The 222,168-nt window shown below is 44.4% G+C and overlaps 2 protein-coding genes across 3 annotated transcripts in view; one reads left to right on the top strand and one right to left on the bottom strand.

The window, feature by feature from the left end:
- Positions 1 to 45,672: 45,672 nt before the first annotated feature.
- Positions 45,673 to 167,806, bottom strand: ZMYM2 (zinc finger MYM-type containing 2). Of its 2 annotated transcripts, none has more exons than XM_068266926.1 (23): positions 167,720 to 167,806; positions 133,063 to 133,875; positions 114,661 to 114,952; positions 108,033 to 108,195; positions 104,079 to 104,291; positions 88,314 to 88,503; positions 87,038 to 87,153; positions 83,539 to 83,652; positions 80,367 to 80,517; positions 78,129 to 78,301; positions 72,777 to 72,942; positions 70,658 to 70,692; positions 70,448 to 70,574; positions 67,545 to 67,660; positions 64,539 to 66,402; positions 63,087 to 63,185; positions 60,873 to 60,961; positions 58,649 to 58,784; positions 58,417 to 58,562; positions 56,249 to 56,363; positions 49,936 to 50,187; positions 49,725 to 49,845; positions 45,673 to 46,848 (listed from the first exon to the last, which is right to left on the bottom strand). In XM_068266926.1, the coding sequence occupies exons 2-23, from the start codon at positions 133,808 to 133,810 to the stop codon at positions 46,656 to 46,658; spliced, it is 5,619 nt and encodes a 1,872-aa protein (XP_068123027.1). In that variant the 5' UTR covers positions 133,811 to 133,875; positions 167,720 to 167,806; the 3' UTR covers positions 45,673 to 46,655. The 2 variants fall into 2 exon arrangements, with proteins under 2 accessions (XP_068123027.1, XP_068123028.1); XM_068266927.1 differs by having other exon boundaries at positions 58,417 to 58,559.
- A 51,804-nt stretch (positions 167,807 to 219,610) lies between these two features.
- Positions 219,611 to 222,168, top strand: part of PSPC1 (paraspeckle component 1) — a 50,185-nt gene continuing 47,627 nt past the window's right edge. Inside the window, exon 1 of the mRNA XM_068265887.1 lies at positions 219,611 to 220,144. Coding sequence (XP_068121988.1) covers positions 219,749 to 220,144 — 396 coding nt within the window. The 5' untranslated portion in view covers positions 219,611 to 219,748. The remainder of the gene's footprint in view (positions 220,145 to 222,168) is intronic.

Genomic DNA, 222,168 nt, shown 5'->3' with positions numbered 1-222,168 from the left:
GAACAAGTTTATTATATTATTTCCGAGAGTACTTGCATTTAGTTTGTGTCTGATTTTACATACATTTCTGGGATTCTGTAGGCCTACTATATGTAATTTGTAGAAACCCCTGCAGACCCATATGATGTTGTACTCGGGAGCCACCGAATAGCAAGGAGTCCAACTATCTCCCCAGTCAGTCCAAAACATATGAAGGACCAAGGCTCATCCACTAGTGAGGTTATTCAATATTTATTTATTTTAAAGCGGAATACAAAAAGCGACACTGGCACAAAATTTCAAGCTAGGTAGCCCTTTATTTAGTGCACTTGATAAAGGGCGACCTAGCTTGAAACATCGTGCCGGAGTTGCTTTTTGTATTCCGCTTTAAATTAAATAAATATTCAGTGATATCCTCACTAGTGGTTGAGCCCCGGTTCTTCATATGTTTTCACCTACTATATGCACCCAAAACCTTTTCTCAAATGATGATAACATGTTTAGCACAACCTGGACTGGTAACACTGTACAGAAAGATCAAGTTGGCACTACCGGTTCTTGTGCTTGTTTATAACTTTGTGCAAATTCGTAATGAATAACTTACCACCGGGGAAGGATGGTGGGACAGTGGGAGACAGGTTAAGGGGAGCCTGATGAGCATTTCACACTTTTACGTGCTTCTTCTGCCCTTGGCTTCAATTATCTGCTGTGCTTGACACTAAAACTTATAGGTGATCTCTCATAACGTGAGAGACTTTCATTCTCCTTTTAAAAGGAAAAAAGCTTTTATTGATGATAATAAACAGAAATCATGCATCCAATATTCCCAATTCACTAATTCATCATTTCCTTCTTTTTTTAATTACAAATATTCTATCAGAATCTTTTGTTTCGCCAAGCACGACAGGGGTAGTGCCCGGAATTGGGCTTGGCATGCACAGAGCTAAAAAGCGGCAATTACAGTTACAATTCAATAATATAGTACAACACAATTATTATTATTATTATTATTATTTATTTATTTATTTATAAAGCGCCAACATATTACGTGGCGCTGTACAATGTAAGAAAACAAACAAGGGATACATAATGATACAGACAATGATATACATCAAATATAAACACTGATACAAGATACAGCACTGCTGATTACAATTTGATTTAACATGATGACTAAAATGTATAAATGTCTAACAGTGTGCAAGCAATTAAATTAATAACAGTCCATGACACAAAAGGGTGAGAGCCCTGCCCTTGCGAGCTTACAAAAGGAATGGGGTGGAAACAAGAGGTGGGGGAAGTATACAGTATATGTACAGGCAGTGCGTAATTATGTTATTTAGTGGGTGCATGGCCTAAGCTAGAGAATATGCTTGTCGGAAAAGGTGGGTTTTGAGGGAGCGTTTAAAGATTTCAAAGGTGGGAGAGTGGTGGATGTGTTGTGGAAGGGCATTCCAGAGGAGGGGTGAGGCACGTGAGAAGTCTTGTACACGTGAATGTGAGGAGGTAATTGTAGAAGAGGATAGAAGAAGCTCATGTGCAGATCTGAGATTGCGGTTGGGTTGGTATCTGGTTTTGGTTGTGTCATGGGAGAGAAAAGGTCGGATACGTGCTATGTTTTTCAGTTGGAAATGGCAGGAGCTGGTTAGGGAGTTAATGTGAGGAGTAAATGAGAGAGAAGAATCAAATATTACCCCCAAGCACCGTGCTTTGGGAACTGATGTTATAGACGTGTTGTTAAAATTTATTGTAATATCAGGCAAAGGGGTGGACAGGGATGGTGGAAAGACTATTAGTTCAGTTTTATTCATATTAAGTTTTAAGAAGCGAGAGAACATGAAAGAGGAAATAGCGGACAGGCAGTCGGGAACCCGTGTGAGGAGGGAGTTAAGGTCTGGGGCTGAGAGGTACAGTTGTGTATCGTCTGCATATAGGTGGTATTGGAAACCAAATGAGCTGATTAAGTTACCAAGACCGTGCATGTAGATGGAGAAGAGGGGACCAAGGACAGAGCCTTGAGGTACCCCTACAGACAGAGGATGTGAAGAGGAGGCCTGATCTGAATAAGAAACAATGAAAGACCTTCCAGAGAGGTAGGAAGATATCCAGGAGAGAGAGAGGTCCTTTATTCCTATAGATGAAAGGATCTGTAGGAGTAGAGTGTGGTCGACAGTGTCGAATGCTGATGACAGATCTAGAAGGATGAGTATGGAATAATAGCCTTTGGATTTAGCTGAGAGGAGATCATTAGCTACTTTGGTGAGGGCTGTTTCTGTGGAGTGGTTTGGCCGGAAGCCAGATTGGAACTGATCAAGCAAGGAATTTGCAGATAAATACTGACTTAGTTCAGCATGAATGTGGCGTTCAAGTAATTTAGATGCAAATGGAAGAAGTGACACTGGGCGGTAGTTAGCAAGTTCGGTGGGGTCTAGAGATGGGTTTTTTTACAGTACAGTACAATAAAAATACAGCATAACAAGAAAACTGTAATATAGTGCAAATAGAAAAACAAAAGATAAATAAATAACAAAATTACTGCATGGCTTCCTCAATACAGAGATTGCCACATATTTGTGCAGGGTGTGTCGGTATGGTCAAGTATTACCAGTAACCGGCTTTTAGGGAGGAATGATCATTGTGGGGCAGTTGAGAGTTCAGAGAGTTTACAGCTGAGGGGAAGAAGCTGTTTCTGTGCCTTGAGGTCCTGGTGGCGATGGACCGAATCCACCAGCCTGAACGGAACCGGTTGAAGAAGCGAAAGCCAGGATGAGTGGGGTCGTTGGCAATCCTGAATGCTCTGGAACGCAGTCTTTTATTGTAGAGGTTATCCAGAGGGGGGGAGTGGTTTCCCAATTATCATCTCAGCTGATCTGATGACCCTTTGTAGTTTATGTCTGTCATTGGCGGAGGATCCAGCGCTAGTTTAACCTCCCTGGCGGTAAGCCCAAGCTATGCTCGGGCTAGCCGCCGCAGGGGATCACATGGCCACAGGAGGTAGCAAAATGTGTTTTATATCTGTTAGCTAGCACTTAGCTAGCTAACTTTGTTGCCCAAGTGCCTCCGCTCCCCCCCCCCCCGATCCCCTACGATCGCCACCGTAATACGTACCCCCCAGGGATCCCACGATGGCGCCGCCTCCCAATCAGCTCCAGGCTATGGCGGTGATCAGGACTGCAGATGACGTCATGACGTCATCTCTGATCGTCATCATAGCGACGAGTGAAGCTCAATGGGAAGCTGTGGCTCTCGTGGGATTGCGGAGGGGTACGTATTGCCGTGGCGATCGGGGGGTGCTAAATGGTACGGCGGGGCTTGGGGGACATAGTTAGCTAGCTAGCTAAGTGCTAGATAACTGATATAAAACACATTTTGTTACAAAAGATCCTCCCGGCGGATGCAGCCTCTGAAACTGTGTACTGCCAGGGAGGTTAAAGCCTATCTCTTGGCTTAATTTTAATAAAGAGGTCCCTTCCTTTACCTTCCAATAGTCATTTAACATAAGAATAAGGCCCAGTCACACTGAAGAGGAAAACACTGCACTTACCTTGATGCGAGTAAATGCAAAACGGATGGTAAATTCATCTTATGTTATTAATAGTATGCATTTACATTGTCACAAGGGAACACAAATGCACAATGCAATTGCCGGACTGAGAATGCAAAGTCCCGACTTGCAGAATGTTTCTGCAGCAGACGCAATGCAAATGCAGCAAATCCCACTGCAGGGAAATCACTTACCTGTCCTCTGGAAATTTGGTGTCACCATCCCCGCATATTCCTGATTGTCCTGTAGACCAGGATGCATAGGGCTTCCTGTTGGTTTGCAAAAGAACAAATGAGAATCCTCATGCAACTGAGAAAATTCTCATTGGCTCAAGTGGACCAATGAATCCTACCTGTTGTGGTGGGAGTACCAGCGGCCGAACGAGTGGCCGGATAGCGACAAACACAGTGGCCAAAGTGAATCTGCTTGGGAAGTGCTCACATTCTGAGTGGATGTGCTTACTGTGCCGTTTCCACATCTGCTGCTTTTGCATTCTAGTGTGAACCCACTCTTAATGTTTCAAAATAAAAGTCTACAAATACATATTAATTTCAAGTCTACAGTGATATTATGAGATGCTGGGTCGTTAGCCCCGAGACTGTCTGGCTTTTTAAGACAAGAAGCCTGCTGTCGACCACTTGCCCCCTGTGGTCAGAAACACCCCCTCCACTCAATTTAACGAGAAAGGAGGTTGATTGTCAACTCAGCCACTCTTCCTCCCACATCATGAGTGAGAGGGATGGTGAGTGGCAGCTTGGCTACTCCTACCCTCCCTGAAATCACTTCTCCTCCAGTGGCCACAGGGCAAGGATTATAGGCAGCATTGTCAGTCATGTAGCCACACTACAAATTCTAAAATTAAGGTGTTTTTGGATTTTTTAAAACATACATTATAACGCTAAATGACTAGTGAGACATGTTTATTAAAAAAAAAACTGAGCTTCAAGAGAGGTTTTAAGGGGCTCATACATGGTCTATTTCAGCATTCGATAAATCGATCATAAATCCATGCACGATCGAAGGCCAAATGATTTGTGGATGATTTCAATCGATTTGATCTATCTGTCATGATGGAAAATCTGGGTCAATCTTCCGCTGGCAGCAGATTGATGGCCCTTGGAGTTGCATTGGATCTAATGATGCAGTAATGCCTTTGGGTCGATTTCAATAGATTTCCAATATATTTCATTCTGAAATCTATTGGCAATCTGTTCCTAGTATGTTGCACACATCAGATAGATTCCTGTCAGATTCGACCTAACAGGCATTTGACAGAAATCTATCTGATGGTCGAATCTGATGCACATCCATCAGTGTATGACCACCTTTAGTAAAAACTTTAGTTAAAGCAAAACAGTATTTAGACTCCGGTAAATTAATGCACCACTCATCCGAGAATGGGCCTCTACAATTAAAGTAGAGTAGAACTCTAAACTTTTGTAGAACGTTTAGATGTCGAGGTTGCAATTAAGCATACAGTGCATAATCTACCTTGTGTAGAAAGTTATAGCTGGCTGCAGACTGAAATGTAAAGGTCATTTTAAAAACATTAAAATACTACATGATTTGTGTTGCACCGATACATCCTGTATTGATTTTTTGTTTTTTACAAAGGTTTATGTTACAGAGTACCTGAAGTTTGCTTAGTAACAACAGGTAACAGCCAGCCACTTAGGGCACACTCAGTGGGCGACCAGATTCATTAGGGAGCCTTGCTCAAATATTCTGCACTGTTTTACATACTGCTGGCTTGAACTGGGATCCAAACCCTGGTCAAATGTTTAAATCCTACATTAACCACTTCACCCCAAAGCGTTTTTTACCCTAACGGACGAGAGCGATTTTCACCTTTCAGTGCTCATCTCTTTCATTTGCCAATAACTTAATCACTACTAATCACAATGAAATTGTGAGAAAACGCGGAAAAGCCGACGCGTGTACTGACTGCAAGGCGGCTGACTCCGCGTCCCACGCGGCGGTCTGCACACGGAAGCGTGCATCTAGTGACATGGCAGAACGCGGAAAAGCCGCCGCATGTATCGACAGCAAGGCGGCTGGTTCCGCGTCCAGCGCGGCGGTTTGCACACAGAAGCGTGCAGCCAGTGTGGCTGAGCCTGTTAGTTCACACAGGTTTAGGAATACGCGCGCGCTGAAAGACAGAACTTTTATGATGGCCAAGGAGGGATCAGCTGACCAGGCCGGTCAGCTGACCTCAGAGCTGATAGCCATTGGTTGATCACTTCAGGGTGGCGCCAGAGAGCAATGCACTATATATGGTTATAGCTGGCCACTCTCAAGTTGTCTGCCGTTGCGAACACTACGTGGAAGCACTCAGACCCTAGTCAGATCCAACAGTATGTTTGAACCAGGAGGACCTGGGAATTCACACTGAGCCAGATTACTTGTGTTATCATTCTTTTATTCATCAGACTAGTTCCAGGGTGTAGAGACCACGGACCTCACACCCAAGACTAGGGAACTTGTGTTATCATTCTGTTATTCATCAGACTAGTTCCAGGGTGTAGAGACCACGGACCTCATACTCAAGACTAGGGAGCTTGTGTTATCATTCTGTTATTCATCAGACTAGTTCCAGGGTGTAGAGACCACAGACCTCACACCCAAGACTAGGCATTGTTGATATTTGTTATGACCTGTTGCTTTCCTGACTATCCCTCTGCTTTCTGATTCGGTACCACGCATATCTGATATTCCGTTGCCAAACCCTGCCTGCCTAGGATACCGAATCAGCCTTCTGTCTTTGTACTTTGTCTGTCCGTGTGTTGCCGGCCTGGCTTGCTCGACCTCGAGAACTATCTCTCTCCACTAAAGAGATAGTTTCCAGATCAGTCAGTGACATCCACCTTGAGGTGTCACTCACTCTCTAGTCCTTCCTACCTTCAGCCTGACTCCACCCCTTGGAGAGTCTTAGGCTGCAGGGAGGTTCTGTACTCTCGATAGCAGTGTCTTCTGTACTGCCTAGGATCACCTGCTCAACAGGTGGTTCACTCAAAGTCATACTTTTACACCGAACACTCACAATATACATTTATAGGTGTCCAGAGGTTAGTACTATATCTATATTATTGGTGATTCTGCAAATCCTCCATAATCAGGTATAGATCTGTATTCTTGGTGATACTGCAGATCACCAATAATCAGATTCTCTCTGTGTGCTGACACCGATCGTTACAGAAATGATCTATATCTTGTTTTTTTCATCACCAATTGGGCTTTTTGGGGTTGATATTCGTTTTCAGTAATTACTTTATTTTCTATGCATGTTAAAGGGAAAAACAAGGAAAAAATGAAAAAATACACCATTTCTCCAATTTCATCCCCTATAGTTTTAATCGAAACACTGCTACTGTACATAAAACCCACACATTTTATCTGCCTATTTGTCCTGGTTATTACAACATTCTAATTATGTCCCTAGTACAAAGTATGGTGACAATATATTATTTGGAAATAAAGGTGTATTTTTTCTATGGTGTTTTTTTTCTCACTAATTTCACTTGTACGTGCACGGGAATGCACTCGCACAGTGGCAGCAGCACTGTTTGACTTACAAAAACGTCCGGGAGCCATTAAGAGGCTCCAGCAGGATGTTTTAATAAGTCTAGTTGTCATTAAGTGGTTAAAGGATACCCGAGGTGACATGTGACATGTTGAGATAGACAAGGGTATGTACAGTGCCTAGCACACAAATAACTATGCTGTGTTACTTTTTTTGCTTTCTCTGCCTGAAAGAGTTAAATATCAGGTATGTAAGTGGCTGGCTCAGTCCTGACTCAGACAGGAAGTGACTACAGTGTGACCCTCACTGATAAGAAATGCCAACTATAAAACACTTTCCTAGCAGAAAATAGCTTATTAGAGCAGGAAAGAGATAAAAGGGGTCAACAGTTCATAGATTTTAGCTGGCATACTTCAATGAATGTGCAAAAACAATACAACAATTAAAACTGAAAAAAGTAGATTTAACAACTTAAGCCCAACTGGACGAACATTCTCATCCAGTTGGGCTGCACGCACTCCCACAGACTTTTTGACTGTGGCCATCTTGTGGCCAAATAGTAAAACTACGCCCACATCCACTTTTTATTAAATAAATACATTTTTTTAACATTTAAAATTAGCTGTTTACCTCCCACATCAAAAAATACCCAAATAAAATTTTTAATACAAAAAAACAATTAAAAATATTAAAAAAACAAACCATAAATAGTTACCTAAGGGTCTGAACTTTTTAAATATGCATGTCAAAGGAGTATATTAATATAATTTTTTTAAATTATGGGCTTGTAAATAGTGATGAACGCAAATTGAAAAAAATGCACCTATATTTCCAAATAAAATATCGGCGCCATACATTGAGATAGGGACATAATTTAAATGGTTTAATAAGCCGGACAAATGGGCAAATAAAATACATGGGTTTTAATTATGGTAGCATGTATTAATTTCAAACTATAATGGCCAAAAGCTGAGAAATAATGATTTTATTCCATTTCTTTCTTAATATTCCTGTTAAAATGGATTTAGAATAAAATAATTCTCAGCAAAATGTATCCCCCAAAGAAAGCTTAATTGGTAGCGGAAAAAACAAGATTTAGATCAATTCATTGTGATGAGTAGTGATACAGTTATTGGCAAATGAATAGGAGGTGAAAGTTGCTCAGATGCAAAAAATAAACAACCCTTCAGGCTTAAGTGGTTAAACATAAAATAAAACGGTGGAATATCTTAAAAAGTCATTTTTTAGGAGAAGGAAGATAGATACAATTGTTTATTTCATTAGTTTATTTTCACCTCAGGTGTCCTTTAACCTTCCTGGTGGTTAATTTTTTTTTCAAATCGTCAAAAATCTTTTTATTTTTTATTTTTTTTTGTTTCATGTAAAGCTACCAGAGTGGTAGCTACATGAAACACCACTAGAGGGCGCATGTGTCCCTCTAGTGCGATCGTCGCCGGCACTAATAACAAACAGGGGAGCGCGTATATAACGCGTTCCCCTGTTTGGCTTCTCCTGTCGCCATGGCGACAATCGGAATGACGTCATGGACGTCAGCCGACGTCCTGACGTCAGGCGCACCCGATCCAGCCTATAGCGCTGCCCGGAACTCATTGGTCCGGGCAGCGCAGGGCTCTGGCGGGGGGGCCCCTCTTTCGCCGCTGCGTGCTGGCGATCGCCGCAGAGCGGCGGCGATCAAGCTGTGCGCGTGGCTAGCAAAGTGCTGGCTGCGCGCACAGCACTTTGAATGGGCCAAATCGCCCCACCAGGGCTCAGCTCGGGCTTACCGCCAGGGAGGTTAAAGGAAACCTGAGACATCTGTTATGTGGGTATTTATACTTACCTGGGGCCTCCTCCAGCCCGATGAGGTGCGTGGGCTCCCTTGCCGTCCACTCACTTGTGTTGTTATCCCTCCCAGTGCACGACTGACCGCTGCTGGCCAGAACACAACAGAGCGGCCTGGAGAGAACGGTGAGGGAGCCCACGCATCTCATGCGGCTTGAGGAAGTCCCAGGTAAGTATAAAAATACCCCCATAAGAGACGTCTTAGGCACACTTTAAAGGTGACAGCCTTAAACAGTTCACTATCCAACTAGGTAGCTTTACCTCACCAAGTTCCTGCTATACTAGCAGTAGCCCCTTCCCTTACACAGGCCCCCTATGAACCCCTCCCCCACATAGAGGCCGAAACAATAATTCCAAGGCCTTCCCACACAGTGGCAGAAAAAACAATCTTCCTCACTACTGTTTCTCCCCCCCATATTCCTAGCAACCCCTCCCTCTGTAGTGTCCCAGCCTCCCCTTTAACACCATGACTGCTTACCTCCATTGTCCTTCTGCCTAGTAGAAAGAAGAGCCACCCCTCTGTGGCCATCATCGCCGAACTATGAGGCATTTGCAGAACACGCACTGCACAGAAGGAGAATTCACCTTGTCTGCTGGATAGAATGGAAGATGGAGAAGAGTATTTGCTATTGTTAGGGCCCAAGGGAAGTAATTCATTACACTAAAGAGGGACATATCATTATATTAGAGGGGGTGGTGTCACTTTGTTTTACTGAAAACAAGTATCACTCGCAAATAGCCTAATTTGGGGTGAAAAAAAAAAACAGGATAGGGTCTATAAAAACTCTCCATGTCAGCCTGAGTCTGTGCAGGTGTTATATAAATCAAGGTTCTTATCTATTTGCCATAAATACCTCACAATCCTTACATGATTTTAATGAATGCATCTAAATGACACTTATATTTGCAAACAAAATCTCTGCCAACACAGCAGCAGCTTGCTAGCAAGTAAGGATTAGAGCATGCCAGCAAACTAGCTACTGTAAGTATATCTGTAGGTTCAATAGTAGCACCATCATTTGGACAATCTGACAATTGGAGTAGAACGCTCAAAAGCATCACAAAGTTCTGTTTGTGATGTTTACATTTGGTTCCTATAACTGCTGAACTAGTTAGCCTTCATTTTATCACCTGAGTTAGGCAAAAAATATCTAAAGCTCGCCAACCACAGTGCCCTTTTGGTGCCCCTCAAAACTCTGAAGCTGGAGCCGCCAATGAAGACCCTGCGATTTTGCAATTTCTCCCACTTATAAATCATGGAGGGGCCTGATATTCATGTTGTAGGTGCATTCCCACTGTGAGAGACAGCATCTAAAATAAAATAAAATGCAAACATTGATTTTTAAATAATTTATTTGTGTTGTACTGCTGCACATAAATATTTGAACACCGGAGAAATCAGTGTTAATTTTTGGTACAGAAGCCTTTGTTTGCAATTACAGAGGTCAAACGTTTCCTGTAGTACTTGACCAGGTTTGCGCACACTGCAACACATATTTTGGCCCCATTCATCCCCTCCTTAACCACTTGCCGACACGCCCACAGCCGATGGGCGGCGGCAAAGTGGACGCCGAAAGGACCGCAATACGCCCATGGGCGTTGCGTCCTTTCGGCATGCCGGGGGAGCGATCTCGTCACTGGCGACGCGCGCTTCCCCCGGCAACTGGCTCCACCCACCCGCGACGACAACCCGCCGGCCGTTCGGAAGCGCCGGCGGGTTGTTAACCCCATGATCGCCGCTACAAAGTGTATAATACACTTTGTAATGTATACAAAGTGTATTATACAGGCTGCCTCCTGCCCTGGTTGTCCCAGTGTCCGAGGGACCACCAGGGCAGGCTGCAGCCACCCTAGTCTGCACCCAAACACACTGATCTGCCCCCCCCCCTGCCCCTGATCACCCACAGCACCCCACAGAGCCCCCCTGCCCACCCCCCAGACCACTGTTTGCACCCAATCACCCCCCTAATCACCCATCAATCACTCCCTGTCACTATCTGTCAACGCTATTTTTTTAATCCCTAAACTGCCCTTTTGGGGACTCCTGATCACCCCCCCCACCCCTCAGATTCTCCCCAGACCCCCCCCCCCCCCCCTGTGTACTGTATGCATCTATCCCCCTGATCACCTGTAAATCCCCTGTCAATCACCCATCAATCACCCCCTGTCACTGCCACCCATCAATCAGCCCCTAACCTGCCCCTTGCGGGTAATCTGATCACCCACACCATCAGATGGCCTGCAGACCCGACGTCAGATCACCTCCCAAGTGCATTGCTTACATCTGTTCTCTCTTCTAAACACCCACTAATTACCCATCAATCACCCCCTATCACCACCTGTTATGGTTACCCATCAGATTAGACCCTAATCTGCCCCTTGCGGGCACCCAATCACCTACCCACACGCTCAGATTGCCCTCAGACCCCCCTTATCAATTCGCCACTGCCACCCATCAATCACCCCCTGTCACTGCCACCCATCAATCAGCCCCTAACCTGCCCCTTACGGGCAATCTGATCACCCACCCACACCATCAGATCGCCTGCAGACCTGCCGTCAGATCACCACCCAAGTGCATTGTTTACATATGTTCTCTCCTCTAAACACCCACTAATTACCCATCAATCACCCATCAATCACCCCCTATCACCACCTGTCACTGTTACCCATCAGATCAGACCCTAATCTGCCCCTTGCGGGCACCCAATCACCCGCCCACACGCTTAGATTGCCCTCAAACCCCCCCCCCCCTTATCAATTTGCCAGTGCATTATTTACATCTGTTCTTCCCTGTAATAACCCACTGATCACCTGTCAATCACCTATCAATCACCCATCAATCACCCCCTGTCACTGCCACCCATCAATCACCCCCTGTCACTGCCACCCATCAATCAGCCCCTAACCTGCCCCTTACGGGCAATCTGATCACCCACCCACACCATCAGATCGCCTGCAGACCTGCCGTCAGATCACCACCCAAGTGCATTGTTTACATATGTTCTCTCCTCTAAACACCCACTAATTACCCATCAATCACCCATCAATCACCCCCTATCACCACCTGTCACTGTTACCCATCAGATCAGACCCTAATCTGCCCCTTGCGGGCACCCAATCACCCGCCCACACGCTTAGATTGCCCTCAAACCCCCCCCCCCCTTATCAATTTGCCAGTGCATTATTTACATCTGTTCTTCCCTGTAATAACCCATTGATCACCTGTCAATCGCCTGTCAATCACCCATCAATCACCGCCTGTCACTGACACCCATCAATCACCCCCTGTCACTGCCACCCATCAATCTGTCCCTAACCTGCCCCTTGCGGGCAATCTGATCACTCACCCACACCATCAGATCGCCTGCAGACCCGCCGTCAGATAACCTCCCAAGTGCATTGTTTACATCGGTTCTCTCCTCTAAACACCCACTAATTACCCATAAATCACCCCCTGTCACTGCTACCCATCAGATTAGACCCCTATCTGCCCCTAGGGCACCCAATCACCTGCCCACACTCTCAGAACACCCTCAGACCCCAGCCCTGATCACCTCGCCAGTGCATTGCTTGCATCTATTCCCCCCACTAATCACACCTTGAGACACCCATCAATCACCTCCTGTCACCACCTGTCACCCCGTAGCACACTTACCCATCAGATCAGGCCCTAATTTGCCCCGTGTGGGCTCCTGATCACTCGGCCAAACCCTCAGATCCCCCTCAGACCCCCTTCCGATCACCTCCCCAGTGCATTGATTGCATCTATTTTCCCCTCTAACCACCCCCCTGAGACACCCATCAATCACCTCCTGTCACACCCCCCCCCCCCCCAGCACTCCTATCCATCAGATCAGGCCAAATACAACCTATCATCTAAGAGGCCACCCTGCTTATGACCGGTTCCACAAAATTCGCCCCCTCATAGACCACCTGTCATCAAAATTTGCAGATGCTTATACCCCTGAACAGTCATTTTGAGACATTTCGTTTCCAGACTACTCACGGTTTTGGGCCCGTAAAATGCCAGGGCAGTATAGGAACCCCACAAGTGATACCTTTTTAGAAAAAAGACACCCCAAGGTATTCTGTTAGGTGTATGACGAGTTCATAGCAGATTTTCTTTTTTGTCAAAAGTTAGCGGAAATTGATTTTTATTATTATTATTTAGTATTTATATAGCGCCAACATATTACGCAGCGCTGTACAGTATATATATATATATATTGTCTTGTCACTAACTGTCCCTCAAAGGAGCTCACAATCTAATCCCTACCATTGCCATATATCTATATTATGTAGTGTAAGTACTATAATCTAGGGCCAATTTTAGGGGGAGCCAATTAACTTATTCGTATGTTTTTGGAATGTGGGAGGAAACCGGAGTGCCCGGAGGAAACCCACGCAGATACAGAGAGAACATACAAACTCTTTGGAGATAGTGCCCTGGCTGGGATTCGAACCAGGGACCCAGTGCTGCAAGGCGAGAGAGCTAACCACTACGCCACCGTGCTTTGTTTTTTCACAAAGTGTCATTTTTCACTAACTTGTGACAAAAAAAATAAAATCTTCTATGAACTCACCATACACCTAACGGAATACCTTGGGGTGTCTTCTTTCTAAAATGGGGTCACTTGTGGGGTTCCTATACTGCCCTGGCATTTTAGGGGCCCTAAACCGTGAGGAGTAGTCTAGAAAACAAATGCCTCAAAATGACCTGTGAATAGGACGTTAGGCCCTTTAGCGCACCTAGGCTGCAAAAAAGTGTCGCACATGTTGTATCACCGTACTCAGGAGAAGTAGTATAATGTGTTTTGTGGTGTATTTTTACACATACCCATGCTGGGTGGGAGAAATCTCTCTGTAAATGGACAATTGTGTGTAAAAAAAAAATCAAAAATTTGTCATTTACAGAGATATTTCTCCCACCCAGCATGGGTATATGTAAAAATACACCACAAAACACATTATACTACTTCTCCTGAGTACAGTGGTACCACATGTGTGGCACTTTTTTGCACCCTAAGTGCGCTAAGGGGCCCAAAGTCCAATGAGTACCTTTAGGATTTCACAGGTCATTTTGCGACATTTGGTTTCAAGGCTACTCCTCACGGTTTAGGGCCCCTAAAATGCCAGGGCAGTATAGGAACCCCACAAATGACCCCATTTTAGAAAGAAGACACCCAAAGGTATTCCGTTAGGAGTATGGTGAGTTCATAGAAGATTTTATTTTTTATCACAAGTTAGCGGAAAATGACACTTTGTGAAATAAAAACAATAAAAAATCAATTTCCGCTTAATTGTGACACAAAATAAAATCTTCTATGAACTCACCATACTCCTAACGGAATACCTTGGGGTGTCTTCTTTCTAAAATTGGGTCATTTGTGGGGTTCCTATAATGCCCTGGCATTTTAGGGGCCCTAAACCGCGAGGAGTAGTCTTGAAACCAAATGTCGCAAAATGACCTGTGAAATCCTAAAGGTACTCATTGGACTTTGGGCCCCTTAGCGCAGTTAGGGTGCAAAAAAGTGCCACACGTGGTATAGCTGTACTCAGGAGAAGTAGTATAATGTGTTTTGGGGTGTATTTTTACACATACCCATGCTGAGTGGGAGAAATATCTCTGTAAATTGACAATTGTGTGTAAAAAAAAATAAAAAAAATTGTCATTTACAGAGATATTTCTCCCACCCAGCATGGGTATGTGTAAAAATACACCACAAAACACATTATACTACTTCTCCTGAGTACGGCAATACCACATGTGTGGCACTTTTTTGCAGCCTAACTGCGCTAAGGGGCCCAAAGTCCAATGAGCACCTTTAGGCTTTACAGGGGTGCTTACAATTTAGCACCCCCCAAAATGCCAGGACAGTAGACACACACCACAAATGACCCAATTTTGGAAAGTAGACACTTCAAGGTATTCAGAGAGGAGCATAGTGAGTCCATGGCAGATTTCATTTTTTTTTTGTCGCAAGTTAGAAGATATGGAAAAAGTGTCATTTTCCGCTAACTTGTGACAAAAAAAAATAATCTTCTATGAACTCACCATGCCTCTCAGTGAATATTTTGGGATGTTTTCTTTCCAAAATGGGGTCATTTGGGGGGTATTTATACTATTCTGGAATTTTAGCACCTCATGAAACATGACAGGTGGTCAGAAAAGTCAGAGATGCTTCAAAATGGGAAAATTCACTTTTTGCACCATAGTTTGTAAACGCTATAACTTTTACCCAAACCAATAAATATACACTGAATAGATTTTTTTTTATCAAAGACATGTAGCAGAATAAATGTCGACAAAAATGTATACAGAAATTTTACTTTATTTGAAAAATGTCAGCACAGAAAGTAAAAAAAAATCATTTTTTTTACAAAATTCATGTCTTTTTTGATGAATATAATAAAAACTAAAACTCGCAGCAGCAATCAAATAGCACCAAAAGAAAGCTGTATTAGTGACAAGAAAAGGAGGTAAAATTAATTTAGGTGGTAGGTTGTATGACCGAGAAATAAACCGTGAAAGCTGCAGTGGTCTGAATAAAGAAAAAGGCTCTGGTCCTTAAGGGGTAGAAAGACTGTGGTCCTCAAGTGGTTAATACAGTGCAGTCGTCATGCCCCCTTTTCAGAAAAGCAAAGCATGATGTCACCACCCCCATGCGCCACAGGAGGGATGGTGTTCTTGGGAAGAAACTCATCCTTCAAACACGGCGTGTGAAGTTTAGACCAAAAAGTTCTACTTTGGTCTCATCTGACCACATGACTTCCTCCTATTCCTCCTCTGGATCATCCATGTGGTCATTGGCAAACTTCAGATGAGCCTGGACATGTAATGACTTGAGTAGAGGAACCTACTGTGCAATGCATGATTTGAAATCATGACCTTGGCTTAATTCCATTTTACCCTACTCATACCTTACAACAGTCCTGATTTGGGCGAGACTGTCCCGAATCTGCAGGAAAAGTAAGAAAGAAGAGAACAATTTGCTGCCTGCTACTGGTGTGTGTGTTCATACATAGAGGCTGCCGGTAAGTGTGTGTTAATACAGAATGTGGCCTGTTCATTCATACAGCATGTGTGGTGGGTGGGTGTCTGTGATCTGGCTGCTAGTGAGTGTGTGGGTGTGTGTTCATAGAGTGTGTGTGTGTCTGTTTTGCTCAGAGCTGGATCATCCACAAGGCAAACCTAAGCAGCTGCCTAGGCCCTGGAAAGAGTCTAGGAGCCTGGGGGATGCTAGCTCCCAAAAAGCCAGGTGACCGTCAGTGGTGGGCAAAAACTGCTATCTTGCCTAGGGCTCCACTACATCTTAACTACTTGATGACCATAGTGCTAACCCCCCCCCCCCCCCTCAATGACCAGGCTCATTTTTGCTGTACTGGGCTGTGGAGGCTTTTCAGCCACCTGCACAGCCCGGCTATGGAGCCCAATGATCTGACTCACCTCCTTATTTGTCCCTAAGGGGACATGCCGCCGGAGGGGTCCAATTGCTGCAGCAGTTGTTTTTTTTCAGCCTCTATGAGAAGACTGGAAATTGGTGCTTCCAAATTTAAGGATAATAGGCTAATAGTGATTTCAATGTAGCCACATGCAAAGCAATGCTGTCCCTTATCTGTCTAGAGATGAGGCTTTACATGCATATAAATGGCAGCTGAAGTGAGAGGGATATGGAGGCTACCATATTTATTTTCTTATAAACCATACCAGTTGCCTGGCTGCCCTGCTGATTTCATTGGCTGCAGCAGTATCTGGATCACACACCTGAAACAAGCATGCAGCTTGCACCTGAAGTCCAACAACTAAATTAAGTTGGACTTCAGTCAGAGCAGCTGATTTGCATGCTTGTTCAGGGTGTATGGCTAAAAGTATTAGAGGCAAGGGATCAGCCCTGCTGGGCAGGAAGTACATCACTAGCTTGCACTGCATCACACTGCAATTAATAAGTGTGGAACCGCTCTAAAGAGAAATAAATATGGCAGCCTCCATATCTCTCTCACTTCAGGTGTCCCTTAACCAATTAATGGCAAACTGACTTATTAAAACATCCTGTTTGAGCCTGTTAATGGCAACAGGACGTTTTAATAAGTCGTTCGCGCCTGCCGCCGCTCTGCACGTGTGCAAGCCGCTCCCGCTACCGTTACCTGTCGGGTCTATGTGTTCTGTGATTGAGGAAGAGGACCAAGCTACCCAATCGCAATGCCTGGAATGAATGGATGTGACCGCGATCAGCGGCCGCATCCATTCAAAAAACAGGAAGCCGTCACAGTTCAGTAAAATGTAAAAAAAAAAAAGTACAGGGTAGTGTTCTCCACCGCCATCTTGTGGCCAAAAAGTAAAATTACACATACAGGCAGATGCACTTATACACAATATTAATAAAATTAATAACTTACTTTCAAAGCCCCCCCCCCCCCCAAAAAAAATAACACTTCTAAAAAAAAAAAGCAGTTTAAAAAAAAATACATGAATAATTGCTTTATGGAATCAGCTTTTATATTTTATGAGGGAATATTACTATAACTTTACTACATAGGGGCCGGACAAATAAAAACAAAACAGAAAAATAACACCTATATTTCCACATAATATATTGTCGCCATACATTGTGAGAGGGACATAATTTAAACGGTTTAATAATCAGGACAACTGGGCAAACAAAATGTGTCAGTTTTAACCACAGGAGAACGTTTAATTTTAAAACTATAATGGCCGAAAACTGAGAAATAATGATTTTTTTCCATTATTTTCTTATTTTTCCCGTTAAAACGCATTTGGAATAAAAAAATTCTTAGCAAAATGTACTACCCACAGAAAGCCTAATTGGTGGCGGAAAAAAAAACAGGTATAGATCATTTTGTTGTGATAAGTAGTAATAAAGTTATTAGGGAATAAAAGGGAGGAGCTCTGACAGGTGAAAATTGCTCTGGTCCGTTAGGGTAAAAACCACTTGGGGGTGAACTGGTTAAAGGAGTACTGTAGTGGGGTCGTGGGAAAAATGAGCTGAACTTATCTGGGGCTTCTAATGGTCCCCCGCAGGTGTCCTGTGCCCGCACAGCCACTCACTGATGCACTGGTCCCCGCCGCCGGTTCACTTCTGGAATTAGCGACTTTAAAGTCGGAAAACCACTGCACCTGCGCGGCCACACCCTCCCTCCCGCTGATGTCACCAGGAGTGTATTGCGCATGCCCAGTACGGTCTGCGCCTGCGCAGTATGCTCCTGGTGACGTCACGTCAGTGGAAGCGAGGACATGGCTGCGCAGGCGCAGTGGTTTTCCGACTTTAAAGTCATAAATTCCAGAAGTGAACCAGAGGCGAGGACCGGAGCATCGGTGAGTGGCTGTGCATGCACAGGACGTTGGAGGGGAACCATTAGAAGCCCCAGGTAAGTTCTACTCATTTTCCCCGACCCTCCTACAGCAGTCCTTTAACCTCCTTAGCGGTAATCCCGAGTCAGGCTCGGGCCAGAAATCCGCAGCTCAGTGCAGTAACCCCAAACCTAACTCGTGGTAGCCACTGGGAGGTATGTGCAGATAGGCCTAGTGCACCCCGGAGCGTTTCCGCTGCTGTTTGCGATCTGCTTGTGGGTGCGGATCCGCTAGGGTAATGTATTTCAATGGGCTGGTGCACACCAGAGCGGGAGGCGTTTTGCAGAAACGCATACTCCCGGGCTGCTGCAGATTTTGGATTGCGGATGCGTTTCTGCCTCAATGTTAAGTATAGGAAAACCGCCAACCGCTCTGAAAAACGGCACTTCAGAGCGGTTTGCCAGGCGTTTTTTGTTACAGTAGCTCTTCAGTAACAGCTTTACTGTAACAATACATGTAATCTACTACACCAATACCGCTACACAAAACAGCAAAACGCTAGCTGAAATGCTACAGAAAAAGAAGAAAAAGCGTTTCAAAATCTGCTAGCATTTTGCGGATCTGCTAGCAGTTTTTGGTGTGCACCAGGCCATACTGTGCACAGCGGGTGTTTCTAACTCGCCTCCTCCAGGATCCAGACTAATGTCCTGGGGTGCCGCAGATCTCTACATGGTATGATTTTTTCCCTACTTTTAGTAAAAGTGTGTGAAAAAATGTCTCCGCTTTTAGACCCTAAAATCCGTAAGTAATCATACCGCAAGGGAGGTTAAAGTGGACACAAATTAAAAATACAAGATTTCAAGAATAAAATCTATTTTCTAAATTATAATAATAAATAGCAGCCTTTTTCAGCTGCATGATGCCAAATATAAAATATTTTACATTTATTGGAGGAGCCCCTCCCTTCCTTTCATATTGCCGGGACAGAATCCGGCAATATGATGGAGTAGATGGTGTCCAGCAATGGAGGAATTGCTAATGGCTGCCCCCAGTATAACCCTAGCTATGAAAAGAGAAGGGTGAAAAGCATGCACTGAAATGCTCATAGGCTTGAAGGAGTGTTTATTTATCTTTGTATGTGTCAGAGTGGTGAAACTAAATATTTTGAATTAAAAAAAATGTTTGGTTTGGGTCCGCTTTAAGTCAAAACATTTCTGCTGTGAATTGCAGCAGTGGCCGGTCTGGGTTCACCGCTTCCTTCAGCATTTATTTCCAAGGCTGCGTTTAGTAAAAATACATCTGTGCCTTTAGAAGCCAAAAGTTAATAGGTAGAACTCAGGGCTAATTATCATGATAAAGGGATGTTTTAATTTAGGAAACTTTGTATTAAAAAAAAAAAGAACAGCTAAATAAACTTTTTTTTTTAAAAGTTAAAATTTGTACGGTTACTTTTTTTTTGTAACATTGATCACAGCCTAGAGTCTCTTAAACAAAACATTTAAAAATGCAGCCGTCATCCATTCTACTCCTCCGGCAGCCGTACACTTTGTTGTTTTATAATAAACGGTGACATTAGTTCATATCATGTGATTAGAAAGGATTCATCGCACATTAGAGCCTATAATCACAGCCTATAGTCTCCATTTCACGTTTCTCACCGGCATATCCTACTTGACCCTGCTTACAGCAGCAATTCTATTGTCCTGCCTAAAAGGACAAGGGATTGAACAGCAACAAAAAAATGCAGGAGTGAAATTTTGCTTTCACACTCGCAGCTATGTGTTGGGGACTGTTATAGCTCCAGAGTACAAAAAGTCTGGAGTCGGGCCAGGACTCCTGCACCCAAAGAGGTCTGCACCTTCCACAATATACTCATGCTGTTTATAACACATGTATGGAAAGGGGGTCAGATTTTACCACTAAACAAATAAGGCAAAAAATAAATAAATAATTTTATAATTAAATCTTATGAAACATAAACTTGTATGAAATAGAACATACATGACCTGAATCTCTGCTTTGAAATTGACTTGAGAAATTATATCAGGTTTGTATAAAAGCAATGCTGAGTGTTTTTAAGTTATCTATTTTTTATTTATTTTTATTGCATGTTTATATTCATTTAGGCTGCTTACACACTAAGACGTTAAGGGCGCACTTTAGTGCGCCTGTAACGCTCCCCCAACGCACAGCAATGTAACACAAGTGGGCTGTTCACACAGCCCACGTTGCGTTACATGTAACGCTGCACGTTCTGTCGAAAGTGCAGCATGCTACGGCGTTAGAGCGGCTATAGCCGCGTTAGACTGTTTGCACATGCGCAATGGGGGGTGAGAGGAGGCGGGGAGATGCTGCTACAGTAGCCGCGCACATGGCTACTTAATATTCACTGCACTGGCGGCCACTGATTGGCCGGCAGGACCACGTGATGCGGAGTGTCTCGCTCCGCATCACGTGGTCCCGCCGGCCAATCAGCGACACTCTGGGAGACCTTATACGGATAGAGCCGCCTAACGCCGTCCTCTCCCGTGCATTAGGTGCACGTTATGCGACCTTAACGTAGCACCTAACGCAACGTCTTAGTGTGTAAGTAGCCTTAAGCTAAAAAAAAAAAAGAAGAAAATATTACAAATAAACACCTGCAGCTCACCCTTTCAATACTTTGTGAGTGGAAGTTTTGATGCTGTAAATTCTTTTTTTTTTTTTTTCATATCTGAAAACAAGTGAGGATGTTTGTGACAGATCCACTTTGACAATTTAGCATAAACTCTGGTGGAGATGTGTGACTGTATGGAGCCCACTTACAGGTCCTCCGAGCATGAGAAATGGAATTTGTGAGGGATTAAGTCCTTCAGCTTTGTTTTTGTAGCAGCTGCCTTGGAATAAAGGCAGCCTGGGCACACGTGCATTTCGCCTCGCCATGAGTCTTCTGAAGTTTGCTGTGTCGCCAAATCTTTCTCCAAGTTCAGGAGAACATTTATGAATTACATCAATATCTTTCTGTCAAGCAAAAGTATAAAATCTAAAATACATGTGTAAATTGCACTAGAAATTATTTTTCTCCTATGTTGCTGTTGCTTTAAGTGGGCAGTGAAAAGTAAACGTGACAATTCAGCAGTTTCTAGTCTAAAATGCGCAGTATAGGTAGCCACGAATAGGTAATCCAGTATAGGTAGCCAGCTATAGGTCCCCCCAGTATAGGTAGCCAGGCATAGGTGAGCCAGTATAGTTGCCTCCAGTATAGTTTAGATAGGCAGGCGCCCCCGGTATAAGTTAGATAGGTAGGTGCCCCACTACAGGTTAGCTAGGTGGATGCCTCTAATATAGGTAGCCAGAATAGTTGCCCCCAGCATAGGTTAGATAGGTAGATGCCCCCAGTATAGGATAATTAGGTAGGTGCCTGCAATATAGGTAGCCAGTATAGTTGCCACCATAGTTGCTAGCTTGGTAGGTAGGTGCCACAATACAGGTTAGATAAGTAAGTGCCCTCAGTATAGGTTTGATAGGTAGGTGCCCTACAGTATAGGTTAGATAGGTAGGTGCCCCCAGTATAGGTTAGATAGGTAGGTGCCCCCCAGTATAGGTTAGATTAGGTAGGTTCCCCCAGTATAGGTTAGATAGGTGGCTGCCCCCCAGTATAGGTTAGATTAGGTAGGTGCCCCCCACTATAGGTTAGATTAGGTAGCTGCCCCCCAGTATAGGTTAGATAGGTAGGCGCCCCCCAATATAGGTTAGATAGGTAGCTGCCCCCCAGTATAGGTTAGATAGGTAGGTGCCTCCCAGTATAGGTTAGATTAGGTAGGTGCCCCCCAGTATAGGTTAGATAGGTAGGTGCCCCCAGTATAGGTTAGATTAGGTAGGTGCCCCCAGTATAGGTTAGATTAGGTAGGTGCCCCCCCCCCCAGTATAGGTTAGATAGGCAGCTTCCCCCAGTATAGATTAGATTAGGTAGGTGCCCCCCAGTATAAGTTAGATAGGTAGGTGCCCCCCAGTATAGGTTAGATAGGTAGGTGCCCCCCAGTATAGGTTAGATTAGGTAGGTGCCCCCCAGTATAGGTTAGATTAGGTAGGTGCCCCCCAGTATAGGTTAGATAGGTAGGTGCCCCCAGTATAGGTTAGATTAGGTAGGTGCCCCCCAGTATAGGTTAGATTAGGTAGCTGCCCCCCAATATAAGTTAGATAGGTAGGTGCCCCCCTGTATAGGTTAGATAGGTAGGTGCCCCCCACTGACGAGATCTCCCTTCAGCCCCACTAGCTACTTAATACTGTGGGTATCTCTGGCTTACCTAATGCTAAGCAACACCTGTAGCTATGACTGGCAAGGGAAGTAAGGGAGAAGAGACGGCTGGGACAACCGGCACACTTGCGATGTGGTTCAGTGGGGGTTTGTAGGTTTGAAGAGGGCGAAGCCTAGGGTGCCAAGACATCTGTGCCTATAGGCTCCTGTGATATAAATCTGGGCCTGTGCTCTGCCTCTCACCCTGCTGTGTTGTGTCACTTCTCATGATTTCTTATGGATGCACTGTGTCATGTGGAATAAAGAATAATAGTTTGCAAAACGCCTTGAATGCTGCAGTGCCAACTCCATTTCTCCTGATTGCATCATCACTTCTACATGTGGCTGAGCACACAACCAAGCAACTGCCTGCCCCTGAATTGTGTAACGATAGTGTCCAACCACCTGGCCCTGCTCTGTCCATTTCACTGGATGCCATAAGTGTGCTCTTCTCCTTTGTTATATATATATATATATATATATATATATATATATATATATATATATATATATATATACACATATACTTACCTGGGGCTTTCTTCAGCCCCATGAGGTTTATGGCCTACCTCGCCGTCCTGCGTGCGCACCCTCTGTCACGATTTCTTGCCTGGGAGCTCTGCACCTGCACAGTAGTACTGCGCAGCTGCAGAGTGCTCCCAGGCACAGGGTGCCGCAGGGGCACACACACGGCCGAGCATGTGCAGAGGCCCATAACTGGCGGTGACAGAACGATTTACCCACAAGGATATCTAGTGAACGGAGGGGCTGGAGAGAATGGCAAGGGAGGCCATGAACCTCTAAGGGCTGGAGGAAGCCCCAGGTAAGTAAATAAGGCACAGTGTACCATCTCAGGTACACTTTAAAGGAATACTATCGATACCCAAGTGTTCTAAAATGACAGTGGGCAAATAATATCTAAGGAGCTGTGTAAAAATTTTCCTACTTTTCATGTTAAATATCAGAGGCAAAAGCTGTAATTTATTGAGGGTAGGATTTAGCTATATTGGGACAAATCAATTGCAGAAGGGGTGTCTGCTTCAATGCACAGCCAGAGTTGCATATCAGACTGCAGAAAGCAAATATCAAACATATCAAACTCTGAAAGCAAAAACAGTATGAAAAAGCTGTGACCATTAGTTACATTTCCTCTGCTCTCTTCAGACACTTCAGTCAGAAACACCGGACACAGGAGCTGCAGCTGTTGGGAGCTTTCTCTTTGTCACACACAGAGCTACACATAGAGTTAACTGATCAAGTGTGAGGGGAATTTCCCCTCTCCTCATGGCTCAGTCAGCCCTCAGTTTTGGCGTCAGTAAACTTTGAAAGTATTTTGCTAACAGTAAACAATGAAGTTGCTACTAAAATGTATACACCAGTACTTAGCAGCACTCCCCAAACAATTCCTGTGTCAATTGAAAAAAATATGTGAATCGATAGTATTCCTTTAAGCATCCTATGGATAAAGGAGCTAGGTTCCGAAACAGCACTGTCTGGGAAAGTGTGCAGTTTATTGCTTTTGGACTGCATTGCATTTTGTAGTCCAACAGATCATTCCCTGCATACACTGATTTTTCTCATAGCCATTTCCTCTCTGGTTGAATGAGAGTTTTGTATTTATGGCAAGTTTGTCTCTGTAACTTAAAGGATACCCGAAGTGACATGTGACATGATGAGACAGACATGTGTATGTACAGTGCCTAGCACACAAATAACTAGGCTGTGTTCCTTTTTTCTTTCTCTGCCTGAAAGAGTTAAATATCAGTTATTGGAAGTGACGGTTTCTGTCTGGGTCGGGACTGGGTCAGATTAGGTGAGACTATAGCATAACCTTCGCTGATAAGTAATTAAAGCCATAAAACACTCACCTGTCAGTAACTGGCTTCTGAGAGCTGGAAAGAGATAAACAGGTTAAATAAGTCATACTGTAGATTTTAGCTCTGGCATACCTCAATGAAGGTGCCATTGAGCAGACAACGAAACAGTAAAAACTTAAAAACTACCATAGTTTTTTAAAATATAAAATAAAACTGTGGGATGTCTAAAAAAAAAGTCATTTTAAAGAGACTCTGTACTGAAAAAAAGTCCCCTGGGGGATACTTACCTCGGGAGGGGGAAGCCTTAGAGTCCCAATGAGGCTTCCCCCTCCCCTGTAGCTGCAGGCACTGGCTCCCCAGAAGTCTCCCGCAATCCTGGCTTGACAAGATTGACAAGCTAGATTTATTTACCTTCCCTGGCTCCAGTGGGTAGCGCTGTTGCGGCTCTCAGCACGGAAATAGACGGAAATAGCTGATCTCTGTCGGGTCCGCTCTACTACGCAGGCGGGTATTTCCGCCTATCTCCGAGCGAAGAGCCGATACTGTGCCTGCGCTAGAAGCGGGAAGGTAAATACTTACATCCCCACTGTTCAGAGGGGCACAGCGAGACCACCGTGGGACACAGGAGGACGGGGGAAGCCTCAATAGGATCCGGAGGCTTCCCCCACCTGAGGTGTGTACCCCCAGGGGAACTTTTTTATTTACAGGTTTTCTTTAAGGAGAAGGAGGATAGATACAATTGTTTTTCTCATGAGTTTATTTTCACCTCGGGTGTCCTTTAACCACTTGCCGACCGCCTACTTCATATTGGCGGCGGCAAAGTGGCAGCCCCAGGACCACGTAACGCAGATTGGCGTCAGGTCCTGGGGCACTCTCTGGCCGGGGATCGCGCGCTGGGATGCGCGCGCATCCACCGGCAATAGGCTCCGCCCACCCGCGACGTCAACCCGCCGGCCAATCGGAAGCGCCGGCGGGTTGTTAACCCCGCGATCGCCGCTACAAAGTGTATAATACACTTTGTAATGTATACAAAGTGTATTATACAGGCTGCCTCCTGCCCTGGTGGTCCTAGTGTCCGAGGGACCACCAGGGCAGGCTGCAGCCACCCTAGTCTGCACCCAAACACACTGATCTGCCCCCCCCCCTGCCCCCTGATCGCCCACAGTACCCCTCAGACCCCCCCCTGCCCACCCCCTAGACCACCATTTGCACACAATCACCCCCCTAATCACCAATTAATCACTCCCTGTCACTATCTGTCAACGCTATTTTTTTTTTTAGTCCCTAAACTGCCCCCTGCTCCCTCCTGATCACCCCCCCACCCCTCAGATTCTCCCCAGACCCCCCCAGACCCTCCCCCCCCCTGTGTACTGTATGCATCTATCCCCCCTGATCAACTGTCAATCACCTGTCAATCACCTGTCAATCACCTGTCAATCACCCGTCAATCACCCCCTGTCACTGCCACCCATCAATCAGCCCCTAACCTGCCCCTTGCGGGCAATCTGATCACCCACCCACACCAATAGATCGCCCGCAGATCCGACATCAGATCACCTCCCAAATCCATCGTTTACATCTATTCTCTCCTCTAAACACCCACTAATTACCCATCAATCACCCATCAATCACCCCCTATCACCACCTGTCACTGTTACCCATCAGATTAGACCCTTGCGGGCACCCAATCGCCCGCCCACACACTCAGATTGCCCTCAACCCCCCCCCTTATCGATTCGCCAGTGCATTATTTACATCCGTTCTTCCCTGTAATAACCCACTGATCACCTGTCAATCACCCCCTGTCACTGCCACCCATCAATCACCCCCTGTCACTGCCACCCATCAATCAGCCCCTAACCTGCCCCTTGCGGGCAATCTGATCACCCACCCACACCAATAGATCGCCCGCAGATCCGACATCAGATCACCTCCCAAATCCATCGTTTACATCTATTCTCTCCTCTAAACACCCACTAATTACCCATCAATCACCCCCTATCACCACCTGTCACTGTTACCCATCAGATTAGACCCTTGCGGGCACCCAATCGCCCGCCCACACGCTCAGATTGCCCTCAAACCCCCCCTTATCGATTCGCCAGTGCATTATTTACATCCGTTCTTCCCTGTAATAACCCACTGATCACCTGTCAATCACCCCCTGTCACTGCCACCCATCAATCACCCCGTCACTGCCACCCATCAATCAGCCCCTAACCTGCCCCTTGCGGGCAATCTGATCACCCACCCACACCAATAGATCGCCCGCAGATCCGACATCAGATCACCTCCCAAGCTCAGTGTTTACATCTATTCTCTCCTCTAACCACCCACTAATTACCCATCAATCACCCCCTATCACCACCTGTCACTGTTACCCATCAGATTAGACCCTAATCTGCCCCTTGCGGGCACCCAATCACCCGCCCACACGCTCAGATTGCCCTCAGACCCCCCCCTTATCAATTCGCCAGTGCAATATTTACATCTGTTATTCCCTGTAATAACCCACTGATCACCTGTCAATCACCCATCAATCACCCCCTGTCACTGCCACCCATCAATCACCCCCTGTCACTGCCACCCATCAATCAGCCCCTAACCTGCCCCTTGCGGGCAATCTGATCACCCACCCACACCAATAGATCGCCCGCAGATCCGACATCAGATCACCTCCCAAGTGCAGTGTTTACATCTCTTCTCTCCTCTAAACACCCACTAATTACCCATCAATCACCCCCTATCACCACCTGTCACTGTTACCCATCAGATTAGACCCTAATCTGCCCCTTGCGGGCACCCAATCACCCGCCCACACCTCAGAACGCCCTCAGACCCCAGCCCTGATCACCTCGCTAGTGCATTGCTTGCATCTATTTCCCCCCTCTAATCACACCTTGAGACACCCATAAATCACCTCCTGTCACCCCCTAGCACACCTACCCATCAGATCAGGCCCTAATTTGCCCCGTGTGGGCTCCTGATCACTCGGCCAAACCCTCAGATCCCCCTCAGACCCCCTTCCGATCACCTCCCCAGTGCATTGATTGCATCTATTTTCCCCTCTAACCGCCCCCTGAGACACCCATCAATCACCTCCTGTCACCCCCCTAGCACTCCTATCCATCAGATCAGGCCCAATACATCCTGTCATCTAAGAGGCCACCCTGCTTATGACCGTTTCCACAAAATTTGCCCTCTCATAGACCACCTGTCATCAAAATTTGCAGATGCTTATACCCCTGAACAGTCATTTTGAGAAATTTGGTTTCCAGACTACTCACAGTTTTGGGCCCGTAAAATGCCAGGGCAGTATAGGAACCCCACAAGTGACCCCATTTTAGAAAGAAGACACCCCAAGGTATTCTGTTAGGTGTATGATGAGTTCATAGAAGATTTTATTTTTTGTCAAAAGTTAGCGGAAATTGGATTTTTATTGTTTTTTTCACAAAGTGTCATTTTTCACTAACTTGTGACAAAAAATAAAATCTTCTATGAACTCACCATACCCCTAACGGAATACCTTGGGGTGTCTTCTTTCTAAAATGGGGTCACTTGTGGGGGTCCTATACTGCCCTGGCATTTTAGGGGCCCTAAACCGTGGGGAGTAGTCTAGAAAACAAATGCCTCAAAATGACCTGTGAATAGGACGTTGGGCCCCTTAGCGCACCTAGGCTGCAAAAAAGTGTCACACATGTAGTATCGCCATACTCAGGAGAAGTAGTATAATGTGTTTTGTGGTGTATTTTTACACATACCCATGCTGGGTGGGAGAAATCTCTCTGTAAATGGACAATTGTGTGTAAAAAAAATCAAAAATGTGTCATTTACAGAGATATTTCTCCCACCCAGCATGGTTATATGTAAAAATACACCACAAAACACATTATACTACTTCTTCTGAGTACGGCGATACCACATGTGTGACACTTTTTTTGCAGCCTAACTGTGCTAAGGGGCCCAAAGTCCAATTAGTACCTTTAGGATTTCACAGGTCATTTTGAGACATTTGGGTTCAAGACGACTACTCACGGTTTAGGGCCCCTAAAATGCCAGGGCAGTATTGGAACCCCACAAATGACCCCATTCTAGAAAGAAGACACCCCAAGGTATTCCGTTAGGAGTATGGTGAGTTCATAGAAGATTTTATTTTTTGTCACAAGTTAGCGGAAATTGATATGTATTGTTTTTTTTTTCACAAAGTGTCATTTTCCGCTAACTTGTGACAAAAAAAAAATCTTCTATGAACTCACCATACCCCTAACGGAATACCTTGGGGTGTCTTCATTCTAAAATGGGGTCACTTGTGGGGTTCCTATACTGCCCTGGCATTTTAGGGGCCCTAAACCGTGAGGAGTAGTCTAGAATCCAAATGCCTCAAAATGACCTGTGAATAGGACGTTAGGCCCCTTAGCGCACCTAGGTTGCAAAAAAGTGTCACACATGTGGTATCGCTGTACTCAGAAGAAGTAGTATAATGTGTTTTGAGGTGTATTTTTATACATACCCATGCTGGGTGGGAGAAATCTCTCTGTAAATGGACAATTGTGTGTAAAAAAAATCAAATAATTGTCATTTACAGAGATATTTCTCCCACCTAGCATCTGTATGTGTAAAAATACACCCCAAAACACATTATACTACTTCTCCTGAGTACGGCGGTACCACATGTGTGGCACTTTCTTGTACCCTAAGTGCGCTAAGGGGCCCAAAGTCCAATGAGTACCTTTAGGATTTCACAGGTCATTTTGCGACATTTGGTTTCAAGACTACTCCTCACGGTTTAGGGCCCCTAAAATGCCAGGGCAGTATAGGAACCCCACAAATGACCCCATTTTAGAAAGAAGACACCCCAAGGTATTCCGTTAGGAGTATGGTGAGTTCATAGAAGATTTTATTTTTGTCACAAGTTAGCAGAAAATGACACTTTGTGAAAAAAAACAATTAAAATCAATTTCCGCTAACTTGTGACAAAAAAAAAAAATCTTCTATGAACTCACCATCCTCCTAATGGAATACCTTGGGGTGTCTTCTTTCTAAAATGGGGTAATTTGTGGGATTCCTATACTGTCCTGGCATTTTAGGGGCCCTAAACCGTGAGGAGCAGTCTTGAAACGAAATTTCTCAAAATGACCTGTGAAATCCTAAAGGTACTCATTGGACTTTGGGCCCCTTAGCGCAGTTAGGGTGCAAAAAAGTGCCACACATGTGGTATCGCCGTACTCAGGAGAAGTAGTATAATGTGTTTTGGGGTGTATTTTTCCACATACCCATGCTGAGTGGGAGAAATATCTCTATAAATTGACAATTGTGTGTTAAAAAAAGAAAACAATTGTCATTTACGGAGATATTTCTCCCACCCAGCATGGGTATGTGTAAAAATACACCCCAAAACACATTATACTACTTCTCCTGAGTACGGCAATACCACATGTGTGGCACTTTTTTGCAGCCTAACTGCGCTAAGGGGCCCAAAGTCCAATGAGCATCTTTAGGCTTTACAGGGGTGCTTACAATTAGGCACCCCCCAAAATGCCAGGACAGTGAACACACCCCACAAATGACCCCATTTTGGAAAGTAGACACTTCAAGGTATTCAGAGAGTAGCATAGTGAGTCCGTGGCAGATTTCATTTTTTTTTGTCGCAAGTTAGAAGAAATGGAAACTTTTTTTTTTTGTTTTTTTTGCTACAAAGTGTCATTTTCCGCTAACTTGTGACAAAAAATAAAATCTTCTATGAACTCACCATGCCTCTCACTGAATACTTTGGGATGTCTTCTTTCCAAAATGGGGTCATTTGGGGGGGATTTGTACTATCCTGGAATTTTAGCCCCTCATGAAACCTGACAGGTGCGCAGAAAAGTCAGAGATGCTTGAAAATGGGAAAATTCACTTTTGGCACCATAGTTTGTAAACGCTATAACTTTTACCCAATCCAATAAATATACACTGAATGGGTTTTTTTTTTATCAAAGACATGTAGCAGAATAACTTTCGCGCTCAAATGTATAGGAAATTTTACTTTATTTGAAAAATGTCAGCACAGAAAGTTAAAAAAGTCATTTTTTTGACAAAATTCATGTCTTTTTTGATGAATATAATAAAAACTAAAACTCGCAGCAGCAATCAAATAGCACCGAAAGAAAGCTGTATTAGTGACAAGAAAAGGAGGTAGAATTCATTTAGGTGGTAGGTTGTATGACTGAGCAATAAACCGTGAAAGCTGCAGTGGTCTGAATGGAAAAAAAGGCTCTGGTCCTTAAGGGGTTTTATGACTGCAGTCCTTAAGTGGTTAAAGGGTACCGAAGGTGAGAGGGTTATGGAAGCTGCCATGTTTATTTCCTTTTAAACAATACCAGTTGCCTGGCAGGCTTCCTGATCCTCTGCCTCTAATAGCCATAGTTATTTTTGCAGACCTGTGTATTCTTGTAGCATTAATTTTGGTGAAACAAATGTTGAATTTGACTTGGGACCAAAAATGCCATTGAAAGTAATTTTGTAATAAGTTTGTGATTTTTCACATTATTCATGAATAGGCGCATTAAAATACATGATTTTGCATTTTTTGCAAATTTTCACAGTAAAATTAGATGTATCATGTTTCTGCGAATTTTCGCATATTGCAAAAATACAATTAAAATTAACCCCTTACCTCCCATACTCTCCCAAAGTTACACAAATAAAACATTTGCATATTTTAAAAAAATGACAAAAAAAGTATCCATAAATAGTTACCCTAGGGGCTGAACTTTTTTTAACCATCCTGGCGGTATGGACGAGCTCAGCTCGTCCATTACCACCGGAGGCTGCTGCTCAGGCCCTGCTGGGCCGATTTTCTTCAAATAAAAAGCAGCACACGCAGCCGGCACTTTGCCAGCCGCGTGTGCTACCTCATCGCCGCCGCAGCGTGGCGATCCGCAGCGTGCAGCGGCGAAAGAGGGTCCCCCCAGCCGCCAGAGCCCAGCCGGAACAAATAGTTCCGGCCAGCGCTGAGGGCTGGATCGGAGGCGGCTGACGTCAGGACGTCGGCTGACGTCCATGACGTCACTCTGCTCGTCGCCATGGCAACGAGGCAAGCAAAACAAGGAAGGCTGCTCATTGCAGCCTTCCTTGTTAATTCTGATCGCCAGAGGCGATCGGAATTATGCTTCAGGAGCGCCCTCTAGTGGGCTTTCATGCAGCCAACTTTCAGTTGGCTGCATGTAATAGTTTTTTTTTTATTTAAAAAAAAACCTCCCGCAGCCACCCTGGCAATCTTAATAGAACGCCAGGGTGGTTAATACTTCAGCAGAAAAAATACACCTTAATTTCCAAATAAAGTATTGTCGCCATAAATAGTGCTAGAGAAAAATTTTAAACGTTGTAATAATCAGCACAAATGGGAAAAGAAAATGTGTGGGTTTTATCCACAGCAGCACGTTTTATTTAAGAACTATAATGGCCAAAAACGAAAAAATAATGGATTTTTCCATTTTGTTCTTACTATTCCGATTAAAATGCATTCAGAATAAAATAATTCTTAGCAAAACGCACCACGACAGCCTTATTAGTGGAAAAAAAACCCCGCAAGATATAGATAATTTTGTTGTGATAAGTAGTGATTAAGTTATTGGCGAATGAAAGGGAAAAGTGCTGAAAGGTGAAAATTGCTCTGGTTCTTACAGTGTACCTGAGACAAAGGAGATTTTTTTTTTATAAATACCTGGGGCTTCCTCCAGCCTCCTTTAGCCTGATCGCTCCTTCATTGCATTCTTCTGCTGCCTGCAGCCCCTGCAATCCAGTACAGTAATTCTGCAAGTCGGGGCCAGTAGTACTGAGCAGGAGCAGAACTCTCCCGACAAAGGGAGCGCGATGGGGGACCGTGCGCGGCCGGGTCGTGCATGTGTAGTAAGCCTCCGTCTCCTGCAGTTCCGGTCTGGATTGCGGAGGCTGCAGGTATCGGAGGAGGATGGCGAGGGACTAATCATTGCGAAGGAGGCTGGAGGAAGCCCCAGGTATGCATAAAACTTTTTTTATTCTATCGTCTAAGGAAAAACCCCTTAGTGGTTAAGCCTTTCGGGACCAGCCGCCTAACCCGACTTCAGGAAAAGGCATTTTTGCAGAAGGGGGGGGGGGGGGGGCGTTTGGGAGGTCAGGCAGCCGGATCCCTGCAGGGTCTGGCTGGGCTGTCTCCCCCGTGTGGCCAGGTGTCCCCCCCTTGTCAGCAGCAATCACTCACCTTCCAGCCTCCAGCGACGAGCCGCAGTGGATGCCTCCGCTCCGGCCGGCATCTCAGCTCCTACTGCTGATCAGTTCCGGGTCGCGGCTTGATGAAATCGTCAAGCCGGGACCCGGCGCTGACGTCAGAAGGAGCAGAGATGCTGGCAAGAGCGGTGGGGGGGGCGCCAATAATCGTGGAAATGGCAGGGAGGTGAGTGGATCCTCTTCTTTCCCCCCTACCGCCGCAGCTGTCAAATTGATCACTACGATCTGACGGCGATCATAGTGATCACGTGAACAGCAGCCATACGCGATGGCTGATGATCACTGAGGGGAGATGCCAGCTGTCATATGACAGCTTAAGCTCCCCTCTCCGGTGCGCACAATCGCGTCGGGACGGTTCGCACAATCGGGACGGTTCGTTAGCACGGACGTTGAATCAACGTCCAGTCAGAATGGTAACACCACCTGCTGGACGTTGATTCAACGTACTTGGTCCCCAAAAGGTTAACTAGTTTAAAGCAAAAAACAAACAAACAAAAAACAGAACTACCCTCCTAAACATATTTAAAACTATTCTGAATAATTTCTATTTAAAACGTATACAATTTCAATGCATTTTTTTATGGTGCAATATACAGTTATCTGTGTTACTGCTTTTATCTGTGTTCCTGACTTTTCACTCTGTTAACAAAAATGTGGTTACATCAACCTTTCATTGTATATGGTGTCAATTACAGCGCTGCAGTCATTGTTAATGTATTGACTGGAAACAGAGTCACATGACTGTCTCAGACACACAGGACAAAGGAACATAGGCAGTTTCTTGTTAGCAGCACCCACTGTGTTTACTTCAGATATAATAAATCGTTTCATTTTGAGATCTCACTGAAGACATTAAATATTAACTAGTTCCCCACCACAGGTTATTTGCCCTTAAAAAACCAGAGTAATTTCCACACATCACACTCCTCCCATTCATTTGCCAATAACTATATTCACCACTTGTCACACCACAATGATCTATACATTGTTTTTTTTATTTGTTTTTTTTGGCACAAATTAGGCTTTCTTTGGGTGATACTTTTTGCTAAGAATTATTTTTTTATATGCTTTTTAAAGGGAATCATAAGAAAAAAAATGAAAAAATCATTTCTCAATTTTCATCTTTTTATAGTTTTAAAATAAAATGTGTTACATCCCGGTTATTACAACATTTAAATTGCGTCCCTTGAATAATGTATGGTGACAATATTTTATTTGGAAATAAAGGTGTACTTTTTCCATTTGTGTTTCTTTAAACTAGATCAATAACTGCAAGCCCTAATTTGCAAAAATAATAGTATAATACGATTATGACATATATATTAAAAAAAAGCTGAAACCCTATGATAACTATTTATGATTCTTTTTTTAATGCTGTCAATTTTTAAAAAAACAAGGTAACTATAACGGAAGGGAAAATAAGGGATTTTTAAAGTTATTTTAACATTTGTATATATATATTTTTATTTTTGGCCACTAGATGCCTCCACACTATCCAGTACACATGAAGTAATTTAAAACTGTTTCTTATACTTTCGTTCTGTGAATGACCATCAGCATCTTATTGATGCCAGATTCTCATTCACTACTGGCACTCAGATCGGTGAATGGGAACACATGCTCCTTTTCCCCAATCAGAACTCTGCCGCCGGGGTTGTGGGAATGGGGTGGTTGCGGGAGGGGGTCGCAGGCACCGGCACTTGCACGGGCGTGTACTGCTGTAAACTGCTGGATACATGTGTTGGCACGTGTGTGGCGAGGATACAAGGGGTTATTTACCCATAATTCCGCCGTCCGCCCTGCGTTCCAAACAGCTTGCACGCGTCCTATTGGTCACGTTGCAAGCCTCACACCGGCACACTTCCTCCTTATGGCTTGAAGGAGGAAGTGCCCGCAGCGAGGCTTGCAACACCTCCAATAGGATGCCTACACATATTTGGAGCGCAGGGAGGACGCAGATTTTTGAGTAAATAACCCTTTCATTCCCCGCTGCACACCTGTGGTTATTACAGCTAATTTAAATCACGAATTAACAGTGCCAAAGCACTCGTGAGCCCATCCCTGCCTACAGGTGCCTGATAATGGCATCTGTAGCTACCTATGATGGGTAAGGGAAGTAAGGGACAGTTGGGCCAGCCAGCACACTTGTAGTGCGGGGTTTGTAGGTTCATGGAGGGCGCATTCTAAGATGCCAGGACATCTGTACCTATAGGCTTCCGTGAGGTAAATCCAGGCCTGCTGGTGATTAAATGTCCCTGGTTCCATATCACTCAAGAGGAAAATTCTCCCTACGATGCTTGAATGCCTGTATACACGCTGGTGCGAACACTTTCATTCCAGCACAGGAGATTTGGGCTCAGCCGGCGCCACCATAGGCCGTAATAGGAATTACAGCTATAGCGACGCACAGGGAGTAACTTCAGCGCCGTCAGAAGATGGAGCTAAAGTTACTTATAAAACACTATAATTCGGCCTCTAGCAATTGCTGGAAGCTGAATGATTTCATTCCCCACCATCCGTGGCTGCATGGAGGGGGAATAGTATTTAACGTTGCCGGGAACTTGTGCAGCAGCAGGATAAGCCATACCGGCTGTATCCTGCGCCCAAGTCTTCCGGCAGCGATTCCTCTCATACGCACGCTGGTGAACAGGGAAGCATCCCCAACACCTGCCCCAGGATGAGTGCTAAGTCTGTGCTGACCACTCCTGAGGGAAGGCAGGATCTTAGGTGGAGAACCCTTTACTAGACCTTGAGCAGACTCTAAGCACATATAGCATATATAGCAAAAAGGCATTGGCTACAAGGATTTAAAAGCGGCGGTCAGCAATGGGCTCAGGCATGATGGGACTCCTGGACTATGGAGGTTTTACATGATGATTACTTGCTGGTGGAAGGTATGGTGAGAGACACCAGAGCTGAGGACCAGGAGAAGGGTGGAAGAATGAAAAGGTGACTTCCTCAGCCTATATTTTAAATAACACCAGATCCAACTTAAACATGGAACTAATGATCAGAAGCAGACTAGGCATAAATAGAGAACATTATTCTATCCCTCCAGCATGGCTGCCTTCGACAGTCCCCACACATAGCACCCCTTGAAACTTGACCTATCCCTGATCAGACCCTACCCACATGATGAGCGCTTATTTTAAGCAATACTCACACAGGATGTCATAAGTTAAACATTGAGAGGAGCATAGATAGACAGTTGAGGTTTGAGTTAGACCTCGGTTTATGGTTATGCTTATATTATAATACACTATTATAGAATTTATTTGTATGACTAATGTTTATTCGTGATTATACTATCTAAGCGACCTCTATTAAATTTTGAAAATATGTAAGAAACCAAACAGCCATCATTAGCATGCAGAAGACAGACTTTTATTATTATTATTAAGTATTTATATAGCGCCGACATATTACGCAGCGCTGTACAGTGTATATATATATCTTGTCACTAACTGTCCCTCAAAGGAGCTCACAATCTAATCCCTACCATTGCCATATGTCTATATTATGTATTGTAAGTACTGTAGTCTAGGGACAATTTTTTTATGGGGAGCCAAATAACTTATCCGTATGTTTTTGGAATGTGGGAGGAAACCGGAGTGCCCGGAGGAAACCCACGCAGACACGGAGAGAACATACAAACTCTTTGCAGATAGTGCCCTGGCTGGGATTCGAACCAGGGACCCAGCGCTGCAAGGCGAGAGCGCTAACCACTACGCCACCGTGCTGCCCGACTTCATAGCCTATATCTTTGGTGCTGGCCTTGGTCGACTGATGACATCAAAGACCTATATGCAGCGGAATTGCCTTGGATACCTATTAGGTCGTGTAAATTCCAAAGGACAATGCCCACACCAGAAACTAATTTCTGTCCAAATGTTCTTTACTGCCATTTGTATACGTATAGTATAATTGTATGCTTATAATCTGTCAATAAAAACCTTATTGATGAAAAAAAAAGAATGAAAAGGTGACCACTATCTCAATTATACTAACAAGAGTGCACTGATACAGGGACAAAAACGTCATTGTACCGATAGTCCTTCTGACAGGGGTACCCAAAATATAGCTGTATTATTTTGATGGCCTGTGTGAGATTTTTAAACAACGCAATTTACCTGGCTATCTTACTGATCAGGTTCTCAGACTTCAATTTTAGGTGTGTCTGCTGAGTTCCTGAGCAGACACAGCTGAGATATCAAATTACACTTGTGATTCGTTACAAATGAGGGGGATTAGACAGGCTCTTTCCTCTAAATACATACACTGCATTTCTCCATTTTCCTTGTGTTCTGTGCACTTTAAGTCCACAGGTACCAAGTCTAACTAAATTAGATGCATGCTTGCTTCAGCTGTGCGATTCAGACATTACTGCAGCCAAAGAGATCAGTAGGTACCTAGCATTCTTAGGCCTGCATGATTCACACTGCATGGATGAAAAACTGATACATGGAAAGGATCATTTTTTAAAAGTTTTTCATCCAAGACCCTCCATTCCATTAGTGCGCAATCAATGCTACGCATCTGTCCCTCCCTTGGCCCAGCTACAGACCTGCACTGTACCTACTCCTACCTATTTCCTGATGAAGCGGGGTCATACCTGCGAAACGCGTTGCATTGTAAATAAACTTGTTCTGCTAAACTTTGTTGGCATATCTTGTGTCTGTTTGGAGGAGGTAAGACCACCACTGCCTCCACAAATTTTACACTTTTTATACATTTTTATTCTTCTGACGCCTCTGTATCCCTGTTACATTATTACTAAACTCCAACAGACCAGGAAAAGTAGTTTACTACATCAGAATTGGTCCTACATTATATATTCATACACACGCAGTTGCTGGGACCTGAGGACTGAGCTTACTATATCAGAGTTTACTATCATGAGATTCTATTGTAACGGCAGATTCTAGTAACAGCTTTAGCTCTGTGATGACTACAGGCCATTTTGTAAAAAATGCTGTGTGCCACAGTTCTCAAGGGCCAGTTCATGTTCACACTGATATTTTCCTAGAGAATCTGATAATCAGAATTCCTTATTTCATCAATGACAGCAAACTGTCCTAATTCAAAAGCATCAAATCATATACTACTGCCTGTTTCACAGATGTAAGAAATTTCTCATGCTTAAATGTGGTATTTTCATTTTGCCAAACCTTATTCATTAAAGCCAGAAAGCACTTTTTTTCCCCCTTGTCCAATCAAGGAACTTAATTTAACGAGTCTTCTGATTCATCTACATGACAATTAGCAAATTGTGGACAGTCAGTTATATTCCTTTTCAGTAGTAGTTGCTTTCCCCTTGCAACCCTGCCATGCATATCATTATTCTATGCTCTGTTGAATCAAATAAATTAACTAATACAAGAGAGACATTTAGTTTACCGTTTACTCTTGTTGCGTTCTTGGTTAAGGTAACAATGGCGTTGAAATGTTTGCGCATTGACAGTGGACTGGTGTTGTCCTCTTTGTACTTAATTTTGCAACCATTTCCAAAATGGTGAGGATATCTGTTTTTTTCTGAGATCCTATGAACTCACCTTTGTTTCCCATTCACAAAATTTCCCAAAATCTGTTGTAGAGATCAGACTTGAATAATAAAGTCTGAGACTTCTGACCTTAAAATAAGACCAGAAAACAGACTCTCATACAGGTTTATCATCCCATTGTGTGTAAATCCTAAGTAAAGCTGAGGCAGCTCATAGGAAAGGAACAAGTCATGGACTTACCTAGGTAGAGGAAACCCTTTGTATATTCCAGAGGCTTCCCAAGTCCTCCTCACCCCTACTGCTACCACACACGGAACCTATGAACATATGCAATAAGAGCTTGCTGGATGTTTTCATGGCGAAGAAACTTTCCCAATAGGATTCGACCCTTCATAGATGCATGGCAATCTCTTTATTGCATGTCAATAGCAGTGGTACAAGAGCATCACAACAGTATGACGTTTCGGGAGGAGGCCCTTTATCAAATGCTGAAGTTCACATCCTTTCATTCCAACACATATAATGATACAACAACACGCCCCCCACCTAGGGGGCGGGCACAATACTTAAAGTTACACTATCCTTACTAGGGGAAAGAGCATAGACATGGATTATAAAAAGCATCTAAGGCTAAAATCTTCATTTAACCCACCCGGAAACTAAATCCCCAGCCTGTCCATCCAGCAAGCCTCACGCCTCAGAAGGGTATTCCACTGATCCCTCCCTTGTTGACACTGTACCACCTCTAACACCTGCCATCTTATCTGTGTCACTCTATGTCATAATTCAACAAAATGACGTGCCAGAGGGGAATCTTTTTTTAGTCTGAGTATCACCTTCTTTCTCCTTTGCTGGCTTGCTGGATGGACAGGCTGGGGACTCAGTTTCCGGGTGGGTTAAATGAAGATTTTAGCCTTAGATGCTTTTTATAATCCATGTCTATGCTCTTTCCCCTAGTAAGGATAGTGTAACTTTAAGTATTGTGCCCGCCCCTAGGTGGGGGGGCGTGTTGTTGTATCATTATATATGTTGGAATGAAAGGATGTGAACTTCAGCATTTGATAAAGGGCCTCCACCCGAAACGTCATGCTGTTGTGATGCTCTTGTACCACTGCTATTGACATGCAATAAACAGATTGCCATGCATCTATGAAGGGTCAAGTCCTATTGGGAAAGTTTCTTCACATTGGATCCATGAGGAGGAGTGATGGACCTCTTAGCCTGACGGGACTCCCCAGCACACACCATTTATCCCAGAGGCGGGCAGATACACTTTAGATTGCGATTGGATGTTTTCATGGCCACACTCGATGTGTACGAGTACGGCTGTACTGTGCAATTAAGCCACAGCCGCTCCTCCATGAGCATCTCTGTGCTACTGTCCAGGTGTGACCATACTCATCCAGTTGCAGTACAGCCATGCGCATGCATAAAGAGTGCAGCCGCAAAAATTCAGAGTGTCTACGAGTGGCAGTAGTCTCAAAGGATGAGAAGCTTCTAGAGAACTCAAAGGTTTCTCTCTTCTTAGGTAAGTATTGAACTTTTTTTTACGTGACGCTTCGGGCTTTTCCTATTAAAAATTGCTAACTCTGGATTATTTTCCTCAGTTAACACGCCCTAGGTGTTGTAATATAGGCAGAAAACTCATGCAGGTTTGTAAATACATGTTTGGATTTTTTTTTCCCTTCTAAGTAGTGGCCACAACTGGTTAGCGACTCAATATCTCCTTGTCTACCAAACACAGAGAATAATCTGTATGAAATTAAATTCTGCAATAATAGAATGTGCATTGTGATTGAATGATTCTCAAGGTGCATACACACTTCTGATATTTCTGAACGAATTGTAGTTCAAACAAGTCTTTCAGACATCATGAACATACTGACCAACAAGTTGTTTGATATGCTAATTTACATGTCATTCAACCAATTTGATAATGGACAATGGACTGGATAGAACAATGGACTAGATTAAATGACTGATTAAACGACTTGTTGTTTGAATGTCTTTTAAAGTGCGTACACACTCCGTGTTTCTTCAAACGACCCGCCGTTTGAAGAAATCCGGAGCGTGTACGTAGATTTAGTGCCAAACTAAAAGACTTTCAAAAAAACAAGTTGTACGGACCTAACGGTCGTTTGAACAACAGTTCACAGATCCACCAAGCGGATCAGTCAAAACTGCTGTTATCAGTCTAACCATCATTCGTACACACATCAAACTGGTAATTTGAAGAAATATCAGACGTGTGTACGTACCTTAAAAGGTTGTTGGCAGTGGTCACAATGTTCTCAGAAAGGGTCAATTACATCAACTGCCTTCCTCAGGTATATTCTCTGCTCTGTTATAAATGCTTCTTGGAATCGCATGAAGGCTGTGGTAGACTAGAAATCACTTATTTTTATTATTTATTTAGTGCTGACTTCTTCTGCAGCACTGTATAGAGAGTATATTGTGCTGTCACTTAACTGTCCCCTCAGAGGCGCTCACAATCTAATCCCTGCCATAGTCTATGTATGTATCGTAGTCTAGAGTCACTTTTTGTATTATGTGTAGTGCGTGTATAGTTAGTCTTGGGCCAATTTTAGGGGGAAGGCAATTAAATCATCTGTATGATTTTGAAGTGTGGGGGTAAACTGGGGTGCCTAGAGGAAACCCACACAGACACAGGGAGAACATACAAACTCTGTGCAGATGTTGCCCTGGCTGGAATTCAAACTGAGAACCCAGCACTGCAAAGGGTGAGTGCTAACCACTAGGCCACCACTATACCATGAATGTTACCACAGCCAGGAATAAGGAAAATAAGTACTCACTAATAGTCAACAAACTAAAATTCCCAATACGTACATTTAAGCACAACTTTATTGCTTTTGCATAGTCGTAATCAAGTTTTAAAATGGTTGAAGATAAACCACTAACATGACACAATGTTGACTGAACTGAGATTTAAAAAAAAATGCACATTGTAAACTGTAATATTACATAGCTATTGAAAAAAAAAAATCCTCCAGGTCTTGGACATCAGAAAATGCTCACGAGTCATGAAAGTGCCATGTAACGAAATGTGAACCATTAATTACCAGTCTGTTTCCTTCACAGTATAAACAAAGCAAAAGTTCTTATGAGGGACCTAAACTATGTTGTTTAGTGTTTGTTTTTTTACACTAAATTTTTCAAACAGAATGACGCTGGCATGTGGGGATCAGTGATACAACACGTCTTTACCCTCCACACTACTAAATATTGCTTAGAAAAACCTGAAATCTGCTTCTGGTCTATACTACCAATGTTGTGTTTCAACAAATTAATGGAAATTGTCATAAGAAGCGAATTTAAAGGATACCCGAGGTGACATGTAACATGATGAGATAGACGTGTATGTACAGTGCACCAAGCACACATAACTAGGTTTTCCTTTTTTTTCTTTCTCTGCCTGAAAGTTAAAAATCAGGTATGCAAGTGACAGTTGTTGTCTGGGTCGGACTGTAGCACAACCCTTAGTGATAAGGAATTGCAGCCATAAACCTCTTTCCTGTCAGTAAATGGCTTCTGAGAGCAGGAAAGAGATAAAAAGGATCAACAGTTCATAGATTTTAACTCTAGCATACTTCAATGCATGCGTCATTGAGAAGAGGTCATATAACAGTAAAAACATGAAAAAAGTATATTTGAATATAAAATAAAACTGTGGTCAATTTTAAAAGAAGGAGGATAGATAAAATTATTTATCTCCGTTTATTTTCATCTCGGATGTCCTTTAAGAATTATGCGCAAAGACAATATCAAAGTGGGGTCAGCACACTGCCACATCCAGTTACAGAAAGGTTTGACCCGTAACGTACTACGTGGCATTGGCAAATTGATATCAGATGCACTTTTTTGTCCTGGCTGTGTTGGATGTTCTGTAAGGACATCAAACTTTGCCCCTGCAGTCTATGGCGGAAGGGGTCACAATTCACCTATGTAACCTGAGGGTGGATACATTAGCATTACTGGATTGTGGTGTGCTGGTTCGCCTCTAATTTATTATAAGTCTTTGGGGGTGGCACCCTCCTGTTGTATAGCCAAGCAACTAGTGTTGAGCACTACTCGTAATAGAAATTAGATAGCACTGCCTGCAGCAGAAGGGTTAACTTGCCTATGCTGCCGCCTATAGCGATGGGTTTTCCTAGTGGTTCACTTAACGCCACTACTTCCTCCTTCAAATGTTTAACACATTGGCTATCGGCAGTGGCATAGGTAAGTTAAAGAGAATCTGTACTGTCCGATTTGTACAATTAAAAACATACCAATTGAGTCACTGATCTCCTGGATCCCTCTTTGCAGTTTCCGCCACTCCTAGCCACGAACCTGGCATTTTATCGCCAGTTTTAGGCAGTGTTCACAAACAAAAGACATGGCCACTAACCAGGAAGTGATATGTGTATATATAAACATGTTATGGTATACTACAAGTTTTTATTACATAGTGAACTATCTACACCTTAGTCTGGTATTAGTCACAGTTTTTCAGCATGTGACAGGCAGCAGCTCCCTTCCCCCTCGGCCTCACAAGCTGCATCACAAGCTGAAACAGAGCAGAGACCGGTCTGTGAGAAAAACAAAGCACACAGAGCCTGCAGGGGGCGTGCATAACTTGTATTCATAACAACAGAGGCAGCCCATTCCTCCCTGGGTCGACAAAGCTTGACAGAGAAAAGAAGATTAGAGATATTACAGAGAGTGCAACTAGAAAAGGCTGCAGTAATCCAGACCACATTAGAACATGTATAGGAACTACTAGGATAGAAGAAATAAGGCTGAAAATGTTGTTAGAGTCTCTGTAACTTCCGCTCTACCGTGGGCAGCACTCTTACTTATGCTTCCGCCTAAAGCCGATGCATTTTACTCGTGGTCCATGTAACTCCACTACTTCCGGCTTTTAAGGAGGAAGAAGTGGAGCTACGTGAAACCGCAAGAGAAATGCATCCGCTATAGGCGGCATAGGTAAGTTAACCCCCCCTCTGTCGCAGGCAGAGCCAACTTAAATTTCGATTACGTGTAGCTACATACTCGTAGTGCTCACCACTAAAAGCAACCTTTAAATGGCGCAATACCATAAGGAAAGATGACAATACCAGTGAGTTACTTTCTGGAGCAAAGAAACTGGAATAAAATGGCTGGCCACAACAACCAATAATAATCTATTTTGAAACGCTGGAAAATTGGCAAAGTTATTTGGCTGCAATTAGCAACAGCCCCAATTTTAATAACTCAAATGCACTGAGAACCATGGCAGAGTGGAATGGAAGGAAAGTTCTGCTTATTTTTCTTTTATACATATTATAACCCTTGAAATGGCACCACACATATAAAGCAAACATTCTTACGATTACTTTGGAGCAGTAATATAATCGAGCATTACCAAACAATGTCAAAGTTCTCATAACAATGTAGTCCTGAATGACTCAGCCAACAGTATATAATAAGCATGATCATATGAGCAGGGTCAGATAGGCATTTGCCAGTCCACGACCTTAAACGACAACAGCCATTTTGGTGCATAAATGGCTGCCTAAATCAGAGCATTGGATACAAATTTAAAGACAAAGTGACTAATTTAAGGCTCCCCAGCTTTAGTTCATATCTTTGTATGCAATGTGAAAAATAGGTGTGTACCCACAGGGAATGCTCTTCACACAAAGGCCTGGTGTGCACACCAAAAGGAGTTTTTCTGAGCGTTTTGAGTTTTTAAATCTGCTGCTAATGTTATCCTATGTGTCTGTGCACACTGGAGCAATGAGGTTTTGTAAAAAAAACCCCATAGCATTACATTGGGAAGAGCTTTTAGAGGTTTCAAAAGCTCTTCCCAATGTAATGCTATTGGGTTTTTTACAAAACCTCATTGCTCCAGTGTGCACAGACACATAGGATAACATTAGCAGCAGATTTAAAAACTCAAACGCTCAGAAAAACTCCTCTGGTGTGCACCAGGCCAAACTTATTTTGCTTAAAGCGGAATATAACCCTGCATTTCAACTTTGCTCTAAAACATTATTTACAGTATATTATATGCAACCAGCATTTTTTTTTTTACTAGACCAGCATTGGAAGGGTTACACAGGGCTTTAAAGTTCCTTTAGATTTCTGCAGACGCATCCGAAGCTGAAAAGAGATACATTTTGTTTACAGAAATGTATCTAAGTGTTGAATGACTCATCTCTCTGACTGAGAAGGAGCTTGGAGGACTGCCAAAGAGTGTGTAACTGTTTATCAATAGATACATAGAATGTAACAATCTGAACTTCTGCATATCTCTCCACGGAACTTAAACCGTCTGTGTTTAACCCTTCCAATGCTGGTCTAGTAAAAAAAAAATGCTTTTTGCATATAATATGCTGTAAATAATATTTTAGAGCAAAGTTGAAATGCAGGGTTATATTCCGCTTTAAGGTGGAGACTATAAGGGCAACCTGAGTATATATACCGGTACTTGCTTTTCGTGAACCAGCAGTATTGAAGTAAACTTGTCAGCAGGTGACCACACGTATCTACTGAAATCTTAAAGAGGAACTCCAGTGAAAATAGTGCAATTCAAAAAGTTCTTCATTTTTACAATAATTATGTATAAATGATTTAGTCAGTGTTTGCCCATTGTAAAATCTTTTAGATCCCTAATTTACATTCTGACTTTAATAACAGGGTGACATTTTTACTGTTGGCAGGTGATGTAGCTGCTGCATGCTTTTTGGGCAGTTGGAAACAGCTGCAAACAGCTATTTCCCACAATGCAACAAGGTTCACAGACAGGAAATTGCCAGGAGTACCACAATCCTCAGAGTTTCTTGTGGGAGGGGTTTCACTACAATATTGGCCATACAGAGCCCCTGATGATGTGTTTGTGAAAAGGAATAGATTTCTCATGTAAAAGGGGGTATCAGCTACTGATTGGGATAAAGTTCTCTTTAAGTTTCTCTTTAAGTGCAACAGGAAACCCTGAAACCCGGAGTGCTCATTTACACAATGTCAACTTCATAAAAGGAAGACTAAACTCAAACCTACACCCATCAGACTTAAATAATAATAATAAAAAAACAAGTAGGAAGCAAGTGTGCAAGAGCTATTTTTTCCTAAGCCACTGACACCATCCCCCAGTAATACAATGCCAAACATGTTATGGAGCTCTCAAAGTTATGTAGAGTTCATACTTACATCAACTATGTGATACAGTACCCACAGCCTGACTCAGGATTACCGCTAAGGAGGCTAATAATCTGGTCAAAATCATGCTGATCAATAACTATAAACGCCATCAGCTGTCAGATCTGGAGGATGTTGCAATCAAATGTGATGGTGGGCCCGGTCGGGTTTGTCTAGTTTCCAATAAGATAGGCATTCACAAGGGATGCCTACATACACCATCCCGCTCTCTTTGCCATAGCGCCGTGTCAATATTTGGGCAAGCAAGGTATGCATGTTTATGAAACAACTGGCCCACGGTCGGATGGCACGCACACACATACATCACATGGTTGGATTCACATACAAGCTGCTACTACTACTTACCAAATATTTAGGTCAAGTATTTAGGTATTTTAATTACAGACTTAATATAAGATGCTCATAACCAACCATGACTGGAAAAAAAAAATATTTGAAAGATGACACTTTAATTCATTAAAACATATTTCCTCCAAATTAAATCGAAGAAAAAAAAAATCATGTTAGAAGAAAATACCACATTAAACCAAATAGCTTATACGTTTTGTCCAGAGAATGTTGGTTTTGTTACATTTCTTCCTATGCAGACAAGTTAATTTTTATTTGTTGGGTAACAACATAAGAATTGCAAAAAAAAAAAAATAAAATAAAAAAAAATAAAATCAAAACAAAACAAAAAATAAAGGGGAAAAAAACAGACATTGTAATGTTTTAATCAGTATGAAAAAAAAATCGGAACCAAAAAAACAAAACAAAAATAAAAGTCACAATTAATTCACATTACAGTACACAAATATCAACAGCATTTTCAGTATTGTCTAATTTTTGGTACAGGTGTGGATTTTTCTTTTCTACATAGGGGGGTTTTCTTTCCATCAAACTAAAAATAAAAACAGTCCCCTATTAGATTACATCGGATTTTAAAAATGAAAAAAAAAAAAAAAAAAAGTATCTAAATCTGGGCACTTCTACGCATACACGAGTACTGAATTTAGGAACCTGGGTAAAACCTTCCTTTTTTCTCACTTTTTTTTCTTGTTTTTTTACAGAAAGCTTTTTCGACAGCAGAATTGTGCAATATGGAGATAGAGCAAGTGTACATGGCACATTCTCATTCAGATCTGGTCATGTAAAAAGTTACAAACGTCCCTAAGTTCAAATAAATAATAAAAAAAACGAGCTGTGTGTGTCTGTTATGTCTCCTAAAATTCACTACAAGGAAAATGCAAATGTCACACAGATATTTACATTATAATACCCAAATCGGGTAAACTGCTACAAAACTCATAAAATACATGGGGAGTAATCGTGAAATGTTGTTACTCTTAGTTCTCAGTAATTCGTTCTAGCAGCTTGGCTATCTAATGCTGTTTGTTTCCGTTCCTGTGACTGCTAAAGGGGATTGCAAAATGTTTAGTCCGTGTCTTCTTCCAGTTCATAACGGTTTTCCTCATAAATATCCTTTACTAGTAAAACCCGTATAAGCATGTTTTCCAGAGTTTTTGCATCCAGAGCGGTGGAGGTGAACCATAGGAGGGATTCGGGAGAAGAGCTGCTTTCTGGATTCAAATAAAATACATCCATTCGTTGATCAAGATTTGGGGGGCTGCAAAAAAAATAAAAATGATTAGCAGGTTAGCATTATTAAAAGCACATTTTATTATAGGGATGATCAATGAGATGAAAATATTTCCAAGTTCATGCAGATTTATGTACATTTGTATGCAAATATATGCAGCTTTAAAATGGAGCAAATAAGTCCCACCCACATTTTAATTCATTGGTCCATCTTCGAGCTGCATATATTAGCATACAAATTTACATGAAATATTTACATCTCATTGATCATCCATACTTTCAGGTGCTGAGCATATAATGTGCAGGCAGGCCCCTACTTACAAACCGGTTCGGTTTCAAGAGATTGTTTGCAATTTGAAATTGTTTTGTAAATCGAGTTATGCATTAAACATGGTGAAACATGGATAAAAGGATTTACTTTCAGATAACACTTGATTTGGAAATATAGCAAATATGTCATTTTCAATGTGAACATTTTTAGTAAGTTCCAATGTAAATAGATGCGCCATTCCAGCAGTTTGGAAGCAAATTAACCAGCTGAGCGGTCTGGACGAGCTCAGCTCGTCCAACACCGCCAGCGGCTGCCGCTCAGGCCCTGCTGGGCCGTTTTTAACGAAATAAAAAGCAGCACACGCAGCCGGCACTTTGCCAGCCGCGTGTGCTGCCTGATCGCCGCCGCTCTGCGGCGATTCGCCGCGAGTAGCGGCGAAAGAGGGCCCCCCTAGCCGCCTGAGCCCAGCGTAGCCGGAACAAAAAGTTCCGGCCAGCGCTAAGGGCTGGATCGGAGGCGGCTGACGTCAGGACGTCGGCTGACGTCGATGACGTCACTCCGCTCGTCGCTATGGCGACGATATAAGCGAAACAAGGAAGGCCGCTCATTGCGGCCTTCCTTGTTTATTCTGGGCGCCGGAGGCGATCGGAAGATCGCCTCCGGAGCGCCCTCTAGTGGGCTTTCATGCAGCCAACTTTCAGTTGGCTGCATGAAATAGTTTTTTTTTTATTTAAAAAAAACCCTCCCGCAGCCACCCTGGCGATTTAATCAGAACGCCAGGGTGGTTAATAAAGGTTGGCAACCTTGGATACCCAGCATTATTGCTCCTCTGCTGAACTATTTAAACACTGAGGCCATGAGTATGCATCCTTATTGATTGGACAGCAGGTCTTGTGAGGAGGCCACAGAGCTGAGCTAATGTACCTTAGGAGGGCATAATTTTTAACTCCCAGGGCAGCCTAATGGCAAGTTAAAAATGCATGCTAAAAATGTGGTTTATTATTTAAAAAACAACAAATTTTACCTATTTTTTTGTTGTTGACATGTTAGGGTTAATTATAGGTAGAATCCTTCTACTTCCTCCATCCATACACTAGTCACAAGGAGTGGAAGATGGAAGGCAGATAAGAACTCGCCTAATTACCCAAAAGCTTAGATCGAAAAACCTATTAAGCATTAGGGAGGGGGCTGAGTCTACCCTACTACGCTTCAAACAGATAACAGTCACACTTGAAGTGATATAACTGTGCAAATCCAAAAACTAAGTTATATCTAATAGGCACATTTCCAGCTGTTACATTTGAGTTTTTCTGGAGATAAAAACTGATTAACCACTTAAGCCCTCAGTCGTTTTCACTTTATGCATCCGAGCAATGTTCACCTCCCATTCATTAGCCTATAACTTCATCACTAGTTATCACAATGAACTGATCTATATCTTGTTTTTTTCCACCACCAATTAGGCTTTATTTGGGGGGTACATTTTGCTAAGAGCCATTTTACTGTAAATGCATTTTAACAGGAAGAATAAGAAAAAAAACGGGAAAAAAAATCATTATTTCTCAGTTTTCGCCCATTATAGTTTTAAAATAATACATGCCTCCATAATTAAAACCCACGTATTGTATTAGCCCATCTGTCCCGGTTATTTCACCGTTTAAATTATGTCCCTATCACAATGTATGGCGACAATATTTTATTTGGAAATAGAAGAGCATTTTTTTCCATTTTGCATCCATCACTATTTACAAGCTTCAAAAATAAAAATTTGAAATATTTCATCTTTACATAGATATTTAAAAAGTTTAGACCCTTAGGTAAATATTTATGTGTTTTTTATACTAATGTTTTTTTTGTTTTTTTTTATTAAACATTTTATGTATGTATTTTTGGGAGGGTGGGATGTAAATGGTGTTTGAATGTCTATTTTAATTTTTTTTTTTTTTACTTTCAGTTGTAGTTTTACTTTTTGGCCACAAGATGGTACCTTGAGTTTGTTTACATTGCGTCACTCTAAGCGTACAATGTACGCTTAGAGGGACGTAGGATTCAGAAAATGCGAAGCTTCTGTCGCTTTTTCTGCAGGGGAGAGGAATCAGTGATCGGGCACCATAGCCCAATTCACTGATTTCTGGGCTACCGAATCCGCGGCTGGGAACGCGCGTGCACACGCGTGATCGGCCGTGGGAGCGCGCATGTCCTCCTTGACGTATAAATACATCAAGGAGGACAAAGTGGTTAAAAATACAAATAAAGTGAACCTGAGATGAAAGGAATCTCAGGTTTTAAAATTACCTGAGGCTTCCTTAAGCCTCCTTTAGGCTGCTTAGTCCCTCACCCCTCCCCGGTGGCTCCTGTTCCCCCCAGTATGGGCCAGTAACGACCACTCCCCCGTTGAGTAGGAGCAAGTGCAAAACGCTCCCAGCCACTGGTAATTGACTGTGGGAGTGTGCACAGCAAAGATTTGGCCAGGCTTTTGGGCCATATTGCAGGGGACAGGTCCACCTGGGGAGATGGCGAGGAACTGAGCGGCCTCAAGGGGTCTTAAGGAAGCCCCAGGTAAGTATTGTACCGGAGATGTCTTTCATCCCAGGTACACTTTAAGGACGGTTGTATTGGCTAGTCTGTATTACCTCTTGGAAAGATAGTATTCAAAGGTTTTCACAGGACAGCGGGATGGATCAGCCGTGTTTTCAACCTGTTCAAATACTGGCTCATCATCCTCGTGTTTCCTTTTCCCAGGGGTGATTTTATCTAAAGAAAAAAAAAAAAGGAAAACTACTATCAGTCCGTTTTGTAAACTGTTGTGCTTATTCAAATGCTTCCATTCCACAAATAACTCACCTGCACTGTCACTTTCAGTTGATGAAGACACTTGATACTGGAGACAAGCTTTTTTCTCCTGTGTTAAGGGATTTGATTTCCACCGTTTTAAAACTGTACCAAAGGAAAGTCGTAGGTGCTGATCAACGGTCCTCAAGTAAAAATACTTTGTATTGAAGTACAAAAGGGTGAATAGGAGGGTCATGGGGGAATGCATCCCAAGCTGCTTTGCTTGCCACAAATGTTCTTCCTCTACTCTGTAGAACATTGAACCTTAAAAAGAGACAACCATGAATAAAACACAACATGTACATATGGCTTACAAGTACATCCTATGGAAGCTATTCATAGAGATGTAACAAAAAGGAGAAAAGACAATCGAGAGCCCCCGATAGTGTATTACTGTTGTATAGATGGCATATATGAGTGAAAGGACGATTGGAATTATACTCAAGTCTGGGTTGCCGGTATAGGGCAACCACTTCAATCGCAGACGAGGAGATTAAACCTGTCCTCGCTCAGGTTAAAAAGTCGCTCTCCGTAGAAGGAAAAAATAAGGGTGTCAACACCCATCCACCAGGTGGATCAAATTGTAGTATAATTTACAGAGGCGCCAATAGAATAAAAGTAGTACTAATTAAAATTCAATAAAATATGTGGGTGGTAAGGGTGGACTCACACACCACATAAAAATCACAAGTACTAATTTGCATATAATACCAAAAATGTTAATTTAATGAATACTGCCAATAAAAACAATTTGCAACGCGTTTCGCGGGTCCCAAGCCCGCTTCATCAGGCAAGAAAAAATATATATGCAAGCAGGAACAACAATATCCTTGTGTGGACGAGCAAAGGTGCCACACTCGTCCACACAAGGATATTGTTGTTCCTGCTTGCATATATATTTTTTCTTGCCCACGAAACAGTGAGAGACTGATTGAGATAAGGTTTTACTGCAGAAGAGTTCAAGGGGTCATTAGCCCTGCTCTGTTTTATGGAGTCGGTACAAAAATCATCCGACTCCTCTAATTTGCATATTACAATCTTGTTGATTGAAAGTATGTAACATAAAATGCATCTCTTAACTGCCAATGCATAGGAATTTTTTTAAATAATACCAGTTACCTGGCTATTTGGCTGATCTTCTGCCTCTAATACTTTTAGTTCTAGACTTAGGCCTCGTTCACATCATACACGCTTCCGTGCGCAGTTGGAAGCGCGTATGATGTGGTAACATACAAGAATGGCAGAAGGGTATAAACACAATATTAAGAAATCTGGCGCACAGATCATACACTTCACTAGTAAACCTCACCCTGTGTGAGGGAAGGCAGGACCAATACCAATCGATCAACAAACTTCAAGGACCGCCACTCATCTACTAATGCTTACTTTATTTTATCAAGGTTAAGACAACAACAATAGACCCTCCAATAACCCCCCACCTATTAAAACCACCCAAAAACCCACGCTGAATATTCATAGGAGTGCTCCTGGTCACAACCATACTCAAACACCCACATTCATTCACTAAGGCTTGATCAATCCGTTCCTTAGATGAATAGAGGCTATATTGCTGATTTTCAGTCTGCCGCTGCAAAGTCCACTTTGATAATTCACTCCGGAGTATAACTTCCAGACAACTAATCCTGCAGCATAGGTATAATTAAACCAAAAAGGAGTACAAGGGGAGGGGATTTTGAAAAATTACTGTACCAGACAGAGAATAGGTGGATATATACTTTAGGAACACTGGTCCCACGAGGACTAAATTCAGAATTGAATTTGGTTCAGTTTTTGAAATAATATGGGTAGGGGTAGTCCTTATTGCGGTCTGACTACTGATGAGTCAGTCCCCTCCATGACTAATGGGGTTAATACAGGTTGATTGGCAGACAAAGACGAGTCTGGATTGCAGGGATGCTGGGGAGTGTAGATAATTGTGTTGTCAATGTCTGAGTGAGAAAAGCAAAGAGAGGTGAAAATAGAATATAAGAGGGATGTTACATCTGGATATAATGAAAAAAATTACATTGAAGTATGCAAGAAGGATATTTGATTGAAAATTGCAGATCTAGGTGTGTGGAAGAAAAAAATCGATAGGTGAGAACTGGTTTCACACATATGTGGAAGAGTAATGATTCTGGTCCAGAACTATTATGAATGGGGTATGAAAACAACCATACCATAAACAGCAATAAATCCTGTGCATACGTTGAGGCATTAATATGAGGCATTGAACAACAAAAAATATCTATGCGGCTTTTGTCTGAACAATTATGGACTATATCTCCTTAAATTCAAAGTATGGGAAACTGACATGCAAGTTGTAGGAAACATCTAGAGCGCAGAATCAAAGAGGATCCAGAGAGAGGCGTGGATACAGGACAATCTTGGTTTTTTAAAAGGAAGAGGGTGTTCCCATTACCACCCAGCCACAGCGTCATCACACTGACGAAGCTCACATTGGTGGGCGTAACGCGTATGTGGGCGTGGCCTACACGCTGGACACAAGGAGCAGCTCTTTCGTCCATACGAAGGGACGCGGGTTATACGGTCAGCCGGCCAACAGTCACGAGTACAGGTACCTGTATACTGCGGGACGCCGCAGAAGGAAGCCCCTGCCATTAGAATCAGCGGCGAGAAGGTAATACCTTTATGCTGAAGGGAAAGTTGTTGGAAACCATCTAGCTGAGCGGAAACCAGTTTGTAATATGATGGCATGGTGTTCAGAAGAAGGACTGTATTCAAATATTCACGTAAGGAAGTGTTAAAAGACATGGTTATGCAGGAGTATGTCGCAGTCATTGAAGATTCAAACTCTGGACTGTATACCTATGCTGCAGGATTAGTTGTCTGGAAGTTATACTCAGGAGTGAATTATCAAAGTGGACTTTGCAGCGGCAGACTGAAAATCAGCAATATAGCCTCTATTCATCTAAGTAACGGATTGATCAATCCTTAGTGGATGAATGTGGGTGTTTGAGTATGGTTGTGACCAGGAGCGCTCCTATGAATATCCAGCGTGGGTTTTTGGGGGGTTTTAATAGGTGGGGGGTTATTGGAGGGTCTATTGTTTTTGTCTTAACCTTGATAAAATAAAGTAAGCATTAGTAGATGAGTGGCGGTCCTTGAAGTTTATGTTGATAGAAGGGTATAGACAGCCCTTCTGTCGTTCACATCAAATGCGCTGCGCAGCAGTACGATGCCCTTGTGTGCTGCTGTATGCATTCTGCCTGCAAGCGCAGAGCTGACCCATTCACTGTCAATGGATGGGATAAGCAGTGCATCGGGTAGCAGCGCAGATGGCGTGCGACCGTATGCATTGCGTTCCGATCTCACGGCCATCTGCGCTGCATAGATGTGAACGAGGCCTAAAACTAACTCTTGGTAAGAGTACTTGCAGAAGGTACAGACAGGAACAAAGAACATTATCAGGCCCTAGGCAATGTAACTGTGGGTACATGTAAGAGCGATGTGCAGGTACTCTGGCAGGGGAATGAGGTGATTCTTCCTCCATTACACATTCTTCATGCACAATCTGAAACAGGTTTATGGGTGATAGACAACACCTCTGTGTTCAATGTGCACAACATTCTCAGTGGATTCCCTGCAGCTCTGTGTGGAGAGTGCATATGTAGCGTATAGTACTATTGTGTAACAAAATAAACCTGAGACAGATTAACATTTTATACATACCTGGGGCTTCCTTTAGCCTACTTCAGGCTAATCAGTCCCTCGATGTCCTCCTCTGCCACCTGGATCTTCTGCTATGAGTCCAGGCACTAGAGCCAGTCGGGCGCCTGGAGTGTACTACACCTGCGCAGCACTATTGCGCAGGTGCAGAATGTTCCTGGCTGTGGGAGCGGCATGCGGCCGGACAGCGCTGACTGGCTGAATTACTGGGAATCATAGCAGAAGATCCAGGTGGTGGAAGAGGACAGCGAGGGACTGATTGGCCAGAAGGGGGCTGGAGGAAGCCCCAGGTATGTATAAAACTTATTTTCATCCGGCTCAGGTACCCTTTAATTCAGTCACCAAACCAAATTTTAACATATCAAATTCTTTGCTTTCCTGTGCAGAAAGAGTGCATACATTTGCATAAACCAGCATCAACGCAGAATTATTTCCATCTCATTGACCATCTCTATTAATGACACAGCTACACATCAGGCTTTATTCTTACAGCATAGATGTTATTTAGTATATATGTTACGGCCAGAACCCGAAGTTTGGCCAGAACTAGAAGTGGCCGGCCACTTCGGGTTCTGGCCGGCCAATGTGCGAACTGGCCGCTGCGCTGCGGCCAATGTGAGAAATGCAACAATTCCTGTAAGGTTAATGTTATGTTGTGGCCGCAGCGCAGCGGGCAAATGTATCACATCTTTAGTTTATTCAATGAAATTAAGCCGCCGGCTTTTTCTCTGCCTCTCTCCTCCCCCCGCCTCTCTCTCCTTCTCTTATGGCCAGCCGGAGGGGACACGCGTGTCCCCGAGAGTCGTTCCTCGCGGCAGGAGAGCAGAGCGGGGAGGCTGCAGACATTGCTTCTGCCAGCACCCGCTCTGCAAGAACGGCAGGATTCCCTGCCGCGACGAACGACTCCGGAGGGACACGCGTGTCCCCGCCCGGCTGCCCATAGGAGAGCGAGAGAGGCGGGGGGGGGGGGGGGGGGAGGAGGAGAGAGAGGCAGATAAAAAAAGGCAGTTCGCACATTGTCGCCGGCTTAATTTCATTGAATAAATTAAAGATGTGATACATTTGCCCGCTGCGCTGCGGCCACAACATAACATTAACCTTACAGGAATTGTTGCATTTCTCACATTGGCCGCAGCGCACATTGGCCGGCCACTTCTAGTTCTGGCCAAACTTCGGGTTCTGGCCGTAACATATATAAGAGATTCCTGTGTACACATCATATATACAGTCACAATCAAATATGTGTATCTGACTTTAAAAATACGGGGACTGCTTTATTGAAGCAGCACAAGTAACTATTTTTTGATTAGTTAATTTCATTTTTGTGGGCTAAGCACAGCTATTACTGTGTATATACATTGTTTATGATGACTATTATCTGAGAAACAGAACATTTCATCATATTTTCTATTTTAATTACAGTTTAAATTCATTAGGAGTCGGAGCATTTTTTCCAGACTCCAACTCCAGGTACCCAAAAATTGCTCAGACTCCGCAGCCCTGGTTTTAGACCTTAAAATAAAGAGTGTGGTTGCAAAACTGCAAATGTGACAGAATGAAGCAAAGTTATAAAAAAAAAAAAAAAACAACTAAATAACTGAAAATAAAAATATGAGACTTATTTGGTACTAATGTTCTATTCCTTACCTGTTCTACACATACAATATAAGTTTTTTTTTTCACTTCAGGATTGCTTTAATGCCCATGATATATTTACACTGCAGTTCTAGTACTTAGTACATTGCAGCAGTGCAGGGGCAGTAAGCTAACCGTTGTTACAGTGGTTTTCTGCAGCTTTATAAACATCCTACATTGGCTTAGGTTTCCTAAAGAGAAGTGGTGGGTAGAGGAGGTGAAGCTAAAGAGAAACTTTACTAAATATAACTTGATGAATAAATTGTTTTTTTTTTTACAATATTGATTTATAAATCATTTAGTCACCGTTTGCCCATTGTAAAGTCTTTCCACTCCTGTACTTACATTCTTATAATGTATTACAGGAAGCAAAATCTTTACTGCTGGCAAATTGCATCGCTGCGGAATGTTGTGTGAGCAGAAACAACACCCAGTCTCCCAGAGTGCATTGGAAGGCAAAAGCTTCATGACATCACAGCCTAGGCCAAACATCACTAGGAGGGCAGGATTACACACCAGTAAATAGCAATATATAGATATAGGAAGTGTTTTGAAGCTGAAACCATTTAATTGACATAAAAGTGGGTATCCTGAAAACAGGTAGAATTTACTTTTCGTAATACAGGTAGTCCCCAGTTAACGAACGACTGTAGGTTTGTTCTTAACCTGAATCTGTTCTTAAGAACAGATGTGACATCTCTGTCCCCTGTAGCTCCCCTGTGCCTCCAGTGTCCCCCTCTGTGTCACCTCTGCCCTCTGTACCTGCTTATACAAGTTTACAAATTTTTCTTTGAATTTTTTAAAATTGATTTTCTCAAAAGTCCAATTTAAAAAGTTTTTGGGGGGCTTGTTCCCATGGAAACACTGAATCCACGCCGTTCGTATCGGCTGGGCGTTCGTAAGTCAGGGACTACCTGTAGTCTGTACTAATGGCGAAATGACTACCTGTGACAAACTGGATTTGAAGTTAACTAAATGTGTAGTTGCTAAAACAACTCACCATCAGCAAGAATACTTGGCTCCCAGTCTCTAAGGATAACATTCAACTCTTCTCCAAACTCCCGATACTCTGGATCATTAAATAGGTTTTCTTTCCTCTCACTGCTGTACAGAAACTGTGGAAACAAACACTCTAATTAGGCACTCCATAAACTACATCACTATTATTTTAGGGTACACAGGATCATTAGTTGACAACCTTAAAACACCATAGGAACTATAATGCTTTGTTATGAAGAACCAATATATTATGCAGTGACGTAATACAAACAATAATTACTAACAGTCACAAGAGAAAAAGTACACAATTGTTCAATTCCAATTGTTCCTTAGCAGGTTCTAAAATAACTAACTTCAGGTGTCATCGTTTAACAAAAATGGAGAAGCAATATATGAAAAACTAAGTACAACCCATACTTAATCGCTTGTAGAACCAGCTTTTTGTTGTAATGATCAGTCTATCACACCGTCATAAAAGAACTATGGCCCACTTTTCTTTACCACATCGCTTCAGTTCATTGAGGCTTATAGGATTTGTTAATGCACAGCTCTCTTAAAGAGAAACTTTAACCTAGAATTGAACTTTATCCCAATCAGTAGCCGATACCCCCTTTTACATGAGAAATATAATGCTTTTCACAAACAGACCATCAGGGGGCGCTGTATGAATGATTTTGTGCTGAAACCCCTCCCACAAGAAGCTCTGAGTACCGCAGTACTTTTGGCAGTTTGTTACAATGTAACAAGATTCAGACAGGAATTAGCTGTTTACAGCTGTCTCTAACAGCCAAAACAGCTAGGAGCAGCTACATAACCTGCCCACAGTAAAAATGTCACCATGTAATAAATGTCAGAATGTAAATCGGGCAGAGGAAAGATTTTACAATGAGCAAACACTGACTAAATCATTTATACATAATTATGGTAAAAAATGAAGCACTTTTTAACTACATTATTTTCACTGGAGTTCCTCTTTAAGGTGGCCATAAATCATACTATCTTAATTATAGGGCTCAAAATGCACCAGGAGCACAATGGTGTGTTTACAGAGTATCCACTGAAAATATGCTGTGGTATATCGTAGTGTCCACCGATTTGTCCACATATACACACACCACTGTGCATCCGTATCACTGCTGCCCTCACCGGTCCTCCTGCCGCCTCCCCATTCTGTTCCACCACCGCTGTTGCTACCGCCTCCCGGGTCCACTGCAGGAAATGTGCTGATATTCAGATCGGAGACCCGACAGAAGCATTATGGGGCTCTCCTTTGGATTACAACAAATCTCATTTGCGAAAGAAATTGAGAGAATCGGTTGCAATCCAGTGGGATGCCTACCATGCTTCTGTTGGGGGCTCCGATATATACACCAGCACGTGTCACCTGCAGTGGACCTGAGTGGCAGCGGACCCAAGCTTACAGAAAACAGGTAAGTAAAGTGTAGAAACAAACGGCGACCAATCTAGTGAGACCGGGCACTGTTCATTATCATAGACTTCCATTGATTCCGTTGCTGGCCTGGACCTTCAATTTGTACCACAGAGCTTATGGTACTGCTCATCTGAGCTGAATGAACAGGTCCATTCAGAACTAAAAAGTAGAGGTGTCCACACATTTATCAATAATGGGCAGATTCGATCAAGAGATCTCTCTGTAATTGAATCTGATTGGATAGAGATCCAATGGCACCCATAGTTTTCAGCATTAAGTTTTTCAGGAATCTGCCTCCTAACCCCAAATGTGCCTGTGCATGTGGTGGGGTACATGGACACAGGGGACAGGTAAAGTATAAATGCACGGGCACATAAATCGGGTGATAGCAGCAGAGGATTCCTATTGCATTCGCTCGTGCGCAGTCATTGCCGCACACCTGATCGAGCACGTTGGCCCGAGATTTCCCAGTAAAGTACAATATTTTCTACCAATTTCGTCCCGAAATCAGTCAAATCATTCATCGCCCATGCTCTTGGCTACAAAGATTTTCATTCGATTAGATAATTATTGAATCGGGTGGCCGATAAGCCACCAAATGTATGACCATCTTCAGAATTTTAAACCAAAATAAGACTACAGGATTCAAGAATATTCCTATTCGGAATTAGCAGGACAGATTCAATGGTTTATCTCTTCAGCTTATTCTCACTTCAGCTTTGCTTCAAGCCACTCACCTCCTGAATCCCAAGACATAGATAGTACATGCTATCTGGTGCATAGCTGTCTCCATTCGGCCTTCGTGCCTCCCTCACAAACCGCGGCAGCAGAATGCTGAGCTCTCCTGGTGTATGCTCAAGAAGGTTCTCTTTTAATTTCACTGCTGAAAACACGGAAGCGAGCATTTAACAGTCACTGCGAGGAAAGCATATATAAACTCAAGACGAAGGAAACAGAAATGATGCCTACTTTCACCCAGCTCCTCTCCTGCAGTCGTCGCCCAGTGCTTCCAAGCATCTACACCATGGGAATACTTGAGGGATACTGTGCACTCAGAGCTTTCAGGTGGAGAACAATCACCCCAAAGCGCCTTCCTCTTTGGACCCTTGTAGCAAGAACAATTATATTACTAGATTATTGCTTTATTAGTTTTTGCATAAGTGAAATACCGGTAATACAATCTGATGTAATGTAAGAGCAACGATAAATAAGCCAGCCTTATGTTGGCCATACACTCTCCACACACGCTCCACCTGCTTGTACAAACTCTCAGCAATCTTATATCTACCAAATTCTAGTACATGAAGGCAGTCCAGGCACTGTTTCTTTAACCGTTTTATTCCGTGCTTCAGCCACGCTTATAATGCAAACAGTTCCATGTTTATCATATACATAAAACATCAATCCTGTGATTGAGGTTTGTGGAAGGGTGAATAGGGATCGGGTGACCAGGGGATGATTGGACGGCACAACAGCCGTTTCACGCCAGTGTGGTTCTTGCTCACTCAATCTAATATATATGCAGTGTGAGGGACTACCTAAAAATAGTGATGGCCACGTCTAGGGTGACTCTAGGAGAAGCACATGATTTGTTTGATCAGCTGATAGATCTGTAAAACTCTGATTTGCTGTGATCACACAACCTACTTTAGCATGATCATGATGAACAAATCAGAAACGTGCATATCTATCACCTGACCGAACTGATCACATGCATCTCCCTGAGCTCTCCTAGTCATAACCATCACTACGTAGAAATTACACATAAATAGACAATGGGCATCATGCGCTGTGAAGTGACCGGTTCATTTCTCTTTTCCAATAGCATGCATCAAAATTGTGGCAACTTAGGTTACCTTTGCTTCCAAAGTATAACCAGCTGCAGCGATCTTTATGAGATCATGTCCAGAAACCAATCCAAAAATTGCAATCAGCAGAAAGACTTTTTGTGCTTCATTCACTAACACAGAATAGTTTTTCATTCCTAGTACACGTCACATTTTCTTGTTGTACTGCACAGCTGAGTTACAAATGTACACAAATTGTGCAGTCGGTTTTCTCTGAGCAGCCAGAACTAAAGCCCAAGTTCAGACACTATTTTATATGCATTTATGAAACTAAAAATTTGCCCCTCCTCATGTAGACACATTGGTGGTGATTCACCAACAGCTGTAAATTTTGAAGTGTGCAGATATCACACAGCATTATTACTGGCAATTATGCCAGCAGTGTACCACACGCGCTGTGCCATTAGTGCAACCAGCACGACCACAAATAAAGAGAGCGTTGCTACGGTTATGTACGTACCATGGATCAGGCCAATTGTTCTATGCACGCTACTCTGTTGGCTTACTTACCTGGGGCTTCGTACAGCCCCTAGTGCCTCACATGGGCTTCTATGGGCTGGAGGAAGCCCCAGGTAAGTAAATTAGATTAAGTATCTGTAATTTTGGCTGTTTGAGATCAACCCCACTGTATCAGTTGTAAAGCTGGGATCCTGCAAAATGTAGTCTGGGATCTATTGTTCTTCCAAAATTGTGTGTCAAATGGTCACACCCAATTACCTTGACCAGTAGCGAATCCTTATATGGGACAATTTGTACCGCAGTTCCATGCGCATCTGGCCCATGGAGTGTTTTATGGTCAGCACCTTACTTATGTACACTTTGTATACTGGATTAATTTACTATCTTGCTTACTATAACTATTTGCTTCGCTTTACTTTATTATTTAGTATTTATATAGCGCCGACATATTACGCAGCGCTGTGCAATGTGTGTGTGTGTGTGTGTATATATATATATATATATATATATATATATATATATATATATATATATATATATATATATATATATATATATATATATATAGTCACTAACTGTCCCTCAAAGGAGCTCACAATCTAATCCCTACCATTGCCATATGTCTATATTATGTAGTGTAAGTACTGTAGTCTAGGGCCAATTTAAGGGGGAGCCAATTAACTTATCTGTATGTTTTTGGAATGTGGAAGGAAACCGGAGTGCCCGGAGGAAACCCACGCAAACACGGAGAGAACTTACAAACCCTTTGCAGATAGTGCCCTGGCTGGGATTCTAACCAGGGACCCAGCGCTGCAAGGCGAGAGAGCTAACCACTACGCCACCATGCCTACTTTGGTTTTAACTGAGCTTCAGACAAAAGGATTTACCATTTTAAGTGGTCTGGGTTTGGATTGCTGGTCATACTCTTCTCCAAACTCAGGTGGCATAGGACTCTCTGTTTCCAGTTCATCAGCCCCTGTGAATAAATTATTTCATTAGTCCTCTAAACATGCATTATGCAGACTGCAAAGGACAGAAGTGTCGGCATACATTATTGATCTTGTCACAATGCTTTATTTTTTTAACAAAATGCAAAATCAATTTTTATGTATCTTGCATACAACTGACAACAAGTGATTGGATAGGTCCTGCTATGTATCCTCTACACAAATGACAAGTGATTGGATAGGTCCTGCTATGTATCCTCTACACAAATGACAAGTGATTGGATAGGTCCTGCTATGTATCCTCTACACAAATGACAAGTGATTGGATAGGTCCTGCTATGTATCCTCTACACAAATGACAAGTGATTGGATAGGTCCTGCTATGTATCCTCTACACAAATGACAAGTGATTGGATAGGTCCTGCTATGTATCCTCTACACAAATGACAAGTGATTGGATAGGTCCTGCTATGTATCCTCTACACAAATGACAAGTGATTGGATAGGTCCTGCTATGTATCCTCTACACAAATGACAAGTGATTGGATAGGTCCTGCTATGTATCCTCTACACAAATGACAAGTGATTGGATAGGTCCTGCTATGTATCCCAGTGTTCTCCCCAGGCTCTTTTAGCCGGGTGCTCCACCCGGCTAGATTTGGTGACCACCCGGCTGTCATCGGCTCACCTCCTCACCACCTCCTATGCTGTAAGCACAGTTGCCCTGCATTTTCAACTCGCCCCACCCGGCTACTTTTTCATGCCACCCGGCTACTATTTTATGCCACCCGGCTGGAAAAAAATTCTGGGGAGAACACTGTATCCTCTACACAAATGACAAGTGATTGGATAGGTCCTGCTATGTATCCTCTACACAAATGACAAGTGATTGGATAGATCCTGCTATGTATCCTCTACACAAATGACAAGTGATTGGATAGATCCTGCTATGTATCCTCTACACAAATGACAAGTGATTGGATAGGTCCTGCTATGTATCCTCTACACAAATGACAAGTGATTGGATAGATCCTGCTATGTATCCTCTACACAAATGACAAGTGATTGGATAGGTCCTGCTATGTATCCTCTACACAAATGACAAGTGATTGGATAGATCCTGCTATGTATCCTCTACACAAATGACAAGTGATTGGATAGGTTCTCGTGGCCGTGCTTCCCTTAGTATACAAGTGTGGTTGTGCTGCGCAAGCATGAGTATGGTTGTGCCTGCACAGTAGCATGAAGCAGATTGTAAACTAGTGGCTTCGGTTTACAGCACAGGCAGCCCCATACTTGCTCGAATGCAGTACAACCACGCTCCTACACTGAGCATGGCAACAAGGCTGAAGGTGTCTTCATGGAAGATTTGCAGCTACAAAGTCTCATTACCATTGTGGGGAAAAAAAAGCCTATGCACAAAAAAGGGAATGCAGACAAATGAAAGTTGGTACTCAGGACTCAGCAATATGCAGCAAGAGGCAGTTTTCTTGAAGGTCTGGAGAAAGGGTCAAGGATGAAGCGGATAACAGCTGTGCGTTCCAATGTGTTATGATGTAACGCTTCTGGGAACATCTTACCGCACACGTTTCCCGATGGGTTCTATGGTGTACGGCTGCTGACGTATGCGCTTTAACGCATGATGTGCATTCCGTGCGATGGGAACACATGCACAATATGATGTTTGTTTCTGTAGTTTAGTTTCAAATAGCCCTAAGACAAGCAAGTACTTCTGCAGCAGTACAATGATCCCAGACATACTGCCCAAGTTATAGATAACAATTTTTTCTGGGATTACATGGACAAGACAAATAACATTTATATCGTGCTTTTCTCCTGGCGGACTCAAAGCGCCAGAGCAGCAGCTACTAGGGCGCACTCTATAGGGAGTAGCAATGTTAGGGAGACTTGCCAAAGGTCTCCTACTGAATAGGTGCTGGCTTACTGAACAGGCAGAGCCGAGATTCGAACCCTGGTCTCCTGTGTCAGAGGCAGAGCCCTTAACCATTACACCATCCAGCCACATGGAGAGACTAAAGCAACCAAGACAGCATTGTGTCCAGAACAATGATAAAGCTGTAGAAGGCAACTTTACTAGTTTGGGTTCACAAATATTCATACAGGAATGTAAAATAACTGCAGGATTCTACTTACCGCTCTGAAAATCTGATTCGATATCCAGCTGGAGGTCACATGGCACATCTGGCAAACTTGGAGTGTCTGTAGTGCAGTTTTCATCTTCCTGTACCTCATCTACCAGGAAGTACAAAAAGGAGTAAGTTAAAAATGTGCATTAAAGCACACATGAAGAGAAAGGGATAAAGAGGCTGCCATATTTATTTATTTTTAATCAATACCAGTTGCCTGCTGATCTTTCAAGCATCAGTTGTGCCTGAATCACTCACCTGAAACAAACATGGAGCAAATCCAGTCAAACATCTGATGTGCATGCCTGTTCAGGGCAAATTAGGCAGCCTCCATATGCCTCTCACTTCAGGTGTTCATTAAAGATTAACTGCTAATTTAAACCTCTATTCTCCTGTGTTAAACAGTTTAGAAGGAAGCCAAAAAGGCAATACTGAAGTTAAAAATATCTCTTACTTTGATGTTGGCTGAATAGCAAGCCTCTTTATTCCCAAGCTCCTAAGGAGGCCGCAGGCCGCATAACAGATACTGCAGAGCATGCTGAGAGGGTTATCTCTCCACTGCACAGGGAGTGCAGGGAGGTCCTCCCCATCATTTCTCTATCCCACCCTAAGGCTGCTTTCACAATGGGACGTTACAAGCTCATGTTACAGCAGCCTGTAGCAGCCCAACTCACAGCACTGAAAAATCAATGTGCTGTTCACAGTGCACATGTTGCATTAGAGTATACTGCACCAGTCCAATATTGTTCCTAGCCACATGGCTAATTAATATTCACTGCACAGTAGTGTTGTCCGGATCATGAGCGATTCGGATCTTTGATCCGGATCTTTTTTGTGAGTCGAATCATCCGAGATTCGGTTCCCAGTGGATGTCTGGAAGAAACAGGAACTGCAGCTTCTCTCACTCTGCTGCAAATGATTCAAAGATTCAGTTCAAAGATCCGGATCTTTTCAATGATCCGATTCGAATCATTGAAAAGATCCGGACTTCCCAGTATAGAACTAAAACGGCTCACCTCTGTTCATCTGACAGCCCCCCCAGGACGATCGCCCTCACCCTTCCCCCCCCGACAGCATGATCGTCCGCACCCCTTCCCCCCCCCTGCTGAGTGACAGACAATATGCCCCGTTAGACCAGAGACTGGTGGGAGTGTCTGAGGGCTGGTACTCGGGAGGGCTAAAGAATCATCAATCAGGAAGCAGGGTAAGGGAGGATATTACATCACAATTGGCTTCATACCAGACAGTCAAACATGGAGCCTGCCATGAGCTGTCAGGAGCATCTATCTCTGCAAATACTATATAAAAATTCTGTGAAATCCAAACGTGGACAGTGAAATGCATATGTAATGTAGGTACAGCCAATATTCAGCTACTGATGTGTTTTTTTTCTCTGAGACCTTATACCTAACAGCTCCTCTTTAAAGACAATGAGTAATAATGAAGATTTAAGACATACCTGTCATGCCACATAATGCATCTTCTTCATCTAGAGGATCTGATATTTCCAGCACTTCTATTGGGTGGAATGGGCTACCACTTGATAGACTATCCTCTTTAATCTCTTCTGCATTTCGGTTTTCTTCTTCCTGTAATTCCCCCTTTTGTGATTCTTCTTGAAGTTGATCACTATCTTTCAATGAGGATTCTTCCATCAGCTCAAATTCATTATTCGGTGAAGGTTCTCTCAGCTCATTTTCATTTTCGAATGTTTCTTCTCCCAGATCATCCACAACTTTTACCGAAATTTCTCCCAGTTCATCATCATCCTCCTCATCACCACCACCATCTTTTGAGGGCTCTTCTCTCAGTTCATCTTCATTTTCTAATGACTCTTCTCCCAGATCATCCACAACTTTGACTGAAATTTCTCCTAGCTCATCTTCGGATGGCTCTTCTCTCAGTTCATCATCTCTTGAGGACTCTTCTCTCATTTCATCTTCATCCTTTGATGGCTCTTCTCTCAGTTCATCTTCATCCTTTGATGGCTCTTCTCTCAGTTCATCTTCATCCTTTGATGGCTCTTCTCTCAGTTCATCTTCATCCTTTGATGGCTCTTCTCTCAGTTCATCTTCATCCTTTGATGGCTCTTCTCTCAGTTCATCTTCATCCTTTGATGGCTCTTCTCTCAGTTCATCTTCATCCTTTGATGGCTCTTCTCTCAGTTCATCTTCATCCTTTGATGGCTCTTCTCTCAGTTCATCTTCATCCTTTGATGGCTCTTCTCTCAGTTCATCTTCATCCTTTGATGGCTCTTCTCTCAGTTCATCTTCATCCTTTGATGGCTCTTCTCTTAGTTCATCTTCATCCTTTGATGGCTCTTCTCTTAGTTCATCTTCATCCTTTGATGGCTCTTCTCTTAGTTCATCTTCATCCTTTGATGGCTCTTCTCTCAGTTCATCTTCTGATGGATTTTCTCTTAGTTCATCTTCATCCTTTGATGGCTCTTCTCCCAGTTCATCATCTTTTGACAACTCTTTTAGTTCTTTTTCATCTTTTGTCGAATCTGCTCTCAGTTTATCTGTTGGCGATTCTTTTAGCTCACTTTGCACCTTTGACAAGGATTCTCCTTTAAGCTGACCTTCATTTTTTGACACAGATTCTTCTTTTATGTCTTCTTCGGCCTTTAATGATTCTCCTTTAAACTCATCTTCATCTTTTAAGGATTCTTCTTTAAGCTCATCATCTTTTATTGACTCTTTAAGCTCGTCTTCATCCTTTAGTGACTCTTCTTTAAGCTCGTCTTCATCCTTTAGTGACTCTTCTTTAAGCTCGTCTTCATCCTTTATTGACTCTTCTTTAAGCTCGTCTTCATCCTTTATTGACTCTTCTTTAAGCTCTTCTTCATCCTTTATTGACTCTTCTTTAAGCTCTTCTTCATCCTTTACTGACTCTTCTTTAAGCTCCTCTTCGTCCTTCAATGATTCTTCTTTCATCTCATGTTCATCCTTTAATAAGTCATCGTTCAGTATATCTTTGTCTTTTAAAGGTTCTTCTCCCAGCTCATCTGCATTCTTTAAGGATTCTTCCATCAGTTCATCTACATCCTTTAATGATTCATCTTTCATCTCATCTTCTTCCACTATCAATGTATCCCATTGCTTATCTTCATCCATATGATCATCTAGTTTTAACCTTTTCGCTTCTCTCATGTCTTCGTCGTCTAATGACTCTTGGAACTCTCTCTGTTTTTTCATCTCAGCCTTCAATTTTTCTTCCAGCTCTACTCTTGCATTTTCTTTTAGCAACTCTTTCATCTTAAATTCTTCATTTAGTTCTTTAATCGTGTCCCAATCAGCCGGCACAAACACTGGAATGGGTACCTGTAACGAAGTTCAACCTTTCAGCACAGAAGGTAAAACTAGGTATCAGAAATACATTTTATAGCATAATTAAATGTAAATAAGGGCAAATGATGAGCTTACAGCAGTTATTAATAAGACACATTTAAAACTGCAACTTTTAAAATAAAGTTTTAAAAAGTTATCCCTATAAATTTTGAGAATTTTCAGCTCACTCGTTCTCCCAAAGATCAGTATAGGGAAGGGGTGCGAGTACATAAAGGCACAGTGGAAGACAATGGGCTAACACTGGCCAGTATCACCAGTGGAACCAACATCTCACTGACAATGGTCATTCAGCTCTGGCCGTCAAAAAGGAGAGACCAGTCTTCAGATACTTCTTGAGATTATGAGGTTGACTGAAGATAAAGAACTATATGTTTTATTAAGTAAATTTATGAAGTACTGACACCTTCCTCAGGACTGGACAGAGCACAGTAAATAATTCATGTTATTGTCCCTCAAAGGAATTTACAATCTAATGTAAATACCAGAGTAAGACCAATATCCCTACCATACTTTAAAGTGGACTCGAACTCTTGCACAGGACAAAAGGAAAAACAGAGAAATGCACCCTGTGTGTATTCAGAGAATTTAGGCTAATTTTCCCCTCATTTGTGTCTAATCACAAGTTGTAATTTGATCCACCCCTGTGTAACATGACTGCCTAGGCCAGATAAGCCCATTTGAAAGCACAGGCTGTAAACAATATGTCTGCTTCCATATACCAGGAAGTAGAAACAGAGCAGATTTATTTTAGGATTTGTATCATCTGTAACAAAGAAACGCTTTTGGTTTAAAGATTATTATACTGTTGTGTATCTTTTAGAGCAGAGAGGATGTCGTTCAGGTCCACTTTAAGGGCAATTTAGGGAAAGTCCCAAGAAATCCCGCGTAAGCACATGGACAACATCTAAACCTTATGCACATAGGATTCAGGGGGTTCCCTCGCCTTAGGAAAGTGTTTCTGGACCAGAGCTTTGACTTAGGTCCTCTTTAGAGATGTGTCCTACTGATTTGTGTTATTTTAGAAACTAATCAAGCCCAAAACATCTAGGAAGATTCAGATTTAACCTGAAAGTTTATACTAAGGGTTTAGTTACACAAGTGAATTTGCTACGTACGGGGACAGGAATCACTGCAGGAGCCGGAACTTTCTGACTGTAGAGATTCATAGGCACGGGCACATACACGGGAACCGGAATAGGCACTGGAACGTACTTTGTGTTAGGATCTTCCTCTATAGGGAAAAAAAAATGTATTAATGAACACTGTCACTAAAAAGCCTAAATTATACTGCAAGAACAAGACAAAAACACAAAACACCATTTTGTCCAAACACGTAAACCAACCTACTCTAGGCTCTTGTATGATGTGGCACAGCAACTGTTTAAAACAAGCCTCAGTCCCCTTTCACACTGGGGCGTTCTCACTGCGTTGCGTTACTGTGAGGTAACACTTGGCAATGCGGGGGAAGTGGCCTGATGCTCAGGCGCCATAAGTGCATCACTTCCATGCAAAGTGAGCAGGAACCTCACTTCCTGCTTGGCCTGCTGCCAGACAGGAGATTACAGTGTATTAGGAAATCTCAGAAGGCTGTTTTTTTTGCGGTTGCATTGCAAAAAAAAAAAAAAAAAAAAAGCCAATGCACGGTGTGAAACCGGCCTCAAAGTAATACTTTATTCAGCTGATACAAGCATATGCTGTTCTTTTAAGGAGGCAGAATAAAACAACAGTGCAGTTCTATACTTACAGTTACAGTACAAAACCTTGCAATCAATACTTAGCATACACTAAGGGCCTGTTCATACTTGCTGCGTTTGTAGAACGCGTATAAATTCAAAGAAACGCAAGTTGAAAAACGCATGCGTTTTTCTTGCGTTTGAATGCGTTTTCTATTGCGTTTTGCACAAACACGTGACCCAGGGGAAAAAAAAGAATTATGGGAACCGCAGAGGAAAACGGACGCTAAAAACGCAATAGTACGCGTTTTTGATACGCGTCCATAGACTTTCATTGCGTCCGTTTCTATGCGTATCGCACAGAACTGCGTGCAGCAATGCGGATGAGAAACGTATGCGTCTCATACGCATACATGTGAACTAGCCCATTCAAAAGCATTAGGAGCCGTTTCTATGCGTTTTTTGTTCCAGTACGCGTTCCCTGAAAACGGCTAGGAACGCATATAGTGTGAACAGGCCCTAACACAGATCAAAAACACTGCACAAAGATCAGTTTAACATAGCGGCAGATCAGAAACGATCATGTGGTTTGTTTAGCCAAACTACCCGGTCAGACTTCTTTCCCCCCAAAAAAAAAAAAAAAAAAAAAAAAAAAAAAAAAAAAAAAAGGTTTCCTTACTCTGTCAAGTACCATCACCAGTGCATGTTTTGTGAGTTTGTGTGTCAGTTTTGCTGAGACACCAATTACCCCAACTGTGCATGTTTGTGGTTTTCTGCAAAACATGCACTGCTGGTGGGCCTTTAGGATAGGGTTGGGGAACTGCCTTATAGCATTGCCAGAGCTTCTCTACAGTGTGGTCAGTAAGTGATGAAATCCAGGCAAACTGCTGGTGTAGTATTAATTCAAGGTACAGTCTCAATTACCGTGAGCTGGTTGTAGCTAAATCATTTTTGCTGCTATATATGTAGGCACTGTCATATTGCAGGGTTTAACAGCTCCTTCTGGCTGCCGAATGGTTAATGAAAGGTGAAATTCACCTTACAACTTCTAAGTTACTAACCTGATTTACATTAGAGGTACTCTACTACGCTAATGCAGATCAGGTAACTGATGGTACTATTAGTCAGTGCCTAGTGTGGGGTAGAGTTTACATTCATTACTGGTTCCTAATGTTGGTGCTTGAAGTCAGCAGTATCTGGTCCCAGACCCCAATATACACATTCAGCACACTTACAGCACAAACAGCAGGGTGGGGTGTGTTACAATTAACTTCAATAATTCCTCCTTCCAGCTTTGAAGGAGGAAGTACGGAAGTTAAAGTGGATCCGAGAAACTTTTACTCATTGCATAATTGTGTTCCTTTCATATTGTTTATAGGGCATTCCTCAAGCCAAATACTTTTTAGTTTTTGTTTTAATACTCTTATTCCCTATTAACTAAACAAGCCACTCCCACGGCTTTTCAGAGTGCCTTGGCATTTTCAGACTGTAGCAAGGACTTATGGGAGCTCAGTCTGGGCAGGAGGAAGGGGAGGTGTTACTAGCCAGATATTTCAGAGGCAGAGGGGAGGAGGAGGAATTAGGTTTTCACAGGATGAGTGCTAGAGGTGCATATCAGCTTGCCTGTGTGCAATGTTTACAAACAACATGGCTGCTGTCATTGTATCACAGGAAGAAATAATCATATTCTGTTGAAGCTGTTTGCAGCTCGATTTGCTGTGTAAACTATCTAAACTTTAGATAAGATATACAGACAAGTTACTTGTTATAGTTAGTTTTTCATGTCGGATCCGCTTTATAAGTAACACACCCTGTCCTGCTGTTCTGTGCTGAATGCATGTGTTTGGGTCCCAAACCATGTATTGATGAACTAGAACAACCAACACTATTTGTTCTTCCCTATAGGGTCCCAATGAATCTGCGGGAATAGTGATCGTTATAACCAGGGGAGTAGCCTCCATCTTTACCTGTGGTTTAATTTTGATAGAAAGTAACATGACAATCCGCTACACGCCATGCACCAATTAGGATCAGCCAATCCTAAAACTGTATGCATTATAGATTATTGTGGCTCTGTACAATTAACAAGATGACATCATTGCATTCCTGCAGTTCTGGAGATGTGTTTGGCTATCAGGCACAACAAAGGGATTATTTGCATATTCAGCAATGATGCATTGTGGGAGACATCACATACTCACTCCAATCTGAATAATCACAAACGCATTCTATTTTAAGAAAGGCAAATTCCTGTTCTCCTCTACTGCAAAATGTGGAGATTCAGTTTATTATTGAAGATTAATTGAAATAAAATACAGGAAAGCAGCAGAAGACTGATTGGCTACCTGTCTGGCTAGTCTTGGTCTGCATATGCGGTTTACAGTATGTGGCCTTTGTCATTGATAACGGCTTGCACAACACAGCTTTGTTCTTCATGTCTTTCTGTTGTACGGCAGTACCACAGTTCACGCCCTGAAATAAACACACAAATCAGGACTCAGGACCGGACAGGTAAAGCAATGCATCGCTCAGATAATTCAATGCTTTTCTTTTACCATTGGTCTTGGCCTTGGAGCTTGAAATCCGTGTTCTGAAAATACAAAAAATGAAGTATTTAGCTTACAGTGTACCTGTAGGGAAAAAAGAGCCCTATTTAGATACTTACTGCAGTAGAGGGAAGCCTCTGGATATTTTAGAGGCTTCCCTTATTTCCCTCGCCTCCACTGATCCAGCACTAGGACCCTCAGAACCTACTGCTTCATGCACCAGCGTAGTGCAGCCATGCTTGTTCACAGGCGGGAGAGTGGCCGCAAACTTTGAGAGGGTCCCAGCGCTGGATCGGTGGTCTTGAGGAGGACATAGGAAGCCTCTAGAGCAGGGGTCCCCAAATGTTTTGAGTCGAGGGCCGGGTCAACTTCATACTGCTGGGGGGCCAGAGTATACACAAGAAGATGTAGAAGTTTTTGTGGGCCAGACAGTGAAGCATACCCAGGTGACTACCTGCAGTCCAATTGGACATCAATATCACCTTATGTGGAATTTGATTGGAAACCAGCGAAATTACTGCTTTCTGGCTTCCATGTGGATGGGTGGTGCCAGCACTGCTATTCCATATGTGGACCACCAATATTTAAAGATGTAGCTGGCTGCATCTATAAGTAATACATTTTCTGTGTGGGGGGCCGATAAAAAAGCCTCAGGGGGCCACATTCGGCCCGCGGGCCTTTGTTTGAGGACCACCGCTCTAGAGCATGGGTGTCAAACTCAGATACAAAGTGGGCCGATATTGTACACTGGAACCTGGTCGCAGGCCATCCTCAATGTCTACTGGTCACCTTCCTCCCTTATAAAGTTCTCTGGTGTCTAGTGGTCCTCCCTCCCCAATACAGTTCCCTGGGGTCTAGAGACCCCCACCCTCCCCTTTACAGTTCCCTGGTGTTTAGTAATTTCCCCCTACCTCCCCATATGGCTGTTCTAGGGTTTCACTTCCAGCATAGCTTCCCTGATGGTCTAGAGTGGGCCAAATATAATGCAAAATGGGGAAACCCCTTGAGGGCCAAATTTGGTCTGTGGGCCGGAGTTTGAATGCATGCTCTAGAGGATCCAGAGGCTTCCCTCTACCGAAGAGAGTATGCAATTTTCCTTGGTCGCAGGTTTGTTTTGAAATAATACAGCAACATCAGCATTTGTTAAACTTACCCCAATTGTGGTTCAAATGTCATTGCGTTTAGGTGTCTACAGGCTTGAGAAACCAGAACCTGTACATCTATGGCTTTCTTAATGTTCTGTTCTCAGTTCCTTGCATGCAGTATAATGCATCCCACAGTATGTGTGATATGTAGGCATATCTTTGTATCTATTGACTCTGCATAGGAAGTGATGCTCACCAATCCTACTTGTGCATTATACTGTTAGGGCTGGTGCAAACCGAGCGGGTTTTTTGGCGTTTTTGCAGCCGCTTGCAGTTCAGAACGGTTTTGCAGGCGTTTTTGTTACTGAAGCTGTTCAGTAACAGCTTTACTGTAACAATATATGAAATCTACTACACCAAAAACGCTTCCCAAAACCGCAAAATGCTAGGTGAAATGCTACAGAAAAATAAGAAAAAAAGAGTTTCAAAATCTGCTAGCATTTTGCGGATCTGCTAGCGGGTTTTGATGTGCACCGGGCCTTACACCCCATTGCTGCACACATTTTAATTTACTGCCCCTCTCCAAGTAAGTGCACATGTAATTAGGGAAATTTGGACGCAGGGTGAAGCCGAAAAACGTCTCACACCGCTCCTGCAAAAGTCCCGGCAGCGTTCATTACTATTCCCCCTCCAGGCTGCTGTGGACTGTGGGGTAAGATGCAATTGGGCTTCCAGCTATTACTGGTGGCCGAATTATGCTGCTTTTATCGTAATTTGTGCTTTGTCTCGATGGCACCCAAATTACTGCCCGAGCGTTAGTATGACCATAATGCCCTTAACTGCCTACAGTGGTGCCTGGTGCGTCCACATTTCCTGCACTGTTTTTGCCTGACTCGTCCAAGTAATGGTGGGGGACAGAATTCCAGCGCACATAAGCAGTGATCACAAATGCACAAAGTTTGAAGATTTCCCACAGATGCCATAGTGACAGATCGCCTATAAACTGACAGGACATAGAACATATGACAGGAGATAAAGCATACCTAGACTCATGTTCTCTGGGCCCTTCTGTGTTGTCATGTTAGGTTCATTCTGCTGGAGGTAGAAGCGAAGTAAGCACTGCTGGTCACAGAAGTTCTTTACTATGCCTCGCCATTGCACCTTCTCTTTAAGTGTTCCTTGAGTCCTACAGCAGTCACATCTGGCTGCCTGAATATACAGACAAATTACATTGTTAATCTAAGTTCAGCCTGAACAAGAACCAGTTACGTCAAACACCAGTCTAGAGTGGTTAAACACAGAAACCGTCATGCAAACCTATAAAAGCCTCTATGGTTTTAGCTCAGACTGCTATTGTTGTAGGAATGTCAAAGGCAGTCCCTACAGTTGGGCACCACTTCCTTGTCCTCCCACCTCCACTGGGCAGAAAACACTGCTCAGGTGCAAATTTAACATATGCAAAATGAGAATCTACAGTATCTGATGGCAACTGCTATATAAACTTAAGTGTACCTGAGCTGACGTGTGACATGATGAGATAAACGTGTACGTGTGTGTGTGTGTGTGTGTGTGTGTGTGTGTGTGTGTGTGTGTGTGTGTGTGTGTGTGTGTGTGTGTGTGTGTGTGTGTGTGTGTGCGTGTGTGTGTGTGTGTGTGTGTGTGTGTGTGTGGCTAATTATACATATAACTAGGCTGGGTTCCTTTGCTTCTTTTTCTGTCTGAAAGAGTTAAACATTCAGGAAGGGAAGTGCCAGTTTCTCTCTAGTAGGACTACTGAACAACACTCACTTAAGGAATTACAGCCATAAAACTCTTGAATGGAAGAAAACAGCTGAGTGCATAAAAAGGTCGCTAGTTTATATATTTTAGTTATAGGACACTGAAAGACTCATGCAGCTGAGGAAACTATAAACCACATTTTTCAGCTTTTAAAGAGAATCTGTACTGTAAAATTCTTACAATAAAAAGCATACCATTCTATTCATTTTGTTCTCCTGGGCCCCTCTGCTGTTTCTGCCTCTCCCTGCTGCAATCCTGGCTTGTAATTGCCATTTTTATGTAGTGTTTACAAACAAAAGATATGGCATGTGAGAGGCTCAGTGTGTGAGTCATACAGACTGTGCAGGGAGCCTGGAGAGGGTGTGTATAGCTTATATCCAATCACAAGCAGATTAGCACATTCCAGCCTGACTGCCTGAGCCCGACAGAGGAAAGAAGATTAGATCATATAACAGAGATAATACAGCCCCTGTGCAACTAGGAAAGGCTGCAGTAAGACAGAGCACATTCAAACAGGTATAGGAACTTATAGAAGTAATAAGGCTCAAAATTTTGTTACGGTCTCTTTAAACAGAAAATCAAACAGATTCTAAAAAGAGCTCATTTTCAAGAGCAGGACGGAAGATGCTCTTGTTTATATCAGTTTATTCTCAGCTCAGGTTTTCCTGTAATAGTGCAGATGCATACAGATTAGCCTTATGGTTTCTACTAACGATACACATTTGTTTGACCAACCTTACCAAAGCTATGTAGTAGAAGGGTAAACTGCATGAATGTACTTTGTGTGAATACTTTAGGTAGTCCCTCATTTTACATCGAAGGGATAAGGTTTAACAAAAAAAAATATTGTATAATTAGTGGGCTCCTTTATGAAACACAGCATTTCTTCTCTACACTAAAAGATTCTTTACAGCATAAAAGGTACTACCGGAAAAAACACTGGTAGCAGAACAACATTCTAACAGTTAAACACGGAGCATTCTTCTTCAGTGGGAAGCTTAGCACTGATGCCGAAGCTGAGAAAGCTATTACATTATCTTGTTTGTTTTCTCATCAGCCACTGTTAGTAAACCTTGCTAGCAGTGTTTCAGCTGAATAAAAAGCAGAAAGTGTACACAGGAGAAGACACATTCTTACTAGATACATTATAATACTGTATATAAATACAGCTATGCAGCTATGAAATAAATTACAATGGAAGCTTTCAGAGCAGATATTCTGTACTTTAACCACTTGCCGACCGCACGCTTATACCGTGCGTCGGCAAAGTGGCAGCTGCAGGACCAGCGACGCAGTATTGCGTCGCCAGCTGCAGGCTGATTAATCAGGAAGCAGCCGCTCGCGCGAGCGGCTGCTTCCTGTCAATTCACGGCGGGGGGCTCCGTGAATAGCCTGCGGGCCGCCGATGGCGGCTCGCAGGCTAAATGTAAACACAAGCGGAAATAATCCGCTTTGTTTACATTGTACGGCGCTGCTGCGCAGCAGCGCTGTAAGGCAGATCGGCGATCCCCGGCCAATCAGCGGCCGGGGATCGCCGCCATGTGACAGCCTGTCACTGGCTGCACAGGACGGATAGCGTCCTGTGCAGCCCGGTTTACCGGGGGGGCCAGGTAGGAGAGGGAGGGGGGGATTTCGCCGCGGAGGGGGGCTTTGAGGTGCCCGCCCCCGCAACACCCGGCAGGCAGGAGCAATCAGACCCCCCCAGCACATCACCCCCCTAGTGGGGAAAAAAGGGGGGCGATCTGGTCGCTCTGCCTGCACCCTGGTCTGTGCTGGGGGCTGCAGAGCCCACCCAGCACAGATCAGCTAAAACAGCGCTGGTCCTTAAGGGGGGGGGGGGGGGGTAAAGGGTGGGTCCTCACGTGGTTAAAGAGAATCTGTACTCTAAAATTCTTACAATAAAAAGCATTCTATTCATTATGATCTCCTGGGCCCCTCTTTGCTGTTTCTGCCACTCCCTGCTGAGATCCTTACAAACAAAAAACATGGCTGCTAACCAGCATGTGATAGGCTGAGAGAAGCTCAGTCTGACTCATAAAGAGCCTGCAGGGGGAGTGGAGAGGGTGTGCATAACTTCTGCCTGAGCCGACAAAGGAAAGAGGATTAGATTATATAACAGATAATACAGCCACTGTGCAACTAGGAAAGGCTGCAGTAAGAAAGCACATTAGAATAGGTATAGGAACTTATAGGATAGAAGAAATAAGGCTGAACATTTTGTTACAGAGTCTCTTTAAGAACTTATTGTAAACAGACACTAATGCAAATATAACTGTATGGGTAATAAAAAGTAGAACAACTAGATATTACTGACGATATGTCAATGTTTAATCCCACTTTAACCCTATAGGTCAAAATTAATGAAACAATCAAGCAGGCAGGCAGTAACGTGTGTAATCAGACTTAACAGTACAAAAAAATTCTAACTTTACTAAAGCCCAATCTACACGATACGATTCTTTGTGCAATTCGATTACGATTCTATTTATGATCCGATAAATCCGACATGTCCGATTGGGATTCGATTTGCCATCGTTTTTGCAATGGCAAATCGAATTGAATCAAATCCCGATCGGACATGTCGGATTTAATCGGATCGTAAATAGAATCGTAGTCGAATCGAACAAAGAATCGTATAGTGTAGATTGGGCTTAAAGCGGATCCGAGATGAAAAACTAACTATAACCAGTAACTGGTCTATACATCTTATATAAAGTTTAGATGGTTTACACAGCAAATCTAGCTGCAAACAGTTTTAATAGAATATGATTATTTATTCCTGTGATACAATGACAGCAGCCATGTTGTTTGTAAACATTACACAGAGGCAGGATTATCTGTATCTTGAGCCATCAGCCTAATCCCCTCTCCTCCTCTCTTCTGCCTCTGAAATGAATGGCTAGTAACACCTCCCCCTCCTGCTGCCCAGACTGAGCTCCCATGAGCCCTTGCTACTGTCTGAAAGTGCCTTGGCTCTCTGAAAACCTGTGGGCGTGACTTTTTTAGTTTATAGGGAATTAGAGTATTAAAACAAAAAAGTATTTGGCTTGAGGAATGCCCTATAAATAGGAAAGGAACACAATTATGCAATGTGTAAAAGTTCACCTCGGATCCACTTTAAGGCTTATAAATAAACAGATTTCATATCACCATGCCAGCAAAAACTCTCAACTTGATGCCTATAGATAGGTTAGAAGCAGGGCAGTTACTAGGCTAAAATGCACCCAGTGCGAGAGTGTAAAAATTGCGCCCCCCCCCCCCCCCCCCCCCGTGCCGGAGCCAGGTATAGGTGTCTGCAGCATAGGTTAGCTAGGTCTAGTTGCACTCAGTATAGGTAGTGGGCTATAGGTCCCCCCAGTATAGGTAGCCAGGCATAGGTGCCCCAGTATAGTTGCCCCCAGTATAGATTAGCCAGGTAGGTGCCTCCAGTATAGGTATCCAGTATAGTTCAGGGGCGGACTGGCCAGGGGGGGGAAGGGGGGCAATCTCCCTCCAGGCCGCCTTTCATTCAGTGATTTAGGGCAGGTCTGGTGTCTGGTGTATTCAGGTTTGTTGTAAGGCAATGTGGAACTTGAGGCTAGCTGATAAAAGTGCAATCAGAGGACAGGCAAGCTGGTAAATATACACAGCATGATGCAGAGCTTGCCTGGAGGGTCCGTGGGCAAACATCTGTCTGGTCTCTCCCTATTATTATGACTGCATGTGTGGATAAGGTGTTAAACAAGTTGAAAAGTTTTTGACAGTCCCTAGACTCCAGGAGGGCTACTTTCTGACTTGTGTGAGAGACTGGCAGGGACAGGAGTCCTATTACAGGCAAGTAGCCTCTGTGTGATGTGCAATACAGATAAGCTCTCTGCTCCATCTCAGGCTATTCTCTATTTCTCTCCACTCCTCCTCTCTCTGGGCTAGTGCACGCTAAAATTGCAATAGCAATCGCTAGCAATTTGTGAGTGTGATTTTGTGAAGCGATTTTCAGAGCGTTTTTTTTTTTTTTTTGAATTGCTCCAAAAATGCTACATGCAGTGTGTAGCATTTTTTGGAGCAATTCATTAAAAAATAGCTCTGAAAATCGCTTCACAAAATCACACTCACAAATTGCTAGCGATTGCTATTGCGATTTTGGCGTGCACTAGCCCAGAGAGGAGTAGAGAGAAATTGAGAATAGCCTGAGATGGAGCAGAGAGCTTATCTGTATTGCACATCACACAGAGGCTACTTGCCTGTAATAGGACTCCTGACACCAGACCTGCCCTAAATCACTGAATGAAAGGCGGCTGGGGGGAGATTGCCCCCCTTACCCCCTGGCCAGTCAGTGTAGCTGTATACAGTGCTTCCCTGAGCTAATTACTCTGCAGTCCCCTGGGGAGAGGGAGGGAGAGTTTGCAGCGCCCTTTGGCTGTCTGCGCTCAGGGCTGCCACACGGCTGCACGGCCCCTAGAAAAGAGCCTGGTTAGAAGGATAATGCAAATTCAGATACAACAAAGCATGTTTCAGAGTTGGAGATCTGCTATGTGCCGCCAGCTCTTTCATGAATTTCAGCATATTTCAGTAACAGAAGGGAAAATGCTGTTTACATACTTTGACAGAGGTGAACCAATTTAATTGCTCCAAGTTACCTTGTAATACCAATCGTGGAACTTTCTACCGCATTCCTCGCTGCAGAAGTCCCGTATTTTGCCATCAAATTCCTTAGTCGACCCTCGCTTGCAAATCTGGAAGCAGTAGTTGCAGGTAACACATTTCAGTCCCAGCCGCTTAGCAAAGTCCTGTTTGTACAGCAGTTTACAACCTGGAAATAGAACACCAAATGTAAATATAAATACACACAACTGTACTTATTGAAAATAAGCAATAGACTTTTCTGGATGAGGTTTGTTAAAGAGAATCTGTACTCTAAAATTCTTACAATACATTAATTATGTTCTCCTGGGCCCCTCTGTTTCTGCCACTCCCTGCTGCAATCCTGGCTTGTAATTGCCAGTTTTAGGCAGTGTTTACAAACAAAAAACATGGCTGCTAACCAGCATGTAATAGGCTCAGAGAAGCTCAGTCTGTGACTCATACAGAGCGTGGAGGGGGCGTGGAGAGGGTGTGTATAACTTCTACCTATCACAGCAGAGCAGCACATTCCTGCCTGAGCCAACAAAGGAAAGAAGATTAGATTATATAACAGAGATAATACAGCCACTGTGCAACTAGAAAAGGCTGCAGTTAGACAGAGCACATTAAAACAGGTATAGGAACTTATAGGATAGAAGGAATAAGGCTGAAAATGCTGTTACAGAGTCTCTTTAACCTCCTGAGTGGTCTGGACCAGCTCAGCTCGTCCATTACCGCCGGAGGCTGCCGCTCAGGCCCTGCTATAAAAAAAAAACCCCTCCCGCAGCCGCCCTGGTGATCTTAATAGAACGCCAGGGAGGTTAAGGGCACTCTCACAACAAAGCATAAAAGTGATTTCTCGATTATTATTATTTACATGGCGCTGACATCTTCCACAGAGTTGTACAGAATATATTGTCATGCCACTAACTGTTCCTCAGAGCTCACAATCTAATCCATACCATATTTATATGTCTATCACAGTCTATGGCCAATTTTAGGGGAAGCCGATTTAACTTATCTGTATGTTTTTGGGAGTACAGTATTACCATAATAATAAGGAATTCAAAACAAAACATTTCTGTTTCTCACAGTACTTATAGATTCTGTAGCTGAACCGGTATTAAAGCGGTATGAAACTCAGCATTTCTTCTTTGCTCTAAAAGATTCTACAGCAGAAAAGGTACTACCAGTGTAAAAAACACTGGTAGCAAAACAGCATTCAAACAGTTAATGCAGCACTCTTCAGCGGAAAGTTTCCTGCTGCATCTGAAGAGGTGATAACATTATATTTTGTTTACATTCCTTTGTCAGCTATAATTAGTAAACATTAGCAAACTGCCGAAACTGAGCCCTCTCTGCTTCTAGTTTTCCTGCAGCAGAGAAGAGATCGCTAGATAGATTTTAACCCTCCTGGCGGTTTATTAAAATCCGCCAGGGGCAGCACAGCAGTTTAAAAAAAAAAAATCTCCATTTAGCGAGACAAGGTCTCGCTACATGATAGCCGCTGCTCAGCGGCATCCCCCCAGCCCCTCCGGCGATCAGGAGATCCCGTTCAAAGAACGGGATCTCCTGGAGGGCTTCCCCCATCGCCATGGCGACGGGCGGGATGGCGACACTGACGTCGTGACGTCAAAGGGGACTCCGATCCACCCCACAGCGCTGCCTGGCACTGATTGACCAGGCAGCGCACGGGGTCTAGGGGGGTGGCTGCGGCGCGACAGCGGCGGTGATCGGATTGCACATTTATGCAAATCGGCCCAGCGGGGCCTGAGCGGTGCCTTCCGGTGGCATAGCCCGTGCTCAGCACGGGCTTACCGCCAGGGAGGTTAATATATAAAATTTTGCAGCTATGCAAGGAAATGCAATGGCAGCTTTCAGAGCAGATAAGCTGTACTTTGGGAACTCGTGAACAGACGATAGTACTTGTGCACAAAAGCAAATATGGTAACTGTATGGGTAATAAAAAGTAAGAACACTCATTTATGTTATATGTTGGAGTTTACCCCACTTTAATGTGCTGAAAAAAATTGCTCCTGGTTTTTTTCTACTGACAAGTATTTTTAAGGGTCAATCTTTTAAAAGGTTGTTTGGAAATCCTTGTGTTGTCAACATAAAACACTTGTAGAAGGATCTCCCCATAGGCCAGGACTGCAACAAGGACAGGCTGTAATATAAATATACAGTGTATTCATTTTCTTGGCACACAGGCCTAATGGCACCACTGCTTGGCATGAAGTATAAAGATGATCTACCTTCACTGCAGAATGGCTTCTTGACGCCAGAGAATTTCACGGTATCATGCAGTGTTTTTTCCTCTTGACAGTATTCACAGAAAGTAACAATACAGTGCAGCTTCTTATAGTCATCACAACATATAGCGCTGCAGAACTGGTACATCTTTTTCTGTAAGAAATTTAATAAAGTGTTAAATTGCGTTTCAAACAAAAAACACATATCTAAGCTTATGAGTAATAGCGTAGATCAGGGCTGGGCAAACTGTGTGGCACGGGCGCATGCTGCAGACCGCATTCCTGCAATTCTTACCCTCCTCCCTCCCTGCAGAGTTGTGAACGGGTGGTAACACGGTAAAAACTCAACTTCTTGCTGATTCCAACACTGAGTCTCCATGGAAACGGCATCACATGACCCGCAGTCAGGACGTGCCAGCAAATGACATGCTGGCACATCCTGATGGTGGGTCATGTGACACCCTGTTACCATGGAGACACGGTGCTGGAATTGGCAAGCAGGCGAGTTCTAACCCCCCCTCGTTACCGCCCACTCACGACTCTGCAGGGGAGGGAGGGGCAAGGAAAGGAATCCAGCTGTCTGTACAGCACACGTGGGCCAGATCTGGTGCTAGCATAGTTAGTATGCCCAGCGCTGGCACAGATAAACATCTTTGAGTTAGAAAGGAAACCAACCAAAAAATATTCTCCATTAATTAGAAAACAGCATCCTAGAATCAGAATGCAGTTTTACAGAACAAATTCACACTTATGAGGAATATGACTTGGTAGTAATGATAATTCATTATCCTAATTTACTAATACATTTTACAAAGGAGGCAAAAGTTAGGATTAGCAAGTCAAAGCTTCTAGCATCTGATCGCTTTAACCATCAGCTGTGTTAAATATTTGGAAATTTGCTAGCTCCAACTTCGACCACCTGAATAAAGCTAATTAGTAAATCAAGAGAATGTTATTCTGATCACTACTTGGCAATTAGTGCATATAGACATAGTAATGTTGTAGACACACTATGAGCGCTTTTTGAGAGCTTTTCTGACGCTCATCGCTTTCTGAGCAATTTTCACATAGGTAGAAAAAAACAAAGTCTTATTTCATCGAGTTAAAGGGATACTTAAAGAGAATCTGTATTGTTAAAATCGCTCAAAAGTAAACATACCAGTGCGTTAGGGGACATCTCCTATTACCCTCTGTCACAATTTCGCCGCTCCTCGCCGCATTAAAAGTGGTTAAAAACAGTTTTAAAAAGTTTGTTTGTAAACAAACAAAATGGCCACCAAAACAGGAAGTAGGTTGATGTGCAGTATGTCCACACATAGAAAATACATCCATACATAAGCAGGCTGTATACAGCATTCCTTTTGAATCTCAAGAGATCATTTGTGTGTTTCTTTCCCCCATGCACTGAAGTTTCAGGCTGCTCTTTTCTTCCTGCAAACAGCTTTGCCCTTGTTTGTAATTTCTCAGTATGTGAAAGCCCAGCCAGCTCAGAACGATTTATCCAGCTGATTAGAGCAGCTTCTCTCTTCTCTCTTATCTAAATAACACACAGGCAGTATGCATAGAGGGGCCAGGAAGGGTGAGTTCATAGCAGAACCACAACACTGAAGAACTTGGCAGCCTTCCAGACACAGGCCGACAAGTCTGACAGGGGAAAGATACGTTGATTTATTACAGAGACTGTCATAGTAGAAAGTGCTGCAGTTAGCCAGAACACATTAGAATAGCTTTTGGAACATGTAGGATGATTAAAAACAGGATGCAATTTTTGTTACGGAGTCTCTTTAAGTCAAGGGGCAAAAATGAGTTTAACTCACCTGGGGCTTTCCTCAGCCCCCTGCAGCCGATCGGTGCCCTCGCAGCCCCGCTCTGATGCTCCTGCACCTGCCGGCGGCGACTTCCGGTTTCGCCGTCACCGGCCGGCAGGCATGGGAACGCGAGTGATTTTCCGCGTTCCCAGCCATAATATCGCCCCCTATGCTGCTATTGCGGCCTCCTGGTGACAGCGAAACCGGAAGTCGCCGCCGGCGGGTCCAGGAGCATCAGAGCGGGGCTGCGAGGGCACCGATCGGTTGCAGGGGGCTGAGGAAAGCCCCAGGTGAGTTAAACTCATTTTTGCCCCTTGACTTAAGTATCCCTTTAAGCTGCCTGTAGAGGTTTCTGAATCAGCGTGGAGTTTTATTGCTATACAGAAGGGTCTTTTGGAGTGTGTCTCACACATAAAGAGGGAATCGAAACCGAACAGTAATATGTAATATATGAGCGCTTTCTAAGAGCTTTTCTGACCCTCATCGCTTTCTGAGCGATTTTTTAAATATGATCCCATTGACTTGCATTAAAATTGCGGTAAGATTGCCACAATCACGATTCAATTTTACCGCAATTTAATGCAAGTCAATGGGAGCATTTTATTTATTTTTTTAATCCCTCAAAGTGCTGAGGGTCAGAAAAGCTCTCAGAAAGCACTCATAGCGCGTTTGTCTACAGCCTAACAATCATTAGTACATTATCTGTTCACTCGGCACAATGCAGGATACATATATTACATTGCTTAGATCCTACCATAATGGATGGTGAAGCTGCTGGCAGGGGAGACGCGGCACTAAAGGGAAGCCTGATGGCTGTTTTGCATGACAGTGCTTTTTTCAAGGCTGCCCCAGCCTCGGAAGATGCACCATCATCCAAAAAGGCTGCCAGGCTCCCGTTTTTCGCATATCCTTTGATACAATCAATTGTGGCAGATCTTGAACATATTGGTTCAGTTACACTTGGTTCACACTTACAAAAGGTGTCCAGTCCTGTCCCTTTTCGACAGCTGGCATCAGTTTTGTATGTATTTCTATGGATGTGTTCACACATAAAGCTGTACATTTCTGCTCCAGTCCTGTCAGTTTTGTATGCGTCTCTATGGCCGAGTTCAAACATAAAAGCTGTGAATTTCTGATCCAATCACGTAAAACCGATGCAAAACTGACAGGACAGTACTGGACCAGAACATGTACAGATTTATGTGTGAACCAAAACCAAGCTGTGCTGACAGACATGCTTTTCGGGAAACAGTCCATGAAATCATTTGTTTTCTATTAAACACACTGATTCTATGTCATCCCAGAATGATCACAACACATGCAATCAAGTCACAACTGAGTTTTCCTGTGACAAATTTGCTTCTTACCTCCCAATCCAGGGTTACTGGCTTAGTAGAAAACATGTTTTTACAGTAATTGCATTTCAACTGAATGTCGCTGCTGACGTGCTGGCCGTTTGTTGAAGACTGAATGCTGAGAGTCTGAAAGAGAAAAAAAAATGGATGGGCTGAAAACTGATGCTTCAAAGACAGCAAAGCAGGATGAAACCAAAGAATTAGAAAGCCGCTAAAATATCAAATCCAACTTGTGTATTACGGGCTAACCTAAATCCAAACTTCTGTCTTCTGTGTTTGACTAGCGAAAGGAAGAGTCTGGAATTCTGCTACATTTTATTGCTGTCTGTATTCACAATGAGCATTTCACTGTGGTCATAGGAAAGCCTGGATTACCTCACAGAAGCCTATAGGCACAGATGTCCTGGCACCTTAGACTTCACCCTCCATGAACCTACAAACCCTCGCCAAATCGCACCACAAGTGTGCTGACTGTCCCAGCTGGTACTTCTCCCTTACTTCCCTTGCCCATCATAGGTAGCTACAGGTGACCCTTAGTATTAGGTAAAGTAGTACGCTCAATCTTAAGTAGCTAGAGGTGCCCCCAAGTATTAGGTAGCTAGAGGAACCTCTGTATTAAGTAGAGGTGCTCCTGACTGAAGGGGGATCTCGTCAGTGGAATACAAAGAGCAAGGTGAGTAAACTGTTAAACTCTCAACAGGACTCTGCATATGGAAGGAGGGAGCCGCTCGCGTAAGGGGAGTGAGCTGCCTTTCCATCATCAGGCGCCTGTAGGCGCGTGCCTACAGTGCCTTATGGTAAATGCGGCCCTGGTTGTGGAAGTCTTGGATATCTTGTTTTCAGGGCAGGATTTACCATAAGGCATTGTAGGCACATGCCTACAGGCGCCTTATGTAGGAGACGTGGCTTTCCTCCCCCAAATGTCCCCCTACCCAATGGGGAGCAACTTAATACTGAGGTGGGGGCACATCTGGCTCCCTATACTTGGGCCTGGGAGCACATCTACTACCTAGATTAATGGGGTTACCAAATAGGGGAGGAGAAATACCTACCTAATATGGGTGTGTGGCCTGATGTAAGGGGTGGAGTTTAGGGCACCAGAATGCTTGTGCCTACAGACTACTGAGCTGTAAATCCGACTGCTTGTTTTATTTATTGCAGTCTGACACTGTTGAGGAATTTTTACCGACTGGCAGTCTCACAGAAGACAGGAAGTTAAAGGGAGCCCGAGGTGAGAGGGATGAGGAGCCTTGCATGTTTATGTCCTTTTAAATAATGCAGATTGCCTGGCTGTCCTGCTGATCCTCTGCCTCTAATACTTTAATCCACAGACCCTAAAAGGCATGCAGATCAGTCCAACTTTTAATAGTGGACGCCGCAATGAATAAAAAAAAAAAAAATCTAGTATCCAAGATGATACTTGGCAGGTTAATGAACACCAGCCTTCGACTGGTCCCATTGTGTGCTCATGTGTTTGAAGGATATACTTTCATCTGTAACTGCACAGAAATCAAAGATGCATGGAGGGATTCAATGTACACTAGAGCAGTGTTTCTCAACATTTTATTGGTATGTGACCCTTTTAAAACCCTGTACTTACAAGGTACCCCCTAGCATAGTAAACATTAGCACAAGTACCCCTTGACAAATATATATTTAATCGTAGTACATGATAATTGGTTCTAAACAAATTCCAAACATTTACAAATGCTTTTATTTAGCTAAAACACTAATTTGGTGTTGTTTAAATAAGGTTAACCATTTTCTAAAACTCTAAATTAGTTGTTCTTGGCCAAGTATATTAAGGCCGAGTACTCCCTGGAACCATCAGAAGTACCCCCTGGGGTACGCGTACCACATGTTGAGAACCTAGGCACTAGAGAACACTGCAAAAGTCCCGATAAAATCTGCCTGCCAAGCTATAAGGATGCATTTTACCCACACCAGCACACTCTGCTGGTGTACTTCGGAATTTCAGCTGGAAAGCGTAAACAAAAGTCCAGGCTAATTTAATTCTGATACATTATAATATATAAATACAGAACATTTTTGTAAAAAAAAGTATGTGGGATTTAGGATACTGGATTAAAACCAATAAGAAAACATTTTAGGATTTAACATACTGCATCCTTTTTCATCCACACTGCACTGCCAAAGGAAACGAGACTACACTATGGCAGGCAGACCATGTAGTTCAGCCCAGTGTTTGTTGAGGAAAAGCATTATTCCTGTGCACCTTCATACAAGTTGTGTTTTACACAAGGCAGGTATTCAATACACACATATTCCCAATGATGAGCAAAAAGTACTTCTGGTGACCTATCTACTGTACTTTTCCTCATTCCACTGTGCTATAGAGATCTGGAGAAATCATATGAAGTGTGGGGCGGCTTATAATACCAGCAACTCACGAAAAAAAGCCTTAAAGCTGGACATACATTTATAAATTGGCCCCCAATAATTACTCTCTGAAAGGAATAGATTCAGGAAGGTATGGATTCCTACCACAAGCTGCACATCGATTTATAGTACGAGTCCAGGAGGGAATCTATTGAAAAATCATTTAAACTGCAGAGTTGCAGTAATGCGTAAAATTGTGTTAATGTTCCTGCACTAGCGGGAATGCGTAAAAATGTATGCAATGCAGCCCGCCAACCTCCGAGGTCGGTAAGCTGCCAGCGGGGGACTGGAGCAGCAGTGAGTGACTACAAGGGCACAGGATGGCTGCATGGGGCTGGTAGAAGCCCCAGGTAAGTGAATCTCATTTTTTTTATTTTGCTTGGACCTTCCCTTTAAGGGGTGACGATCTACCACTGCTCCTGACGCAACCCAACCAACCTAGATCTTTTGTCCTGTTTGACAGTTGCACTCAATCGCCATTTTGAGTGAATCAATAACATGCAGATCAATCAAATCTGCAGGGAATCGAATAGGAAAATTGATAGGTTTATGGGCACCGTAAGCCAGCACCTATTCAGTAAGGCTCTCTTTGGGCAAGACTCACTAACACTGCTACTGCCTACTGAGTGCGCCCTAGTGGCTGCCTCGCAAGCACTTTGAGTCTGACAGGAGAAAAGCGTTATACAAAAGGAATTATTAGACTAAGGTATTCTTTCACAACTAACAGTAGGAGAAAAGGCTAAACAAAACAAGCCTGCAAGCAAAAAACATTTCTGGGAAAGGGAGGGGGAGGGGTTGTGATATGTGTACGAATTGTGATTTTTACATAGACTACATTCATTTGTGACAAAGGCAAGTAGTACACCTATATGTGCAATGAAGAGTAGGGAAGATGATTTTTGTTGTATGTTCTGGAAAAAAATATACCAGTAATTACTTTTTAATAGGAAATGCAAGTGTGCCTGTAAGCCTACCTTTATATGCCTAATATATATGTACTAAAAGCACCTGCTGCTATTCAAAGGTGGTATTTTTTTGTTATAGAATTTTGAACACAGACACGCCACAGGAAATGGCTGTGATCTGGCAATGAAAGCGAAAAGAGACAAACCTGGAACTTGGCTACACATTCAGAGCTACAGAAGTTGTACAGTTTTCCATCAGGCATTGTGGCTTGATACTGAGGTAAAGAGTTTCTTTTACAAAAATGACAAATTATTCCCGGATCTATAAAGGGGAGAGGAAAAATAAATTCTATTATACAGAGACAAACTTCAAATACAGTATCACCATTTCTCTCAGCAAGCATAATATATAGTTATCCTGCGCACTGTGCTATCCTTTTTTTTAAAAATATCCTGTTCCAAAATTTCCACCCAAAACCGAAGATATTCTAAATTTTTATTGTTCTAAACAACTGTTCCTGATCATTCTGCCCTACTGATGGCAAGCAAAAGATGCTGATTAATAGTCATTTATTCAATCATCTGGACCAACAGATCATTAAATGTCATCGTGGGACATCTATACTGATAGGCATGAATAATCTTAAGAACAGAAGATCTAGTGCCTGCATGTAGCTTTAACACACCTGAAGTAAGAGGGATATGGAAGCTGTCAAATTTATCTCCTTCTCACCTTCCTGGCGGTAACTCTGAGCTACACTCAGGGTAGCCGCCGCAGAGGATTTCTCTGCCCCGGGAGGGAATGTTTGAACAAAAATTGATGTAGCCTTTGTCGCTAGCACATGTCTAATCGTCACCGACGACTGAAGCTCATTCGGGAGGCTGCAGCTCTCGCGGGATCACGGCTAGGTAACGTATAGCCGCGGCAATCGGGGGGATCAGAAGGGTACAGGGGGGACAATGGTAGCTAGCCTAGTGCTAGCTACAAAGGCTACAACAACTTAAAAAAAAAATCCCTCCCGCGGACACAGCCTCAGAAACTGCGTACCGCCAGGGAGGTTAACGAATAAAGTTGCCTGGCTGTCCTGCTGATCGTTCATGTATCAGTAGTGTCGGAATCCCACACCTGAAACTAGTACACAGCAAATCCAGTTAAACTGATCGTGCTTGTTATGGGTCTATGGCTAAAAGTATTATAGCCGGAGGATCAGAAGGACAGCCAGGCAAATTTGCATTGCTTAAAAGGAAATAGGTCAGCCACCATATACCTCTCACTACAGTTGTCCTTTAAGCTTCCGAGCAAATGGGGGATTTTCCTTCTAAATACGGTTCTGAAATGAGAAGAACTACACAACAAATAAATCAATGCATTCAGCTAAAAGACGACAGAGCAAACCAGGAGGACGTGTTCTGATGGAAAACAAAGGTATTGGCATTGGAGTGCTAAAACAGAATAATAATGGATAGGTAAACACCACTTACTTGGAGGTGGAAGGAGAGTCTGAATTGGAGGTGGCGGTGGTGGCGGCTTGATAAACTTTGCCTTGTGATTGTTCATGCATGTTGTTGAACAATATGGCTCCATATGTCCATTCACTCCGATGCACTGAGTCATGTCAAAGATTCTACACTGAGCTTTGCATCCTGTACAGCTGGTTAGCTTCCCATGTTTCTAAACAAAACAGACCAATGGGATTAATTTGCAAAGGTAGGGAATACTGGACTATAGGTCAAATATTAGTTACAAATGTCAGAACTATTTAATGTTTCCCTGTGCTCAGCCCTAAGACTCATACTCCGGAGAAAGGGGACTAGAGGGACAAAGACTTCATTCCAACAGTCAAACACATAGCAAATGCTTTTCTACAGCTGGGACAATTTACTCTTCCAGGCAAGGAGTGTGCTTGGAGGGCTAACTGAACTACTCCCCTGTCTTGGGCGCCCATAAAAAAAAAAACATTTTTACATACAACAGAGGAAGAGGTAGTGTAGTTGGTTTAGGCCCTGCATATTATGGCACTGCGGTTGCAATTGCACATGCTGCGTCTGTAAATTTGCCAAGAGGCTTTTCCTTCAACCATTATAAGTCAGATGCTGCTTGGTAACAAGCGCTTACTATACTTCTTATTTTTGACAAAAAGAGGGACAGGTTCGGCCTACACAAAATTTCTTATCAAGGGGTTTCCGAAACTACACACAACAGGAGACGAACATGCATAGTAAAGTCCTAATCCACCTGAGAGAGTCCAGAATCAGATTCTGCGCATGAACTCATACAGGTGCATACCTCAGCTGCAGTGATTTGTACTGCTATTATAGGGAGAGGGTAAGGATAGTGGCGCAGTAGAAGATGGAGATGTTTCCGGTTGGAGGTGTAAGGAGGGTAATAATGAGCTCATCTGTGTTTTTCACTTAAAGGGACATGCGCAGTTCAATATTAGAGAACCGCGCATGCGCAGGACTCTCACACCGGCCGACGTGATTATGCATATCGACAAAGCGGGAAGCAGTCCTGACGACTTTAGGCCGAAGTCATACCATAATGGAGCCGCCAGAAGGACGCCGGGGCACTTGCGGCCTATGGTGGGCTGGAGGAAGCCCCAGGTAAGTCACAATTGCATTTTTAATGAGTGCTCAGGGTCCCTTTAAAGATCTGGCACACGGGATCTTTAAGCAACCTCATGGGCCATGTGTACGCAACTCTAGATTCTCAGCTGAGATGGGTCTAAAAAGCCACCTCGGTCAAGTTCTGTTTAGCATGTGCACAAAGTTTAAAGGACAACTGAAGTGAGAAGAATATGGAGGCTGCCATATTTCCTTTTAAACAATACCAGTTGCCTGGCTGTCCTGCTGATCTATTTGGCTGTAGTGTCTGAATAACACCAGAAACAAGCATGCAGCTAATCTTGTCAGATCTGCCCATAATGTCACAAACACCTGATCTGCTGCATGCTTGTTTAGAGTCTATGGCTTAAAGCGGAATATAACCCTGCATTTCAACTTTGCTCTAAAACATTATTTACAGCATATTATATGCAAAAAGCATTTTTTTTTACTAGACCAGCATTGGAAGGGTTAAACACAGAGGTTTAAAGTTCCGTGGAGTGATATGCAGAAGTTCAGATTGTTACATTCTATTTAGTTAAATGTATCTATTGAGAAATGTTACACACTCTTTGGCTGTCCTCCAGCTCCTTCTCATTCAGAGAGAGTGAGTCACATTCAACACTTAGATACATTTATGTAAACAAAATGTATCTATGTCAGCTTCGGATGCGTCTGCAGAAATCTCCAGGAACTTTAAAGCCCTGTGTAACCCTTCCAATGCTGGTCTAGTAAAAAAAAAAATGCTGGTTGCATATAATATACTGTAAATAATGTTTTAGAGCAAAGTTGAAATGCAAGGTTATATTCCGCTTTAAAGTCAGGCAACTGGTATTGTTTTATGAGAAATAAATACGGCAGCCTCACTTCAGTTACCCTTTAACACTAGTAACCAATTATGGGCCAATAAAAAAAAAAACTTTCACATGGCAGAGAAATAGATCTAAGAACAGAGGAGCGATAAAAGGGGGAGAGAGGGGAGGAGACCAATATTTTAAGAATGATCTCTATGGGAGCTGAAAAACATTTTAAAATGGTTATCATTAACCTAAGACAATGCAAACGCTATTCTGAATGCTGGGAATACACCATGAAATTTCCTGTCAGATGGATGGGTCGACAGGTCATTTCCAACAGGTCCGATCCGATTTTGATCAGTTTTCTAATCACTTCTATACAAATCGATCAGAAAAATGATCGGAAATCAGATAGGACCTGTCGGAAATTATCTACTGACCCATCTGATGGAAAATTGCGTGGTGATTTCTAGCTTTTAAACAAAATAAAAAAACTATAGATTATAGGAGACTCATTTAGGAGTAGGATTACAGATACAATAGTTTATCTCATCGGTTTATTTTCACTTCAGGTTTGTTTTTATGGGACTTGTGTAAACAATGTCCCAATTTACTAATTTTCCCCAAAGAAATGAGGTCCTGCAATCTACGCTAGGACTAATGGACAATTACATGCTGTTCTGGATTGATATAAAGAGCTCTGGCTGTAATGCTGGGTACACACGATACGATTTTCCACCCGATCGGATTTTTCAGCTTGATTTTGCAGTTGATTCTACGCACGATTCTCTTAACTTTTTCCATTCACTTCTATGAGAAATCGAGCACAGAATCGATCAGAAGGAATATCGAACATGACTGAAATTATCTATCAGATCCATCTATCAAGCAGAAAAACGTATTGTGTGTACCCAGCATAAGTGCTACAGAACATTGATACAGCACATTTCCTGGCAGTCCTACTGACCTTTTTGGCAGTAGTGTCTGAATCCCACGCCTGAAACAAGCATATGGTTAATCCAGTCAGACTTCAGTCAGAAACATCTGATCTGTATGAAGACAGACTGAAAACAGCAACCAATGGCATATCTCAAACTATTGATTAATACATATAGACAAAAATTACAGGAGCTTAAAGAGAAACCGTATCCAAGAATGGAACTTCATCCCAATTAGTAGTGGATACCGCCTTTCCCATGAGAAATCTATTCCTTTTCTCAAACGGATCATCAGGGGGCTCTGTATGACTGATATTGTGGTGAAACCCCTCCCACAGTGTTATGTCAGCGCCTCACAGCACTGAGGTACTGACATCACACTGTGGGAGCCTCGTTGCATTGTGGGAAATAACAGCAGTTTCCAACTGCCAAAAAAAGCAAGCAGGATCTCCTTCCAGTGACAACACCTGCCAGCAGTAAAAATATCACCATGTGATAAATGTCAGAATGTAAATCGGGGAGAAGAAAGATTTTACAATGGGCAAACACTGACTAAATAATTTATACATAATTATTGTAAAAATTAAGCACTTTTTTTATTACACTATTTTCACTGGAGTTCCTCTTTAAAGCAAACCTGTGGCTTTATGGGAAGGAAAAGTGAGATACTTACCTCAGTAAAGGCAAGCCTCTGGATCTTCCAGAGGCTTCCCATGTCTTCCTCCAGACCACCGCCATTACCCAGGACCCTGTGAAAGTTTGCAGCCACACTCCCATACATGAACGTGTGTGTAGCCACACTTCAAAGGCATGTGACAGCTTGCTCCTGCTCAGTAGAACAGAGCTGCATGTGCTCAGCAGGAAAAGCGAAGCTGGAATGGCTCTGTGCTACTGCGCAGACGCAAGCCGTCCACAAGCCCTTGTCAAGAAGTTTAACCACTTGAGGACCGCAGTGTTAAACCCCCCTAAAGACCAGGCCTTTTTATTAATTGGCCAAGCTGCAGGGCCGCACAACACAGCACACAAGTGATTCCCCCCCCTCCCCCCCCCTTTTCCCACCAACAGAGCTCTCTGTTGGTGGGGTCTGATCGCTCCACAGTTAATTTTATTTTTTTATAAAAAAAAATTCATTTTTAATAAATGTTACTTTTTTTTTTTTTTAATTTATATTCCCCTGCTCCCTCTCTCCCCCCGCCAGCCAATAAGGGTGATCAGCTGTCATAGGCAGACGATCACTCCCCAGTCTCAGGAGGCAGCACTGTACATGTAAATAGTTGGTGATCACGGCGTTTAACAGTCTCCCGAGCGGCGATTGCTGCTCGGAGACTGAAGAGAGGGGCGGAGCTCGGCCCCCCCCCCCCCCCCCCCGAGCAGGAGATGCGCGTGCAGCCCCAGGACTTGACGCCAATTGGCGTTAGGCGGTCCTCGGGCTGCCGCCGCGACCACGCCCGTTGGCGTGGGGCGGTCTTTAAGTAGTTACTGTAGAGCTTTTGGCTCTGATATTTTAAGTGCAAGTTATAGCTGCACTAGAATGATCCATTAGCAGAGGGGAGTCTGTTTTATGTGAAATGTGACACCACAGGCAGTGCTGGTCTCTGGGTCTCTCAGACCCAGATTTTTCATGGACAGCAAAGAACTTTAAGGCCTATTTCTACCAGGCGCAAGCTTCTGACGGTTTCAGCACACAATTTTGGATGCGTAATCGCAATCTAATGACATCAATTTTTTTTTTAATGTAAATTGACCATTCAAAGTGACTTTGAAGTAAATTTGCGCAGTTTAAACTTAGCATATGATGATAAATAACACTAGGGGTTACCCACAGTGGATGCTGCTTGGCTAGATTTTCAGCAGCTTCAGCAACTGGAGCAGATGTAAATGGAGCTAACAGTAAAGTGAGCTCAGCTCAAAGTTTCCCTGTTTAGTGAAGCTATCCTGGATGGTGTAATGGTTAAGGGCTCTGCCTCTGACACAGGAGACCAGGGTTCGAATCTCGGCTCTGCCTGTTCAGTAAGCCAGCACCTATTCAGTAGGAGACCTTTGGCAAGTCTCCCTAACACTGCTACTGCCTATAGAGCACGTCCCAGTGGCTGCTGCTCTGGTGCTTTGAGTCCGCCAGGAGAAAAGCGCGATATAAATGTTATTTGTCTTGTCTTGTATCCATCACATTACATAACATGAGCAATAGGGATGCTCAGAAGGTATAAGAGGGATGCACTTTCTGCTGACACTGGGGAGACTTCCTCTCCCCACTTTTCACAGCAGTGGCATTTTCCAGGGTGTAACTTGGGGAATAATATCCTTGAGCTAAGTACCCTGGGAAAAGCGCTCATAGTGTGAACCAGACCTAACTTTGAATTATGTAATTAAAAAATGTAAACAGAAAGTTTTTTTTTTTTTCCATATTCAATTATTTTAAAGAGAACCCCTTATATCCACATATAGGACTCACGCTGTCTATGCAGCAAGGCCATCCCTGGAAATAGTGTTTACATACCTGAAGGCATTTGGTTCTAGTGTTTCAGGATTCACAAAATTCTGTAAGTTCACGATATATCTGTGTGTGTTCAACTTGAATGTCTAGTATTTAAAGAGAACCCGAGGTGTGTTTAACGAATGTTATCTGCATACAGAGGCTGGATCTGCCTATACAGCCCAGCCTCTGTTGCTATCCCAAACCCCACTAAGGTCTCCTTGCACTCTGCAATCCCTCATAAATCACAGCCGTGCTGTGAGGCTGTGTTTACATCTGTAGTGTCAGTCTCAGCTGCTCCCCCGCCTCCTGCATAGCTCCGGTCCCTGCCCCCGTCCCTTCCTTCCAATCAGCAGGGAGGGAAGGGATGCAGGCGGGGACTGGAGTTCTGCAGGAGGCGGGGAGAGCAGCAGACTGACACTATAGATATAAACACAGCCAGCTCTGACAAGCTGTTTGTCAGCAGGGTGGCTGTGATTTATGAGGGATTGCAGAGTGCAGGGGGACCTTAGGGGGGTTTGGGATAGCAACAGAGGCTGGGCTGTATAGGCAGATCCAGCCTCTGTATGCAGATAATATTCTTCAAACCCACCTCGGGTTCTCTTTAAATAGTGAATAGTTTTATTTTTATAACAATGTCTCAAATCTGTTTAAGGCCAGTACACACTTGAAATAATGGTTGTAAGAAACATCGTTTGTACAGAAATGCTATTCGGCTCCCTGCCAATCCGCATGTTCTGCTCTACAGTGAGGGGAGGGAGGAGGATGAGCAGGAGTCAGTGGCCGTCAGCCTGTAAACACTTGGAAGAGGCAGCGGACACCATCTCAACCTAATTTTCAAGTGTGCACAGGCCTTAAAACTGGCAGAAAACAACTTGGTATAAGAAAGGGGCTTTACTGCAAAATAAAACTTTAAAAATATTAAAATTAAGTTACTGCCATAAAAAGCACCTGGTACTTTTCTGTTAGCTGGGCGCCACCGCTAGGTGGCGCTAATTACTATTCCCCCTTCAGGCCACCATGGATAGTAGGGAAAGATGTAACTCTGCTGCCAACGATCGCTGGAGTTACATCTCTCCCTACTATCCATGGCGGCCTGGAGGGGGAATAGTCATTAACGCCACCTAGTGGTTGCGCCCGACAAAAGGAAAAGAACCTTTTATAAAAGCGTAAAAACAGATGAATGTTAGTCCTTTCTTCTTTACAGGATCTGTTTTTATTAGTGACAGGCTTTCTGACGCTCCTGTGGCACGTTCCACTGCTCCCAGGGGAGGCTAAACTGCTTGGTTACCATAAACGTTTGTTCTCCCTCCCTAACCTAGAGACAGGTCATCAAGTCACCGCGGCCACGATTTGGGCGCCGCCATAGGCCGTAATGTAAATTACAGCTATAGCGGCACTCGTTCAGTAATTTGGCAATAGCCGGAACCCAAATTACAATACAAATGTCATAATTCGGCCACCAGTAATAGCGGGAGTCTGAATTACTCCTCCCACAAACCAATTAGGGCATCAGTAGGGGAATAGTATTGAAAATGGCCCAGAAATTTGCAAGAGTGGAGTTAGCAGTCTTTCAGCTTCACCCAAAATTTCCTTAACCATGCACGTCCCTTTGCGTCAGTAGAAGTGAGGATGGTTTAACCCAAAAGCTTCCACTGTCCCCGTGTGCTGTGCAGAGCCTCTACGGATCACACAATAAACCCTAGCTGTCCACGCTGGCAGTGTATTACACAGGCACCTCTGTTGCAGCTTTTACTCACAGCTATTTTCAGCTTTGTGTGGAGAATGTCACTGCAAGTGAACAGTGCATGTCTGAACTGACACGTGATGCACGGTTCACTTGCAGTAGAAAAAAAACAAAAAACAAAAGATAATTTCTTGCCCATGTGTGCTTTAGTTATTACCCAGTTTGATGATTATTTGTAAAAACCTCCCATTTACATATCATATATTGTTACCTGCACTGAACAGACAGTTATTTTATTGAATGAAAATTCAGTTTTCTGATTCACTAAGTTCAGAAAACATTTCTTTGCCATTTTATAAACATGGCTACCAATACTCAGCATGCTACGTGATGACTAATCAGACTAACCTGTCAGATGCCTTTGTCAAGAGGGTAGGTAACGAGGCAAGCCGCCTCTGCTCTTCAATTCTAGGTCACTGTTAATTGGCATTGTGTGTGAACTACCGTATACTACATGCCCTATACTGAGATGTGCTATAATGTAAAACTGCCACTAGGTGTCATACTTTTACCAATTTCATGTGAACTAAAATAAACTACAGCAACACTTTTTAAAATAAGTAAATGTTTTAATGAAATAGATAACATGAATAGCACAAACAAAGTTCTAGCACTTGCCTGCTAAAAGCACGATTGCGTGCAGCAAATAAGCATCTGCTCAGATCATACAAAAAGGCAAAGTGTTATACAAACATTCAGTCATTGGAAATTTTGTGTCATTATATATTAACAAATACAATATTTTGGTCCATATAACAGTAAGTAAAATAGAATAGAGGTGTGAAAAATGACTGATCAAAGCTGAAAAAGTTCTAACTCCACTTTAGGAAACCACTTTATTTTAGTTTTATATAGAGGCGATAACCACTTCTAAAATGTTTTACTGCTGTGCCTTCTCCTAGGGAAGGAAAAGCAAAGGTTTTGTCCTTGAATTCAAATTTCATGTAAATATCATGCTGCTTGAACTCGGACCAATAAAAATTGACAAGAAGTTACTCTGAATGGTCCAAATTCAAGCTGCATATAATTTACATGATATTTGAATGCAAGCAGAAATTCTTTTCATCACATTGATTATCATTTCCTGGTTCGGGGACTTTCACAGATTAATATCAACCCTGGTGGTTTCAGGGATCGGAAATGAGGAACAGAGATTTAAAAAACAAAACAAAAAAAAAACAAAAAACTCGACGTTTTGCTTCACCACGCTACAAAAATAAATAAAGCCCCCTTTTTTTGTTGCAGTTTTTTTTCTTCCAAACAGCAGTAAAAACCTGAGATGTTCTAATCCAATATAAAAGAAACCACAAAAACCCAAACGGTTGTGGATTTTGAAAGGTTACTGAAGCCTTTATAGACATCCAAGTAAACACAGCGACAATTGGCTGCTCCCACTTAGGCCTCTTTCAAAGTCGGACGTTGCGGTTTGATGCGACGTTAAAGTCGCAACGCAAGTTACAACGCAACACCCAAAAAAGTTGCACTGCAACTTAATGCCCCGTTATTGTCGCATACAGTACAGGCAATGAAAACTGGCTCCAAGTCCTTACTGAGCATGTGCAAACAGTCTAACGCAGCTAATAACGTGTATAACGCACAGCATGCAGTACTTTCACCTAACGTGCAGCGTTAGACACCAACGCAGCGTGTCCAATGTGGACAGGGCATTGATTTTTCATTGCAGTGAGTTATTCTGCATTAAATGTTTTAACATCGCACTGTGAAAGAGGCCTAAAACATTATTTTCTTGCTTTTTCTATGAAGTTAGTCATTTTGCTGTTGGTTGAATTTCGGGTTGCACAATGATGAGCTCATCACTTAACCTAATGGACCAATGACAAAGTGGGAGAATATCCCAACCAATGACTAAAAACATGGTACTGGCTAAAAGTCAGCCATTTGACTGAGAGGAGTTTGGGCTTTCTTCAAACCGCCCTAAGGCTAGGGGCAATTACAGCAGACTACAGACAGGCAGCAGGAAAATATTTGCCTCTCTAACACAACTTTGGAAACAGGACACATAATTGCCTTCTGTTCTGTTTCCATTGAGGCCCTGTTCACAGTGGTCAGTTGTGTTGCAGAAAAATTCTGCATGTGAATTCACTGTCCATACAATTCTACAGGGCGGTTCACAGTACTGTGTTGTAACCGATTGCGTTATTCTAACTTACTGCCTGCAGGCTTTGTATTAAAGGGAAGGTTCGCACAGGATATAAACAGCAAACTGCACTTACCTGGGGCTTCTTCCAGCTCCTGGCAGTCGATTTGTGCCCTCGCCACAGCTCCTCTCCCTCCCGGCGTCCAGCGGCAAAGAAGGCGACCTCGCCAGGTTGGCTTCCGGGTCGGTTTCATGTGCGCTCCATGGCAGGGTCACATGGTGTAGGGACGTCATCGGGTCTCTACTGCGCAGGAGCAGAACTCACTTACACCACATGACCCGCGCCGTGGAGCGCACATGAAGCCGACCTGGCGAGGTCGGCTTCTTCACCGCTGGACGCCGGCAGGGAGAGGAGCTGCGGCGAGAGCACCGATCGACCACCAGGAGCTGGAAGAAGCCCCAGGTAAGTGCAGTTTGTTTTTTATATCATGCGCGGATCTTCCCATTAAAGTCTATGTATAGTTTCCATTGCAGTTCACACTTGCATGCATTGCACAACTAACCACTGTGAACCTAGCCTTAAAGAGGAGTGGTCAGCCATACTATCTCAGAAAAAAAAACACATATATAAGTAGATAAATACTTGCTCTACTTACATATGTATTGCACTGTCCACGTTTTGATTTTAGCGATTTTTCTATAGTAAAAGAGAAAAAAAAATCCTTAGCATTTCCCATTTTAAGTGTGGCTATTTTGAAGCCAATGCTGATGTATTTTCCTCCTGTAGTCTCTTCTGCCTGATTTGCCTGCCCTTCACTATAGAAAGTGCATTGGTGTAGCATGAGAAATACTGGCCAGAGAGGAGCAGAGGTGTGGGAGGGGAAACCTGGAGGGAAAGAGGCTTCAGCTAATCAGGGTGCATTAGTGAAGTCTGAGGTGGAAGTAGAGAAGCAAAAAAGAACAACCCAGCATGCACTGCAACTTCCTTTTTGCGTACCAAATTTTGTGTGTACCAAATAAGAGTCAGGTAAACTGGGGAATGATCATTTATCAACAAGAAAAGATTTTAACTTTTGGATTGCCTGGTTAGCATCCTTATCACTTGTTTACCAGATAAAAATGAAGAATTAATTTTTAATTTTGTGCCCGACAGTTACACTTTAAGCACCTATGGTGGCAAGTGTTGCTGCATCTGTTTTGGCCATTAAAAGCAGCACCTGCTGCTGTAAAGTGCAATTCTGAGGCATGCCAGGTTCCCCAATCAAGCTCCTAAAACACAGCTGTAGTACTATTCTGTCAACTGAACTCAGATTTTTGTTTCTTAAAAAAAAGTTAATTAAAATGACCCCTGAATAAAATAAGATGCCTACATTTTCTAATAAGCCTCTAAATGTATAACAGAACATTATGTATATGAATACATTAAAATATTTAAGATATACGTTGTGTTTACATTTTGATTCAATTTTAGCTACAGTAGAGATGACAAGCATGTAACTTACAAGAAACATAAAATCACCTAAAATATAATGTAACAGACCTGAACATGAGTGTCATGAGTGGTTTAAGAGTCAGCGTTTATAACATGTGCATGTACATACAGGATCTGACAACTGACATGTATTTTAGGTAATACATTTTAAGCTTTGGAATGCAGACTGTCACATCCACAAGTACACAGCTGTCAATATCAAACATTAAAAAAAAAAAAAAAAAAAAAAAAAAAAAAAAATTGGCCAAGAATGTGATTTGGTAAAAAAACAAAAGTAGAAAGAAATAAAAGGCCAATTTTTGAAAATAATAATAATAATTTAGGTTTGGAAACTTTTTGGGGGGTTTCATGGCTGTGTTCTCATAAGGGAGATTTTAATTAATTTCCTGAAATCAACAGGCTGCTTCTGAATTCACATTCGCGCATAGTTGTGCATGGCCGGCATGAGAGATTCAGATGTGCAATTGTGCCCTGCGCAAGTGTCAGCATTCGTCTCTTAGAAAGATGCTCGGCTTCAGTGGAAACCCACCCTTTAAAAAGGAAACCTGAACTATAAGAAAACCTGGGGATTTTAACTTACCTGGAACTTCTTCCAGCCCCCCTGTAGCCTGTCGGATCCCTGGAGGTTGCTTCCATATACCCGCTGCCGGCTCAAATTCCTGCAGTCTGGAAGTCCACTGCAACATGCATAGTCCCATCTACGCACAATCCACAATTATGCTCCTGAAGGCAGGAGCGGTCTGCGCATGCGCAGATTCTCCCGGAGAGGAAAGCACATTTGTGGAGCGCTTGCGGACAAGACCACGCATGTGCAGTGGAGCTACGGTCACAGAAATTTCAGAAAGTGGGTGAACGGAAAGAACCCAGAGGATGCTGAGGCACCTGACAGAGTAAGTTTAAGTCCAAATCTTTACTTCTGCTTCAGCTGCGCTTTAAAGTTTACCAGAGATGGTGGCCCCACAAAAATATTCTGCCCCACTGCCCTCCCGACTCCACGAGCTGGAAAATTAAAAGTGCCTCATCCAACTTATTTCTGTACATGTTCATGGCCTTGGTTGCCCTGTTTGGGCCGGGCGGACGTGTGCGGCCAGGGGTGACGGACCTAGCCCGTTTTTAAACGGGTTAAGGTCTTTAGTATGGCCTGGCGGCACACGTCAATGACCGCGCTCCCATGGCCAGGAGCACTCTGCACATGTGCACTAAGAGAAGTGACATAGTGGGCATGCGCAAAGTGCTCCTGCACACGGGAGCACATTCAATGACACGCATCGCCGGCCCTAGTGCTTACGCACTGCTGCAGGGCCGAAAACAGGTTCTGATTGCTCTTAAAGAACAGAGGGGAACAGAGGTGAATAGTGCAACCGTGGGCGTTAGGACTGTTACCTATACAAGCCTGCTCGCCCCATTCTGACAATTCTACAATCTTTTTCACCTTGGTTATCCTTTAAATATTCATTTTTCACTGTGAACCAGCCTGTGACTACATTAAGGAAAGACTTTACATCAAATTTACAAACTAACAGGTTCAAACTAAAGGGGTTCACAGGATTGAAATCAAAATAATTTGACAGAAACCATGACCGCTCCGGCAACCTAACCTCAGCTACAGTAGAACTGACTATATCTTTGGATGTAAAAACAAGACCATCTCCCCCTCCTTACATATTGACCAGCAATGATTTACCTTCTAATTAGTCTAAAATGTCCATCACTATAATCTATATAAAAAAAAAAAAAAGCTACTACTGAAAGAAAGCCAGATAAAATCCTGTAAAAGGAAAAACTTTGGTACCAGTATAAGATTTTTTTCTTAAATATTTTTTTAGTTTCAAATAAAGAAAAAAAATAAAAAAGAATTCTAGTATATATACACGCTTTGACAGGGCTGTGTAATATAATAGGTTTCTAGTAAATGGCCAAATATTAGCATGGCGATAAAAATGGTGTGGTTTGCTTAGCCGACTGTGTGATCTGTGTTAATAAAACTATCCATGCCAAACAATTTTTGCTATGGAGGAGAAACAGAGGACAGATGCACACTGTAGCCTAAACTGAGCCAAATACTTCATAGGACGATCAAATCTATAAGGCACAACAGTCAAACGAGATCTTCCGCAGTCAAACTGCATGTCGGTACAGCACTCATTCCTCAAACACAGTCGCCACAGCGGTTATTAAAAGTCAGCAACTATTGCCTGTGTGTGCAAGGTTTAAGTGGTCACAAAGGAGAACTTTAATTTTAAAACAGTTATCTAAAATGTCACACTAAACCCTCTCAAGCACTACACCTATATTATCCAAACCAAGGGCTTCCTATCCAAGCTAAGGGCTTCCTGTGTTTACATCCAGTGTTACTGCCCTCTTCTGGCCATGAAGTTTATGTTGCAGTAGAAAGTAGACAGGCTCTCCACTGAAAAGCCATGATGCTGGATGTAAACGTAACTTATAACGTCTAATCCGAATACTTGTTATCTATGAGACTAAAGCTACTAATTGGGCACCAAACATTTTTAAGCGAGGTCAATAACCACAGCCTCCATACTTCTCTTAACCCATTACTGACACAAAAAGAGGACTCCTATTAGGTTAATATTCTTATCTTAAATATACTTCTGTCTTATCTGTTTGATAAGGAGGTTAGAACTTCACTCTAGCCAAAATGTTTTACATTTTGTGGCTCATATGTGGTGGAAAAAAAGGCATAGGAGGAGTATATCATCCATGGATAAGTTTACTATGAGAATATCTAGCTTATAGAAGATCTCCAGGGATATTTAATACAGGAAGATATCCCCCACCTCATTACTGTACAATAGAAAAAATAGTAGAAAGAATTAGGTGTAAGCCAACCATCAACCTCACTCCCCCCGCTATATGCAGGGACTGGGTGTGTAACTAAGCAAATAGGAAGCATCTGGACAGCTAGTCAATCAGAAAGCACGGGTAGCAGCCAAGCAGTGAGCAGACAGGAGAAATTATTAGGTCACGTGACTGCGGCCTTTCGACCCTGAATAGGAAATTTGAGGCTCCATTCACACTACAGTGTCCTAGTACTTTACCCCGCCACAGTGGCCATTAATCTCTATGAGATTGGCTACAGTACCTTGTGATGTGATGGAAGTGCATTGCCGAGTGGTACTGCTTGGCACACTGTTGCATTGGGAGTCCGCGGCACTGCAACATTCTTTAGGGCCATTCACACTTAAAGGGAACCAGAGACGTTGGGGGAAAGCTTTTATACATACCTGGAGATTCCTCCAGTCCCATACGCACGGATCAATCCCACGCAGCTGTCCTCCGCTGCCTGGATCCGCCGGTCCCGTCATTACCGCCAGTCGGTCGGCAGATGCGGCCATTTGTCCGCATCACAGGGGGCTCCCTCCATATAAGTACGCGTGAGGCTGCATACTGCGCAGCCGCATGCATACGGGTATGGAGAGAGCCCCTGTGATGCGGACAATTGGCCGCATCCGCCGGAAGTGACGGGACCCGGAACCGCCGATACAGGAAGCGGAAGATGGCGGCGTGGGAGCGATCCAGGTTTATGGGGCTGGAAGAAGCCCCAGGTATTTATAAAAGCTTTTTCTATTTTTAACCTCCTTGCCGGTCTAAAAAATCCGGCAAGGAGGCAGCGCCGCACATTTTTTTAATTTTTTTTTTTTTAAATCATGTAGCGAGCCAAGGGCTCGCTACATGATAGCCGCTAAGCGGCGGCATCCCCCCACCCACTCCGATCGCCTTCGGCGATCAGAGTATGCAGGGAATCCCGTTGAGAACGGGATTTCCTGCAGGGCTTCCCCGGTCGCCATGGCGACGGGGCGGGATGACGTCACCGACGTCATGGACGTCGGTACGTCATAGGGAATCCCGATCCGCCCCTCAACGCTGCCTGGCACTGATTGGCCAGGCAGCGCAGGGCTCTGGGGCGGGGGGGAGCGACTCGGCGCGGCGGATTGCGGCGGATCGGCGGCGAGCGGAAGTTACAAGCAGCTAGCAAAGTGCTAGCTGCTTGTAACAAAAAAAAAATTATGCAAATCGGCCCAGCGGGGCCTGAGATATCCTCCTGCGCAGGTTACCCCGAGCTGAGCTCGGGATAACCGGCAAGGAGGTTAATGAATGTTCCTCTCTGGTTCCCTTTAAGTGATTAGCAGGCAATTCCCACTTATCGCTAAAGCGCTTATTAAAGCGCTAGTGCTTTGTTACCTAATGGCAGTGTTCTCACTGCCGCGATTGCCGCCGATCGCGGGCATTTTGTGATTAGCAGCAATCGCAAACGTGTTACCTGCAGCATTTCCTGGAGCGACTGCGGTACAGTGCTTATGAAAGTGCTGACTGCTATCGCTCTGAAATTTGCGGAAGTGTCCAGTGATTTTTACCGTGCTAATCGCGGTAAAATCACTTGCACAAAACGGAAGCGCTAAGTGCTTCCGTTTTGCGCTTTTAGATGTGAAAGGGGCCTTATAGACTGTTGCGATAGCAGTGCAGCATGCATACCGGTGTGACGCAATTCCTATCTGGAAGTGTGCATGTGACTTGGGGTACAGACTCACTGGAAATTGGCTTTAATTCTATTGTTAGAATTAAGTTTTTCTAGCTTTTTATCTACTTTTTACTTTTACTGTCATCTCAGTTTGCCACTAGCGAAAACTGAGCACTTTATCTTACACAAGCCCTATTATTTTGAAAAGCAAACATGGCTTTCGTTACCAAAACGAACAAAAACTATAAGCACTGCAAATGCCCCCTCCCTAATGAAAATAGAAACATTCTATTAAGTTTAAATGTGACTATACATTCCCTGGTCACAACTTAAGGCACATGAGAGGAAGATTGAGTACCTGAGAAACTACATTAAATACAGAGATTATATAAAAAGTGTGATATCATTAACAAGCCCTGAGAGAAAACATGTAACAGGCAACAGCAAATGCCAGTGTAGGAAAGAAACATAAGAGATAAGCAATTTCCCCTGATCATTGTTTCACATGTTCTGTATCTTTTGCCTGATACCATTGCATAGCAGTGTATGTAGACTATCACAGTGAGGAACTTTCTTCCCTTCCAGCTAGTATAGGTTGGAACAACTTCTATAGTTTACCAGCTTAAAATCATTGAGGCAGCCAGGACTGCAGAACCTCTTCCACTGGCCATCAATCATGAGAACATTGCTCCCGGCGCCTTTGCTTGGTAGATATTCTCCACAGTGCTCACAGCAATTCATGATCAAACCGTTGGCCATCCTATAGCGATTGAAGCAGTGATCGCTACACAACTTATGTGTCATGTTTTTAAAGCTTACTTCATGGCGTATCTAGGGAGAGACAATAAAAAAGGCATTGTAAGGTTACATAGAAAATGACAGGTTATTAAAATAATGTTCATGTGAGATGTAATCCTTAATGCTTTAATACTTAATCAGAACTGCATTTTTTGTTTGGGAAGGGGGGGGGGGGGGGGTGCTTAGAGGAATTGACAAGCTAGATGCTGTGCAGGCTTTACTGTGAAAATTGGGGTGCATTCACACATGCCAGAGCCTTTTTTCATTCGTTTTCTGTCGTTTGTGATCACTGTGATTGGCTTAGAGTGATCACCTGGTAAGAAGCCAGAGAAACTGACTCCTAATCGATAGGCAAAAAGCTTGGCTGTCACATGACAGCAAAATCTGGGGTGGCAGCAAACAGCTTCGGAGTACAGAAAGCCACGGCAAAGAATCTATGCTGCATCAGAGATAGAGAGCTGCAATGGCATAGATCCTCACTTCTGTTGTCCCGAGCCGATTAAAGAAGCATCCAATATGGGTTGCTCCCCATTTTTAACAATTAAAGCACCCACCACCACCACCACCACCACCGATACCCAAGGACAGTCAAGGAGCAGAAAAAAGATCAATGGCTTGCACACAAATTTATGCAAATCATATAAAGGTTGTAGGAACCATACAATGCAATGGTGAGCTCTAGCTGGATCTGCCAAATGTATTTATTTATTTAAACATTTCAATTCAACATTTTATTGTAATACAGGATGAAAGAGATTCAGTATTCCTCTTGACCACTTCCTTACCAAGTCAAGCTTGTTAAACTAATAAACCCTTTAAACCGTTTAGATTTACAGAGACATGCAGAACTTTTCTGACATGACACCAGAAATCCCAATATGTTTAACAATGGCTTAGTGGTTAGATATTTGGAAACAAGGCTGAGATTTAGGGCTTGTTTCCACTGTTGCGACGCGATTTCGGCCGCATTCCGACGCTTGTAAAAACGCATGCGGATGCGTTTCCACATGCGTTTTTACCCGCGATTTCGCCTGCGATTTCGCATGGCAGGGTGCCATGCGAAATTAACCATGACACTACCAGGGCTAAATAAAATTGAAAAAGGTGCGAAATCGCACGCGAAATCGCGGGTAAAAACGCATGTAACAAACGCATGCGTTTTTACTATTAAATACATTAGCGGCGATTCGCACGGATTCCCGACGCAGGCGAAATCGTTGGCTCTTTTGTGCGTTTTTTTCACACTGAAAAAAACGCACCTCAACAACGCTACAGTGGAAACAGGCCCATCCACTTGTATTACATGTGCGGATCTGCATGCGTTGGACGCATGCAGATTCGCCATAGTGGAAACGAGCCCTTAATCGAACTAGGAACACTACAAGCATATAGCTGTATGCTCTGCCTCCGAGTGGACTTTTCCAGATCCAGCACTTCTCTCTCAACTTCCAAACTGGAAAATGTGACATATACAGTAGCCTAGCCCAGCATGTATGTAAAGGACTGACAAGGCTTAAAGGAATACTATCGCTTGAAACGACTTTTTTTATACTCTATATTAGTGTACACATTACCACTAGTGCTAGGGGCACTTTTATTCACCCAGGTCTCTCTCTCGCTATCCCTGTTTAAAAAATTCATTTCTCACACAGCTCATAGTAGTTTGGGTCACCCTGAGCTGCTTGGTTACTCTGTCACACAGCTCACAAATATATTTCACTGTGTCACTCACAGCATGCAGGAGACATGAGGAGAAATAAGCTAATCTGAGGAGGTAACAGGTAACTACATGAGCTGTAATATTGCTGGAATATAACTAGCTATAACACTAGTCTGTGTTTACACTCAGACTGCTTGCCTGGCTGCCTGCTTGTGATGATGATTCACTCCAGGCTGCATCCACTTTACAAGTTGCTGAGAGGGGCAGACCACTGTCTACAATTAGCATTATTAGTATCTTTATCAGTCAAGAGAAGCAAAGATAATAAACACACATTGCTAGAATATTTAACCCCTTACCACCATATCAATAAGATTCTTTCAGCAAGGTGATAATTAAACTATAAACTGAGGAGTTGATAGCAACTCCCCTGTGCAGAGACATGGTCTAGCCCTTTGGGAGCTGTCAGTATTTAGATACATTTTGTATCCAACACTGACCCCAAAAGGATTTTACAGCTGAGGGGAACAGCTGTGTGAGGAATCAAATTGCTCCTAGTACTTGTCCTAATGTGTGCTACAACATACAGCATTTAACAATAAATGCATACATTGATAGTATTCCTTTAAAGGACATCCGAGGTGAAAATAAGCTTGTGAGAAAAACAATTGTATCTATCCTTCTCCAAAAAATATTTTTTTTAGATGTTCCACAGTTTTTTTTGTATTTAAAACTAGTTTTTAAGTTTTTACTGTTTCATTGTCTCTGCTCAATGACACTCAATTGAAGTATGCCAGAGCTCAACTCTATGAAATATTGACCCTTTTTATCTCTTTCCTGCTCCAGGAAGCCATTTACTGACAGGAAAGTGTTTTATGGCTGTAATTACTTATCAGTGAGGGTTATGCTATAGTCTGACCCAGTCCGACACAGTCCCGACCCAGATAGAAACTGTCACTTGCATACCTGATTTTTAACCCTTTCAGGAAAAAAAGGAAAACAGCCTAGTTATTTGTGTGCTAGGCACTGTACATACACATGTCTATCTCATCATGTCACCTCGGTTGTCCTTTAAGCGTAAGTTCCACAGAACAGACTAAATCCTTTCCCCTTTCTTTCTGAAGCCCTGAGGTTTCACTGCTGGCTACATGATAGCATGGACTGGGAAAAAGGGAAGTTTTATGCTAGGTACACAGTATGAGATTTTTCTGCCAGATTTTCTGTCAGATCAGAAGATCCAACAAGTCCGATCTGATTTCCGATTGTTTTCTGATCGATTTTCGATAGTTGTGAACAGAAAACACTCGGAAAATCGATCGGAAAATAATCAGAAATCGATCGGAATTGTTGGAAATAAGAGACCTGCCAGAAAATGTCATTGTGTGTACCTAGCATAAGGGTCTCTCCAAACAGACAATGAAAACATTAAAATCCCAAATGTTTTCCTCCTCTGTGCTACTAAAAATGTTATTGCTGCCTGTGTTGCATTTCGGAAGTTTCCCATCCAGTTATGGTTCTCCAAACTACATTAGTGATGTAACTGCAACAGGATTACATTAGGGGGGCACAGCAGCGAGCAAGGCCGATTCCGGATCGATTTCATGCTGAAATTGATCGGGAATCAACCTGTGGTGTAAGGGCAGCAGACAGAGCTCTCTTATCAGATTTAATAAGAGAGATTTGTCTCTTGGTCGAATCTGCCCATCATCGCTAGATCTATGTGCACCTTTATGCTTCAGTACTTGTAATTGAATTAGATCAGTGAATAGACTTCTTGTCAGTTAATTAGGTCGTGAATAGATCCATATCAAAAAGCCAAACCTTAGTATAGAAAAGCTCAGATCCCCTCCATCACTTTGAGGAATACTTCAGTGTGCAAGAGATCATGGAATGTTTTTTTCAGCAGCAGTAAATGCCATTTTAGATCTATTGTCTTTTCAAATAACAGATATGCTGTTTAACTTATGCAGATAGAGGAAACACAGAAAAAAAACCTGGGAGAGAGTCCAGACACTTGAAGAGTTTGACAAATAACACAGCTTACAATTCTGCTGCACAACAGTAAGTACATGTGCAAGGCACACAGCGTGCGTAAATATAAGGTGAAGGTATACCTCTGTTAATTTGCCACAAATAGTGCATCTCGACTTGTTTTGATTTTTGGCGGAATTCTGCTTGTCCTCATACAGCGATAAGCAATAAGTACTGCAGAATTCCTGGAAAGATTCACTTGAATCGACTTGCGCAACAATTGTACCTTTCATGGTGGTAATATCTCTGAAAAACAAGCAGAAAATGATCTCAACAAGCAGACTTTGAACAAGATAACAATAAGCAGAAGCCAACACAATGTTACAGGGTCAAGCAAGTTCATTGCTTCCAAGAGTCAAAAAGGTCACACTGTCCTGCTGTTCTGCACAGCTGGTCCTTAGACCTGTCTGACCTCAAACACAGCTTCAGGCCTGGAACCCACCACATAATCGCTAGTACAATTGCTAGCGTTTTTAATAAGTGATTTGTAAGTGATTTTATGAGCGTTTTCCGGCACTTTTGGGAGAGATTTTAAAAAGTGTAAGCTTTTTGCCTGCGATTGTGTAGCGATTTGTGATTTTAATTCTGATTGGTCCTTTCAATGTATCATAATTTTATTTACAGTTTGCAATCGCACTCAAATCGCTATGTGTAGCAATTCATAAGTGATTTGCCAGCGCTTCAGTACATTACATTGAAGTGCAAATGCTTTCAAAAAAATGCTGCCAGTCCTGTGATTGCTCTAGTGGGTTCCAGCCCTCACAGTGACTTGTAAAGCCTCATGCAGGATAGATAAACCACAGCCTAGGCAGTCATTCAGAACCATGCAGGAAGAGAAAATGGAGTGTAAAGCTGCTGTATGTCGTTTATGTGATATGCCACAGCACTTACAAGACAACTAAAGCGACAGGGATATGGAGGCTACAACATTTATTCACTTTTAAAGAATGCCAGTTGCCTGGATATCCTGCTATTCCTCTGCCTTTAATACTTGCCACAGACCCTGAACAAGCATGCTGCAGATCAGGTGTTTCTGATATTATTGTCAGATGACAAGATTAGCTGTGTACTGGTTTCTGGTGCGATTCAGACACTACTACAGCCAAATAGACCAGCAGGTCAAACGGTATTGATTAGAAGGATATAAATATGTCAGCCTGCAAATTCTTCACACTTCAGTTGTCCTTTAAAGTGAACCTAAAGTCACTTAAAAAAACGAGATTAACTCACCTAGGGCTTCCCTCAGCCCCCTGCAGACAATCGGTGCCCTCGCAGCTCCGCTCCGATGTCCCAGGACCCGCCGGCGAGCACTTCCGGTTTGGCCGTCACCGGCCGACAGGGATGGGAACGCGAGTGATTGTTCGCGTTCCCAGCCTGTATATCGCCCCCTATGCTGCTATTGCGACCTCCTGGCCGCAATAGCAGCATAGGGGGCGATATACAGGCTGGGAACGCGAACAATCACTCGCGTTCCCATCCCTGTCGGCCGGTGACGGCCAAACCGGAAGTGCTCGCCGGCGGGTCCTGGGACATCGGAGCGGAGCTGCGAGGGCACCGATCGTCTGCAGGGGGCTGAGGGAAGCCCCAGGTGAGTTAATCTCGGTTTTTTTAAGTGACTTTAGGTTCACTTTAAGCAATACCATTTGTCTGGCTGTCCTGCTGATCCTCTGCTTCTATTACTTTTAGCCATAGACCAGGAACAGGCCTATGCAAATCAGGTGTTATTGACATTGTCAGATCTGTCAAGATTAGCTGCATGCTCGTTTCTGGTGTAATTGAGACGCTACTGCAGCCAAATAGATAAGCAGGGCTGCCAGCCAACTGGTATGGTTTGGAAGGAATTAAACATGGCAGCCACCATATTCTCCTGACTTCAGTTGTCTTAACAATGGACAAGCACACTGTGTGTACTTATCCACCCGCCACTCACTAGTGCACTGTCCCATCATCCCTCATCACCTGTCCATTGATAGAACAATTTGCTTGGCTATAGGTAACAGCATGTCTGTACAGAGCTCATTCTAAGCAATGCCACCCAAACGGCTGAGGTGCAATTGTTAGGGGCAACACTGATTGAAAGTGTGAATGGGCCCAGCAGATCTGCCCACACACACTTTCAATCAATGTCGCCCCCTAACAATTGCTGGGCCCAAGGAGGGTGGAGCCAGTGCTGGTGGGTACAGCAAAAAGTTGATGAGTGGAAGTTGATCCAGTCTTCTGGAACATGAGGTATTATTGTGTTTCCTTTTTTTTTCTGTGGTTATCTGGAAAATAAATGTTCACTCATACTTTGGGATGTATATATATATATATATATATATATATATATATATATATATATATATATATATATGTATATATATATATATATATATATATATATATATATATATATATATATATATAATAAAGGGAGAGGGGGATGTATGGAGATTACTATAATTGTATGAAAGTATACGACTAAATTATGCTCTGAGTGTTTTTGCCTGGAAAGTGAGAAATGTTATTGTAAATGCTAATGGACATGTTTTTGTATAATATTTGAAATGATAAAAAAAAAAAGAGTGTGTATGGGGCTTAACATTAGGATCACAGGTTCACACTTAAAGAGAACCAGAGATGATCTAAAGAAAAGAAGTTATACACACCTGGGGCTTCCTCCAGCCCCGTACGCACGGATCGCTCCCACGCCGCCATCCACGAGAACCGGCTCCCCACTGTTCCGCCAGTCGGAGCCAGTCTAGCGTAGGAGAAGTGCGCTCTTTGCGTATCTCTGCAGCAGTGTATGGAGAGATAAGTAGAGGGCACACTTCTCCTGCGTAGCCTGGCTCCGATGACGTCAGTGACAGGAGCTGGTTCTCGTAGTTGTGGGCAGCGGTAGATAGCGGTGTGGGAGCGATCTGTGCGTATCGGGCTGGAGGAAGCCCCAGGTGTGTATAAAAGCTTTTTTTAAGAGCGTCTCTGGTTCCCTTTAAACAAAATAGCCAATAATTAAGGAGACAACTTGCATAGCGTGCAGAGAAATACAGCACAGACAACTTTTCCCTGCATGCGGAAATCACGTGATATTGTGAGCAATCCCACTGATAAACATGGGCTGTCACATCTGATGGGAATCTGCATGTGGGAAAAATCGCACACCATCCCCAAAAGTGTTAACGTAGCCTAATGCCAGGCAAACAAAGCCATTTATCATCCGATCAATAGGAGTCGGAAGATTATTCCCATCATGTCCGATCTGATCAAACGGGATCGATTTTCTGAAGTTATCATGGGGAAATCGGTCCAGTTATTGATCGAGAGCAGTTTGGACATTTACACACCATGCAACTTCCTGTCAGATTACTAATCAATCCGATGAGAAATAGCATTGTGTGTACCCAGCATTATGATCACCCTTCTTAGTGTAGAAGGATTCCTCTAGAAATGAAGCTAGGAATGGCTAAATCGCAATAAACAGATCGCAGATAGGATCACCAAAACCTTCAGTTACTACTGAAAGTGCCATGAAAGCTTAAAAAGAACATCGGCACCATCTGCTGGAGAACTTACAGTACTGCATCCTTTAAAGTATTGGACAGATTTTATCAGAGCTCAGGAAGCATGTGCAAGGGTTTGTGGCTAGTAAACCTGATTCCAGCTGAGTTTTTATACTAACATCCCCTGTTTGCCTCAGCCTTCTCCTGCTATGTAACTCACCTGTTAGATTAGGCGCTGTGATGCCAATGGCTGCAAGTTCCCAAATCTGCCTCACCTAGAACTAGATAGTTCTTTAAGCACGTTTAACCTCTCCGGGACATGCTAGCACAACTCCGAAGTCTTAATAAACCTCACTTAATGATGGCCTAAGCATACCAGTGGATAGACTAAACTGATAAGGTTCCATCTGAGCAGCATTTCTTTATTTTTTATCCTTTTTTTTTTCTTTTCCCTTTCCCTCGAACTCAGCTTAGCCTTGCCCTTGCCAGACCTTACCTCGGGCTTTATTGAGACACTCTTTGTGCCTGGCTGTTAATTTGCATCATAGTTCTAGGATTTCAGCTATTATTTATTTAACCAACCGAGTAAACGTAGGATACCCTACTAGGGATGAGTACGCAATGACCCCCCCCCCAAAAAAAAAACCACAAAGATTCTACTAGACCAGAAGGTAATTGAACTCTGACAGTGAACACTAAAAAAGTCAATATAGGTAAGCTAAATAAATCATTGCTTATTGGATGATTTTAATTTTTTTTCAGTCACCGTATTTTTCAGACTATAGGACACACTTTTTCTCCTCCAAAAGTGTGTGAGTGAGTGAGTGAGTAAGTGAGTGAGTGTGTGTAGGGGGGGACATTGGGTGCGTCTTATAGTCCCTTAATGTGCGTCCAGGAGCCTCCCCCCCACCAAGCAAGTGCAGACCGCACTCACCAGCTGTAGGCTTCAAGTCCTGCATACTGCTGCTTCCTGTATCCTCCTTCCAGCAGCCGGCATTTGTTCAGAGATGGTCTGCTGATGAGCTGCAACTCCGCAGACTCTCCGGTTGTGGCTTGGGATACAGACACCGGCAGCTATGAGCGCGCAGGGCCTGCCCTCCCCGACCACAGTGCCTGCACTTATCTGTATCACGGAGCGGTGGCAGCTAGTGGTGTGTAGTGCGGCTAAGGGGACTGGGATAGACTCCAGTACTCCACTTCTGGTCTCTAGCCGCTACGAGTGCAAGGCCCCCCTCCCCCCGATACAACACCTGCACTTACCGTATCTAGATCCCGGAGCGGTAGCGTGGCAGCCAGCATTATGCCTCCCGACCACAGCGTCTAGCCGCTACGAGTGCAAGGCCCCCCCTCCCCCCGATACAACGCCTGCACTTATCTAGATTCCGGAGCGGTAGCGTGGCATCCAGCATTATGCCTCCTGACTACAGCGTCTGCACTGCAGATGTGGATGCCAGATGGAACTCTTGTGCAAGGAGCGGGCAGGTGGCAGCATTATGTAGACACCGGTGAACCAGCTCTGGCACGGTGTGATGTAGCTACGTGCAGGCAAGGCCCGCCTCCCGATCACTACACCTGTACTGCACTGATCTGGATCCAGGACTTGACAAGAAACTCTTGCGCAGGCAGCGGTGGGGTGACAGCGACACAGCAACATTTGGTCTGGTAGGTGGCTCCTATTCACTTTCCTCATGTTGGCTACAGACACTATACGTTCCAAATGTTTTTTTCCTCACACTACTGGAGATAAGGCTGCTAAAGTGCACTAAGGAATGACAACTTGATGGGGGTGATGTTTTGCAATGACATGGGACTCTGGCTTTCCCTGTTCAGTTCAGTACATTTCCATTTAGCTCTACTTTAGCACAAGACACTTTTTTTTACTGTTTGAATACCCCTTTCTCTGGCATCTACACTTTATTCAGATCTTTCAAGAGTACCTGTATTATTTACACATGCACTTCACCCCTCTAGACTGAATGATTTATTTATACAATTAGTGGTTTATATGTATCATGTTGTATGCTCTGTTTATGTTCATTATTAGCATGTGCCTAGTACATTGATATTGATGTGTGTGTGTGTGTGTGTGTGTGTGTGTGTGTGTGTGTGTGTGTGTGTGTGTGTGTGTGTGTGTGTGTGTGTGTGTGTGTGTGTGTGTGTGTGTGTGTGTGTGTGTGTGTGTGTGTGTGTGTGTGTGTGTGTGTGTGTGTGTGTGTGTGTGTGTGTGTGTGTGTGTGTGTGTGTGTGTGTGTGTGTGTGTGTGTGTATATGTGTGTGTGCGCGTTTCCCTGGTTTTTGATCTCTAAACCTAGGTGCGTCTTATAGTCCGAAAAATACGGTACTATGAAGTTTCATCCAAATTTAAAGGCAAATGGGGTACTGAAAGCAAAAAGGCCCCAGTTCCATCACAGCCACCCATGTGTTTTCTGAGCGCACGGCCTCTTTTACACTACAAATCTTGCTGTTACTTCAAACTGAAGGACAAGACTGCATTGTGTGATGTTAAGACAGTGGATGGACGCCTGGAACTGGCATGCAGCTTGTGCCTCTAACACAAGTAGCCTACATCATGATTTAGGATTTATATAGTGCCAGCATTGTCCACAGCACTTAAAGAGAACCCGAGGTGGGAATTACTTTTACTATTGGGGCACAGAGGCTGGTTGTGCGCACTAAGACCAGCCTCTGTTGCCCCATCGTGTGCCTCCATGTCCCCCCTGCTCGCCGCTATACCCCCCGCATTGCTGGCTGTGTCGCCAGCTCAATGTTTACCTTGCGCTGTCAGTCAGCGCCGCTCCCCCGCCTCCTCCGCATCGGCGCCACCCGCCGCGTCACTTCCCTCCTATCAGCGGGAGGGAAGGGACACGGGCGGGTGCGCCGATGCGGAGGAGGCAGGGGAGCAGCGCTGACTGACAGCGCAAGGTAAACATTGAGCTGGCGACACGCTGCGTGTCGCCAGCAATGCGGGGGGTATAGCGGCGAGCAGGGGGGACATGGAGGCACACGATGGGGCAACAGAGGCTGGTCTTAGTGCGCACAACCAGCCTCTGTGCCCCAATAGTAAAAGTAATTCCCACCTCGGGTTCTCTTTAACAATATGTAGAGACACATAACACAATGCATAGTACAAGGCAATGGGACATCAGGTATTTAGAGGCAGATTCTGTCTCATTTTACAGCATCCATTTCCACTAGTTTTAACTTTGCCTCACACAGGGCGGGAATCACTTACTTTTTACACATAGTGCAGAGCTTCTTTGGAGCTGGTTTTTGTGAAAAGGATGACAAGCACGATGTAGAGCAGAACAGGTGAGTCGATCCTTTGCGCTGATAGGCGGTCTGCCCTTTCTGGAGTGGCTTCTTACAGTTAGCACAAGTCACTTTAACAGCTTTTGAAGGCTGCTGTGGTGGCGGAGGTTGAGGCTGCTGTAAACCTTGTTTTGGAAGGGAGGCCACTGGCGAGATGGTATCCACACCAGACTGCTGGTTCCTTGGGAATGAAGCAGACTGAGAAAGCCAGCCATCTGGAATAGAGAAAACACACACTAAGCAAGACTACATATAGATCAATAAGACACACTCAGAATGTTAACCATGCTTGCCACTTCCTATATACTAGTGCCTTAGTGCTCATCTTTGTTAAAGTGGATCCGAGGTAAACTTTTACGCATTGCATAGTTGTGTTCCTTTCATATAGTTTATAGGGCATTCCTCAAGCCAAATACTTTTTTTGTTATGTTTTAATACTCTAATTCCCTAGAAACTAAACAAGCCTCGCCCACAGCTTCTCCAGAGTGCCTTGACACTTTGAGCCTTTGTAGCAACGGCTTATGGGAGCTCAGTCTGGCCAGGAGGAGGTTACTAGCCAGAGATTTCAGAGGCAGAGGGGAGGAGGGAGGAGAGTGAAGTTTTCACAGGCTGAGGGCTGGAGATGCAGATCAGCTTGCCTGTGTGTAATGTGACAAACAGAACACGACCGCTCTCATTGTATCACAGGAATAAATAATTTTAAACTGTTGAAGCTGTTTGCAGCTAAATTTGCTGTGTAACTAAACTTTAGATAAGATATATAGACAAGTTACTTGTTATAGTTAGTTTTTCATCTCGGATCCGCTTTAATGACATTTTGCAACAGATGCCAGAGATCAGACACGATATCTTATAAAAGGCTAGCAAAATAGAAGTTCTGAAAATGCAGCCTCATACAAGAATCTGCAGCAAGAATTTGGCCTTGATTTATTTCAACAGAAGCCTCTTGCAGTGAGTAATGCATGCAACCGGAATCACACAAGCATCAATTCATAAACCTCAGCTACCCAGTGGAGGAGTAGATATGACTCAGGTGAGACAGGGAGGCAAACAAACTACTTACATAGCAGAAAGTTTTTCATCTACGCTTTAAATTTGCACAGTTTATGAAGCCTCTGGTGAAACGGCCATTTGTAGTCACAAAATGCATGACAGGCCTCTGAAAAGAAGAGGTTCAGGGTAACGTGGAAAAAAATAAAAATCCATATCCACTTACCCGGGGCTTCCTCCAGCCCGTGGCAGGCAGGAGGTGCCCTCGCCGCCGCTCCAGAGGCGTCCGGTCGTCTTCGGTGGCCGACCCGACCTGGCCAGGCCGGCTGCCAGGTCGGGCTCTTCTGCGCTCCACGGACGGGCTCTTCTGCGTCCCACGCGGGCGCGCTGACGTCATTGGACGTCCTCCGGGCTGTACTGCGCAGGCGCAGAACTGCTGCGCCTGCTCAGTACAGCCCGGAGGACGTCTGATGACGTCAGCGCGCCCGCGTGGGACGCAGAAGAGCCCGTCCGTGGAGCGCAGAAGAGCCCGACCTGGCAGCCGGCCCGGCCAGGTCGGGTCGGCCACCGAAGACGACCGGAAGCCTCTGGAGCGGCGGCGAGGGCACCTCCTGCCTGCCACGGGCTGGAGGAGGCCCCGGGTAAGTGGATATGGATTTTTATTTTTTTTCCACGTTTCCCTGAACCTTCCCTTTAATACTGGGGGAAAACAAAAAAAACAAAAAAAGTCTGTGATGATCTGATACCACAACATAGCCAGGATGTTTCGATCAATTTCTGTCTAAAATTTGCGGAATGGTGGAAAATCTTAGTCGATTGGTAATTGCGTTCAATATTGCGACAACTGACAGACCTCCAGCCAGTGTCCCCAATCGTATAAGTGCCCCGCTCCCCATGCAGTGTTAACCACTTAAAATGGATTCAAGATGAAAAACTAACTATAACAAGTAACTTGTCTATATATCTTATCTAAAGTTTAGATAGTTTATACAGCAAATCTAGTAGCAAACAGCTTCAACAGTATATGATTATTTCTTCCTGTGATACGAGAGCAGCCATATTCTGCTGGTCATTACACACAGGCAACGCTGCTCTGCATCTCCTCCCCTCAGTCTGTGAAAACTTCACTCCCCTCTCCTCCTCCCCTCTGCCTCTGAAATCCCTGGCTAGTAACCTCCTCCTCCTGCCCAGACTGAGCTCCCATAAGCCCTTGCTACATTAATCTGAATTTGTCCAGCAGGAGCCACCTAGCGGTAATCTGTACGAATATATTCGTACAACGGTGTTGTGGTGGGTGCACTTTGTAGCCGTTGGGTGCATGCTCGTATTCCACCGCTAATACAGGGGATCGATTGCGGAAGGGGAACGAGTGTTCTTGCGAGGCAACTGATCCCCTGTGAATGAATCAACATGCCTCCAATCATGAGAAAAGATCGAACACTTCCTGGTAACTTCCAGGAGAGTGCTTAGTGCCACCTAGTGGCCAAAAAGTAAATTTAAAGAAAAAAAATACATTACACATTTAAAGAGAATCTGTATCAATAAAAAATGCCCCTTGGGGGTACTCCCCTCGGAAGTGGGAAGCCTCTGGATCCTATCGAGGCTTCCCCGTCCTGCTCTGTCCCACGGTGGTCTCGCTATAGGTCCACCAATGGTGGCCATGTAAATATTTACCTTCCCGGCTTTAGCGCAAGCACAGTAGCGACTCTCGGCTCCAAAATAGGAGGAAATATCCGATGTCGGCTGTGCATTCGGAGGGCCAGAGCGAGACAACAGTGAGACAGAGGAAGACGGGGCAAGCCTCATTAGGATCCAGAGACTTCCACCTCCCAAGGAGAGTACCTCCCAGGGGCATTTTTGTTAGCACGGAGTCTCTTTAATAAAGCATCATTAACCCCAACCCTCCCCCCTAGCTAACAAAAAAAAAAAAAAAACGTTTTCAAAACAAAACAAGTTTAAAAAAAATTAAGTTACATTAGGGAAAAAAAATTATAATATGCATGTGGTGAGAGCATATTAATGTGTGGATTTTATGCATAATAAAACGTTTTATTTCAAAACTATAATAGCTTAAAACTGAGACAATGATTTTTTTCGACGTTTTTTTTTTTTCTTATTTCCGTTAAAATGCATTTAGAATGAAATAACTATTAGCAAAATGTACTACCCAAAGAAAGCCATAATTGGCATCGAAAACAACAAGATACAGATCGTTTTGTTGCGATAAGTTGTAATAAAGTTATTGGCGAATGAATGGAAGGAGCGCTGACAGGGGAAAATTGCTTCTGTCCTAGAGGTGAAAACACCTGCGCAGGGCTGTGGAGTCAGTACAAAAATCTTCTGACTCCAACTCCTCAGTTTATGAAACCACCGACTTCAACTCCGGGTACCCAAAATGGCTCCGACTCGGATTCCTCAGCCCTGCACCTGCGGGCTGAAGTGGTTGAAGGCTTACCTATCCACAGGGTAGTGGAGTCAGAGCCCAGAGCAAATTTTGGGTAACTGGAGTCGATTGTTTCATAAACTAAGGAGTCGGATGATTTTTTTTACCAACTTCACAGCCCTGGTAAGTATTAGACTAAGGAGTTGGGAGTCAAGGAGTCGGAGCAATTTTGGGTACCTAGAGTTGGAGTCAGTGGTTTCATACTCCTACATTGATTTTTGTCTATCCGCCAATGCGACTCCTGGCCTCCTCCAGTAGAACCATGAGCACCGTCCCATGTGACACTAGTGCATGTGACATCACTTTGTATGGCACTTTCCACAAGCAGCTGAAGATGGTGAATTCACCGCCTGTCAGCTGCCCCCATCCATCTGCCGGATGACAGGTGTGGAGTTATTCAATGTTGCCCTTCAGCTGCAAGTAACTGCCACTGAACAGCGGTTGTGGCTGGATTTCTTAACAAATGAGCAGTTCAACCATTTGTGGAAAAGAGGCCTAAATCCTTTGGGTTTATGTAACAGTTTGTAGTGAAGCTGGTTCTTGGATAAGCCAGACTTGCACCCAATTTTTATTAACTTGTAACACCACCCTGGAGTATTGAGGCTACCCATTCTGGTAAAAGCAGCAGATTTCTGGCATCACTACAGGACAATTACTTGACTCAAATGGTAACGGAACCAACTAGGGGGAATGCGTTACTGGATCTGATCATTTCTAATAGACCAGATAATGTATCAAATGTGCAGGTTCAAGAACATTTGGGAAATAGTGATCACAACATGATAACGTTTGATCTGGTGACTGATAGGCCGCGGGGCAGCGGGACCACTAAAACTATGAATTTCAGAAAAGCAAAGTTCAACCAACTCAGGCAGGCACTAAGTTTGGTGAACTAGGATAATGTACTACAAGGGGGCAGGACACTGAAGGGAAATGGCAAGCTTTTAAACTTACTCTCAATCAATATTGTAGTATGTATATCCCATATGGAAACAAACTATATAGGAATAAAAAAATGCCTCTATGGATGAATAGAAAGGTTAGAGATAAAATGAAGGGAAAAAAGAATGCCTATAAGGTCCTAAAACAGGAGAGGGGACCGAGGCGGCATTAAACAATTATAAGGAGTGCAATAAAAATTGTAAAAAAATAAATTAGGCTGGCAAAGATTGAAGCTGAAAATCAAATCGCTAGGGATATCAAATCTAACCGAAAAAAGCTTTATAAGTACATCAACTCTAAAAAAAGAAAGGTTGACTGTATAGGACTTATAAAGGGTGGGGGGGGGGGGGGGGGGGGTGACGGGACGGGACTCAATGGTGGATGACCAAGGTAAGGCAGAGTTATTAAATGCTTTCTTTGCTTCTGTCTTCACAAGGAACACATCACTGTTGCAAATTACAGAGGCAGAAGAGTCTCAATCTTCCAACTGTAATATTAAATACTTAACGCAGGAAGAAGTGAATGCAAGACTAAATAAATTAAAAATAGACAAGGCACCTGGCCCGGATGGCATGCATCCTCGGGTACTAAGGGAATTAAGTTCAGTTATAGATAAACCCCTTTATCTTATGTTTTGTGACTCTCTTTCAACTGGCAGAGTCCCAGTGGCCATGTTTTCCATTATTTAAGAAGGGCAAAAAATCAGATCCAGGAAATTATAGACCTGTAAGCTTAACATCAGTTGTATGCAAACTATTTGAGGGGTTACTAAGATACTATAAATGACTTCATAGTAGAAAATCTTATTTCTCAGCATCAACATGGGTTTACTAAACACAGGTCCTGTTTGAGTAACATGCTCAACTTTTATGAGGTAGTGAACGCTAATGTGGATATTGGGAATGCTGTAGATGTGATATACTTGGACTTTGCAAAGGCCTTCGACACTGTTCCCCACAAAAGTCTGGTGCAAAAGTTGAGGATGCAAGGACTGGGGAAGAGTCTGTGTGCATGGATAGGGAACTGGCTAATGGACAGAAAACAAAGAGTTGTGGTAAATGGATCGTACTCAAAATGGGAGACTGTTAGCAGTGGGGTCCCACAGGGGTCTGTACTGGGTCCAGTGCTCTTCAATTTGTTTATTAATGACCTAGTAGATTCAGTAGTGAGCAATGTTGCCATTTTTGCAGATGATACAAAATTGTGCAGAATCCTCAACTCTCAGGAAGATAGGGATATATTGCTACAGGATCTGGATAGGATGGCTATATGGGCACATAAATGGCAGATAAAATTCAATGTTGAAAAATGTAAAGTCATGCATTTTGGTCGTACCAATGGTCTAGCACCATACAAAATAAATGGGATACAGTTGGGGACATCAAACTTGGAGAAGGACTTTAGGAGTACTCATTGACAACAAGTTAAATAATCGCACTCAATGCCAAGTCGCTGCAGCTAAAGCGAACAACATTTTGGGATGCATTAAATGGGAAATAAAAACTCGAGATGCTAGCATAATATTGCCCCTGTCTAACTCTCTAGTAAGGCCACATCTAGAATATGGAATTCAGTTCTAGGCACCACATTACAGGAAAGATATTGCAGTTTTAGAGCAGGTGCAGAGACGAGCAACAAAATTGATACGTGGGATGGAAGGTCTCCCTTACCAAGAAAGGTTAAATAAACTGCTTTTATTTAGTCTAGAAAAAAAAGACACCTTAGTGGGGATCTAATTAACATGTGTAAATACATCAGAGGGCAATATAATAGCTTGGCGGATGAGCTTTTTGTCCCTAGGTCTTCTCAAAGGACTAGAGGACATGATCTGCGCATGGAGGAAAAACGTTTTAGCCATTTATTTAGGAAAGGGTTCTTTACAGTAAAAGCGATTAAGATGTGGAATGCATTGCCACAGGAAGTAGTTAAGGCAAACTCTATACCTGCATTTAAAGGGGGCTTAGATGCTTTCCTTGCGTTGAAAGACATCCATGGCTACAACTACTAGGTAATGCCTAGTGATGTTGATCCAGGGATTTTATCTGATTGCCATCTGGAGTCGAAAAGGAATTTTTCCCTTTTGGGGCTAATTGGACCATGCCTTGTAAGGGTTTATCGCCTTCCTCTGGATCAACAGGGATATGTGAGGGAGCAGGCTGGTGGTGTACTTGTTCTTTGGTTGAACTCGATGGACGTATGTTTTTTTTCAACCCAGATAACTATGTAACTATGTAACCATGTAACCATCCGTTTCAACCCAACTCCATTTAATGGAGTCTTCTTTTACTCTGATAATCCTTCTATGCTCCCTTTTCAGTTCCATCTTTCTTTAGTAAATGGGAATATTGAGAAGTGCCAACCCACTTCATTAACTATTACTTAATTTAAATGCACAGTACAAATGGCAGCACTTTGGCAGCTCAGAACAAACACCCTACAAAAGACTATTCACTCCAAATTCAGGAGCTTGCCAGCCTGAATGGATGGCAGATGACTGGGCTCTTCTATATGGCACGATACAGCAGCTGAGGAGATAGCATAGTGTCTTTTTCTGCAGATTTACCCATGATCTGATTCACAGGGCAAGAAAATAAGCTACGATAAAAACAGGTTTAGAAAACCGATGCCAAAACCTAACACGCAGCACTGTACTGTACACCACCTGGAATATCAATGCACATACTGTAATACAGCACAGTTACTTTCTCTGCAGTGCTTTGCAGAGTACACAAGCGCTTATTCACATGGATGGCAAATTGCATGCTTGCCACTAGTATACCAGGGGGCAAGCATCACGGCAGCGTTGGCAACAAAACGTCAGTGTTTGACACTTGGCTTGGTTGCTGCTCAATAGAAAAAAAAAAAAAAACAACACATCGAGCAGATGTCTGCCACCTGCTCATGCATGGCAGGAATCACAGTCCGTCCTTGGAGTGGTACAGTAAATTCAGGGCTATGGAGTCGGTACAAAAATCTTCCGACTCCAACTCCTCAGTTTATGGAACCACGACTCCGACTCCAACTCCCCAAAATGGCCCTGACTCCTCGGCTCCTTAGTCTAATACTTAACAGGGCTGTGCATTTTCTACAAAAATCATCCGACTCCTGACTCCGACTCCTCAGTTTATGAAATCAACGACTCCGACTCCGGGTGCCCAAAATTGCCCCGACTCGGACTCCTCGACTCCGACTCCACAGCCCTGAGTAAATTACTGCATTTTTTAATTAGGGGGAATATCTGGGCATCTTTATATAGAGTAGGACCAGTGCCAGGTCTTCCATCCCCCCAACACCAGTCTTTCACCCGCCACTGTGGGCCCTACAGAGTATGATAGCAACAGAGCCCAGTAGAATGCCATTGACAACTATCAGAACACCCCAGGCACCCACAATCAGAAGTACAGAGACAGCTGGAGACCTGGAGAGAATGGATCCGATGCCAGCCTTAATGCTCCAGAACTGACCCTTTCACCCTGAATCACACTGAGGATAGGTTCACTATATGCTAGAGTTGTATCACATCTGCATTGTACTACCTGCACCTGACCATAAGACACACCTAGGTTTAGAGAGACTGAAATCTGCTGGATGTGTTGGATAAATCACACCCACATTACTGTTTGGCCTGTTAATTAAAGGGACGGTCCGAGGAACATAAAAAGGAAAAATCTAGTTACCTGGGGCTTCCTGCAGCCCCCGGCAGCCATCCTGTGCCCTTGACGCAGCTCCAGTGGCTCCCGGTGTCCTCTGGTGAGGTCAGCAGATACTTGCGCTAAAGCGTGCAGCTCATGGAGCCGCACTGAGATCATCTGGACTGTACTGAGCAGGCCCAGAACTACTGCGCCTGCGCATTACAGTCCGGATGATGTCAGTGCAACTACGTGAGCTGCACGTTGGAGCTCAAGTAGGCCTTTTGTACCAGAGGGGACTCGGGCCACTAGCGGGAAGCGGAGGTGCGGTGAGAGCACAGTACAGCTGCAAGGGGCTAGAGGAAGCCTGAGGTAAGTAGATTTTTGCTTTATATGCACCTCAGACCCTCCCTTTAAGCAGCCTCATTTCTGCTACCAAGGGGTGCTGACAAGTTTTGAGCCTTAACCAGAAAAAAAATTGAGCTAAAAAGCTGTAAATTGCAGGGTGTACTGGCTATGTGTCTATATTAATGGATTCAAAAATCAACTACATAGGATTAACATCTTTATTTTCTGTGTACATGGCAGCATCTCCAAAGAAGTCAATAAAATCATTTGGATGTCACCCGTTGGAGTGTGCAGATGCTACTTCTAAACTGTATTGCAGTTGTTTCCAGAGTCTGGCACCTCATGACGGGGAGAGTGAAGTGGTACTTTTTTCTCCTTCTTGTGGAAGAGCATAGGACCACAACTAAGTTCCTGTTTCTCCAAGGGAAAAGTGCAACGCAGATTCATGATGAAATGTCACAAACTTTGGGGGACGGTGGTCCTTCATTTGCAATTAAATGTTGGGTGGCTAATTTTAAAACTGGCCATTTTGATGTTAAAATGAGAGACCCAGCGGAATGCTTGTCAGACATGATCATGAAGAACCACCGAATGTCAGCCAAAGTTTTTCTGCATATCTGGGTATATCACTTAAGAGAGTTGGTGCCATTACCCACAATCCACAACAACTTGGAAATGGGGGGGGAGGGGGGGTGGAAGAGAAAGAAAAACTTACTGCAAAGTGGATCCCAAAACTTGACAACTTAAAAAAAAAAAAAAAAAAAGGAGACATCTGTGGCGGATTTGGAAACTGTTACAAAAAAAAGATTTCCTGGACACGCTGGTACTGGTGATAAGACATGATTCTACTGTTATGATCCTCAAACAAAGGTCAGTGCAGAAGCCAATGGCAACAATTTTTTGAATATGAAGGGTTCTGCTCATGGACTACCTCCCAAAGGTTTTAACCATCAATGCAACATCTTTATTGAAATAGCTGAGGCAAAATATCAAGGAAAGACATTCTCTCCTAATGTGTCACCTTGTTGCATGACAATGACTCGTCACACACTGTAGGTGACAGTATTGCAGAAATAACCTCCTTACAGAGACACTGAAGCGAAAAAAAAATATTATTTGTATGTGTAGTACAGCTAAGAAATAAAACATTAGGAGCAGAGACATAAGTCTAATATTGTTTCCAGTACAGGAAGAGTTACGAAACTCCAGTTATCAATGTAAAAAAAAAAAAAAAACAGAGCGCCTACAACTTTTAAAGTCGTGGAGCTCAGACTTCTGAAGCTTATCTCAACTGTCAGTCACTGTATTTTCTTTTTTTCTGCAGAGAAGGGTTCAAAAGTTCACTGGCCTGCTCTGTAAAATCATTTAGAATGCAGAGTAGTATGTAAACTGCAAATATTAGAGAATGATGCAATCTTCTAAAAAAGCACTATATAACTGAAAATAAAAATATGGGAATATTTTCTTTGCTACTAATTATCTGTACTACACAACCAAATTCATGATATCTTTTTTTTCCGCTTCCGTGTCTTTAAAGTGATGCCTCATCCACCCTATTCACCTAACCTGGCTCCTTCTGACTATCATCTGTTCCCCAATCTTCAAAACCATTTAAAGGGATAATGATTTGGGAGCATTCTGAAGGCAACTAATGCTGCAAATGAAAGTTAATCAGCTGTCATCCAATTGGCATCTGCTGGCTTTGATAGTCTCCCTTTTCTTGCCTTTTTGGGTCACTGGAAAGCTGTGAGCTAGGAGAATTTTTTGCTCATCACTGTTAACATGGAGCCTGGAAATGCTGCTAAGCAACAACATATTCTTCATGTGTCACTTTCTCAGCCTGTTCCCAGGGTGAACTGTAATGAACAGACATTGCTACCTTCAAGGTGGGAAACCTATTCTTTCAGAGTAGACATTAGTAGATTCCACATTGCACTGTTATGGTGTTCAACAATCAATGCAGATCCAGTGTTAAAGGAAATTAAGTGACCATTTCAAGACTAAAAACAGAAATATATTAAAATTCACCATCACTGCCCCGAAAATAATTATACTACAACCCACTCCATTGCCCTCCAAGGCTTATTGCAAATCTCTACACACAGATCTCAATATTGCCTCTGAAGGTTAAAGGGAACCTAAACTGAGAGGGATATGGAGGTTTCCTTTTAAACAATACCAGTTTCCTGGCAGTCCTGCTGATCTCTTTGGCTGCAGTAGTGATAATCACACACCTGAAACAAGCATGCAGCTAATCCAGTCTGACTTCAGTCAGAGCACCTGATCTGCATGCTTGTTCAGGGGCTGTGGCTAAAAGTATTAGAGACACAGAATCAGCAGTCAGGCAACTGGAATTTTAAAGGGAAAAATACATATCCCTCTCAGTTTAGGTTCCCTTTAAAGGGATACTGTAGGGGGGTTACGGGAAAATGAGTTGAACTTACCCTGGGCTTCTAATGGTCCCCCGCAGACATCCTGTGTTGGCGCAGCCACTCACCGATGCTCTGGCCCCGCCTCCAGTTCACTTCTGGAATTTCTGACTTTAAAGTCAGAAAACCACTGCGCCTGCGTTACCATGTCCTCACTCCCGCTGATGTCACCAGGAGTGTACTGCGCAGACACAGACCATATTGGGCCTGCGCTGTGCGCTCTTGGTGACATCCACGGGATCGAGGACATGGCAACGCAGGCGCAGTGGTTTTCAGACTTTAAAGTCTGAAATTCCAGAAGTGAACCGGAGGCGGGGCCGGAGCATCGGTGAGTGGCTGCGCCAACACAGGATGTCTGCGGGGGACCGTTAGAAGCCCCGGGTAAGTTCAACTCATTTTCCCCTGACCCCCCTACAGTATCCCTTTAAGATAGACTCCAGGTTCCACCTCTTGCCAGGGGCGGAGATCGCGAAAGGAAATTAAAACGTGAAGAGGTCCTGTTGATTTTAAGGACTAACGCGATGGGCCCCTTGGGGCTAAATGACTACACTGATCTTTCCTGCTTCCTGGACCCCTAACCTTTCTACCTTTTAAATAACATATGACAATATGTGTTAAAATTTTGGTTTTTTCCATGTTCCCTCTAGAACAGTTTGCTCTTTTTATTATCACTATATAGCAGCTATATGTCCACTCAGTCCCTCCTGATTTCTTATGCCTCCCTTGTAGGATCGACTACCCTGTCAGTCAGCCCCACCTACTGGTGACATCCTAATGGGGATTCTTCTGCAGGATAACCGATCCTCTATTGATTTTAATATGTCACAACTTCTCCACTTCCCCCCCTTTATTGTAACTCCATCTGCGCTGTTACTGTATTAATGCACATATGCTTTGCTGCTGAGACAGCATCTTACAGTTGACCACTCAGGTAATTCTTTATCTATATGTCACTTCTGTGCCTCTGTCCACTTTCTTTTATACCGTCTCAATCATCACTATTTTATGTGCTTTCACTTTTCACCACTATTCTTTACCTGATGTTTGGCTGTGGATGCCTTCTCATTTACTGACACAAGATGGTGCAATTCCAGCCCAACGAGTGTCATAGGCGCGCATGCGTAAGCTACGTTACGCTGTACAATAGTTTCAGCGTCCTCAGCCGCCATGACGTCAGGCGCTTATGACGCGTTACGCGTCCTAGCGTCCTGGCTATGGGAGAAGGTGTACGTAGAGGCGGGGAGAGAGGGGCGGCGTACTTCCGCCCTTTGCTTTCGGCTACAAATGCCGGACACCTATCCCTTCCGCCTTGCAGCCTCCGTAGATGCGCAGACGTGCGCGAAACGGCCGTCAGGCTTGACCACCCAGCACCCACCGCACCTCCAGGTACCCCACATCTCACTGTATGCCTTTCATATGCAAGACAGCCCTGCTTGTTGCTGATGTGCACATCTCTGTTTGCATGAATGTCAAGATTAAACACAGCTTCCTGCAGTGCCGGTTTTCTTCTGCCTATTTGCTTCATGTGCTAATACGCTTGTCTATATACCTGAGCACGCCTAGCTGCCCGATTGGGGATACCTACATGTACGCTACCCTAGCTCACTTGCCGCACCATAGTGCCAACCTGCTTTCCTCCTCCATTTGCGTCCCTTTAAGATAGAACTGGTTCAATGCCGTAAACTGTAGTGAGACTCCAGTGTAATTGCAACATGCAAAGCGGGAGCCCTTCCTTGTGTATCATACTTTATTGTGCACTCTAACCATACAAAAAAGTGAAAATGTATAATTGGGACTACTACTCCAGTGTATGATCTGGCATTGTGCATCTTATTGCTCATTACCTTTATTGTGCCATCACCCCCATTATCTGTAACCTTATTAAATTGTACAGCGCTGTGTAATAATAATAATAATAGCAGTATTTGTAAAGCGCCTTTCTCCTGTCGGACTCAAAGCGCTTGCGAGGCAGCCACCAGAGCATACTTAGTAGGCAGCAGCAGTGTTGGGGAGACTTGCCCAAGAAACTCCTTACTGAATAGGTAGAGCCAAGATTTGAACCCAGGTCTCCTGTGTCAGAGCCCTTAACCATTACACTGTCCAGCCACTATGTGAATTCATTAATATGAATCCAATAACCGATGAAAAACTGGTTTGAACCAGAAAATGATCCGTTTTTTCAGGATCATTATTTAAACTGGTATAGTGTGAACCCTGCCTTATCCAGTGTGTACACAGCTTTATGCGTTATTTGTTTTTAAATGACTTGCATGTTTATAGGATGTACAATAGGGAATAAATCTTGTGAACTCTCTGGAGAAAGCCTCAGGCACCCTGCAGGATATTCTGACCACACCCCCTGTGAAACATGTAGAACCTTCTATGTGGGATGCTATGATCTGCACTTCTTATAAAGTGCTGTATCTACTTTATCATCAGCTGCACCATATTACTTTGATCAAAGCTGTTGTAGAATAATTGGAAGCTAAGCTATGGTTAAACATCACAATGCAATTTAAAGTGAACCCGAGGTGAGTGGTATGGAGGCTGCCATATTTATTTTACTTTCAACAATACCAGTTGCCTGGCAGTCCTGCTGATCCTCTGCCGCTAATACTTTTAGTCATAAACCCTGAACAAGCATGCAGCAGATCAGAGGTTTCTGACAATATTGTCAGAAATTAGAAGTTTAGCTGCATGCTTGTTTCCTGTGTAATTCAGACACTACTGCAGCCAAATGGTATTGTTTAAAAGGAAAAATATGGCAGCCTCCATATCACCCTCACCTCGGGTTCACTTTAAAGGGGAACTTCAGCCTAAACAAACATACTGTCATTCAGTTACATTAGTTATGTTAATTAGAATAGATAGGTAATATAATGTTTTACCCACCCTGTTTTAAAAGAACAGGCAAATGTTTGTGATTCATGGGGGCTGCCATCTTTGTCATGGGGTAGCCATCTTTTTGGTTGAAAGGAGGTGACAAGGAGCAGGAGACACAGTTCCAACTGTCCTGTGTCCTGATAACCCCTCCCAGCTGCACACGCTAGGCTTCAAATGTCAAAAAAAAAATTTGCACAAAAACAGCAGAACGAGAGCAACAACATCAGAAATCCCATCATGCTTTGCACAGCATCAGGGGAAAAAAGCCCGGGCAGTTTTCTTCTGTGCAGCTAAAAATGAGGCTTGGATAAGAGAAACAAAGTTCTGATGCTGTGAAACTGTTAAAGAAACACCAGGCCTTTTCAGTTCTGCTGAGTCGATTTTTAGTCCGGAGGTTCACTTTAAGCAGAAATACCATCAGAAAGTACTCTGTCCCAGGTGTAACAATAAAACCTACAAAATGTAATCTACATCTATCGTCTGGTACACTAGCTTAATCACTAGGCAGTCTTCATTTACATCATATTATAACAAAAATATAGTCATGTCTCCCCAAACTAAAGCGCACTTCTGCCTCATGGATATAACATTTCTAAATGATTGCAAGTACAGGTAGTCCCCGGTTAACGAACGAGATAGGGACTGTAGGTTCGTTCTTAACCTGAATCCGAGAAACTTTTACTCATTGCATAATTGTGTTTCTTTCATATAGTTTATAGGGCATTCCTCAAGCCAAATACTTTTTTTGTTTTAATACTCTAATTCCCTATAAACAAAACAAGCCTCACCCACAGCTTTTCACAGTGCCTTGACATTTTCAGACAATAGCGAGGACTCATGGGAGTTCAGTCTAGGCAGGGGGAGGTGTTACTAGCCAGAGATTTCAAAGGCAGAGAGGAAGAGGGATGAGGAGAGGGGACTGAATTTACACACAGGCAAGCTGATAGCATCTCCAGCCCTCAGCATGTGAAATTGTGACAAACAGAACATGGCTGCCCTCATTGTATCACAGGAATAAATAATCATAAACTGTTGAAGCTGTTTGCAGCTAGATTTGCTGCGTAAACTATCTAAAAACTTTAGATAACATATATAGACAAGTTACTTGTTATAGTTAGTTTTTCTATCTCTATGTGCTACGTATCTCTGTCCCCATGTGCCTCCAGTGTCCCCTTCTGTGTCACCTCTGCCCTCTATTCCTGCTTATGCAAGTTTAAAAGACTTTTTATTTGATTTTTTTTTTTAATCGCATTTCTCAAAGACTACAAGTCCAAATTGAAAATTTTGAGGGGGCTTGTTCCCATGGAAACACAGAATCTATGTCATTCGTAAGTCGGGGACCACCTGTATTACTTCGATGTACTGATAGCTTTGTAAACAGTATCTAAAGTTTACTTTTCCCCCACGAAAGAAAGCTCCTACAGCGAAAAACCCTATTGTAAACATTCGGTTATGTGACACGCAATGGCAGAGCTGGAGGTGTAAAAGAGGGGAGCCTTTGGATGGTCCAGAGGCATCCAAGATCCTCTCTGAGCCCACCATTGCTGTCCAGGAGCTTCCCCTTCTTGCCACGCTACCATCCTTGTACACGAGCATCTTAAAGGACAACTGAAGTGAGAGAGATATGGAGGCTACCACATTCTCCGGGTACCCAAAATGGCTCAGACTGACTCCTCGACTCCTTAGTTTAATACTTAACATGGATGTGGATTCTGTACAAAAATCAGCAGACTCCGACTCCTCAGTTTATGAAATCAATGACTCCGACTCTGGGTCCTCAAATTGCCCCGACTCCGACTCCAAAGCCCTGGCTTAAAGTATTATACTATGAGATATTTTGGCAGATAGATGGTTCGATAGCTAATTTCCAACATGTCCGATCTGATTTTCGATCGTTTTTCTGATCGTTTTCTCATAGAAGTGAACGGAAATTGATCAAAACCCGATAAGAAAATCGATCGAACAGTAAATCTGCTGAAAAATCTCATTGTGTATCCCCAGCATTAGAGGATCTGCAGGGCAGCCAGGCAACTAGGATTGCTTAAAAGGAAATAAATATGGCAGCCTCCATATCCCTCTTGCGTCAGTTGTCCTTTAACTGGACTAATACAAGCAAGGTCCATCATGCCCAACAGATAGAAGCACTTGTACAGAGGGAGAAAGCCAATCATAAGCGGTTTCATTCCACTGTGCATGCGCGGACCTCACTAGCGGATATCTAGTCAGAAGGCACACGGTGGGAGCCCAGCAACGAGAAACATTCTACACGCAATTGTTGAATAGATTTAAAGGGACCAATCACTGGAATGGTGGGCTGTAAATGGATCTGTGAAGCCTCTGGACTATTCAGAGGTTTGCCATTCAGGTGCCATTTAACTGTTACTTCAACAACTGAAGTAAGAAGAATATGGAGGCTGCCATATTTATTTCCTTTTAAACAATGCCAGTTGCCTGGCAGCCCTACAGATCTATTTGGCTGCAGAATTATCTCAGTAACACCAGAAACAAGCATGCAGCTAATCGTCAGATCGGACAATAATGTCAGAAATACCTCATATGCTGCATGCTTGTTCAGGGTCTATGGCTGAAAGTATTAGAGGCAAAGAATCAGCAGGAAAGCCAGGAAACTGTTATTGCTTAAAATGAAATGTGACAGGCTCCTTATACCTCTCACTACAGTTGTCCTTTAGGCTGCATCCACACAGGGACGTTACAGGAGCACGTTAGTGCAGCCTGTAACGCTCCCCAACTCACAGCAATACAAAGTCAATGGGGCTGTTCACACTGCCCACCTTGCGTTACATGTAACGCTGCACATTCTTCAGAACGTGCAGCATACTATAACGGTCCAGCGGCTATGTTAGACTGTTTGCACATGCTCAGTGTTGGGGCGGAGAGAAGGCGGGGAGAGGCCGCTACATAGCCGTGCACATGGCTACTCAATATGCACTGCACTGGTGGCCGCTGATTGGCTGGCGGTACCACGTGATGCAGAGTTTTTCATTCCGCGTCACGTGGTCCCGCCGGCCAATCAGCGCCACTCTCACTGCCCTAATGCGGAAAGAGCCGCTTAACGCGGCTCACTCAACGTCCTCTACCAATACCGGCAGGCGTTGCGTTAGGGGACGTTATGCGACCATAACGTCCACTATAACTCAACGTCCTGGTGTGTAACTAGCCTCAAGCAGCATGGAAATGGACCAATCAAACGCAGCTGTCATTCTAATTTGTATATATTTAAATAATCTGACTTAAATTTAAGCACGCCTGAAGTGAGAGAGATATGGAGGCTGACATTTCCCTTTAAACAATGCAGATTGCCTGGTTGTCTTTCTGATCCTCTGCCTCAAATTATTTTAGCCATAGACCCTGAACAAGCATGCAGTTTAGAGGTTTCTGGCTGACGTCTGACAAGATTAGCCTGTTTCAGGAGTGCGATTCAGATACTACTGATGCCAAAGGGATCTGCAAGACCGTCAGGCAAATGGTATTATTAAAAAATAAATAAAAAAAATAGGTCAGCCTCCATATTCCTTTCCCTTCAAGTTCCCAGCAGTGGCTGGACAGTGTACTGGTTAATGGCTCTGCCTCTGACACAGGAGACCAGTGTTTGAATATCTGCTCTTCCTGTTCAGTAAGCCTGCACCTATTCAGTGAGGAGACCTTGGACAAGACTCCCTGACACTGCTACTGACTGCCTACAGCCAAGTGGCTGCAGCTCTAGCGCTTTGAATCTGCCACGAGAAAACCGCAATATAAATATTATGTGTCTTGTCTTTAAAGAAAGTCTGAAGCCTTCTAAAAATGCTATTTTATTTGACATTTATCTTGAGCAATATCAGCAAAGCTAAAACGCTGCAATACCGCGGCAGAACAAAGTAATTAAACCCCCCAAATACTGGGACAAAATTCCACGGCTTTCTAGTCTGTGGATTTTGCTGCCCTGGGAGGCAGAGCTTAGCGCTGTAGCTCTGCCTCCATTAGCATCAATCTCTGTGCGGATCTCCGCCCCACTCAGTGAAAGAAGACAGAGGGGCGGGAAGAGGCGGCGATCAGCGGGGATTGCCGCGAGTAGAGGTAGCGCTGCTGCACAACGCTCTGCTTCTACCAGGAAGCGATCCCTGCATTTTGCCCCAGGAATTTGGGGGGGTTTAATTACATTGTTGTGCTGCGGGAATGCGGCGTTTTAGCTATTCTGATATTGCTTAAGATAACTCAAATAAAAAGAGCAGTGCAAGATGTGTCAGAACAACAGTGATGCGAGACATCCATATACCTCTAGCTGCGCCATGCGGTGCTATAGGGAATAGTGTGCCTTCTCCGTTTAAACTAGATGCAGTTCAAATGGTCTCCTCCAGCATGCGAATCGGACTGCAGCCTAATTATTTCAAGTGGCTGCATCTCACCGTCCGAACTCGTCTGGGAGGCAAGGCAGCAAATTGCTTGTAGTGGAAACAGGACCCAACGCAATTATTAACATCTCATTGAACATACCAACTCTTCAAGTTACTATACGCACCTAAGAAATCAATATTTTTCCCATACCTCCCTCTTGGCAAACAGGACCTGAGAGAGTCAGCAAATATCTGAAATCATTACACAGTGTCTACATTCTCACACCTGTGGGCAGCTTTCTCCTTTACATGGAGAACTATACCTACCAGAAGTATGGTGCGTTGCAGATTCTCCATTCTGAAACACGTCACTGCTGACGTTGACTCTTCCTGGGTTGTAAGGTCCTGTTGTAGGCTTGTTCTGTGAGGCAAGAGGAGACGAAAAGGTCTGAGCATGACCACCAAAATTAGGTGCTTGTAATCCATTAGACACCTCTCCCATGCCAGGGTTTTGCAGTGATGTCACATGAGTGATCATCAGATTCATATCTCTACCCTCATGGCTGTCACTTACAGAACTCAATCCTGAATCTAACGTGGTGACATTAGCGATCTGTATTTCAGAGTCAGGCTCAGTAGTAATACCAGAATTAACTATCCCAACATTTGGTTTGTTTCGTGTGAAAGTGGACTGCGGTGGAAAATCGGCACCAGGCCTGCCGGAGTCCACTATCCTGCGATTATTGAAGCTGGAAGCATTTTTTTCAGGCACACGAGCGGGCTCGGGTTCTTCCTCATCATCAATGATGATAGTTTCCGTTATGGTTCCCTTGCTAGAATCCCCATCTTTAGTGGAAGAGTGTGATTTTGGGTCTGCCCTGTGATTTTCATTTGAAGCTGCAGAAAATCCTGTGTTTCTTGGTGCAGGTGGTGGGGCAGTCTTTGAAACCTGTATGGGTTCAATGAAAACAACATCGTCGTCATCGTCAACTATAACAGGACCTGTGTTCTGGAAGGTTTTCGCAGGCGATGGGCCAGCAAATGCATTGCCCACATTTTTCAGTCCTGTAGCCATGGCATCAGACAGAAATCCAGAACCCGTTTGTCAATCAACCCACTTTACATCCCAGATACGCTAACCTAAGGAGAGAAAGGGAAAACCAAAAATTAGGCGTTATACTCAATGGTTAAGTGTATATGGACAGTTTTTTTTTTTTTTTTTTAAAGAGGAGCCCAGTTAAAAGAATGTAATAAAAAAAAAAAAAGTGCCTCATTTTTACAATAATTATGTATAAATGATTTAGTCAGTGTTTGCCCATTGTAAAATCTTCCCTCTCCCTGATTTACATTCTGACATTTATCACACGGTTGACATTTTTTACTGCTGGCAAGTGATGTCACTGGAAGGAGATGCTGCTTGCTTTTTTGGCAGTTGGAAACAATGCAACGTGGTTCACAGACAGGAAACTGCCAAGACCATGGTCCTCACAGTTTCCTGTGGGAGGGGTTTCACCACAATATCAGCCATACAGAGCAGTTTGTGAGAAGGAACAGATTTCTGATGTAAAAGGGGGGTATCAGCTACTGATTGGGATGAAGCTCAATTCTTGGTTGCGGTTTCTCTTTAAGTTAATTTCTCCCCTACACCACACAAAGGTAAATAGAGCTATACAAATAGGCGCTCTGGATTGGTTTCTGGCAGGACACTTCACTTGATCGCTAGCTGTTTGTCATCCCTTGTCCCACAGAAAGCACATGGCTATAGCCGAGAAATGTGCTTGTCCAGGGTACCCTTCCCAAACAGTCACCTTGAAGGGAACCCCAGGTGAGAGGGATATGGAGGCTGTTATATTTATTTCCTTTTAAACAATACCAGTTGCCTGGCTATCCTGCTGATCCTCTGCCTCTAATACTTTTAGCCATAGACCTTGAACAAGCCTACGCAGATCAGGTGCTCTGACTGAAGTCAGACTGGATTACCACATGCTTGTTTCAGGTGTATGATTCAGAAACTGTTGAAGTTTTAGAGATCAGCAGGATGCCAGGCAACCGATATGGTTTAAAAGGAAATAAATATGGAAGCCTCCATACACCTCTCACCTTGGGTTCCATTTAAAGAGAATCTGTAATGTAAAATTCTTACAATAAAAAGCATACCATTCTATTCCTTATGTTCTCCTGGGCCCCTCTGTGCTGTTTCTGCCACTCCCTGCTGAAATTCTGGCTTGTAATTGCCAGTTTTAGGCAGTGTTTACAAACAAAAAACATGGCTTTTAACCAGAGTGAGAACAGCTCACTGTGTGACTCATGCAGAGCTTGGAGAGGGTGTGTATAGCTTCTGCCAATGACAAGCAGTGCTGCACATTCTGCACATTCCAGCGTGAGCCCGACAGAGGAGAGAAGATAAGATTTATTACAGAGACAGTGCAACTAGAAAAGGCTGCAGTATGCCAGAGCACATTAGAACAGGCATAGGAACTTATAGGATAGAAGAAATATGGCTCAACAATTTGTTACAGAGTCTCTTTAATGTTTAAACAATAATGGTTAAGGCGGATAAACCTCATCAGAAAGCATTCTTACAGGAATCAAGTCAGATTGCACAGAATCTATGGCCCCTTTCACACTGGCTCGTTTTCATTGCGTTGTTTTACTTTTTTCTTACCACATGGTAAGGCTATAGCAGTGAAAATGTATGGGGCCTTTCATAGCTACCGCAGTGCAATGCTCCAGTAGTATTCAATTTAAGGCAAAGACAACAGTGCGTTATTGGCAAACACCTGCAGCGACCAGAAGTCATGTAAAGTGTATTGCAATACAGAGATTATAAAATGTTTGGTGTTCGATTTGCACAGAAGCATATATTTTCAATACACTTCTGCGCAATTCTAATTTCGGCCACAGGAAGTGAGCGCTACAGAGCCTCACTTCCTGCTTGGCTTGCAGCTAGAAGGGAAATTACCGGAGCATTGCCGCGGTAGTCTCCAAGGGTTTTGATGAGCACCCGGCTGTCATCGGCTCACCTCTTCCTATGCTGTATGCAGAGTTGCGCACAGAAGCACCGGCCCTGAATTCTCTCATATTGCCCCACCCGGCTACTTTTTCATGCCACCCGGCTGGAAAAAAACTCTGGGGAGAACACTGAGTGGTAATAGGAGTAACCCCCCAAAACCAAATAGGCTAACTGAAGCCAGCCATGAAAACAAAGCTGCTGCCACTGCATTAACCACTTTGCTCTATCTGGACAGATATATCCGTCCAGATAGGCACTGCTGCGGCAGCCGTGTGGTGCGCGCGATCGGGCGCGCGCTCCCGCTGCCCCCCCGATCAGTGAAAGGGAATATAATTCCCATTCACCGATCTAAGTCCCCGGCAGAAATACCGACGCTTTCTCATCAGAGATCGCAGCATTTCTGCCCGTACAGAGCTTCCCCAGCCTCTTTGTACTTCCTGGATGCGCGATCGTTCGCATCAAAGACTTTTTTGAATGTGGCCATCTTGTGGCCAAATAGTAAACTGCACCCACATTTATTAAATAAATAAATACATTATATTACATCTAAAATGAGCTATTTACCTCAAACTAAAATTACCCAAATACATTTTTTATTAAAAAAAAAAAATACATAAATAGTTACCTAAGGGTCTGAACTTTTTAAATATACATGTCAAGAGTATCTTAATTTTTTTTTAAATTATAAGCTTGTAAATAGTGATGGACGCAAATTGAAAAAATGCACCTTTATTTCTAAATATCGGTGCCATAAATTGTGATAGGGACGGAATTTAAACGGTGTAATAAGCGGGACAAATGGGCACATAAAATGCAAGGGGTTTAATTACTGTAGCACGTATTAATTTTAAACTATAATGGCCAAAAACTGAGAAATGATGATTTTTTCCCATTGCTATCTTAATTTTCCTGTTAAGATGGATTTAAAAAAAAAAATAATTCTTGGCAAAATGTACTACCCAAAGAAAGCCTAATTAGTGGCGGAAAAAAACAAGATCTAGATCAATTAATTGTGATAAGTAGCGATAAAGTTATTAGCGAATGAATGGGAGGTGAAAATTGCTCACATGCATAAGATTTTCGAAGCTGTAGGCTGAAGTGGTTAAAGAGACACTGAAGCGAAAAAAAAAATGATGATGATTTGTATGTGCAGTACAGCTAAGAAATAAAACATTAAGATCAGATACATCAGTCTAATTGTTTCCAGTACAGGAAGAGTTAAGAAACTCCAGTTATCTCTATGCAAAAAAGCCATTAAGCTCTACGACTTTCAAAGTCGTGGAGAGGGCTGTCTTCTGACTTATTATCTCAACTGTTTGTGAACTAATGACCTCTCCTCTGGCAGAGAAAAATAAAATTGTTCACTGACTGCTCTGAAAGAATCATTTTGAATGCTGAGTGTTGTGTAATCTGCACATATTAGAGAATGATGTAATGTTAGAAAACACACTATATACCTGAAAATAAAAATATGAGAATATTTCCGTTGCTGCTAATCTTCTAGTAATTATTCATAGTACACAACCAATTCATCATATTTTTTTTTCCGCTTCAGTGTCTCTTTAAATATGGGGCTTTTGGAGCAGGAACATAAATTCTTCAAGATTGTTTATGGTACCTCCGTTTTTAATGTACTAATGTATTTCCCATGTTGATTGAAAGAACACGCCAAAGAAGGCATTTCATCACTGCTAAAGCTGAGCAGTTTTAAAGTTACATGAAGATGTGTGAACAAACCAAAGAGCTACTGGCTAAGAAGCTCACACAACCGTACTAGACATCCCAGCCTGACACTGCAAACATGGAGGACAATATCATAATTTGGGTCTAAATTAGGACAGCTCATTTGGTACAGAGGGGACTAAAGCAAGTGGTGGTGGTGGTGGTGGTGGTGGTGGTGGGGGGGGGGGGGGGGTCGGGACTCCAGGCCTGCCTACAAAAATGCCTAGCAATCAGGTAACATGCAAAAAATTATAAATACCTGTAACTTTAAAAACGTCCCCTGGGGGATACTTCCTTCAGGAGGGGGAAGTCACTGGATCCTATCGAGGCTTCCCCCGTCATACTGCATCCCACAGTGGTCTCGCTAGTGGTCCGTGAACGGCGGCCATGTAAATATTTACCTTCCCCGGCTCCAGCGCAGGCGCAAAAGTGGCTCTCCGCTCGGGGTTAGGTGGAAATAGCTGATCCCGATCAAATCCGCTCCACTGCGCAGGCACAACTCACCTGCGCAGTAGAGTGGACCCAATCGGGATCGGCTATTTCCACCTGACCCCGAGCAGAGAGCCACTACTGCGCCTGCGCTGGAGCCGGTGAAAGGCAAATATTGCAGGCACTACTGTGCCTGCCCCATGGCAGACTTTCCTTGTCGGCTGTGAATTCAGGGGCCCAGCGAGACCACCATGAGATGGAGGAGGACGGGGGGGAAGCCTCGATAGGATCCAGAGGCTTCCCCCTGAGGTAAGTACCCCCCAGTGCACGTTTTTAAAGTTGCAGTCTCTAAGTACAATCCTATGTGTGAGCATATGTGTAGAGTGCAGACAAGCGCCCTGAACACCCACTGAGCCCTAGGCAGGAAACTAGGTTGCTTTTGGGTGCTGCAACTCTAAGTAAGGATGGTTGGAAATGCAGATTTCCCATAAGACGGAATTCCGCATTCTGACGTCTTTCCGATTTCTGCGGAAATATAAATTTTCGATTTCTGACTTCCGCTGAATTTTTATTTTTGTAAATAAAGTCATTTGCAAAGAAAAAAATAGTTTTTTTGCGGATCAGCAGGAGCCAATTTCTTTGTCTGAAGGTGCGTACACACTCACTACCGACGGCAATGACGGGTCCGCCGGACCCTCCCGCTGGGTGGACGGTCCGCCAACAGTATTGCATGTCTACGCGCTGTCGACGGACTGATAATGCTGTTTCTGAACAGCGCGTACACATGCACTACTGTCGGCTGAACGTTCCCCCAGCGTGAGGGATCCGGCGGACCAGTTGTTGCCGCCGGTAGTGCGTGTACGCACCTTTAACCACGTGATTGCTGGGAGCCAATTACAGCAATCACAGTTCTTAAGAGTTTGGTCTTAACAGGTCCATAGCTGGACCGAAGTGGTTAAATATATTACATCACAAATAAAATGTAAACAGTTTTCATAATGTACTATAGTACAGATTAAATTACTTAACCATTGAATGTCAGGTTGCATTACAACTCAGATGGACATCATACTAGTAAACCAACAATGCACTGGGCTTTATTCTCAAAGCAGAGGAGCAAGATAATTGTATCAGAATGTATTATTTTCATTCTAGTTTGAATTAAAGTGCAGTACAGTGAGCCTCACTACTAACCAACAGGGTGCTGCTTCTCTGGCCCCTGGGCTGTATGGGACGTTCCATATTGTCCACAGCACGGCCGCATATGACAAATGTGTCAGTGTTTTGCATGCTGCAATGTAAACCAGGAAATATAGTCTCAGAACTCACATCCATGGACTACAACATCTCCTGTCATATACTGCAGTGCACACACCAGCCAGATGCTGCTGGGAACTACAAAATTCGGCAGATCTAGCCAGTTGGGTGGAGAAGATGGTGCATTCCAAATGGGCTGGGGGCCTAAGTGGAGCAGCACCCCAGAGATAAGTAGTGATGCTCCTCAACCACACCCAACCTCCCCCCGGGCACACTCCATTTTTATTAGAATAAAAAAAAAATGACTGGTGCTCACTTGTCTTTAAGCCAAGTACACACATGCAATCTTGACTGGACAATTTTACAACCGTGTCTTATGAGAGCTATCAGTACAATTTGTTAAAAGTATTCAAAATCTGTTGGCCCTCATACTACATGGAAGTGGTATAAATTGATTGGATGAGTGTATACCCCTCTAGGGCCTGAGCGGATTTCATCAACACACAATCAGTGTGCAATACATAAGGACATCAGAAGGTGACTGATGGACACAGTTATGTGCTGTGCTGCAGTGCCTTCTGGCAGTAAACCAAAGCATGCATTTCTGAGCGCAATGCAGTGCTGTCCCATTCAGTCTAGTTAAAAGGGAGCAGGGCTGCAGGACAAAGCAATGCAGGTGCCTTGTGTTACGTTTTAACCGCACAGCCCCCAGCATTGCTGGCAAACGCAGTGTGCCCAACCCAGACTGGATCTTCCTTTATGCTACTTAAAAACAGCATGTTATGTCATAGAAAGCCCTACAACAGATCACTAGTTACAGCTTGGGCCCTTTGGTTCCCATAATCTGTCTCCGGTGTTTGCCAAACTGCTGCAGTCTGTTGCCCAGGATTACAGGTAAAGGAGATGGAATGGCACTGAAAATCCATCACAAATCCTTTGTCAAATAAGAAGCTGCTGGATTTGCACTAGATAAGTGCCCGATTCTGCTGTAACCTTGCTTCATAATTCTCCAGTGTATTCCCAAGAACCACTCTGTAGCAACATCCTTTTACCGGAGAGCTGCTGGGGGGCTTAGAGAAGCCCCAGGTAAGTGAAAGTTTTTTTTACAGGTATTTACAGTTAGGGTTGCCACGGTATACCGTTATGACGATATACCACGGTTTGATTGTGTATGGTAATCATACAATGCACAATCTCGTTCTACCGGTTTTCGTGGGCGGGGCAACGTAGCGAGGAGCGCACGAACAGCGGCGGGGATAAGCAAATACTCACTTGCTGGCAGCCTCCTCCTCCACGCTGTACTGGCTTCATTCTACTTCCTGTTCTTGCATCACATTTCCCTGAAACAGCGCCCCCTGGGTGCTATTACAAGAACATGATGCAAGCAAGAACAGGAAGTAGAATGATATTGGTAGGTGAACAGAGGCGCCAGAAGGATAAAAGTACATAGAATTTTTAAAAAAATTGCCGGGAGGAAGTGGTGGACTCGCCTCCGTTAAAGCAGACACCAAGGACTGTAAATATATAGATATACACATTTATTGAAAATACCCCAAAGATGCAACGCGTTTCGCGGGCAAAGCCCACTTCTTCAGGCAATAACCAGGGGATAAACAGCAATTCAGTTATAGCAAGCAGAGCACCTCTACACCATATTGGGCTCTCGATTTCTCTTCAACTTTAGGAAGTGGAATAAAGCCAGTACACATGTGAGGACCAGGCTGCAAGCAAGTGAGTAGTAGGGAGGAGGAGGGGGAGAAATTATCAAAATTTAGATTGGACATATTGAAAAGAATCGATCTGGCAGGTACATCTGCCAGAAAATTGTATGCTGTGTACACAGCATAAGACCGGGTCCTAGGACTGGAGCCTAGTGCACAGGCTAGACACACAGCAATCCTACATCAAAATGTGCATAATCTAAATGCATTGAATGTAAAGAACTTCTATTAAATATTGAGGCTCTCTAGATGTTCTATCACTGATAGGTAAAGGTCATTCTTTACCTAATCAGGAGGTTGGTCGTGTAGGGAGGTGTTCTGCAGGCAGGAGCGATATATGATTGATAGCTTCTCAGCTTTTTACGACAGGCAGGGAACACACTTGACTGTTTCGTGCGCATTTTCTGAGCAGAAAATTGAGAACTCATGTTTATCAATGGGCTAGTTCACACTTAAAGGGGCACTATGGCGAACAATTTTAAAATTGAAAATATGTGCAAACATATACAAATAAGAAGTAAATATTTTCCCAGAGTAAAATGAGCCATACATTACTTTTCTCCTATGTTGCTGTCACTTACAGTAGGCAGTAGAAATCTGACAGAAGTGACAGGTTTTGGACTAATCTATCTCTTCATAGGGGATTCTCAGGGATTTATTTAATTTTCAAAAGCACTTAGTAAATGGCAGCTGCTCTGTCCAACTGCCAAAAACTGTAGCAAGCAGGGAAGCTGGCCAGCATTGATAAAGAACCAATGGAGGTTGCAAGGTAAATGCTATAAAGCAAAACTCCATAACATCCATTAAAAAAATAAAAATAAACCCCCGTTAAGGCCAAAATCTGAGGGGAATTGGAGCGATCACCTGCCTAGACCACTGTTGCGAAAAAGGTAGGCAGTTAAAATCTGACAGAACTGACAGGTTTTGGGCCAGTTCATTTCCTCATGGGGGATTCTCAGGATTTTCTTTGTTTTTAATAGCACGTCCAGAACAGCAGATTACCTGCCAAAATAGTAAGATACCAGCCAGCCTCCTCTACTCACTTGCACACTATGTTGTCAGTTAGAGACTTTGCAACTGCTGATCAGGAAATGCTGTTGAAAACAAAAAAAACCCTGAGAATACCCCATGAGGGGAGGTGGAGTGATCACCTGCCTGGAGGGAAGATGTCAAGACAGGTGAGTATTTAGCCCCAACTCCACCCCATTATTTAGACAGCGCCTGCCATTTTGGCCTTTAGTACTCTAATGATTCTGTGTACTTTCGAGCTATAGGTATGCAAAAAACTTGCAGTATCAGAAGATCAAAGGCAAAACAGCATGCTTTACACAGCCCTGCCCAATGTCAAAATCCAACATGCATCTGATTAGCCCAATTAAACAGAAAAACAGAAACAAACTGAACAAAAATTTGCATTTAGGGCTGGTGCACACCAAAACCCGCTAGCAGATCCGCAAAACGCTAGCAGATTTTTAAACGCTTTTTTTTATTTTTATGAGGCGGTTTGCTAGCGTTTTGCGGATTGCTGCTGCGGTTTTCAGTATAGTAGATTTCATATATTGTTACAGTAAAGCTGTTACTGAACAGCTTCTGTAACAAAAACGCCTGCAAAACCGCTCTGAAGTGCCGTTTTTCAGAGCGGTTTGCGTTTTTCCTATACTTAACATTGAGGCAGAAACGCACCCGCAATCCAAAAAATGCCTCACCCAGGCATTTTTCGTTTCTGCAAAACGCCCCCCGCTCTGGTGTGCACCACCCCATTGAGATACATTGACCAAGCAGATCCGCAGCCGCAAGCGGATCTGAAAACGCCCAAAAAGCCGCTCGGTGTGCACCAGCCCTTAAAGTGGATCCGAGGTGAACTTTTACACATTGCATAATTGTGTTCCTTTCCTAGTGTTTATAGGGCATTCCTCAAGCCAAATACTTTTTTGTTTTAATACTCTAATTCCCTATAAACTAAAAAAGCCACGCCCACAGGTTTTCAGAGAGCCTTGGCAGTAGCAAGGGCTCATGGGAGCTCAGTCTGGGCAGGAGGGGGAGGTGTTACTAGCCATTGATTTCAGATGCAGAGGGGAGGAGGGAGGAAGAGAGGGGATTAGGCTGTTGGCTCAAGATACAAATAAGTCTGCCCCTGTGTAATGTTTACAAACAACATGGCCGCTGTCGTATCACAGGAATCAATCATATTCTATTAAAACGGTTTTCAGCTACATTTGCTGTGTAAACCATCTAACCTATAGATAAGATATATAGACAAGTTACTTGTTATAGTTAGTTTTTCATCTTGGATCCGCTTTAAGAGTACCTCAGGTCAATTTAATGTTTAAAGAGAACCCGAGGTGGGATTTAATTATGTTACTGGGGCACAGAGGCTGGTTGTGCACACTAAGACCAGCCTCCGTTGCCCCATGGTGTGCCCCCAGGACCCCCCTGCGCGCCTCTATAGCCCCCGCAGTGCTGGCGACACACAGCGTGTCGCCAGCATAATGTTTACCTATGCGCTGTCAGTCAGCGCCGCTCCCCTGCATCGGCGCTACCTGCCCGTGTCACTTCCCTCCTATCAGCGGGAGGGAAGGGACACGGGCGGGTAGCGCCGATGCGGAGGAGGCGGGGGAGCGGCGCTGACTGACAGCGCATAGGTAAACATTATGCTGGCGACACGCTGTGTGTCGCCAGCACTGCGGGGGCTATAGAGGCGCGCAGGGGGGGTCTTGCAGGCACACCATGGGGCAACGGAGGCTAGTCTTAGTGTGCACAACCAGCCTCTGTGCCCCAGTAACATAATTAAATCCCACCTCGGGTTCTCTTTAAAGCAAACCAGAGCTGTAAATAGAAGAACCGATACTTACCCCTGCTTCCTCCTGCAGCATAAACACGTGTGAGTCTCTCGTTGTCCTCTCGCGGTCTGCCGTTCAGCCCTGGTAACTGGCTCAATGGGGTCCAGTCTGGGTCTTCTGCGCATGTGTGGACCAATCACGCATGCAGACAGTTACTGGGGCTAATCGCGGCTGGATATAGATGTGGGATTTAGATGCGTTTATGCCACAGGAGGAAGCCGCGGGTGAGTATCAAATCATCTTTTTACCACAGCTCTGGTACACTTTAATTTGCCAGATTTTCTGGCAGATTTACTGTCAGATCAATTTTTTCCAACATGTCCGATCTGATTTCTATCGATTTCAGATTGTTTTCTGTTCACTTCAATAGGAAATCGATCGGAAAATACTTGGAAATCAGATCAGACATGTTGGAAATAATCGATTTGACAGTAAATCTGCCAGAAAATTTCACAGTGTGTACCAAGCATAAGATTTAATGAGTGTCTAAACCATCACGGCTAACCTTGGCACTCCAGCTGTGACAAAACTACAAATCCCATCATGCCTTTGCCTCCCCGAGTTATGCTTAGAGCTGTCAGAGTATTGTAATGCCTCATGGGACTCGTAGCTCCACCCCAGCTGGAGTGCCAAGGTTAGCCATCACTAGTCTAAAATAAACAAATTACCCAAGCCATCACTAGTCTAAAATAAACAAATTACCCAAGCTGCATTTTGCCATTTGATTCTGGCAGTCATTCAGATGGTACAGAAACACCGCCATCTTGTGGATGGCTTGTAGGTCTGCACACATGGCCTGAGGTATGCAGTGCAACACTACCCTTCCTGGCTAACATTTTTCAACCAATAACGGTCTATAAAAAGGCATTTTGGAAGCCACAGATGAGCAGATCTTTGCAAATTAATCAGTTAACCACAAAAATTCTCTCGTACGACCCCATTTAAAGCCTTGTACATATGCTAGAGGGTCTTCAGCCGAGATGGCTGGATGCAGAGACTTTAGCGTGTGTACAGCCTTCACGACCTCGCCGACGGATCCAGATTGCGGGGTCATCTTTGGCAACTTGCATTGTTCACCCTTTATCTCTCTTGCTGGAAATCACTCCATCGGGGGGCTGCACCACCTTTCCTCCTCCCCTCTCCCCCACTGGCAACAGAACACATCTGTACAGGACTTCGCTTCAAACTATCGCCTGAGAGATCAAGCTCCGATGCCTGCAGGTGACATTCTTTGTGCATACAACCTTAAGTCAAGTAAAAAAAATGAGATTTACTCACCTGGGGCTTCCCTCAGCCCCCAGCAGCCGATCGGTGCCCTCGCAGCTTCGCTCCGATGTCCCAGGACCCGCCGGCGACGACTTCCGGTTTCGCCGTCACCGGCCGACAGGCATGGGAACGCGAGTGATTGTTCGTGTTCCCAGCCTGTATATCGCCCCCTATGCTGCTATTGCGACCTCCTGGCCGCAATAGCAGCATAGGGGGCGATATACAGGCTGGGAACGCGAACAATCACTCGCGTTCCCATGCCTGTCGGCCGGTGACGGCCAAACCGGAAGTGCTCGCCGGCAGGTCCTGGGACATCGGAGCGGAGCAGCGAGGGCACCGATCGGCTGCTGGGGGCTGAGGGAAGCCCCAGGTGAGTAAATCTTTTTTTTTTTACTTGACTTAAGGTTCGCTTTAAAGAGAATCTGTACTCAAACTTTTAAAGCAAAAAGCATACCATTCTATTCATTATGTTCTCCTGGCCCCCTCTGTGCTGTTTCTGCCACTCTCTGCTGCAAACCTGGCTTGTAATTGCCAGTTTTAGGCAGTGTTTACAAACAAACTAACCAGCTTGTGGTAGGCTCACATAAGCAGTGTGAGAGTCATACAAAGCCTGCAGGGGGCCTGGAGGGTGTGTGTATAGCGTCTACCAATCACAAGCAGCCCTGCACATTCCAGCCTTAGGGCTCTTTTCCACTATGGAATGCGATCGCGATTCCGATCGCAATCGCGTTTCAATTTCCACCATGCGATTGAGCTACTATACTCATAGTACAGCTCAATCGCATACAAAACGGGGCAGGACGACGATTGCGCTTTGACCAAAATCGCATCGCAATCGGATCGCACTAATGGAAATTGCTGCTGCAGTTTCCATTAGTTTAATGTACCTTGCGATTTGCGATCAGAATCAAATCGCAGGCTAGTGGAGAAAGGCCCTTAGGGCTCTTTTCCACTATGAAATGCGATCGCAATCGCGTTTCAATTTCCACCATGCGATTGCGATTGAGCTACTATACTCATTATAGTCCAGCTCAATCACATACAAAACGCGGCAGGACAACGATTGCGCTTTGACCAAAATCGCATCGCAATCAGATCGCACTAATGGAAATTGCTGCTGCAGTTTCCATTCATGTACCTTGCGATTTGTGATCAGAAGCAAATCGCAGGCTAGTGGAAAAAGGCCCTAAGCCCGACTGTGCCGACAGAAGAAAACAGATTAGATCATATAACAGAGATAACACAGCCACTGTGCAATTAGGAAAGGCTGCAGTAAGCCAGAGCACATTAGAACAGGCAAAGGAACTTATAGGATAGAAGAGCTAAGGCTGAAAATTTTGTTACAGAGTCTCTTTAAAGAGACTCCGTAACAAAAATTGCATCCTGTTTTTTATCATCCTACTAGTTCCAAAAGCTATTCTAATGTGTTCTGCTTTACTGTAGCACTTTCTGCTATCACTATCTCTGTAATAAATCAATGTATCTTTCCCCTGTCAGACTTGTCGGCCTGTGTCTGGAAGGCTGCCAAGTTCTTCAGTGTTGTGGTTCTGCTATGAACTCACCTTTCCAGGCCCCTTTATGCACACTGCCTGTGTATTATTTAGATTAGAGCAGCTTCTCTCTTCTCTCTTATCTTTTACAAGCTGGATAAATCGTCCTCTGAGCTGGCTGGGCTTTCACATACTGAAGAATTACAGACAAGGGCAAAGCTATTTGCAGGAGAAAAACAAGCAGCCTGAAACTTCAGTGCATGAGAACTGCAGGGGGGAAGAAACACACAATGATCTCTTGAGATTCAAAAGGAAGGGTGTATACAGCCTGCTTGTGTATGGATGTATTTTCTATGTGTGGACATACTGTACATCAACCTACTTCCTGTTTTGGTGGCCATTTTGTTTGTTTATAAACAAACTTTTTAAAACTGTTTTTAACCACTTTTAACGTGGCGAGGCGCGGCGAAATTGTGTCAGAGGGTAATAGGAGATGTCCCCTAACGCACTGGTATGTTTACTTTTGTGCGATTTTAACAATACAGATTCTCTTTAAGGTTCGCTTTAAAGTGTACTGAGCAGCATTATACAAAAAAATAAAAATAAAAATAAATTACAAACTACGCATGCTGTGGTGGATAAAACAAGCATTTACTTAAAAGGGCTGCTCAGTAGAACCCTCCCCCCCCCTTCCCGCGTCCATATAGATGTCACCATCTTCTCTCTGCCCTGCCAGGTGTTCCTGTTGGTACTTATGTCTCCGCAATGCATGCTGGGATATGTAGTTCCCATTGATATGTTACAAACATTCCATAAATCAATTCTGACCACTCTGATCTTTCCCAAACACAAGGGGTTTAACGCTAGACAAACTGAATCTTCTCATGCTATTGCTTACTACCACGCAAACAAACATTTCCCTGTGATTTCTATTATCCAGTCTTTGAGAGGAAAGAAGAAGACTTTTTAAGAAACTTATCAGTACGTAAACTGCACTACAGTACAGCACGTATAATACCAGCTCCATTTAAAACAACGGATGTATACCGGGGCACACAGCCACTCAATTCCAAAATAAACAAAACCACACATTGTATATCAAAGGCAGCCATACAGTGCTCAATGAACCGGTTCTGCGCAGAATTGCACCCAGATGCTGTCAGTGAGCATCTATCGCATTACCAAAATGCAACACTAACAAGCCAGGAAAAATATGAGCTTTAACAAAAGAAATGCAAGTGGGCAGATATCTGTGCCGTTTAGTTTGCTGCAGAACAAGGTCTCTATACTGTTTACCATCACACACTGACGCATTTTACTACTCCCAACACTATGGATTTTAACAGGGTTTTTGACTGCACAGAGTGCAGCTGTGTACGTGGATGTAGCAAATCATGCAAAGGGCCTCACGCTTGATTGCTGTTCCCTAGTAACAGCTGCAGTGTAGGGAAAGGGTGATCTAACTAGCAACTTGGCAGTGATTCTGGCGTTGCCATCACAACACTGATCCTGCTAGTGCAGCATTAATATTTACTGCAACCAATGTTAAAACGGGGCTGGGCATCCCAGGAACAGAGCACAAAGCACAACTGGTTCCTTCTGTGGGCCAAGCTCCTCTTGGGAGAGCATCAAACAATGTCAGCATTAATGTAAGGCACAAGTCTTCAGGTTCACTCCCAGGTGTACAGAGCCTTAAGTGCTTTTTTTATATGCATCTCTAATGACCTTTATGTTGCTACACACATATCTTATGATCTTTATGTTGCTCCTTTGCTTTTCAAAGCAGCTGTTCCTTGCTAGTTGTATCCTACATCAAGAATATGAGATGAATTGGTCAGAATGAAGGCTAAGTGGCAATCCCGCCCTATCAATGATCTCAGCTCGGCAAACTGAAGCTGCCCAACAGAGTGACGTCAACAATTTCCCTTCTCAACAAAGACAGGCAAGAAAGCAGAAGGGGTTTAGTTAGGAGACCCCTATTTTCAGCACAGCGCTATGCAGAAGATTTGCACACAGGCCATAATGTGAATTAAAGCTATAGCGACGCTCAGTGACTAATTTGGGCGCCGGCAATAGCCAGAGCAAAAAGGATCAAAACACAAAAAAGTAATTCAGCCGCCGAATTGTTACAACTTGAAATGGGAATAGTATTTCACACGACTTATGGTCTGAAAAATACAGTACAGTGTTCGCCCTAGAATTTTTTTCCAGCTGGGTAGCATGAAAAAGTGGCTGGGTGTGGCGCAAATCAGGGGAATGCAAGGGTGGCACTTCTCTGTGCAAATCTGCTTACAGCATAGGAGGGGGAGGAGACAAGCCAATGACAGCCGGTTGCTCAACAAAATTAGCCAGGTGGAGCAGACCGGCTAAAAAAGCCTGGGGAGATCACAGCAATACTTTAATGGTTAAAATTGGGAACAAAAGGTTAATTAATAAATGAGTTATGTAGAGGGTGTGGTCTTAAAAGTGGGCATGATTAAACAGTATGCATTAATATAATCTTTTCACTGCATCCCCATTATTATGGTTTCCCTATTACATTTCCTCATTTGAACAGTGGTCCCCCTCACTTATATAGCTCTTTCTGGTAGCCTTTTGATCCCCTATTCATTTCCTTGGTAGTCTATTGGTCCCCCACACACGTTTCTGGTAGTTTATGACCGCCTAATGCCGATAGGCGTCGGTAGGTCGAAGTGGTGTTACCATGGAAACGGCTGCTCGTCCGAGCGGCCGCTCCATGTCAGTTCACGGAGGGTGTCTCCGTGAACAGCCTGCGAGCCTCCGATCGCGGCACGCAGGCTAAATGTAAACACGCGGGGAAGAAATCCCAGCTGTTTACATCATACGGCGCTGCTGATCGGCGATCCCCGGCCTCCGATTTGCCGGGGATCGCCGGCATCTGATTGGCTGAAGCCTACCCTAGGCGGCACAGGACGGATCGCCGTCCTGTGCCGCCCACAACGTGAGGAAGGGAAGGGCAGGGAGGCGGAAATCGCAGCTCGGCCACAAAGAGCGGCGGCGATCAGACCCCACAGCAGGACATCCCCCTAGTGGGGAAAACATGCTTTTCTGGTAGTGCAGTCTTTCCACATAGTTCTGGTGGTCCGGATATGCTTCCCTGGTACTCTTGTGGTCTCCAAAACATTTTCCTGCTGGTCCTCTTGTTCCACATACATTTCCCAGGTGGTCTAGTGCAGGGCTGTGGAGTTGGAGCACAAGCAATTGTGGGTACCTGGAGTCAGATTTCATAAACTGAGTTGTCGGATGATTTTTGTACACACTCCATAATCTTGCTGTGGGGTTGGAATTGAGGCGTCGGAGCAATTTTGGGTAACTAGGATGTTTCATAAACTGAGGAATTGGAGTCGGATGATCTTTGTTCCAAATTCACAGCCCTGCTCTAGTGGTCTCCCATACACTTCCCTGGTGGTCTAGTGGTATGGCTAGTGCCGCAAGTCGCGATCCGGTTTAATCCTTTAGAGGCACTGCATTGCAATAGTGTTGTACAGGCGTCAAACTCAATGTTTAAATGAGCTCAAGGGACACCTGTACACATGCTCAATTTCTTGACCAACAGTACAGTATGAATGAATCGTTAGAACAGGGATTAACAAGCACACAAGCAGAAGCCAGCTGACAATTGGAGAAAACCTCAAAAGTCAGTTGTAATTATCAGAGAACTCTGGCTAACTGGAGTTTGTGCATTACTGGTAGACTATTACTGCCAAGTCTCAGTCTAGCAAATAAAAAAAAAAAAAGTGGGGAGGAATTAAAACTAGTCTGTTTTTCACTGCGGTTCCACATTAGCTATCCCCACTGACCATCCACGCTTGCATTAGAACATAGGTCACTAGGCACAAAGCTAACCCTTCCTCACTGGGTCCAAGACAGACAATTATTGGAATCAGTGTTTTAAAGAGACTCTGTAACAACAAAAACCTCCCCTGGGGGGTACTCACCTCGGGTGGGGGAAGCCTCCGGATCCTAATGAGGCTTCCCACGCCGTCCTCTGTCCCACGGGGGTCTCGCTGCAGCCTTCCGAACAGCCGGCGACAGAGCCGACTGTAGCTTCAATATTTACCTTTGCTGGCTCCAGCAGGGGCGCTGTGGCGGCTTTCGGCACGGAAATAGACGGAAATACCCGATCTCCGTCGGGTCCGTTCTACTGCGCAGGCGCCGGAAACTTGCGCCTGCGCAGTAGAGCAGACCTGATGGCGATCGGGTATTTCCGCCTACTTCGGAGCCGACAGCCGTCAGAGCGCCTGCGCAGGAGCCAGGAAGGTAAATATTACATCACCGCTGCACGGAGGGCTGCAGCGAGACCCCTGACGGATGGAGGACGGCGTGGGAAGCCTCATTAGGATCCGGAGGCTTCCCCCACCCGAGGTGAGTACCCCCCAGGGGACGTTTTGTCGTTACAGTTCCTCTTTAAAGAGCCCGAGGCGGATATTTGAAATCTTGAGAGAACACAGAGGCATATCCTGTGCATAACATGCCTCTGTGTCTCTGTATTGCCACCTCTAGTCCCCCGGGGTCTGCTGTGCCCCCCAATAAAAAGCGCCAGGCTAGTGACAATCTCCTTGTCGCTAACCTATTTACCTTTGGCATGTCATTCATTGCGCACTCCCCCACCACTGCCCGCCTCCTGTGAGCTTCCTCTAATCAGAAGCTAAGCCACGACCTGGAAGGTACTTCCTGGGTCGCGCGCAATGAATGACATGCCAAAGGTAAATAGAAGGCTAGCGACAATGCGATTGTCACTAGCCTTGCGCTTTTTACAGAAGGAAATTTGCAATAATTCAGCTGTAAGTGAACATATGTGGTTACCCACAAAGCACCACTACTGAATATGCAAATTATCTCTTTTCGCCCGTGTAAGCTAAGCTTGCATCCAGTACCGCTGGTGTATAGCAAGCCTATAGCTTTAAATTTTACACAGCCACACCAACCCCACATGTAGACAGCTTGTTTCAGACTTTTGGTCCTCAGTACATGGCAGGGATGGATATGGCTGTATGAGGTAGGGGTTGGACCAGTACAACAACGTTTCTTTTTAGTAGGAGGGCTTTTCGGTCTCTTTTATCCCCCTATACATTCCTAGTGGTTTGGATCACCCAAGCTGCTTGGTTACTCTGTCTAAGCTTATTTGACTTTGACAGTCAGGTAAGTGTCTTCCAGCCGCACTGCCAACCATGGATGAGTGCATCCGGACTGAGCAAGTGCAACTCACGAGTAAGGTTCACGCATGCCCAGTAGAACTAAAGCACTCAGGCATATTTTTACTTTTTTATCATCTGGTGACTTATCTGTTGCACAGTCAGTTAAGGTGGACCTGAACTCTTGCACAGGACAAGGAAAAATCGAGAGAAACCCACCAAGGTTCATGTGCAATTAACTTTTTCTCCTGAGTTTTCTCCTAGGTGATACTTTCACACCTTGTCCACCATTAAATGTCTTAAAGAGGAACGCCAGTGAAAATAATGTAGTAAAAAAAGTGCTTCATTTTTTTACCATAATTATGTATAAATGATTTAGTCAGTGTTTGCTCATTGTAAAATCTTTCCTCTCCCCGATTTACATTCTGACATTTATCACATGGTGACATTTTTACTGTGGGCAGGTTATGTAGCTGCTCCTAGCAGTTTTGGCTGTTAGAGACAGCTGTAAACAGCTAATTCCTGTCTGTGAACATTGTTACATTGTGGCAGTTTGCTCAGAGTACCGCGGTACTCAGAGCTTCTTGTGGGAGGGGGTTCAGCACAAAATCAGTCATACAGCGCCCCCTGATGGTCTGTTTGTGAAAAGCATTTCTCATGTAAAAGGGGGTATCAGCTACTGATTGGGATAAAGTTCAATTCTAGGTTGGAGTTTCTCTTTAAGCCACCAGCAACCAAGAAAATACTCAGAATAAATCTGATAGTACTTTATCACCTGCTTTTTGGTATTTTTTCAATTATGAAATTATTTTAAAAAGAAGTTGAAAAATCTCCTGGGAGAAAATGTAACTGAATAAGGGCCCTTGTCATAAAACGCCCTTTAGCAGCTAATTTATTAAGAGGCTTGCAAGTGCTCCAGGCCAATTTGTTTTGGCAAATAAAATGCATCTCTTTATTTGTTACATTATCTTTCTTCTAATTAGTACTGCTGTAATGTGTATGTATGGCCACTTGTCACTAGAGGGCAGTGTGAGACAATAACAGAGGACTTCCGCTTTCAGCTTCTTTATTTTCTACTAGGGAGAGAGAGATCAAAGCATTCAAAGAATTCAATGCACAACGAGTTCTCTTGACTGAGTATTTTCTTGCCTGTGACCTCAAAGTAATGTTGATAGTACTTTTTCGCCAGCGTTTGTCAGGAGAAACCAGTAAATGCATATAGGCCCCTGTGTGCTTTTAGAAAGAACAGCCTAATCCCCCCTCATCTTTATTTACAGGTGTAATTTGATCTCTCGGCTGGGTCAGCACAGAAATTCAGCAGTCCTCAGCAGAGCAGCTAATATGTAAACACAGGATGCTATCCCTTTGTCTGCTTCCATGAAAGAAGGAAGGAAGTATACACTGCGGATTTATTGCAGGAGTTCTGTAAGCTGTAACAAAGATTTTTTCTAAAAAGTCCTTATGCTGTTGCTCATCTTTTAGAGCAGAGAGGAAGTGATAAGTTCAGTACAGAATGATAAAGGTGACTGGAACAAAAACACCTACAATAAATAAAAAAAAACCTCTCCAATCAACTGAATATTCCCAGCCATGTAATATCTGAGCAGTTTCTTCCATGCACATCCCACAGCTTTTCGATTGGATTTACATCCAGGCTTCGACTTGGCCACTTGCAATCCATTTTTTTCCAGCCATTTCTAGCTGTATATACTGTAATGAGTATATTACTAATAAAAGCAAATGTATTATAATATTCACTAAGGAAAAATCAAACTAAACATTAAGACAAGCTCATCCAAGATCCCTTTTCTAATCCTTTCTAACCAATCTCAGTGTGCAGTTATTCCATGTAGTGGTTTTTCCACACATTAAATCTACACTTATGTTTATTGATACTGCACAACAGACTGGAAATTTTCTGCTTAGAGATTTTTTTTATTTTCAGTTTAAAATAACTTCAGCAAATGAAAAATTCCCAAAAAGTAAGGGCTCGTTTCCACTAGGGCGAATCCGCATGCGGGCACTGCATGCGGATTCGCATAGCTAATGTTAGTGGATGGGGCTGTTTCCACCTGTGCGGCGTGCGGGAGCGATTTGGCAGCGGGCCAAATCTGCACGGCGGGACCCACAGTTTTCGCCTGCGTCGGGAATCCGTGCGAATCGCCGCTAATGTATTTAATAGTAAAAACGCATGCGTTTGGTACATGCGTTTTTACCCGCGATTTCGCGTGCGATTTCGCACCCTTCCCAATGTTATTTTGTCCTGGCAGTGTCATGGTTAATTTCGCATGGCACCCTGCCATGCGAAATCGCGGGTAAAACGCATGCGGAAACGCACCCGCATGCGTTTTTACAAGCGTCGGAATGCCGGCGAAATCGCGTCGCACTAGTGGAAACGGGCCCTAAGTGAAAAAGTACAGTCAAAATTATTGTATAAGTTGTTGGTGGTTTGAAAAGCATTTTATTTGTGAAAATATCCCCTAGGAGCAAAAGTAAATTGCAGAAGGACTATGGTCACTTATTCTGGGAATACACGGTTCGTTTTTTGCCGCTTAAGGGCTGGTTCAGACGGACGTTTGGAGGCGTTGCGTTTGCTGGCGTCGCGTTCAGCAGCGTTCGTGTGCGTTTGGATGCGGTCGCGTTTTTTCTTCCCCTAGGGGGACATTAGCCGTCGCGGTTAACCTCCCCTGGAAGCTACATGTAGCTTCCAGGGGCTCCTTGAACGCCAGAGAAAATCGGGACCCAAACGCCGCGTTTGTGTAAACGCGCTTGAAAGCTTGGTACAAACGCTCCAATTCACTTGAATGGGAGCGTTTAACACCAAGCCCTGGACACTGGCTGTAAACGCTCTGCAAACGTCCGTCTGAACCAGCCCTAATTCGGCAGTCAATTCTCTTATCTTAGGCTCGTTTTTCTTATCTTTTTCCATTCACTTCTATTAGAAACCAAGCAGCGAAATGATCGAACATGTCGGAAATTATCTAATCGAGCCATCTATCTGCGGCAGAAACGAACCGTGTATTCACAGCACTAGGGCCCATTCACACTTAAAAGCGGTAAAATCATTCAGGGCTGTGGAGTCGGTACAAAAATCTTCCGACTGCAACTCCGACGTTTATGAAACCACGATTCCGACTCCCCAAAATGGCTCCGACTCCTTAGTCTAATACTTAACAGGGCTGTGGATTTTGTACAAAAATCATCCGACTCCCGACTCCTCAGTTTATGAAATCAACGACTCCAACTCCGGGTGCCCAAAAGTCCCCCAACTCCGACTCCACAGCCCTGAAATCATTGTACACTTCCGATATTCTTGACTATTGCAATCAGCGCTTAAGCACTGTAGCACGATTACTCGAGAATCGCGGCTAAATGCTGCTGCAGGTAACACTTTTTGCGATTGCCATTAATCGCGGAACACCGGTGATTGGCGGCAATAATGCCAGTTATAATTGTCCTAGTGAGAACAGGCCCTTAGTTTTCACTGCCTATCAACTGCTTGTGGAAATGAGGCCTTAGGCCTCATTCACACTAGTGCGCTTCTGTCTGCTTTTCAGCAACATGTATCAATCTGTAACATTGATGTGCTGATAAGAAGCAGACAGTGTGTGAGTGATGCCTTAAGAACCTTCTTGGGCCTCTTTTCGGGCTGGTGCACACCAGAGCGGTTCGTGACCGTTTTTAAAAACGCTTAGGGATAGAAAACCGCTTGGCTAATGTTAGTGAATGGGCTGGTGCACACCAAAGCCCCAAACGCAAACTCGGGGAGCTGCAGCATTTTTGATTTGAGGCGTTTCTGCCTCAATGTTAAAGTATAGGAAAGTGGAAAACCGCTTTGAAAAACGCTAGATCAGAGTGGTTTTCCAGGCGTTTTTGTTACAGAAGCTGTTCAGCAACAGCTTTACTGTAACAATATATGACATCTGCTACACAAAAGGCACCAAACACCGCTAGGCATGTTTAGATAACCTCTCTAAAAATGCCTAGAATCGCTCTGAAAACCTGCTTCAAAAACCTCTAGAGTTTGCAGATCTGCTAGAGGTTTTTTGTGTGTACTGCTCACTGCTGCCTGGTAACTGCTTGCTGAGCACACAGTTCAACTGCCCGTGGAAAAGAGGCCTTTTAGAGGCAAAGTACAATAAAAAATATATATATATATCCTATTTCACCATGCTGCTAAACAAAGGACTTGCCTCCAATGAAGAATTCTCACACATGTTCTTGCCGATCCTGTGGGACGGTAATGCCGGGAATACACGGTTTGTTTTGTAACTGATTAGATCAGTGGATCCTAACCTTTTTGGAGTCGTGACACATCAAACCAAATGTTCAGATCTCCGTGACACGTAGACTAAATGCATGTAATGAGAGACAGCGTTTCCCCAATAAATGCACATAAGAGACAGCGTTTCACCAGTAAATGCAGGTAATGACAGACAGCCTTTCACCAGTAAATGCACATAATGAGAGACAGCGTTTCCCCAGTAAATGCACATAATGACAAACAGCCAGTTGTCCCCAGTATATGTAGCCAGGGATATATGTGCCCAGTATATGTAGCCAGGGATATATGTGCCCAGTATATGTAGCCAGGGATATATGTGCCCAGTATATGTAGCCAGGGGTATGTGCCCAGTATATGTAGCCAGGGGTATGTGCCCAGTATATGTAGCCAGGGGTATGTCCCCAGTATATGTAGCCAGGGGTATATGTCCCCAGTATATGTAGCCAGGGGTATATGTCCCCAGTATATGTAGCCAGGGATATATGTCCCCAGCATATGTAGCCAGGGATATATGTCCCCAGTATATGTAGCCAGGGATATATGTCCCCAGTATATGTAGCCAGGGATATATGTCCCCAGTATATGTAGCCAGGGATATATGTCCCCAGTATATGTAGCCAGGGGTATGTGCCCAGTATATGTAGCCAGGGATATATGTCCCCAGTATATGTAGCCAGGGATATATGTCCCCAGTATATGTAGCCAGGGGTATGTGCCCAGTATATGTAGCCAGGGGTATGTGCCCAGTATATGTAGCCAGGGGTATGTGCCCAGTATATGTAGCCAGGGGTATATGTCCCCAGTATATGTAGCCAGGGGTATGTGCCCAGTATATGTAGCCAGGGGTATATGTCCCCAGTATATGTAGCCAGGGATATATGTCCCCAGTATATGTAGCCAGGGATATATGTCCCCAGTATATGTAGCCAGAGGTATATGTGCCCAGTATATGTAGCCAGGAACCCCCCCAGGAGGAGAGAGCGAGGGAAGGAGAGCGGCACCTCAGGGTGCTTTCCCTCCCTCGCTCTCTCCTCCAGAACAAAGTGCGGTAGCTGGCAGAGGGGTGGAACTTACCTTCCGTGTCTCCGTCTGGTCTCGTTGCCGGCGCAGGATGATTTGCCACTACTCTGGCCTGATCCAGACCAGAGCAGCGGCTGCAGAACCAGAACTTCCGGCCGGCGCTTGGAGCGACACGGAAGGCAAGTCCCGCCCGCTGCCAAGCGCCGCCACACTTAGTATCGAAGAGGAGAGCGAGGGAGGCAGAGCACCCTAAGGTGAGAGAAAGGGGGAGATGGCCCCCTTCTCCGTCGCTGCCCACAGCTCTCCCTCCACTGCGCTGCTCCCCTCCGAGAGAGCCGCGACACATACCCGAAGCTGCCGCGACACATGTATGTGTCGCGGCACATGGGTTGGGAACCACTGGATTAGATGGTTCGATAGATAATTTCCGACATGTCAAATCTCCCTTTCGATTGTGTTGCCGCTCGAATTCTGATAGAAGTGAATGGAAAAAGATAAGAAAAACGAGAGGAATATAAGAATCGAGAGCTGAATTGAGAGCGAAATCGAGCGGCAAAAACGACAGAGCAAAAATGCATGGCAGAAAGGAACCATGTATTCCCAGAATAAGGCAACCTTCGGAATAAAAACACAATCTGCAATAAAAAGCTGCAGGTGTCCTCTGGATTCTCTCACAAGGGCATAGCTAGCGATGGTTAATGAGTTACTAATGATGCCGGCATGCAAATTGTGTGCAAATTGGAATTGGCCAATGATGTGCACAACTAGTAAATTTTGATTGGACAAATTCCAAGCCGCATAAACTTTGCCTACAAGCTGAGATCATTAGCAGATCATTGACCAGCTCTAGCTAGCTCCTCTTCAGCTGCTAAAATCTTCAGATGTCCTGTCATCCTCAAATGCTGCTCCTCTGAGCCGCCTCCTCCTCTGCTGCCCGTCAAAGAAAGGAAGCAGTTCAAGCTTTTTAAGTGGACCTGGACTCTTGCACAGGGCAGAAGGAAAACAAAGAAATCTGCCCTTTATGTATTCAGAGAGTTTAGCCTGTCTAATTCCCCCCTAATCTGTGACTAATCAGAAGTTGTAATTTGATATCTCCCCTGTGTCAGCTGCCTGCCATGGCAGATAAGGCAGACAAGCTCATTTGAAAGCACAGGATGTTAAAGGACCACTATCGCAAAAAATGCAGGCAGTTAAAATCAGGGCTGTGGAGTTGGTACAAAAATCTTCCAATGCCAACTCCTCAATTTATGAAACCCCCAACTCCAGGTACCCAAAATGGCTCAGACTCCAACTCCAACTCCATAGTCCTGGTTAATGTCTGACAGAACCGACAGGTTATGGGCCAGCCCATCTCCCCATGGGGGATTCCTGGGTATTTCCTCGGTCACAGCTTAGCTTCCGATTAGAGGTAGCTTAACGAGGCGGGGAGTGAGGGGACAGAGGCGGGAACCATGCAATGAAAGAGGCGGGGAAGGGGGGAGGTGCATGGAGATTGACTAATACATGGTAAACAGAAGGCTAGCGACAAGCAGATTGTTGCTAGCCTGGCGCTATTTTTCAGGGGGGACAGCAGAGCCCAGGGGGGGGGGCTGGCAGTGGCAGCAGCAGGACACAGAGGCATGTCATTGTGCAGAGAACATGCCTCTGTGTCTTATTAAGATTTAGAAAATCCACCTCGGGTTCTCTTTAACAATGTGTCTGCTTCCATGAAAGCAGGAAGAAGACACAATGCACATTTATTTTAAGATTTGTACCAGCTGTAACAAATGTTTTTCTTTTAAGGTTATTAAGCTGTTGTGTATCTTTTAGAGCTGAGATGAATTCTGAATTCAGGTCCCCTTTAATGCTTACCTACAAAATCGCTCTTCAAGCTTTACCAAACATCAAAAAAATATCCAGAATAACTAAATGCAGCCTGTGCTCTGCTAGCTTCTCTTCTCCTCCACCCCAAACACCTCATTGTACTGATACACATGGGATTTTCCCATGCTAATCCAGTCCTCTGATCTCCGGCTTTTCAGATCTTTCGCAGTACCTAGAGGCGGATCACCCACAAGGAAATTCTAGGCAGTTGCCTAGGGCCTTGATAGTCCAGGGCAGTGAAGGCTAACCTTGGTACTCCAGCTGTGACAAAACTACAAATCCCATCATGCCTCTGCCTCCCCGAGTTATGCTCAGAGCTGTCAAGAGTATTGCAATGCCTTATGGGACTTGTAGTTCCACCACAGCTGGAGTGCCAAGGTTAGCCATCACTGGTCTAGGGGCCTGGTGGATGCCCCGACCAAATCTTACTAAAAAGCCAGGTGATCATCAGCAGTGTGCAAAAACTATCTTGCCTAAGGCCTCGTTCACATCATACGCGCTTCCGTGCGTATATGGAAGCGCGTATGATGTGCTGAAACGCAGGAACAGCAGAAGGGCATAGACTGCCCTTCTACCGTTCACATCTACTGCACTGCGCAGCAGTACGATGCGCTGGGAAGCGCTTGCGTACTGCTGTCTGCATTTTGCCCGCAAGCACAGAGCTGATCCCATCACTGTCAATGGATGGGATCAGCAGCGCAGATGGCTGGCGATCGGATGTGCTGCGTTCGGATCGCACAGCCATCTGCGTTGCTAGATGTGAACGAGGCCTAAGGCCCCATTTTGTCTTAGGCCTCTTTTCCAACTGTGCGCTTCTATCCGCTTTTCAATAACCTGTATCAATCTGTAACATTGATGTGCTGATAAAAAGCAGACAGAAGCGCGCTAGGCCTCGTTAACATCATACGCGCTTATGTGCGCATTTGGAAGCGCGTATGATGTGCTGAAACGCAGGAATGGCAGAAGGGCATACACTGCCCTTCTACCGTTCACATCTACTGCGCTGTGCAGCAGTACGATGCGCTGGGAAGCGCTTGCGTACTGCTGCCTGCATTTTGCCCGCAAGCGCAGAGCTGATCCCATCACTGTCAATGGATGGGATCAGCTGCGCAGATGGCGTGCAATCGTACGCGTTGCGTTCGGATCGCACAGCCATCTGCGCTAGTCAGATGTGAACAAGGCCTAAATGAAAATGAGGCCTTAATCCTTTTCTGACACCCGATCATATTGGTTCTTGCCACTCCCCCGATTACTGAAAGACGTTCAGTCATTCATCGCTCTTTGCCCCTCCATCCCCGCTTAGCAACCGAGGCTGATGACTCCTATGTGCACCGTTGTGGCTGCTCTGTTGCCTAGCAGGGATCGGTATCTGATCCCTTAGGTGAAAGAGCTCGGCTATATAGCCCCCGTGGGTATGTAGTTTTAGTCACTGGCCAAGAACCAGCATGCAGATCAGATGTGTTAACTCTTGTCTCACTCCTCTGGCTTTCAATAATGATTGGCCAATGAATGACCAATTTTACCAACTCCTTGTATCACAATCTGCTCATAGTATTCAATATCTGTTGACAATCATACTACATGGAGGTGGTAAAATTAGTCACTGCATGGCCAATCGTAACTGAAAAAGTGTGAACCAGGCCTTCTGCCTGGTAAACACCATGCAATTTCCCATCAGATGGGTTGAATCGATTATTTCCGATCATCTTATTTCAGATCATCGATCGGAATATCGATCAGAAATACAATTGGAAGTCAGATCAGACCTGTTGGAAATAATCGATTTGACCGTCAAACTGACAGGAAATTACATGATGTGTACCAGGCACTAGGATATATAAACGCATCCAATTTTGATCGGGAATACTATGAGCAGATTGTGTAGGTAAGCTTTCATACTACATGGAAATGGTAAAATTGGCCAGTGACTGGCTTATTAAAATTGAAGGTGTGTACCAGGCTTAAAGAGACTCTAACATTAAAAAACGCCCCTGGGGGGTACTCACCTCGGGTGGGGGAAGCCTCAGGATCCTAATGAGGCTTCCCACGCCATCCTCCGTCCCTCAGGGGTCTCGCTGCAGCCCTCCGAACAGCCGGCGACAGACCCGACTGTGACTTCAATATTTACCTTTGCAGGCTCCAGCGGGGGCGCTGTGGCTGCTGTCGGCTCCGAAGTAGACGGAAATACCCGATCTCAGTCGTGTCCGCTCTACTGCGCAGGCACCGGAGACTTGCGCCTGCGCAGTAGAGCAGACCCGACGGCGATCGGGTATTTCCGCCTACTTCGGAGCCGACAGCCGTCAGAGCGCCTGCGCTGGAGCCGGGAAGGTAAATAATGACGTCACCGCTGTTCAGAGGGCTGCAGCGAGACCCCCGAGGGACGGAGGACGGCGTGGGAAGCCTCATTAGGATCCGGAGGCTTCCCCCACCCGAGGTGAGTACCCCCCAGGGAACGTTTTCACGTTACAGTTCCTCTTTAAGCTACCAGACTACAGGAAAATGGTATAAATCGGGAACTCAATGGGCAATTTAGGGTCATTTCACTCTTGCAATCTGTGCTTGTATCCTCAAGTGAAAATAAAATAACACAACGTTATGCTCGCATTGCGTACACTGAAGCATACAGTCAGCAAAAACAATGCTTCACTTTTACTGTTCACAAGCGCATTAAGTGGTAACGCACTCTATGCAGTGAATTACCATACCCCAGCCAGTTTTACCACAATGAACCCGCCGCAGTGCACTACAGTGCAGCATTACAGAGTAGCCGATATACCACACCACTGTGAACGAGGCCTAAGGGTCGTTTCCCACTATACATGTTGGGTTGCATATCCTGAAAAATGTATCCTTAAAAAATTGCATTATACGTTACAAGTGTAATGTGACATTTACAGTAGAGGCCTGCAGTGAGTCAGGTACCCGCAGGTTACACGAAATGCGGGTCGGGTTTGGGTACCAGTTTTGACTTTAATTGGGTTGCGGGTACCACATTCGAGAGAAAGCGGGTTGCATGCGGGTAGCGGGGCTGCGGGTATGAAAAAAAATCAGACCCACGCCGGCCTCTAATATACAGTCCACAGACATATGCTTGCACGGCAACTGTCCACTAATGCACAGCATGCTGCACGTTATTCCGACAAACTGCTAGCGTGCCAATGCGATAGTACCATTGCATCATAACTGCATCATGTTGCGATTATATTGCCTGTTGTAACGGATGCGGTGTAAAAAGGATCCTAAATCCTGCATTAGCTAAGGAAAATCATATACAACGCATTAATAAAAAAGCACAAATGGATATATTGATAAAGAGTCCTCACACTGCTAGAGAAATCTTATCAAGGTTTGACGAAGCAGCCAATGATGCTATTGCAGTGCTCGATGCAGTCCACGCTATGCAGTTAATGTATTACAAATAGGTTCTGTTACTAACTGCAGCTGAATTTGCCTTGCAGGAAGCTTCATTATGGAACTACGCCTTATCAAATCTTTTCTGCTATTAAAACAGAGCTACAATCTTGCAGTCCTTACTAATGCCTGAAGACACATATTGCAACATGGTGTTTCCCCCCCCCCCCCCCCCCCCCAAGTGCAACATGTTATAACTGCCAGCAAAAATACTAGAAAACACCCTAGCACTGGAAATACAACTGCATAGCATACCAGAAGGATTTTAAGACTTTCAGTAAAGTACCAAAAAGATCATTAATGAACATACATATGTAAAACAGCCAAGCACTGGAACACAAAAGGCAAACAAATTGTTTACAACACAGTAATGCTGCAGTGAGGATTTGTCTACCATCACTTGCACGCATTGTGAATGCATGAAAAAACAAAAAACAAAAACAAAAAACAAACAGTATCCCAGTGGCTGGAGTTGAGTGCTGCATAAAGCATTCCTTCTCCATACCCCCTCCCACAACCAGCCTCACTGCCAGTGTTCTAATCCCCACACTTACCTACATACAAGGATTTCCCTCTCCTTACACAATACAGCACACATGTGCGGCCTTAGGAAAAGGCCTAGTGAACAAGCAATGACAAATTATCAACTGTGATACTTCTCAACTTGCCTAATATATTTCCTTGACAGCTTTCTCGTGGCTTCACAAGGGAAAATGCAAGTCACAAACACGAGAGACGTTAACATCCAGCAAGAGAGTGAAGCAGTGAAGCATAACTTTTACACACAGCACATTCACTCGTTTCTGGCTCATGTATAAGCATGTTTACATTTGGCATCCAGTGCATACTAAGGAGGCCATACATGCGTAGACTGTCACCCAATACACCCAACAGATCGATCCCTCTCTGATCTGGATAAGAGAGGGATGAACTCCTTACACACACTGCAAATAGATTTCAGCATGAAATAGCTCAATGCAGTGTAACGCTATAGGCCGGTAACCTACCCCCACTCGGACTGACCCCGAGCGATAGGGATCTTCCATCCAATCGATAATTTTGATTATAGTTAAAAAAAAAAGGGGGGGGGGGGGGGTCAAAAGTCTGATCCATATAACATGCTTTGCTATAGATTTCTGGCAGATTTAATTAGTGTGATCAAAATCGAGCAGAATAGATCAATGCATGTATGGCCTGCTTTAGTTTGATATGCAAAGCACAATCCAAGTGATATTAGAGATTCTGGAACTATGGACTGGATTAAAGTGGACCTGAACTCTTGCACAGGACGGAAGTGAAGCATAGAAAAATGCTATTTTTTTTTTGGGAGTTTTGACTGTATGATTCCCCCTCATCTGTGACTAAGCACAAGTTGTAATTTGATCTCAGTTGACTCAGCTGCTTGCCGCAGCAGATCAGCTAATTTGTAAACACAGGATGTTTATATGTCTACTTCCATAAAAGCAGGAAGTAGACACTGCATATTTATTGCAAGATTTGTATCAGCTGTAACAAAGAAATGTTCTTTTTAAAGGTTAGTATGTTGTAGCTTATCTTTTAGAGCAGAGAAGAAGTTTTGAATTCAGGCCTGCTTTAAACATATTCAGCACCAGCGGGGATCCCGGGCCGGCAGCTGCGCGCAGAGATGCTGCGTGGGACCTGTCAGCTTCAAGGAGCTGGAGGAAGCTCCAGGTAAGTATATCATAGGGCAGTATTTGATTGATGCTTCTTTTAACATTTTTATATTTTGCAACCTTGGTCTCCTTAAGTGCAATTTAAGTTGCAAACAGTTCGGAATTGGTCAAATTGAAATCATCATTATATGATTGATGTTTCCTTTAAGGAATACTTCCAGTGAAAAAGAGTCAGTCATGTCCTTACATGGTGCTAGGATAAGTGGGTCTCAAGTTAAAAAGGGAACCAGAGTCTGGTAAATAGACTCTTCCCACACCATCCTCTTTACTGCTGCTTGTTAGGGCCCCCTGGAACATCCAGGCCACACCTCTTCTGGCATGAGCACGGCCGAACCGCACCTGCGCAATAGCACAGAGCATGTGCAGCTCCAGCTTACTGCGCTGCCGTACAGTACAACCGTGACAGTGCCTGAAGAAGAGTGCAGCCCTGATGTTCTTACTGACAAGCCCTTAGTCATCTTCGAGGGGACAGCACTTGCCAATGGGGGACCAAAGGACCACGTGGGAAGCCTCTAGAATCCAGAGACTTCCTTCTTCTCAGGTATGTCTTTTTTAGCCTGAGGTTTGCCTCGGTTACACTTTAATGACCCACTGGGGCATAAGTGTTCTTCCCAGGCACTTTTAGCCGGGTGTTCCACCCGGCTAGTTTGGTGAGCACCCGGCTGTCATCAGCTCACCTCCTCCTCTGCTGTAAGCAGAGTTGTGCAGGGAAACATCGGCCCTGCATTCTCATCTCGCTCAACCCGGCTACTTTTTCATGCCACCTGGTTGGAAAAGATTTCTGGGAAGAACACAAATTCATTAGACAGCTCCGCCCCTCCATCGGTAAAACCGTCAGGGCCATTTTTTCCCTAAGTCTTCCGAAGCTCTGGGCACCGCCAACTATGTTGCCATAACCCACTCCCAGTTCAGCAGCCATCTATTAGGCCATGGATGCCGAGTTGGAAGTGGGCCTAGTGGCCACAAAGCTTAGGAAACGCTTCGGGCAAAAACTGCCAGGGCAGTTTTGCCCGGGTGCGGAGGCAGGTTAAGGGGCAGAGTGGCAGATAATGATACATAGGGGCAAGTGGGTGTGTTACTAACCCTGGTACACACTAGTTCTTGCATAACTTTCACATAGGTTTACACAAAATGTTTTATATATTTTTTTAAGCCACATTAGAAGCATTGCATAGACAATCTGCAGTTTGAATATGTGCTTTCCTCTCTTGCATCACATCCAGGAATGCAGAGGTTTACATCTGAGGTGTGATCGTAGTTGCAAGCAGCATCCACATAAAGATATATATTTTATTTATTTTAATTAATCAGTCTGCAACACATATCTGATCATCTCAAACCATTCAGCAACCGCTCTATGTTTCAGTATGACCCAGATGAGAGTTTCAATTGCAATCTTGCTACACAGTAACATACAATTTTCACAGAAATGCATGGGAAATAAGCAGTTCCGGGACAGAAATCATAAATAAACCTAGCTATATCGAATTGGACGGATAATTTGCACTAAAGGAGATGGAAGTAGCAGGAGCAGAAGACATACGTTGCACAGGACTCAGCACATTTAAAAAGATAATGGCTTAAGGTGCCCATACATCACTCGACCCGGCGGCTGATCGACTATCCGATTATTACATGCTATAAAGTAGTAGTGTGGGGCGCAAATGGAGCAAGCCAAAGTAGGATGTTGTAAGCAGACAGCAAATAAAGAGAGCCAGTAGTAAGCAAGCAGAAGATGAGGATCAGTAGGTGGTAAACAACCACACACTTGTAGAGAAGGATCATTATGAGGTAAGCAGGCAGCACACAGATGTGGAGGATGATCAGCAGGTGGTAAGCAGCACAGGATATGGATGAGGATTGACAGATAAGCCGGCAGCACAATAATAGAGAATCAGTCATAAGCAGGCAGCACAATAATAGAGAATCAGTCATAAGCAGGCAGCACAATAATAGAGAATCAGTCATAAGCAGGCAGCACAATAATAGAGAATCAGTCATAAGCAGGCAGCACAATAATAGAGAATCAGTCATAAGCAGGCAGCACAATAATAGAGAATCAGTCATAAGCAGGCAGCACAATAATAGAGAATCAGTCATAAGCAGGCAGCACAATAATAGAGAATCAGTCATAAGCAGGCAGCACAATAATAGAGAATCAGTCATAAGCAGGCAGCACAATAATAGAGAATCAGTCATAAGCAGGCAGCACAATAATAGAGAATCAGTCATAAGCAGGCAGCACAATTAAAGAGAATCAGTCATAAGCAGGCAGCACAATTAAAGAGAATCAGTCATAAGCAGGCAGCACAATTATAGAGAATCAGTCATAAGCAGGCAGCACAATTATAGAGAATCAGTCATAAGCAGGCAGCACAATAATAGAGAATCAGTCATAAGCAGGCAGCACAGATACAGATGAGGATCGGCAGATAAACAAGCAGCACACAAGGAGGATGGATCAGAAGGTGGAACCAGGCAGCACACAGATCTGGAGGATGATCAGTAGGTGGTAAGCAGCACAGATATGGATGAGGATCAGCAGATGATAAGCAAGCAGCACACAAGTAGAGAAGGATCAGCAGAAGGTAAGCAGGCAGTCCACAGAGAATTGGTATTGAGCAGGCAGCATAGATGTGGATGATAAGCAGGGAGCATAGACATGGATGATAAGCAGGCAGCACATGGGGAGGATGGGTCAGTAGGAGGAAGCACACAGATAGAGAATCAGTAATAAGCCGACAGCATAGATGTGGATGATAAGCAGGCAGCACATGAGGAGGGTAGATCAGTAGAAGGAAGCAGAGAGCATGGATAGAGAATCAGTAATAAGCAGGCAGCATAGATGTGGATCAGCAGAAAAGCAGCACAGTGAGGAGAATGGATCAGGAGGAGAAAGCACAATGATAGAAAAACAGTAATAAGCAGGCAGCAGAGATGTGGATGATAAGCATGCAGCAAATGAGGAGGATGTATCAGTAGGAGAAAGCAGGCAGCATAGATGTGGATGATATGCAGGCAGCACATGAGGATGGGTCAGTAGGAGGAAACAGGCAGCACACTGATAATCACTATTAAGCAGGCAGCACAGGGATAGACTATCAGTAATAAGCAGGCAGCACACGAGGAGGCTGGCTCAGTAGGGAGGAAGCAGGCAGGACGCATGGGGAGGGAGGAGGATCAGCAGAATGCAAGCAGCAGCACAGGCGGACGTGAAGCTGAGCACAGCGCCTGGGGAAAATAGGACAGCAATGCAATACGCAACCGAGCGGAAGGGGGCAGCACAGCGATCACCCCGCACACACGGCGATATTGTATGGCGCTGCGTGCGCAGGGAACAGACCTCTCTCTAACAGCCCGGCCCCTGGCATGGAAGGGGCCCTGGCACAGAGAGGCCGCCGCTAGAGGGCGCCCAGGCCCCCTCCTTTGTGTATGAGCAGTGTCCGAGGCCTGGCGGCGGCAGGCAAGGGCCTGAGCTGCCCCCGGGACATGGATCTGCCCCGCCGCTGTTACTCCCTCAGCGCACAGCCGGGGGCGCTGCCGCCATTACGGCTCCGCTAAACAATACAGCAGCGGCCGGTAGGGCAGCACACCCCGAGGTGACCCCAGCCGAGCATCACACACCGGGGCCACCCGGGAACCAGCAGCGAGACCAGTCGGCGGGAAGCCCACCGCTGACACAAAAGAGGGGCAACTAACAAGCACGTCCGACAGGGGGAGTACGAGCGCCCCTCTCACGTGAGGGCGCCGCAGCGAGACACGGGGAGACCCTTTCCCGGCCCCCCTCTGCCCTGCGGGCCACGCTCCATTCACTCACCGACAGCTGGAGGAGGCGGAGAGCGCAGGCCCCGCACAGCGATCCTTCCCCAGTCACCGAACTCTCCCGGAGCATACGGGGCGGAGCCAAACCCGCAGCTGGGGAAGGCGCGGCCTGAGCTAGCGCTAGTACCGCCCACCCGGCGGCTGTGATTGGCTGTCCGCCGCGAGCAAAGGGAGTGAAGGAAAGAAGCGAGCGATTGGCCGACCGGGCAGTCAGTCATCAGACAGTTTTCCCGCCTCTCCCTATCTCGTGCGAGCGGAAGGCGGGGTCTCCTGACAGAGTTGACGGAGGACAGTCACCGCCCATGCGTTGCAGTCAGCGCAGGAAGGGGGGCCGAGGTGGAATCGGACGATTTTAGCCTGGCGCTGTACGAGCGAAGCGCCTTGTTCACACCCTACACGCAAGGCACCAGGCGGGGGGAGGAGTCACCTTTGGAGCGGGGCGTGGCTGAGAGCTATGCTGCGTGCAAGGAGTGAGGCTGATCTGTGTCGTCGTCATAGGGCTGTGCACCCTTTCGGTGCTGGCGCAGAGCAGCCGTCCTCCGCTGTGCTGCGCTATCCGTCATGTTATCACTACACACTGTCGTACTATAATGAAGTACTGTAATAATAAACAGATCTGCATGGACGTGCGATGCGCTAATCATCCCCACACACGACGTGACGTGCGCGCGCTGCATGGCGTCCGCAATGCCACACACAACAAATCCCAAAGCGAAGCGATAAGGCGCCTCCCCCTGGCGGCAGCGCTCCGCTCTGCACCCTGCGCCGTGGTGGCTAATGTGGCAGTTGATGTAATATGTGAAGCCTGCTGCCCCCTAGCCGCGTAACTCTGGGACTTGTTGTTCCTCAGGCGAACTCTGACGGCGCCGATTTCCCTGCCTGCCGCGTCGTGGCGTCTGTGAGGCGCCGGCCGCCATTTTGTCACCAGGGTTGCTGTGGTGCCGTGCGGGACTGACGCGAAACGCGTGCCATTGTTTATGATGATGATTATGTCACCTCTGCTCGGCAACACTGCAAGCTGTTACAGGCAGCAATATAATCCGACGGATTGGGGGAGGGGAGGAGGTGCGAGCAGAGGCGTCATCCCCTCCCCCCAGCCTGACCACAGGGACAAAATGGCGGCCGTGCGGGTAGCGTTATGGCGTCACGGCGCGGTGCGGCTCCCAAGGGTTTCCCGAGCTGCATTCCTCGGGGCATAGAACGTGAGGGTAGACGGACTACAATAGATTGTTTGTTTCTGTAGCGCTCAGAATAGCGCATGACAAGCAAAGGGTGCTGTTATGCTGCGGTTGTCCATAGCAACCGGTTAGTTGTGGTGTCACTGGAATGAAGCATGTTTGCTCTGCACGAGTGGCAAGCGCTGCAGCTTTTCCTGCAGCTCACTTCATACTTCAGCCACTAGGGGGAGATGGAAATATTACGTTGTAAGGAACGTCCAGGCTGATTTATCAAGACGTGCAGAGGAGGCTGGAGCCTTTATCAAGAGAGAAAACAAAGTGCATCCAAGTTACTTACTTCATTAGGCGAATGCCTGAAGTCTACTTCAGCTCTGTTGGTGCTTATAAGATCAGTACATGATGTGCTGGAGCAAAAATGAATGCCCAGAGTTACTAGCCTAGGAGAATAATTACTTAAAGGACAACTGAAGTGAGAAGACTGGGGGCTGCCATGATTATTTCCTTTTAAACAATACCAGTTGCCTGGCAGCCCTACTGTTCTGTTTGCCTGCAGAAGTGTCTGAAATAACACCAGAAACAAGCATGCAGCCTAATCTGTCAGATCTGACAATGGCAAACAACTGATATGCTGCATGCTTGTTCAGGGTCTATCGCTGAAAGTATTAGAGGCAGAGGGTCAGCAGGGCTGCCAAGCAACTGGTATTGCTTAAAAGGAAGTAAACATGGCAGCCTCCGTATACCTCTCTCTTTAGTTGTCCTTTAAGGCAGATGGAAAGTAGAGTGTATTTTTTTTTAACACAAGGAACCAGTCAAAATCATTACTAAGGCCCCATCACATCACCATTCACATCCGGCGATTTTACTGCTAGCTAGCGGGAGTGATTTTTCTGCGATTAACTCGGAAAAATCACTGGACACTGCAGCGTTTTGGGAGTGATCGCAATTAGTGGTGCTTTGCATGCTAATCGCGAATCGCCAGCAAAACGCTGCATGTCACATGTGCGGTTAACCACAAACGCGGCAATGAGAACATTGCCATAGGCTTACATGGCTAGCAGTTTGAAGTGTGAACGAGCCTTTATTGTAACTACAGCAATGGGCAACTGCTCCACAGTTTCAGTTTTATGTGGACTATTCTTGACATATTCTGTATTTGGACCTGAACCCTTGCAAAGGACGAGAGAGATGTGCCCTGCGTGTATTTAGAGAATTTAGCCTGTCTAATGCCAACTCACGTGTGTCTAATCACAACTTGTAATTTGATTTCACCCCTGTGTCGGGTGACTGCCATGGCAAATAAGCTCATTTGAAAGCACGGGATGTTAACAATATGTCTGCTTCCATGAAAACAGGAAGTAAAACTGCAGATTTTGTTGTAGGATTTGTATCAGCTGTAACAAAGAAATGTTTTTCTTTAAAGTTTATTATGCTGTTGCATATGAGCAGAGAGGAAGTTCTAAGTTCACGTGCGCTTTAAAGGTAGGATAGTTAAACACTGAATGTAATAAAGAAGAAGAAGAAAAAAAAAAAAAGACCTAGTATTTACAATCAATATATTGAGCAGACATGCCACAAGCAACAGCTTTCTACTGTGTTGTCAGGACAAAGCTTGCAGCTGCAGTGGTGCCTTTAGAAAAGACACAAAGCATTAATATTGCGCTTTCCTCCTGGTGGAATCAATGCTCCCCAGTTCTCCTTGCAGTGGTTTTAATAAATCAGTTACATTGCGCACCAAATTTAATGTAATTGAGTAGTGGTAGTCCTTTGACTTACGAACAAACTGCCGATACGAATGGCTCCAAAATGTGAACTTTAAATCTGTGGGAACAAGTCAAAAACATTTTTTTTTTGTTTAAAAAGACCTTGTCGTTTTGTGAATATCGATTTTCATAGAAAAAAAATAAACTGGTAAAGTTACATTTTGCTGCAGTACTCCAAGGGCATGGGGGTGGGGGGGGGGGTAGAGGTGAGAGGGGCAGAGGTGGCAGAGAGGGGGGCACAGGAGGTCGCGGAGGAGGTACAGAGGACAGAGATGGCTCAGTGTTTCAACTTCTGGTCTGATTCAGGTTAAGAACAAACCTACAGTCCCTGTCTCGTTTGTTAACTGGGGACTACCTGATGCTCACATAACAAATGTTATCAACCTTTTATTTTATTTATTTTTACTGCTTTGGGGCTGATTTATCAACACCAGTGCACCCCTGCTTTCACTTCACAGCTGAAATTTGATTTCTCTGGGCAAATCCACTTTTTGTTTCAGTTTAAAAAATTGGCACCATTGGGGATAATTTTCAAAAACAAAAGTGCATTCAAAATGGAGCAGCTGCCCACAAGCAGCTATATGGAATCTTTGATATAGTAAGGTGCAAAGTAAACTGGAGCTGTTCGGATCTATCTCATCAATCCAATCAAATTGGTTAGTAGTTTATTTTTATTCATTAGTGGACAAGAACGATTGATCATACAAATTGAATCGGATGATCGATTTTCAGTGGAATTATACTCTTAATGGGCACCTAGAGCCTTGCATCGGTTTAGAGGCCAAGCAACTGTCATGTGGGGAGGGGGCAGAGTTTTAGTAGTTGAGACCATAGTCAGGTTCTGAGATAACTATGGGAACTTATAAGGGTTTACTAGAGCCCTGTGGGTGACTACAATCTGTGTTGTGAAAGTGGTAATGTGTAGCATTACTACAAAACAGACATGCATCGACCCACCACAGGGTTGCTTTAATCATTTTCCATCTTGCCAAAATGATTATCATTGATTTATAAAGTGCCATCATATTCCGTGCCACTGTGCAAATTAAGAAAAACAAACATGGGTTACATAATAATACAGACAATGATAGACCCCAAATATGGACACTGGTACAAAATACAGAATTGGTAATTACAGTGAGAAATGTAACATGATGAATAAAACATAGAACAGACTGTAAGATACAAAATGTATACCAATTTCCAAGACACAAAAAGGTGAGAGAGTCCTGGCTTTGCAAGCTTACAATTTGGGGGATGGGGGGTGCAGTTTTCATACAGGCAGTGTGTTTCTTTAATTGGGCTGGAAGTCGAAGGAGCAATAGCCTGTTACATCATATGCTTGTTGGAAAAAGTGAGTCTTGAAGGAGCATTTAAAGATTTCAAAGGTTGGTGAGTGAGTGACGTGTTGCGGATAGGCGTTCCAGAGGAGGGGTGAAGAACCTGAGAAGTCTTGTATGCGAGAAAGTGAAAGCTTATTTACATCACCAGAGGCCTCGCTATATCATCCGTGAACAAAATACAATCTTTAACCACTTCACCTCGAAGGGTTTTTCCCCATAAAAAAACCAGAGCAATTTTCACCCGTCAGCGCTCCTTCCATTCATTCACCTATATAACTTTATTACTACTTATCACAAAACAATCTATATCTTGTTTTTTTTTGCCACTGATTAGGCTTTCTTTGGGGGGGGGGGGGGGGGTACTTTTTGCTAAGAATTATTTTATACTAACTCAGTTTTAATGGGAATAATAAGAAAAAAAATGAAAAAATTCATTATTTTTCAGTTTTTGGACATTATAGTTTCAAAAGAAAGCATGCTACTGTAAAACCCACACCTTTTTTTTGCCCATTTGTATCGGTTATTGCAACGTTTAAAAAATGTTCCCTAGTACAATGTATGGCGCCAATATTTTATTTGGAAATAAGGGTGCATTTTTTCAATTTTGCGTCTATCCCTAATTACAAGCCCATAATTTTTAAAGTAATTGTAGTATACAGTTTTTATATACATATTAAAAAAAAGTTCAGTGCCTAAGGTAACTATTTATGTATTTATTTTTTTATTTGTAATTTTATTAAATTAAATAAAAAAATGGTAACTTTAGGCTTCTTGCACACCAAGACGTTGCATTAGGTGCCACGTTAAGGTCGCATAACGTGCACCTAACACAACGTATGGTGCTGCAAGAGCCGACGGTAGAGTGAGCCGCGTTAGGCGGCTCGAGTCCTATAATGTCTCCCAGAGTGGCGCTGATTGGCCAGCGGGACCACGTGATGCGGAGCGAGACACTCCGCATCACGTGGTCCCGCCGGCCAATCAGCGCCCGCCAGTGCAGTGAATATTAAGTAGCCATGTGCGCGGCTACTGTAGCTGGCTCTCCCCGCCTCCTCTCCGCCCCCCACTGCGCATGTGCAAACAGTCTAACGCGGCTATAGCCGCTCCAACGCCATAGCATGCTGCACTTTGCACAGAACGTGCAGCGTTACATGTAACGCAACGTGGGCTGTGTGAACAGCCCACTTGTGTTACATTGCTGTGCGTTGGGGGAGCGTTACAGGCGCACTAACGTGCGCCTGTAACGTCTTGGTGTGTAAGCAGCCTTAGAGGAGTGTGGGAGGTCAGGGGTTAATTTAAAAAGAAAAAAAACGTAAAGGTAACTAGGGATGATTAACTGGGAAAAAAAAGATGTAATATTACAATTTGGCCACAAGATGTCCTCAGAGGTGACTTCAGCTTACCGTACCATTAGTACGGAAACGGAAGTGCTACGTGGACGGGATTTAACCACTTCACCACTGAGGGGTTTTACCCCCTGACCACCAGAGCAATTTTCACCTTTCAGCGCTCCTTCCATTCATTCGTCTATAACTTTATTATTACTTATCCCAATGAAATGAACTATATCTTGTTTTTTTGCCACCAATTGGGCTTTCTTTAGGTGGGACATTATGCCAAGAATTATTTTATTCTAAATGTGTTTTAATGGGGAAATAGGAAAAAATGTGGGAAAAAATTATTATTTTTCAGTTTTCGGCCATTATAGTTTTTAAATAAAGCATGCTACTGTAATTAAAACCCATGAAATGTATTAACCCATTTGTCCCGGTTATAAAACCATTTAAATTATGTCCCTATCACAATGTTTGGCGACAATATTTTATTTGGAAATAAAGGTGCATTTTTTTCAGTTTTGCATCCATCCCTAATTACAAGCCTGCAGTTTATAAAGTAACAGTGTTATACCCTCTTGACATAAATATTTAAAAAGTTCAGTTTTTTTTTATTGTATTTTTTTTTTTTAATTACAAAAAAAAATAAAAATTGGGGAGTGTGGGAGGTAATGAGTTAATTTATTGTGTAAATGTAATGTTTATATATGTAAAATGCTTTTAGGGTGTAGTTTACTATTTGGCCACAAGATGGCCACAGAGTGTTTGTTTACATGCGACCTGTAAGCGTCCGGAAGGACGCTTACAGGAAGCAGTAGGAGGCTGGGAGACTCATAATGATCTCGCTGTTTCTGAAAGAAGCAGCAGATCATTGCGGGGGCTAGATCAACGAACGGGAATGGATTTTCCCGTTCATTGATCTCCGGGCGAGCGGGCGGCGGCATGCACGAGCGGCGGGTGCACGAGCACAAGCGGCGGGAGGGCGGACAGCGGCGGTAGCGCGGAAGGTACGGATTTCTCCGTCCCTGGTTTTTTAGGAGGGAAAAAAGGGGCGGAGAAATTCGTACCGCTGGGGGTAAAGTGGTTAAGTAATAGCAGAGCAGTCTGAATAGCCATTCACAGGGGAACTTAGATCAATGATTAGGATTTGTTTTCCCATTAATTGATCTAGCGGCTAACGATCGGCGGTAATGAGCAGTGGTATCGAGCGCGCGTGGGGGGGGGGTGTCGCGGCGGGAGGGACGTAGTAGCTACGCCTCTGCACAGAGTTGTGGCATTTTGCAGGGGTGTAGTTACTCGTCCCGGCAGAGGGGAAGTGGTTAAATAGAATCTGTACTGTGAAAATCTTAGATAAATAAACGTACCAGCCTGTTTGTAGTCTTCTCCCAGCCCCCTCTGTGACATTTTCGCTGCTCCCCGCTGCTTTCTTGGTGATAAAATCACTGTTTTATACATTGTTTTTGTAAACAATGAAGATGGCCGCCAAACAGGAATTACATCATCAGAGCAGGTGCCTACTTGCAGAGGCTCCTCTCAAACGTGACTTGATTGCTGGAATGTTATACCACTTGTTGCCTTAGCTGCTTGTCTGAGCTCTGAACTGATCCTGCAGGGGACGTGGAGGAGGTGTGTATAACTTCTCCCTATCACAGCAGAGCAGTGCATTCCTCTCTGCCTCGACAAGGCTTGACAAAGGAAAGAAGCTTAGATTTATTACAGAGACAGTGCAACTAGAAAAGGCTGCAGCAAGCCAGACCACATTAGAACAGGCGTAAGAACGTATAGGATAGAAGACATAAGGCTGAACATTTTGTTACAGAGTCTAAGTTTATATCTCCCAAAGTATGTAGTATTACAGAGTATATAGTCACATTCTTGTCCATTAACCTCCCTGGCGGTAAGCCCGAGCTGAGCTCGGGCTATGCCGCGCAGGAGGATTTCTCAGGGCCTGCTGGGGCGATTCGCCCCATTCAAAGTGCTGTGCGCGCAGCCAGCACTTTGCTAGCCGCGCGCACAGCTCGATCACCGCCGCTCTGCGGCGATCGCACGCAGCGGCGAAAGAGGCCCCCCCCCCCGCCAGAGCCCTGCGCTGCCCGGACCAATGAGTTCCGGGCAGGGCTATGGGCTGGATCGAGTGCGCATGACGTCAGGACGTCGGCTGACGTCATGCCGATCGTCGCCATGGCGACAGGAGAAGCCAAACGGGAACGCGTTATATACGCGCTTCCCTGTTTGCTATTGATGCCGGCGACGATCGCACTAGAGGGCCACATGCGCCCTCTAGTGGTGTTTCATGTAGCTACCACTCTGGTAGCTTTACCTGAAACAAAAAAAAAATTTAAAAAAATGTTTTTTTTGCCCATTTGCAAAAAAAAATTAACCGCCAAGGAGGTTAATGATACAATCTTGATTGTACAGTCTTTACCACTTTTATGTAATAAAAGGCATTACTTAATAAAGTGACCTCCCAAGGTGAGTACCCCTTAAAGAGAAACTCCGACCAAGAATTTAACTTTATCCCAATCAGTAGCTGATACCCCCTTTTACATGACAAATCCTATTGCATTTCACAAAGAGACCATCAGGGGGCGCTGTATGACTGATTTTGTGCTGAAACCCCTCCCACAAGAGGCTCTGAATACCGCGGTACTCTGGGCAAACTGCCACAATGTAACAATGTTCACAGACAGGAAATGGCTGTTTACAGCTGTCTGTTAAAGCCAGAACAGCTAGAAACAGCTACATAACCTGCCCACAGTAAAAATGTCACCATGTAATACATGTCAGAATGTGAAACTGGGAGAGGAAAGATTTTACAATGGGCAAACACTGACTAAATCATGTATACATAATTATTGTAAAAATGAAGCACTTTTTTTATTACATTATTTTCACTGGAGTTCCTCTTTAAGGGCACTTTTCTTCCTTAAAGGTACTCTTTAACCTTAATAAGTATAAAAGGAGAAAAAAAAACTTTTAAGGTGCCCATACATCTAGCAGTGATAGGCAGATTAGATCAAGAGACAAATCTCTGTTTGAATTTGATCAGTGAGAGATCTGTTGGCTGCCCATACACCACAGGTCGATTCCCGAAGATTTCAGCAGCCCGCCGCCTTGCCGCTGCCCCCTAGTGTATAAATGTGCCCCCTGTGTGTGCATTTATACATTACCTGTCCCATTTTCTGAATCCTGTTCCTTCATTAGCGCTATACTTTCTACCGCTGAATAGCACATGGCTTCAATTTAGTGTCCTAAAAATACTTTTTTTTTTTTTTTTCCCTTTTCTTCTCTGATCACAAGTTTGCTTTGATGAATTGCACAAATCTTGTTATTTACTGATACTATTTACCAAAGACAAAAAAGGTGTAGAAAATCTTGCATCCAGCAAATGTTTCACCTGATACTTTGTGCCCTTCCAATAGTTATAGGATATGCGTGAGGACATAGGCCTCAATTCATAAAGCATTACCTCATGCGGTAATGCTGAAAACATCAGACTTTACTGACCACTTAGCAAAATGTCAATTCATAAAGGCTGTTACCGCATGAAAAGCTGACATTACCGACCAGGGAGATAAATTACCGACTTGGCTGCAGTTACCGACAACACATGTCAGTAAATTGTCAGCAAATGCCAATTCATAAAGCCTGCAACATGCGGTAAGCCTGGCGGTAGTTACCAACATCTCTGGTGAGGTCTTAACAAGTTACAGACAGCTCTGACAGCTCTGATGAATGCAAAGTGCAGAGAGCCGAAGTCTGTTTGATTCATCTGTGGAGAGAGCCAAAGAGCCCTCTGTGTGAATCATTTCAGCAGGCAGGGAAAGACTGTGTGACTCATCTGTCTGAGTCATCAGTGGAAAGAGCCGTCTGTGTGAGTAATTTCTGCAGGCAGGGAAAGACTGTGTGACTCATTTGTCTGAGTCATCAGTGGAGAGAGCCAGAGAGAGCCGTCTGTGTGATACATTTCTGCAGGGCAAAGAGAGAATCGAGACACTGCTCTACTCTACCGCTCAATGGGCTGCGTAATTTACCGACCTCCAAGGGCAGCTGGGGAAATCTTTATGAATTAGCACACAGACCGGGAAAATACCGAGTGCGGTATTTTCCCCACAAGATTTTGTTTATCGCACTGCTGTTTATGAATCGAGGCCAAAGTGGGCAAGGCAGCCACCTTTCCTAGAAAAAAAAAAAAACATTTGGAGGTGGGAGGGATGTTCATGAAAGTTGTGCTGAAAGCGTAGGTTGGCTGCACTGCTGATATGAAAGGGAGGAAGTAGAATGTTGCTGTTGAATTTCGTCTGCCTGCAAGGATTGGCACACGCAGGAATGGGACGGGCAGCAGGTTTTTCAGGCATTATAAAGCTGTAAAGCCTTTATGTAATGTTTTATTGGAATATGATCAGGTGGCATTCCTAGAAGGCATTAGTGAGTCGGTGTTGCTGCATCCTCATTTACTGAGGCTATATTGTATGTTCCCTTTAAAGCAGAGTTCCCCAACTCTGTCCTCAAGTACCACCAACAGTATATGTTTTGCAGAAAACCAACCTACATTCACAGGTGAGGTAATTAGGGTCTCAGCAGAGCTGATTAACTACCTCTGGATTTCTACAAAACATGCACTGTTGGTGGGCCTTGAGGACAGGGTTGGGGAACCCTGCTTTAAAGGACAACTGTAGTGAGAAGAATATGGAGGCTGCCATATTTTTTTCCTTTTAGACAATACCAGTTGCCTGGCAGCCCTGCTTATCTATTTGGCTGCAGTAGTGTCTGAATAACACCGGAAACAAGCATGCAGCTAGACTTGTCAGATCTGATAATGATATCAAACACCTAATCTGCTTCATGCTTTTTCAGGGTCTATGGCTAAAAGTATTAAGCCTGGTACACACCATGCAATTTCTCATCAGATAGATGGGTCGAATAGATAATTTCCGATCTGATTTCCGATCATTTTTTCTGATCGGTTTGCATAGAAGTGATCGGAAATCCTATCGGATCTGTCAGAAATTATCGACCCATCTATCTGATGAGAAATTGCATGGTGTGTACCAGGCATTAGAGGTAGAGGCTCATCAGGACTGCCAGGCAACTGGTTTTGCTTAACCACTTGCCGACCGCGCACTCATAACGCGCGTCGGCAAAGTGGTAGCTGCAGGACCAGCGACGCACATCTGTGTCGCCGGCTGCAGGCTAATTAATCAGGAAACAGCCGCTCACGCGAACGGCTGCTTCCTTTCAATTCACGGCGGGGGGCTCCGTGAATAGCCTGTGGGCTGCCGATCGCAGCTCGCAGGCTAAATGTAAACACTAGCGGAAATAATCCACTTTGTTTACATTTTTACAACGCTGCTAACAGTAGCAGCGTTGTACTAGATCAGCGATCCCCGGCCAATCAGCAGCCGGGGATCGCTGTCACATGACAGGCAGGAGCCTGTTAGAGGCTGCACAGGACAGATCCGTTCCTGTGCAGCCTCCGATCTCTGGGGCAGAGAGGGAGAGGGGGAATCCTGCCGTGGAGGGGGCTTTGAGGTGTCCCCCCCCCCCCCCCGCCACCCACACGCATGCAGGAGCGATCAGACCCCCCCCAGCACATCATCCCCCTAGTGGGGAAAAAAGGGGGGAGATCTGGTCGCTCTGCCTGTTATTTAATCTGTGCTGGGGGCTGTAGAGCCCAACCAGCACAGATCTTCGAAATCAGGGGGTAAAGGCTGAGTCCTGAAGTGGTTAAAGGGAACCTAAACTCAGAAGGATATGGATTTTTCATTTTAAAATAATACTAGTTGCTGGACTCTCCTGCTGATCCTATGGCCTCGATTCATAAAGCATTACCTCATGCGGTAATGCTGAAAACAGCAGACTTTACCGACCACTTAGCAAAATGTCAATTCATAAAGGCTGTTACCGCATGAAAAGCTGACATTACCGACCAGTAGAGTTGGGCCGAACCTCCGATTTTAGGTTCGCGAACCGGGTTCGCGAACTTTCGCGGAACGTTCGGTTCGCGTTAAAGTTCGCGAACCGCAATAGACTTCAATGGGGATGCGAACTTTGAAAAAAAAAAATAATTATGCTGGCCACAAAAGTGATGGAAAAGATGTACACGCCAAAAGTCCCCGGGAAAAATCTGGATTTGACGCAAAGCAGCGTTTTAAGGGCAGAAATCACATTGAATGCTAAATGACAGGCCTAAAGTGCTTTAAAACATCTTGCATGTGTATACATCAATCAGGTAGTGTAATTAAGGTACTGCTTCACACTGACACACCAAACTCACCGTGTAACGCACCGCAAACAGCTGTTTGTACTAGTGACGGCCGTGCTGGACTGGTGCGCACCATGGCGAGAGTGCAGGTTTTGGTGGCTTTACAGCCCATATGGTCGGCCTGGCTGATGTAGCTGAATGACAGAACAGTGACTGTCCAGCTGATCAAATTTGGTCTGACCACAATGAAGCAACGACCTTATTATCTTTTGTGTGCCCCCCGAGACACTCATCTAGGCGCCGGTCATTGCTTCATTGTGATACGCAAGCCCCTTCACCACGGCAAGGTAATGATCACGAAGGGGAATGGGCGCATGTACATGCCTTTTCTTTTGTTGTTGCAGCTGCCCTCAGTGCAGCCAGAAAAATTAGGCAGTCATGTACACGCACCATAAAAATTATTACAGCGGCCGCTGCTAGCAGCGGCCTAAAAAATTCAGCAATCCGCCTGGAGTCCCGGACCCTGTTGGTGGTGGCGGAGAAGGTAGTCAAGCGGCCTGCAGGCAGACATGCTGTGTGGAGGGACTGGGAGCGACTTAGTCTTTTTGGGGCAGGCCAGGCAGCCAGTCACACGGCGTGCAGGCAGAGATGCTGTGTGTGCGGGGACTGACTTAGTCTTGGGGCGGGCAGCAGCCCTCCGGGATCCATGCCTCATTCATTTTGATAAAGGTGAGGTACTTAACACTTTTGTGACTTAGGCGACTTCTCTTCTCTGTGACAATGCCTCCAGCTGCGCTGAAGGTCCTTTCTGAGAGGACGCTTGCGGCAGGGCAGGAGAGAAGTTGGATGGCAAATTGGGACAGCTCTGGCCACAGGTCAAGCCTGCGCACCCAGTAGTTCAAGGGTTCCTCATCGCTGTTCACAGCAGTGTCTACATCCACACTTAAGGCCAGGTAGTCGGCTACCTGCCGGTCGAGGCGTTGGTGGAGGGTGGATCCGGAAGGGCTACGGCGAGGCGTTGGACTAAAGAACGTCCGCATGTCCGACATCACCATGAGATCGCTGGAGCGTCCTGTCTTTGACTGCGTGGACACGGGAGGAGGATTAGTGGCAGTGGTACCTTGCTGGCGTTGTGCTGTCACATCACCCTTAAAGGCATTGTAAAGCATAGTTGACAGCTGGTTCTGCATGTGCTGCATCCTTTCCACCTTCCGGTGAGTTGGTAACAGGTCCGCCACTTTGTGCCTGTACCGAGGGTCTAGTAGTGTGGCCACCCAGTACAGCTCATTCCCCTTGAGGTTTTTTATACGGGGGTCCCTCAACAGGCAGGACAGCATAAAAGACGACATCTGCACAAAGTCGGATTCAGTACCCTCCATCTCCTCTTGCTCTTCCTCAGTGACGTCAGGTAAGTCAACCTCCTCCCCCCAGCCGCGAACAATACCACGGGAAGGTTGAGCAGCACAAGCCCCCTGCGACGCCTGCTGCGGTTGTTCTCCTGCCGCTGTCCCCTCCTCCTCCTCCTCCCCCAAAGAAACACCTTGCTCATCATCCTCTGAGTCTGACTCGTCTTCTGCACATGACCTCTCTTCTTCCTCCTCCTCCCCCCTCTGTGCTGCCGCAGGTGTTGAGGAAACAGCTGGGTCTGATGAAAATTGGTCCCATGCCTGTTCCTGCCGTAACGGTTCCTGGTCACGCTCATTCGCAGCTTCATCCGCCACTCTACGCACAGCACGCTCCAAGAAGTACGCGTAGGGAATTAAGTCGCTGATGGTGCCCTCACTGCGGCTCACCAGGTTGGTCACCTCCTCAAACGGCCGCATGAGCCTGCATGCATTTTTCATCAGTGTCCAGTTGTCGGGCCAGAACATCCCCATCTTCCCAGACTGTTTTGTTCTACTCCAGTTGTAGAGGTACTGGGTGACGGCTTTCTTCTGTTCTAGCAGGCTGGAGAACATGAGCAGGGTCGAGTTCCAGCGAGTGGGGCTATCGCAAATGAGGCGTCTCACCGGCATGTTGTTTTTACGCTGAACTTCTGCAAATCGTGCCATGGCTGTGTAAGAGCGCCTCAAATGCCCACAGAACTTCCTGGCCTGCTTCAGGACATCCGCTAAGCCAGGGTACTTTGCCACAAATCTTTGAACCACTAGATTCATGACATGTGCCATGCAGGGTATGTGTGTCAGCTTCCCCATATGCAAAGCGGCAAGCAGATTGCTGCCGTTGTCGCACACCACGTTGCCTATCTCCAGGTGGTGCGGGGTCAGCCACTCATCCACCTGTTTCTTAAGAGCAGCCAGGAGAGCTGCTCCAGTGTGACTCTCCGCTTTGAGACAAGCCATGTCTAAGATGGCGTGACACCGTCGTACCTGGCATGCAGCATAGGCCCTGCGGAGCTGGGGCTGTGTAGCTGGAGAGGAGAACTGCCACTCAGCCAAGGAGGAGGAGGAGGACAGCGAAGAGCATGTAGCAGGAGGAGAGGAGGTGGCAGGAGGCCTGCCTGCAAGCCGTGGAGGTGTCACAATTTGGTCCGCCGCTTTCTGCTTGCCATCGTTCACCACCAGGTTCACCCAATGGGCTGTGTAGGTAATGTAGCGGCCCTGCCCGTGCTTGGCAGACCAGCCATCCGTGGTCAGGTGTACCCTTGACCCAACGCTCTTCGCAAGAGATGACACCACTTGCCTCTCAACTTCACGGTGCAGTTGGGGTATGGCCTTTCTCGAAAAATAAGTGCGGCCTGGCATCTTCCACTGCGGTGTTCCGATGGCCACAAATTTACGGAAGGCCTCAGAGTCCACCAGCCGGTATGGTAACAGCTGGCGAGCTAACAGTTCCGCCACGCCAGCTGTCAGACGCCGGGCAAGGGGGTGACTGGCCAAAAGTGGCTTCTTCCGCTCAAACATTTCCTTCACGGACACCTGACTGCTGCTGTGGGCAGAGGAGCAGGAACCGCTCAAGGGCAGAGGCGGAGTGGAGGAGGGTGCCTGTGAAGGTGCAAGGGAGAAAGCGGCAGAAGCAGATGATGCACCTGAAGGAGGAAGAGGAGAAGGAGGGTGACTTTTCTTTTGTGTGCTGCTGCTGCTTTTGCTCAGGTGGCCATCCCATTGCTGTTTGTGCCTTTTCTCCAGGTGCCTTCGTAAGGCACTTGTCCCTACGTGAGTGTTGGCCTTTCCACGGCTCAATTTTTGTTGGCAGAGCGAACAGATGGCTTTGGTCCGATCTGAGGCACACACATTAAAAAATTTCCACACCGCTGAGCCACCCTGGGATGTGGGCACTATGGGGACCTCAGCAGCTGATGCTGAAGGGCAAGTTGGCTGGCTGTACATAGGTGGCGATACATGGTGCCGGACTCTGCCACCAGCTGTTTCTGACGAAGAGCTGCCCCAGCTTCTTTCAGCAACTTCTCTCCTCCTACTACTCTCTGACTCCCCCTCTGAACTGTCCCCCTCTTCATCTCCTCTATTGGGAACATACAGAGGATCCCTATTACCGTCATCATCGTAGTCATCCTGCCCAGCTTCGCTTGCCTCAGACAAATCCAAACTTGCACCATCAGTAGGTCCTTCATCCTCCTGACACGTTACATCCATAGTGTTGCCGCGTAACTCAGACATATTAGCTGGTGAAAATTCATCTGGCTGTAACAACAATGGCTGTGCATCAGTGATTTCAACACTAAATAATTCTTGCGAAGTGTCAAATGCAGCGGAAGTGGTGCTAGTAGTAGCGCTGGTGGCTGAGCAAGATGAGGTGTTCTGTGTCGCTAAATACTCAACCACGTCCTGAGAATCTTGGGGAGGTGATGGGACGTGCCTTCTTCCGAGCACTGTACTGTGGGCCAGGTCCACACGAAATTACATTTACACGACCTTGCGCAGACCTGCCGGGTGGCCTTCCTCTGCCTCTGCCACTACCTCTTCCTCTACCTGTTTTGTCCATATCGGGTATGCACGGAGTGGTATATCACACTGCGTGCACTCACGTAGGTAGGTGGGTTCACTTAACTGCACAGGTATGCGCACTGATGCGGTGGGTTCACTGAACAGTACAGGTATACAGTGGCAGGTTCACTGAACACAACAGGTATGCAGTGGCGGGTTCACTGAACAGGTATACAGTGGCGGGTCCACTGAACAGAACAGGTATACAGTGGCGGGTTCACTGAACAGGTATACAGTGGCGGGTCCACTGAACAGAACAGGTATACAGTGGCGGGTTCACAGAACAGGTATGCAGTGGCAGGTTCACTGAACACAACAGGTATGCAGTGGCGGGTTCACTGAACAGGTATACAGTGGCGGGTCCACTGAACAGAACAGGTATACAGTGGCGGGTCCACTGAACAGAACAGGTATACAGTGGCGGGTCCACTGAACAGAACAGGTATACAGTGGCGGGTTCACAGAACAGGTATACAGTGGCGGTTCCACTGAACAGAACAGGTATACAGTGGCGGGTTCACAGAACAGGTATGCAGTGGCAGGTTCACTGAACACAACAGGTATGCAGTGGCGGGTTCACTGAACAGGTATACAATGGCGGGTCCACTGAACAGAACAGGTATACAGTGGCGGGTCCACTGAACAGAACAGGTATACAGTGGCGGGTCCACTGAACAGAACAGGTATACAGTGGCGGGTTCACAGAACAGGTATACAGTGGCGGGTCCACTGAACAGAACAGGTATACAGTGGCGGGTTCACAGAACAGGTATGCAGTGGCAGGTTCACTGAACACAACAGGTATGCAGTGGCGGGTTCACTGAACAGGTATACAGTGGCGGGTCCACTGAACAGAACAGGTATACAGTGGCGGGTCCACTGAACAGAACAGGTATACAGTGGCGGGTCCACTGAACAGAACAGGTATACAGTGGCGGGTTCACAGAACAGGTATGCAGTGGCAGGATCACTGAACACAATAGGTATGCAGTGGCGTGTTCACTAAACAGGTATACAGTGGCGGGTCCACTGAACAGAACAGGTATACAGTGGCGGGTTCACTGAACAGGTATACAGTGGCGGGTCCACTGAACAGAACAGGTATACAGTGGCGGGTTCACAGAACAGGTATGCAGTGGCAGGTTCACTGAACACAACAGGTATGCAGTGGCGGGTTCACTGAACAGGTATACAGTGGCGGGTCCACTGAACAGAACAGGTATACAGTGGCGGGTCCACTGAACAGAACAGGTATACAGTGGCGGGTCCACTGAACAGAACAGGTATACAGTGGCGGGTTCACAGAACAGGTATACAGTGGCAGGTCCACTGAACAGAACAGGTATACAGTGGCGGGTTCACAGAACAGGTATACAGTGGCGGGTCCACTGAACAGAACAGGTATACAGTGGCGGGTTCACAGAACAGGTATGCAGTGGCAGGATCACTGAACACAATAGGTATGCAGTGGCGTGTTCACTAAACAGGTATACAGTGGCGGGTCCACTGAACAGAACAGGTATACAGTGGCGGGTTCACTGAACAGGTATACAGTGGCGGGTCCACTGAACAGAACAGGTATACAGTGGCGGGTTCACAGAACAGGTATGCAGTGGCAGGTTCACTGAACACAACAGGTATGCAGTGGCGGGTTCACTGAACAGGTATACAGTGGCGGGTCCACTGAACAGAACAGGTATACAGTGGCGGGTCCACTGAACAGAACAGGTATACAGTGGCGGGTCCACTGAACAGAACAGGTATACAGTGGCGGGTTCACAGAACAGGTATAGAGTGGCGGGTCCACTGAACAGAACTGGTATACAGTGGCGGGTTCACAGAACAGGTATGCAGTGACAGGATCACTGAACAGGTATGCAGTGGCAGGATCACTGAACAGGTATGGAGTGGCAGGATCACAGTACAGGTATGCAGTGGGCTGAGGGCTCACTGAACAGAACAGGTATGCAGTGGCAGGATCACTGAACAGGTATGGAGTGGCAGGATCACAGTACAGGTATGCAGTGGGCTGAGGGCTCACTGAACAGAACAGGTATGCAGTGGCAGGATCACTGAACAGGTATGCAGTGGCAGGATCACAGTACAGGTATGCAGTGGGCTGAGGGCTCACTGAACAGAACAGGTATGCAGTGGCAGGATCACTGAACAGGTATGCAGTGGCAGGATCACAGTACAGGTATGCAGTGGGCTGAGGGCTCACTGAACAGAACAGGTATGCAGCCAGGAAGAAGTTAAGCCTAACTAATCTTTCCCTATATGAGAGACTGCAGCAGCTCGCCCTACTCTCACTAATGCAGGCACACGAGTGGCCGTAATGGCCGCCGCTGCCTGCCTTATATAAGGGGGGGTGGGGCTCCAGGGGCTAGTGTAGCCTAATTGGCTACACTGGGCCTGCTGACTGTGATGTAGAGGGTCAAAGTTGACCCTCAGTGCATTATGGGGCGAACCGAACTTCTTCCGCAAAAGGTTCGCGTGCGGTACCCGCACGCGAACCGCCTACGTTCGCCGGCGAACCACGTTCGCCGGCGAACCGTTCGGCCCAACTCTACCGACCAGGGAGCTAAATTACCGACTTGGCTGCAGTTACCGACAACACATGTCAGTAAATTGTCAGCAAATGTCAATTCATAAAGCCTTGAACATGCGGTAAGCCTGGCGGTAGTTACCGACACCTCTGGTGAGGTCTTAACAAGTTACCGACAGCTCTGACAGCTCTGATTAATGCAAAGTGCAGAGATCCGAAAGTCTGTTTGATTCATCTGTGGAGAGAGCCGGAGAGCCGTCTGTGTGAATCATTTCAGCAGGCAGGGAAAGACCGTGTGACTCATCTGTCTGAGTCATCAGTGGAAAGAGACGGCTGTGAGAGTAATTTCTGCAGGCAGGGAAAGACTGTGTGACTCATCTGTCTGAGTCATCAGTGGGAGAGCCAGAGAGAGCCGTCTGTGTGATTCATTTCTGCAGGGCAAAAAGGGGGTTTGGAGACACTGCTCTACTCTACCGCTCAATGGGCTGCGGTAATTTACCAACCTCCAAGGGCAGCTGGGGAAATCTTTATGAATTAACACACAGACCGGGAAAATACCGAGTGCGGTATTTTCCCGACAAGATTTTTGTTATCGCACTGCTGTTTATGAATCGAGGCCCATGTCTCTAATACTTTTAGCCACAGCCCCTCAGCAAGCAAGCAGATCAGGTGCTCTGACTGAAGTCAGACTGGATTAGCTGCATGCTTGTTACAGGTGTGTGATTTAGCCACTACTGTAGCCAAAGAGATCAGCAGGATGACAGGCAACAGGTATTGTTTAAAATGAAACATCCATATCCCTCTCAGTTTAGGTTCCCTTAAAGGGAAATAAATATGGCAGCCTCCAAATCACTCTTGCTTCAGTTGTCCTTTAAAGTGTACCAGAGACAAAGCACCCTCATGTATTTTACCATATATATCAGTGGGAACATTATGCTGGGAATACACTATGAGATTTTTGGGCAGATAGAGGGTTCGATAGATAATTTTCAGACATATCCGATCTGATTTTCGATTGTTTTTCTGGTTGATTTCTCATAGAAGTGAATGGAAATCAATCTGAAAAAACGATGGGAAAATTGATCGAACAGTAAATCTGCTGAGAAATCTCATTGTGTGTTCCCAGCATTAGAAAAAACACCTACCCTGCTCTATGTTTCATCCTTCACTGCTCAGGCTGTTTAGCAGCCCTGATAAAATCGCAGACTGAGCATTCAGTCTGGCTTGGCTCAGGAATCATTATAGCTGAGTCTGTCTTCTCTGATGTCTTTTCAAGCCCAAGCCTGTCCCCTTCTGGCTCTGCTTTCCTGTTCTGTATACTCCCAGCATCACAGAGAGCTGTGATTAGATGCAAGGAGCTGTTGGTGCCGAGGAAGGAGCTATGCCTGTGGAAAAAAAGATTTTTTTTTAAATCTATATTTGTTAGTCATAAAAGGTTTTTAGAAATGGTGATTTCATTTTGCACACAGCCCACTAAATAATGTGCTTTTCTGATGAACTGTGTTTTGCATGGAGTTTTAGTTAAAAAAAAACAAAATAAAAACGGCACACCAGAGTGGCGAAAATACCAGGTATAGTATTTATTTTGTAAAATCTTTTGGGGGGATATGTTTATTTTGTGCCAAAGAGTTTATCTCTGGTTTCCGTTAAGGCTACTTACACACCAAGACGTTGTGTTTTAGGGGACGTTATGGTCGCATAACGCAACGTATGGTGGTGTTGAAGTTGGACGTCAGATTGAGCTGCGTTATGCAGCTCTCAAAGCAGCCGCTCCAGGTTAGTGATAGGAAGTCTGGATCTTTTTAAGGATTCGGTTCATTTGAATCGGATCATTGCAAAGATCCGGATCTTTGAACCAAATCATTTGAATCATTTTACTAGGGAAGCAGACTGGGTGAAATGACTAGCAGGACAGCACTGTACATTCTGTATGTTCCTGTTTCTTCCAGACAGACATCCACTGTGAACCGAATCTTTCATTGTGATGATCCGGATGATTCGACTCACAAAAAAGGTCCGGATCAAATGAACGATTCGTTCATGATCCGGACAACACTACAGTCCTACCACGAGTCTCTGCAGTGCAGTGAATATTAATGAGCCGTGTGGCTGGCGCGGAGGAGGAGGGGAGACCTCCTCCTCCAACATTACTGAGCATGTGCAAGCAGTCTAACGCTGCTTAGCCCAGTATAACGTACAGCATGCAGCACTTTGTTTAAATGTGCTGTGTTACAATGTAACGCAACGTGTGCACTGTGAACAGCAACATTGATTTTACAGTGCTGTGAGTTAGGCTGCGTTACTGGCTGCTGTAATGTGGGACTTTAACGTCCCACTGTGAAACCAGCCTTAAGGTAACTGGAGGTGAGAGGGATATGGAGACTGCCATATTCATTTCCCTTTAAACTATACCAGTTACCTGGCAGTCCTCCTTATCTTGTGTCTCTAATACTTTTATCCATATTACCTGAACAAGCATGCCACAGATTAGGTACTGTGACTCAGGTTTTACTGGATTAGACATATGCTTGTTCCAGAGTTTTGACTCAGACACTACTTATGCCAGAAGATCAACAGGGCTTCCAGGCAACTGGCATTGTTAACAAGGAAATAAACATGGCAGCCTCCATATCCCTCTCACCTCGGGTTCCCTTTAAAGTAAACCTGGGGTGAGAGTGATAGGGAGGCTGCCATATTAATTTCCTTTTAAGCAATGCTATTTTTTTGGGGGGGACGGAGAAATTGGCAGCACTCCTAATCAGGCTGCAACTAAAATGACTATCAACAAAGGCGTGCAGAGCCCCCTAGAGGCTAAATACGCACCTTGTATTCAAAACAGATGCAAACTATGCACTAAACCCCAAACTCAGATTAAAATGTAATGCTGTAACGATTGCGGAATTATTTCCGTGGTCAGCGCACAAGATGTGCGCTGACACTGCGGAAATCCTCCACAAGCGTGTAATTTAACAGAACCCAGCTATGGTGCTATGCACCTGTAGAGGGAAATTCACACCGGCAGATGGAGCTGTGGAGTGCAGAGGAACGCAGCCTCTGCCCTGCCACAGATGCCAGATGGGAATTGCACGAGTTGAAGCAATGCAGGGCAAGATAGCCCTTAAAGAGAGACAGCACAGAAACAGAATGTATGTGTGTCCACCAATCTAGTCGCCACCCAGCGACGGTGAACACACACCAGCGGAAACAAAGTGGGAACGCAATCGCAAGAGTGGCGATTGCCAATAGTGACACAAGACCGAATCAGACAGAGCACAAGTGTAGCAAGAAAGACATAGCAAATAACAATGATCAGAACATCAAAGAAAATAACAAACGCTAGCTAAACGCGAACTCCGCACTCATTCGCAACAGCGAACGCGTTAAAGACACGATCACCGCGCGTTAGGCGCCCAGTGATAAGCGTGCCACCCTAACTAACCAATGTAACACAAACACGAAAATAGGGAACGCGAACGCTTGCTAAACGGTTACCTCACTGAGCCTACAGCAAGCGTTCGTACCAGACAAGACAGAGAGAAGGAGTAGCCAGCAGCAACCGCAGCTCTGGCCTACACTCCCAGACAGAGTACATAAGGAACCACTGCCACTACCGCTAGGGCGAATGCGATCCAGAAAGACAGACAGATGGGGCTACCAGTAGCAACCGCTGCTCTGGTTAGCACCCCTAAGGCAGAATACAGAGAGAACCACCGCCACTACCGCTAGGGCGAATGCGATCCCAACAGACAGAACGATTTCCTGTCGACCGCCGCTGGCGACAAGACAATCGCAACAGATAGACAGTAGAAGGCAAACAGATAATACAACCTGACTACGCTAGAAGGAATGCCTAGTGCACTCCTCAGGAATTACTCTTAAGATAATCTTAACAAACGATTAGCAAAGGCTGAGACTCCAGGTAAGTCAGCAGGAACAAACCATCATGACCAGCAAGGAATTCTGGGAAGAAATGGTTTTTATACTGCAAGCCATCAGAGGAAGCAGCTAAGCAATTTGCATGACAAGTGGATGCAAATTCCTCCCCAGAACAGCAACTCTGCAGCTCGCAGAGTGGAGACAGGTCTCTTTTCCGGGGACCTGCCGCACTCAGATTTACAAAATGGTTAAACAGCTGTCTGCCTGTGCAGACAGCAGAGCCGATCATTACAAATGCAAACTGAAATAGCACTTGGATGCAGCTAGCCACAAGCAAACCTACATTTCTATGCAGCAGGAGGAGGTGGCAGCGCTTATCAAGGCAGGCTGCATCTGACCAAGGGCTGGTTCACACGGGCATCTGCCCCGCATTTTCTGCCGGCGTTCGGGACTAGACGTTAAATGCTCCCATTCAAGTGAATGGAAGCTTTTGTACTGGGCTTTTAATGGCGTTTGCGGCATTCAGATCCCGATTTTCCCTGGCGTTGTGATGACGTGTAAGCAAGCGAAGCAAATGCTCCCTCCCAGACAGCACATTGATGGCCAGTGCACACCAAAAAACGCTAGTGTAATCACAAATGCTCAGCGCTTTTTGAAGTGATTTTTTTTTTTTTCTAGGCATGTGCCTAGTGATGTTTGGAGCGTTTTGGAGTAGCATTTTTTATATTTTTTGTTACAATAGAGCTGTAACTGAACAGCTTCTGTAACAAAAACGCTTGGAAAAATCGTTCTGATCTAGCGCTTTTCAGAGCAATTTTCCATTTTCCTATACTTAACATTGGGGCTGAATCGACTCAGAAATCAACAAAAATTCTGCAGGACCCGTGTTTGGGAAAAAAGCTCATCGCTCTGGTGTGCTCCATCCCATTCAAATACTGTACAATAGCCAAGCGCTCTTCAAAGCGCAAGCGTTCTTGGTGTGCACCAGCACTTAAATTGGTCCACAGACAGCCTGTCAGCCAATAGAAAGGTGCAAATACATGCACCTGTGTCTGCAGTACCAAATCTGGCAAGAGCTGAAATGATCCGGTCATAGACAAGAGAGACTGCCCTGTAAGAACTAAGGTGTAAGGACAACTAATGCTAGGTACACACTGTGAGATTTTCTGGCAGATTTACTGCCAGATTAACCACTTGAGGACCCACCCTTTACCCCCCCCTCCCTTAAGGACCAGCATTGAATTATGTGATCTATGCTGGGTGGGCTCTACAGCCCCCAGCACAGATCAAACACCAGGCAGAGAGATCAGATCACCCCCCTTTTTTCCCCACTAGGGGGATGATGTGCTGGGGGGGGTCCGATCTCTCCTGCCTGCGTGTGGCTGGCGGGGGGGGGGGGGGCACCTCAAAGCCCCCCTCCGCGGCGAAATTCCGCTTCCCCCCTCTCCTACCTGGCCCCCTGGTGATCGGGGCTGCACAGAACGCTATCCGTCCTGTGCAGCCTGTGACAGGACGTCCCCTGTCACATGGCGGCGATCCCCGGCCGCTGATTGGCCGGGGATCGCCGATCTGCCTTACGGCGCTGCTGCGCAGCAGCGCCGTACAATGTAAACAAAGCGGATTATTTCCGCTTGTGTTTACATTTAGCCTGCGAGCCGCCATCGGCGGCCCGCAGGCTATTCACGGAGCCCCCCGCCGTGAATTGACAGGAAGCAGCCGCTCGCACGAGCGGCTGCTTCCTGATTAATCAGCCTGCAGCTGGCGACGCAGTACTACGTCGCTGGTCCTGCAGCTGCCACTTTGCCGACGCACGGTATAAGCGTGCGGTCGGCAAGTGGTTAATTATTTCAAACATGTCCGATCTGATTTCCGATCATTTTCCAATGGAATTGAATGTAAAACAATATGAAATTGATTGGAAAATGATCAGGAATCGATCGGAAATCAGATCGGACATGTTGGAAATTAGCGAGCTGACAGTAAATCTGCCAGAAAATCTCATAGTGTGTACCTAGCATAACACTCTTGTTCTATATCATCATCACCTACCTCAGCGCATACATGCAAAAATGGTGCCGGGAAATTTGGGGTACAGGGTGAAGTAAAAAAAAATGGCTCACCCTGCTCCCGCAAAAGTCTCAGCAGTGGTAATTACTATTCCCCCTCCAGGCTGTCATGGACTCGGGAAAGACGTCTCTTTTTCCCAGCCTACTTGATTCCTTCTCCCCTCAACCTGCCAGTTCCTCTCCGGGAACCCTCCAGTCATCATCAGCATCTCAGGGTTTCCCTCAGCTTACCAATTCCCCTCCGGGAACCCTCCAGTCATCAGCAGCATCTCGGGGTTTCCCTCAGCCTGCCAGTTCCCCTCCGGGAACCCTCCAGTCATCATCAGCATCTCAGGGTTTCCCTCAGCTTACCAATTCCCCTCCGGGAACCCTCCAGTCAGCAGCATCTTGGGGTTTCCCTCAGCCTACCAATTCCCCTCACAGAGCCCTCCAGTGATCAGCAGCATCCTGGGGTTTCCCTCAGCCTGCCAGTTTCCTTCCTGGAACTCTCCAGTCACCTGCAACATCCCTTGCCTGTACGCTACCCTCCTGAATCCTCCCTCAGTCAGTTACCTTCCCAGGTTTATCCCTCCTGTCCGTACCCTCCCTGGGATCCCAGTAGGTTAGGCCTTCCTGCCCGTCAAGCCTGTCCTGGCCTGATAGCTCCACAGTCTGCTCTACTCGAACCCCCTCCTATGCCGTTACGTACCCTCTGTTCTTTCCATCACTGGTGCGCTAGTCCTGGGGGTCATGACCTGCCAAGCACCAGGCAGCAAAGTAGTCTGCTACCCACTAGGAATGATGGCCCATCATCCCTTGCGGGGTGCGCTGGCGCAGACCCATGCTTGCTTAGACCCCACGCCATGGGGCTGCTCGCCCCTTGATACCAGTGGCAGGATCAATAGAACCCAGACGATTCGCAAGAACCCTGACACTTGCTTTACAGACGAGAAGGGCCACGTTTCTTGACATCAAGCGTAAACTACGGAACAAAGGCGTCCCATATTCTATGATTTATCCAGCTAGGCTTTCAGGTTGTTTACAATGGCAAGACTTGCTTTCTGATAACCCGACGGGAGCTATGGACTTCTTTGATTGGTGCCTCACGACTACGTGATCTGCTAGTGAGAATCTGAACATTATGTCTTCGATATGGTGGCAAGTACAGTATATGTGCCTATTCAAGCTTAGTATTATCCAGGACTCGACCACTTTGTCAGCCCATACCTTTAGCTTTGTTATAGCTGCTTTTCATTGATTGTTTTCCTTTTTATTGTATCATGCTATTTTCATATTTTTTTTAAATTACACACTGAACGCTGCATTGCATTACTGAGATGAGCTGCTCTTTAACCTTCGGGTCTCTCACTGAACTGAGTGTGTGCTACAATTGAAGAGAAATCGAGAGCCCAATATGGTGTAGTATGTCAAGAAAGATTGAATAATTGAGACAGTGAGATGGTAATACTCACAAACATGGGTTACCGCTCAGGTAACCACTCAATAGGCAGGTGAGGAGATTAGACCTGTCCTCACTCAGGATTAAGAAGATAGGAGAAAAAGGGTAGATCACCCCTCCACCTGGGGTGGACTTGAATATACTGGTAGGTGAACAGAAGCGCCAGTAGAATAAAAGTACATAAACATTTTTAAAAAATTGCTGGGAGGAAGTGGTGGACTTGCCTCTGTTAAAGCAGACACCAAGGACTGTGATTAAATAAATAAATACACATTTATTAAAGATACCCCAAGGATGCAACGCGTTTCGCGGGCACAGCCCACTTCTTCAGGCAATAAACAGGGGATAAACAACAGCAATTCTGTTATAGCAAGCAGAGCGCCTCTGTGGTTTAGGTGATGTTATGTTATGCTATGTGATATATTGACATGTTGTGACTTTACGTCAAGCTACATGCGGCATCTCAGGGAGCTATGCCAACTATACCCCCTAGTGTGGCTTAATCCAACCTATGTTTTTGTTCATTGACATTTGTTCTATACTGTTAAAGTAATTTGGGCTCCTTCTTTTGACAGCACCCAAATTACTCTCTGAGCACTGCTATAGCATACCTCCCAACTTTTTGAGATGAAAAAGAGGGACACTTAAGCCACACCCCTGATCACGCTCCCGTCATACCATTAGTCACGCATATGATAAAGATTTCATGAGAAGAATATGTTGTTTTATAATTCAAACCACACTGGTCCTTTCTATCCTGGTTCATTTTCCTCCATTTTAAAATGAGTAATATATCAATTTAAATGAGGACCACAGAGTTAAATCCCCCTAAAGACCACGCCATTTTTTACTGAATTGGCCACTGCATCTTTAAGGCCTCGCTGCAGGGCCGCACCCCCCCCCCTCCCATTTTGCCCCAACCAACAGAGCTTTCTGTTGGTGGGGTCTGATCGCTCCCCCAATGTTTTTTGGTTTTTTTTTTTTACATATATTTTTTATTATTTATTTTTAAATAAATGTACTTTTTTTTTGTTTTTATATTCCTCGATCCTCCCTCCCCCCGTCAGACTATCAGCGTGATTGGCTGTTATAGGCTTCAGCCTATCACAGCGGATCGCTTTCTTGCCTCTGGAGGGGACAGCCGAGTGACTTGGCTGCCTTAGATCTCAGCGCTGTACTGAGTAAATAGATGGCGGTTTCGCCTTCTAACAGTCACCTAGCTGCGATCGACATTCATGTGGAGATGCGTGCGCAATCTCCTGCAAATCCCCTCCCCAGGACTTGACGGCAATTGCCATTAGGCGGTCCTGGGGCTGCCGCCGTTCTCACGCCCATTGGTGTGAGGCGGTCGTTATGAGTTTAAAGGATGGGAATAAAGTTTAGAGTCAATCAAGCACACTTTTTAGTAGAGAAATATATATATATATATATATATATATATTTACATAGATTGAGAAGCAAAGTCTTGAAAGAGGGACAAATGAGGACAAAGGGACTGTCCCTCCGAAAAAGGGACAGTTGGGAGCTATGCAATAGCCGTAATTCACATTTCAAATTTCCTTGCACCATTTTGGTCTGTTTCAACCTCAGCTCATGTATCCATTACTCTGTATCTACATAACCCCTAAACAACCCATGAAATCTTGGCAATCATACTGTATATTCTAGAGCAGTGGTCCTCAAACTAAGGCCCGCGGACCGAATGCGGCCCCTGAAAGCTTTTTCACTGGCCCCCAAACACAAAATGTATAAGTTATAGATGCGGCCCACTGCACTTTTAAATATAGGTGGCCCCATATAGAATAGCAGTGCTGGCACCACCCATCCACATACTGTAGAAGCCAGTGAGCAGTTATTTGCTGGCTTCCAATCCAATTCTGCATCAGGTGACACTGATGTCCAACTGGACTCCAGGCAGGTTGTCACCTGGGTATGCTGCACTGTCTGGTGCACAAAGACGTTCTTCGGGCGCCGCATGGCTGCTGCTGAGATTTCTCCTCTGGGCATGATTGGGGGGAATCAATACCTAGATTCAATGCAATGTTTTTCATCATAATTTTATGTATGCTCTGGCCCCCCAGCAGTCTGAAGTATATTGACCCTACCCTTGACCGAAAAAGTTTGAGAACCCCTGTTCTAGAGCCTGAATTTATCCCTCATCTCATCCTTGCAACTTCTCCTCTATATTAGGAACTATTCACTTGCTATTCACTTTCTATCCACTATTAAATATGGTCCAGTTTCCAAAGAAACTTACCCAATGTTTATCAGTTTTTCCTTTGGTCACCAAGAATATATCACTTTAAACATTATTCCATCACCTCTCTTTCCTGTAAATCTGGGCATCCTCTGGCTACAGGCTCATAATCAACAATTAGATGGTGTGTCTAGTAAATCTCCTCTCCATCCTCTTGCTGCCAATGTTTTTGTATTCCACAAGTGAAGCGTATTCTCTGCGTGAACACTGAAAAGACAGAACTTTTACCATCTGTCTGTCATGAATTTCTTGATATATTTGACAAGAAGAGTGACAGATTTCCTCCTGCCTCATTGTATTCATGATTGTCCAAATGAGTCGCTTCCTTGAAACGTCATGCGTTATGAGAACATTTTCACTTTTCAGAACTTGTACTTAAAGGACCACTATCGCGAAGAAGAAGGCAGTTAAAATCTGGCAGTACCAACAGGTTTTGGGCCAGTCCATCTCCTCATGGGGGATTCTCAGGGTTTTCTTTGTTTTCAACAGCATTTACTGAACTGCAGTTTAATTGCCAAAATAGTAAGATACCAGCCAGCCTCCCTACTCACTTGCACAATACTTTATCAGTTTTATCAGCTTTGCAACTGCTGTTCAGGAAATGCTGTTTATGGCAAAGAAAACCCTGAGAATCCCCCATGAGGAGATGGACTGGCCCAAAACCTGTCAGTTTAATTGCCTACTATTTTTGCAATAGTGGTCCTTTAACATCCTTAAAGAATATGTTGAGGAACATTTAAACGGGTTCATTAGGCTGACTTCCTCCCCAGATGATGCTGACTTTTTCTTTTTGTAAAACTCTGGAAAGTGGAAACCCTGCCTTACTTTGGGAACTGACCCATATAACTGTTAGACATCTTTAACCCAGGCTTGAACGTCAACCCAATCAGTAGCCAATACCACCTTTCCCACGAGAAATATCTACCTGTAATGCCTGGCAGATCTCCTGCTTTCTTTCAGCCACTATACCCCAATCTAGTGCCGTAGCTCTGAGCTCGGCCCACGTCTTCACCTATAGACAAGCCCCCACTTGAACAGGACACTGAATATGTCTCCTGACTTCGGTTACCCCCAGGTCTTAACATGCAAGATATAGCGGCTGAGGCCAAGAAAGCCAGAGTAACACCAAAGCAAACAAGACTATGCAACTGGGTGATATTAGGTAGTAGAACAGAATGCTTTTGCGGAGGAAGTTACACAGATCACACCAGGAGCTATGAACAAGAGAGCGAGATTGCTCAGAGCGACCGCAGCTCTGAGTTTCCGATAACCGCCACAATTAAACAAGACACAATGGTTGCTCAGTGCGACCGTAGCAAAAGCCATTACTTTTCTAGCAAAAGCCAACACTGAGTAACAAAGACAAACAAAAGACAGGCAGATGGAATGTTTGTCAGCTTCAGATAACTGTCACAATAAACAAGACACAATGGTTGCTCAGTGCGACCGCAGCACTGAACCTCTGATGTCCACCACACTGAGTAACAAAAACAGACAGACAGACGGAATGCTTGCCAGCTAACAAGACACAATGGTTGCTCAGTGTGACCGCAGCACTGAGTATCTAATGTCCACCACACTGAGTAACAAGGACAGACAGACAGACGGAATGCTTGCCAATCTAATCGCTGCCCCAGCGATGGCAAACATCCACAGTGACACGGATAAGACAAACAAGTAGGAGCGTAACTAATAGCAACCGCTGCTATAGTCACGTCCACAGGAACAGACTAACGGGAACAGACAGACAGAAGGATTGTTTGCCAATCTAATTGCTGCTCCAGCAATAGCAAACATCCATACTGACACGGGTAAGACAAACAAGTAGGAGTGTAAGTAATAGCAACCGCTGCTACAGTCACGTCCACAGGAACAGAACTAGCAGGAATACTACCAGTCACCAACGTGGTAAAGGCAGTCTCCAAACTATCAGGATAGGAAAAGACTTCACTGTACCCCCGCGGTAGCAGTGAACGGCCAAGCGAGCACGGCAAGGTAATGCAATAATATACAATACAAATTTCACACAAGGAACCCAGGGCCAGCAATCAACTATGGCTAAGCTGAATACTATGACCGGCAAAGTGTAAGAGGGGAAGCAGGCTTTTCTATGGATATCAGCCAATGAGAGCAGACCTGCAAATTCCAACACAGCTGAATGGTAATCACGCAATCCTGTGTTAGACTGATTGAAGGCTGCAAGCTGCCTGTGAATGGAAAGAACTCTCATTACAAATGCATGCCAGATTATGCAATCACATGTATGTAAGAAATCCACAGCTGTCTGGCTGCCTGGGACGCAGTGTAAGACGCCATCACCACGTGGATTTTAACCTATGCGCATTTATACAGCTGTCTTGTGAGTGTAATTTTTAATGGTAAATTTTTACACTAAACGGTATTACGCTATGGGAGCCTTCTGTTGGAGTTTAAGGTGAATGCATTGATTACCCAGAGGGGTCAAGCGATGATTGCTGGTTCCAAGAGGGTCAGCCATTTGATCTGGTGAGCAGTTTATGATCTACATGGTGGAGGCTGTGTGTCACCGACCTGCAAGTGTGTGCACAAGAGGTGATCTATATACATAACAGTATTACGCTATGTGGAGGTCTTTCTGCTCTTTTTCCATGTGAGGAATGAAGATTGCCTAATACCTTGGTGTGAGGGGGATCAGGAAGGACCTCAAACAAGTGCGTTTGCTTTGCTGATCTGGTGATAGGGTCAGCAGATTTGTCCGGCGAGCGCATTTGTTTAAATTATGCTGAAGGTGTGAAGACTCGGATTACTGTAAATTGCAAGTGTGGATTATCCTAAGAGACTACATATATATGCTGAAGGGACATTGGGACAGGGTCATTTGTGTAGACTGTGTAATGTGTATCCCCATTATATGTGGAGTATGAGGGTCTTATGATACTTACCTTAGAGGAGCGCAAACTATAGTGTATCAAATGGATCCTTATATTACATTTGCTTGAATAGATCATCATGGCTGATATTGTGGTAAAACCCCTCCCATAGTGTAATGTAATGTCATGACCATAGTCCTTACAGTTTGCTGTCTGTGAACCTTCTTGCATTGTGGGAAATAACGTTTCCAGCTGCCAAGTAAGCAGTCTCCCTCTGTGCATAAAACTCTCAGTAAACATTCTGCAAAGATCACCTGGCAGAACTAAAGACAGAGCCGGATCATCCACAAGGCAACCCTAGGCAGTTTCCTAGGGCCTTGAGAAAGTCTAGGGACCTAGTGGGTGATAACCCCCACCAAATCTCACAAAAAAAGCCAGGTGGCCATCAGCCATTTCTTCTTAATCCATTTCTGACTAAAGATGTCACCATGTGGTAAATGTCAGAATGTAAATCAGGGAGAGGAAAGATTTTACAATGAGAAAACACTGATTTATAAATCAATATTGTTAGAAAAAAAGTAAGTTTATTCTTTGTTATTTTCATTACAGTTGCTCTTTAAGACTAGATACCCACTTCCACTCAGGCTATAAATTCTTCAAGGACTGAGGTCTGCAACCATATAAAAAGAGTTATTCCTGGGGTGTAAGACTGTGTGGGGGCCCTGATTACCCAGCCTGCCTCCCTCCTATACAAGGGTCTCCCTCCATAAAAGGTGTCGTGGTCACACTTGTTATGGGTGGAGGGAGTCATGGAACTTTTACGGGAGGGAATCATTGCCTTATCAGTCCGCCGACAGTGCGTACACACGCACTACAATCTGCTGAAAACCCACCCAGCGGGAGGTGCCGACGGACCCATCGTTGGCTGCTGTCATGCGTGTGTACGCACCTTAACAAAAAATTGTATGGTGTATTCCCAGCATAATGCTGGGATTACACGATACATTTTTTTTTGCGTTCGATTTGGCGTGCGATCTGTTAACCATTCGATTTTCTGCTCGATTCTCTTATCTTCCACTCGTTTTTTTTAATCTTTTTTCCATTGACTTCTATAAGAAATCGAGCAGAAACATCGGACATATCGGAATTTTATCATCGAAGGCATCTATCGGAACGATTCTTACAAAAAAACATATTGTGTAATCCCAGCATAAGGGCGTACTCTGAAGCATGATACACGTTAGCTGACCCTGTATGTTGATGTCTTTACTTGTGGATGTTTGAAAATAAAGTATACTGGACCTTTTTATACCCTACTGCAGTCTGCGAATTTTTACCTTTTTCCATTAGTTTTCACTGTAGAAGTCTCAGCACACTTTCTACAGAACCCACACTTGCACACAGTGGTTCCACAACCACACCAAAGAATAGAGAATATTTTTTTATTCCAGTTCACAATAAAACACATGTACATTGTATGAAATGTAAGAAAATAAAATGTTGCTGCCTGAATTCCACCCTATGGTTTCACCATCTAGGCATCCTCAGGGGTGTTCATGGGCTGGCATCTACACATTCAGCATGTGGGGACACCTTTGCCTGCCTGGGGGGGGGGGGGGTGTTTGCAGCATTTTGTATGTGGGGTAACATTTGACGCATTTCATATCTGAGGTGACATTTGCTGCATTTAAAAGTGGCGTCACATTTGCGGCATGTCTTATGTGGGGTAATGTTTGCTGCATTTCATACTGAGTGAAAAGTTTACTTCATTTCATAAAATTTGCTAGCCCCTTTATTGGGTATGTCTTGCTAGTACGGAGTTGGACCGTTTTTGCCATCTTCATGGTAATCTTATGATATTTTTGCTCCATATTGACATAATAGCATCATGAACTTTCTGCAAATTTATCCACTGCACATCCATTATGCAAATCTCCCGTCCCACCACATCATGGGGGAAACACTGCTCTATTATGTGTGCTTTTTTGTGGGGAAAGAGGGGGGGGGGGCGCTTCTAATTACCTTTCAGGTTACTTTGCCTAACTGTGTTTTGGGAGGAAACTCGGGACCGCTGCCTTTAAATTAAACTGTTACATTAAAGTTGCCTCTACCCATATTATGTCATGACCACACCAATTTTTCACCACAAAAATCTTACCAGCAACTCCTTCCTACCATAGTCGTTGGCTAATGCCCTGCCATTATAATTATGGTTATTATTACTGGTATATATTTATATAGCATTGACATAGTACATAGTCATGTCCACTGACTGACCATATTATATGTATTTATGTAGCACTGACATCTTCTGCAGTACTTTATAGAGTGCATAGGTATATGAGCTTTAAATCATTGGGTACTGAAATTTCTCTGGTGGGCCCTCAGTGTCCCTGTCCAGCCCTGGTGCCAGTCTGTTTTTTAGGTAGTCTGCAGAGTAAGATGTTGCAGCAGCATGAAGGATATGACTACAGCACGTACCATGCAGTTTAGCATCCTCTTTTATGAGAGGGACATAATGGCAATGTTTTTTTGTGATGGAAGTATAGTTACTTACTTCCCCTCCATTGGGACAAGTATCTACGTCCCTGCAAAACACCACTTTACCTTGCAGGGACGTAGATACGAGGGATGGTCGGAAATGCCAAATTCCGAGGAAAACTCGCTTTCTGTCATTACCGATTCCGCTACCGCTTTCCGCATTCCAATGCGGATTTCCGCGGAAATCATGGAAATTTCCGGCAACTTTAACATCGATTTTCTCAAAAACTACAAGGTCATTTAAAAAAAATAAATAAATAATTCCTCTTGTTCCCACACTTCTGTTTAACATACCCTGAAAATTTGATGTTCCTATAGTGGCTTTGCTATTAACCACTAAAGTCGGCGGATTTTGACTAAAATATAAAATACAGAAAATCCGCCTTACTGATATGCAGTAATTTTATGACAATCAGAAAACTCAGAATGAATAAACCAATCAGAGAATGGGGATTTAGGCAGAAATTTACGCTTTCTCTGATATTTCTCCCACCAGCATGGGTATATGTAAAAATACACCACAAAACACATTATAATACTTCTCCTGAGTATGGCAATACCACATGTGTGGCACTTTTTTGCAGCCTAACTGCGCTAAGGGGCTCAAAGTCCAATGAGCACCTTTAGGCTTTACAGGGGTGCTTACAATTTAGCACCCTCCAAAATGCCAGGACAGTAAACACACCCCACAAATGACCACATTTTGGAAAGTAGACACTTCAAGGTATTCAGGGAGGTGCATGGTGAGTCCGTGGCAGATTTCATTTTTTTTTTGTCACAAGTTAGCAGAAATGGAAACCTTTTTTTTGTCTCAAGTGTCATTTTACGCTAACTTGTGACAAAACATAAAATCTTCTATGAACTCACCATGGCTCTCAGTGAATACTTTGGGATGTCTTCTTTCTAAAATGGGGTCATTTGGGGGGTATTTATACTATCCTGGAATTTTAGCACCTCATGAAACATGACAGGTGCTCAGAAAAGTCAGAGATGCTTCAAAATGGGAAAACGCTATAACTTTTACCCAATCCAATAAATATACACTGAATGGTTTTTATTTTAATCAAAGACATGTAGCACAATAAACTTGGACAAAAATGTATACAGAAATTTTACTTTATGTGACAAATTTTATCACAGAAAGTTAAAAAAAAATCTTTTTTTTGACAAAATTAATGTCTTTTTTGATGAATATAATAATAACTAAAAATCGCAGCAGCAATCAAATAGCACCAAAAGAAAGCTGTATTAGTGACAAGAAAAGGAGGGAAAATTCATCTAGAATATAGTAGGTTGTATGACCGAGTAATAAACCGTTAAAGCTGCAGTGGTCTGAATGGAACAAAAGGCTCTGGTCCTTAAGGGGCGAAAAGACTGTGGTCCTCAAGTGGTTAAAGTCGGCGGAAATGTCAATCAAAATTTCTCGATTTCCGCGGAATTCGAATGAGCATCCCTAGTACATGCTCGTCCCTTGCTGCCGTGCACTCCTACTCACTCCTGCACTGGTTCTCGCCGATCGTTAGACGGGAGGTGAATGAATGGGAATGCAGTTCCCATTCATTAATCTAACTCCCCGTGTTAATGATCGCCGGCATCAATGATATGTCTGCGACATTGTATCTTTTAGAGTAACACGTCCAAGCATTATTTCTTGTTTAGCGTACTTATAGTACGCTAATAGGAAATAATGCGCGAGGATATCTTGTGACCAAACAGTAAAATTACACCTACATACATTTATTCTAATAAAAAGGCCCACACTTACATTTAAAATTAACTCCTTCCCTCCGAAACTCTCCCATAGTGCCCAAACAAATTTTTTGCACACATATTTTATATATATATATATATATATATATATATATATATATATATATATATATATATATGGGCTTGTAATTAGTGATGGAGGCAAAACTGAAAAAAACACCTTTAGTTCCAAATAAAATATTTGCACCATACATTGTACATGGGAAATATTTTAAATGTTGCAATAACCAGGACAAATGGGCAAATAAAATGTGTCGATTTCATCCACAGTAGAACGTTTTATTTTAAAACTATAATTGCCGAAAACTGAGAAATAATGATTTTTTTCCATTTTTTTCTTATTATTCCCATTAAAATGCAGTTAGGATAAAAAAATTCATAGCAAAAAGTACCACTCAAAGAAAACCTATTTGGTGGCTAAAAAAACAAGATATAGATTGTTTCGTTGTAATAAGTAGTAATAAAGTTATAGGCGAATGAATGGCAGGAGCTCTAAAAGATGAAAATTGCTCTGGTTTTTAAAGAGTAACTGTTAGGCATAAAAAACAAAATCAATTCTCTATTTCTACCTGTTGATCATGTAAAAGGAATGCTAAAAAGGCAATGCATAACTTTACAATCAATCTTACTTTTTTATTGTAGAGATTAATCCTCAAGTCCCTAGCTCCTTAGTACGCAGCTAGTAATCAGCCGCAAAAGAGAAGTTGCAGTGCAGGCTGGGGCGGGGGGAGTTTCTGCACAGACACAGCTAGTTCAACCTGATTGGCTGCAGCCTGTGTCACTCTCACCTTTTCCTCTCATTGGCTGCCTCCCACGACTGTCCGTGTCTGCCCCCTCCCCACACTCCAGCCCGACAGGCATCTCCGCTGACTCAGGTGGGCAGTGGCTGCCACCACCGCATTGCATCGCATCCATGGGGACCCTCGTCCCTGCTATCATTTCCTTAGGGATTCCCACCATTTACAATCAACGCTCGCTATTGGTGTGGGGAGGAGGGGGGAGTGAGGGAGGAAATTACCTCACCATTGGCTTCAGCTGGAGGTAGTAAAGATGGCTCCTGCCAGCGAACATAATTCTCTCCATTTACCTTTTTTTTATTTTATAAAGTTCACTGAAATCAACACTTGGACCGTGCAATACACATGTTATGTAAGTAGAGCTAGTATTTATCTACTTATAGATGTCGTTTTTTTATCTGGCCTAGTATGGCTGACAGCTCCTCTTTAAAGGACCTCTGTCGCGAAAATCTTAAAAGTTAAAATACATGTTAACATATACAAATAAGTATGTTTCTTCCAGAGTTAAATAAGCCATACTTTACTCTTCTCCTATTTTGCTGTCACTTACAGTAAGTAGTAGAAATCTGACATTACTGACAGGTTTTGGACTAGCCCATTTTCTCATAGGGGGTTCTTAGGGTTTTCTCTATTTTTAAAAGCACTTAGTGAATGGCAGTTGCTCCGTCCAACAGCCAAAAAAGTGTACGGTGAGCAGGGAGGCTGTCCAGCATCATTGTATACATTTTTTTTCAGGGAATGTCTTTATAAAGATTACAGGCCATGCTAAGAATCCCCCATGAAGAGATGGACTAACCCAAAAGCTGTTGTTTAATGTCAGATTCATACTACCTACTGTGAGTGACAGCGACATAGGAGAAAAGTCATTTATGGCTCATTTTACTCTGGAAGAAATGTACTTTTTGTCACAAGTTAGCGGAAAAGAATCCAATCGGATTCTCTAAATGGAGGAAGCTGTGAATATAGGGCTGTTGATAAGCAGGTTAATTCAATTCTATGAACTACTGTCTGCAATGCATATAAATGAAGGGTTGTAAAGAAATACTGCAGTATTAGTCTAACTCACTGGAATCCATCCAGATTCACCAGAGTTGAATTAGTGTTCTCCATCTTCAAACCATCAGCTTGAACCTGCTGAATGGCAAGCATTTTCTATGAGGAGGAGGTACCCTCTAGTGGTTGTAAGATGTAATGTAGCTTTGTTTTTAAGAAGCCGTTGTGCTGCCGTACTAACCAGTTTGCATCATCGATATGATGCTCTGCACGTTCAGTTTATGGACGTTACTGCTAGGACCATGGGTAATGCTCAGGAGGCTTGGGTGGCCCAATGGCTTAAATGTGTATTTGTAATTCATAATTCTGTAACTAATACCTGTGGTCAGAGCCGGATCATCCACAAGGCAAACCTAGGCAGTTGCCTAGGGCCTGGAGAGAGGGCGTGGTGGATGCTAGCACCAACTAAATCTTATTTAAAAACACAACGTGACCATCAGTGGTGGATAAAAACTGCTATTTTGTGTAGGGCCCCATTTTGTCTTAATCCTTCTCTGCCTGTGGTAGACATGTAGAAGCAGTGATTGTTACAGTCACCTGGGGGCTGGACTCCTGGAGTGTCTATCGGTGTGTTTCACTATACTTCAAGTTCTATAAATATGTAAATAGGAGTGAGGGGAAGGCTGGCACTCAGGGATAAGCAAAGCAGAATCATCCACACATAGGCAAATGCAGTGGGGGATTACAGCTGCCCAGAATCCCCCCTCAGACCAGGGCTGGTGCAGTGTCAGGGGACAGGCACAAGTTGAGACACCAGAATATCTGCAGGTATCCTGCAGCTCACATCATTGCCCCCTTTCTTTCCTTGCTTCATTTGAGTTTGGATGGAGCAGCAGTGTGTATGCAGAGCTTAGAGCAGCTCTGGGGAACTTAAAGGGGCACTATGGCAAAAAAAAATTAAAATTTAAAGAGACACTGAAGCGAAAAAAAAATATATGATCTAATGAATTGGTTGTGTACTATGAATAATTACTAGAAGATTAGCAGCAAAGAAAATATTCTCATATTTTTATTTTCAGGTATATGGTGTTTTTACTAACATTGCATCATTCTATAATATGTGCAGATTACCCAATACTCAGCATTCAAAATGATTCTTTCAGAGCAGTCTGTGAACTAATGACCTCTCCTCTGGCAGAGAAAAAGTAAACAGTTGAGATAATAAAAGTCAGAAGACAGCCCTCTCCACGACTTTTGAAAGTCGTAGAAATGAATGGCTTTTTTGCATAGAGATAACAACTGGAGTTTCTTAACCTCCTTGGCGGTCTGATTCTTTCCAGATTTTAGGGTCTAAAAGCGGTGCAATTTTTTCCACTCTTTCAGACACTAAAACCTGAAAAAAATCATTCTGGCAGGGAGATCTGAAGCAAAATAAAAAAAAAATGTACCTTCCTGGGCTCCTGTGCTGCAGTTTTCTCTTTGCCCACAAGATGGCGCTAATATACATATAAACGAACTTCTCTATATTTCTCTAATATAGAGAAGTTCGTTTTCAATATTAGCCCCGCCCCCGATGACGTCACGCTGCCACCACCACGGCTCCGCTGCTCCAACTGGCTGCCGGGTCCCCGGAAGAATAGCGGGGACATGGGGGATCCCGGCGGCCAGGGAAAGACCCCACACTGCCGGGGGGAGAGGCTGGAGTCCCGCTGCGCAGCGAGATCGCGCGCGGGACTCCACAACTACAGGTAAAGCTCTGCAATGCCTACCCCGACCTGAGCTCGGGATCACCGCTAATAGCTTATTTTTTCTACCCCGAGCTCAGGTCGGGAAAACCGGTAAGGAGGTTAACTCTTCCTGTACTGGAAACAATTAAACTGATGTATCTGATCTTAATGTTTTATTTCTTAGCTGTACTACACATACAAATCATAATATCATAATTTTTTTTTCGCTTCAGTGTCTCTTTAAAATATGTGCTAAGATAGACAAATAAGAAGCACGTTTTTCTCCAGAGTAAAATGAGCCATAAATTACGTTTCTCCTATGTTGCTGTCACTTACAGTAGGTAGTAGAAATCTGACAGGAGTAACAGGTTTTGGACTATTCCATCTATTCAAAGGGGATTCTCAGCAAGGCTTTTATTCTTTATAAAGATATTCCCTAAAAAGTATTTAAACAATGATGCTGGTCAGCTTCCGTGCTCGCTACACAGCTTTTTGTCAGTTGGACAGAGCAACTGCCATTTACTAAGTGCTTTTGAAAATAAATAAATTACCTGAGAATCCCCCCATGAAGAGATGGACTAGTCCAAAACCTGAAAAAAAACATATATCCAGGCACATCGCCTCTAGTTAGGACATTTAATAAGTTATTAAGGAAAGGGAGGTGCTGAAGGGGGTGTGGCTTTTAACTTAGCTGTAGGGATAACAGTTGTGCCTGGATGAGTGAATCTGTGAATGCATTTGTTTGAACATTTGCATGCGAGTGTGCGAAGGGTTAATAGATTTTTGCTGTTTTCTAGCCACACCCCCTTCAGCACCTCCTTTTCCTTAATAACTTATTTAATGTCCTAACTAGAGGCGATGTGCCTGGATATATGTATTTTTTTATTTTCTGGTTACTGACCCCTGTGGCTAGGGTCTTATTCAGTGCACTCCCTCCATCCCCTGTATGTGTTTGTCAGCATGCACACAGCTTATGCTGGTGTATGTGCATGGTGCACATGGATACATTACGTTAGCTCCCTTGTGCGATTGGTAAGATGCACTATCTGTCCCAGGAGAGGACGTCAGGATGTGTGCTCCTAATCCATTGATAGGTTTGATGCAATTAATGTGTTTGCATGTCTGCACTATGCATGTTACAGGGCCAGAGTTAGGACACCTATGTTTACCTGGGTACTTCTGCGCAGTATAGGTGACTAAGCATAAGAATGCATTCTTCTGTGAACTAAGACCCCGGCTTTTAACTTAGCTGTAGGGATAACAGTTGTGCCTGGATGAGTGAATCTGTGAATGCATTTGTTTGAACATTTGCATGCGAGTGTGCGAAGGGTTAATAGATTTTTGCTAGTCCAAAACCTGTCGCTTCTGTCAGATTTCTACTACCTACTGTAAGTGACAGCAACATAGGAGAAAAGTAATTTATGGCTCATTTTACTCTGGAAAAACATACTTCTTATTTGTTTATGTTTGCACATATTTAAAGTGAACCCGAGGTGAAAATAAACCGATGAGATAAACAATTATATTTATCCTCCTACTCCTAAAAATGACTTTGTATGACATCCTAGGATTTTATTTTATATTTAAACATTTAGAAAGTAGATTGAATGTTTTGTTGTCTCTGCTCAGTTGAAGTCTATTAAGTGTCCCTAAATGAAAATACATGAACTATATTGACCCTTTCTCTCTCCATCTGCTCTCAAAAATATGTAGAAAATGTATTTTGCAACAAAAAACTTTTATGGTTGTAATTTGCTTATCAGTGATGTTTACAATATTCCTGACAAGGTTCTGACAAGACAGAAGTTGTCATTTCCAGCCTTAAAAATGAACTATTTCAGGCAGCAAAATAAAACAAGTAAAACACCCTGGTTATTAATATGTTTAGTACTGTACATACACATGTTTATCTCATCATGTCACATGTCACCTCGGGTACACTTTAACATTTTTAATATTTAAAGAGAACCCGAGGTGGGATTTTATTATGCTAGTGGGGCACAGAGGCTGGTTGTGCACACTAACACCAGCCTCTGTTGCCCCATGGTGTGCCTCCAAGACCCCCCTGCGCGCCGCTATACCCCCCGCAGTGCTGGCGACACGCAGCGTGTTGCCAGCACAATGTTTACCTAAGCCTGTCTGTTAGCGCCGCTCCCCCGCCTCTTCCGTATCGGCGCTACCCGCCCGCTTACCTTCCCTCCCGCTGATTGGAGGGAAGTGACGCGGGCTGGTAGCGCCAATTAAATAGCCTTGATTATAAGCTGATAAGACGCGGTTAATAGCAAAGCCCCCTTACATAATCTAAATACCAAATTTTCAGGATATATTAAAGCGGATCAGAGATGAAAAACTAACTATAATAAGTAACTTGTCTATATATTTTATCTAAAGTTTAGATAGTTTACACAGCATATCTAGCAGCAAACAGCTTCAACGTTATATGATTATTTATTCCTGTAATACAATGACAGCAGCCATGTTCTGTTTGTCACATTGTCACAGTCCTATTTTCAGCCACAAGCAACCAGTAAGCACACGTATCCGGCATTAGGCAATCCCCGCCTGTGCCAAATACTGGATTATTAATGTTTTCAGATGACACATTTCATCCATACTGCAACTAGAGAAAATTCCAGGCAAGTTACGGCAACCTCAGGAAGTCAGGGACTGCGGCCAATTTTGCTTTAGCTTCCTTTTCATATTGTCTCTTAATGAAGGAGCTAAAAAACTGTTTATCGTTAATGTGTCTATTAATTCATAGAAGTATTTAACCGAACATTTCACCACCGTGTTACAACTGCATGTTGTTTATTGGTGTCTTTTTTCCAGAATCTGTCCACAAGGTGGCATCTCTGGTGCATTTTGAAAGTACAGGAAATGGACCACATAGTGGTAGCTATAGAAACAAACAGTGCATGAAAACCGTTTACATCAAAATGACAAATACAGCTGCAAAGATCGTTCACTAGCTCAATACCAGCAGCAAAAGAGATGATGGTGCCTCACTGTGCTCAGCAAGGGTCTTGTGAGATGTGATTCTGGCACTGCTGTGATGCGAGTTTTATCTGAATCCCTCTAGCCATGCCTTGCACAGCTATAGGGATTCGCATGCGCGATACAGAAAAATGCCGTCCTATTTTTTTTCCCATATGCAAATTGGACGGCGGCCCGTTGATTTTAACCACTTAAGGACCAGGGGCTTAAACCCCCACTAGTGACCAGGCTATTTTCTACAAAGTAGGCCACTGCAACTTTAAGGCCTCGCTGCAGGGCCGTACAACTCGGCACACAAGTGATTCCCCCCTTTTCTTCCTCCCAACAGAGATTTCTGTTGGTGGGCTTTGATCGCTCCTGGGATGTTTGTTTGTTTTTAAATAAATATTTATTTGTTTTTTTTTGTACAATAAAAATTACTATTTTCTTACTATTTTTTATTTCCACACCTTCCTTCCCGCCAGCCAATCACAGTGATCGGCTCTCATAGACATCAGCCTATGAGAGCCAATCACTTCCTGAGCCATCAGGGACAGCCGTGTCACATGGCTGTCCCCAGTTCAGCGCTGCCATAGATCGCAGCGCTGTACGGTGTAAAGAGACGGCGGTCGCCACTGGGAGACTGATGACGGAGCGGAGCTCTGTCGTTCAAGAGGAGATGCGCGTGTATCAGCGCGCACGATCTCCTGCAAAACCCCGACCTAGGACTTCACGCCAGTTGGTGTGGAGTGGTCCTGGGGCTACCGCCGCATTCACGCCAATCAGTGTGGAGCGGTCGGCAAGGGGTTAATAAGCTGCGTTTCCCCAACCAGATATGGATGTGGGGAAATGCTGTGAATTCATGTCAAGGGAAAGAGGCCCTACCTCTTAGGCCGGTTTAACACTGGATTTGTGTGGTGCTATGCGCACCGCAGATACAAGGATTCATATGACCCTGTGACACAGTGACAGGGTCATATGCATAGGCCCGCCTCCTGGCTAGTGATGTCATCTCTGCAGGACAGGAAGTACATCACTGGGATTCCCGTCAGTCCACGCATGCACACCGCACTGCATTCCCGTTGTGTACATCGCCCATTGACTTGCATTACTGCATAATCCGTAAGCGGTATGCACAAATCATGTGGTAACGAGCTACAGCCTTTGTGTCGACATTGCAATGATTTGGGTACTTCTGTTTATCTGTGTCACATCGTGTGAACTGTACAAGTCTCCATTGACTTGCATGGCCATTGCAGTGGGGAAGAGTACCGCGGTGCAACGCAGTATGCAAAATAAATCATTGGAACTTCCCTTTATTGCATTGGTATATTTGGGTGGTGGCCAGCCATCTGCAAAGTATTTTGTCAAATCTGGCATAGTGATCAAAGTATATAAATCACTGTTCAAAAGAAAAGAGAAGAACAGAGCACCAATCCAGCACGTCAGCAACTTATTTCATTAGTGACAGCACATAATCTACAACAGGTGGGGTTAAACCATGGGCACCGTGCGGTGGGTGACATAGGACAGGTAATGTATAAATGCACACACTGCACATTTTTTACACCGGGGGGGGGGAGCGCCAGGGGTTTTTGTCGCTCCTCTTTATCGCTCGCCATTACCCCCGCGCACCCGATCAACTGCTACGGCCCGCCATCTTGCAGCACATCCGATCAATACATGCAAGCAATTTCAGCATAAAATTGGTTGCATCATCAATCGGGCATGCACTTAACGGCACCAATTTTTATCCAATTTGATCATTAATAATTATCGAATCGGTTGGTTGATCGGACGCCAAGTCGTGAGATGTATGGCCACATTAACTGTTCTGGATTATGTGCCGTCACTAGTGAAATAAATGGCTGACGTGGTGGATTGGTGCCCAGTTTTTACCTTTTCTTTTGGACCTGTTATTGTTGATTCACAGAAAGCACACCACCGTGCAGCCAGTATTGTAGCTCGCCAGTGCATTTGGTACCAACCTCGCCTTCTCTGCCTACATATAGATCACTGTACTGGACTTATTCTGATCTCATGCACAGGTAACCCTTCCCCCAGGGACGGATTTAAAGTTCTGGCATCCCCGATCCTCCTGTATCCTGTTTTTCGTTACTTTCATTTAAGAAAAAAAAATGTGGCCACGACCCCAGGGCCATGACGCTAAAGCTCCGCTCTGTGTTGTCTTCGCAGAGCACAGAATGGAAGGGAAGCAGCAAGGAAAGAGGAGAAGGAGCGGTAGGAGGCAGTGCAGGGCAATTTTGGGGGTACAGTGGCTGATGCCACTTAAAAAAATAGCAGGATGGACACTGAGGCATGTGATGAAATCACCAACATGTCCAAATCAGTGTCCAAATCATTAAAGTGATCCTTAAGTCAAGTGGAAAAAATGAGATTTACTAACCTGGGGCTTCCTGCAGCCGATCGGTGCCCTCACAGCCCCGCTCTGACGCTCCAGGACCCGCCGGCGAACACTTCCGGTTTGGCCGTCACCGGCCGACAGGCATGGGAACGTGAGTGATTCTTCGCGTTCCCAGCCTGTATATCGCCCCCTATGCTGCTATTGCGGCCTCCTGGCGGGTCCTGGAGCGTCAGAGCGGGGCTGCGAGGGCACCGATCGGCTGCAGGGGGCTGAGGGAAGCCCCAGGTGAGTAAATCTCATTTTTTTCACTTGACTTAAGGATCACTTTAAGCACATTCCGCCTCGGGTACCCTTTAGCACTGGCGATCAGAAAAGCTCTCAAAAAGTGCTTCTGCAGTGAAACAGCCCTAATAAAGCTCTTGAGCCCTAGAGGTTTATATCCCCCTAATGACCAGGCCATTTTTACAATTCGGCACTTCACAACTTTAACAGTTTATTGCTGGGTCATACACCTTAGCACCCAAATTAATTTTACCTCCTTTTCTTCTCACAATTACAGCTTTCTTTTGGTGGTATTTGATTACTGCTGCTATTTGTAGTTTTTTATATTAAAAAAACGGACCTAAATGTAAAAAAAACAACATACAGATAAGTTAATTGGCTTCCCCATATATAGGCCCTAGACTACGATACATACACTACATTATATGTACATAGCCATATGCCTATGGTAGGGATTAGATTGTGAGCCCCCCTGAGGGACAGTTAAGTGACAAGACTACAGTCTGTACGGCACTCTGCCTCTGACAAAGAAGACCAGGGTTTGAATCTCAGCTCCTCCTGTTCAGTAAGCCAGCACCTATTCAGTAGGAGACCTTGGGCAAGTCTCCCTAACACTGCTACTGCCTATAGAGCGTGTCCTAGTTGCTGCAGCTCTGGCACTTTGAGTCCACCAGGAGAAAAGCGTGATATACACTCACCTAAAGGAATATTAGGAACACCATACTGATACGGTGTTTGACCCCCTTTCGCCTTCAGAACTGCCTTAATTCTACGTGGCATTGATTCAACAAGGTGCTGAAAGCATACTTTAAAAATGTTGGCCCATATTGATAGGATAGCATCTTGCAGTTGATGGAGATTTGTGGGATGCTCCCGTTCCATCACATCCCAAAAGATGCTCTATTGCAGGGGTGTCCATTAGGTAGATCGCGATCTACCGGTAGATCGCGAAGGCCTTCATGGTAGATCCCGACCCCACTACATTTTCCATTCTGTATATACAAGTGTGCTCCTAAAATTGTACATAGGTAGATCACTTTGACTTGCTAATTTTTAAAAGTAGCTCACGAGCCAAAAAAGTGTGGGCACCTCTGCTCTATTGGGTTGAGATCTGGTGACTGTGGGGGCCATTTTAGTACAGTGAACTCGTTGTCATGTTTAAGAAATCAATTTGAAATGATTCGAGCTTTGTGACATGGTGCATTATCCTGCTGGAAGTAGCCATCAGAGGATGGGTACATGGTGGTCATGAAGAGATGGACATGGTCAGAAACAATGCTCAGGTAGCCCGTGGCATTTAAACAATGCCCAATTGGCACTAAGGGGTCTAAAGTGTGCCAAGAAAACATCCCCACACCATTATACCACCACCACCACCAGCCTGCACAGTGGTAACAAGGCATGATGGATCCATGTTCTCATTGCTTTTACACCAAATTCTGACTCTATCGAGACTCATCAGACCAGGCAGCATTTTTCCAGTCTGTAACTGTCCAATTTTGGTGAGCTTGTGCAAATTGTAGCCTCTTTTTCCTATTTGTAGTGGAGATGAGTGGTACCCGGTGGGGTCTTCTGCTGTTGTAGCCCATCCGCCTCAAGGTTGTGCATGTTGTGGCTTCACAAATGCTTTGCTGCATACCTCAGTTGTAACGAGTGGTTATTTCAGTCAACGTTGCTCTTCTATCAGCTTGAATCAGTCGGCCCATTCTCCTCTGACCTCTAGCATCAACCAGGCATTTTCGCCAACAGGACTGCCGCATACTGGATGTTTTTCCCTTTTCACACCATTCTTTGTAAACCCTAGAAATGGTTGTACGTGAAAATCCCAGTAACTGAGTAAATTGTGAAATACACAGATCAGCCCATCTGGCACCAACAACCATGCCACGCTCAGAATTGCTTAAATCACCCTCCTTTCCCATTCTGACATTCAGTTTGGAGTTCAGGAGATTGTCTTGACCAGGACCACACACCTAAATGCATTGAAGTAACTGCCATGTGATTGGTTGATTAGATAACTGCATTAATGAGAAATTGAACAGGTGCTCCTAATAATCCCTTAGGTGAGTGTAAATGTTCTGTGTCTGTGTAAATAAATATTTAATACAGAATTAACTTAAAAAACAGCCTGCCAGCACTGATCATTGGCTGGCAGGCTGATCGCTGGGGCCTGCTGCGGGAGTGAGTGCTTGTGCGAGCTCCCATCTAGTTTCGTCCCTCGTGAGATGTTGCATATATGCATCGCAGAGGAATGAGAGAGCTGCTGTCCCACCGCAATTCCGCATTAGGCAGTCAGGGAGCAGTTAAAGAGGTGTGATATTTGAGTTATCACGGTTTAGTGAATCAAGCCCGATATCTTTGATAAGGTGTGATATTTGAGTTATCAAGGTTTAGTGAATCAAGCTCTAAATGTGGTGCGGTGGGTCCCGTTGCAGCACCATGCTTTTGGAGTGAAACAGCCCTAATTAAAGAGGAACAAGATTATAAACATTTAGGCCCCTTTTACACTTGGGGTGGTCCGTCGCATTGTGTCACACAAAACCAAAGTATTGATAGTGCTATGAGGCTATCACACTAAGAGCTCGCACAAACCTTTACTATTACGCACGCTAACCCGCGCGCAGAGCTTATCACGGCCGTGATAGCATTAATCACAGCTTTGTGAATCGAGCTCTAAATTTGGTTCGCAGAATTTCAGCCCTCTAGTGATTTACGAGAGAGTGGGTGAGTTATTATTACTTTACAGGCTCTGTTTTTTTTATTTTGTTTTTTTGAGTAACATGAGCAAAAAAGCAAGAAAATATTAATCAATACATTGAAAAATAAGAAGGTAAAAAATAGAGAAGAGGTCAAGAAATGATTGATATTCACCATGTAATTTGTTCTTATTGTTCCACAATTGATCCACAATCAGCCTGCACGTAACCATTTTTACTACTGGCAGACACAAAAAAAAAAACAACATACAGCACCAACTAACATAATCTGTAACCACACCCACTAACAATGTGATAGGCTAAAAGTTTGTTTTTTTATAGACAAGACAAATAACATTTATATTGTGTTTTTCTACTGGCGGACTCAAAGCGCAAGAGCTGCAGCCAGGGGTGCGCTCAGCTATAGATATACATAAGCACAGAGGGAGATACTGGTTGTGTGGCAGTTGGAAATAGCGGTTATTTGCCACAATGCAACAAGGCTCACAGTCAGGAAACTGTCATCCTGACATCACACTGTGGGAGGGGTTTTACCACAATATCAGACATAAAGACCTCCCTGTGACGCCTTCGATGACATATCGAATGCATCTTGCCGTCATAAGCCCAAATTCCATTGCAAAATAGTAAAAATTACATTTTGGCTTAAACCAACCCTTTTTTTTCTCTTGCACTCTGGCTAACAAACACTGGAAATACATCGCTTCTCCCATCCAAGGGTGGAATTTGTCACCTAGCCTTGCTGGGTAGTTATATAGCTCATCCATCAGAGGAAGGTGAGACATCAGCCTGACAGAACCAATCTATGCATCCACTTGTAGACAGCCGGGCACCGACCCAGCAGGAGTCCGACACATAGCTGCCTTGTGGCCTGAGTTGAAAGGAGACAGGAATGATCCTTATCACGCCATCTGGCGGCACCCAAGCATTCAACAAACTGAAGAACCTATATTTAATAAATAGGCACAGTTTGGTAATATTTCTGGTGTTCCCAAGATCGCAGTTCCCTCAAATTCACGGAGTTTATTAGATTCCACACGACACTGGTCCTGAGAGATTTTCAGCCCTCTGGATCTTTTGGAACCAGTGCCAGTAAGGTGAAAGTGAGGGACGGTGCTATTAGCGATCCAGACTCCTCGTGTTTGGTATTAGCAGATTCACCCACTTGTGCTGATTATGAATATTTATTCGGGTTCCTGATATTACCCACGGGCATGCCGAGAGCGGGCAAAATATGAATTGGCCCAAACTTCTCCCTGCCTAAGGGGGCACTGCCTTATTCAAATTGCACAAGGCTGGACTTGTACGTGTCATAACTCCCCCCACTTACAGTGAGGAACAAAACTGACATGACACAAAAGTCCAGCGTCCTTTACCTTCAATCTGATGCCTAGTAACATCCTGGCAGCCCGCAAGGACACGGACCAAAACCTCCATCTTTGAACTTTCTAACAAAGGCCTGTTGGCCGCATGGCAACCGCCATTTTGGGACTTTCGCCAAAGACTTGCGATTGCCGCATGGACTACCAATAACGGTATTTGAACTGTATATAATCAGACATTCTGTTTCTCTTCCTCTCTTCTCTCTGTCCAATCAATCTGTTCTAAAATAAGCTGTGTGTATGTAGTTTAGAAATAAACTAACGATTGTATCGTTCAGTTGTGTGCCTTTTCTGGTCATCTGATTGCTGCTATAACGAATCTGCCCTCTGAAGAGTCAGTCATACTACCGCATTGTTTTATGATTTGCTTATAAATTGTTGATTTGCTAGCTAGGTTGTAAATAACCGTTTCTTCCTTCTAGGATTAGCTAGTACCAGATTTCCTGTGCGAAATCGATAACTTTCGTTTCTCGATTGTAAATACAATTCGAGATTGCATCATATAGGGACCCAGTAACCTTTCTTTAACGTCACATTGCTCACAGTCTTTAAGCCGTCGGAAGTGACTATTCCCCGAACGGTGACTTGAGCGTGTTGAACGTGATTGGGCTGGCTACCGTATTATGATAGCGTTGGGGTCTCTTCACCCTAGTTGGAGTCTGTCTGCTCCATTCATCCAATCAGACAGTGGTGGCAGTGTATTTACCCGATTTCCAGCGCGAAATCGATATTTTTAGTTTACAGATTGTATATACAATCAAAATTGTACATGTATGGGCACCTCCAACCAATCTTAACCGTTTACTACGCACACAGTGAATTTGCCTCCAGCAGTCTCTAGTGCATGAGACCTGTATGGCAACAGTGGCCTAGTAATACGGGATTGGTGAGTGATTGTCCCATTACATATTGTCGGCAGCTGCGCGACCAATCTTTATTGTCAGTCTGTTCACCGTACTTCCTGCGTATGCTAACGGGAGCAGATCAGACGGGATTGGCACGCTCTGTCGCCCTTTTCTTTCTTCCCTCTGACGATCCAGCAACCGGTCTCGTTGTCCGTCTGCGCCCGTACTTCCTGCGTACGCTAACGGGAGCAGATCTCGACGGGATCGCGGGGCTGGATTGTCACACTCCCTGATGATCTATTTGACAAAAGGTAAAGATTTCTCAAGGGAAAGGGGGCTTCGGCTACTGATTGGGATGAAGTTCAATCCTGGGTTACAGTTCCTCTTTAAATGCTAAAGTCCAACTTTAGAGGAAACAAAATGCACTGTATATTCTGTTTCACATAAGCTGTCTATTAATGACATAAAAATAATAGTAAAATGATGATGTTTAGCCATTGGAAGGGGTCATTCTTAAAGCGGTATTGTCACCATAAAAATCAAATTTCAACAGCAACTGGTCTGAGTGTATTAAGTGATAAAGATGCTAATCCTGCATTCAAAACTTGCAAAACTTGTTCTGCTGTTATGGTTTGTAGTTATCACATACTTTAGGAGCACTGGCCCTAGTGCCAAACAGTGCCAAAGAGTTGAATGCTGGGAGTTCTTTTTATCTATAATATATTCCTCCTCTTCCATGTATTTCCCTATCTAGCTGCTTATCAGAAACACCCTCTGATTACTTGTGTTTACAAGCAAGGCTGAGGTGACTCAGCTATTAGAGGAGAAAATAAGTGCAGTTCCTAGTATACACATCAGTGGGAGTGTCGGAAGACTCTGGGAGGAGGGCAGCTAATGAATACACAATGAGCAAGAATAGGGAGGGGGGGGGGGAACCAGAGTCAGGGAGGATATGATGTCAGTGTTAGCTTAGCAAGATGGCCACTGCCTAGAATAGGATTTTCTGCTTTTCCTTTATAAAATTCAAAGGAATCATTACGTGGATAGCACAATACATCTGTTATGTAAGTAGAAGTAGTATTTATCTACTTATATATGTGTTTTTTATTTCTCGGTTAGCATGGGTGTCACTTGTTCTTTAAAATACTTTTTGAACAAGCATAAAATGTACGATTACACACTAAAGGTGCCCATGCATAACTTGATTTGCAGCATCGATATCCAACAGATTCAATTCTGAAAGAGATTGGTGCCACAACATGACTGCCCTATTTTAATTTTGAACAATTTCTGGTCAAAATCAACCGAAACTATTGATATGGCATGCTGGAAAGATCTCTCTTGAAAGGGCTCAGTTGGGTGTGCGGCAAGTTTACCAGGACCAGCATTGGTGAAAAAAAACAACAACAACAGTACACAGGGGGTGAACCAGTAGACAGGTGAGCCCCGCAACACTGTGCATAGGGTGGTACACATAGATGGGGGAGGGGCAGCAGGAGGAGGTGGCTCCACAGAATTCCAATAAGTATCAACATGATGAAAATCTGTTTGCAGTGTGTGGCAGTTTATATGCCTGGTACACATCATATTTCCATCAGATCGATGGGTTGATCGATAGCTTCTGGCAAGTCCGCATGATTTCTGATTGCTTTTCCAATCACTTCTGTACAAAACCAATCGGAAACCTAATCAGACCTGTTGAAAATTATTTATTCCACCCGTTGATCTGATGTGATATACCAGCCAATAGATCCCTTTCTGATCTAATCTAAACCAGGGCTGTGGAGTCGGTGTTGGAGTTGAGGAGTCGGAGCAATTTTGAGTACCCGGAGTCAGTGATTTCATAAACTAAGGAGTAGAGAGTCGGATGATTTTGCACAAAATCCACAGCCCTGGTAAGTGTTAGACAAAGAAGTCGGAGTCTGAGCCATTTTTGGTACCCGGAGTCGGAGGTTCGTAAACGGAGGAGTCGGAGTTGGAAGATTTTTGTACCGACTCCACAGCCCTGATCTAAACAGTGAGGGATCTATCATCTATCAGACGGTGAAAGTGGTGGCCATCTGCCAATGTCAGTTCTCATACCCCTTGATTCATTAGACACACATGAAAAAGAGTATCTCTTCTTTGTTAACGGGCTACTGAACTGAGAGAGATATGGAGGCTACCACATTTATTTCCTTATAAGCTATACCAGTTGCCTGGCTATCCTGCCGATCCTCTGCCTCTAATACTTTAGCCATAGACCCTGAACAAGCATGCAGCAGATCAGGTGTTTCTGACATTATTGTCAGATCTGACAAGATTAACTGCATGCTTGTTTCTGGTGTCATTCAGACACCGATGATGCCAAATAGATCAGCAGGACTGCCAGGCAACTGTTATTGTTTAAATGGAAACCAAAATGGCAGCCTCATGATTTTTCTCACTTCAGTTGTCCTGTAACTGCTTTCCTCAGCTTTTTTCTTCTCTAGTCTCCATATTCCCTTTGGCTCCATAATTTATCTCCCCATTCCCTATAATTCCCCGAATTCCTAGATATGAACTAGCCATGTGACTGTTCCAGTGTTGTCCGTAGCTATACTCATTCTGTGAAGAACGCTGAGAAGCCTCTCGGGTCTACAGAAAGATGGCTGCCGCCATAGAAGAGCAGCTATGCTGACTGGGACATTCCGCAGGGCTTAGTTCGGCCTCTATCGCATGGAACTCTGTGGAATGGGATGTGGGGCACGTGACGTCACCGCTCGTCGGAAATTTTCACGGCGCCATTTTGGAGCTAGCGAGGAGGACCAGGGGATTGTTCCCGCACCGCAATATCCATCTGCACTTCAGCGACGACCGCCATGGCCAACCGGAACCTGAAGCAAGTGCGCATCGAGAGGAACACCACCCCGAGGGACGGCGGGGCCGACATGATGAACCAGCAGCAGCACCACCACCACCACCAACACATGATGAACCAGGGGAAGGGCATAAAGCGCAGCCTGGAGGTGGCCGAGGGGGACCCGTCTCTCATGCCGCCCAAGATGGACGAGCCGGAGGAGGAGCGCGGGGTGACCATCGACATCAAGAGCTTCCTGAAGCCGGGCGAGAAGAGCTACACGCAGCGCTGCCGCCTCTTCGTGGGGAATCTTCCGACCGACATCACCGAGCCCGAGTTCAAGAAGCTCTTCGAGAAGTTCGGGGAGCCCAGCGAGGTGTTCATCAACCGGGACCGCGGCTTCGGCTTCATCCGCCTGGTAGGGCTGGTTTCCATGGTGCTGGGGTCCCGGGTGGGGCGCACGGGGTCGGAGCTGCGGAGGGAGAGGCGCAGCCATTGTGCGCCATTCATTGCTGCAGCAGTGCTGCCATCACTATGGCTGAGGTGCTGCACGTGTTCCCTCCGCACGCAGCCACACAGATCACGGGACAGCGCTGCTATCAGTGTGACCCAGATCCTGTGCTGCCTATTGCTAGTGTTGCTTCATTATGTTATGAAGGTTTTTACAGATTGTCCTCTGTTGTGCTGGCTTCTGTTGCCATAGAGATGTTTCAGCCACAGATACGGGATAGTTTTTTTTCAGTGAGGAGAGGATTATTATTTAGTATTTATATAGCACTGACATCTTCTGCAGCACTGTACAGAGTATATTGTCTCGTCACTAACTGTTCCTCGGAGGAGCTCACAATCTAGTCCTTACCATAGTCATTTGTCTATGTATGTATCGAGTAGTGCATGTAACCTAGTCTAGGGCCAATTTAGAGGGAAGTCAATCAACTTATCTGTATGTTTTTGGGATGTGGGAGGAAACTTGAGTGCCCAGGGAAAACCCGTGCAGACACGGGGAGAACATACAAACTGCTTGCAGATGATGACCTGGGTGTGATTCAAACCTCTGGCAAGAGCGCTAACCACTATGCCACCGTGCTGCTAAATAGAGCTGCTCAAATCCGAAACCGGGAGATACCCGGATAGTTGCTATCCGCATATCTCCCAGTAAACGCGGGGTGGGGGGGTCAATCTTACCTGTCTGACGTCTTTTTCGTACGTCCCACGTCGCTTCTCACGATGCGCTCCACGCGCGTTACGTGATTACAAACACTTCTTCCTTCAACCCGGAAGGAGGAAGTGTTTGTAATCACATGCCTGCCGCTTGGACTGCATTGTGGGAGGTGCCGATGGATGAAGAAGACGTCAGACAGGTAAGATTGACCCCCGCCCACCCTGCACAGGTTTACTGGGAGATAACTGGATAGCAACTATCCGGGTATCTCCCGGTTCCGGGTTTTTAGCAGCGCAGCTGCTAAAATCTTGTAGTCGATGATAGTTGTTGCTTTACATTATGTATTTAAATAATGTACATTTTATATTTTTCATCCAATTTTACCAAATCTATGAAGTATAAAGGTAAATTGAGTGAATATATTGAATGGATAATTTAGGCAGTTCCCTTATATTACATAGAAAAGAAAAGATTGGATCATTAGTGGCCACCATTATGCTGGATACACACGTTGAGATTTCCCGTTCGATTCCAGGGATCGAACGGATCAAATCGATTATTTCCAACATGCTCGATTCGGATTTCGATCGTTTCTGCCGTCGATTTGCCTGTTAAGTATGCCAAATCGACGGCAGAAACGATCGAAATCCGAATCGAGCATGTTGGAAATAATCAGTTTGATCCCGGGAATCGAACGAGAAATCTCAACGTGTGTATCCAGCATAAGAAGGATCAACACCACAGGAAAGGATTTTTATTTTATTCAATTGTTATGTTGACATAGCGTATTGCAGGTCCCTGCTTCTTATTTTAAATATGTAAAAGAAAAACCTTTTTGGGATACTTTTCTTGGGAGGAGGAATCCTCTGGGTCTTAAAGGGATGGTCAGAGTAACTAAAAAATAAATAAATAAATCCACTTACCTCGTGCTTACTCCAGCCCCTGGCAGCCAACCTGTGCCCTCGCCGGAGCTCCGTTGGCTCCCGGGCCCCTCCGGTGCAGATGCCGACCTCGCCAGGTCAGCATCTTCCTGCGTTCCACTGTGCGGCTCACTGAGTCGCACTGACATCATCCGGGCTGCTCTGCGCAGAACGCCTGTGTAGTACAATCTGTATGATGTCCGCGCGACTGAGAGCTGCTTGCGCAGTCGGCATCTTCCGCCAGAGGGGACATCGGACCACCAGCGTGGACCGAAGCTGTGACGTGGGCACAGGACAGCTGGCAGGGCTGGAGGAAGCCCCAGGTGAGTGGCTTTTTTTTATTTTGAAAGTCCTCGGATG

This window comes from Hyperolius riggenbachi, chromosome 2 (assembly GCF_040937935.1).
Source record: "Hyperolius riggenbachi isolate aHypRig1 chromosome 2, aHypRig1.pri, whole genome shotgun sequence".
NCBI lineage: Eukaryota > Metazoa > Chordata > Amphibia > Anura > Hyperoliidae > Hyperolius > Hyperolius riggenbachi.
Note: the sequence above shows the minus strand (reverse complement) of the source record. Positions and strands in the feature narration are given on the sequence as shown.

Coding starts and splice junctions, on each gene's coding strand:
- ZMYM2 (XM_068266926.1), bottom strand. CDS start 133,810: ATGGCTACAGGACTGAAAAATGTGGGCAATGCATTTGCTGGCCCATCG. Junction 114,953..133,062: donor TGCAACGCACCATACTTCTG/GTAGGTATAGTT, acceptor TCTCTATTCCAG/ATGGCTGGCTTTCTCAGTCT. Junction 78,302..80,366: donor GAAGCCATTCTGCAGTGAAG/GTAGATCATCTT, acceptor TTCTATTTCCAG/GTTGTAAACTGCTGTACAAA.